This window comes from Microcaecilia unicolor, chromosome 9 (genome assembly GCF_901765095.1).
Source record: "Microcaecilia unicolor chromosome 9, aMicUni1.1, whole genome shotgun sequence".
In the NCBI taxonomy this organism is placed as follows: domain Eukaryota; kingdom Metazoa; phylum Chordata; class Amphibia; order Gymnophiona; family Siphonopidae; genus Microcaecilia; species Microcaecilia unicolor.
This window is the reverse complement of record NC_044039.1, coordinates 8,562,574-8,790,116: the sequence shown is the minus strand read 5'-3', so window position 1 is coordinate 8,790,116 and position 227,543 is coordinate 8,562,574. Positions and strand designations below refer to the sequence as shown.

At 42.7% G+C, this 227,543-nt stretch overlaps 1 protein-coding gene and 1 long non-coding RNA gene across 7 annotated transcripts; one reads left to right on the top strand and one right to left on the bottom strand.

The window, feature by feature from the left end:
- Positions 1-20,533: 20,533 nt before the first annotated feature.
- Positions 20,534-176,636, bottom strand: CNOT2 (CCR4-NOT transcription complex subunit 2). 6 transcript variants are annotated; one of them, XM_030214110.1, is made up of 16 exons: positions 175,914-175,965; positions 174,937-175,079; positions 126,534-126,656; positions 111,032-111,104; positions 90,127-90,274; positions 86,738-86,920; positions 85,412-85,491; positions 80,353-80,478; positions 77,456-77,592; positions 73,866-73,986; positions 66,883-67,039; positions 59,988-60,049; positions 59,837-59,886; positions 35,257-35,357; positions 30,483-30,627; positions 20,534-21,724 (listed from the first exon to the last, which is right to left on the bottom strand). In XM_030214110.1, exons 2-16 carry the CDS (start codon positions 175,054-175,056, stop codon positions 21,638-21,640), a joined length of 1,713 nt encoding a protein of 570 aa, XP_030069970.1. In that variant the 5' UTR covers positions 175,057-175,079; positions 175,914-175,965; the 3' UTR covers positions 20,534-21,637. The 6 variants fall into 6 exon arrangements, with proteins under 6 accessions (XP_030069970.1, XP_030069972.1, XP_030069976.1 ...); XM_030214112.1 differs by having other exon boundaries at positions 77,468-77,592; XM_030214113.1 differs by lacking the exon at positions 20,534-21,724 and adding an exon at positions 29,089-29,286.
- On the top strand, positions 176,014-184,300 carry LOC115477316. Its single transcript, XR_003943312.1, has 2 exons — positions 176,014-176,226; positions 183,892-184,300. It is a non-coding gene; the product is annotated as an uncharacterized LOC115477316 (long non-coding RNA).
- Positions 184,301-227,543: the final 43,243 nt, after the last annotated feature.

The window sequence follows — 227,543 nt, the reverse complement described above, 5'->3', positions numbered from 1 at the left end:
TCCAGTATAGGGGCAGCTCTTATGCAACCTGAAAGGGGGGGATGGATTCGGGACTTCTTTCAACCCACTATGACTGTTCATGACACACTTCCTGCAGCTGCTCAGACACATCTTCTGCAATGCGGCTCAAGGGATTACAACGTTGCACAGATTTTTAAAAGCGGCCAGGAATTTGACTATATATATAAAAAAAAAAAAAAATCACAAAATATCCCTTTCCAGAGGTCTATCATTTATTAGTTTAATATACCGCTTCTATTTGCCAAGCAATTCGAAGAGGTTTACAATCAAACAAATGTAAATAAAAGTAAGAAAGGAACTTCATAAATTTATAGAAAAGAAACCACACAAGCCTGCACTTTAGGAAGCGCATCTCAACCTCTGAAGAAAACTGAAAAGCAGATAACACAGGAGCATAATATAAGTAACATAGTAGAGGACGGCAGAAAAAGACCTGCACGGTCCAGCCAGTCTGCCCAACAAGATAACTCATATGTGCTACATTTTGTGTATACCCTACTTTGATTTGTACCTGTCCTCTTCAGGGCACAGACTGTATAAGTCTGCCCAGCCCTATCCCCACCTCCCAACCACCAGTCCCGCCTCCCACCACCGGCTCTGGCACAGACTGTATAAGTCTGCCCAGCACTATCCCTGCCTCCCACCACCGGCTCTGGCACAGACCGTATAAGTCTGCCCAGCACTATCCCCGCCTCCCAACCACCAGCCCCGCCTCCCACCACCGGCTCTGGCACAGACCGTATAAGTCTGCCCAGCACTATCCCCGCCTCCCAACCACCAGCCCCGCCTCCCACCACCGGCTCTGGCACAGACCGTATAAGTCTGCCCAGCACTATCCCCGCCTCCCAACCACCAGCCCCGCCTCCCAACCACCGGCTGTGGCACAGACCGTATAAGTCTGCCCAGCACTATCCCTGCCTCCCAACCACCAGCCCCGCCTCCCAACCACCGGCTCTGGCACAGACCGTATAAGTCTGCCCAGCACTATCCCCGCCTCCCAACCACCAGCCCCGCCACAGACCGTATAAGTCTGCCCAGCACTATCCCCGCCTCCCAACCACCAGTCCCGCCTCCCACCACCGGCTCTGGCACAGACTGTATAAGTCTGCCCAGCACTATCCCTGCCTCCCACCACCGGCTCTGGCACAGACCGTATAAGTCTGCCCAGCACTATCCCCGCCTCCCAACCACCAGCCCCGCCTCCCACCACCGGCTCTGGCACAGACCGTATAAGTCTGCCCAGCACTATCCCCGCCTCCCAACCACCAGCCCCGCCTCCCACCACCAGCTCTGGCACAGACCGTATAAGTCTGCCCAGCACTATCCCTGCCTCCCAACCACCAGCCCCGCCTCCCACCACCGGCTCTGGCACAGACCGTATAAGTCTGCCCAGCACTATCCCCGCCTCCCAACCACCAGCCCCACCTCCCACCACCGGCTCTGGCACAGACCATATAAGTCTGCCCAGCACTATCCCCGCCTCCCAACCACCAGCCCCGCCTCCCACCACCAGCTCTGGCACAGACCGTATAAGTCTGCCGAGCACTATCCCCGCCTCCCAACCACCAGCCCCGCCTCCCACCACCGGTTCTGGCACAGACCGTATAAGTCTGCCCAGCACTATCCCCGCCTCCCAACCACCAGCCCCGCCTCCCGATCTCGACTAAGCTCCTGAGGATCATAATAAAAGTGAGAACGCCTTGCCATCAAACACTAGTCCAAAATAGAAAAGGAAGGGATGTTATTGCTTTCAGTTAGATACTCAATAGTCCTAAAGCAGAAGAGAGTTTCTTTGGGAGCTGGGCTCTGGGGTACACCAGTCAGCAAGGTGTTTGTTCCCACTGCAACTCCCCAACAGGTTCTTCGGGAGCTTAAAGAGCAGCCAGATCCAAATAAAACGGGGTTTCTTCTCACCATGTGGAAGATGAAGATGATTTTGAGTCCCAGAGCGGCCCTTTCATTCCCTGGCTCGGTCAGGGGCTGGGTTGCTCTGTACACACAGCATTCATAATCTCGGGATTGGGGGGGGGGGGGGGTGGTACAAGGAGCGTATCATTCATTGCTTAATCTAATGGTCAGCTCCAGTAGGAATCCTGCGGCAAGACGCCCAGCAGAGAATTATCAATGCAGTGACTGGCCTAAGTGATTTTGGAGAGGAGTTTTTAAAAAAATAAGGCGAATGTAGCTGGGTAGGAATAAATAAAGGTTCATGGAACCAAATCCTAGCCCTGGTTTTGATGGGCCAAAAGAAGCAGAAAGAAATTGCTGGGCCAAAACCAAAGAAATAGCCCACAAGTCCGATTACACGTACTTTCGGAAACGGAACACATTTGAGCAAAGGAAATAAATGTTTTAAAAGAAAGAAAGAAAAAACAGGCAAACTCTCCAGCCTCTTTATCCCTCTTCCCCTCCCCCCCCCCCAAAAAAAAAACAATGTGCCAAAATTTAAGAAATTGAAGAGCCACAGTGCTGTCTGGCCAAGTTCTTGCTTGCACGATGCTTTAGGTTGTGGTGGTTTTCCTTCCAAAATCCTGAGGGAAATTAAGAAGAAATTGCAAGTTGAAATTAGTGCCAGGAGACCGACTGGCAAGGTCTTTGCCTGGTGATTTAAATGCAAGACTTTTCATTGCTCGGTTGATTTCCCTTCAAGAGCCCCCTCACTTACAGTTCGTGTAGCACTGACCGCTGCAAATACCATAAAACAATTCTCTGCTTATGTTCAATTGAGGGAATGTAGCAACACTGACAGAACAGACCTCACAGTCGCTTCTGTGATAGGACTGGATTAAAGCAGCGTCAAAGGAGCAGATAAATAGTGCATTCTAAACAGGACCTGCCACTGCATATTTTAATAATGTAATGCAAACCTGGATATGTCACCACAAAAGAATGTGAGAAGCTGTTAGAATCATAGGCATATTCTTTCCTATAAGTACCTGCTGCTATATTTATTTTGCGTCAGTGTGAAGGAAAGAGATCTGGTTTCAGATGTCAAAATGTCCAGCAGCGTCTACAAGCCCGAGTAGCGCTTCTTCCACTGTGAGCTTTGCGTGTGATCCATCAGGTGGTTTTAAAATTATTTTTTAGACTGAAAAAAGCCAAGGTACTGAATAGGGTCTGAAATTAAGGCCATTTTTCAATACTGTCCATCACTCTCTGCTCCGCTGTAGTACACTGTCTATGGGAGTTTACCTTTCCAAATTCAAGCTCTGAGCAAGATATATTTAGGGACATTAATTAGGTCCCTGCTCCAGGCGCTTGAAATCTACAAGCTAAGGGAATCATTTTCTGAAGACATTTTTGCATATATGATCTATATAAATAATTCCCACCTCCAACGTTCTGAAGCTCACTCCGTGCCACTGAAGCCCTGAAGCCTGCCCCTGAAGCCCCCCCTGTAGTGTTCATAGGGTCTCAGCACCACTCATAGCCCCGCCCTCAGCTCCCCCCCCCCCCCACATAATTCGCAACTCCAACGTTCTGAAGCTCACTCCGTGCCACTGAAGCCCTGAAGCCCTGTAGTGTTCATAACCGCACTCAGCACCACTCATACAGCCACCCACAACACAGCCCCTCGCACGATACCCACTGCCGCCACCACCAACCCGCCGTCGCCTACCTGTGCTGGTGGGGGACCCCAAACTGATCTTCGTTCTGCGAGTCTGATGTCTTGCACGTTGTCAGAAACAGAAGGTGGAAGCCTTTTGCATGAAGAAGACGACCTCGGCTGGCGGGGGTTGGGGTCCCCCGCCAGCAAAGGTAGGCGAAGGCGGGTTGGCGGCGGGAGGGTCGTCGGCAGGGGGAGGGGGGTCATAGAACAAGGAGCACAGCGCGTCAAAATCAAGCAAACTCCAAGGGAGGGGGAGGGGTGCCGCCGTGCAACTCGACGGGGAGGAATGCCTGACGACACACAGAGGGGCGGAGAGAGGTAGGGAGGGGGCCATGGAACCTTGCTAGCGCCCGTTTCATTGCTAACAGAAACGGGCCTTTTTCTCTAGTAATATTATAACATTTCCACCAGCTAAGTATGCCTGCTAGGACAAGAATGTACAAACTTTTGTGCATCTCAGTTCTAGGCATGTTCGGGGTGATTTTGGGGGCAGCATTGATCTATGTGTGTGTTGACATGCAAACATTTACACCTGCTCCTGAGGAGGCCTAAATATCCGCAGCTTCCTTTCAGCCATACTTTCTGCAACTTCTATGGTGTAAGTCTATAAAGACACCTAAGCACCTATGTGGTCTTCAGAAATTAGTACCCAGAATAAGGCCCCATTTACCCGCCCAACCTAGCAACATGGTTAAAATTAAGCTCCAGGCCTACTAGCGTGCTTTAAATGCAAATCTAGCCTGTCGTTTGTGTCCATGGCACTGGGAAGGTGAAACAACTGACCAGAGATCACCAGGAGCATCTACAGGACGATGAGCAGGGATTTGAATCTTGGTTTCCATGGCTCTCGGCCTACTTGGCTACTCTAGACCTGTCTCTGCAGCTCCTCCCTTTTCAGTCTTGCTTCTGTAAGGGAGAATCCTGCTGCTGGCTCATCACTGGAATTCTTAGAGGTCCATTGCCTTTTCATCAGATCGGGTTGGGGGAAGAAAGGAGTGGGAAGGCAGGTAGCCCAATCTGAACCAAGAGGAGCTGCTCTGTTAAGAAGAATATTTAAAATGATATAAAACTCATAACAAAGTTTCAAATGTAAAACAAACATCAAAAATGTTTGAAAACAAATACATATCCCTACGATTAGTGAGAGATCACAGAACAACCACAGGGGGCAGCAGTAAACCTAGCCAAAATATTTGTTTTGTTTCCGGAGCGATACCCCCAAAAGAATGCTTTATGACAGATGAAAAACCAGAAATCTTTGAGTTTTATTCTTGTTGGTTTGGGCACATCGCTATATCAGACTGAGGCACTGTGGTGACTGAAGTTAATCAAGCTTTTTTGCCTTCTTGCTGTTCAACTGAGGCCTAACCTAACCAGTCTGATTCTTTTGCCCACTTCCAGAAAGCATCTCCTCTATTTCTCTCTCCCCTACTGAGCAGCATCTCCTCTCTCTGTTGAATTTATTCTCTCCCTCTTTCTTGCCATGCAGTATCGTGGCCCTGTCTATCTCTATCTTCACCCTCCATCCAGCATAGCCAAATTAATCTCTCTCTCTGCCCCAACACTGCATCATCTCTCTTTCACCCTCCCCCATCCAGCATCCCCCCACCTGTCTTCTCCACTCCCTCTTGCCTTCTAGGGTCAATGGTAGCAACAGTCAAATCAATAAGAAAGTCGTGTGGAACCATTTCCCTGTGTGCGCTGTGGCTAGTTCTGTCAGTCCCGCCCCCTCTGATGTAAACTTCCTGTGCTGTAGGGGTGGGACTGGCAGAGCCAGCAGCGACAGACACAGGGAATTGATCCTGGACATCTCTCCTACTGGTTTTACTGCTGCTTCTGCCACTGTCAGTCCCAAACTGGGAAGACAGCAGGCCCAGCAATAGTGGCATGAGAGGGTGAGTGGTAAAGAGGGAAAGATCACAGTTGGGAATGGGAAAGCTTAGCCTCCCCAAACCTCTTATGGGGATATAGGTCATATCTCATATATGTCATTTATCTCTAAGCCATGTTGTTTTTAAACAGAGGATGTAATTAATTTTATTCATCAAACTTGAGGGGGAAAAAAAACGAAGCTTGTTTATATGTTTTTTTTCCAAATTTTGAATTTGGGAGAAATCAACCCCATCGTATGCAACTGGTCACATCACTTTTATTCCAAAATACATATTGAATCCCTTACCTGGAAGAACTTATCATCTGAGTGATGTGGGAAGGATCAGATACATCGGTGGGCAATCCGAGGGACTCCTTTAACCCAGTCCAGGACTGTAACAAAGGAGATGACAGCAGATAAAGACCAAGTGGCCCACCCAGTCTGCCTAAATACTCTGGTCTGCAACCCCCTCGTTGTGAACTGCTGGTAATATTTCAATGAAACCCTGTTGTGAGTAGCAGTTTATATTTATACACTGAATATATTTTGTATTTATAAATGAAATCTACAAAACAAAATATCTATTTTATGACTGTTGAATAATAAAATAATAGTTTATTAAGAATTTTGTGCGTGTGTGTGTCATCCCGTCTCAATTACATTTTACCTTTGCTCTTGGTCTCTTTTTCGTTAACCCTTTAGTGTCCAATGTTCCCGTAATAAGCCATATGGGTACACTGGACACTAAAGGGTTAAAGAAAGCTTCAAAACATTTTTTAAATATAATGTATAAGGAACAAGTGACAAAGCATTTCACAAATTAGCAGTGTTCAGATTAAACTCCAAGTCAAGAAAATTAGGGGTCCTTTTACTAAGGTGCGCTGAAAAATGGCTTGCGGTACTGTAGGGGCGGATTCTGGGTGCACGCGGATCCATTTTTCAGTGCACCTGTAAAAAAGGCCTTTTTAAAATTTTTGCCGAAAATGGACATGCAGCAAAATCAAAATTGCTGTGCTTCCATTTTGGGTCTGCAACCTTACCACCAGCCCTTGACCTAGCGGTAAAGACTCACACGGTGACCAGGTGGTAATGACCTACGCACATCAAATGCCACTTGGTGCGCATCCTAAAATATTGGATGCATGCCAAAAATGAAATTACAGCAAGAGCCACGCAGTAGCCTGACAGTAACTCCATTTTGGCGCATGTAGGGTGCACATAGACGCTTTACACGGCTTAGTAAAAGGGCCCCTTAGTTCTAGAAATACTTCCTTATAGTCTTTAAATACTAGATTTGATTTCTTTAGCAGAAAAGGAATGTTAGAAACCAGTGGCATTCCTAGGTCGGCTGCCACCCGGGGTGGATCGCCACTGCGCACACCCCCCCCCCCCCCGGGGTGCAGCGGTGTCCGTCCCCCCAGGGTGCAGCATGACACCCCCCCCCCCCGGCGCAATGACACCCCCCTCCCCGGCGCATCAAGCCCCACCCCCCCCCCCCCCGGGTGCATTCTTGGCTGCTGGAGGGTGCAGAGAGCAGCCGCGCGCCTGTTGGCTCCACTGGCTCCCTGCTCCCTCTGCCCCGGAACAGGAAGTAACCTCTAGCAGGGTGCACCCGGGGCGGACCGCCCTGCCCTTGCTACGCCACTGTTAGAAACCTAGTCGAGAGAACTCTTTTCAGTGCATTTTTTCTAGTGGAAAAGGTGCCGGTACTCAAATGCCAGCCCACCCATCAGGGGTGGGGTGATCACTGAGGGACCCACCCCACAATAGCCAGGCCTCCTGCAACCAGTCACAGAATCTATGACAAGGCAGAATTGGTGTGTAGAGCCTGAGCTTTTTCATTAAAACTTGGGGACATGGGTCAAATTTAGGAGACAATGGAAAAGGTGCTGGTACTCAGTACCCCCAAGTACCCCCTCAAAAAAAGCCCTGGCTCTTTTTCAGTAGGGGACATACCACACCATTTTTTTAGCATTGGTGGCAACTGCCCTTCCACAAGAAGAGTGGTTAACAATTTTAGTGGCCCAGGTCTTTGCTTGCTAGTTATACTGTCTTTCCTGGGAAGGGATCAAGAGGGCAGGATGTCAGATGCAAATTTTTCAAGATTTTGTTTTTTTTGAGATCCTTCTCTGTGCCTGGCTGTATGAGTCCCAAGATGGCTGTGCATGAGGGAGAGTATTCTAGCTGATGGGGTGGCTCAGTGGAACTGCCTGTGAATCCATTGGAGACCTTTAATTTTGTTGGCAAAGTATATGGCAAAATCATTGCTGGTTAGTAGTGACTGGAAAAGCTGGTTATGTGGTGAGCCAGGTGTTACAGGAACTTCCACATTTTATGGCACAATTTAATTAAAAAAAATTAGATGCATGATAACAAAAATAAAGGGAGAGCCTTACGGAAGCAGTAAAAGACATGACTGGGATGAAAGACGCAGAAGCGTACTAGACGAAATAGCACCCTTAAGAACAAGAATATCAAGAAGACAAAACTCGATACCATGGATCAATGACGAACTGAAAAAACTCAAAACGCAATCCAGGAAACTCAAACGAGCATGGAAAAAAAAAACAAAAGATGAGCACACACTGAGTGCATGGAAACAAATACAAAAAAAATACAAATATGTAATAAGACAGACCAAAAGGTCTTATTACAAAACTAAAATAGGACCGGATTACAAAGACTTGAAGAAACTATTCCAACTTGTAAATAAGCTACTAAACACCACCCCAGTCACAACAACCAACACAGACATCCCATAAGCACACAAACTTGCTAAATACTTCAACGGAAAAAAAAATAAAGCTACGCAATACACTTCCTCAGCACAACACTGACATCGAAAACTTCATCAACGGCTTGGACCCAATCTCTGGAAAATACCCAGCAGACCAAACCTGGTCAAACTTTGTTCTCCTCACCGTTGAATCAGTTACCCATGCGACTCATAGGTTCTCCAATACCCACTGCAAATTGGACATCTGCCCCAGCCATCTACTTAAATCCGCTCCCAACCGCTTCATAGCAGACTTCACATCCCACCTAACTACATGCTCCAACAAGGTCTCTTCCCCGAGGAATATGGCAACATCCTACTCACCCCAATTCCAAAAGACACCAAGAAAAAAACTAACAAATTCGCCAACTACCGCCCAGTTGCATCTATCCCACTAGTAGTCAAACTGATGGACAGCATGGTGACCAAACAGCTTACTGATTACATGGACAAGTTCTCAATACTACATGAATCACAATCAGGATTTCACCCCCTCCATAGTACCGAAACTGTACTAGTCACTCTCCTGGCCAAATTCAAGCAGGAAATAGCTACAGGTAAAAGCATACTTCTCCTCCAATTCGACATGTCGAGCGCATTCCACATGGTAAACATGCAAATAGGTGGGAAAATGTGGGATACAAATGCAACAAATAAATAAAATATACTACTAAGACTCCTAGACTACATCGGGATTGGTGGAAATATACTCAGCTGGATCAAGGCTTTTCTAACCACCAGAAAATACCAAGTGACATCAAATTCAAACATATCACCACCGTGGAAAGCAGACTGTGGAGTACCTCAAGGATCACCACTATCACCAATACTTTTCAACATAATGATGATCCTGCTGGCTAAGTCCTTATCCAATCAAGGTCTCAACCCATTCATCTACACAGACGATGTCACAATATATATTCCCTTCAGACATGATCTGACAGAAATCACCAATGAAATCAAGCTCGGTCTGAGTACTATGGACTCATGGGCAAACTCATTTCAACTGAACACCGACAAAACACACTGGCTCATCCTCTCATCTCAACACAATACGTACAAACCCACAACCATAAACACCCCAGACCACACCCTCCCTATCTCAGATAGCCAGAAAATACTCGGCGTTACAATCGACCGCAACCTTACACTTGAGAGCCAAGTGAACTCCAGAACAAAGAAAATGTTCCACTCAATGTGGAAACTTAAACGCATAAAACCTTTCTTCCCGAGGGAAATATTCCGTAACCTAATACAATCAATGGTACTAAGCCATGCAGACTATTGCAACGGAATCTATGCGGGATTTAAAGAACAACTCACAAAGAAACTCCAGACCACTCAAAACACAGCAGCCAGGCTGATATTTGGTAAAACACGGTTCGAAAGTGCCAAACCCCTCCGAGAAAAGCTGCATTGGCTCCCAATCAAATAACGTACTACCTTCAAAATCTGCACCCTGGTCCACAAAATTATCTATGGCGAAGTCCGAGGCTACATGACAGACCTCATAGATCTACCAAACAGAAACACAACCAGATCATCACGAACATACCTAAACCTCCACTACCCAAACTGCAAAGGACTCAACTACAAAGCAACCTACGCATCCAACTTCTCCTAAATTTATTTATTTGTTGCATTTGTATCCCACATTTTCCCACCTATTTGCAGGCTCAATGTGGCTTACATTGCTCTGCCCTGGCTATTGCCATGGCTGAATAGAAATACAATTAATAATAATAACACAAGAATATGAGTAACATAATGGAATGAAACATTAGGTATAACAAGATCAATAATGAAATAACAGTTAAAACAGTAATGTACTAGAGTTCAAGTGATGGATCATCTCTATATATAAAAGGCACCACCAACGTTCTAAATGAAGCCTCCAGCCGGAAGTGTGAAGGGGGAGAGAGATCCGGTTTCCCCATGAGTGTCTGCCCCGCCCTCGCTCTCTCTGTAACACAAACAGTGAAGGAAAACACAGCAAAGCACGAAATCAAATCGCTCTCTCTGTAACAGTGAAGGACTCAGAGGGGGGAGGGGAGAGAGGGCAGAAGCCCTCACTATCTCTGTAACACAAACACAGCACAGCAGGAAGCTTAACACTGAAGGACTCGACTCCGACTCCGAGGGGGGAGGGGACAGAAAGGACAGACAGCACAGGGGAAGGGAGAGAGGGCAGAGGGCAGGGACACACACACTCCCACATGCACACAGAAGAAAACCTTGCTAGCCCCCGTTTCATTTGCATCAGAAACGGGGCTTTTTTACTAGTTATGATATAAGCACACAACTATGGAACTCACTGCCCAAAGCTGTGAAACAACCTACGGCCATCTAAACTTCAGGAAATCACCAAAAACCAGCCTGTTCAAAAAGGCATACCCTACCGACCCAACATAAATGCCTACAGTCTGCAACACAGCAAAACTAAAGCTTGTAATGGACACTATATAACATCTCCTTTCTTCAATCCCCATTGTGCCTGAACCTTAATTGACCACAACACCACCATGTATTTGTTTCTCTACCGGACTTGGTGAACACTTCTACGGTACTATGTAAGCCACATTGAGCCTGCAAATAGGTGGGAAAATGTGGGATACAAATGTAACAAATAAATAAATAAAATAAGTCATAAGGCCAGCTTCTCTGTAAGAAACGAGGTCAAACGTATATTTTAAAGAGCATCTGAATTTAAGAAACTATGGTAAAGAAACATTGGGGGAAGGGGAAAGGAGAAGAATAACCGAGCCTGATGGTTATCTGTCATCATAGTTTATGTCTACAAACCAGGAGGTACTTCAAGTATATAATGACAAAAGTTACCTTGTTATAGGTAGGACACATACTTCTTGGAACAACTGCTCATTTTAGCTACCTAGGGCCTAGACTGCTAAGAAAATGGAAGATGGAAGACTAACGCGCTCTGTGGTCCACTGGGGTCCTTTGCTGGCATCTTTCCTCTTTTGTATAGGTGAGTAACCATGAAAGCCCCAAATCCAGATGCCACCAACACTAAAAGGCTGAATTAATTGTGCCATTTTTATGGAACATTCCTTTACGGAACACAGGAGATACAGGTGCATCACAGCACCACACAGGACAAAGAAAGGAAAATGCTTTTTAAGGAGGTTTGTTTCTCTTCAGAGTAGCCTAACAGTAACCCTTAAACATCAAAAGGGAGTGGGGATGTGGTGACTCAAGGGGCATTAATTAAGACATTAAATTAATCCCCTTCCTGGAAATTCTCATAAAATAAAATCAGAGAGCAATAATTAAGGGCATCTTTTACTAAGGCGCGCTCATGTTTTTAGCGCGCGCTAAAATTGTGGGCACGCTCAACGTTAGAGACGCCCATTGGAATTCATAGGCATCTCTAATGTTTAGCGCGCCTACAATTCTAGAGCACGCCAAAACGTGAGCGCGCCTTAGTAAAAGACGCCCTTAAATGTTTCTTCAGCCATCCCCTATTATAATACATACAATAGAGATGGATATAAATCCCTTAACCTTCCTTTTTAAAGCATCAACAGGACTAAAATCTACCAAGCTACACTTAAGTACGAGATATGACCAGAGGCAATCTAGAGATCCACGTCTCATTTCTGTCATCTTTTCAACTGGACTCCTGCACTAAACACTAAAAAATATACAGAAAATAGAATTCAGGATGTGCACTCATTTGAAAATGACGCTGATTCAGTTCATAAGTACATAAGTATTGCCATACTGGGAAAGATCAAAGGTCCATCGTGCCCAGCATCCTGTTTCCAACACTGGCCAATCCAGGTCACAAATACCTGGCAAGATCCCAAAAAGTACAAAACATTTTATACTGCTTATCCCAGAAATAGTGGATTTTCCCCAGTCCATTTAATAACGGTCTATGGACTTTTCCTTTAGGAAGACGTCCAAACCTTTTTTAAACTCCGCTAAGCTAACCGCCTTTACCACATTCTCTGGCAACGAATTCCAGAGTTTTAATTACATGTTGAGTGAAGAAACATTTTCTCCGATTCGTTTTAAATTTACATTGTAGCTTCAGTGCATGCCCCCTAGTTTTAGTATTTTTGGAAAGCGTGAACAGACGCTTCACATCTACCCATTCAACTCCACTCATTATTTTATAGACCTCTATCATATCTCCCCTCAGCCACCTTTTCTCCAAGCTGAAGAGCCCTAGCCGCTTTAGCCTTTCCTCATTTCAAACTAAACAAAAAAAAAATCAAATGACAAAGTTCATTGTTGGTTTAATTTTTGCTTTCTATTTAAGTATTTTAAAGTTTTATAAATGAAAAATACAAAAAAAACGTTTACAAACTCCTAACATACTGGTGAGCCATGCTCCAGTAATCTGACTAGTTCAGTTGCTCATATAGACCCTTAGTGTTCAGCTCCCTGAAGAACTGCAGCGACCTCTAGTGGCTTGACTTGAGTAAACGGTCTGACTTTTGCATATCCCCATTATGTAACAAGTTGATGGATTTCCTGATGACAGTGGTAGGAAGAGACATCTCTTGGAGGGAAAAGATGGTGGTATAAATACCCTGTCCAGTTTGAATTTCTTTGTCTTTGGCTCCTACTTCCCTGGCCATTACACCACTTAGCAAGGAGAAGAGAATGAGTGGGAGCAGAATCGGAAGACTGTTCATCTATTGAGCCATTGTGCTTGACTCAAGTGGTAGCTGAATTTAATTATTTATTTGTAGCATTTGTATCCCACATTTCCCCACCTATTTGCAGGCTCAATGTGGCTTACATTGTTCCGTACTGGCGATTGCCAATTCTGGAATGAGAAATACATAGTTACATTGCAAGTGACAGAGTGAACTAGGCATTCAAGTAAAGAAAATTCATTTTCATAATAAAAATAAAAAGGTATTATATTAAAGTTAAATCATAATAGAATAACTTAAGCAGTTCAGAATAGAGAGTTCCGTTTTGTACGTTTTGTAGCTAATATGTTAGCTATTAGCTGTTTAACATTTATGCAGCGCTGCGTACGCCTTGTAGCGCTACAGAAATGCTAAATAGTAGTAGTAGTAGTAATGCGGGAATCTGTGAATGCTAACACTGAAATTAACATTTTTGTGCAAGAAATGGGTGGAGGCTGCATCTTATAATTAATGCAGCAGTCATTGCGAACGATAGCAGTTAATAACGCAGAGCAGTTAATGCCATCTCTAGAGATGTAGCTAATTATATTGGATCTTGTCAGCTGTGCCATTAAGCTGCATCAGCAAACTTTTCTCTGATGCAACTCCATGGCAAACCTCCCAAAATACAAATATTTAAAAAATATTCTTATATTCCTCAAATATCTAAAAGTTCTACGATGATTGCATGTACAAGATAGCCAGACATAACTAGGATAAAAACAGTAATAACTGAAGAAAAGCATTATAATCTCCAAATATCTCCTGAACAAGAAAGATTTCAGGATTTTGCAAAATAACAGACAATTTGTAATAGATCTGCTTTGAAGAGGCAAAGAATTCCAAACCATCGTTGACCAATACTGAAAACCTGAAGTTAAGGGTCTCTTTGAATCAGGGAAGGGTAATAAGATTCGATCTTCGAAGACTTTCCTCTAGAAATACAAATCACAGTCAACATATGAGAGACTAACTTCCATAGAAGATATTAAACCCTAACCTCAGAAGGCAGCCAATGAAGATCATTAAGCAAAGGTGGCCGCTGTATTCTGGATAGTCTGTAGTTTCTTACGACGATATTTGAAACAACCTACATATACAATGTTGTAATAATCTAATTGGGCCAGTATTGGACTAGGAGTGGCCTAGTGGTTAGGGCGGTGGACTTTGGTCCTGAGGAACTGAGTTGGATTCCCACTTCAGGCACAGGCAGCTCCTTGTGACTCTGGACAAGTCACTTAACCCTCCATTGCCCCATGTAAGCCGCATTGAGCCTGCCATGGTTGGGAAAGCGCGGGGTACAAATGTAATAATAATAATAACCAAAATGTTGAGGGAAGCCACTCAAGAGTTAACCCAGATAGTTGTGTTTCAGAAAACAATCAGGACTCCCTTGTTTAATTCAATTTCATTTGTACTTTTTTTTTTAATTAAAAATGTAGTGAACCATGGACAATGCTGCTGAAAGTAGCAATAGAGAGGGAGAACAGCCTATTCTACTGCTATTTAAAGCCTCGGAGATTAAGCACAAGCAGGCTGCACCTTCCCCTGCTGGTACCTTGCACTGAGATCAGTTTCGTGAGCTGCAAACTCAAGCAGGGGTCAGACACAGCAAGCTGAGATCAAACCCAAAATAAAAATGTAACCCCAACAATGTGTTCGGTCCATTTACATCGCTTCCAGCCGACAGAGGTTCAGCCTACTCCAAGGATTCATGATATAACCTGAAGTCCTTCCTAACAACGTGTCTGCGGACCATTTTAGCCTCTCTTCTCCTTTCCCTGTTTCTTCTATTCTATCAAATTTAATTGTAACCATATCACCGCTGATGTGGCGATAGCCTATCAGCACATTGTAAGCCACTTTGAGCCTGCAAAACTGTGGGAAAAATGTGGAAATAAATCTAACATATAAACGGCAAGTGACCGACTCACCTGCAAATGCGCAGTAGAGACTTCCCTCTTTGTCCCGCCCTCGCGTCAAGACATGACGACGTCAGAGGGCGGAACAGAGAGGGAAACGGAGTCGGAGTCACTGTCGAACGCTGCTGCTTGGAAATGAACATCGCACGCACCAACCTCCACCCTCCCCCGCTCCCGCCCTCCTCCGCATCGGACCCCCTGCACTGACCTGACAGCGCCTCTCACCTCCGTGTGGAAGTGCTGCAGGCAGCAGCAGAGTGAGAGGCGCTGTCAGGTCAGTGCAGGGGGCCTGGCACGGAGGGGGGAGGGTAGCTGGAAATCTCGCCCGTTTTTACGGGCTTAACGGCTAGTAAATAAAACAAGAAAGCAAATACACCAAGGGGCCCTAAGCTGTGTAGGAGGGATACACACGTCCAACGTGCATCAATTTTGAACTCCCGCCCGGCTGCTGCATGGAACTTGTAGCCATGTAGGCACCTATTTTGGCTTTATAAAATACGAAAAGAAAATAATCCTCAAACTCCTCATAAGTGCCAAAAAAAAAAATCATTCTGAAATGAGTCAATAGTGAAATTAACAAGCTTACTAAAATGTAAATGGGACAATCGGAACTCCTTTTACTAAGGTACGCTGAAAAATGGCTTGCGGTAGTGTAGGTGCAGGTTTTGGGCGCAGGCCAATCCATTTTTCAGCGCGCCTGTAAAAAAAAAAAAAGGCCTTTTAAAAAATTTTTGCAGAAAATGGACGTGCGGCAAAATCAAAATTGCCGCATGTCCATTTTGGGTCTCAGACCTTACCGGCTGCCATTGACCTAACGGGTAAAGTCTCACACGGTAAGCGGTCGGTAATGACCTACGTGCGCCAAATGCCACTTGGCGTGCGGCCGATATGCATGGCCAAAAATAAAAAATTTTTGGACGCGCAGCAAAAAATGAAATTACCGCATGTGAACAGATTCAGCTTCAGTAGAGGGAGAGCAAGGCCAGTGCTGGGCAGACTTCTATGGTCTGTGCCCTGATCGTGGCTGGACAAATTTGGATGGGCTGGAGTGGTGCTTTTATGACAACTTCAGAAGTTTGGAGAACAAGGACAGTGCCAGGCAGATTTCTACAATCTGTGCCCTGAAAATGGCAAGGACAAATCAAAATCAAATATACATACGTTGTACCGTGCCTTACCTTATGCTGAGTTTATCTTGTTGGGCAGACCGGATGGACTGTACAGATCTTTATCTACCATCATCTGCTACGTTACTGTGAGGTTATCAGTCCCGCTGTGAGTTCATAATGTTCAAACTTTCACAGTCCCAACTCCTGTGCTAAGTGAGTAATTATGATTCTCCACAATGCTTAGTGTCCTATAAAATGGGCAAAATGCAAATCAGCTCAAAGATAGCATAGCAAACACTTTACTCAGCTGCCAAACATAACACGCAAGGTTCAGATTTCAAAAATGATTTTTCCCGCAATGATGAAAAGGTACGGAACTCACGCCAGCTTCCCCTGAATCGGCTTCAAGTTTTGCTAGCTCTTCAAGAACACAGGTTCTCAAGGGTTCATTCATACTCTACGATTTTGACCAAATATCCCAAAAACTTTTTAAAGTTTATAGGTTATTGAACTTTATACACTGCTCTTCCTGAAAACATCACAAAGCAGTTTAGAAATTTAAAAGCGACAGAAAAAATACCATTTCACAAGAAATAGGCAATAGCGAATTGAGAAAACAGGAGAAAGTAAAAAGCCAGTCTGCATCTATTATATAAAGAACTAAGGAAAGGCGGGGTTTGGGGAGTTTGGTACCTCTTGGTTAGCCACTTTTTTTCCTGATGTTATTATTTGTATAGCTGTACACTGTGTTCATCCATTCTCTGCAATTCTGGATACAAAATGCCACTAAACTGCAGGATGTAATATCAGTGCTACTTTCCCGTTAAGACACAGCACAGGGAGCAACGAGACCAACGGCGATGTGCACAGCTTATTGGATTTTTTTTTTACAAAACTTGCAAGGAATGGATGAATGTTAAGAGCCTTTAGGATCTTTTAGTCAACATTGTAGAGTATGACTGAACTCTTAAGAGCCTGTGCTCTTGAAGAAGAGTTAGCAAAACTTGATACCTTTTCATCCTTGCAAGAAAAATCATTTTTAAACTCATCTGAACTTTGCATGTTCTGTTCGGCAGCTGAGTAAAAATATTTGCTGTGCTATCTTTGAACTACATAAGTACATACAGTGGGGGAAATAAGTATTTGATCCCTTGCTGATTTTGTAAGTTTGCCCACTGACAAAGACATGAGCAGCCCATAATTGAAGGGTAGGTTATTGGTAACAGTGAGAGATAGCACATCACAAATTAAATCCGGAAAATCACATTGTGGAAAGTATATGAATTTATTTGCATTCTGCAGAGGGAAATAAGTATTTAATCCCTCTGGCAAACAAGACCTAATACTTGGTGGCAAAACCCTTGTTGGCAAGCACAGCGGTCAGACGTCTTCTGTAGTTGATGATGAGGTTTGCACACATGTCAGGAGGAATTTTGGTCCACTCCTCTTTGCAGATCATCTCTAAATCATTAAGAGTTCTGGGCTGTCGCTTGGCAACTCGCATCTTCAGCTCCCTCCATAAGTTTTCAATGGGATTAAGGTCTGGTGACTGGCTAGGCCACTCCATGACCCTAATGTGCTTCTTCCTGAGCCACTCCTTTGTTGCCTTGGCTGTATGTTTTGGGTCATTGTCGTGCTGGAAGACCCAGCCACGACCCATTTTTAAGGCCCTGGCGGAGGGAAGGAGGTTGTCACTCAGAATTGTACGGTACATGGCCCCATCCATTCTCCCATTGATGCGGTGAAGTAGTCCTGTGCCCTTAGCAGAGAAACACCCCCAAAACATAACATTTCCACCTCCATGCTTGACAGTGGGGACGGTGTTCTTTGGGTCATAGGCAGCATTTCTCTTCCTCCAAACACGGCGAGTTGAGTTCATGCCAAAGAGCTCAATTTTTGTCTCATCTGACCACAGCACCTTCTCCCAATCACTCTCGGCATCATCCAGGTGTTCACTGGCAAACTTCAGACGGGCCGTCACATGTGCCTTCCGGAGCAGGGGGACCTTGCGGGCACTGCAGGATTGCAATCCGTTATGTCGTAATGTGTTACCAATGGTTTTCGTGGTGACAGTGGTCCCAGCTGCCTTGAGATCATTGACAAGTTCCCCCCTTGTAGTTGTAGGCTGATTTCTAACCTTCCTCATGATCAAGGATACCCCACGAGGTGAGATTTTGCGTGGAGCCCCAGATCTTTGTCGATTGACAGTCATTTTGTACTTCTTCCATTTTCTTACTATGGCACCAACAGTTGTCTCCTTCTCGCCCAGCGTCTTACTGATGGTTTTGTAGCCCATTCCAGCCTTGTGCAGGTGTATGATCTTGTCCCTGACATCCTTAGACAGCTCCTTGCTCTTGGCCATTTTGTAGAGGTTAGAGTCTGACTGATTCACTGAGTCTGTGGACAGGTGTCTTTCATACAGGTGACCATTGCCGACAGCTGTCTGTCATGCAGGTAACGAGTTGATTTGGAGCATCTACCTGGTCTGTAGGGGCCAGATCTCTTACTGGTTGGTGGGGGATCAAATACTTATTTCCCTCTGCAGAATGCAAATAAATTCATATACTTTCCACAATGTGATTTTCCGGATTTAATTTGTGATGTGCTATCTCTCACTGTTACCAATAACCTACCCTTCAATTATGGGCTGCTCATGTCTTTGTCAGTGGGCAAACTTACAAAATCAGCAAGGGATCAAATACTTATTTCCCCCACTGTAAGTATTGCCATACTGGGAAAGACCAAAGGTCCATCGAGCCCAGCATCCTCTTTCCAACAGTGGCCAATCCAGGTCACAAAATACCCGGCAAGATCCCAAAAATGTCATTTTATACTGCTTATCCCGGAAATAGTGGATTTTCCCCAGTCCATTTAATAACGGTCTATGGACTTTTCCTTTAGGAAGCCGTCCAAACCTTTTTAAAACTCCGCTAAGCTAACTGCCTTTACCACATTCTCTGGTAATGAATTCCAGAGTTTAATTACACATTGAGTGAAGAAACATTTTCTCCGATTCGTTTTAAATTTACTACATTGTAGCTTCATCGCATGCCCCCTAGTCCTAGTATTTTTGGAAAGCGTAAACAGACGCTTCATATCTACCTGTTCAACTCCACTCATTATTTTATAGACCTCTATCATATCTCCCCTCAGCTGCCTTTTCTCCAAGCTGAAGAGCCCTAGCTGCTTTAGCCTTTCCTCGTAGGGAAGTCGTCCCATCCCCTTTATCATTTTCGTCGCCCTTCTCTGCACCTTTTCTAATTCCACTATATCTTTTTTGAGATGTGGCGACCAGAATTGAACACAATATTCAAGGTGCAGTCGCACTATGGAGCGATACAAAGGCATTATAACATCCTCATTTTTGTTTTCCATTTTGCCCATTTGATACAATATCAAAACCTCACAGTGCTTAGTCAATAGGCTGTGCTTTCAGTCACTTCAGAAGGAGGCATTCACAAAGGCAATATGGGGAAATGTACATGTATACATTGATTATTCAGCAAAATTTTATCCATAGCAGAGGCAGGTGCAAATGGCCAAGCATATTTTGTAACTGCGGCAAACTTCCAAGACCAAGTATGTGTGCACGCTCTCTTTGAAAAAAACTGTTGGAAAATCTGTGCTTAAAAAGTATATGCAATCCTTATCCCAATGTGACAGTCTGAAAACTGCCCCCATTCACCCGGATTCTATATAGTGCGCCTAGCGTTCTGTGCCCAAATCCCAAGCATAACTTAATTGGCTTAACATGCCAATCAGTGTTGTTAACAACACTTAACAAGCAATAATGAGCACTAATTGGTGAAAATTAGAATTTACACACACAACTCCCTAAGCACTGCGCCTAAATTTTAATGCGCGTAGGCAAAAAGGGGCGTGGTTATAGACGGGGAAATGGGCGTCCCAAAATTTACGTGCGTTGTTATAGAATATGGCCCTCTGCGCTTAAATCTATGCTCCAGCATTTATGCCACATTTTCATCGGTGTAAATGGAGATGCGTTGTTTTAGGCGCTAGATTATCAACTAAGCGTAGTCTTTTTACCATGCCTAAATAGAGGTGCCGCTCATAGAATACACAGGCGGAATTTTCTAGGCGCCATATATAGAATCCGGCCTATTATGTGTGGCAAGGAAGGTCATACATGATTCAGCTTAAAATGTATTATTTTTCTTGCATAAGGACTCATCACTTGCAATATTTCACAACACATTTTCTGGCCTTTTTGGCTATAAACCTCTTGTATTTCACACATTGCAGTAACAACATAATCTGGGCAAGAGCTTGCATTCACTATGTTGCTTGAATTTTCAAGTTTAAAGTAAAACAAAAATAAAATCATTTAAAAATAATCTTCATTTATAGAATGCGCAGGTCTGTTTGCATCTGTTCCATGGATCAACATAAAGTACATGTTGAACTGAAAAACAGACGCAGGATGTTTCTCCTTTTATGCCCCAACCACAAAATGTATTTTACACACAGATCAGCTCTTCCACGTATGATGCCAAAATATTTCATGCTCAATCTCAAATCAAAGTCAACACTGCAGTGAGGATAGCTTTTCTACTTTATTACAAAGAGAAGAAGCCTTTATGTGGTCAGAAAATACAAGATTGATTTTTTTTCTTCCTATGAAACGCTGCTGTTCAAACAGCCAGAGTGAATTGTCTCAGTTCACTTCTTTAAAGTCCCATCACGTTCACTTGGGTATGGATGTCCTTGGCTGCTGAAATCTGGCCCTATAGTGCACAGGGCGACAAAGGAGTCCCCTGACCAGCAGTTCCAGAATGTCCCGTTTTCATATATTGCATCCATGCACACCTCCTAAAAATGAGGTACAGCAGGGCAAACATTTTCCAAAATAGATGTCATATATATAATATATACACATTCGTACATACATACCTTTATTCATGTGATGTCCAAAAATTTAAAAAAAATGTACACATTTATTACAAAATCGTAACAAAGACTGGACAGCGTTTTGCTCATTCTGGAAAGATGAAGCTCAGTAATGCACAACTCTGGAAACTATCCAGAGGTTGTGGCAATATCTTTCTCCGAAACAGTCAAATATTCTTATTCTTCAAATAAGCTTGGCGAAAACTGCCTTTGAAAAAACCGAAGGTGGGGGAGTAAGCGGAAGGAAGCAGACCTTGCTCATCTTTCCGAATGAAAATAAGAGAAGGATCTTCACATAAAAATGCACAAACATTGGGAAGGGGTGGAGAAGGGGTATTATCAAGAGTGCTACAATGAACAATGCAAACTTTTATTTTCTAATGTTTTTTTTTTTTTGTTTTTTGTTTTTTTACATTTTGGAAACTATGTGGTCAACTTTTGTCAGTGTATTTGTTTTGTGTTCGCAGACTCAGGTCTGTCTGCTGGCCAAAAAAAAAAAAGAAAAGAAAAACCAAGAATAAAACAAAAACAAAAAAAAAATTCAGACCCTGCTCAAACTAAATAGAACAAGTTACAATTTTAGGTGTTGGGCAGCACATAATTAGTAAGGCAGGACCTCGAATGGTGATCCCTTTGCAAGAGACAATTGCCCCTCAAGGAATTAAAACCAGGATGCCTGAGCCACATCAGTTCTGCAGTTATGGTTAAGTTTTGTGCTGAGACAGCCATACCCCCATGAACAGGGAAGTCTTTAGAAGGCTTGCTGAGCAGGGTTGTAGTTGAAGGTCGATGGCAGATGAGGTCGTTCTTCTAGCTTGTCATATTCCAGATGGAACTCCTACAGAGAAGAAAGGTTAAACTTTTATTCAACGCCAATCTGCTTTAATGCTAAGCTAAAAATAAATAAATAAATAAATAAATAAAGACAGGCATGAAACATCCAAGGCTGTGCTTGTTCAGTTCTAATTGTTAATGAATTACTTTTGAGAGGATAGTGGTATTATTTCTGCCGCTTGGTCAAAGGTATGATTTATTTGTAGGAAGCCCTCACAGGGTCAACAGCAAAAGCAGCTGATGCCTATCTGGGCACCACAATTACCACCATATGAAACAGACAGTGCGAATATTTATGGAAAAAAAATAATCAAAGGTATGGCATCCATTCTACTAGAAGATGAACCTCAAGAATGGCTATCCTGGAAACTTAACTCAGCTGGTTCCCACAGAGTAAACCCTCCAGGATGCTTCACCCTACTAGCTTCAGGATCAACTTTGCAGGCTTATTCTGCAGCAAAGCATGCTATGGTTGAACCAGTTCACTCTTCCCAACCTACGAGTACTGTCGGCTTCCTCGCTCACTTACATACCATTCCCCATACTGAAAAATTTACCGAAAAATCCTTGCTGAATCAGATAGCAATTCCAGAGCCTTGATCCATTTGGCTTACGTGGTATGGCGGCTGCGTAAATCCACCAGCGTTTTTACTGAACTGGGCCCCTATATGTGGAACCAAGTAAAAGGTTTCCCTTTACAACCAGTCATTGTTTCTCGTTAAACTGAAGTGCAGAATGTTTTTTGCAACTTCTGTCTGATAAGTTAAAATAAAAATTTCACAAGGATAAATACTGCAGAAGGATTTCTATTTACTGATAACTATGGCTCAACAAACAGAGGGAAGAAAACATATCTATTCACTAATATGGAACCAGCTCCTTACCTCAGAGCTTTACATTTTAACAAAGAAATAAAAAATAAAATAAAACAATGACAGAAGGCAAAGTTTTATTAAGTTTGCAATATTTATATTGTCATCCAGGAAGCAACAGCAACATTGAACAGTGCTGGCTTTCTCCCACCTACACCGTACAGCAGAGATGCTTTTAAGCTGGTAACTCCATACAAAGGCAGCAAGCAATAAAGGTCTCAGTACATTTATTTCCTACAGAGACAAAATTTAGCTAACATCTCCCTTGTGACACCTAAGATCCTACGGCAGACTTCAAGCTGTACGTTCCAATGGTATTTTGAACTTCTCTACATTCAAGATATATAAAAGTTTCTTTGACAAAAGTCTCCTCTTGTCCTATAAAAGCACCTTCCTGAATGCAACCATGGATAGAATTTTCCCCTTAAGCATGAAAAATTAAGGGCATCAAAGTAAGATATGAAACAAACATTTCCTTGCTGGCTGCTTCACATACATCTGGAGTAATTGTTTCATTATATAGGAGTTCTCTGACTCTTTAACAACGTCATCTGTAATGATGGGGTACGCATTTAATCCAATTTCCCGAACAGTCTGGAAAGCTGTCTCACTTCTGATTCAATTTTTGATTCATTTCCTTTTATTGGCCTGTTATTTAAGGTAAATCTGAAGTAAAAACTAATTGTATAAATGAAAGTTGTTTACTGTTTAATTGCATGTCAGAATTATTTATTTACCAATTTTAGCAATCTAGGACATTGTCCCGAATTTTATTCAATTTTGTTTATTTATTGCATTTGTATCCCACATTATCCCACCTCTTTGCAGGCTCAATGTGGCTTACAATATATCATGGGTAGTGGAAATGATAGGAGAATTGACATTTAGTATTACAGAAGTGTTTTGAGTTGCGTGGTAGTGGAAAACATGATAGTAATATGATATAGACATTCTTAACTTAGCTAGATATGTGTGGGGGTTTCACATGTATTGGTCTTTGTGGTATATTTTGTCGAAGAGATTCAATTTTGTCTGTGTTATACAATTGCTTTTGATGCCACTAATTCATAAACCAAGTTTATCCACGGGTCCATACTATCCCTCCTTAGAGATCAAGGTTTCTGTCTTGGACTGGGATCTTCCATAGCTAGCAAGGGAGAAGTTTCACAAATGTGTTATTTGGCACTATGAACAGCTCAAACATAAACCCTGTCCAATTACATCGTCTTTTAAAGTCATTTTTCATAATGGAGCCTCTTAACACATGTACCAGCACTTGATTTAAACCACTGAAAAAGAAAGCAATGACTGAAGGCTGCCCTTCCAATCATGTGTTGAAAGAAGGGACACATTAAGTCAGCACTGCACAAAATCAAATTTGCTTAGGCAAAGAACAACCCTTCAGCATTCTGATTACTCAAAGCCACAAAACGAATGATGCGGAGGGGGAGGGATCACAATAGAGCAACTTTCTTAGTGGCAAACGTGAACAGCGGTTTTTCTTTAGAAATAAACCAGTTTCCAAAGTAAAGGCTTTCACTTCATCATCTTCTTTGTCGTCACTGCCTAGCAAAATAAGTCTTGGTTTAGATATGGAGCCCAAGGGAAACGTTTTCACTCTGCATCGAACGTGAAGGCCCTGGCACACCGTGAAGCACTGCTTGTTAATTTGTATTAATCAATTGGGAGGGCATTTCCTGGTAAACATTACCCAGGTGAAAAGCGCTGATGCTCCACCTTGGTCTTAGGAATAGTAAATATTCATATCCCAGGAGGTAAAAACTGTTAAAACTGTATCTAAAACTGTAAATGGCACAAATCACGAACACAGAACAGAATTTGGGGTGCTGGTTAATTATATTATTGGCATTTGTAAGGCAGGGGATCTTGTGTTTAAATGATGGATGCGGAGTGCTTAATGTTATGTCACAGGTGGAGCTGAGAGCAAAGAACATAAGAGTAGCCATACTGGGTCAGACCAATGGTCCATCTAGCCCAGTATCCTATTTCCAACAGTGGCCAAGCCAAGTCACAAGTACCTGGCAGAAACCCAAATCGTGGCAACACTCCATGATACCAAATCCAGGTCAAGCAGTTGCTTCCTCATGTCTGTCTCAATAGCAACCTATGGACTTTTCCTCCACGAACCTGTCCAAACCTTTTTAAAACCCAGATACGCTAACTGCTGTTAGCAAAGAGCAAAGAGTTCCAGAGCTTAACTATTCATTGAGTGAAAAAAATATTTCCTCCTATTTGTGTTTCTATGTAATTTCCTTGAGTGTCCCCTAGTCTTTGTACTTTCGGAATGAGTAAAAAGTCGATTTACTTCTAGTCGCTCTACACCACTCAGGATTATATAGACCTCAATCATATCTCCCCTCATCCGTCTCTTTTCCAAGCTGAAGAGCCCTAATTTTATTTTTGTTACATTTGTACCCCGCGCTTTCCCACTCATGGCAGGCTCAATGCGGCAGGCAATGGAGGGTTAAGTGACTTGCCCAGAGTCACAAGGAGCTGCCTGTGCCGGGAATCAAACTCAGTTCCTCAGTTCCCCAGGACCAAAGTCCACCACCCTAACCACTAGGCCACTCCTCCACTGTTGCTACTATTTGAGATTCTACATGGAATGTTGCTATTCCACTAGCAACATTCCATGTAGAAGTCGGCCCTTGCAGATCACCAATGTGGCCGCGCAGGCTTCTGCTTCTGTGAATCTGACATCCTGCAGGACGTCAGACTCACAGAAACAGAAGCCTGCACAGCCTTCTACATGGAATGTTGCTAGTGGAATAGCAACATTCCATGTAGAATCTCCAATAGTGGCAACATTCCATGTAGACGTCAGCCCTTGCAGATCACCAATGTGGCCGCACAGGCTTCTGCTTCTGTGAGTCTGACGTCCTGCACGTCAGACTCACAGAAACAGAAGCCTGCGCAGCCTTCTACATGGAATGTTGCTAGTGGAATAGCAACATTCCATGTAGAATCTCCAATAGTAGCAACATTCCATGTAGAATCTCCAATAGTATCTATTTTATTTTTGTTACATTTGTACCCCGCGCTTTCCCACTCATGGCAGGCTCAATGCGGCTTACATGGGGCAATGGAGGGTTAAGTGACTTGCCCAGAGTCACAAGGAGCTGCCTGTGCCTGAAGTGGGACTCAAACTCAGTTCCTCAGTTCCCCAGGACCAAAGTCCACCACCCTAACCACTAGGCCACTCCTCCACTCTCTTTAGCCTTTCTTCTTATGAGAGGAGTTCTATCCCCTTTATCATTTTGGTCACTCTTCTTTACCTATCAGCTGGAGAGTCTTACATGCAAGGTCGTTACTATTGTTATAACCTCCCACTGGTCTTTTCAAATAAAACCAATCATATTAGCAAGACATGAACTACAGAACAATTCATAGGAGTGGGTTTTTTTTTTTTCATTCTGGGCTAGAACCATTAATCTGCTGGAGAAACGTTGTTTGGGTTTTTAACTGTAATAGGCTGTAGGTCAAATGGTTTGGGAGATAATGTGCAGTCAGACAGAAACTATGCTTTTATATTTCTGTTTTTCATCTGCATGTTTAATGAGAAAAGTCCCAGTAAGTTTTATCGGACAACAATAGTTTGAAAATTTGGTGAGTGTAGGTTGAATGGTTGGGGAGATGACACATTTGCTCTACTATCTATGTTTAAGTTATTATTATTATTCTTTTTTTTACAATAAAAGCAAAACAAAACAAACCCAGTGCAGTTTTGTAGAACTCTGATTTGTCTGACCTGCTGCACCGGCACTCGCATGCTTTGATCTCCAATAGCTTGGTGCACCATCACCAGAAGATCTGATGTACATAAACACATCAAGCCAAGCGAGCTGTATCGGACTGGTCTGTTATGAAAACTGTGTTCTGCACTAACCCATCAGCTCTCAGACTTCATTCAAAAAACAGGATCTCTTCCAGCCATGCTAACGCCGTTTACGGTACTATGCAAGCCACATTGAGCCTGCAAATAGGTGGGGAAATGTGGGATACAAATGTACCAAATAAATAAATAAATAAATATTTTACATAGTATGGTGAGAAAAACTGCTCTTTTCTTTTAAATTATCTCAGTACTGTCATATGAAACATGTCGCTCTCTTCACAGGCCCCTACTAGTTAATGAGTGGACTATTGAAGGACTCAAAACTCTGGACAGAAATCAGAGCTAGTGGTTAGGGTGGTGGACTTTGGTCCTGGGAAACTGAGGAACTGAGTTTGATTCCCACTTCAGGCACAGGCAGCTCCTTGTGACTCTGGGCAAGTCACTTAACCCTCCATTGCCCTATGTAAGCCGCATTGAGCCTGCCATGAGTGGGAAAGCGTGGGGAACAAATGTAACAAAAATAAAATAGATACCATTGGAGATTCTATATGGAATGTTGCTACCATTAGAGATTCTATATGGAATGTTGCTACTATTGGAGATTCTACATGGAATGTTGCTACTATTGGAGATTCTACATGGAATGTTGCTATTCCACTAGCAACATTCCATGTAGAAGGCTGCGCAGGCTTCTGTTTCTGTGAGTCTGACGTCCTGCACGTACGTACAGGACGTCAGACTCACAGAAGCAGAAGCCTGCGCGGCCACATTGGTGATCTGCAAGGGCCGACTTCTACATGGAATGTTGCTAGTGGAATAGCAACATTCCATGTAGAATCTCAAATAGTAGCAACAGTGGAGGAGTGGCCTAGTGGTTAGGGTGGTGGACTTTGGTCCTGGGGAACTGAGTTCGATTCCCACTTCAGGCACAGGCACTCTGGGCAAGTCACTTAACCCTCCATTGCCCCATGTAAGCCGCATTGAGCCTGCCATGAGTGGGAAAGTGCAGGGTACAAATGTAACAAAAAAAAATGTACTGTCTATAAGACAAATGTAGTAACGAGGATATAATAAACTCAGATCCCCTTAAATATACTCCCTCACAGGGCCACAGTAAGAGACCTAGCTCTAGACTGCTTAGCCAGAAGAGTGCGGTCAAGTCAGGGAGACGAAAAACCCAGAGCAGAAAGGAACAGCCCTTCAGACTATGCCTCCACAAGTTGTGTTTAAAGAACCAGAAATACAGCCAAGGTAAGCACGCTCTCATTTGAACATTATGAAATGCTGCCCTTGAGACCCACCAGGACCTAGGTCTTTCCCTGCCTGTTTGATGTCGAACTTTAAGTTGATCCTCCTGTGCATTCTGTGACTAACTGTAGCCTAGCGGAAGATATTCAGAAGGACCAGACTGAAGTCACAGATGTTAACAGTCAAAAATGATTTATTAAGACCCTACAGGGTCCGTGTTTCGGCCAAAAGGCCTTCTTCAGGGGTCTTCAAATTGGAAAATACAGATAATCCAATCAAAAAGTGCTTATGTAATGAACCTATCTGGATGGAACTCAGGATAAGAGCCGACGTGGCCACGTTTCGCCTTCAGGCTACGTCAGGGGTAAAAAAAAACCTAATAGGGGTAAAAAGCAAAGTGAACCCCTAAAAGTAGTCATACAACCACCTTACATTTATTTATTTATTTATTGCATTTGTATCCCACATTTTCCCACCTTTTTGCGGGTTCAGTGTGCCTTACAATATGAGATGAATGAAGGAAATACAGTTGTTACAAATTGGTTATGGATTACATTGTGTAGAGTTATGCGAGACAATCGAAGTGTCGTTAAGGAAAGTAACAATGGAACACAAACCTTGAAACGATGGAAGGAGACAATGGGAGCTTAAAGGGCGATCATAAGGCATAAAGACATATGGTATACATATTTCTGTGAGAAAAGGTGTGAGTGATGTGAGAATGCGGGGGATGAGAGTTCAGAAGTGGAAGTATGATGCATTAATGAACAGTAAGTGTGGACTTTATGTGTTTTGGCTCTTTCCGTAAATTTTGCTTCCCAAGCTTACTCAGCAAACTTCACAATGCTATGTTGAAGAAGGCCTTTTGGCCGAAACACGGACCGTGTAGGGTCTTAATAAATCATTTTTGACTGTTAACATCTGTGACTTCAGTCTGGTCCTTCTGAATATCTTCCGCTTGACTTGTTGTTTCCTTGTGTGTTTTTGCGGGAGAATTGGACTCTCTTTGTTGTTCTACTAACTGTAGCCTGGCAGGAGCCTTTCTCCTTCATACAGGAACTGGATTGCAAGCTTATTATGCTTACTCCTGAGTTACCAGGCCTGCTTGTGCATAATTATCTTGAAACTCAGTTCCTCTATAAAAGTAAAAGGTTCTGCCAAATTAGTCACAGCATCTACAAGAGTTATCAACTTAAAGTTCAGCATTAAATAGGCAAGGATGAAAAGAAAAAATAAATTGGAACTGAGGGGAAAATCCAAGTCAGAAAAACTGAACTGGAGAAGGAAAAAAAAAATGATTCAGACACAACAAGTTTGAGAAATGTTTTATTCTAAAGAAACATTTATAAAATGATAGATTTTCAATTTGGAATAAAAATAGTTTTTGCATATGTTATAATGAAAAAATAAAGATTAAAACAAACCTAGAATTGTTCATTTAAAATTTGTCATTAAAACAAAGATTCTTGCCAAGTCCATTTGTACTGTCCTGTTATACTTCACAGAGGGCAACAGACACCAAATGTGGGATGGGAACGTGTGTTCAGACTGGTCGTATTAAAGGTCACTATGGTCCAGGAATGTCCACCACTATAAACAAAAGATCATCATTTTTCCCCTATCAAAATAGTCCACAGCAGTTGCTATCAGCTAGGTCAGCTGCTCCAGCTGGTATTCAAGCATTAATTTATGTTCCATTTTTCCACCCTTATAAAATCTGCAGGTAGCAGTGCTATTGGCAGTTCTGTTAATATTATATACTTACAAAGCGCATTTGCTTTAAAAAAAAATTATGTTTTTGCACTTCTATGTAGAGTCGCTGCAGAATATTCTAAGCCCTGTCACACGTTAATCCTTTTGGCCTGTAAACAGACCTGTGCAGGTTACAATGAAGCACCTTGGACGTTTCAACACGTGGTTACCAGCAGAATCTCCTACACCTGTTACCAGGATTATTACGTCAATCGGTAAAACCAGATCAAAGTAAATTCAAGGGTCTGAACCAAAGCATTCTGGGGGTTTCAAACAAGGAAATACTGGAACTAAGGCCATCCTTGAGGTTGCTCAACAAAAGTATACACAAACTAAACTAGGTCAGGCCAGGATGATCACAGCTGTACTTTCAGACTAGCCAGAGAATGCAGAATGGATGTATAGCAGAATGGATGTCACCTTTGGGCTACAGAGAGATGAATTTCACATCCTAAGCTGCTTATACACACCACCACCTTCCATGCTCACTTTCCTATCAACTACATTACCTTTGATACTAACCGACACTATAGAAATATAATCACCTGAATACCTTTTGTAGAAATGCACAAAAGGTAACAATTATGCTCAAATCCAAATACCCAGTGTCTGTAAGTGATGTTGTAGAATCTTCCCCTACTGGAAAAGTACAATATCAAATGGAACATGTACATTGGGTAAAAAGAGGGTACCATCTTAAAATTTTCAAATATAGAAATTATACACATCTAGTAGCAGCTGACATTTTGGGCCTCGTCAATGTTCAAACTGCTGCACTTATTGTGGGCTTTGCAATGGGACGGAAGAGGATTCTACAGTGAGACACAGACTGCACACACTGGGGGGGGGGGGGGGGGGGGGGGGGGGGTCTGCTGTCAGAAATGACCAATTGTGGACTAAGAATTAATATCGCTTGGACCTAAAGAAACTGAGCCTGAAAGAGAGTCAACAATGTTTTTCAATTTCCATAAAGGCAACACTTTTTTTTTTTTTTAATACAAAAAGTCTACATTTTACACATTTATAAGCAATACCTTAGCTACTTTCCTCCAGTTAAGACAGTCAAAGAAGTAATATGTTCCCCTCTCGTATGTATTGGTTTTCATTGTTGGTTCCATTCCAGGCGCCCTGGTAATCCATACCCGCTCTTCTTTATGGTACCTCCAGTCCCTGTTAAAGCTTGATTTTTTTAGTTCAGACAAGAGAGAAAGGAAGAAGAAATTCTGATTTTAATTTATTTTGAAATCACATACACCATACATAAAAGTTCTTAAGCAAAAAGCATGTACATATTACCAGAGCTGGCCCTACATGAGTGGCTGTGTTTTTGCATATGGCCCCAACCGATGACTTATGCAAATTTTTAGGCAAATGAGGTCCCACAATGAGTCTCTGCATCCCACACAGGCTGCCCCAGGCACATCACACTTCTGCTTTAAAAGATGAAAGAAAGCCATACGTCCTGGCTAGTTCTCCTCAGTTTAACACGTTACACCTCATGTATTCTGGTCAGATTAAGGAATGCATCATAATCAAACATCAGACACTTAATAACATAAAAAATCATAAGAACTGGAATACCAGGTCAGACCAAAGGTCCATCTATCCCAGTATCCTGTTTCCAACAGCGGCCAATCCAGGTCAAAAGTAGCTGTCAGGATCCCAAAATGTACCTAAATTACACGCTACAACCCACCCCCCCTTCCAGGGATAAGCAATGGCTTTCTCCAGGTCTAATTTAATAACAGTTTATGAACGTTACCTCCAAAACTCCTCCAAGTCTTTTTTTTTAAATCCAGCTGTACTATATGTATAGGTTTCCTTTCATTAGTGTTTATGTTTTTCTATAAGGACGCCTGACGAAGGCTTGCATGCTTGCATGGTAGATTTAAAACAAATAGGAGAAAGTTTTTCTTTACTCAGCGTGTAGTTGGACTCTGGAACTCGTTGCCGGAGAATGTAGTGACAGCAGCTGGCCTGACGGAGTTTAAGGGGGGTTTGGACAGATTCCTGAAGGAAAAGTACATTGAACATTATTTAAAAAAACTTTGGGGGGGGGGGGGGGGTTTGCCGGGTTCTTGAAGCCTGGATTGGCCGCTGTCGGAGACAGGATGCTGGGCTTGATGGACCCTTGGTCTTTTCCCAGTATGGCGGTACTTATGTACTTATGAAAATGATAAAAGGGATGGAACGACTTCCCTATGAGGAAAGGCTAAGATGGTTAGGGCTCTTCAGCTTGGCGAAAAGGCGGCTGAGGGGTGAAATGATAGAAGTCTACAAGATAATGAGCGGAGTAGAGCGGACAGATGTGAAGCGTTTGTTTACCAGGGGCGTAGCTACGGGTGGGCCTGGATGGGCCCAGGCCCACCCAATTTAGCCTCAGGCCCGCCCGCCCGCCCACCCAGAGTCCGAGTCCATCCCCGTCCGTCCGTCTGTCCGTATCTTCGAATCCTCGCCCGCAGCGGTGAACTGGCGGGCAGGCGCTATGCTCAAGTAGTAAAAGCAGCAAGCCAGCAGGTTTGAGTTCGTCCCTCGCTTCCCTGCCTTCTCTGCGTCCCGCCCGCCTGAAAGGAAATGACATCACAGGAAGGTGGGACGCAGAGAAGGCAGGGAAGCGAAGGACGAACTCAAACCTGCCGGCTTGCTGCTTTTACTACTTGAGCATAGCGCCTGCCCGCCAGTTCACCGCTGCAACCTCAGGAGTGGAGTGCAAGTGAGCCAGCCCACGGAAGCCATTTGGTAAATTTCTGTTTCCACTCCCCCGCGTAGCCGTCGCGTCGCCGTTCATTCAAAACACAGCAAGCAAACCTGTGAGCTGCTGCATCCACATTGTTGTTCTTTGCCAAGAGATGAGAGATGCTGCGAAGGGGGAGAGAGGGGGGTGGAAAGAAACAGGACGGATGGGGGAAATTCTGGCCACAGGAGAGGGGGGCAAGACAAAAGAGAGAAGTGACAGGAAGATGTTGGAAGAGGGTGAAGGGTGGGGAGAAGAGAGGGAGCAGATGCTGGGCTAGAAGGGTGGAGGGAGAGAGACATTGGGAAATGTGGAACCATGTGGGAGAGGCCAAGGGGGTGGCAAGGAAATGAACGCGTGGAGGATGGTGATTACAGGGGAAAGAAATATGGTAAGGGGGAATAGATTGAAGATGGAAGGGAATGGATGGCTGGGGAAGTAGAGAGATGGGGAATAGGAGAACTAGTGGGTGAAAAGGAATCTGAGAGGTAACTGAAAAGTAAAACAAAGGAAAAGGGGTTAGACAGGATAAAATTTGGGTGGACAGAGCAGAAAAGAAAAAAAAAAGAGAGGAAAGAGCTAAAATGGAAAGGTCAATATGTCAGAGGCAAGTGAAGTGAGGGAATGGAACAAGAGAGGAGAAAAAGACAAATGGACAGAAGCTGCTTGAAGGAGAAATAGCAGAAAGATAGGAAAGTTCAAAGGAGAAACTGGATCAACATGATGGAAAAAGAAAATGACCAGACAACAAAGGTAGAAAAGGCATTTTATTTTGAATCTTAACTGAAATATGATAGCTTGAGAAATGTGCATAGTGGATGTCACTTTCCTCATGAGCTAAAGTGTTTCTGTTTCTATTTTGAGTTGGGAGGTGCTGGGGGAGAGGTGGAGAATAGGGGGAGGAAGGGGGCGGGGCAGAAAAAATTTTGTGCCCACCCACTTAGGGCTCTGGCCCACCCAAAATTGGCTGTCTGGCTACGCCACTGTTGTTTACACTTTCAAACAACAACAAAACCAGGATGAAGCTAGAATATGGTAGATTTAAAACAAATAGGAGAAAGTTTTTCTTTACTCAGCGTGTAGTTGGACTCTGGAACTCGTTGCCGGAGAATGTAGTGACAGCAGCTGGCCTTACGGAGTTTAACGGGGGTTTGGACAGATTCCTGAGGGAAAAGTCCATTGAACATTATTAATTTTTTTTTTTTTTTGGGGGGGGGGGGGGGGGGTGGGGGGTGGTTGCCGGGTTTTTGAAGCCTGGATTGGCCACTGTCGGAGACAGGATGCAGGGCTTGATGGGTCTTTCCCAGTATGGCGGTGCTTATGTACTTATGCCAAAACACGGTCTGTGTTGGGTTTTGCCTGTATCCATTATAGGTGAATAAATATTTTAGAATACTTAACAGCATTTCCTTGAAACTTGTGGTCTTTGAACTTGTGGTACTGGTGACTTCCACCCCTTTTGCTCCTTTGTGGATTCTACTTTTGCTTGTTTCTAACTGCTTTTACTACATCTTTAGGCAATGAGTTCCCGAACTTAATTATGAATGGAGTAGAAAAAATATGTTCTCTTATTTGTTTTAAATGTATTACTATGTAACTTCATGGAGTGCCCCCTAGTCTTTGTACTTTTTCAAAGACTAAACAACTGATTCACATTTACCCATTCCGGATTTTATAGACTTCCGTCGTCTCTCTCCTCAGCCTTCACTAAGCTGAAGTGCCCTAACCTCTATTGTCTTTCCTCATACGAGAGTCATTTTTATTCCCTTTATCTTTCTTGGTTACCCTTCCCCCTTACCTTTTCTAATTCCACTATATCTTTTCTGAGATGCAGGCCACCAGAACTGCACACAAATACTCAAAGTGCAGTTACAGCATGGAGCAATACAAGAGGCATGATGATTTTTGTTTTCTATTCTTTTCCTACATTTTTTTAAATTGCCACCACACACTTAATTATTTCCCGCTCTTATGTGCTCTCTGTTTGAAAAATGTGATAAATCACACCAACACGTGATGCTTTTTTTTGCCAAAAGCAGCCTCTGTTTCATTGAATGCATGATCTTTGCAGATTTGGATAACTTTTACTGGATCAACCTAAGAGTTACCCAACATAACTCCATTCTTCAGATAGTAAATTTATCATAACCAACTTTAAAGTAGGAAAAACACAGCAAGAGGAATGTGGCATGAGTTTCCACTACTATTCACAAAGACACCGAGTTGAACTCTACATACAACAAACTCACTTAGAACCACCCTACAGAAAACAAGCTGAGGATTCCATACAGTAGAGCTTCCTCTGTGGATGGATTCAGAATGTCCTTAACTTTCAAAGCCACTCTTAGGCGGGTGATGGGCTGACTAATCAGGGTGAGAGCTGGTTGTTTCCAGCAGCTCCTTAATAGGACTTGCACTGGGTAGAATTACAGATCACACTCCAGCTCTTCCAACTAAGGTCAAGTAGAAATAATAAATTATTCTTCAGCAAAAGATCACCCTGGACTTTCAAAACATCAGTAGAACTGCTCAGTCTTCTACTATGTAATACAACGTTTTACATGACTCATGCTTACCCTTGAGCAGGGGTGTCCAAATTTTTTCATCCTGTGCCACATGATCAGAAACCCTGTTGTGGGGGGGGGGGGGGGCTTCATAACTATTTAGCCTGTTGTAGCATGATTTACAATCATCAAAACGTGTGAATCTCATCTGAAACTAACTTCACGTTGCTAAAAATATCATGAGGGCCGAATCTCAAGGTCAGATGAGCTGTATTTGACCCACAGACCACATATTGAATGCCCCTGCCCTAGGGCACACTATTTTGGAATACAGGCACTTTTAAAATCAAATTAACTAAGGGGCCTTCTTACTAAAGCTCAGCAAACACTAAATGTTGCATGTCCTATTTTACACCTATGGGCCATGTGGCACTTAGCTAATGTCAGTTAGCGTGCGCTAAGCTTTAGAAAAATGGCCCCTAAATAAATAAAAACTGGGAAAAAATATCTAAAGTTAGAAAATGCATTCAAACTACATAAGAAAAATGTATAAAATCCTTTGAAACATACAGTTCTACTGCAGCTAAAAGTTGTAAAACATCTCCCCCGTTCATGTAGTAGAGATAGAACAGTAGATCTTCTCCGTATCGGCCAAGTTTTATTGCAGCAAGCTATGAAAGAAGAGAGAAATTAAGATTAAAAACGAATGATTAAAACAAGCCTAAAAGTATTCAGCTCAAGTCCGTCATTGCAAATTAAGGTCAAACAAACTTTAAAAATACCTCTCTTCTGTCTTCTCCATAGCTGCCTAGCAGTGGCGTAGCTACGTGGGGCCTGAGGGGGCCGGGGCCCCCGCAGATTCACCCCAGGACCCCCCTCCCGGCGAACCCGCCCCTGCCGCCGCCTACCTTTACTTTTGCTGGCGGGGGATCCCATTCCCCGCCAGCCGACGTCTTCTCAGTCCTTCCTGCACTTCAATTTGTTTGCTGACGTCCTGCACGTAATTATACGTGCAGGACGTCAGACTCAGAGAACAGTTCTGTTCTCTGAGTCTGACGTCCTGCACGTACAACGTAAAGGTAGGCGGCGGCGGGGGCGGGTTCGCGGCGGGAGGGGGGGCGGCAATGTCGGCGGTGGGGGGGGGGCGGCGCCGGGGGGAGGGCTAAAATGTGCCCCCTCCCCCCGGGCTCGGACCCCTCTCCCACGGAAGGCTGGCTACGCCCCTGCTGCCTAGTCCCTCCCCGCCTTCTATTTTGCTTTTCTTACCTCTTGAATATTGTTTAATTTTTTGATTGTTAACCGCTTTATGCTTGGAATAAATAAAGATTACTGCAAAGTCCATTTATACTGTCCTGTTTTACTTTACAGTGAGTTGTAGATATCACATGATATCTACAACTAGATATCTAGAACGAGAGGACATGAAATGAGATTGAAGGGGGGGCAGACTCAAGAAAAACGTCAGGAACTATTTTGTCACGGAGAGCGTAGTGGATGCTTGGAATGCCCTCCCGCGGGAGGTGGTGGAAATAAAAACGGTAACGGAATTCAAACATGCGTGGGATAAACATAAAGGAATCCTGCTCAGAAGGAATGGATCCTAAGGAGCTTAGCCGAAATTGGGTGGCAGAGCCGGTGGCGGGAGGCGGGGATGGTGCTGGGCAGACTTATATGGTCTGTGCCCTGGAAAGGACAGGTACAAATCAAGGTAAGGTATACACAAAAAGTAGCACATGTGAGTTTATCTTGTTGGGCAGACTGGATGCACCGTGCAGGTCTTTTTCTGCCATCATCTACTATGTTACTAGGTAGATATCACATGGAATGCTGGGATGGGAAAGTGTGTTTGGAGTGGGGAAAAAAAGGGTCACTATGGACTAACAATATCCACCACTATAAACAAACATCTTACTCTCTCCTGTTGAATTAGTCCACAGCAGCTGCTTATTCGTTAATACCTTTGATTCCTCCAGCTTGGTATTAAAGCCTCAATTTATAAAACCTGCAGGAAACAGTGCTGGTGGCACTTTTGTTGATGCTACATAGCATTTACTATTAATATTTGTATTTTACAATCATCCCTGCTCCTTTCTGTCCGGACATTAGTGATGAGTAGCAATGGTCATAAAATATTTTTAACATGAGGAAAATGTCAGAAGGAAAGTCAATAGGGACATGTGCAGTCACTATTCTTTCATTGGTCATTCACATTTAACAGAAAATATCCCTCTAATACAAATAGCCCATCCTCACAGTGAGAGGTATATCAGTTAAGTTTGTGTCTCAACAAAAAATGAGAAAAATATTGGGTCCTGTACTCGTGGACATTTACCCTAATAATGGTTGCTATTTTCCGGATAACTACTACTCATCATTTCTATAGCGCTACTAGATGTACGCAGTGCTGTACACTTGAACATGAAGAGACAGTCCCTGCTCGACAGAGCTTACAATCTAATTAGGACAGACAAACAGGACAAACAAGAGATAAGGGAACATTAAAGTGAGGATGATAAAATAAGGGTTAGGAGTTAAAAGCAGAATCAAAAAGGTGGGCTTTTAGCTTAGATTTGAAGACGGCCAGGGATGGAGCTTGACGTACTGGCTCAGGAAGTCTATTCCAGGCATATGGTGCAGCAAGATAAAAGGAACGGAGTTTGGAATTAGAGGTGGAGAAGAAGGGTGCAGATAAGAGAGATTTACCCAGTGAACAGAAATATCTCAGCCAGCATTGGTTGTGGATATTTAGCAGCAGTACCTAGATAGTGCTGGTGGATATTCTTACAAACTGCCTAGGCATTATCTGGATAGTACACCGGGGGGGGAGAGGGGGTGAGGGTTGTGAAGGCGATATTTATCCAAAAAGTAGCGATATTCAGATCGCTATCCAGCAGGCTTTGATGGCAATTCCAGTACTTGAAACATAAAGGACACAGCCTGGGCAGACTTCTACGGCTGTAGACCAAAATCAAGTATATAATATCGCGTTCATTGTTGATTTAATCTTGAATTGAGAATGAATGTGACTGTTGGGCAGACTGGATGGACCATTCAGGTCTTTAGCTGCCGTCACTTATTATGTTACTATGATAAAGTTAGACCAGAAAAACTACTTTCCTAACTTTATCAGGATAGCGCTAGCACTGATTGCACTAAACAGATATTTGGTGCTGAGGACAATCTACTTACCGACACTGAATATCCATATTTTATTTAGCTGCTACGGCTGGCGTTTTAGAACACACTGATCGCAGCTGCTGAATACTAACTCAACTGTCTATATTACAAACCCTCAGGAATTAAGTAATCTATATTAATTATTCAGTCAAACTGAATCTTCATTCCCTAACCATCAAACATATAAATGGCAAGTGACCGACTGACCTGCAAATGCGCAGTAGAGTCGGAACGCTGAGAGTGTAGAAGTCCAAGCCCCGCCTCCAACAGCAGTACAGCCCAATAGGGAGGAGGGCTTGGACAAGGGCGTGGAAATCGGAGGAGGAGGGAGCAGGGAGGGAAGGAGGGGGCGGAACTGAGGGAAACAGACACAGCGATGGAGAACTGACGACACGACGACGGCGGAAAGAGGGGGGGCGATGTGGGGGGGGTCAAAGGTGGTGGTGACGGCGGCGGGGACGGCGAAATGGCGGCGGTGGGGACGAAAGGGCACAGGAGGTCACAATCGCGGTGGATGGGAGCCCGAGGATAGAGGGTAGGGGAGAGAACAGTTGATGGACACGGGTGGATGGAGCGGATGGGAGGGGGGAGAGGAGGGTTGCTGGACATGGGGGGGAGGGCAAGGGAGAGAGCTGGGTTGGTGGATGGGGGGAGGCCATAGGAAAACAAAAAACTAGCCCGTTGTTATGGGCTTAACGGCTAGTTTACTTATAAATGAAAAAAGTAAAGTCCTGGAACATTCCCTAACCAAATACATTTCAATTTACATATTTGACCTTTTACAATATCTTCATTTAAACTCCTCATATTGACTTACAAGTGCATTCACTCTGCAGCTCCTCGGTACCTCTTCACTTTTATCTCTCCCTACCCTCTTCCCCGGGAACTCTTGTTTATCAGGTAAGTCTCTTTTATTAGTACCCTTCTCCTCCACTGCCAACCCCAGACTTTGTTCCTTTTATCTTGCTACACCATATGCCTGGAATAGACTTACTGAGTCAGTACGTCAAGCTCCATCTCTGGCCATTTTCAAATATTGGCTAAAAGCCTTTTTGACGCTGCTTTTAACTCTTAATACTTGTTCAGTACCTGTGTTTTATCATTCCCACCTTAAGTAATTCCTTTATCCCTTATTTTCCTTTTTGTCTGACTTGATTAGATTGTAAGCTCTGTTGAGCAGGGACTGTCTCTTTATGTTCAAGTGTACAGCGCTGCGTATGTCTAGTAGCGCTACAGAAATGACAGTAGTAGTAGTCTTTGGGATTCCAGAATCTTGCCACTCTTTGTCCTTATCCCTTATTTGTCGTGTTTGGATGTCATGAATAGATTGTAAGCTCTGTCGAGCACTGACTGTCTCTTACACGTTCTGTGTACAGCGCTGCATACATATGGTAGCGCTATAGAAATGATAAGCAGTAGTAGTAGTCGTAGTAGACAGCAGATGGTGACCTGATTTTTTTCCACTCTGCTTTTAACGTATAGTGATGTGAAAAAGTTTTCCCCACCTCCTGATTTCCTCAATTATTACATATATGTCACATGAATGGTTTCCGATCTTTAAACAAAATGTAATACTGTAATAGAGGAATCGTAGCCCACTCTTCTTTGCAGAACTGCTTTAATTCAGACACATTTGTAGGGTTTAATGCACGAATTGCTTTTTCAGGTACTGCCAACAGCATTTCTATTGGGTTCAAGTACGGACTTTGACTAGGTCAATCCAAAACTTCGTTTCTCCTCAGACATTCAGATGTAGATTTGCTTTCGTGTTTGGGATCATTAGTACATAAGTACATAAGTAGTGCCATACTGGGAAAGACCAAAGGTCCATCTAGCCCAGCATCCTGTCACCGACAGTGGCCAATCCAGGTCAAGGGCACCTGGCACGCTCCCCAAACGTAAAAACATTCCAGCCAAGTTATACCTAAAAATGCGGAATTTTTCCAAGTCCATTTAATAGCAGTCTATGGACTTGTCCTTTAGGAATCTATCTAACCCCTTTTTGAACTCCGTCAAGCTAACCGCTCGTACCACGTTCTCCGGCAACGAATTCCAGAGTCTAATTACACGTTGGGTGAAGAAAAATTTTCTCCGATTCGTTTTAAATTTACCACACTGTAGCTTCAACTCATGCCCTCTAGTCCTAGTATTTTTGGATAGCGTGAACAGTCGCTTCACATCCACCCGATCCATTCCACTCATTATTTTATACACTTCTATCATATCTCCCCTCAGCCGTCTCTTCTCCAAGCTGAAAAGCCCTAGCCTTCTCAGCCTCTCTTCATAGGAAAGTCGTCCCATCCCCACTATCATTTTCGTCGCCCTTCGCTGTACCTTTTCCAATTCTACTATATCTTTTTTGAGATACGGAGACCAGTACTGAACACAATACTCCAGGTGCGGTCGCACCATGGAGCGATACAACGGCATTATAACATCCGCACACCTGGACTCCATACCCTTCCTAATAACACCCAACATTCTATTCGCTTTCCTAGCCGCAGCAGCACACTGAGCAGAAGGTTTCAGCGTATCATCGACGTATCATCTTGCTGCATAACCCAAGTACACTTCAGCTTCAGTTCATGGACAGATGACTGGATATTCTCCTTAATAATTTTCTTGAACAGTGCAGAATTCATGGTTCCTTCAATAAGGGCAAGTTTTCCAGGTACTGAGGCAGCAAAGGTTCCCCACAGCATCACACTACCACCACCATGTCTGACTAGTCGGTATGCCACTTTTGACTCGCCTTTCCATAGAACATTATCCCAAAAGGCTTGGGGATCATCCAAGTGTGTTGTTGCACATGTGAGACAAAACAATGATGTTAACTCTTGGATAACAGCAGTTTCCATCTTGCTGCTCTCCCAAGAGTCCTATTTTTCCCAGGTTCTTTCTTACTGTTGAGTCATGAACACTGACCTTAGCTGAGGCTAGAGGCCTGCAGTTCTTTGGATGTTCTCCTGGGATGTTTTATGACTTCCCAGATGAATTGTTGCTACACCCTTGGAGCAATTTTGGAAGGCTGGCCACTGGGAGGATCACCACCTAAGTCTTCTCCATTTGAAGATAATGGCTTTTACTGTGGTCTGGTGGAATCCCAGAGCTTTAGAAATGGCTCTGTAACCTATTTCAGAATGATACATGTCAACAAATTTCTCTCATGTCTTCTGGAATTTCCTTCGACAACGGCATAGCAATCTTTTGGAAACTTTGTGGTGACTACTGTACTCTCATAGTATAAAGTTCAATATATCGTGGTTTAGATTCAACAAGGCTGGCTGAAATCAAGCCTGGCTATGATCAATCACCTGAATCTAATTATCAATTAATTTGCAGGCTCTCATATGCATAAGTTACACCAATTTTGAAAGCAAACTCATACAACTAAGTCCACTTTGAAAATTACCCCAGCAAAACTGTTTAGTACATATAGTTCTTCCATGAAAAATTATAAACATACTTTAAAATCTAAAAGTATGCACTTAAATGAAAACCAACGTTTCTTCCAACTGCAGGCAAAAGTGCAGGTGTACACGGCTTATGCATATCAGAAGAGCAATTTTTAAAAACATTCCTGCAGGTAAAGCATTCCAGACAAAAGGCAGAGGCTCTTTTAGGATCCAAAGTATGGAGAGCTGCTTGAAGCATATGACCTAGAGAAGAATACTGGTGAGACAAAAGGCTGACCTAAGGTGGAAATGCCTAAACCTATCAAAGCTAAACTGGGTAAACCAAACAAATTAGAAATGGAAAACAGCTCAGACGTCTAAGGCAGCAACTTTTGCTCAAGAAAGCGAGGACAATGCAAGTTCGGTCATTGTGGAAGATCATGGCCCTGACGTGTTAAGAGTTATGCACACATCCTAATTTAAATATGCTGCTGGAATAAATTGGATCCTTGAAAATTGAATGATAAAAGCAGGAAACATCAAAAACAAAGTTAACATTTTCCTGCCTGAATTTTAGGAGTAGAGTCCTACACTAAAAGACGTTTCAGAAAGTATACACAGATTAAAAAAACAGTTTGGACATCTGATGAAAGGATTCTCTACAGGATAAATTAGCAGAATCTGAGAACCAGGATAAGGATTCTAGTTTAAGAATACCTGGGTTTTTTGAAGCGGTAGATATAACTGACATAGTGGTTAGGATGGTGGACTTTGGTCCTAGGGAACTGAGGAACTGAGTTCGATTCCCACTTCAGGCACAGGCAGCTCCTTGTGCCTTTGGGCAAGTCACTTAACAGTCCATTGCCCCATGTAAGCCGCATTGAGCCTGCCATGAGTGAGAAAGCGCAGGGTGAAAATGTAACAAAAATAAAATAGATACTAGTGGAGATTCTACATGGAATGTTGCCACTATTGGAGATTCTACATGGAATGTTGCTATTCCACTAGCAACATTCCATGTAGAAGGCTGCGCAGGCTTCTGTTTCTGTGAGTCTGACGTCCTGCAGGACGTCAGACTCACAGAAGCAGAAGCCTGCGCTGCCACATTGGTGATCTGCAAGGATCGACTTCTACATGGAATGTTGCTAGTAGAATAGCAACATTCCATGTAGATTCTGAAATAGTAGCAACAGTGGAGGAGTGGTCTAGTGGTTAGGGTGGTGGACTCTGGTCCAGGGGAACTGAGGATCTGAGTTTGATTCTCACTTCAGGCACAAGCAGCTCTCCTTGTGACTCTGGGCAAGTCACTTAACCCTCCATTGCCCCATGTAAGCCGCATTGAGCCTGCCATGAGTGAGAAAGCGCAGGGTGAAAATGTAACAAAAATAAAATAGATACTAGTGGAGATTCTACATGGAATGTTGCTATTCCACTAGCAACATTCCATGTAGAAGCCTGTGCGGCCACATTGGTGATCTGCAAGGATCGACTTCTACATGGAATGTTGCTAGTAGAATAGCAACATTCCATGTACAATCTCAAATAGTAGCAACAGTGGAGGAGTGGCCTAGTGGTTAGGGTGGTGGACTTTGGTCCTGGGGAACTGAGGAACTGAGTTCGATTCCCACTTCAGGCACAGGCACCTTGTGACTCTGGGCAAGTCACTTAACCCTCCATTTATATATATGTACTGCTTTTCTGCTCTATCAAAAGACCACCCCATGAGGTTTACAACAGAGGAACAATATATAAATAATCAAATACAAAAACAGTCAAATACGGAATACAAATTAATTATTATTATTATTATTTGTTGCATTTGTATCCCACCTTATCCCACCTCTTTGCAGGCTCAAAGTGACTTACAATACATTGCATTCTAAATACATAAAAATATAAAAACAATCATTACTGGCCCACGAGCAGAAGTGCAATCTGCTCTCACTAAGGAAACCTGCTGCTATCCATACAGTCTAAAATAACATCAACATACTCTTTTAAAATTTAAACTCACATACATAAAATCCACCATCTGGGCCTGACACAAATGGATGTATAATAACAATAATTCCAGCAAGGCCTCAGAACATCTACTTTTGATGTTTATTACCTTGTATATACAGTCTCGGGCATTGTAATAGCTTGTTTTATGATAATCACAATCAGAACATTAAATCATAAATCAAACCTTTAAAAACCAATTGCAATCCTGCTCAGACAGCCTAAGTACTCCTTGAGGGACTGCAACTTAATGGAATACACCTGCTCTAATTAATGCTAGATCTAGAATTTCTACTCTGTTGATGGCCATGATAGCTTTTTACATCTCCTCAGAAGACAAAACCAACAAGCTGGTTTAGCATCTCCGACATGACGGACTGCAGCTCTTCTCAATGCTCCAACTGCTCCAGTTTCACAACCATGAAAGAATTACTAGCACGGTATGAAAAAAAATCAGCTAACGTACGCGAACTAACAGATCTTCATTTTCTCATACTTGAGTTTAGAAACAATGAAAGGGAGGAAAGAACTTATGAAATATAAGGAGTTGGAGAAAAGGAACAAAATTAGTATCCAGGAAAGCTACATAAAAGGGAATTGTAGACTTCTTGGATTTGTAAAAATAAGGATTCACAAGTTGTGGGTGAAGTCTTTTTTTTTTTTGATTATATTAACTAGGTTATCAACTACAACTTGTTTGTTGACCTTTATTTACACAATGGTAAAAGAAAATGTCTAAACAGTGCAATAGAGGCAGAGGAAATTTGACACACCATGGCTAAATGAGAGTCTGCTTTCATGCAAAAACTGTCATTGCAGTTTTGGCCAAGCAAACTCTTAAAAACAGACTGAAACGGATGATACAGGTCCAAGGTGGACATGACAGAGCACAGCTACTTCAGAAAGAGGCAGCAGGGAAAACAGCTCAGGTGAGCAAGTTACTGTACATAAGTATTGCCATACTGGGAAAGACAAAAGGTCCATCAAGCCCAGCATCCTGTTACCAACAGTGGCCAATCCAGGTCACAAACACCCGGCAAGATCCCAAAAATGTACAAAACATTTTATACTGCTTATCCCAGAAATAGTGGATTTTCCCCTAGTCCATTTAATAATGGTCTATGGACTTTTCCTTTAGGAAGCCGTCCAAACCTTTTTTAAACTCCGCTAACTGCCAGAGTTTAATTACAGGTTGAGTGAAGAAACATTTTCTCCGATTCGTTTTAAATTTACTACATTGTAGCTTCATCGCATGCCCCCTAGTCCTAGTATTTTTGGAAAGCGTAAACAGACGCTTCACATCTACCAGTTCAACTCCACTCATTATTTTATAGACCTTTATCATATCTCCCCTCAGCCGCCTTTTCTCCAAGCTGAAGAGCCCTAGCCGCTTTAGCCTTCCCTCATAGGGAAGTCGCCCCATCCCCTTTATCATTTTCGTTGCCCTTCTCTGCACCTTTTCTAATTCCACTATATCTTTTTTGAGATGCAGCGACCAGAATTGAATACAATATTCGAGGTGCGGTCGCACCATGGAGCGATACAAAGGCATCATAACATCCTCATTTTTGTTTTCCATTCCTTTCCTAATAATACCTAACATTTTATTTGATTTCTTAACTGCAGCAGCACACTGAGTATAAGGTTTCAACGTATCATCAACGACGACACCTAGATCTCTTTCTTGGTCGGTGACTCCTAACGTGGAACCTTGCATGACGTAGCTATAATTCGGGTTCCTCTTTCCCACATGCATCACTTTGCACTTGCTCACATTAAACGTCATCTGCCATTTAGACGCCCAGTCTCCCAGTCTCGTAAGGTCCTCTTGTAATTTTTCACAATCCTCCCACGATTTAACGACTTTGAATAACTATGTGTCATCAGCAAATTTAATTACCTCACTAGTTACTCCCATCTCTAGGTCATTTATAAATATGTTAAAAAGCAGCGGTCCCAGCACAGACCCCTGGGGAACCCCACTAACTACCCTTCTCCATTGAGAATACTGACCATTTAACCCTACTCTCTGTTTCCTATCTTTTAACCAGTTTTTAATCCACAATAGAACACTACCTCCTATCCCATGACTCTCCAATTTCCTCTGGAGTCTTTCATGAGGTACTTTGTCAAACGCCTTCTGAAAATCCAGATACACAATATCAACCGGCTCACCTTTATCCACGTTTCTTCACCCATTCAAAGAAATGTAGTAGATTGGTGAGGCAAGATTTCCCTTCACTAAATCCATGTTGACTTTGTCTCATTAATCCATGCTTTTGAATATAGAGACAAGCTCAGAAAGTATAAAGATCAGAGTGACAACGAAGAACTCTGTGCAAGTCTTGGAAAGGCTCAATCCAGAAGAGATTTGTCCTTAAGTATTCCAACAGAGGGTATAAAGACAAAATGAGCAAGGCGCTATCCCGGAGAATGAATATGGAAGTAAGAGGGGCTGTGGTCTAAGGAAAACAAGGTAACAGCTGTGTATGGATCTGCTTAGAGAACTTTCTTTCTCCCCCATAAGGAAATATTTCAGGATTATTTTATTTATTTAGATTTTGTTCACACCTTTTTCAGTAGTAGCTGAAGGTGAGTTACATTCAATTCAGGTACTCTGGATATTTCTCTGTCCCAGGAGGGCTCACAATCTAAGTTTGTACCTGAGGCAATGGAGGGTTAAGTGACTTGCCCAAGATCACAAGGAGCAGCAGTGGGATTTGAACTGGCCACCTCTGGATTGCAAGACCGGTGCTCTAACCACTAGGCCACTTCTCCACTTATTATTCTTTAGAGTTCTACATGGAATGCTGCTACTGTGAGATTCTGCATGGAATCTTGTCACTCTTTAGGATTCCAGAATCTTGCTATTCTTTGAGATTCTGAATTGAATCTTTATTTATTTAGATTTTGCTCACACCTTTTTCAGTAGTAGCTCAAGGTGAGTTACATTCAGGTACACTGGATATTTCTCTCTCCCAGGAGGGCTCACAAGCTAAGTTTGTACCCGAGGCAATGGAGGGTTAAGTGATTTGCCCAAAATCACAAGGAGCAGCAGCGGGATTTGAACCAGTCACCTCTGGATTGCAAAACCAGTGATAGAGGACAATGAAGCACAAATTGCCTCTTCCTAGTTTCTGCATAATAGCATTTAAGGACTGTTATACTGGGACAGACCAAAGATCCATCAAGCCCAGTATCCTAATTTCAACAATAGCCAGTCCAGGTCAGAAATACCTTTGTATCGCTCTACGGTGAGACCGCACCTTGAATATTGTGTTTGGTCACCGCATCTCAAAAAAGATATAGTGGAACTAAGAAAAGGAACAGGAAAGGGCGACGAAAATGATACAGGGGATGCAACGATTTCCCTATTAGGACAGGCTAAAGCATCTAGGGGTCTTCAGCTTGAAGAAAAGATGGCTGAGGGGAGATATAATAGAGGTCTATAAAATAGTGAGTGGTGTGGAACGGGTAGACGTGAATCACTTGTTTACTCTTTCCAAAAATACTAGGACTATAGGGGGCATGAAATGAAGCTACAAAGTAGTAAATTTAAAACGAATCTGAGAAGGTATTTCTTCACTCAACATGTAATTAAACTCTGGAATTCTCTGCCAGGGAATGTAGTAAAAGCAGTTAGCTTAGCGGGGTTTAGAAACGATTCAGATGGCTTCCTAAAGGAAAAGTTAATAGACCATTATTAAAATGGACTTGGGGGAAATCCACTGCTTATTTTTAGGATAAGCAGCATAAAATGTATTGTACTGTTTGGGGATTTTGCCAGGTACTTGTAACCTGGTTTGGCCACTGTTGGAAACAGGATGCTGGGCCTGATGGACCTTCAGTCTGTCCCAGTATGGCAATACTTATGTAAGATCCTAAAAGCAGATAAATTCCATACTGCTTACACCCAGGAATAAGCAGTGGATTTCCCCATGTCTGCCTTTTTATTAACAGTTTATGGACTTTGCCTCCAGGAACATAACCAAACCTTTTCTAAATCTAGCTACAATAACTGTTTTTACTACATCCTTTAGCATTAAATTCCGGAACTTAACTGTGCGTTGAGTGAAAAAAAAATCTTCTCCGATTTAATTTTTTAAAATGCTGCTTTCTAACTTCACAACATATCCCCAAGCTGAGCAGCCCTAACCTCTTTAGCATCTCCTCATAGGGAAGTTGTGACATCCCTTTTATAATTTTGGTCCCTACCCCTCCTCCCTTCTCTGTACCTTTTCTATTTTCAACATGAGGCTCATTTTCAAAGCACGTAGGCTTACAAGTCTATGTGCTTTGAAAATAAGCACCTATATCTTTTTTGAGATGCAGAGACCAGAATTATACACAATACTCAAAATACAGTGCAGTAATGTAGTCAGAACAAAATTTTTGAGGGGCCTACAATGACCATGGGAGGGCTCCAGGCACCCCACTACTCTGCCTCCCCTTTTCCTCTTCCATTACTCCTCCTCCCTAAATTCAAATGACCTTATCTGGCGGGATCGCCAAGCTCCGCCAGTGGACAAAGTCTTTGGCTCACCTCTCGGGCTTTTCCTCAGAGTGAAGTGCCAAAGAACCTGAGAATGTTTTCTGCAATGTCTGGTCACAAGTAGGACCATGGGGTGGCTTCCTGGGTTGTGTGTCAAGCCTTCAAGGCCAGCTTCTTAGAAATGAATTTAAGTTCCTTGGCAGGAGAGGCACAAAGCCTGCCTTTCTAGGCGTGAACAGCTCTGCATGACGTGTCAGAACAGATTTTACAGTTATCAATATGAAATCAAGGGGAAACTTTCTTTATAGAGAAAAGATGCCTGCAGAGAAAAATCAATTGCAGCTCTGACTATTGCCTTGTTTCCTGCTGAAACAATGAGGAAAGAGAAATGAGCTGGCAGAATGTCAAAAACAATAATAAAACCTAATGAAGGATCAAAACATTTGACTAGAAAAGTAAGGGAAAAATAGTAAAATTTTTGGCTGCTACAAGGAGGAAAAAATAGAGTGAGTGCTGAAGAAAACTACAGAGCCTGATAAGAATTTCTCTGAATGCCCAGCAGAAAAAAAAAAAAAAAGAGCAGCCCATAGCATCACAGGAAGTCCTGAGCATGTCCAGTGAAGATTTTTAGGCTTTACCAGAAACCTCTGGAAAATTCATTCTATTTGGTGCCAAGCAAAGTCATGTGACCTGGCAAACCCGTTTATCCTCAGAGAAAAAAAGGGGTTCTGTTTTAATAAAAAGAAAGCACAAGGGGAAAGGGAATGGGATTTGATAAACCGCCTTTCTGTGGTTACAATCAAAGCGGTTTACATATTATATGCAGGCGCTTATTTTGTACCTGGGGTAATGGAGGGTTAAGTGACTTGCCCAGAGTCACAAGGAGCTGCAGTGGGAATTGAACTCAGTTCCCCAGGATCAAAGTCCACTGCACTAACCACTAGGCTACTCCTCCACTCATTCCACCAATAAGAGCCAACCTCATCAGTGATGTCACAATGGCTTGATTGCCCGATACACTTCTGATATTGTGATGTCATGAGGGAAAGGGGGAAAGGGAAATGGGACTTGATATACTGCCTTTCTATAGTTATCGCAAGTGCATTCAATGTGGTTTACATAGTATATTCAGGTACTTATTTTGTACCAGGGGCAATGGAGGGTTAAGTGACTTGCCCAGAGTCACAAGGAGCTGCATTGGGAATCAAACCCTGTTCCCCTGGTTCTCAAGCAACTGTACTAACCATTGAGCTACTCCTCAATTAAGCAAAGTTACTCACCTGTTGCAGGTGTTCTCTGAGGACAGCAGGCCAAGTGTTCTCACAGCTAGGTGACATCACCCAACAGAGCCCGGTGTGGATGCTGATTAGCGAGATAAAGGACTTTTTAGCAGTATCCCACCGCACATGCGCTGGTCCTGAATGCACTAGGGTCCCTCAGTCATTGTAAAAAGTAAAGAATACAACTCCACGGGAAGGTGGGAGGGTATGTGAGAATACTTGGCCTGCTGTCCTTGGAGAACACCTGCTACAGGTGAATAACTTTGCTTTCTCCGAGGGCAAGCAGGGTGTTCTATTCTCACAACTGGGAATCCCTAGCTACCAGGCTTACCGAAAACTATAATGCTAGGACAATAGGGACTCAAAATGTCGAGGCCTGTAATTCAATCAACCATTTACCTATTAGTTGTGGAGGTGCAGCCTGGAACAGAACAAAACTGGGCCTAGTGGGGTGGAGTTGGTTTCTAGACACCAAACAAATTCAGCAGGACTGCTTGCCTAAACTGTCTCGTCAGGTATCCTGCTCAAGACAGTAATGAGATGTGAAGGTGTGGACAGATAATCACATCGCAGTTTTGCAAATTTCCTCTATGGAGGCTGACCTCAAGTGGACTACCGACGTAGCCATGGCTCTGACATTATGAGCCTTAACAAGACCCTCTAGATTCAGACCATAAGGAGATGCAATCTGCTAGCCAACTGAAAATTTTGTATTTGCTGATGGCTACCCCTATCCTGCTTGGGTTAAAAGAAACAAAAAGCAGGGTGAACTGTCCACTCCACATAGAAGGCTAAGGCTCTCTTGCAATTTCACCAGGATGGGCATGTGATTTGGGGAACTAGAACAACTGACTGATTAAGATGGAACTCCAATACTACCTTAAGAAGGAACTTGTGTGTGCGGAGAACTACTCTATTATGGTGAAACTCAGTGTAAGGTGGGTCAGACACTAGGGCCTGAAGCTCACTGACCCTGTGAGCTGAAGTGACCACCACCAGGAACATAACTTTCCAGGTCAAATACTTCAAATGGCAGGAATCAAGTGAGGACAACGTTGAGATCCCATGACACAGTTGGAGGTTTGATAGTGGATTTGTCAATAACAAACCTCGAATGAGGAGAACTTAGAGGCTGAACAGAGATGGGCTTAATTCCCACATGGTGATGATAAGCACTAATTGCACTGTGATGACCCCTTACAGAGTTGGTTTTCAAACCAGACAGAGAGGTGCACGAGGTATTCAAGCAGTTTTTGTGTAGGACAAGTGAGGGGATCTAAGGCCTTGCCTCACACCAGACAGCAAACCTTCTCCACTAAAATGAGTAACACCTCTTAGTGGGGTCTTTCCTAGAAGCAAGATGTGGGAGACGCCCTCTGGTGAATCTAAGGTTACAATTTCTATGCTCTTAACATCCAAGCTGTGAGGGCCAGGGATTGGAGGTTGGGATGTACAAGAGACCTGTCATTCTGTGTGATGAGGGTCAGGAAACAATCCAATCTCCATGGATCTTCAGAGGATAACTCCAGAAGAAGAGGGAACCAGATCTGCCTCGTACAGTAGGTGTAATTAGGATCATAGTTCCCTGAGGATACAAATACAGAAGACCCTTCCCCCAAAGGCATCAGACGCTACTCTGCCGTGTGATCTGAGAGTGCAGTAGAACTGGGAGACCTTGTTTTTGAGATGTGACAAAAAGATCCACCGAGGGGGTGCCCTACTCTCAGAAGATCTCGTGGGCCATACCCATTCTAACAGACCACTCATGCGGTTGCAAAACCCTGCTCAGTCTGTCCATCAGGCAGTTGTCCTTTCCTGGGAGGTATGTGGCTTGGAGGTCTATACCGTGAAAGAGGGCCTACTGTTGTACATCCCCACTACTTCGTGACACAAGGGGTAGGATCCCATACCCCCCTCCCTTGGTTGTCCATTTGGATGAGAATAATTTGGATTTGCAGCCAATCTCTGAAAGCCTTCAGGGCATTCCAAATGGCTCTGAGCTCAAGGAGACCAATATGGAGATTTGTTTCCTAAGCAGACCAAGTTGTCTTGTTGGATTGGTTCCTTGCTATTTTTATGAACATTTTAAGATAGTGGAAGCTAAGAAGAACCTCAGGAAGGGGAATAACCTCAGGAAGGGGAATAACAACTTTTTTGTCTTTCCATCCCCCAAGGATATTAAAACTTTGAAGAACTTTGAACATCTTTTGGCATATCAAGCTGCTAAATTAGGAAAAGATATTTCAATAGTAAACAGATTATCTAGCTCTTAAAGGGAATTTCACAGAAATGTTAAAACACTGCTGTTTAAAAAGTATGTGCTACTCTCTTGATGTTTCTTTTTAAATACACAGTTTAGTTTGTTTTTATTGTCATCACTGGGCCTGTCCAGTCTCTTTTTACTTTGTAAACTGCTTTGAACTGAAAGGTTTGAGTGGGTTATTACTATTAATAACCCGGTACAGAATGTCCGCCACCCTCTCCTGAACCGCCAGTTCTAGGTCAGAGACTTGCAGCCATGAGAGTGTGCACATCCCCACACCCATAGTGGAGAGTCTGGACACTATATCAAAAAAAGTCATACATGCCTCTGGCCAGATTATTTCCTATACTCCAGCTGCTTACTGGCCAACTGACAAAGTTTTGTGGCCGCTTCTGTGGGAGAGTATCCACACGACTTTGTGTACTGCGGACCAAAGACTGCAAGTAAAGGATCACGTAGAGCTGGTAGGACTGGATGTGGGAAATGATAAGGCCTGAAAAGTTTTCCTCTCAAATGAGTCTGGTGTCCTGGCCTTTGTACCTGGGGGAGCTGAGGCATGAGTCCTAGAGCTCCTAGCTCGTTTGAGAGTTAATTTGACCACCAGAGTGTGGTGTGGCAGTCTAGCCCTCTTGAATCTTGGATACAGTACTGCGTACCCACCTACTTAGGTGCAACCTGCACTGAGAGGGGAGCTTCCCAGTTCATTAGTGCATCCTTAAGGATAGAGTGAAATGGTACGGTGACCCCTTCCTTAGGGAGGAGACCTGTAGTCCAGGTCAGTCAACATCTCCACCCTGGGCTCTTCCTCCATTTCTAACTTAAATGGGATGACAGAAGCCATCTCTCCCTGATAAAACCGGTAACAGAGAACCTCAGGTGGAGATTTATGTCTCTCTTAAGGTGGGGAGGGATCAGAAGGGATCCCATAAGACTCCTCCTCTGAGAAATAATGTGGGTCCTCCTAAATCCTATGAGCAGTCCCATTCACACTCTTCACTGTACTCAAGTTGTACTGAATTTGTATGTGCCTGCCTTGACTCAGTGGATCCATGTCCATGCCATGAAAAGTCCCGAGGTACAGCCCTACTCTCTGACTTCGGGGAAGCTTCCTCTTTCAACGTCAAGAGCAGTACTGTATGCGTCAAGGTTGACGTTGACACCCTTTGAGGTGCCGGCATCAAAGATCCCTTCACCGGTATAAAAGGAGCCTCAGGAAGAACCTGGGTTTGATCCACAGTTGGCACAAGCACCCTCGATGCCTGAGTGCTTTGCAATTACAGCATCTGCCAAAAACCAGAAGGTAATCGAACAAAAAAGTCCCACAGGACAAGCAGCAATAGAAAAGGAAGTGTCAAAGAGGATTGATGCTTATGCTTCTTGTGCTTCCCCCGATGCATAGCATCACAGTCCTTCGGTGTCAACGAGGACAACATCGAATCTGTAAATGCACTCAGTGTCAGGTCAGATGCTGACTAATCCCAGGGCCTACTTTCAGTACCCGGTATCAAGAAAGGTGGCAACCTCCTCAATGCCAGTGCATTCCAAGTGGATGCTAAAGTCTTGGCAGCCATCGAGACCGATGCTTCCAGTGCCGATATATCACCCTTCGATGAGCCAAAAAGCTTCTCCAGTTGAACCTGCCACATATTCTGTGTCCTCAGCTGCATTAGGTTCATGATCAGGTCCAAGGCACCTGATGCACCAGTTGTGCGGGTCCATCATGGAAATTATCCAATTACATTGGGCACACCTTTTGAAGCCACTGGGGGACATCGAAAAAAGAACTGCAGCCAAATTAAACTCAATCTTGAACCAGATAAAGGGACAGTGTTCAAATTGAGGTTAGGTTTCTGGGCTAAAAGGGCTTAGCAATATATAAAAAATAAAGAAACTTTAAGGGCTGAAAAACTAAAAAAAAATTAAAAGGGAAACTGAAAAAAGGATAAAATAAAGAAAAAAATGATCTGAGAGGACTTGAAAACCCGCACGGGAAGGCACAAATCACACTTGTGGAGAACATGAAGACGCATCCATGGAAAAACAAAGAATGAGGGACCCGTGCTCGTGCAACGGGTAGGAGGGTACCAGCACATGCACAGTGGGGTGCTGCTAGAAAGTTCTTCATTTCGCTAGTCAGCGTCTGCACCAAGCTCAGTCAGATGACGTCACCCAGCTGTAAGAATACAACGGCCTGCTTGTCCTCAGAGAATGCCAGCAAACAAAAAATGTAGGGGCAATATTCAATGTGACTTATCTAGACAGGAGTGTCTCTAACCGAGATATGTCCCGCTGACCAGGTCATACTTGGATATTCAACAACATTTATCCAGATAGCAGTGCTGGTCAGACCACTTTGGCACTCTCCAGGTAGTGCTGGGGCACTACAGGGCAGGTGCTTTGTCACACCTCAATTTTTTTTTTTTTTTTTTTGGGGGGGGGGCTGACCCAAAGTCAGAGGGCACATTTTACCCCCGCCTCCTCGCTGCTCTCCATTCCCTGCCGCAACCCCACATACCTAGGCTGGCAGGGTCCCCAAGCCCCGTCAGCAGAAGTCTTTCGAAAGCACTGTTCACTCCCTCGTGCCGCCTGCCCTGCTTTCCTCTGCAGGCCGCATGCTCAATTTCACTAAAACCAAGCATGGCTGGGGGGGGGGGGGGGAAGCAGGGTAGGCAGCACAGTGGCGAACTGCACTAGAGGAAGACTTCTGCTGGCGGGGCTTGGGGACCCCTGCCAGCTAAACCACAAGACCTTGGGGGACCCAAATCCAATTTGGGGGAGTCCAAGCCCCCAAGGGCACCTATGGCTACACCACTGGTCCAGGTACAGACCGACACTAAACATCTGCAAGCTGGTTTTGTTTTAATAAGAACTAACTAAAAATAAATGGATATCCTCATTAATATTGCTGGCACACACACAAAAAAAAGTGATTTGGATCTCTCTGATAAGCCAGACCAGCTGCCCCAAGGGCTACTGTCTAAAAAGCAGCCACCATGAAAAGAAAAACAAACACATTTTAAATGCACACAGCAAATGAAGGAAACTGTCAGTTTCTCAAAGAAGTCATACTCATTAATCATGAAAAAGCAATGTCTGAAAATGCAGCATGCTCCCCTTCAGGATAAAAGCTCACTTTATCAGTTGTAAACACTTCAGTTAAGCCAAAAGGACTTGCTGTTCTGTGTGTATGGTTTTAGACAGACCTTCAGAAAAAAATATTTTAAAAAAGTTTAAAAAAGAAAACATACATAGAATAACTCGATATGGACCCGGGGGCAGTGAGAAACAAAGGAAGAAGCAGCGGGAGAGGTGTTGGATGGAGAGAGAAGGGCTTAAGAAACTTGTGTGTGTGTGTGTGGGGGGGGGGGGGGGGGGGGGGCGGGTTGGAAGAGGCAGAGACCATTGGCCGGACCCAGGGAAGTAACAAACAGAGGCAGTGGAAGCTGAATGGACCCGGGGCAGTGTGAGAGAGAGGGAAAGGCAGCAGGAGAGTTGTTCGATGGACCTGCGAGAGAGAGGGGCTTAAGAAACTCGGGGGGGGGGGGGGGGGGCTATATATAGAGAGAGGGAAAGAGAAAAATGCTGAAAAGATGTAGCAAGGATTTGGGGCAGAGCAGGGTGGAGCATGAAGCAGGGCAGGTATTGAGTTTTTCTCTGTTAAAAAGTTGGCAACCCTCAAAAAGCTTAACTATAAGAAAAGATTCTGTACAAAAAATACACACAGCATCTCCTGTTTGGCTCACTGCTGTCTTCATAGAGCTTGGATCTATTTTCTATCTTCTGGAGACCTCTAAAGCACTCTAACACTACACAGAGCACAATGATTTCTAGATATTTGAAAAATAATGTTTATATCCCAGCCATAGGATTGAGAAGCTACAAGCCATATGGAGACCTAAGAGTTCCTTGCATCCATTAAAACTGATACCCTGTGTTGTTAATTCTTGAGCATTTCTAATGTATTTCACTCATTTTCAGTAGCAGGGAAGTCTAATAGCCATACTGCTCCTAAAGCAGTGGTTCTCAACTCAGTCCTTGGAACACACAAAGCCAGTCAGGATTTCAGGACACCCACAATGAATATGCATGAGATAAATGTGCAAACAACAGAGCCAGCGCTGCTCCGAGGATGCTTGACAGAAGACAGAGCCATGTGACAAGGCTGAAGCCATAGCCGCCATCTTGATACACTCAAACCAAAGTTCACTACTGGTCCACACCAAGCCACGCATTGGTGGTCTTTATTTCTAATAAGCATTTGCTATTGTTTTAGGTGAGTCAATATGGTGGCAAGCTCCACCAACTGGTTTCAGGCCAGATAATGGGACAAGCACACTCCTGCCGTCTCCTGTCAATAAAACTTCCTTGTGCTGCTCTGCTGTTCATTTACCCCAGGGTCATGTGATCACGGCCTGGCATATATCAAGACTCCCACAGACAACAGAACAGTATGCTCCCAACCCCCCCACCCCCGGTGTCTGGAGGTCCTCATTAGTTCCCTGTATTTATTTATTATTATATTTCTTGGCATATTATCCTTTTATCTGACTGAAACGTTTTTCCCATAGCAGTGACTCCATTCTATGGGACCCTTTTACCAAGCTGTGGTAAGCACTTACACATGCTTACCATAGCTTAAAATGGCATACAGCGGTACTTTTGACATGTGCTTGCCCTACCGGCATGCTAAAAAATAACATTTATTTTTTTGCCGAGGGGGCGCCTTGGAGGTGGAAAGTGCGTGTGTCTGTACTAATCAATTAGCACAGCTACATTACCGCATGCTTAGTGCAGGATTAGCATGTGGGCCCTTATCGCCTACAAAAGAGGTGGAAGTAAGAGATCACGTGCTACTTTTTGTTAATGGCTGCGTACTAATAGCAAAATTAAAGACATTATACCCCTGGTATAGAGAAGATTTCATGTATTTTAAGACGATATTGGGGTATTATCACTCAACATCCTGCATTTGAGGGACTTTTAGTAAGAATTGCGTTTACTAGACATTAAAATCTCGACGATTTATTAAGTCCCTCAGACACTGAAAAACAGCATATACCTCATAGTCAGAAGGACAGCACAGAAAACATCAGAAATGTAGACCCTGTGCTATCACTATGGAATTAGATATATTGTTTACTGGTCCTTTCTTTAAAAAGATTTCCTTTATGACATTGAACTACAAGTGACAGTTCTTTTGTGGTATATTTGCTACTGATCTACGGTAAATCGAAGTTCGTCAGCTCCAGGCCACTACGAGAAAACCTGCACTGGCTACCTGTCAAGGAACGTATAACATTCAAAATTTGTGCCCTGGTGCACAAAATCCTTCACGGCGAAGCTCCAGCTTATATGGATAATCTTATCATCTTGCCACCAAGGAACTTGAGCAAAAATTCCCGATCCTATTTACGTCTCCACTACCCCTCGTGCAATGGCCTCAAGTATAAAACCAGCCACGCATCTACCTTTCCCTACATCAGTGCACGTTTGTGGAATGGTTTGCCCAACTCAGTAAAAGCTACCTCTGAACAACAGGCTTTCAGAATCTCCCTGAAGACCGCTTTATTCAGGACTGCTTACCCTACAGCTCAGCACTGCCTTAATGTTTTCTGACCCATTATGTTGTGCAACCATACTGCATTCCTTACCTCCTCTCTCACTTCTCTCCCTCTATCTCTCCCCACCAACTACCTCGCCCTTACTGTGTCTGTTTATTACTAGATTGATGTGTCCTTTTATACTGCTGTTAGCCTTTTCGAACATTGAGCCTGCCCTTGGGCGGGAAAGTGTGGGATATAAATGCCTAAATAAATAAATATTTGATTATGTGTTCATGTCCTAAGGTGTTTGTGGGACAGACAACTCGTCCCTTTAAAGTTCACTTTTTTTATTTTATTTATTTATTTGATTGCATTTGTATCCCACATTTTCCCACCTATTTGCGGGCTCAGTGTGGCTTACAATACATTGTAAATGATGGAAATACAGTTTGTTACATTACGATTATGGGTTACATTGTGAATAGTTAAGGAAGACGGAGTCAGATCAATCACCTTTGGGGCGTAGAAACTATAGGATATGACGTTGGGGAATTACTACGCTTTAATGAACACAGTTGTTTAAAAAAATAAGAAAATGCGAGCTCCACTCGTAGAACAATGCAGCTGCGTGATTGGATTCCTGACGAAAGCTCAGACCATCTGAAACAACTTTCGTGCAAAGAACAATTTTGGATCTTCACTTTGAAATCTGAAGAGCCTAGGGGCCTTAGTCAGAGAACTGACTGGAAGCATTAATAAGTATTTGGATAGGATGTAATAGAGGAAAATGCATCAGCAATTTCATCTTTAAAACGGGAAGGGCTTTCCTGCAGCCACACTGTGGGATACCTGGTGACGCTGGAAACGACAGTGCGATTCATTGCTGGCAAGTACTGTTTACTTTAAACTTGTTTTAAACATTGTTCGCTCTACTGGTTTTATATGTTCAACAGCATGAGCACAATTTTGACACACGTTTTTGGTTTTTTTTTTAGATTAAAGTGAGATACCTTGATAAAGCTACGGCAAAACTCTGGCCACAGTTGGGTGTGGTTTGCAGCATGAGTTTTTATAGAACAGCGCACGACTTTTGAAAAAGCTAAGTTTTGCATTTTTTCCATATATTTTTTAGTCACTGTTTTTATATGGTCACCAGCCGTTGTTAATATAGCAGATAGATTTAGAGATCTGATTGGCAAAGGGGTTCTTTTGTGCTGATGACAGGAACCACCCTATAATTCCTGCTATAAAAGAAATGTTAAAGGCAGGTTGGGTTCTGAGGTTCCTCCCCCCCCCCCCCCCCCCCCTTTGCATTGCTCACACTATGCAGCTACACTATTGCTTATATCTCTTTATCTACAACATCAGCAAAATTCGCCCCTTCCTTTCTGAATACGCTGACAAAACCCTTATCCACACCCTTGTCACGTCTCGCTTAGATTATTGCAATTTACTTCTCACTGGTCTTCTGCTCAGTCATCTCTCTCCTCTCCAGTCTGTCCAAAACTCTGCAGCACGGCTTATTTTCCGCCAAAATCGTTATACCCACACTAGCCCACTCCTCAAGTCACTTCACTGGCTCCCTGTCCGCTTCCGTATACAGTTCAAACTTCTCTTACTGACCTTTAAATGCATCCACTCTGCAGCCCCCCCACCATTACCTCTCCACTCTCATCTCTCCCTACATTCCTCCACGTGACCTCTGCTCACTGGACAAATCTCTCGTCGTCACCCTTCTCCTCCACTGCTAACCCCAGGCTTCGTTCCTTTTCTCTCACGGCACCTTACGCCTGGAATAAACTTCCTGAGCCTGTACGTCTAGCTCCATTTCTACCTGTTTTCAAATCTATGCTGAAAACCCACCTTTTCACTGCTGCTTTTGGCTCCTAGCCACTACTCAATTGCCTCCCCCCCCCCCCCCCTTGTTCCTTCTCACCCAGTACTTCCCTCGCCCTTAATTGTCTTGTCTGTGTTATTTTAGATTGTAAGCTCTATTGAGCAGGGACTGTCTCTCTGTGTCAGGTGTTCAGCGCTGCGTGCATCTGGTAGCGCTATACAAATGCTAATAATAATAATATTACAAATGGTAATTTATTGCTAGCTTTGAGAAGAGTGTTTTTTGGAATTCTATATGAGGTCTCTTCTCTCCTCATTTATTTAGTATTGATAACTTAACACATGGCCATTAAACCAGAAAATCAGCCATTTTCTGGCCACGGCTAAAAGTAACCTTAGCGTGTGGAAGGGTCACTTTTTGCCACAGCTAGTAAAAGGACCCCTATGTTTTCACTATTACAGTAATGCCTAATGGTGAAGTGAATCTGTTACACCATAAGGGTTATGCAATGTGCTCTTTTGTGGTTCTCACATTCCAAATGTTTAGATTAGTACAGCACACTTCAGTTTTTTTATATCATTAATTTATCATTTATTTGTGCGTTCTGGATGTAAAATTATTTTACAGTTTCACTTACCATTTTACATTTTGAATGTAGCATTACTTCTTTTGATGTTTTATGATTTTGGTTTTTATCATGTTCTATCCATATTTTATTTGTTTTTACAGATAAGGTTTGCCCCTGATGCAGCCCATGGGTGAAACACAGCCATGTCAGACATACGTTTATTTCAATTACTAATAAATTACGTTTCTTCTATCCACTGTGTCTGCTTCCACAGTCTCTCTGCTTCTGGAGCTAGCGGACCGCTTGATGGTTTGTTTTTGGGGACCAACCTCAGATATTTAAATGAAGCATTAAGTCAATGAGCTTAAAGTACTATCGCTTCTTCCTGAATCTGTATAAACTATTAAAATAGAGCATAGAAGTGTTATCTGATTAGGATCGTGGAGATAAGTGGGATATAAATGAAGGAAATGAATTTTTAATTGGGAAAAGGTCACTGAACATTTTCTTAGACCAAAATACTGTACAAAAAAGACATGCAGCTAATAATCTATCTATATATATAGACTATGAGAAAGAGAAATGCACACTCACCTTATCCCTAATGTGAATGTTTGTTAAGTACTCCGAAGGAACATGGAAGTCTTAATAAAGGAAAAAGAATGGTTCGGAATTAGTTAAACCACACAATTCTTTGCCACTGACAAATATTACCACATAACATAATGTAAATGCTCTCCCCTACCAATATCTTGAGGTCGACAAGGTGAAGATGCCCAAGGTGATGCAAATTTTGGATAGAGATTTCTAAGGGGAAAAAAGGTTGAGAGACTTATAGTAAAAAAAAACCTCAAAAAAAATCTTCAAATGGGCAACTCACAACGTAATTCCTCAAAAAATAAAAACATTTATGACTGCAGTCATTAAAAAGTATAAGCAATTTCTTACTTTTTTCTTTCAAGCAATAAAATGGTTGAGCTTTCGCTTAGAAGCTTGGAAATGAATGCCAACAAAAAATATATTAGGTGATATATTTTTAATCAGACTAAATATACATTAAAGAGCTCGTTGATCAGATAGTCCAGCTTTTAAGGCCTGAAGCTACATTTATTGTCCCCTTCTCACATACGAAATAAGAGGGAAAAAGTCCAGGAAAACCTTCCAGTCAGAGACAACTAGGGCACTGAAATACATAGCCAATGACCTGCGTGGATCTCATATACCTCATGGGCTGAGAAAAAGAGGTTTGTTAGCATCTGTCAGTGAAGCTTTATGACAGTGAAGAACTGAGCATGGCCACAGAAAGCAGTGCAAGGAGTACATACCTTTACCCGCACAGTCATTCTGTGTACCATGAAAAGGCCTGCTTCACTGTGCACAAAAGCTGTGTTGATGGCATGCTTTCAGGCGCTCTATCAACTAATGTAGAAACATCCTTAAAAATAAGGGGTGGTGGGGACGGTGGCACATAATCATTCCCCTTTGAACAGACATTTTTGATAAAGCCACAACATGATAATGTGAGGGTATGCTAATTTTTTCTGACATTTCCTGCAGTATAGTCTGTATTTAGTACAGTCCTCTCACACAGACCTGCCCTCCATATCACTTTGTTAGGTCAGATCATTTTCCATTAAGCCCAGCATCCTGTGTACGACAGTGGCCAGTGTGGGTCACTTGTAAATCCACTCCGTGTTGTTCATTCCCAGAAGTACAAGGGGGTGATCCCCAAGTATCCCTGGCCAACAATCATTTCCAACAGGCCTGTCCTCTTCAGAACAGGTCTTTATCTGCCGTCATCTACTACGTTACTATGAATGGTCGCATCGTGGATTTATCAAGAGGAATCAGGATACCCTTAGTTTCATTCTCTACTCCTTTCCAAATAAGTCCTAACATCTTATTGGCTTTTTCTCACTGCTGCTGCACACAATGTAGACCCCAGTGCTCTCCGTCTACCCTGGTTTACACAGGAGATTTACTGATCCCATACGCTTTCTGCCTCTTGTTTTTCCAGTTTATATTTGATTTATTTTTGCACAATTATATTTCAACTGTATTTTGACTCACCTGTACTGCAACACTGGATTTTGCCCATTACCTGATCAAGGTTCTCTAAGGCACTCAGGGACGGATTCAGTAAATGGCAACAAAGGTGCCAGGAAAACTTGATATTCAGCGCTATTCTATAAAGGGTGTTCCGGGATGAGCATCCTCTATAGGAGTTGTGACTAGCAGGGATTTACGCGCCAAACTTTGGGCGCGAAGTTTGGGAGGGGGGCTTACGCAAACTGAAACCTGATATAAATCCCAACACGCAAGTTGGGCGCAGAAATACAGACTTCTATAACACTGTGTACATCTTTTCAGAACACCCCCGACCCTCCCATGCCCTACCGTGCTCCCTTTTGGGTTGCGCGCTATGGGACTTAGGCTTATAGAACAGCCAGATACGTGCGCAACCCCTAATCGGTGCCATGTTAGCATCTATTATTGATGTTAATTGGGCATAGATAATTGGACATTGCCAATCCAGGGCTCAGGCTTGGAGCTCCTGATAATCCCTTCTTATTCGTAACAAGAGTAATAACTAAACCTCTTCTATGACACTCTTGGCTTTGAGTTGTTTTCAACTTTAGTATTATCTTCATGCCTTTCTAGCATAATTCCTTACATCAGTGGTTCCCAAACCTGGTCCAGGAGGCTCCCCAGCCAGTCAGGTTTTCAGGATATCCACAATGAATATTCATGAGAGATCTGTATGCAGTGGAGGCAGTGCATGCAAATCTCTCTCATGAATATGCATTGAGGGTATCCTGAAAACCTGACTGGCTGCGGTGCTCCAGGACTAGGTTTCTACTCCAGATTATAGCCCATGGGAGATTTTGTTGTTGTTGTTGAATTTTTATTAGGCCAACTAGGTAAGAAGGGCAAACAGACATCCGTTACTTCAATATTTTAATTTGAATCTTCACTCGGAATATTTTGTGGAATAGCCAACTAACTGATTTTGCACCATGACGGACACTATCTACAAGTGTGTTTATGATTTATGTGATTTCTGAATACAGTTGAAGGGCTTGAGAACCCTGTTGGAATCATAAATTGCCTGTACTTGTTCTTGAGTCCTGGCTCATAATCTGAGAACATATCTCATATTTTAGTATATTTTAGCATTGAGTGTATTTTACTATTACATTTATTTATGATATGCTGCCCCTATTTTTGTAGTGCAAATGAAAACACTGGGGTCACTTTGGAATAATTATACTCCCTTCTTGTTTTACAAAGACAAAACAGGCACATTTGTGTCTTTACAAGACAGCCTCAAAAAACCTGCAAAAATCACAGCTAAAATGTACCACATAAATACACTGGCACCTGCCTGCAGTTCTTAGCTGCAGTACCAGTGGGTTTTCCCATGCCTGTGGTGAGATCTTCCACCCTGATTAAGAATACCATGGCGTAAGAACAATGGGTCAGATCAATGATCCATCTAGCCCAGTATCCTGCTTCCAACAGTGGCTAAGCAAGTACCTGGTAGAAACCCAAATAGTAGCAACATTCCATGCTACCAATCCCCAGGGCAAGTGGAGGCTTCCCCATGTCTGTCTCAACAGCAGACTACAGGCTTTTCAATACATTCAAAGCTTGAAAAATCAATTATAAAGAATTTTTGGTTTGATGTTGGTTTTTTTTTAATGACAAATTTAATTATATCATCAATATGAAAATTCTCTCTTAAGTTTCAGCCACCCTGTAATTTGAAAATGCAAATAAACTTATTTATTAATGCCCCAAAAGATACTGGTTTATTGTCTAAAACCTCAGGCTTGATCTAGGAAGTAGATGTAGTATTAGGCAACAGCTTCTTACTGAAACTTCTGTCGGCTTTCCAAACAATAATAAAATTAGGTTCTGTACATCTGCTAGTCAAGGTCATAGTACAGACTTGGAGGTTATATTTTTACATTTATTTTGTATATAAACTTGGCGCTCCAAAATAAGACAGCCAATAAAAAGCTACTTGGCAGTAGCTGAAACAAAATAGCAAGTAAGTAACAAGAAGAAGTTAGGTCTTACCTGATCATTTTCTTTCCATTAGTTCTTCTTGCTATTTCTAGAACCTGTGGGAACCATCAGGTGGAGGTAGAGAACCAAACACTGACCTGAGACTTCTCTCTCTTGAAATCCAGTCCAGCTCCTCAGTATTTACATAGACAAGCAGTAAAGAGAAACTCAGAAGAGACAACAATCTTAAATAACTCACTAACCTAACAATAACCAGATGAGACAAGCAAATCTGCGTGGACCTCTCTCATATCTGGACAACTTGTACAGAACAAGAGAAATGCAGGAAAAATCATGCAAAGTGACAGTTGCTATTTGGGCAGGCCTCTGGAATAGTGGGAAGGGCTAATGGAAAGAAAATTATCAGGCAAGACCTAATTTCTCCTTCTATTTCATAGTTTCCCACTACTTCAGAACCTGTGGGACGTTCAAAAGCAATCTCTAGAGTGGGTGAAACCCTGTATTGCTTGGCAAAGACATTCAGTGTTGACCACGTTGCTGCCTTGCAAATATCCGCAGGCAACAGTAAGATAGTCTCCGCCCAGGATGTCGCTGTATGCCTCGTAGAATGAGCCTGCAAGGCCCGCTTCCCCACAAGCAAATAATTTCATGTGATAGTCTTCTCCAAGCATATAGCAACTGTAGGCTTGGAAGCCATGAGGCCAAGCCTCTGTTTACCAAAAAGCAGAGTGTCCAATTTGCGAAACTCATTCGTGACGTCCAGATATCTAATGATGGCTCTACACACATCAAGAATCTTCAAGGAAAAATACTGAGCCTCTTTGTCCTCCCTGCAAAAGGACAAAAGCTCCACAGATTGGTTGAGATGAAATGCTCATATCACTTTCAGAAGAAAGGAAGGAAGGAGCCATGTGGAGGAAGAACCCTGCCCCCGAAAAGTGAAGAAAGGGATCCTGACAGGAGAGAGCCTACAGCTCTGCAACCCTAAGTGCCAACACAACAGCCACCAAGAATGCCAAGGGGGCTTTCTGGAGTGACTCAAAGGGAGGTATCTGAAAGACCTGAAAGACTAAATTAAGGTTCCACTCTGTACACGATGTATGAAAGGGAGGCCACAAGTGGCCCGCTCCTCACAAGAACTGAATGATATCCAGGTGAGTTGCAAGAGACGTCTTCTGTAGTCAGCCCCTGAACTTTTAGAGAACCCAATGCCAATCTGAACAGAGAGGGGAAAAAGTCTGCGCTAAGAACACCAGCCCTAAAAAAGGTCCTCCACACCCTCATATATGCCATGGATGTAGAGCATTTCTGAGTCTGAAGCAAGGTAGCAATAACCGAAACAAAATAACCTTTTTGTCTCAACCGAGCCCTTTCAATAGCCAAGCCATAAGACCATGAGCACTGGACCTCAATTCAGTAGGCAGTGTACCTGTGTAAGATAGAGAGGACCCCCATCCAGCAATGGAATCAGGACGGCATACCCCACCCTCCATAGCCAATCTGGGGCTATGAGAATTATTTGACCCTGGTGCAATGTGATCCTTTTCAACAGGCGGGTTACAATGGGTCAAGGAGGGAAGACATACAGTAGATGTGTCTCTGGCCTACTGCAGCTCTGGTCATTGCTTCCCATTGAATCCGGTTCTTTCCAAAGGCTGAAAAACGGACACTTTGGCCTTCCTTTTTTATCACTATCAAGTCCAGAAGCGGAAAACCCCATTGGTCCACTATCAACTGAAAACCCTGGATGGATGGTTCCCATTCTCCCGGGTCCAAGGAATGCCTGCTGAAAAAGTCCACCTCCACATTCAAGGACCCAGTGATGTGAGCTGCCAACATGCAAAGAACATTTTTCTCTGCCAAACTCATGCGGATGTCTGCCTCCACCTCCACTGGATGGCTGTGGGTCCCACCTTGCTTGCTGATATAAGCCACCACTGTCGCATTGTCAGAGAAAATGCAGACCAGGATCCTTGCCAGAAAGGGAGCAAAGTCGCATAAGGCATTCTGTACTGCCCTGAGCTCATAGTGATTTACTGATCATTGAGACTCCTGTTCCATCCAGATGCCCTGTGTCAGATGGAACTTGTAATGTGCTCCCCAACCCAACCCTCAGCAGGAAGCTCTTCCTCCTCTAACGGCTCATTCAACGATGGCTCCTATGAATAGACTGAGGCCACATCAGATAAGGAGGGAGAAACAGGGATAGCCTCATCTGCTCAATCCTGAAGGTCTAAACGAGATTTCTTAGAAACCGAAGGGGAAACGGGATGAGAAACTGAAGCACCTTGAAGCAACTCTGATTGTCCATGCTTCAGTCAATTGGCCTGGTGTAAAAGCAATATAAACTCTGGAGAAAACAAAAATCCTCATGAAGCTGAATGCTGTATCAGGCCCTGAGGCTGTAAAATATTGGCTGTGCTCCGCAGGTGATTAGCCAGAGGCTACTCCTCACTGATAGTTGGCCCTGACAAAATGATGCCCGTTCCCATGCTCTTCTGCATCAATCTGCGCATCAGCCCTGCCGGAGAGCCTGAAGTCGCCAGCATATTTAGACGCTGCGTCATACTCAAAGACATGCTGCCGCTGACCATTTCCTCCACGTCCCGTGGGATTCCTGGTTTGAGTGCATTGCAACATTGACGCTGGTCGGTGTATCCCACAGTGGAAACACCACTTAACTACCTCTGCAGGAGTCACCATTCACCCCAACTGTCACAAGCATAGCACAACGTGTCTCAAGCAGTTAGTCAGGATCCCTCCCCTGCACCAAGTAGAACTTGCAGCCCTCCAGGAAGTTCTTAGTCAAACTTTAGTCAGACATACCACTGCCAGCTGCTCCTCCCAAGCTCACAGTCTCCACAAGTCTTACCCCAGATGAGAACCAGGACTGATATTCTGTCCCACGCTCTCTCGCTCTCTAGTAAACTTCTTTCCTTCTCTTTGCTGTGCTGGAAAAGGAGAGCTCCACAGGAAAGAGGTGAAGGGAGAGAAGAAGTAAATTTGAGAGGCACCACAGACGGGGATCTGAAGACCTCCAGATATAACTCTGCAAACTCAAGCAACTCGCAAAGTTCAACTGGGGACCTGTTGACAAACTGGACCAGGAGCCAATCACTCAGAACCAGAGGCTGAAAAGTGTGTCCATCCACCTGCTGGAGATAAATACTGAGGAGCTGGACTGGATGCCAAGAGAGATACGTCTCAGCTCAGTTTTCTATCTCCACCTGCTGGTTGATGAACACAACTATCCCCACAGGTTCTGGAATAGTGGGAAGCAACATAATGGAACGATACATTTTCAAACTTGGCAAAATTATTTTAAGTTAAAGATAGCTGCAACCTAGAGAAATAAAAGGTTCTGCAACTTCTAAATGCATATTTATCTAATACCACAGTTAAAAATTAAAAAATGACAAGATAAAACAAAACTCTTGTGATGTAAATATTTATGTGCTTGTGGAATATTGATACCTCAATGTAATACAGTTAGAGACATGCTAGAATTATTTGAAATGTACAGTTACATAACATCACTGGACCATGACAGTACTGGACAACCACACTGTTCAAATTCTCTATCCTTTTATAATGAAAGACAAACTTACTCTGGAGAGTTGAGGTTGAGGCCTAGTGTTGTTAAGTCACTTCCTAATGCAAGATGTACCATTCCAGGGTCTGTCTCTGCTGCCCTGATAAACGTTAACAAGCCGATCATTCCAAACTGATCCGTCACCATGCCTTGAGGAATGTTAGTTACCCGACCTAAAAAAAAAAAAAGGTAATGCTGTTGTTTCAACTATATGGATTTGGACTTAGATATACAGTGCAATCTGCTTAAGTGCAAGGGTCTGGGACCAAAGAAATACATGCAGTTAACCGGAGCGTGCGCTTAACCAACCGTTGTGACCCAAAGAAGCTTGACATCTGATAAACATATGTACAGTACTGTTTATTATACGTACAGTATACAGTCTCCGTTAACTGACGTTATACAGTCTCTGTTAACTGACGTTATGCTTACTTGAAGTAATCAGTCACAGTCCTCTGTACACTCTTGTGTCTGTGAGTTCCATAGACTACGTCTGCCAGATGGTAAAAACTGTCATAGCACTGATATCCAGTGGCCTCCAGATAGGCCCGCATGTTGTTGAGACTCTCCAGCGCTCTTTAAGTGACAGGAGGTTGTTGAATTTCGTCAGCATGTGCCTCGCTGCTCATTTCATCATCTGTTTCATCATCAGCCGATGCCTGAGTGTAGGCGCATATCTGGACATCAGTGCTGTCGTCAGCTGTTTGTAGATCGTAATCAACAGCTACGTAGTGATGAAACTCCTCTTCAGTAACACCGGCTGGGATGTCAATAGCCTGTTCCTCTGACGCGTTTGCAACAGCTGCATCTGTTTTGTCCCTCTTCACATCCCTAACAAAGCTTGCCCGCTTGTAGCAGTTCACAACGGTTGCCTGTGCAACATGATTCCAGGCTTCTTTCTGCATATCTAGGGAATCTAACGAGATTACGAGCCAGTTTAACAGCACGTTTATCCTTGCTAATCTGGTCATCCATAAATGCTCATCAGACGATGTAGAACAAGAGCCTGATAATGTTGTTTGAAATTGGCTATAGTGTTTGGTGGCAGGAAGACCACCTTGACGTTAGACAGCCTGACATCATCACTGTGTGCAGCACAATTATCACAAAGCAACAAAATATGACGCTTTTGTGCCCGCATTCTAGTGTCTAACTTCTTTAGCCACTGCTTCCAAATTTCCCCAGTCATCCATGAATTTGCATTAGCCTCGTATGACACAGGAAGTCGCTTAACATTCTTGAAGCAACGGGGCTGTTTGCTCTTTCAAATGATGAGTGGTTCCAACTTCTCACTCCCATCCATATTGCAGCAAAGGAGGATCATCAGTCGGTCCTTCAACGTTTTACCTCCTGTAGTTTCGGCTTGTTTTAATGCAAGTGTTCAATCAAGAATCGCTCGCCAGTAGAGACCGTTTTCATCAGCATTGAAAATGTCACGAGGTGCAAACTCGTTCAAGATGGTAGGAAGAACTGAAACAACCCAATTTTCAGCATCAAAATCATCAGCGTCTTGTTTTCACCATGTTATTTCTTGAATTTTATGTTGTTCCTCTCCTTCCATCTTTCCAACCATCCCAACCATCCAACAGTGGCTTTGAATTCAGTTAGTCCAAGACTTTTAACTTTCTCCATAAGCAGTGGACCACTGACAGGAAACTGTCTGCTCCTGACTTGAGAAAACCACCAAAGAAGAGCATCTTCTACTTCCTCAGCTTTTCCCGCCCGTTTTCATTTCCGTTGTGGATTTGTATCGTTTTGCCAGTCTTCCAGAAGCTGGTCTTTCTGCTTCAAGATATGTGAATTTTGACTGGGATTGACACTATATTTTTTAGCAATAGATGCTTGACTTTGTTTTCTAATTTTTTAAGAACTTCTATTCATTCAGCCAGTGTTAAAGTCTTACAGCTGCATGACGACTCCAGTGTACACTCTAATAACATTCTTTCGCTTATTCTGCCTGTGGCAAAGGGGCGGTAAATTTGAAATCTCGTTGGTTGTCACATGCCAATTGGCTTCCATATTCCGTGCACGCGCTTATGCGGAGTCTTTCCTGCAGAGGAGCGGTCTTGAACCATGCATATAAGCGAATCTTGCACTTATCAGTGGTGCGCTAAACCAAAGTTTGTCCCTATAGAAACTGATGGCGCTAAAAAGGGGACCAAAGAACGGCATACCGTTAAACAAAGCATGCGCTTATCCGACGTGCACTTCAATGGAGTGCACTGTATATACTTTGGAAGAGCTTTTTGCAACTCATTACCAGACGACAAACAGTAGGTTCTGCCTAAGTGAGGGCAGAGAGTGGCAGAACTAAAAAGATCAGAGACTGTGGGGAGTAGGAAGACTATACAGAGACACTGTTTTTTCTGGGCTGCCAGCTGAATCAAACCCTTTGGTAGTTATTCCCTGTGGTTAAAAAATAAAAAAAGAGGAGATACAACTCATTTATTTCTTTATAAGACAGCTTATAGACTGAACAAAGATAAGACAGAATAGACTGCCACTTAGCTAAAAAGTAAGCAAGAGGACATATGGCCCAGAGTACCTGGAGAATAGGATGACCCTCTACACACCGCCAAGGGCACTAAGGTCCTCTCAAGGACTAACACTAACCATACCCTCTCCAAAAGACATTACATGATTTGATACCAGCAAGTGAGCCTACTCTGGAGTAGCCCCCACACTCTGGAATGCACTGCCTGAAAGGCTCCGCCTAACACAAGACTATCCAGCTTATTTTCGAAAGAGACGGATGCCCATCTTCCGACACAAATCGGGAGATGGACGTCCGTCTCAAAAACAGGTATAATCGAAAGCTGAATTTGGACGGCCCCAACTGCTTTCCGTCACGGGGACGGGCGAAATTCTCGGGGGCGTGGCCGAACGGTAGCGAAGGCGGGACAGGGGCATTCCGGGGCATGGTTAACAGATGGACCTCCGCGCCTGATAATGGAAAGAAACAAGACGTCCCCGATGAGCATTTAGTCCACACAAAGTTGGTCCTCTTCTTTTCACGACCAAGCTTCCAAAAAGTGCCCAAACTGACCAGATGACCACCGGAGGGAATCGAGGATGATCTCCCCTGTCTCCTCCAGTGGTCACTAACCCCCTCCCACCCTAAAAAACAAACTGTTTAAATATTTTTTCCAGCCTCTATGTCAGCCTCAAATACCATACCTAGCTCCATGACAGCAGTATGCAGGTCCCCCGAGCAATTTTAGTTTAGTTGGTGCTGCACGGGACCCATGCAGAGAGCAAAAATCAGAAGAAAAAAAAACATGCAAGTGCAGTCAGGGACGTCCAAAAAAAAAAACCATGCAAGTGCAGTCAGAGACGTCCAAATTAAACCAATAGTAATAGGGGGATTTGAACCAGCCACCTTCTGATTACAAGACTTGTGCTCTAACCACTGCACCACTTATTCAGTTGCGTAGACATTCCTTCCCTTTCCATTAAGTCCCTCCAAGTTTCTGTCAGCCAATCACAGATCATTTACCTGACATCGGTGTCAGCTAAACGAGCTGTGATTGGCTGACAGAAACTTGGAGGGACTTAATGGAAAGGGAAGGAGTTCTAGGCAGCTGAATAAGTGGTGCAGTGGTTAGAGCATAGGTCTTGTAATCAGAAAGTGGCTGGTTCAAATCCCACTATTACTATTGTTTTAATTTGGACGTCCCTGACTGCACTTGCATGTTTTTTTTTTTTGGACGTCCCTGACTGCACTTGCATGTTTTTTTTTTTCTTCCGATTTTTGCTCTCTGCATGGGTCCCGCGCAGCACCAACTAAACTAAAATTGCTCCGGGGACCTGCATACTGCTGTCATGGAGCTAGGTATGGTATTTGAGGCTGGCATAGAGGCATCTTAGGGGACCAGTGCACTACGAATGCTGGCCCCTCCCACGACCAAATGGCTTGGATTAGGTCCATTTTTGAGATGGCCGGCAGCGGTTTCGATTATCGCTGAAAACCGCGGACGGCCATCTCTAGGTCCAGCGATCTCACCATTTGTGTCGTCTATCTCTAGAGTCGACACAAATGATGGGATTTCAGCGGGCCGAACCGTATAATCAAAATCGAAGATGGACGGCCATCTCGTTTCGATTTTACGGTTCGCTCCGCCTCTTCGCGGAGCCGTCTCCGGAGATGGACGTTTTTACACATGGGCGTTCGCGTTCGATTATGCCCCTCTATCTCTACATCAGGAAGCAGGTGAAAGTTGGCTCTTCAACCAGGCCTTTAATGGAAGAAGTAACTAACTTGTTAGTCTCACTCACAAACACAAGGAATGACTCGGTCTGCACATACAGCAGCGGGACATGTTTATTCACTCCTAAACTAGCTGAGATAATATTTAACCATCTCTCTGTCCTCATGTGTACCTTTCTTTAAATTAGTCACCTTATTTTCTAACTCCTCTTACTCTCTTACCTACCTTTATGTTCCATCTTTGTATTTATACCCTATACTGTCAATTAAAATGTTCTATTACGTATTGCACTGACATTGTAGGTAGTATACTATGCCATACTTTGTAATGTTATTGTAATATTTTTACTGCTGTAACTGTATATTGTTCATGTTTGATTTATTCTTACTGTATACCGCCTTGAATTCCTTCAAGAAGGAAGTAAATAAATCCTAATAAATATGCTCAAGGACACTGATAAGGCATATGCTCCCCAAAGGAATTCCACAGTCTTTCACAACATGGAATATAAGCAATATTTTACACTGAAAATTTCTCTTGAGACTTGAGTTGTTGCTAATTTGGCACTATGAAATGATTAATAACTCTGAACAATTATCTAGACTCTACATCAACACTTTGCCAACAAGGATGTTGTGCTTTTTGTGGCCTCCATGTTAACATCAGTACATTTCCCTCTGGAAACGTTCATGACATATCAGTGTTTAACACCTTAAAGCAGTCAGAGAAAGTCACTGGCTAAAGCTATTCTGTGAACAGATCTTTGTGAATGGTAACAATTTTTGAAGCTCAGACGCTTTAATGTGCTGCATACCAACTTTAATTTACTCACGTGATGTGCTGAAAGTCAACTGACATTATAATAAGCCTGGTTTTATTTATTTAGATGTATTTACTTCCCAGTATAAATAATATCATTGTTCCTTTTTGAGCATTAACACACATATAATAGATTAAATTCAATAAAAAGGCATAAATTACAGTACATCGCCTCTATCTTTATTTCCAGGCATCTGATATACTGCAAAATTGATCCCAAACAGGCGACTAAGCGGTTTACAACAGTCTACAAACAAAGCGTCTGTACTGAACGTGGGGAGGGGAGGGGTAGGAGATGAGATGCTAGTAGAGTGTAGAAGAAAAGGAGGTTGAGGAAAGAAAGGTTTTAAGCAAAGCACCGAAGGACTGAAGAGGCTTAGCAAATCTATAGCAACTCTAAGTGAAGAGGGAAGGGCATTTCACAGCTTTGGACCTAAATAACTAAAAGATGTCATGAGAGAGCGAAAGGTGGAGAGCAGAGGGAGGAGAAATGCAAAGGAGATTGTCGGAGGAAGAATGAAGGTGTGGTGCAGAGGAGTAGGGAACTAAAAGTTTATGCAAGTAAGCAAGGGCATTGGGAAAGAGGCCTTTGAAGAGAAGCATGAGTAACTTATAGCGATTGCGAGAAGAAACTGGAAGCCAGTATTCAAGAAAAAGGGGTTGACATTCAGTGTGGTTTAAGAAACAGAAGTTCCTGCCAGCTTAAATTCCCCTGATCTGGCTGGCAGGCTGGCTGCCAATATTCAGTGGCACTGAATATTGGCTCTTACCACCCTGGCACAATCTGGGCAGTGCTGGGGTGAACCCAGAAGTTATGCGGACATCGGCAATATTCAGTGCTGGTGTCACATACCAAGCTAAATAAATAGGATCATATAAAACGCACTTAGTTCTATCTTTGCCCAATCAAGTATGTAGGCACTGGCACATGAATATTGGAAGGCACCCGCAGAATTTCTGGGTCTGTTGAAGACTCGGATATTCAATGTCAATGCCCAGACATGGCCCGGTATTGAATATCCAGGTCACACTCAGACCACAGCTGTTCAGCAACTTTAAAAATCGCTGACCCACTTCAGGCCAAGTATCATCCAGAAAATCTTTAAAATACAAGAATAAATCTGCATATAACAAACAGTAATGCAATAACAGAGCATAACCTAGACCCAAAGAGAGCACTCCAAAACCCAAAAAGGGGCTGTCCACATAGCATTTACAACAAATCATACAAAATATACATCAAAATCAAACAACTTGCAACTTTAAAAAATACCGGTGGGTTTTAAGTTAACAATTTCACATCATTTAACACTTTACAAGAAAATATAAAGCAACATAGCATCTATATTGAAAAAAAAATCTATTCAAAGTCACTTTAAATCAATCAGATTTTATCAGCTTTCTAATATCTAAATACTTTTCTTACACTTGACCACACAATACTATTCAGGGGACACCCTCCTTCTTCCCTCTAGTCCAGTAATATTTACTTCCACTCTTCAAGGGCCAAAAATATTCCAGGTTTAAATACAATGTAGATAGTATGCAAGCATATTGTCTTTCATGCATATTAGAGATATTCTGAAAACTCAAGCCACTGCTCTAGTCTAACCTTGATAAGAAAGCTAATTTGAAAAGAGAGTCCTGAGAAGATCTAAGGGTTTGTTTTGGAACCTAAGCTACTAGTAATTTCTTAAAATTATGAGGCCGAGATTACGCCTGAATGCGAACATCACTGTCTTGAATTGTCCAGGGTAAACTACAGGGAGCCAGTGTAATTTGATCAGCATGGGTCCAACCTGTTCTCTAGTCCTAGACCATCTGGTAATTTAGCAGCACTATTTTGTGCAATTTGAAGTCTTTGAAGCTCTCTCTCTCAGAAGTGGTCAATCCTAAATCTTTTTAGTCATATAAAACTGTGAAGAATTTAAAAAGAGAAAGCATATTTAAAATAAAATTTAAAAAAACACACCATCAGGTAGCACCTGGATCCCTTTTTTCTGCTGGTTATTGTTTTGCGTTGTTGAACTTTTGTCTCCGGGAAATTTGGGTCCATCTGTACTAGAAGACGTTTTTCCTGATGTATTTAAATTCTATTAGAAGACAAAACAAAGCTAAGTGTTGATAAGGCATTCTCATGAAATACAACTGATAAAGATAATCACACGCATATTGTAAATGGTGGCAGAAAAAGACCATTCAGCTATAATGTCCACACAGCCCTGGATGCATTTCAGCTGCCAGACCCTTCATTCAGCCCAATCTTTTTGGCTTTTGTCTTTCATACAAATAGAGTAAAATATAAGATAAAGATTGAAATGACCTACCTAGTCTGACCAGTAAGAGGATTAAGGTTAAGTTACCCCATGTGTTTTCTTTAGCTTGATAAGAAGAACACACAAGATCCTCATTTAGGGACCCTTTTACTAAGGCATGCCAAAAAATGGCCTGTGCTGGTGTAGGCACGTGTAATATACAGAAACATAGTAGATGATGGCAGAGAAAGACCCGCACGGTCCATCCACTCTGTCGAACAAGATAACTCATATGTGCTACTTTTTGTGTATACCTGACCTTGATTGATATCTGCCATTTTCACAGCACAGACCGTAGAAGTCTGCCCAGCACTAGCCCCACCTCCCACCCACTAGCTCCGCCTCCCGCCACCGTCTCTGCCACCCAATCTCCGCTAAGCTTCTGAGGATCCATTCCTTCTGAACAGGATTCCTTTATGTTTATCCCACACATTTTTTAATTCTGTTACCGTTTTCATCTCCACCACCTCCCGCGGGAGGGCATTCTCATGGTAATGGATGCACGCAGGTCCATTTTTAAGCAGGCCAGCAACAAAGGCCTTTTTTTTGTGTGGCTGAAAATGGACATGTGGCAAAATTAAAACGAGCGTGCGTCCATTTTGGGCCTCATACCTTACGCCACCCACTGACTTAGCGGTAAGGTCTCACGCTTTAACTGGGCGGTAATCATCAGCATGCGTACACTGCTGTTTACCGCCTGGTTAGCGACACACGGTAGAAAACAGAAAATATTTTCTGCCGCGGGTTTGGTATGTGTGTCAAAAATAGAATTACCGCCCAGGGCACGCGATAGCCGAGTGGTAGTTCTAACTTGATGCGCATTGGTAAAAGGGCCCCTTTGAGACCAATTGACAAACATTTTCACTCATTCAAAAATGGGACTTGTGAAAATTACTATATCTAACAAATACTCTTCAATGCACTTAGAACTACTGTTATATGGTAATACTATTGCAAAGATAAATGAGAACACCGTTCATATATTTATGGAAGGAAATATACTTTGATATGAGTAACAGGCTATGGCGTCAAGAAGCTTCTTCATTTTTATAAGGGTTGGCATCCTGCAGCCATTTTTGAAAACCTATGAGCATGTTAATATTGGTAGATGCCACATTTAAAGCACAGGCGTAGCCAGACAGCCAATTTTGGGTGTTCCTGAGTCCAAGGTGGGTGGGCACGGAATTCATCCCCCCCACCCTGTCCCTAGCCTGCCTCTGCTCTGCTTTTCTCCGCTCTTCATCCCTCCCTCCACCTGCAAGACTACAATATTCAATACCTGAGCAAAAGGGGAACCACAAACCCCACCAGCTGAAGATTTCCTCCTGCTCAGGCAATCAGCACTCTTCCAAACAGCAGTCAGCAGCACTTTCCTCGAGCTGATGCCATAGTCAGCAGGCTGTGCATGCATGAAAACTAACCATATCTAGAGGGGCTGGAGTTGGTGTCAGCTTGACGCAAGTGCTGTCAGTTGCTATTTGAAAGAGCACCGGCTGCCTGACAAAGAGGAAATCTTAAGTTGGCAGGGTTTGAGGATCTCTGCCAGCCATAGCAAGAGTGCCACAATTTTGGGTGGGCCTGAGTCCAAATAGGGTGGGCCCTGGCCCACCCAGGCCCATCTATGGCTACGTCACTGATTTAAAGTTTTTTCACTGTTACGTTTTTAAGGTCGTGTTATGTAGATGCACTAGTGCTAATTAACGATTTCATATTTTTAGAAATTACGGTCCTATATAATTCCCTAATGCAGCAGCACAAGTGCAGCGAAATGACATGAAAATTTTTTCTTGCTTCTTTAGCACTCTGAGAACAGATAAGTTTAGTGTTTTTTGGATTAAAGATGTTTGTTGTGAAGGCTTTTTATGCTTATAAAGATACTGCCCCAGTGACTTTTTCAGATTGTGTTGGCTTGGACTCTTGCTTTCCAGAAATATATAAATAATGTTCTCATTTATATTTGCAACAGTCGTTGTGACCATAACACAAGAGTAACAAGTGCTTTGAAGAGTATGTGTTGGATATATTGATCCCCTATTTGGATTTAACTTCGGAAAATTACCCCAAAGCATATGCGTGGAAGTCAGCTCTTCCTAGGGTGGGGCTGAGAGTGTCCTGAAGTACATACGTTTACATTAAGGAGGCAATCTACCACTGGGTGCTTCCATGTAGGTGCCCCGAGGACCTGTGGTAACAGCCTTTTCTGTAACGGCACCTAGACACCCAAGCACCATTACAGAATACTAGAATAACCTGCAGTTCCACCAGCCAAACAGCTGGCAAAAGGGCAGATGCCGACAATGAATGTAGCTTGCAATATTCTCTAAAGGGCCTTTTAAGGTTCAACAATTTTATTGATGACAATGCAAACAATCAATAAAGAGTTACATTATAAAAGTGGAATATTGTGTCAAGTCCAAATGGAATTATACAAACACAAGTACAGAAAGCTTCTTGTCATCAATCCTTTTCTATAGAGTACCCAACCATTCCCCTCTCCAACTTCCTAGCCCTCCCCCAAACTATCAGGGTATAGTAGTGAGGAAGACGGTACAGCAGTGATCATGAACCCACATTCAATCAAATCCCCCCCCCCCCCCCCCCCCAGATGTATAACTCAAAACCAGGGGAAAAGCAGAGCAACAAAAGGTCTGACAGGACCGTAACCTCTAAGAAACGAAGTCCAAGAGACCAGGTTCCTTCTGGTTTCCCAGAACCAGCAAAACTCAAGGCGGGGCCCCAACTGTAGCACCTTTATCTTCCCCCTGGACACCCCCACTCAACCCCCACCCCATAAATTACCTCAGCTAATCTCTTATGAGTGTAGGTTGTTTAGCAAAAAAAAACCTACGACCTAGTGGCATCAATATACCTAGATACATTTCCCAAATGAGTTAAATTCTCTGCGTGCGTTTATGAGAAGAAGCATCCTGAGACGCCCCGAGGGCCAAAGCATGCACCCGATTCCACCAAAACGAGGGAGCGTCTGCAGATACCCAGGCCTGTAAGATACAGTTAAGGGCCACCGACCTCAATTTTCAAAATAAATCTCCCTTTCCCTCTAGGATTACCTCCTTTAGGTTAATTTAAAGTATTAAATACAAGTATGTATTAATTCAATGTACCAGACAAATGAATTGTGAAGGGGGGGCATTTTAGTTATAAAAATAGGTTTAACTTATGAAATAAAAATAAACCATCATAGCAGAAACATATAAGAATGAGCAATGAAAACTTTATTCATCTGTACCTGCCAACTTACAGATTTACTGTCGTCATTACTTGATGTTGGATCTTTATAGTTAGAACCCGGCAATGCAGGAAAATCCTCGTTGTGTATTGAAAAGTCCTGTGATTGTTCACTTGCTGGTTTTGTTACCATTCCCACTATTAATTTAAAAAGAAGAAGTGGAAAGGTTATCAAAACAAAACAGAAAATGTGTTTTTCTGATTTTAAAAATACTTAAAACCAAATAATGCATTTTTGCTGGCCTAGACCTGTGTTTACAAAGGCATTTTTAACACGCGTTAAAAGCTAATGGGCCTATAAGAATGTATTGGCGTTTTAGCTTTTAAAACGCCTTAACTTTAAAGGCGCGCTAAAAACGCTAATGCACCTTAGTACACATACCCCTAAGCGTTCTCCATCACTTGAATACAACTGATCGTGCTCCAAAATACTCTTTTCCTCCTCTAGTTACAAGAGAAGGGTTTCAACTTTGCTAACACAAAAGGTAAACAAGGTTGACAATAATCCCTTACATTGGTAATGCTGGCTTTCAAATGCTCATCACCCAGTCTCTCTCTGACATCCTGTGGTGTTTAAGTAGGGTCACCACAACAGCAAGTGGCTGCTTGATAAGGCCTAAAAGAGCTTTTGGCTTGGAGGCCATTCCTGGGTTTTCAACTGATAGCTCAATGCACTGTAGGATTTCCAGTCCTGCTCCTTCTATCTGAAATTAGCTGTGCAGGTATCAAAATGCTTCAGGAAAGGGGCTCAAAAAGCTTGGTCCAGAGTCTCCGTTGAGAAACAGTAATTTGGCACAGAAAATAACTCTAATTTGTAAACAAAAAAAGAGGATTCTTCTTTTGAGGAGACAACGCACTACATTTTAGCACCATAGATCTGGAGAGAGAATTTCAACCTAACCAAGCTTTTTCTCTGATTGGGTGTGCAAGGCCTGAAAAAAACAATAAGGGAAATTTGTTCCTTTTAAAATGGAGTGGGAAACCTGATTTGTCATAAAAACTGTAAATTGTTAAAACTATTTGGGTTATCAGAGCACTTTGTACAAATAACTGAAAATGTGAAGACACAGGTTGCACGATTCATATTAAGAAAACTGCACTTCACATCTATGCTGTAATTTGGATTTAGCTGTTTCTCGGGAAGGCAGTACTGAAATACAATTTAATAAGTATGTCACATTGTAATAGAACTGGAGTACCCATAAAATGGAAGGCAGCAGACAATAACCTCATTACGAGAACTGCTGAAACCTACTTTTGGCCTATAGTTCATAATAAATTCTAAATCTAAGTTGCTCATGGACTTCCTTTAGACCCTGAATTTCCCCCTTTTATTTCTCAACCAAGGATGGTGAACATGGTATTTCACTAGGGTCTATGATAGAGAGCTGCACGGGAACGGGGTTCGCGGGAATCCCGCGGAACCCGCAGGATTCCCGCAGGGACAGAAGCAGTTCTACAGGCATGAGCATCGGATGTCACCTGACCTACTGGCGCGTGTATATGGTGACCTCTCAGCACACAGTGCCAGTAAATCAGAGACAAATCTTACATGTGCACACCAGAGTGTTCCAAGTTTCAACTTCCATTCCTTCCTTGCCTATAGTGCTGTGGCTCAAATCCAGAGAGAGACTGAGGAAGCTGACTGGAATTTTCTTTTATGTACCATTAAATTCTTACGGGGATGGGTGGGGATGGGTTAAATTCTTGCAGGGACGGGTTGGGATGGGTTAAATCTTTGCGGGGATGGATGGGGATGGGTAAGATTCCAGCGGGTATGGGTGGGGACGGGTAAGATTCTAGCAGGGACTGGCGGGGATGGGCAAGATTTCCGTCTCCGTGCAACTCTCTAGTCTATGAGAACAACCTTTACTATTCAAAAAGAGACTAAACAAGAATATAATTTTGCCTTGTTAAATCTATCCAAACATGTTTAGGGCCAAACTACATCTGTGTTCTTTGATCATCCAAGCTTCTGTCCAAATTAGCTGGTTCCAAAGTCCCCTGGAAATGGGGGAACAAAGGTACCATCTAGCAGCGTCGTAGATTTGAGAATAAGACTCCACCCTCTTCCAAGAAAATTCCAGCAGCGTTTTCTGAGACTGTGCTGTTACTATTCTTTCATTATTAGCCTCAGGCTAATTCCATGCAACAGTATAGAGAGAGATGCAACCGTGTGGCACCTGTCCTTAAAAATCTCAAGGGGAAAGGAATGGTTTGATTGAAAAAGCTACTTAATTGAAAAAAAAAAAATAGGGTAATGAAAAAAACTTCCTAATTAAAACTAGCAAACTTACAAAAAGTATTTAAGAAACCAATAAGACAAGTGACTTCACATTTAAAACTATTTGTTCAAGTGATATCTTCTCCTTACGATGACAACAAATAATTTTCTTAGGGCATCACAGATTCATATCAAATAATCAAGAAGGGCCATTGGACTATAACCATAAAGGCAAGCCTTTTAAAGAATTTTTAATCATCTGCCCTTATTTTTTCATATTGCCAGTGAGGCATTCCATATAACACATCAGTGAAAATTCTTATAAAACACGGCAATTACTTCTCTGCCAAACAGCGCTGTGTCAGATACCTTCACCTGTATCACCCAACACCCACAGGTGTAACCCAAAAATAGGCACTGACTCAGCCAATACCCCCAAGCTCAACTGAATTGGGAAACCCAAAACAGGAGCTAACCAGCAGACAAAACCAGAGCTTGTGGGAGACTGTCCATCTGCCTGCTGGAGATAGAGAATATTGACTGGCCAAGGAGAATATTGCCCTGTATCACAGAATACAGTTCAGTGCTCTCTATCCAAGCCTCTGGATATGCCTGTTGCTGATGTCAGGAAATATATTTAAATCAAGCAGCAAAATTTAAAAGTACAGATTTACCATATGGTGCCCTTCCAGCCAACGGATTTATTAATGGAGTCGGGTTACCACTTCCTTCCCTTCTGTTTCGGTCTGCTAGTGCTGGAAAATCTGAAAGGTCTAGTCCTGTCACGTTTTCACTCCCATCTTTAAAACAAAAAAATTGCACAGAGTTTAGTATGTGAGTCATTAATATGAAGGAAGATGCAAAGATGAAATAAAGATACTGATCTTTAGTAAGGACTCATTTTAAAAACGTCAGTTACACTTTTTGGAAATCTGTGTGCCTGCTCATGAGTATCTGGGTAGCCCAATTGTTTATGGACCTGAAACCTGCATCGTAGTTAAAGGAGATTTTATTTCTAACCAATGTTTAACTCTTCTTCCTTTCCATTCTTTTATATTTTGAGCTGCTAGTTTCCTCCTGCTTCTCTAGACTTCCAGATTAATCAGAATGAGGGTTGCAATCTGCTGCCAGGTTTCTTCATTTGCAACTACTTCAGTCCACTCACTGCAGCGACAGTCCTTAGCTGGGGGCAATACACGGGGCTCTTCCTAGATTCTTGCAATCAAATAGCCCAATATCTGGCCGTTAGGTACTACAGGTACACAATGATCTTGTCTGCCTTCCTCTGCAGCATCCCCAGTCAATTCAGGAGCCAAAAACTTGACTCAGGAATCAAACTCGGGCTCATCCATTTGACATAGTACAGCACTGCCACTGGACTGGTCTCTCTCTTCTTTCAATAAGCAGCAATGATACAGAGAGTAACTCCCTTGCAGCCTTCCTCCATACATGTAATGCTTAAAACCTCCTGATGCTTCTTCAGGAGTGGAGGAGTAGCCTAGTGGTTAGTGTAGTGGACTTTGACCCTGGGGAACTGAGTTCGATTCCCACTGCAGCTCCTTGTGACTCTGGGCAAGTCACTTAACCCTCCATTGCCCCTGGTACAAAATAAGTACCTGAATATATGAAAACCGCTTTGAATGTAGTTGCAAAAACCTCAGAAAGGCAGGATATCAAGTCCCATTTCCCTTTCCCTATTTGAGATTCTACATGGAATGTTGATACTATTGGAGATTCTACATGGAATGTTGCTATTCCACTAGCAACATTCCATGTAGAAGCCTGCCTGCCCTTGCAGATCAGCAACGCAGCCGCGCAGACTTCTGTTTCTGTGAGTCTGACGTCCTGCACGTATGTGCAGGACGTCAGACTCACAGAAACAGAAGCCTGCGCGGCCACGTTACTGATCTGCAAGGGCAGGCTTCTACATGGAATGTTGCTAGTGGAGGAGTAGCCTAGTGGTTAGTGCAGAAGACTCTGATTCTGGGGAACTGGGTTCGATTCCCACTGCAGCTCCTTGCGACTCTGGGCAAGTCACTTAACCCTCCATTGCCCCCGGTACAAAATAAGTACCTGAATATATGTAAACCGCTTTGAATGTAGTTGTAAAAACCTCAGAAAGGCGGTATATCAAGTCCCATTTCCCTTTCCCCCTTTCCTGTCAGTTTCTTAGGCAGACAACAGTATTGTTAGAGCCTTCCTTCATGCGAGGGCTTCACTTAGAACAGCAAAGAGACTGAACAAGACACTATCTACATAGTATATTAAAAACTGTTGTGCAAGAACTTAATGATCCAGCTAGATGATAAAAATATTAACATTTCTTTTTTTTTTACAATTCAAAGACCTAGAAAAGAACCTTGGAAATTTGAAAAAAGAAATCACTTTATTGCTTTCCATATTTAGGGGAAAAAAACCCTCAAAAGAGAACCAAACTTGAATGACAAGGATTAGGAAGGATGTGTGCACGACAACTTTTGAAGAAAACTCCCAAGCTTTAAATGCAAATAAATAATAATAATAAAAGTTACCTGCAAATGAAAATAATTCAGCTTACAAATGGAGCAGTGCACCTCTATTATACGAGGGTTGAATGGAAAGTAATGCGTCCACCTCCATAACGTTTACTACTACTACTTATCATTTCTATAGCGCTACTAGACATATGTGGCGCTGTACACTGAACATGTAAGAGACAGTCCCCCTGCTCAACAGAGCTTACAATCTAATCAAGACAGACAAACAGGGCAAATAAGGGAATGGACTTCCTGAGCCTGTATGCCTAGCTCCATCTCTGCCTGTTTTCAAATCTATGCTGAAAGCCCACCTTTTCACCACTGCTTTTGGCTCCTAACCACTACTCAATTCCCCTATCCTTGTTCCTTCTCACCCAGTACTTTCCTCACCCTTAATTGTCTTGTCTGTCTGTATTTTTAGATTGTAAGGTCTATCGAGCAGGGACTCTCTCTCTGTGTCTGGTGATCAGCGCTGCGTGCGTCTGGTAGCGCTATACAAATGTTAATAATAAGGACAAACAGTAGCAAAATTTTGTGCAGAATCCCAAAGAGTAGCAAGATTCCGGAATTACAAAGGCTACTACTATTTATCATTTCTATAGCGCTACTAGACGTACGCAGTGCTGTACACGGAACATGCAAGAGACAGTCCTTGCTCGACAGAGCTTACAATCTAATCAAGACAGACAAACAGGACAAATAAGGGATAAAGGACACGGGTACTGAACAAGTGAATAGGAGTTAGGAGTTAAAAGCAGCCTCATAAAGTGGGCTTTTAGCTTAGATTTGAAGACAACCAGCGCTGAAGCTTGATGTACTGATTCAGGAAGTCTATTCCAGGCATATGGTGCAGCAAGATAAAAGGAACGGAGTTTGAAGTTGGCAAAAGATGAGAAGGTACATATAAGAGAGATTTGCCTGAAGAATGGAGTTCCCAGGAAGGAGTGTAAGAAGAGATACTGAGGAGCTGCAGAGTGAATGCACTTATATACGTCTGTACATCTAGCTCCATCTCTACCTACTACTACTACTAATAACATTTGTATAGCGCTACCAGGCGTATGCATCGCTGAACATGAGACACACAGAGACAGTCCCTGCTCAAAGAGCTTACAATCTAGGTAAAAACAGACAGACAAGACATACTGGTAAAGAGGAACAGGAGAGAAGGAGGGCAAATGCTATGCTGAAAACCCACCTTTTCACTGCTGCTTTTTAGCTCCCGTTACTTCCCTCACCCGTAACTGTCTTGTCTGTCTGTATTATTTAGATTGTAAGCTCTTTTGAGCAGGGACTGTCTCTTTGTATCAGGTGTTCAGCGCTGCGTGTGTCTGGTAGCGCTATACAAATGCTAATAATAATAATAAATGAAGATATTGCAATGAATAAAAAATAAAAATAATGCTTGAAACCTATTATATATATTTACTTTTCTACATAGTCATCACCATTCAGCACATAATTCTGCCAATGATGGATGCATTTTTTTAAAAGCCGTTGTGAAAGAACTTGATAAGATATAATACAGCCAGAGACCCCCCCCCCCCCCCCCCACTGGAATGGTGGAGGGTAGAGCCATGGAACTCAGCCTACTAGAGACATAGGCCAAGTCAGAAATCTGATGGTTGACATAACTAGAAGCTGGCTGGAAAAGCATGGCTTAGTTTTTAGGCCTAGACTAAGACCAGAATGGCCTGAACTGGAAAAGTTAGGTCAAGGAATATGAAAACAAAATGGAAGATTTAAAATATGGACAAAATGGAAACTTTAATATCAGTTACAAAGTGGAATTTTCTCTAATCTAAGTTAGAAAAACAAGTTGAGAAAGAGTGCGTCATGCCAGGTGTAAGGAAATGATTGAGAAAGAGGGGGTGTCAACTTTCCAATTAAGCAAGATTGTGGTCAGCTAGTTTGGGATAAACAACTTAACATGGTAGCTTATGGGCCCCATTACTTAGAATGGAGATAGGAGAATATATAAGGCGGGTAGATTTAGGGCGTGTCAGAAGACCTTTTGACTTGCTACACGAAGTGCTGTCCGACTGTCCATCCATCTGCTTGTATACCTGATCTTGCTGTATTATTGTGGTAAGCTATAATAAAGCTGATTATTCTTGCATCCTGTTCCCTTACTCTTTCCTGTAGAATATGTAGAGATTTAGTTAAGCTCTTGGGGTAAGAATGGTTAGTGAGATGATACCTAAGCACACATATACTGGTTGGGAGTCAGAGGAGAGCCTTCAGGGGAACCTCTCTGGTAGATGGCTGGTTTGCCACCCTACTAGAGGGGTTCTTCGTGGGTCCATCCAACCCAGATTAAAAACAAACTGCACGTATTGTCTCTTCAACCAGTTGCTCACTGTCCTTTATACTTCATTTGAGTTGAACAGATGCCACAAAGTATTCCTTCTATTTTGGAAAAAAAATGGAAATCTCATGGTGCCAAGACTGGATGGGGTAAGACGGTAAGAACCCATCTTCACAACTGCCTTTGTGGTGTTTCGTGCTGTTTGAGGCCCAACGTTGTCATGTTGCAACAAAATTTCCTTCTTGTGGTTCCAAACTCTTCTCTTTCAATGTTTACAGGGTTAAGTGATCCTCCTATTGTCCTTTACGAGTTTGTCAACCTTTCTCAAGTGAGATTCGTCCATTGCCGTCACTGATCATCCACTTTATTTTTGATCAGACAAATCAGCCTTTCCTGGTTACAATCCTTACATTTTTGGGCCCAGCGAAGCACAATGTTCACATCAACACAGTCATCACCATAAACAACCTTCAACAGTCAGAAATTCTATCATGACATACGGCTTAAATCACACCGAGTATTTGCTGCATGCTTCCATTTCACAAGCAATAGCAAAACAGGCTCTTCACACAAACATTTCACATCAACTGAGTTTCTGATTTCAAAGAACGAGTGAATGTCTACAAACTCGTGTAATGCATTAGTGCTGCCATCTGTTGATGAATTATGGAGGTGGAAGCATTACTTTTCATTCAATCCTTGTATTATCTGATCACCACAGTACTTCTCATGTCCATACTCGGCGACTACCAGAGGCTTTTGTCATCTTCATTACTGCTACCATCAACCAGTTACAAACAATATTTAGACAATAAATTATGATTAAAAGGGTAAACTGAATCATTTACCTAATACAGACTTAAAACTCATTTCTTTTTTCCCTACTTATATTTAAAAGGCCCTGCTTACCCGTTCCATTGAAAATGTTACTTGATAAGGAGTTGTTCATTCCAAACGCCTGATTCCGGTTCATTCCAAATCCAGACATACTATGTATATAAAAAACAAGAACTTAGAATACAATACAGTTGACAACATGCATTAAAAAAATGAAAAGGCAAGAGTCTATGTTAAATTTAAAGTTTAACAATGCCCTGTTGATTTTATTTATCAATGTCATATGATCTGACAATTTCAAGGCTGAGTGAGTCAAGGTTGTATCTTTATTAAAGGTGCATTTGCAAGAAGACTATGGAAACAAGAAGGCTGAGGTATTTCATCTATTAGAAAAGGACTACAAACCTAATGACAGACTGTCAGCTAAACATCACCATTGCTTTACTCAGCGTGTAGTTGGACTCTGGAACTCGTTGCCGGAGAATGTGGTGGCAGCGGCTGGCCTTATTTTATTTTTTTTATTGCATTTGTATCCCACATTTTCCCACCTTTTTGCGGGCTCAGTGTGGGAGTTTAAGGGGGGTTTGGACAGATTCCTGAAGGAAAAGTCCACTGAACATTATTTATTTATTTAGGGGGGGGGGGGGGTTGCCAGATTCTTGAAGCCTGGATTGGCCGCTGTCGGAGATAGGATGCTGGGCTTGATGGACCCCTGGTCTTCTCCTAGTATGGCGGTGCTTATGTGCTTATATTGCTGTTGGTGATGGAGAAGGTGTACAGAGCTTGCAGTTCTTACCAGGACATAGGGGTTCAAGGTGCGCTAAAAAATGGCCTGCGGTAGTGTAGGTGTGTGTTTTGCGAGCGCGCAGAATCATTTTTTTTTTCAGCGCACCTGCAAAAAATTGTGTTTTTAAAATTTTTGCTGAACCTGGACGTGCGGCAAAATGAAAACTGCCGTGCGTCCATCTTGGGTCTGAGACCTTACCGCCAATCATTGACCTAGCGGTAAAGTCTCACGCAGTAACCGGGAGATAATGACCTGCGCACGTCCGATACGCGCATCCAAAAATGTAAATTATTTTTCAGATTGCTCATATCGGATGTGCGCCAAAAATAAAATTACCGCAAGAGCCACGCGGTAGCCGAGCGGTAACTCCATTTTGGCGCACATAGACGCTTACACGACTTAGTGAAAGGGCCCCATAGTGTAACACTGATAGCCAATAGACACAGCAGTAAACCTCCTCCATTCTTAAGTCATCAAAATTCTGTGGCCAGCTTATGCAAATCACTTTAATATTACCTGTGATCAATGCACACAACATAAATCTTATACTTCAATACTGCAAGTAATAAGTGACAAGCCACAAAACTGTCATACAATCATTGTCCTCGTACCTGTTCACAGTAAAAGGTTGTCGGGAGGCTTGCTGCTTTGGCATACATATTATGCTAGGTGAGCTTCTGTTAGGGCTGCCTAACCCCGAACTGCTCATATTATTTGTCCTGCTGGGAATTCCAATGCCCTGTCCAACCTGGGAATGGTTCATCATATTCCTGGGATTCATAGGCAAAATACCCCTGAGAAAACAGACATAAGTCTTCATTTGTACTCTGAAACTGGACAGTATTATCATCTCCCTTTTACACTTATCTACAACTTTACGTCGTGAAACAACACTCTTAATAAAGCTTTAATAAAGGCTCTCTGCTACAATGGTTATGTATGTACCATGCTGAGAAAAGTCTGTGAACCTGTGAGGATGTCTGTATTGTAACAAAATTTATATTCAAAATATGATGTGATCCTAGTCAAACCCTGAAGAGAGCAAAACATAACCTCCATTGAAAAAATAACTCAGATAAGGTCAACCATTAGAAAAAAACTGAAGGAAACATGGAAGGAAACTAGGAAGAAACAATGACTCTGAAAAAAATATTGCTGTTCACCAGAGTACTTGGATCACCTATATCGGTGAGTCTGACATCGGTGCTGGGGAAAATGGTAGAGGCTATTATTAAAAACAAAATTACAGAGCACATGCGAGGACATGGATTACTGAGACCGAGTCAGCACGGCTTTTGTGTGGGGAAATCTTGCCAGACCAATTTACTTCAATTCTTTGAAGGAGTAAACAAACATGTGGACAAAGGGGAGCCGGTTGATATTGTGTATCTGGATTTTCAAAAGGCGTTTGACAAGGTACCTCATGAAAGGCTACAGAGGAAATTGGAGGGTCATGGGATAGGAGGAAATGTCCTATAGTGGATTAAAAACTGGTTGAAGGATAGGAAACAGAGAGTGGGGTTAAATGGGCAGTATTCACAATGGAGAAGGGTAGTTAGTGGGGTTCCTCAGGGGTCTGTGCTAGGACCGCTGCTTTTCAATATATTTATAAATGATTTAGAGATGGGAGTAACTAGCGAGGTAATTAAATTTGCTGATGACACAAAGTTATTCAAAGTCGTTAACTCGCGACAGGATTGTGAAAAATTACAGAAGGACCTTACGAGACTGGACGGCTAGATGGCAGATGACGTTTAATGTGAGCAAGTGCAAGGTGATGCATGTGGGAAAAAAGGACCCGAATTATAGCTATGTCATGCAAGGTTCCACGTTAGGAGTTACGGACCAAGAAAAGGATCTGGGTGTCGTCGTCGATAATACACTGATTGTGGTCTAATGAATTTGTCTGAGTAACAACATTTTTCTTTAGTTTTATTTCTGAATCAAGTGGATGCTTGTAAGATAATCTTTAATTTTAAAAAAAAGTACAGTTCATTCCAGAGTTCACAAACTTTTTCTCAGCTCTGTAAATACGTAGAGAGGCAACATCATGTTAAAATAATTAAAAAAAAAAAAAGCAGGACCTTTACAGCTTCTTTTCAGTTGATTATGCTAGTTTGCCTGCTTCTCTTGCTATGATGTCATGTACTTAATGAAAATCTCAACAAAATCCTGTTCAAAAACAAACAAACAAAAGGATATCAAAAGGCTGTCTGCCACGTGAAAGACCATGGTGGCCTGGATCACTATTGAGAAGCCAGGTGGTTTTGCTGTTCATCATGTTTGTCCCTATTTTTCTTTAACATTAAAAACTGGCACACTATAGAAAGATGAAAGCAGACAAGGATGAAAGATGAAAGCCGACAAGGAATGGATCCTCAGGAGCTTAGCCGAGATTGGGTGGCAGAGCCAGTGGTGGGAGGCGGGGATAGTGCTGGGCAGACTTATACGGTCTGTGCCGGGGCTGGTGGTTGGGAGGAGGGGAAAATGCTGGGTAGACTTATATGGTCTGTGCCAGAGCTGGTGGTGGGAGGCGGGGATAGTGCTGGGCAGACTTATACGGTCTGTGCCGGGGCTGGTGGTTGGGAGGAGGGGAAAATGCTGGGTAGACTTATATGGTCTGTGCCAGAGCTGGTGGTGGGAGGCGGGGCTGGTGGTTGGGAGGCGAGGATAGTGCTGGGCAGACTTATACGGGCTGTGCCAGAGCTGGTGGTGGGAGGCGGGGCTGGTGGTTGGGAGGCGGGGATAGTGCTTGGCAGACTTGTACGGTCTGTGCCCTGACGAGGACAGGTACAAATCAAGGTAGGGTATACACAAAAAGTAGCACATATGAGTTTATCTTGTTGGGCAGATTGGATGGACCGTGCAGGTCTTTTTCTGCCGTCATCTACTATGTTACTATGACATACACCTTGTGGTGTCATGGTTTTTCATGTCGTCAGAACACCCCCCCCCCCCCCCCCCCACACACACACACACACACAAAAAAATGTTGTGCATTTCCTGGCTATTGAGCAGCAAAATCATCAGGGAAACAAGTTGAAAATGCGTAAGAATGCAAAAGATCTGCAGTATGTAATTTCCTAGTCCACTTCCCTGCAATAAAGGGAGTGGGGGGGGGGGGGGGGCAACGAAGGATGAATCAGTGTGTGCCCTTTTCATGCATGTATAACACGCTTTACATGTGAGAAATGCTCCCCTCCCCTCCCCCCCCCCCCAAAAAAAAAAAAAAAAAAATATATATATATATATATATATTGCAGATGCTTTTGTTTAGGTGGCTGGGCAGCTCAAATGTCAAAAATAGAGGGCAAATCCACTAAGTATGAAACAACAACAATCAGGGAAAAGCCTCAAAGAGCTTGGGCTCCGTTTAGCTTGAGGAGACTTTCTACACAGTCCCCAAGCTCTTTGAGGCTTTTCCCTGATTGTTGTTGTTTCATACTTAGTGGATTTGCCCTCTATTTTTGAATTTTTGATACACATCCACACCACATATTGAGATTTAGCAGCTCAAATGTCATACATATGTGCTATTTTCTAAATACACTTCTGGGAACTACTTCTCACAATTCTCCTAAAAGCAAACGCACTGCAGAAGATGATGTACTTTCAGCAGGACAGAAAAAAAAGATCATTATTAGAAAAACCATTTAACCTGGGTACATATTGAAATTCAAGCTCATAACCTTCATAGATTCAGAATATTGCCTTTAGCGGATTGCTATATATACGTATAACTTTCCATGAACATTCAAGCACACATACTGTTGTTATCAAAGCATCCAAAAGAAGACATTTCAAATTCAATTATGTTGAAATATTCTGCAAAATTTTCCACAGTTTACTTAACAGCATGCAAATGAAAAATATGCATTTAGTTTTTATGGAACCTATGTTCCGAACCACAGAATTAAGTTGGTTTTAATAAAGAATTATACTGCAGGGATGCACTACCATTTTAAACCACTCAGCTAGAGAAACAGGGATATGAATATACCTGCTTGGCGACGGAGGCGTATGAAGCGACATTGTTGGTACCCCTGTCGTTGGCGTTACATGGCTCGCTAACTGAGTGCCCTGTGATAAGCTGCGATTTAACTGAGGAGTACTGTTGCTCATTCCCCTCATTGGAAGGCCTAGTGCACCTAAAAATAAAGGTTCAGAGAGAGAGAGAATTATTTATCAACAAGTTGATGTATACACACAGTAAAGATCACGCACTGAATTTTATTGAATACACTACAAGATATAATTTAGAACCTTTGGCAGATACTATTACCTGGGAACTAATGATTTGGTCAGATCATTTTCTTTTAGATTTTTATTTAAAGGTCCCTAAAGTTCAATTTCAAGTTATCAATTCCAACCAGGAATATTTAGGTCACAAATATCCAAGTAGCGATTGTTTTTGGTAAGAGATTTCATCAAAGTTAGATTTTTCTAATTTAAATTTTCAATCAATGATATGGTTGTAGAATTCTACTACTTTGTATGTTTTAGATAATTTATCACCTTTACACAATAAGAAGCAGAAAAAAAATTGATAATCCTTGGTACTCAGATACTTTGGTAATGCTGAAAAAAATCTTGTAGATCATTAGAAAGGCATTGAAGGAAAAATAAGGATGGTATTTCCTATTTTAGAGGGTCTTTTACTTTTACTAAGGCGCGTTCACATTTTTAGCACGCTAAACGTTAAGAGACGCCAATGCATTCCTATGGGCGTCTCCAACGGTATGATCTTAGATTCAAATCTGACCTTTGAATTTCAAATTAATGAGCTTAAAAAGAAGACTTTCTTTAACTTATATCGCCTAAGAGCTATAAGATTATCCCAATATTCATCCGGTGGCAGACAGAGCATTTGCTGTCCGCCGGTGGCATTAAACCTGGATATTCAAAGTTGGGCAGTTTCCGGTGACTGCCATTGAATATCTGGGTTTATTTTGGCCACTAAAATGTTACTTGGCTATACCAATATTCAGTGCTAACTGGTTAACTTTGTAGCGGTCAAAAATAGGCCTGCTACTTAAGCGGCCTATTTTTACCACTCAACTGGTTTGATGCTGAATATCCACACCTAACCAACTAGCCACTAACTGGGATATTTAGCAGGAGATAACAGGTTTATCGCCCGCTGAATATCCGTGGTTAGGCATTTAAACGCTATTTAACCAGCCAGGAACCGTAACTGGCCAGTTAGTTTGAATATCAAAAGTATGAGTTTTATCAAATCAGGTCTTGAATACCACTAAAATCCCCTCACTAGGGTTCAGTGTGGTTTACATAATAGGTGTAAAAGAGCAGACTGTTAGAATGAATGCATGCGGCCAGAGTCTTATAGGAAAGTCAGATGAATAATAAGAAGAGACAGGCATTGTACTGAATGTTATGAAATAAAATTCGGGGAATAGCAAGGTTTTAGCCTCTTCCGGAAAGTAAGGTAGATAGTATCTGTTCTTATGGAAATAGGTAGCGAGTTCCATATTGTCACTCCAAGTACAGGGACTAGAGAGACAAAGATCTTCTGAAATTGGATTGCCTTATGAAATAGTGTTACTAGTGTCAGTTGTTCTTTTAGTCTGTTGGACTGGGCTAAACCTAGTGGAGCAACTTTAGTCAGCAATTCTGATGTAAAACCCTGTAAGATTTGAAAAACTAAACAGGCAGATTTAAACCTGATTCTATCTGATATGGGAAGCCAGTGAAGTTTGATAAGAAAAGAGGAAACACTAGTGTATCTATTCAATTTGAATATCAGTCTAGCAGCAGTGTTCTGTATAATCTGCAATTTCTTCTGATATTGACACCTAATACCAAGAAATAAGACATTACAGCAATCCAGGTGTGGTAGAATTAGCATTTGTACCAGCAGAGCAAAGACTTTTTGATCAAAGAAAGATCTGATAAGATGAAGCTGCCTCATTTTTAATAGCGATTTCTTCCACAGCTGGTTAATATGTAAGGAGAACACGAGTGAGGAGTCAAGTATGACCCCTAATACTTTGATTTCTGACTCTATTGCAACGTTTTGACCATTTGGCAATGTTATTGAAGCTGGAACCACAGTTCCCTGATTCGGAACCATAGCATCTTGGTTTTCTGCTCATTTAGTTTTAGTTCACATTAATTGATTTGATTTGCTTACTTTATTTCTTTTTTGTCTATTAGATTGTAAGCTCTTTGAGCAGGGACTGTCTTTCTTCTATGTTTGTGCAGCGCTGCGTATGCCTTGTAGCGCTATAGAAATGCTAAATAGTAGTAGTAGTCTCTTGTAACCAGAGCTAATAGTGTGATGTCATAATGCCTCAGTCCACCAATAAGAGCCAACCTCATCAGTGATGTCACAATGGCTTGATTGTCCTATACTTGGCTCACTTTTATTACATAGCTCTTTGAGCAGGGACTGTCTTTCTTCTATGTTTGTGCAGCGCTGCGTACGCCTTGTAGCGCTATAGAAATGCTAAATAGTAGTAGTAATAGTAGTAGTAGTTTGTTGGTCAGGGCCCAAGTACTGACAGCATTCATGCCAGCCGTTACTGACTGAGTTGGGTCTTTATTTGCAGAGGTCACTGGTAGGAGAAGTAGGATGTCATCAGCATATGACAATAGAAGCTCACTGAGTTTCAGATGTATTGTGCTGAGGGATGACATAAAGTAATTGAATAGGATGGGTGAGGATGGGAAACCCTGAGGAACTCCACAAGTTAGGCAACCAGTAGTCGGAGAGTTGATTGTTTTGTTTAACAGAATAACTTTGGTTTGAGAGGAATTCGCTGAACCACTTGAGAACAGTACCAGTTACTCCTATCTGATCCAAGCATTCCAGAAGCAATGCGTGATCCACTACATCAAACACCGCAGAGATGTCAAATTGAGCAGTATTACTTGATCTCCTTTACACAGATGTTGTCTGACATATGTAGTTAGGACTAGCATCAAGGCTTCCTTGCTGTGTGCAGGTCTGAAGCCAAATTGTGAACAATGTAGAATATAGTGAAGATACTTACCTGTAACAGGTATTCTCCGAGGACAGCAGGCTGATTGTGCTCACATGTGGGTCGATGTCCGCGTCAGCCCAGGAATCGGCATTTTGCAAGCAAAAAAATTAAAAGTTTTGCCAGAGTCTTCTGGCGCATGTGCAACGTGCACCGCGCATGTGCGGACTGATTTCCCGCCCGCCGCGTGAGCGTGCCACTTTAGTTAAATCAAAAAGCATACAGTATCAACTCCAAAGGGGAGGTGGGCGGGTTTGTGAGAACAATCAGCCTGCTGTCCTCAGAGAATACCTGCTACAGGTAAGTATCTTCACTTTCTCCGAGGACAAGCAGGCTGCTTGTTCTCACATGTGGGGAATCCCTAGCAACCAGGCTCACTCAAAACAATGAACACTGGTCAATTGGGCATCGCAACGGCAAGGACATAACATAGATTGACCTGAAACCATAAACAACTAACTGGGAGTGCAGCCTGAAACAGAACAAAAATGGGTCTAGGGGGGGGTGGAGTTGGATCCTAAAACCCGAACAGATTCTGCAGCACCGACTGTCCAAACCGACTGTCGCGTTGGGCATCCTATTGAAGGCAGTAGTGAGATGTGAACGTGTGGACTGATGACCACGTTGCAGCCTTGCAAATCTCCTCAACGGAGGTTGACTTTAAGTGAGCCACTGACGCAGCCATGGCTCTAACAATATGATCCTCTAGAATCAGCCCAGCTTGGGAATAAGTGAAGGAAATGCAATCTGCTAGCCAATTTGAGACTGTGCATTTTCCGATGGCGACTCCCCTCCTGTTGGGATCAAAACAAACAACTGGGCAGACTGTCTGAAGGACTTTGTCCGTGCCACGTAAAAGGCCAATGCTCTCTTACAGTCCAAGGTATGTAAACTGCTTTTGCCAGGGCGGGTATGAGGACAGGGAAAAAAATGTTGGCAAGACGATAGACTGGTTCAGATGGAACTCCGATACCACCTTCGGCAAGAACTCAGGGTACGTGCGGAGGACTACTCTGTTGTGATAGAACTTAATATAAGGTGCATGCACTACCAAGGCCTGAAGCTCACTGACTACGAGCTGAAGTAACAGCCACCAAGAAAACGACCTTCCAGGTCTTCAGATGGCAGGAATTCAGTGGCTCAAAAGGAGCATTCATCAGCTGGATGAGAATGACATTGAGATCCCATGACACTGGTAGAGGCTTGACCAGGGGCTTTGACAAAAGCAAACCTCTCATGAAGCGAACAACTAAAGGCTGTCCAGAGATAGGCTTACCCTTTACATGGCGATGATAAGCACTAATTGCACTAAGGTGAACCCTTACGGAGTTGGTCTTGAGACCAGACTCTGACAAGTGTAGAAGGTATTCAATTCAAGTAGGGTCTGTGTAGGACAAGAAAGAGGATCTAGGGCCTTGCTGTCACACCAGACGGCAAACCTCCTCCATTTGAAAGAGTAACAAGAGGTTTACGACAGTGGTCTCTCCTTTCAGCTCCTGGCCAAAAGAACTACAAAGGGGAACCAAAAATGAACGATCTTACCAACTATTGCCCAGACGCATCTATCCCACTAGTAGTCAAACTGATGGAGAGCCTGGTGACCAAACAGCTTACTGAATACATGGACAAGTTCTCACTACTACATGAATCACAATCAGGATTCCGCCCCCTTCATAGTACTGAAACTGTACTAGTCACTCTCCTGACCAAATTCAAGCATGAAATAGCCACAGGTAAAAGCATACTCCTCCTCCAATTTGACATGTCGAGCGCATTTGACATGATAAACCGCAATATACTACTACGACTCCTAGACCACTTTGGGATTGGTGGATATATACTTAGTTGGATCAAAGGTTTTCTAACCACCAGAACATACCTAGTAAAATCAAATACAAACATAACACCACCGTGGAAAGCAGACTGTGGAGTACCTCAAGGATCACCACTATCACCAATACTCTTCAACATAATGATGATCCCACTGGCCAAGTCTTTATCCAATCAAGGCCTCAACCCGTTCATCTATGCAGACGATGTCACAATTTACATCCCCTTCAAATACGATCTGACAGAAATCACCAATGAAATCAAGCTCGGTCTGAACACCATGGACTCAGGGGCAAATTCATTTCAACTGAAACTGAACACTGAAAAAACACACTGCCTCATCCTCTCATCCCAACACAATAACTATAAACCCACAACCATAAACGCCCCAGACCACATCCTCCCTATTTCAGACAGCCTCAATATACTCGGCGTCACAATTGACCGCAATCTTACATTTGAGAGCCAAGTAAACTCCACTATAAAGAAAATGTTCCACTCAATGTGGAAACTCAAACGTGTAAAACCTTTCTTCCCGAGGGAAATATTATGTAACCTAATACAATCAATGGTACTAAGCCATACAGACTACTGCAATAGAATCTATGTGGGATGTGAAGAACAATTCACAAAGAAACTTCAGACAACCCAGAACACAGCAGCCAGGCTGATATTCAATAAAACACGATTCGAAAGTGCCAAACCCCTCCAAGAAAAACTGCACTGGCTCCCAATCAAAGAACGTATCACCTTCAAAATCTGCACCCTGGTTCACAAGATTATCTAAAGTGTAGTCCCAGGATACATGACAGACCTCATAGACCTACCAACCAGGAACAGAACTGGATCATCACGAACATATTTAAACCTTCATTACCCAAACTGCAAAGGACTCCAGTACAAAGCTACCTAAGCATCCAACTTCTCCTATATTAGCACAGAACTATGGAACAAACTGGCAAAAGGTGTGAAAACAATCTATGACCATCTAAACTTCAGGAAATCACTAAAAACCTACCTGTTCAATAAGGCAAACCATACCGACCCAACATAAATGCCTCAACTCTGCAACACTAATTTTAGAAAATTATTGAAACCCGTCCTGTTCAAGAAGGCTTATTCTCCAGGTTCAACATAATCTGATTAACTCCTGGTTTCAACAAGATTCATGGACACTAATTATCTTATATTATCTTTTACATATTGTTGCTTAAATGATGCCTATATGTTTACTATCTTACTTTTACATTGTTTAATTGTACTTTTCTGTACTGTAGCCTTCCCTTCAGTTTTGTGTAAGCCACATTGAGCCTGCAACTAGTGGGAAAACGTGGGGAATAAATGTATTAAATAAATAAACAGCAAAACCATAGATTGTATTGGACACTAAATAACCTCCCCTATCTTTGACCCCTAATGTGTATGTGTCATACCTACCCTTTCCGAACTTAACATCACATTGTATTTGTTCCCCTACTGGACTTGGCGATTGCCTTTATGGTACTATGTAAGGCACATTGAGCCTGCAAATAGGAGGGAAAATGTGGGGTACAAGTGTAACAAATAAATAAATATTTACATATTAAATGACAGCAAATACAGAATAGTATGGTCTGTCCAGTAAGGTGGCTGAACTTGTTCCTCTCTAATTTTAACACTTCAAAAAAAAGATAAGATTTGCTCTGATTCTATCCTTTTGCTATACAAGGATCCTCTGTGTTTTGTCTCACACCTTTTTTTGACACTATTTATGTCTCCACCACCTCCATCAGGAGGCATGCCACCATCTTTTCTGTGATAAAGTATTTCCTGGTGTTGCTTTTTAAGCTTACTCTTTTGCAGTTTCATTTCATTTCTCTAGTTCTACAGCTTCCCAGTTTTTGAAAAAGATTTGTTTGTTCGTTAATGCTTTTCAAGTATTTAACATTTTTACGGGCATTTTCGATATGATATCTACATTCGACTTTGGACATTTTGTTATCTGAATATCAAATATAGCCATTTTTGAAACAGCAAAACGTCTATTTTTTTTTTTCCAAAAATGGACACTTACTGGATGTGTTTAAGCGCTGTGTGTTTATCTTTTTGGTCCATTTTTGAAGAAAAAAAAAAAACATCCAAGTGAAAAATGCACAAAATCAAGTCACTGGGATGTAGGAGGAGCCAGCATTCTTAGTAGACCTGGCCAAACTGACATCCCAGCAGAGCAGTGAGGCATCCTAGGGGGCACTGCAGTGGACTTCACCTAAAAGCTCCCAGGTACACATCTCACCGTTGCTCCCTTATATTGTACTAGCCGTTAAGCCCGTAAAAACGGGCGAGTATTGCAGCCCTCCTCTCTCCCCTGGCCTCACCCCTCCACCGATCCTCCCCCCCCCCCCCCATATCCAGCGACCCTCCTCTTTCCCTTGGCCTCCCCCCTCCCCCCCATGTCCAGCAACCCTCCTCTGTGCCCTGCTCTCACCCCAAGTCCAGCAACCATGGCCTCTCCCCCCTGCCCTCCCCCCATGTCCAGCTACCCTCATCGCCGCCGCTCCCTCCACCCTCCGTGCCGGGCCCCCTGCACTGACCTGACAGCGCCTCTCACCTCACGCTACAGGCAGCAGTAGATCGCTCTGCTGTTGCCTGCATCGCTTCCACACGGGGGTGAGAGGCGCTGTCAGGTCAGTGCAAGGGGCCCGATACGGAGGGGGGCGGGAGCGGCGGTGGGGATGGGGGGGGGAGGGTGGAGGTTGTTTCGCACGATGTTCCTTTCCAGGCGGCAGCGTCGTCGTCCGACAATTCAACTCCGTTTCCCTCTCTGTTCCGCCCTCTGACGTCTTGACGCGAGGACGGGACAGAGAGGGAAGTCTGTACTGCGCATTTGCGAGTGAGTACGGTCACTTTCCGTTTATATGTTTGATAGTGAGCCCTCCAAAACCCACAGTAGGTTATTGGTGGGTTTTGGAGGGCTCACACTTTCCACCACAAGTGTAACAGTTAAAGTGGATTATGGGCCTGGGTCCCCTTCTCCAAAGTGCACTGCAACAACCACTAGGCTACTCCAGGGACCTGCTTGCTACTCCAATAGGACTGCCTATAACATCTGAGGCTATCAGAGGTTGGTATATACTGTTTCTTTCACATCTTTGGGGGGTGGTAGGGGGTCACTGACCACTAGGGGAGTAAGGGGGGGGGGTCATTCCTTTATTCCTCTAGTGGTCATCTGGTCAATTAGAGCACTTTTTTGTGACTTAGTCATTATTAAAACACATCTAGCTCAAAACATCTTAGTTTTTGTTCTGTACGTTTTTTTTGTTTTGTTCCGTTACGGCCGAAAAACGCCCAGGTCTTAGGAAAGAACAAATCCTGCCCTAAATATGCCCCCTTGAGATCTGAACGCACTGCAGACAAACTGCATAGAAACACATCTGGAAAATGGGTTTCGAAAATACAGATTTGGACGTTTTGGTGAGCAAAATGTCCAAATGCTGCTTTATGCTATTTTCAGATGATTTTCTCTTTCAAAAATGAGCCCTGTAGTATCATATCTCCCCACCTTTTCTTTCCTCTGGGGTATACATATTCAGATCTTCTTCTCATACGTCTTAAGCTGCAGTCCCCATACAATTTTTGTTATATTCCTCTGAACGGCTTCAATTTTTATATTCTTAGTGAGATATTGTGCATTGTGCCTGCATGTGTGGGAAAATGTGGGATACAAATGAACCATAAATAAATAAATATGGTCTCCAAAGCTGAACAAATGTGGTCTCACCAACAGATGCACAACTTGTATGATTCAGCATGCCTTTTACGTCAGCTATTTCTTGTGTGTATCTGACCTGGTTTTCCGTTTGTCTCTGTAAAGAGACAAATAAGACCCTAAGGGTGTCCTTGCCAAAAAAAATCTATTGCGTTGTTGCCAAAAGAAAATATAAGAAAACTAAAGGCAGTCTCCCAACAGGAGATTCAGAACACCTGGGTCTCAAATTCAAAGTGGTCCAGAGTTTGGCTCCAATAAAGATTTTTAAACAATTCCAAGGCTGCTAGTGAGCATTTTCTAACTTTAAGCCAGCTGTGCTGATAATAGTGGAGTGGAGGAGTGGCCTAGTGGTTAGGGTGGTGGATGTTGGTCCTGGGGAACTGAGGAACTGAGTTTGATTCCCACTTCAGGCACAGGCAGCTCCTTGTGACTCTGGGCAAGTCACTTAACCCTCCATTGCCCCATGTAAGCCGCATTGAGCCTGCCATGAGTGGGAAAGCGCGGGGTACAAATGTAACAAAAATAAAATAGATACTATTGGAGATTCTACATGAAATGTTGCTACTATTGGAGATTCTACATGGAATGTTGCTACTATTGGAGATTCTACATGAAGCCTGCGCGGCCACATTGGTGATCTGCAAGGGCCGACTTCTACATAGAATCTCAAATAGTAGCAACAGTGGAGGAGTGGCCTAGTGGTTAGGGTGGTGGACTTTGGTCCTGGGGAACTGAGGAACTGAGTTTGATTCTCACTTCAGGCAGAGGCAGCTCCTTGTGACTCTGGGCAAGTCACTTAACCCTCCATTGCCCCATGTAAGCCGCATTGAGCCTGCCATGAGTGGGAAAGCGCAGGGTACAAATGTAACAAAAATAAAATAGATACTATTGGAGATTCTACATGGAATGTTGCTACTATTGGAGATTCTACATGGAATGTTGCTAGCAACATTCCATGTAGAAGCCTGCGCGGCCACATTGGTGATCTGCAAGGGCCGACTTCTACATGGAATGTTGCTAGTGGAATAGCAACATTCCATGTAGAATCTCAAATAGTAGAAACAGTGGAGGAGTGGCCTAGTGGTTAGGGTGGTGGACTTTGGTCCTGGGGAACTGAGGAACTGCACAGGCTACTTGCTCAGTGTTCTCAGTCTCCCTCTGCTGGTAGGTGTGTATAACCCAAGCGTCTTGACCGGTCTGGAGGGTCTAGAGGAAAGGAAATTAGCAAGTAATGCCTAATTTCACCATTTTACCCATGGATGCTGAAGCTTTCATTATTGGGCAACCTCTTAGCAGGTGAAAGTATGAATGTTCCACAGTACTCACTCTGCTGCTCCCCAATATCTCTCCACACTCGTCTTTCCCTACACCCCTTTCCCGTGCACTCCGCTCCATGGATAAATCCTTCTTACCTGTTCCCTTCTCCACTACTGCCAACTCCAGACTTCGCACCTTCTATCTCGCTCCACCCTACGCCTGGAATAAACTTCCTAAGCCCCTACGTCTTGCCACATGCTTGACCACCTTTAAATCTAGACTGAAAGCCCACCTCTTTAACATTGCTTTTGACTCGTATCCACTTGTAACCACTCGCCTCCACCTACCCTCCTCTCTTCCTTCCCGTTCACATTAATTGATTTGATTTGCTTACTTTACTTATTTTTTGTCTATTAGATTGTAAGCTCTTTGAGCAGGGACTGTCTTTCTTCTATGTTTGTGCAGCGCTGTGTACGCCTTGTAGCGCTATAGAAATGCTAAATAGTAGTAGTAGTAGTAGGAACTGAGTTCGATTCCCACTTCAGGCACAGGCAGCTCCTTGTGACTCTGGGCAAGTCACTTAACCCTCCATTGCCCCATGTAAGCCGCATTGAGTCTGCCATGAGTGGGAAAGCGCGGGGTACAAATGTAACAAACAAACAAAAAAAAATACTAATTTGCAAGACGGCAAGGTAGGAAGGATTATGAGTTGACTGTAGGATTATGCAGTGATACAGAGAGACCTCAACTATGGGGCTGCCCTTTCCTCCCCACCTCCTGTCCTCATCATGATCCTCTCGGAAGACGGTTACATATTAAGGTTTCCATAATTGTTGAAGAAAATGTACCCGGCTCTTCACTTATTTTATTTTGGTCTTTCACCAATAGCTAGTTGCTTTCTATTCAGTCACAAAGAAGTAATTTTGACATAATTTAATACCATGTTCTGTTAGGGACTGATCTGTAATCTGCATTATAACACTCTGGCAGGAATTTCATTATTTACATGATATCCGAGACAGCACTAAGGCTTAAAAGTGCCTTCTCTTTGATGGCATCATGAATCACGATCAATGCACCGGAATACATTTCTTATTCAGTGACAAAGAAAGAAATTCCTCTGTGAGTATTTATTATTCAGCTTTCCTCCATTAACTCTCTTTAGCATCTCTTCTCATATCAGCTTTCATACTACTATTAGTTACCAACCATATGCCCTTTCATCTTATTCCTCAGTTATCTCATCCATGTTTTGAAATCTTTTTGTAGGCATTTTCCCAGCATTATTCAACCAAGTTATCACTCCGCTTTTGAACGAAACCCAGTTCATCCTTTTCATTTTCATCAATTTAAAAGACGGGGGGGGGGGGGGGGGGGGGGGGAGGAGAAACATTTATCTTCAAGTCTCTTCATTTGTCTCACTGAACTCTTTTGATTCCCACCATGAAATAGCTTTCATGATGTTTGTCCTACAAAATCAGCACTTCTTCACTTACATAGCTCCCTTTTCTCTGCTAAACATGCAAAGCATATCATTTCCATTATGAACTGTTAAGATCTATTCTATATTTTCTTTCTTTCTATTCTCCCTATAAAAACCTGGAAATTTCTCACTCTTTCTGAACTTGGTTAACACTCTCTCTCGATTGTTACTTTTATGTCTGTAATAACCACACCATTTCGGCTCATTGCCTTATCCATTTCTCTTTTGTTTCTGCAGGGGTCCTTGAATACTATTCTCGAGTAGTCCAGTATGTCCTACAAAATCAGAGAAATCTTAATTTCTTACTAAACCTCTTAACCTAACTGCAATACACGTTTACCTTTATTAAAATATTCTACCCTGCCCTTCCTGCTAGAAAAGTGAAAATGTATATTCACCTCTGTTTTGTACTTTCTATGTCACCACTTGCAAACACAGATGCCTATACGTGATCCTCCAAGAATAGGTCTAGATAGACGAGTATATTTCTGTGAATATCTACTGAAAAAATTAAGAGCAAGCAATACCTCACAACAGTTCTGCTAGTAAATAATTGTAATAATATTTATAGTAGTATCTTAACAGAGAACAGGGCATTTCTTGAAACACACATTACTATGCCTAATACATCATAGAAAAATAAATATAGAAACAGAGAAAATACCGTAAGAAAAAGATCAAACGGCCTATCCAGCTTGCTCATCCTCCCTTCCTTTCTCTTAGAGATCCTGTGTTCTTGTCCCATGTTTCTTGAATTCAGATACAGCCCCCATCTCTACCACCTCCGTTGGGAGGTCGTTCCATCCATCCACCACCCTTTCTGTAAAGAAATATTTGCTTAGATTACTCTTGAGTCTATCCCTTTTCACCTTCATCATATAACGCCCATTTCAGGGCTTTCTTTCAAATCGAAAACAGGCTCATCTCTTGTGCCTTGAAGATACTTAAATATCTCTATCATGTCTACAGAATTGGAATTAACTTTATTTTGACCCAAGCAAAAACCGTGTTCCTCAACATCTTTCATGCTCTTGATGAAAGTACAAAATATGAAGATGTTCCACGTGCATATGAACTGATACATTTAGGCGCAAGCCACAAGAGCACACTCAGTTTAATAGGACAGGCTTAGTGAGCAGGAGGCAAGTATCTCACACCATTGCATTTACCAGCATCAAAAAGTTGCTCACATTCTCACTCCTTTCTGGGCAAGTCCATGTCAATGACCGTTTCAGGCCCATTTTTGTTTCTTTGCTTATAACTCATTGAATTTCTTCAACATCCTTGTTCTCCGTTTGCTCTGCTTTTTACCCTTCTCACATTCCTTTATTCTCATTCACAAACTTTCCATTCTGTGGTTCTTTCCAAAATCTTTATTTTGTGTTTCCTTTATAATTGTATTTCATTATTCTTTACTACCGTGGTTTTAACTTTTGCTCAATTCTCAGACAACACCTTAAGTGGAGGCGTAGCCTAGTGGTTAGTGCAGCGGACTTTGATCCTGAGGAACAGGGTTCAAACCCCACTGCAGCTCCTTGTGACTCTGGGCAAGTCACTTAACCCTCCATTGCCCCAGGTACAAAATAAGTACCTGAATATATGTAAACCGCTTTGGATGTAGTTGCAAAATACCACAGAAAGGGGTATATCAAGTCCTATTTCCCTTTCCCTTATGACATCACAATATCAGAAGTGAGCCAAGTATTGGGCAATCAAGCCATTGTGACATCACTGATGAGGTTGGCTCTTATTGGTGGAATGAGTGGAGGAGTAGCCTAGTGGTTAGTGCAGTGGACTTTGATCCTGGGGAACTGAGTTCGATTCCCACTGCAGCTCCTTGTGACTCTGGGCAAGTCACTTAACCCTCCATTGCCCCAGGTACAAAATAAGTACCTGTATATATGTAAACCGCTTTGAATGTAGTTGCAAAATACCACAGAAAGGTGGTATATCAAGTCTCATTTCCCTTTCCCTTTCTCTCTACTCTTTTCCTTCATTCCTACTTTTCTCCATTCCCACTCATATCTTCTCCTTCTTGTTGTCCCCATTCCTACATTTCACCCATTTTCCCCTTTTCTGTTGTCACCTATTTTGCTTTCCCACGCAAAAGCCCACTTCCACTTGAGCCGCAGTTTCTCATCTGCTATAGACAATGTTAAACCAGTTCCTATACAGCAGTGCTCTTTATTATTAGGGGCTGCGACTAGATTCCAGACCTATCAATCCTAAGTGCAGCACCCTGTCTCTCTTCCCCAATACACACACCCCTCCCATCTTCTCTGGAGGCTTGTATGTTCAAACCCTTATGGTCTGGCTTTTAATTCAGTAATGTCCTTTGACTTCACCAAAGCACTGGCATTAATGGGGATGTTGCTATTCCAGCAGATATTTTTACAACATTTCTGGCTAAAAGTCCTCTCGCACATGCTTTCTTCTGGTTAGAATCAACATTAGCCTTTTTCACCTGTTTAAACACCCATGTTGTTTTCATCATTCCCATAATCTCTTCTTTGCCCCACTTTTCTGCCTTGAATACATTGTAAATTCTGTTGAGCAGGGATTCTCTGGTATGTGTTTGTGTACAGCACCGAGTACATCTAGTAGCACTGTAGAAATAATAAGTAGTAGAAGTATAGGTAGTCATAGCAGCAGTCATTTTCAGGGACATTTCCCTTATCATGGAGGCATGCTATTGTGCTTCCCATTTTCAAAAAAAATTATCATGAGATCTTGATAACATTGCCATCTACTTCCCATTCTCAATCTCCTTTTCTGCTCCTTGAAAAAACAAATGCATTACACCAAGGCAATCAGAAATGCTGCTGTCTCTTTAATGAACAAATTCAGATACAATCTTGATTCATTGTCTCCCTGGATCTAAGTGCAACATTTGACTTAGTAGACCCTATTCCCCTTATGTTGCAGTTGACAAATTTGGATATAAGGGGTATAGCCTATGAGTGGTTTGATTCATATCTAACTGACCACTCATTTACTGTTGCACCCAAGTTAAAGTTTTTTAGGAGTTATCAGCTACCCCAGGGGTTGCTGCTTGTTTAGTACCCTTAGATATCCCCATTCAAAACCTTGATCTTAGTGGCTTCTTTTAGCTAATGGCATGCAAGTGGTAGAATTCATTGATCCACTTGCTCCTGATCTCACTCACCTTCACTTCTGTCTAAATGTTGCAGCCGATTGGCTACATCAGAATGCCTGAAGTTGAACCATTCAAAGCAGTGGCTATGTAGATGGCAAGGCACACCCTACGTCTCCGTTTAGCTCCATAAATCAAGAGGGTGCCCATATCTACGAGAAGACATCACCATCCTAGTCATCCATCTTGGTTCTTGTCAAGCAAAGTGCAACAGTCAGACAGCAGTGTCTATTCAGTCAATTTCCAAAACGTTGGATCTGAAGCATAAAATTCAACGGACTGTAGGTTTCAATATGTTATTCCACTATTCTGTAGTGGTAGAACTGGTAATTAAAAACGCAAAAAAAAGCACAGAGCATTTCACAATATACCTCCTGGAAAAGGTCCTCAATTGCTAGATCATTTGGACAAAAAGACATTTCCGGGAGCAATGCTGTCAGCCAGATCCACAGCTCATCAGCTTTACAATACTGCAAGGATTTTCCTCCCACCTTCCCACATAGTCACAATTTGAGTTCTGTACTTTCAGGAGCAGAGAGGAACATGAAACACATTTTATCTGCTCAGCTTATATCATCTCATTTAGATTTTTGGCATCTGCCATTGCTCTCACTTTGCATGGACTGCAAGCTGGAGTTTGCATGTGTGAAGACATGCAGGCATGGTTGATACCCTTTTTTAGTGATAAAGTTAAAGTGACTATGTGCAGATACTATCAAAGATCAAATGTTTCTACTTGCAACAACTGTCTGCAGTGACATCTGAGTTGACATCTTCATGTAATAAAATCATACTAAAGGAAACATTCATACCCTTCTCTAAACATCTGCAACCATCTCAGTGACAGCCTTATACCACACCTCATCCAGAAGTAAGAAGGCAACATAAACAGGTCACCACTGTTTGTCTTTTTCACTTGGCTACCTGAACACCATCAGTCCCTTTCACAAAGACATACCCCCGTCTGTTAAGTGATGGGTACAGTTTTTTTCTACAGGAATGGCAGAAAAAAAAATTCATGGGTACCCAGGCATCATCAAGTCAGGTTAATGGCTCACAGTGTGGTCTCAATTAGCTCACACGTGTACTTGCCTCCATTCACAAGAAAGGAAGTACAAAAAAATACTATTAATAAGCTATGCACTGGTAAGTGTCCAGGACCTGATGGACATATTTTAGACTTCTATAAGAAATTCTCTGACAAGTTTTTTTTTCCATTAAGGGAACCTGGTGCTGCAGTGGGAATTTTTTATGATACTCTGATCACATTAATACATAAACCAGATAAGAAAAGGCTTGAATGAGCTCCTGTAGACCCATTTCCTTAATGTACACAAACGTTATGGTTCTGGCTAAAATGCTAAAGATGAAAGACAACCCTGCCTGTCTTGGTTTATTATGAACAGACTGGATTTGTCATGATGTGCCTGTCAGTCAGGTGATAATTTAACATCATTGTTTTGGCTAGCTCAGAAAAATAAATCGAGGTGTAGCAGAATCCCTCAAAGCTGATACGGGGATCCTTTTACTAAGCTGCGGTCTGAGGCACCCTGCGGTAAATTGGCAATCTGAATGCACAAAACACATGTTAAAAAATATATTTTAATTTTTCTGCCAAGGAGGCATGTCTGGGGACAGAGAGGAGGCATGACAGCATGAACCAGTTACCACAGCTAGGTTACCACATGTTAACTGATTAGTGTGGGATTAGCCCGTGACTCCTCACCACCCACAAAATGGGTGTCGGTAATAGCCTGTGACTCCTCACCACCCACAAAATGGGTGTCAGTAACTGCTCACACATGAAGGGTTTCTTTTACAAACCCGTGCTAGCGATTTCTGCATGGCAAATGAGAGGAAGCCCATTCAATCCCTATGGGCTTCCTATCATTTGCCATGTGGGAATCACTAGCATGGCTTTGCAAAAGAGGCCCTAATTTCTTTAATGGCTGTGAACTAATGGCAAAATTAGCACATGGCCATTTTCCAGCCTCAGAAAAATGGCCAACAGGAAAGACCCTCACAGGGGTACACGAAGGCCACTTTTTACCATCACTTAGTAAAAAGACTGCAAAGTGCTTAAATCCAGAAAACAGCACCCAAGGGAGCCAGCGGTCACTTGAGAATAACCACTTTACTATAAAAGTAACCTTTATGAATTAAAAGGTATTTAAGCCAATACTGTCTGGACGTTCGATGCTAATAAAATGCCTAAAATGTTTGGGCATTATAATGCCTGCATCGGGGCACGATGTATATAGTTCTCAGGACATAAAAACACACCTATAAATAATATAAAACATAGATACGGACATATATCAGATACATAAATGCATTATTTACATATACAGTTATACAGTGCAAACAATTCAAAATGGAGAACTTAATATAAAACTAAGAAAAACTAAGAAATAAAAAAAATAATTTAAGCTAACAGATAGAAATAAATAAATAAATAGTGAATCAAATGATTTAAAAGACCACCACGTGATTCCAAAAAAATAAAAGCACTTTACTTAGTACAAAGTACTTAAAAAGTCAAAAGCTCACCCACAGTTAGCTTCCAGAGCTCAATGAGCTGTATAAAAACAGGATGATAAATACAGGAGCTTAATAAATATATTAAAAGATTCAATAAAGGCAGCTATGTCTCCAAGTGCACTCTGTAATTTACAGGGTCATCTGGTGCTGACCTCACTGCATAATACCCATAAGAGGGGGAAAAAAAAAAAAGCTAGAAAAAAATTATTATTTAAAGGACCAGCTGGTAAAGATCTCATATAAGGGGAAAACAAGTGAAACAGGAGGGTCATCTTGCAAGGACTAATTAGGTTAATTTCACAAGTTTTTTTTAACTAATGTCTGGTTTAGAAACTATTTTCTGATCTTTTGTAAACTGCTTTGGGTCCAATTCTTTCAGAAAAGGCAGTATAAAAAATGCCAATATTAGATCAGATTCGTACCAGTCTCACTATAAAAACAGCCTGCATATTAGAAGGAAAACATGCTTCATACATCATAACTTTAAGGATCTACTGGTACAGATCTTACTAAATGAGCTATTATTAAGAATAAAATTGCAGAGCATATACAAAAACATGGACTGATGAGACAAAGTCAGCACGGATTTAGTGAAGGGAAGTCTTGCCTCACCAATCTAATGCATTTTTTTGAGGGGGTAAGCAAACATGTGGACAATGGGGAGCCGGTTGATATTGTATATCTGGATTTTCAGAAGGCGTTTGACAAAGTGCCGCACGAAAGACTCCTGAAGAAATTGCAGAGCCATGGAATCGGAGGTAGGGTATTATTATGGATTAAGAACTGGTTGAAAGATAGGAAGCAGAGAGTAGGATTGCGTGGCCAGTATTCTCAGTGGAGGAGGGTAGTTAGTGGGGTCCCGCAGGGGTCTGTGCTGGGTCCGTTGCTTTTTAATGTATTTATAAATGACCAAGAGATGGGAATAACTAGTGAGGTAATTAAATTCGCCGATGACACAAAATTATTCAGGGTCGTCAAGTCGCAGGAGGAATGTGAACGATTACAGGAGGACCTTGCGAGACTGGGAGAATGGGCGTGCAAGTGGCAGATGAAGTTCAATGTTGACAAGTGCAAAGTGATGCATGTGGGTAAGAGGAACCCGAATTATAGCTACGTCTTGCAAGGTTCCGCGTTAGGAGTTACGGATCAAGAAAGGGATCTGGGTGTCGTCGTCGATGATACGCTGAAACCTTCTGCTCAGTGTGCTGCTGCGGCTAGGAAAGCGAATAGAATGTTGGGTGTTATTAGGAAGGGTATGGAGTCCAGGTGTGCGGATGTTATAATGCCGTTGTATCGCTCCATGGTGCGACCGCACCTGGAGTATTGTGTTCAGTACTGGTCTCCGTATCTCAAAAAAGATATAGTAGAATTGGAAAAGGTACAGCGAAGGGCGACGAAAATGATAGTGGGGATGGGACGACTTTCCTATGAAGAGAGGCTGAGAAGGCTAGGGCTTTTCAGCTTGGAGAAGAGACGGCTGAGGGGAGATATGATAGAAGTGTATAAAATAATGAGTGGAATGGATCGGGTGGATGTGAAGCGACTGTTCACGCTATCCAAAAATACTAGGACTAGAGGGCATGAGTTGAAGCTACAGTGTGGTAAATTTAAAACGAATCGGAGAAAATGTTTCTTCACCCAACGTGTAATTAGACTCTGGAATTCGTTGCCGGAGAACGTGGTACGGGCGGTTAGCTTGACGGAGTTTAAAAAGGGGTTAGATAGATTCCTAAAGGACAAGTCCATAGACCGCTATTAAATGGACTTGGAAAAATTCCGCATTTTTAGGTATAACTTGTCTGGAATGTTTTTACGTTTGGGGAGCGTGCCAGGTGCCCTTGACCTGGATTGGCCACTGTCGGTGACAGGATGCTGGGCTAGATGGACCTTTGGTCTTTCCCAGTATGGCACTACTTATGTACTTATGTAGTGCATGCCTCAAAAAGAGGGGGCCACAGAGATCATATGTAGACTAAAAACACTGAAAAAAATTACTTTAAAACAACTGTTTTTTTTTAAGACATAGCAGTCCCTTTTCAACATAAAACTAAAAGCACCTCAAAAATAAATGAAGGGCTTCTTTTACAAAGCTGTGCAGCAAATGACAGGAAGCCCATTCAATTCCTATGGGCTTCCGCTAATTTGCCTTGCGGGATCGCTAGTGTGGCTTTGTAAAAGAAGCCCTAAATCTATATCTCTTTCCTTTGCAAATCATTGAAAATCATCCGATTGTAAGTATCTGTACAGTTCCACTGTTTAAAATGACACCGGGACCTCACGTGGGGTCAAAAAGAAAAAAAACCAAATTCATAAAAAATGCTTAAAAATTATTAAACAGAAGAACCTCTTAAAAATTAAAGGGAAGGATACCAAAAAGAAATAAAAAGGAAAAACTATAATAAAATAAAATAATATAAATACAGTAAAATAGAACTGATAATCTTCTATGAACCTGAGAAACATGGTCTGATGTAACTCTGTATGTACTACAAAAAAACAGAAGAAACCAGTCTTCGCAAAAAACACCAAAAAAGCAAAACAGTGAAGATGACTAACAAAAACAAAAATAATCAAAAATTAAAACCAAGAAAAATGTAACAGGACAGTTTAGTCAATATTCGACCACCATATTTTGGTTTTATGTTCAACTGACAACTTCTCTTGCAATAGGTGAATGTTTTAAATATTTGTAATGTCTCTTTATATCTATATGCTTTTATTCATTTTATGTTATTTATATGTTTTGATTTGAATAGACTCCTGACGCAGGCCTGCTCGGCCGAAACACAGCTGTGTCGAGTCCCTTTCTCCCTGCTATCCTTTGGTTAATAAAGTGTTTTAATTTTTTAATAAACAAGTGTCGTCTTTTTCATATTTTTTATTATTATTTTTTATGCATTTGTATTTTTAAATACAAATTTGATTTTTTTCTTGTTTTTAATTTTTGATTATTTTTGTTTTTGTTAGTCATCTTCGCTGTTTTGCTTTTTTTTGTAACTCTGTATGTACCAAGGATGTAGCAGTAAAAAATGTATAAAATGTGATACGAAGGGATCGCCAGTATCAAAAAATATATACAAAGAATCAAACAATATAATGATATACTCAAACCAAAAATATATATAAAAGAATATATATGAAAAACAGTAACTGCCCTGGTTATAAATACACTATAATGTCAAGAAACTGATTAAGGCCACGTGGGTGGACTGTATTGTACTCGAAAATATATCTTTGTTCTTCTTGAAGTAATTTTTGGTTCAAATTGCCACCTTCCCATGATGTAAAAATGACATGCAAGTAAAAAAAGGAGTAGAGGATGAGACAAACAACAATCAGTTATGGGGATGAGGTCTTCCAATCTTTATTAAAAGCACCTGTGTAAAGATTGGAAGACCTCATCCCAATCACTGATCATCGTTTGTTTCATCCTTTACTCCTTTTTTGACTGCATTTCCGGGCATAGAGGCTCTGTTCGTCTGCTTTTGCCCTAACACGACATGTAATACACAATCTTATGTTCTTCAAAGGTATATCCAAACTGATTACAGAAAACTAGGGATTCTAATGTCACAGAATATGGGAAAAGTGAAAGAAGCAACAACCAATTTATAACAAATGACAAAAAAACAAAACAGAGTAAGCAGAAGCAGCCCCTTTCTCAGGAAGTAGTAGATAAAAAGTGACAGACTGCTGGAGCAAATCGTCAACAGCTAACGACTTGCCCCACGGCAGAACAGATCCTAAATGTAAAGCTTCTTGAGTAAGTCAACAGGTTACATGATTCTTCAGTATCAACCCATGCAAACACTTACCTGAGAAGACTGTGTTCTTAATGAATACAAATTATAATTTTAAACATTGATAAACATCCATAATGAGTTAAGTTCTTACTTTGTTGCCCGTATAAACTTGCCCCAAACTGAGACAGCTGACCTGATGAAGATGGTGATGGAGATGCCAGCATCTAAATATAAAGAAATTTTTGTTGGTCAAGAGCAATACATTTTAGCAAGAATCCCTACAGAGTGCTTTGAAGTCTACTTTCTTGGCCACTCATTTCGCGCATCACACATGTCATATCTGGATCACTGCCCTGTAGCTAGATGAAGAAAAACACCTCCATTATTTTTCAAACATAAAAATTAAGGAGCCATTAATCAAAAAGATTTATTTTGATGCAAGGTCTGCCCAATACTCAGCAGCATGATCCAGATATTGCCAGGATGGAGCTGGGGAAGAGCTGGCACTTATAACTGTCCACATAACTCCGATCAGAAAAAAGGCAGACTCCAGATATTCAGCAGCAGTCACTATTCATTTTACTGTATTTATGTAAAATTGTAGAGGGTCATGGAAAGGAAAGGAAAAGGAGCTCGATATAACACCTTTCTGTGGTTACATCCAAAGCAGTTTACATATTATATACAGGCACTTATTTTATACCTGAGGCAATGGAGACTTAAGTGACTTACCAGGAGTTACAAGGAGCTGCAGTGGGCAACAAACCCAGTTCCACTAGCAACATTCTATGTAGAATCTCAAATAGGGAAAGGGAAATGGGACTTGATGTAACGTCTTTCTGTGTTTGTTTTGCAACTACATTCAAAGAGGTTTACATAGTATATACAGGTACTTATTTGTACCTGCGGGCAATGGAGGGTTAAGTGACTTGCCCAGAGTCACAAGGAGCTGTAGTGGGAATTGAACCCAGTTCCCCAGGATCAAATTCCGCTGCACTAACCACTAAGCTACTCCTCCACTGGATTTAATATACTGCCTTTCTGTGGTACAGCCAGAGCGGTTTACATATATTATATGTAGGTACTTTCTCTGTTCCTAGTGGGCTCACAATCCTTTGTGTATTTATGTATTTCTGTTCTTATTAATTTTGCACTTTTACATACATAGAAGATAAATAAATATTTATTTATCTATCTGTCTGCAAACCACTTTGATGCCTTTGGACTAAGAGCAATAGAGCAAGGATGCAAATAAACAAAACTGGATACTGCTGCTGAAAATCCGGATTTTTTTAAATTTTTTTGGCCACAGTTTAAAAAGAACTGATCACTGCGGGCTCGATATTACCCCAAAGAATATAAAACATAGCACAACACAGGCGACTGTTAAGAAGAGAGCATTAATAAAGATGTACACAAGGCAAAAGTTTTGGTTCATTTAGGACTTTTCATGTTTTCTGGACTTTTTTCAATTCAATTTACACTTTGTTTTAATAAAATAGTTTAACGCAAGCTAGTCGACTTAACACGTATTAATTTGCAGGTTAACGTAATTGATTTAGGATGCACTAGGGGCTCTGTTTACTAAGCCGCGCTGCAGGCGCGTACACTTTTTAGCAGACGCTAATGCTAGACACACCCAGGAGATCAATCATTAGTCTTGGATGTCTATAGATTAGCAGCATCTCTCTCCAAATTCTACCCCTCAGTATTCAACAGCTTTCCTCTGTCCGTGGACATATGTCCAGAATCTGGGTAACAATTGCGTCTATTGTGCAACTAGTATTCAGCCATATGGATGCAGACCACATGGCCAATAAGTTTGCTTTTTATGTCAGGTAGCAGAAGAGCACCGCAATGAATTCAAGCATGGTATCGGAAACAAAAGGAACAGATGTATTCTGACAGCTGGTTCTAGAAAAGGCCCATACAAAAGAGTTGACTAAACATGAAAAAGAAGAACAAACTGGAACTAATGAGTGAATGAGATACCAAAGTTCAAAGTACACCCACGCCCGTACCGAGAAGCAGGATGTTCATTCTGGAAGCAACTATGATTTAAAAAAAAAAAAAAAAAAAAAAGACAGCTTTTCAAGCCTTGAAAGAAATTAGGTACAGTGAGGACAGGAGTGGAGGAGTAGCCTAGTGGTTAGTGCAGCGGACTTTGATCCTGGGGAACTGGGTTCAATTCCCACTGCAGCTCCTTGCGACTCTGAGCAAGTCACTTAGCCCTCCATTGCCCCAGGTACAAATAAGTACCTGCATGTACTATGTAAACTGCTTTAAAAGTAGTTGCAAAAACCACAGAAAGACAGTATATCAGGTCCCATTTCCCTATTTGAGATTCTACATGGAATGTTGCTACTATTTGAGATTCTGTTGCGACTATCTGAAATTCTACATGGAATGTTGCTATCCCACTAGCAACATTCCATGTAGAAGCCTGCCCTTGCAGATTAGCAATGCGGCCGCGCAGGCTTCTGTTTCTGTGAGTCTGACGTCCTGCAAGTACGTGCAGGATGTCAGACTCAAAGAAACAGAAGCCTGCGCGGCCGCATTGCTGATCTGCAAGGGCAGGCTTCTACGTGGAATGCTGCCAATGGAGGAGTAGCCTAGTGGTTAGTGCAGTAGACTTTGATCCTGGGGAACTGAGTTCAATTCCCACTGCAGCTCCTTGTGACTCTGGGCAAGTCACTTAACCCTCCATTGCTCCTGGAACAAAATAAGTACCTGAATATATGTAAACTGCTTTGAATGTAGTGGCAAAAACCTCAGAAAGGCAGTATATCAAGTCCCATTTCCCTTTCCCTATTTGAGATTCTGGAATGTTGCTACTATTTGAAGATTCTACATGGAATGTTGCTATTGGAGGAGTAGCCTAGTGGTTAGTGCAGTGGACTTTGATCCTGGGGAATTGGGTTCAATTCCCACTGCAACTCCTTGTGACCCTGAGCAAGTCATTTAACCCTCAGTTGCCACAGGTACAAATAAGCACTTACTTTTACCAACTGTACACAGTGCAGAGCTGCACCACCTAGAAGTATTTTAGGAAATTTGGAAGTACTAAGCCTCCCATTTGCTTTTCATTGCCACCTAGGCGTGGGGTGGGGATGGGGTATCTTTAGGATACTCCTGAGTCTGTCCCCTTTCAAATGAAAGGAAACACTGGAATGAGGGGGCACAGGATGAATGTGAAAGACTCTTTTCATGTGCCTTTATGAAATGGAGGTATTTAAATGACTATCATGGGGCTCATTTTCAAAGCACTATTTATTTATTTATCACATTTGTATCCCACATTTTCCCACATAGCAGTAGGCTCAATGTGGCTTACAGGTTCCGGAGAGGAGAGTACCAACTCCGGGAATATATACAGAGTGGAAAATAGAGTAACAGTAGGTGGAAGGAAGCTGATAAGGTTCCGGAAAAGAGAAAACAACTCTGGGACGAATATATAGTAGCATATGGAGTGAAGTAATCCCAATGAGGCTGATAAGTCTCCAGGGATAGGACTACAGCTTCTAGTGAGCAACACAGAGTAGGATAAGGGTAGAAGTACACTTAATTATACCTGGAGTGGTAAAATTCGTACAGTTTGAAGTAATAGGATTATGTAGAAGGGGTACTGTTCATTTCTTAGATCAAAAGATGTGATGCATTGTTCATGAATTAGTTCGAGTCTGCTGGGTAGGCTTTCCAGAAGAGGTGAGTCTTGAGGTCTTTTCGAAATTTTAGATAGGTGTTCACAGTTCTAATGTTTCTAGGTAAAGCATTCCAGAGCTGGGTGCAAACGTAGGAAAAGCTGGATGCATATCTTGATTTGTATCTTAGTCCTTTACAGTTTGGGTAATGCAGGTTTAGAAATGTTCTTGATGATTCGATGATGTCTATAGGTTACTATGTAACTTTGTAAGTCTAAGTACTTTGAAAATACGCCTCCATATCTCCCCTCTCTCAGCTTTCTTCCAAAGTATACATTTTCAGATCTTCAAGTTTTCCCCCCACACGCTTTATGATGAAGACCACTGACCATTTTAGCAGTCACCCTCTGGACAGACTCCATTCTGTTTAAATCTTTTTGAAGTGCGGTCTTAAGAACTATTTACAATATTCTAAATGAGGTCTCACCAGAGTCTTATACAAAGGCGTAATCACCTCCTTCTTCCTGCTGGCCATTCCTCTTCCTAAGCACCCAAGCATCCTTCTAGCTTTCACCGTTGCTTTTTCTACCTGGCCACCTGTATCTCTCCAAAGGTTTATACAAAACTTGGCCAATGGGCCATCTGATCTCAGGAAAGTTTCTAGCTTAAGTGAACAAACAGCCTCCCAGATCACACCTACCTAGATATCTCATTCCTCTGGGATTAAGTACCACAAATTTATGGACCCAGGTAACTGTCTATATTGTCTGTCTTCGCTTGAGGGCCAAGCTCTATATAAAACCTGATAAAGGTTTAAAAAGCTATGCCTTGCACTCATTATAACCTTTCCCTTCAAAACCCCGAAGACTTGGGCCATCTCTCATTTTTATTCCAATTTGGAGGTCAGCAGTTTGCCCACCTTATCTCCATACTCAAAGAAGGTTTGTTTTGCTAATTATTAATTTCTTCAATTTCACTCTCTCCACCTCCAATTGAAACCGTGTCCCCTAAGATGGAGCCACCTGGACTTAGTCTTTATTTAATCTTTTATTTTAGCATCTCTGCCTTTTGCAATTTCTCTTTTCACCTCCCGCATAATTAAGCGACCATGTATGACGGCTTTAAAGTCTTCCCATAGAACTGCCTCCATGATCTCCCCATCAATATTTTCCTTTAAATATTTTTAATATTTTTCTCTTCATTGTGCAACTATAGTTTCATCTTCCAATAAACTATAATTTATTCACCATAATCTCCTACCTGTGTCTTCCTCCATCAGCTCAATCCATGTTGAAGCATGGTTGGTCAAGTAACTATCTCAACATTTGCTTCCTGTCCCTGGGGAGAGGGGCTCTATTCTACCAGGATGAAGTCAGTGCAAGAAAAGGATCCATGAGGCAGTGAACAAAAATTCCTTGCCCCTCCATTCATAACCCTTCATATGTCTAGCACATTAAAGTTTCTAATAAACTGATGAAACCTCTTCCTCTCCGTTCTTCTCCTATCTCCATCTTTCATAGAATCTAGATTAAGGGTCTGGGTTCGTATTTGTTCTCTTAGACCTTTAAAAAAATTGTCCCTGTTGTCCTGATCTTCTAAGAGAAATCATTGCTGGAAGCTCTGTCACTGATGCCCATCTCTTCTATCTGCCACCAAAACCTCTATCTTCCAACTAGCTGTCATCTGGGTCTGTCTCTCTGCTGCAAAGTTGGCATTGTCCATGCTTCCTCCATCCAAGTTATTCCCACTGCAGACAATGACTACATCCTCCTCATGAGTTCTAGCTTTAAAAGGAGAAGTAAAGCCAAAGAGGAAGTTCATCTGTATCATATGTTCTTTGCTTTCAATTTAGCTCTAGTAGCCTAGTGGTTAGTGACTTTGATCCTGGGGAACTGGGTTCGATTCCCACTGCAGCTCCTTGTGACTGTGGGCAAGTCACTTAACCCTCCATTGCCCCAGGTGCAAAAATAAGTACCTGTATATATGTCCCATTTCCCTTTCCCCCTTCCCTTTCATGGCACATCGCTTCTGCAATGTGGATGGTGTAATACGTTTGTCATGTAATAGTGATCAATGCTCTCACTTTTGCCACTATCCTTTCCTTTGTGGCACAGTCATGAAAGCACATCATGATATTCCAATTACAAATTGTTGCACATGGGCCTGGGGGCCCTATGTGCTCCATTTTTATGGCCGTTTCTATAGCTTTCATTCCCACTTCCTTTAAAATAAAAATAGAAAGCTTCGGTACCTCAGTTGTACAATCAAGGAACTTGGCCACATCTAGGACTCTTACGTTCTGTCAATGGGACCTATTCTCAAGTTCCTCCAGCACGTCTTCCAAGGAGCATAGTCACTATTCCAATGCCATGATATCCTCACCCTGCTCCTCGACCTCAGTTTCGGCTTCTTTTATTCTCTTGCCAAATTCTGCCACGGTCCTACACAGCTCCTGCTTCAAATCCTTGATCCAGTCTCTGACCTCTCTTTGGAATCACATCTCACTCCCCCTTTGATCACCAGTAAGTTCAGCTGCTTTCCTATTGTTGTTCCCACAGTTCCCTGGATCTTGGCCTTCAGCTTCCTAAGCTTGACAAACATCCACCATACTGCCAGAGTCTCTGTGGTTTCCTCCACCACATATGTATGCATACTCCATGACAGCAAGCATTTTATTTTCCTCTCTGCCATGTTCGGCGACTACTGAAGTCATACCTTGTGGTCAAAACAGAAGTACAGATGTTATTATAGCTTAAACAAATACAAAAAGAGCGGTGGGTTGTGCAGAGCTCTAGACTCAACCATCCACATTGGGTTGTGACAATACTTCCTCCTCTTCCATAAGCAAATTCTGAAGCCTTCTGACAAGCATCCATGCATGAAACAACTAATAATTCATTCCACTGGATGAAAGGTGGTTTTTTTGTTTTGTTTTTATTTTTAATTCTTGGTTTCACAACATTTAAAATGTTTCTGCTACAATTTGAAACTGAAAAGAGCAAGTCTATTCTCTTATGCAACACGATGGCAACAGAAAGCAGTGTTTTGGTGAACTTAGAATATTGGGAAAACTGCATCTAGAACCAATACTTGCAGCAAAAATGAGGTAGTCATACCTGTTAATTATCGGTGAATCTCTTCATAAAGGCAGTTAATAAATCCCAATAAATAAATTTCCTTTCCTTTAGTCCTGCTGCACCAGCCTGTATGATTGAATTGTATCCTCTTCCTAACAGCAGATGGAGGTAGAGAAACTGACTTTTTCCAGTGACATCACCGGAATAAGAGCTGCTTTTTACGACACTCGATTTGTCTACTAGCAAGCTCATCACCAAAGGTCTTTCTAAAGACCCGTACAACAGATCATCACATCACGTGCTACCTACTGCACATATCAGCTGTTCTTCCTGGCGTCTGAGACTCAATAAACGACACGTTATTGAGCAAGACTCCTGATGCAGGCCTGATGGCCGAAACACAACAGTTGTGTCAAGTCTTTTCATCAATAAACAAGCTTTTTAAGATTCTTGTCTGCAGGATTTGAATTTCCGTGGTCAAACATCCCACTCTCACTTATACTTGTGTTTTCCTGTGGGGAGTTCGAGTTCTCCGCTTGGCTGCGGATTCTTCTAAACATATAGCTCTGTGGAAAACTCCAGTATCTCTGCCAAAGCAGCAGAAGGTCCCATCAAACCACTGTAGTAGTAATTAAACCAAATGTATTGTCCTTCTTCTTCTTCAATTAATAATGTCTTCCTCCTTAAAGGCCACTACTAGAGTTAAGCAACGTTTAACCACTAGAAAGAAAGCAGAGAACTCATTGAGACCCTTGACCTAAAGTCTTCCAGGTAGGGTCACAGACTGCTGCAGGAGGACGAAAGAAAAGAAAATTAACAGGTATGACTAAATTTCATCTTCCAATAGCATCCCGCTGCACCAGCCTGTACAAATGGGATGAAAACACAATATCGAAGCACCACCACCCACCGGCAGCAATGCAGTTATTTATAATTTATTTTCAAAACTTATATACCACCTAAAAACCTATGTGGTTTCCAAACTCCTGCTCAGCTTGGAGGGAACAGTGGTGAAAAGACTTCCCTTTCTGATGCATGGAGAGAGACAGCATAGTTGTTGCAGATGATAGAAGCAGCCTGAAGTTTCCTTGAATTTGGGGGATCAGAATAAGTGTTGAGTCTATCTGTACTCCAAAGTTCCTGACCTGTGATTTAAGGGGGAGTTCGTAGCTCCAAAAGTGATTCTGATGTCAGGTATGTGACCACTTGTGTTAGGGGCCCACAGGAGCTCAGTTTTACTTGGGTTCAGATTCTTGAATTGCTGTTAAACAAGTAGTCAGTTTATTCGGGGTTGCTGGTAAGTCTGGTTCAACAGGTATGAGTAGTTGCATGTCATTCACACAGATGTAAAACTGAGTGGCCATCGACTGAATCAGCTTGGCTAGGGCTTGAGGTAGATATTAATTATCGATCCTTGTGGTCAGTACCCATGGTGGCAATGAGGTGCTGCCAGTCTATTGCCCATCTGATATGTAGGATCTGAACCAGACAAGTACTGTGACACTGATACCTTTTCCTGATAAATGTGCTAGCATGATATTGCGGTCCACGGTATCAAAAGCAGCTGAGACATCCAGCAATGCTAACACTGAAGCGAATCCCTTCTCTCAGTTTCTGAAATGATCAGCTCCATTCCATAACCGGGTCTGAATCCAGACTGACGTGGATCTACCCAGTTTCTCTCTTCTAGCCAATCGCTGAGTTGAACACAGACCGTTTTTGTTCTATACATTTTCCTAGAAATGGAAGGTTAGATACTGGCCAGTGACTTTCAAGCTTGTCCTGATCAAAGCTGTTCTTCTTTAGCAGAGGATGCACCACTTTTCCTAATAAGTACACCCCTCCTACCGAAGGAAAAAAAAATAACTAAGGACGCTTACTAAAGTGTATTACTGCTAACACGTTATATGCGTGGAGGAGTGGCCTAGTGGTTAGGGTGGTGGACTTTGGTCCTGGGGAACTGAGGAACTGAGTTTGAGTCCCACTTCAGGCACAGGCAGCTCCTTGTGACTCTGGGCAAGTCACTTAACCCTCCATTGCCCCATGTAAGCCGCACTGAGCCTGCCATGAGTGGGAAAGCGCAGGGTACAAATGTAACAAAAATAAAATAGATACTATTGGAGATTCTACATGGAATGTTGCTACTATTGGAGATTCTACATGGAATGTTGCTATTCCACTAGCAACATTCCATGTAGAAGGCTGCGCAGGCTTCTGTTTCTGTGAGTCTGACGTCCTGCACGTACGTGCAGGATGTCAGACTCACAGAAGCAGAAGCCTGCGCGGCCACATTGGTGATCTGCAAGGGCCGACTTCTACATGGAATGTTGCTAGTGGAATAGCAACATTCCATGTAGAATCTCAAATAGTAGCAACAGTGGAGGAGTGGCCTAGTGGTTGGGGTGGTGGACTTCGGTCCTGGGGAACTGAGTTCGATTCCCACTTCAGGCACAGGCAGCTCCTTGTGACTCTGGGCAAGTCACTTAACCCTCCATTGCCCCATGTAAGCCGCATTGAGCCTGCCATGAGTGGGAAAGCGCAGGGTACAAATGTAACAAAAATAAAATAGATACTATTGGAGATTCTACATGGAATGTTGCTAGCAACATTCCATGTAGAAGCCTGCGCGGCCACATTGGTGATCTGCAAGGGCCGACTTCTACATAGAATGTTGCTAGTGGAATAGCAACATTCCATGTAGAATCTCAAATAGTAGCAACAGTGGAGGAGTGGCCTTAGTGGTTAGGGTGGTGGACCTTTGGTCCTGGGGAACTGAGTTCGATTCCCACTTCAGGCACAGGCAGCTCCTTGTGACTCTGGGCAAGTCACTTAACCCTCCATTGCCCCATGTAAGCCGCATTGAGCCTGCCATGAGTGGGAAAGCGCAGGGTACAAATGTAACAAAAATAAAATAGATACTATTGGAGATTCTACATGGAATGTTGCTACTATTGGAGATTCTACATGGAATGTTGCTATTCCACTAGCAACATTCCATGTAGAAGCCTGCGCGGCCACATTGGTGATCTGCAAGGGCCGACTTCTACATGGAATGTTGCTAGTGGAATAGCAACATTCCATGTAAAATCTCAAATAGTAGCAACAGTGGAGGAGTGGCCTAGTGGTTAGGGTGGTGGACTTTGGTCCTGGGGAACTGAGTTCGATTCCCACTTCAGGCACAGGCAGCTCCTTGTGACTCTGGGCAAGTCACTTAACCCTCCATTGCCCCATGTAAGCCGCATTGAGCCTGCCATGAGTGGGAAAGCGCGGGGTACAAATGTAACAAAAATAAAATAGATACTATTGGAGATTCCACATGGAATGTTGCTACTATTGGAGATTCTACATGGAATGTTGCTATTCCACTAGCGAGAAGCAAGTGGAAACACAGTTTCAAGAGATCAAGCCAGGATCAGGGTTGAGATGCTCCAAAAAAAACTTTATTGAGGACCCAACACGGTCCGTGTAGAAGCCTGCGCGGCCACATTGGTGATCTGCAAGGGCCGACTTCTACATGGAATGTTGCTAGTGGAATAGCAGCATTCCATGTAGAATCTCAAATAGTAGCAACAGTGGAGGAGTGGCCTAGTGGTTAGGGTGGTGGACTTTGATCCTGGGGAACTGAGGAACTGAGTTCGATTCCCACTTCAGGCACAGGCAGCTCCTTGTGACTCTGGGCAAGTCACTTAACCCTCCATTGCCCCATGTAAGCCGCATTGAGCCTGCCATGAGTGGGAAAGCGCGGGGTACAAATGTAACTAAAATAAAAATAAATAAATAAATCCCACTGCATAAAATTGGACCTGCAGTAAATTAATTATTTACTTTCTTACTTATTTATATTCCACGCAATCCTGACCTTCTTGGTGGGTTACAGTAGAGCATACGCAATAAAAATGCAGCTTACATCATACATATAAAACAAATAGACAGCTCCATCATCATAAAATTAAAGTTAATATCTGTGAGCACATGGTAGCATCTTTTAATAAATCTAACTCTAAATTGGAAAACAGCACTCGTAAAATCTTAATCTCTCTTAACAATGGAAACAACATGGTTTTCCTTCAATATGTTAGATTTAAAAAAAAGTGCCAAACACCTAAGATTAGACTTATTGAACTTCGGAGCTGTTTAAATCAAAGGGATTGTAATGTACCTTGAGTTGAACATTGTTTAATAGCAGGTCAGTCTTTTGAGCAGTTGTGATTTGCTGCTTTTGAACAAGTTTCTCCGAGTTCGAGATGGTGATCCTGACAAGGTTATTACAAAAGGAGCGTCTGTGGATTTATTTTCTCTCTACCTTTATGCTAAACGGTTTAAACAGGACATTTGGGTTATAGTCAGAGTGACTGAGTTATCATCATTTTGTAGTCAATGTTCGCTGCTTTTTAAAAGGTTCACATCAGTGTGGGTTGCTTGCTTGAGTTGAGTTAGGGCATTTTGCCCCTGAAGCCCAAAAGTAAGTAAAGTAGTCGGCATGTGTTTTATGTTGCTTGCTTGGTTCCATTGTTTATGAGAATTACACTCGATGGCTTGCTTTTAGGTGTTTGGCGATCCAGTTCAATAACTCCAGATGCAGGATTTGTTAACCGAAATGCCATTTAACTTTGTTGTGAGCTGCAGGTTTTTGTTCCAGCGCTGTCCCTGTAAATGGCTGATGAGTGCTTTATTATTTATAATATTTTTATATTAATGAGTGAGAGTAATTGCCTATTGCTCATGTCTGATCTATTCTTACTGTACCCCGCCTTGAATGAATTCCCTCAAAAAGGTGGTAAATAAATCCTAAGAAACAAAGAAAGACACCTAAACATATTGGCTGAGCTAATAACCAATGGCTTTACAGAAGTGCTGCATGGGTAAGTTTTACAGAAAATGTACATTAGTCAAGGTACCACATTAGCAATATCATTTAAAGGTGGTTACTGTTACTGCCGTTGTATCGCTCCATGGTGCGACCGCACCTTGAGTATGGTGTTCAATTCTGGTCGCCGCATCTCAAGAAAGATATAGTAGAATTGGAAAAGGTGCAGCGAAGGGCGACTAAAATGATAGCAGGGATGGGACGACTTCCCTATGAAGAAAGATTAAGGAGGTTAGGGCTATTCAGTTTGGAGAAGAGACGGCTGAGGGGAGACATGATAGAGGTATATAAAATAATGAGTGGAGTGGAACAGGTGGATGTGAAGCATCTGTTCACGTTTTCCAAAAATACTAGGACTAGGGGGCATGCGATGAAACTACAGTGTAGTAAATTTAAAACAAATCGGAGAAAGTTTTTCTTCACCCAACGTATAATTAAACTCTGGAATTCGTTGCCGGAGAAAGTGGTGAAGGTGGTTAGCTTAGCAGAGTTTAAAAAGGGGTTGGACGGTTTCCTAAAGGACAAGTCCATAAACCGCTACTAAATGGACTTGGGAAAAATCCACAATTCCGGGAATAACATGTATAGAATGTTTGTATGTTGGGAAGCTTGCCAGGTGCCCTTGGCCTAGATTGGCCGCTGTCGTGGACAGGATGCTGGGCTCGATGGACCCTTGGTCTTTTCCCAGTATGGCATTACTTATGTACTTATGAAGCTTAAGGCTCATTTATTTTTCCAGGCACTTTTGTCACAAATTTTATCATCATCTGTTGCCATTGCCTTTTGATGTTGTTTTCATCCCGTTAATTATTTTATGTATGTTTTGTTCTAACCCACCTAGAATGAGAGGATAGAGCAGGCTATAAATATTTTAAATAAATAAATAAAATGTAAAGCCTCTATTAAAGCTGGCTGTTTGCTAAAGCTTATCAGAGATCACTGGACAGGGCCGTAGCACCTTCTCTCCCTAGGCAAAAATGTATCTCTAGTACCCTCCCTTCTAATTTTAAATATTATAGTTAGGGTTGTGCTATGCATTACCTTACTTTGTGTAGGTTTAACATTTATATTAGTACGACTTTTTAACCATTTTGTTACCATTCCAACTTCCTGATTTTGTAAACCTCCCTGATGTAGGGTGGTTTAACAAATAATAAATAAAATAAATAAATTTATAAACTCTAGCTCTCCAATATTCACTGTGTCACCATAAGCAAGTCACTTAAGCATCTGTGGCTCAAACAAATAATTTGGTGAAAGACATCTCAAAACCACACGGTTTATCTCGGAGCAATTTCTCCAAATAGGTTAGTTTTGCACAAACCATGACAGGAATGAAACTCGTTCCTAAGCCAGGGCATGTGGAGTCTGATCTCAGTCTCTCAGATTTACTGCTAATGCCTGCCCTAAAACTAGCATTGTGGTTTACCTTATAGCAGGTTGAGTGCACTATTACTTTAGTAACGTTTCTAAAATGGGTATAAAGATAGGACCTATATTTTCTTTGAATCATCTCAGTTAGTAATACTCTTGAGTAATAAGGTTGTAATGGCCGGTAGCTCAGTTCAGCCCGAGTCTGAGGGCATAGCATGAGAGTAGGTTTTGCTGTTTAAATCCTCCCTTTAGGAATATTTCCTATATGTTAGTCTAGGTAATGTTTCATTAAATTGATATGAGCTCTTGGAATCTCATTTATTATAGACTTAGGAGATTGTTTACTAAAGCTTAGCGGAGTTATCTAAAGCAGGGCCAATAGGACTAAAATGGGACCTGCTGCAGATAACTCGAGCTAAGCTTTAGTAAACAGGGGGGTAAGAATGTTCGCTGAGGAATTATTGATCTTCTTGAAATATTGTTTTTTTTTCTTTTATATTTTCTATCCTCACAATGGATTTTTGTAAATGACTTTTCCTGTACTTTTTTTTTTTTTTTTTTTTTTGTAAAATGAAAATAACATTTTCTTTTTTAAAGGGTTGTGCACCAGTTGTATTTTAATGAAGAACTGGTCACCTAGAAATAGGAAAGCTATTGCAGTTTAAAATTGATACTTTAGGGGTCCTTTTACCAAGCTGTGGGAAAAAGTGCCCTGCGCTGGCAGCGGGGGCCATTTTTCCCATGACTAGGGCCCTTTTTACCACAGCGGGTAAAAAGGCCCCAGCACACATGGCCATGCGGTAAGAGAACTCTTACAGAATGGCTACGCAACAGAGAGCCCTTACCACCACCCAAAGGGCTCTCACGCTAACCCAGTGGTAATCAGGCAGCGCACAGCGATACCCGATTACCACCGGGTTATCACCGCGCAAGCCATTTCTTGGGGGTTCCTTTTTCTCCCGGAAATGGCATGTGCTTGGGGCGGGACTACAGTCGGCAGCCGCGTTGGGCCAGCAGTAGTCCCAAAAGAGCGAGCAGTAAGCCCGCACTGGGCTTATCACTACTCTGTAAAAGGGTCCCTTAATTCCTTATAGTATTCATACAGAATACATATTTAACTGTGCCATTATATGCATATATAGCACTAACTGATTAAGTGTACCCTGTACTAAAACTGGAGTCAATCACATAAAATGTATCCCTTGGCACTCAAGAATTACACCTGTCTTTGGAAACAGATTTCTCTATCATCAGTGGACAGTGTATTCAACAAGGTGGACTACTGTCATTTAATGTCTAATAGCTAAAAAGTATAGACGCCTTATTCAATATCACAAAATCTGGGATGCTTATTTGTAATGGCGAGGTACTTTGACATAGTCGATATAACGTTTATTTATGGACTGTATTTGAGATACATCACGACTCCTGGAACATTTTCGGTCCTGTAGGGTTGTGGGGTGGGTGGGATCCTTCAGGGCTTGTATAATGTGTTGCTTGTTTTTCTTGTTTATTGCAATTGTAAACGAGCTGTGTTTTCTTGTTGAAAATTAATAAAAATAAAATTATTAAAAAAAAAAAAAAAAAAAAGAATTACACCTGTCTTTATAACCAGGGAATAGTTTGGACATTTACACAAGACAAAAACAATAATGAACACTGACAATCTTTCATTTCTTGATGCGTACACAACAAGCCATGCAGGAACCTTGCCAAAACTTTAGATTCATGGGTTTCTATCTTCAGTCCAAAACAAAAATGCGGAGTTGGTTAAGTCAGCATATAACACAAGCATCTGCGGCTTCAGTTGAAATAGGCAATTAATGTGTGATTTTAGATCCGATACAGGCCAATAAATACATCAACTCTCCAAATAATAATGCAGACTGGAAGATTCTTTATAACTTTATGTAGAATACTGAAACTATATTCAAAATAATGAATTCACAGTAATTCTATACGCTGGCACCTTGAGGAAGGCACCTCTTACACGTGTCAAACACAGCACTGACAGGTAGGTGCTTATGTGCACTAGGTGCTGTTCTATAAGGTGGAGACTAAGTGAGGGTCGTACACGTGATATGAGTAGTTCATAGAATACTATGAATTACATGCCTCGGTGCACCTAGGCACGCCAACTTACGCCTACCACTGACATGGCGTAACATGCCACATTACACTAGTATTCCATAACGGAATTTCGGCTCCAAGATGCTGTTGTAAAATTGCTGAAAACTACACAGCATTTGGCACCTAGACTGAGGCGCTAATTTATAAAATTGCCTCAATTCTGTTTTATTTATTTACTATTACATTTATATCCCACATTTTCCCACTGATCGCAGGCTCAACGTGGCTTACAAAGTCTGTAGTGCAAGCTACAGTCCAAGAAAAACAATTATACAAATTGAGAATAAGATATAAAATAACAATTAAACATCAAAAAGGTAAGTGATAATAACAGGTAATTATTGTCCTTGGATCTGAATTTATAGTAATAGTTAATTCAAGTTAGGTTAAACCTGGGGAATAAGCCTTCTTAAACAATAATTTTCAGAAATTTAGGTAGTTCTGGGTAGATTTTACTTGTTTGGGTAGAGCATTCCATTTCTGTTTCATTTATCAAGGGTTGGGCCAAATATACAAATGTTTGTCCACTGGAACACTGAAGGAACACAACAGGAATTGACTTACATCTTTTTCTGATCGATGTGGAAACATTGAAGACTGGCTATAGTACATGTTTTCATCGTGGTAGTCACTTTCAACCCCTTCTACAAACTTCTTTCTTGAAGCACCAAACATGCTGTTTGTCACCTAAATAAGAAGAAACACAATTAGTTATCCTCTGCAAAGTTGGGATCCTATATAATAATTCTCACCTCCAACATTCTATGCCTGGGACCGTGGCTCCCTAGGCTGGAAGTGGTCCGCTAGGCAGGCATGCACTGACGTCATGACAGCTGATTCCAAGGCAAGGGGTACTCCTCCCCCCTGCCTCGGAACCAGCTGTCACCCCCCGCGCTATGGACCCCTCGACCCCCCCTTCCGCGAACCTGGCAACCCCCCCCCCCCGCCACCGTTGTGGACTACCTGTGCTGACAGCCGAAGTGTTGTTGTGCCCTTTGCGTTGGTTCCTTAATCATCTTCTCTGCAAGTTTCTCTGCGTGCGTCTGACATCAGACGCACGCAGAGGAACTTCCAGAGAAGATGACTGAGGAAGCAACGCAAAGGGCACAACAACACTTCGGCTGTCGGGGGTTTGGGTCCCCCGTCAGCACAGGTAGTCCACAACGGCGGCAGGGGGACGGTTTTCGGCGGTCCGGGGGGGGGGTCGACAGGTTTGCAGAAGGGGGACGAGGGGGCCGTAGCGTAGGGGGGGAGGAGGAATTGCCTGCCTAGGGCCCGTTTCCTTGCCTTCAGAAACGGGCCTTTTTTACTAGTTTTAAATAAGACTCCCCTATTAAAACTCCTTTTTGTATACTGACAGTACAAGAGAAGCCCTTTCTATAAAATGGCTAAACTCTCAAATTTTAATACTTTTGACTATGGGTTTCATCAAATGGCACCGACTGCTGGAGAGTTCCTAAGCCATTTATTAAATAAATCAGTCTTCAGTCTCGCTATGGAACAAGTCATCGTTATTTCTTTTTAATATACTTTGTTTATTGATTTATTTCCATTGTCAATAATATTATTTCTATCACAATATTAGGCCAGTAGCAGCTCCAATCCCAAAATGACTGACGTGACCCCGACGTGACTGCCAGCAGCAATCTTTTGAGATTGCCGCTGGAAGTCATAGCAGCCATTTTCAATAAGGAAGACAGCAGGAGCGCGTGAGAATAGCTCATTCCCCAACTCTCCCAACTAGACCACCAGGTAAAACAGTAAGCCGGGGAGGGGGGGAGGGAGAAGGGTTGGCCTACAGGTGTGTCGGGAGGAGGCTGTCTGTTCAGGAGGAGGGGGCAGTGGAGAAGGGACAATATAGTGAAGGGGAGGGAAATAATATTGGACACCAAGGGGAGGGGGAAGTGGGAGAATGCCAGCACACTCGAGTGTAACCCAAGATTTAAATTTTGGCCCTTTTTTTTGCCAAAAAAAATCTGTTTCTACTCAAGTATATACAGTAAGTGCTACTCATTTTTTCCACATGCATATTTGTAAAATGACTGCTCCTACTGTGTGCGCCAGCAAACACGCATGCACTCTTGCATGCTCTTATAGGTAGTTTACAAAAGGTTCCATGTCTAGCTGAGTCTTTTGTAAAATACAGCCAGAACTGAACACATCTTGACCTGGACACCTCAATTCCAATCTCAACATTCTATATAGAATGAGATTTATAATTTATAAATTTATAATTTATAAACTGTACATATAATGTTGTATTGTTCTTTTTCTATTTTACAAATTGTAAACCGTTCTGTCTTGCAGTTGCAATAAGATACAGTATATAAATTGACGAAAATAAAAATAAAAAATAAATTAAAAAAAAAATCTCTAACTTTATTCCTCTGTCAAGGCGGTGGTGACAAGGCCTGCGTCTGAATTTAAGAAAGTGTGGGATCTCTTAGGGAGAGGATGAGATAGTTGATGCCAAGAATAGGTAGACTGGATGTGCCGTTTGGCCATTATCTCCCATCACGTTTCTATGTTTCTTTCTATGTATAAGCCATAATTTACAAGAGGAGAGGCTTTTTAAAATAGAGGTCATAGGGGCTCTTTTACTAAAGCTTAGCTTGCACTAAATGTTAAGAAGCCCATAGATATAAAATTCTATAAAGCTTTAGTAAAAGGATCCCATTGTATGACTGGTCAATCACATCCACCCTTATTCTTTCCAGTATAGTTCTATCAATAGTAGTGGAATGGCTAAACGTAAATCATTTGTTTACTCTTTCCAAAAATACTAGGACTAGGGGGCATGCGAAGAAGCTACAAAGTAATAAATTTAAAACGAATCGGAGAAACTTTTTCTACACTCAATGTGTAATTAAACTCTGGAATTCATTAGCTTAGCGGGGTTTAAAAAAGCTTTGGATGGCTTCCTAAAGGAAAAGTCCATTGACCATTATTAAAATGACTTAGGGAAAAACTACTACTTATTTCTGGGATAAGCAGCATAAAATGTACTGAACCTTTTTGGGATCTTGCTGGGGTATTCGTGACCTGGATTGGCCACTGTTGGAAACAGGATGCTGGGCTTGATGGACCTTTGGTCTGACCCAGTGTGGCAATACTTATGTGCTTATGAAGAATAGCTGAACCTTGGATGAATTTGTAACCTGAGAAAGTTCCTACTCCACCAGAGGTCAAAAAGTAGCAACTGCAACACAACACTTATGAAAGTAAAACCTGAAGATAAATGAATTTAAAAATTATAGTGTTTTCTGCAACATAGTTTGTATCCTGCAAAAGGTGTTGCTAATGGTTTGGTTTACAATATGGCTGAAAACATTCTTACATTGACATATATATACCTGCTCATGTAATCATCATGCTACAAGTTGGAACCATGGCTATTTAACATCTATACCCTTCCTTTTGCAATTTAACTTGAGTCTGACTTTTAACTTTCTCCTATTCCCAGGTCCATCATCTCTCCCCTTGTCTTCCACCCTGCCATTGTCCAGCATCTCTCCCTTCCTCTCCAGATCCCATTTCTCCCACCTGCCCCTCTCCCGGGTCCAATATCTTTCTCTCTATCTCTTTTTCTTTTCTCCACTCCCCTCCCATGCCATGTATCTGGCAATCGTGGAGACGCCGGGGGCTCAGTCACCCTGCCAGGTTCCATGAACTGCTATATGAGATGGAGCAGAGCTGCACCACGCCGAGGACAGCACCCCTGGCCAAACTGAGCCTGACTGCCTGTGCTCCTCAGCTCTTGAAGAGTATCTCCCACCACATGAAGCTGACGATGAAGGCCTGCGTGCTAGACAGCAAGTGCTCCCTGGAGAGCTATGCCAAAGGGTAGTTCAAGCTCAGCATGATCTGAGTGACAGCAGAATGGCCCTGCTCGCCTGAGTGCACCAGTTTAGCTGAGGCGAGCCCCAGGAATATTTCTCACTGCCTGTGGCCTACTCCGAAGTATTCTCTCTGCTCCATCCTCCCCTGAGGAAGTAGGACCACAAGCAGCACTGCTGAGACAAAGACCTAATTTTAGATAACCCGGAGGAGGGGGGGGGGGGGAATCTGCAGCCCAATGAATTTTATTAGTTGCAATTCATTTTTTTGATCGCAGCTAGTTAAAAATGTTATGTGCACTCAATTATCTTGAATCCTCATAACTCTCAAACATACATCCAAATGGTAGCCTCACATTTACAGTCCTAAACTTGGTGGACAGATTTAATCTTTGGGGTAACCCAATGGTCAGTGGTCTTCATCATAAAGTGTATGGGGGCAGACTTAAAAATCTCAATATGTATTCTTTGGAAGAAAGGCAGGAGAGGGGAGATACAACAGAGACATTTAAATACCTCTGTGGCATAAATGCACAGGAGGAGAATCTCTTTCAATTGAGAGAAAACTCTGGAATGAGAGGGGAATAGGATGAAGGTGAAAGGGGACAGACTCAGGAGTAACCTAAGGAAATTCTTCTCCATGGAAATTTTAGACAAACAGTTACACCTGTTGAGATCCTATTTCCTACATGATCATTTTAGGATTACTGTGCAGTTGACAATTTTACCATTACTGGACTATGGGAATTCTCTGTACTTGGGTTTGTCTTATAAGCAATTTTCTAGAATTCAGATGATTCAGAATTCAGTTGCTCAGCTGATATTTCAGAAAACTCGGTGGGATCGTGTAACCCCTTTGTTGAATGCTATGCACTGGTTGCCAGTCCAGGCATGGGTTATCTTTAAAGCACTTTGCTAAGTGTTTAAGTTTTAGGATGGTACTTGCCCTGAAGGTAGTTACCAACTGGTGAATGTATTAAAGTTTAGGGCAACTTCTAGGAGTTGCAATAACGTGATGTTAACTGTTCCATCTGTTAAGGGGGTACGGTTTAAAATTGTTTTTTCTAAATCTTTTTTCTTTGCTGCAGTTCAGTACTGGAATAATCTTCCTTTCTGAGCTTTGTTTATTGAAAAATTATTTCTTATTCTGTAAAGCCCTGAAAACATAACTTGTTTACTAGGCCATGGGGGATACAGCATTGTTTGATAAATTTGTATTTGCTTTTTTATTTAATTTTTGATAGTTTGTTATCAATTTGTTTTTTTATTTTAGTAATTTGGAACTCATTTTGAATCTTGTTCAAGAGAGTTAGCGAGAAACAAGTCCCTATTAACATAACATGGTGTGGGTCAGCCTCTTGGTGAAGGTGGTAGAGACAAAGACTGTATGTGAATCCAAGAAAGATTGGGACAAGTACAAAGGATCTCAAAGGGAGTAAAAGGGAGAGTAGATGGCATGGATGGGCAGACTGGATAGGCCATATGGTCTTTATTTGCCTTCGTTTTTCTCTGTTTCAAAGTCTGCAAATTAACATATTTAGTCTAAGAGCTCTCTCTGAACTTTTATTGTGGATAGTTTGAAAAACAGAACAGTCTGAGGTCCTCAACAACCAGATCTGAAAACCAACTCTGTTGTACTTACAAAAACAATTTTACCCTCCAAATATACCTACATATGAAAGGAAAACCAGACATCAATGGTAATATTTTGAAAGTCATGGTCAGCCTCAGCTTACAGTATTAGGCAACTACTTCCTGTTTCTTTCTTTGTGGGCAAGCTATTTATGGAACCAGGAAGCAGACCCACTAACTGATCAGACACATGGGCACGGTGCAGCTTTTAAAAAACAAGCTCTGCAAAATGTAAACAGTTTTACTACACAGTATCTAGTTGTATAACAGTGCTTTTCAGAAAAGCAATCAACTACTAAAAATGGTTACGTCAACACACTTTAAAAAGACAACCTGGAATTTCAGGTTCGAGATGGCTATCTTAGTACTTGAGCAACAAGCATAAACCAAAGTATCAGATTATACAATGCAAATGCAATCATCTCAATTGACAGATGCAATTGTAATGCATGCCCAATGAAACACCAGACTCTAGTTTGGAATTTTCTATATATCCTTGTTGTTATTTCTTTGGAACTGTCCCGAAGGGCCAAAACATTAAGATGATACATACCACTCAAGCAGTGAATGGGTCACCAAGTTTGGAAATCACTGTTTACCAAAAGAAATAAATCCTAGACTCTCAAAGCTGATTACCTGTTCATTATGCATTAATTAACTTAAGTACTATGTGGTCAATATTCAGCCATAGAATGAATATATATCTCTCCCAGCGTACTTTTAGTGTATACTCTAGTGGATCCTCTTCTACTTCTATCCCACTGTCAGTTGGTGTACCTCAGGGATCTGTCCTGGGACCTCTTGTTTTCTCCATCTATACTTCTTCCCTTGGTACTCTGATCTCATCCCATGGTTTTCAGTATCATCTTTACGCTGATGACTCCCAGATCTACCTCTCCACACCAGAAATCTCAGCCGAAATCCAGGCCAAAGTATCAGCCTGCCTGTCTGACATTGCTGCCTGGATGTCTCAGTGCCATCTGAAACTAAACATGACCAAGACTGAGCTTCTTATCTTTCCCTCTAAACCAACCTCTCCTCCTCCCCCATTCTCTAGTTCTGTGGATAACACTCCCATCCTTCCTGTCTCATCAGCTCGTAACCTTGGGGTCATCTTTGACTCCTCCCTCTCCTTCTCTGCACATATTCAACAGACTGCTAAAACCTGTCATTTCTTTCTCTATAATATCACCAAAATTCGCCCTTTTCTTTCTGAGCACGACTAATATTCTGCCAGGGTCGTTATGCTCATATTAGCCCTCTCAAGTCACTTCACTGGCTTCCTATCCGTTTCCGCATACAGGTCAAACTCCTCTTATTGACCTATAAGTGCATTCACTCTGCTGGTCCTCAGTACCTCTCCACTCTCATCTCTCCCTACATTCCTCCCCGGGAACTCCATTCACTGGGTAAATCTCTCTTATCTGCACCCTTCTCCTCCACTGCTAACTCCAGATTCCGTTCCTTTTATCTTGCTGCACCATATGCCTGGAACAGACTTCCTGAGCCAGCCCGTCAAGCTCCATCTCTGGCCGTCTTCAAATCTAAGCTAAAAGCCCACCTTTTTGATGCTGCTTTTAACTCCTAATTCTTGTTCACTTGTTCAGAACCCTTATTTTATCATCCTGACTTTAATATTCCCTTATCTCTTGTTTGTCCTGTTTGTCTGTCCTAATTAGATTGTAAGCTCTGTCGAGCAGGGACTGCCTCTTCATGTTCAAGTGTACAGTGCTGCGTACGTCTAGTAGTGCTATAGAAATGATAAGTAGTAGTAGTAGTAGTAGAAACATCTAGCGTAGACATTTTCAAGTTATATTTATTTAGCATTCAAGATGACATATATGATATGATATTTATAGTCCGCCAACTCCCAACATTAGTTGTTTCAAAGTGGATTACAACAAAATTGACAGAGATATTGAAAGAGATATTCCCATCCCCACCAGTACTGGCCTTCCGACAGCCACCCAACTTAAAACACAAGCTAATCAGAAGTAAACTTCCATCACAGATTGAAAAGTAACAGAAGGGCACACTTCCCTGTAATTTATCCAGTTGCAAACTATGCCAAAATATTTCACAGGACCCCACAGTCATCCACAAAGGAAAGATATTCAACATAAAGGAATCTTTCACTTGCTCATCTTCCAATGTGGTATATATCATTCAGTGTAAAAAATGTAACGAAGGATGCAATATTGGAGAAACAGGCCAGATGCTTAAGACAAGATTCAATTTACATAGACATCACATGAACAATACTGGTGCCAGTAGGGCTCACACCCCTGTTGATCAGCATTTTACAGGACCAGGACACTGTACCAGTGACTTCACAGTGAGAATCCTGAAAGGTAACTTTAAAACCATACAAGAACGTAAGACCTTTGAAGTCAGAATGATTGAATATTTTAACACCCAACAGAAAGGACTTAAAAGGATCTGGGGTTCCTAGCCCATTATAAACCATAAAGCTGTATTTCTCTGTTGATCACCCCACCCCTCACCTATCCACACCCGTCCTGTTAGAATATCAATGATATGCTTTGATGTCCCCATGCATACCTCCTACCCACCCTGTCAGACTGTCATAGTAATGCTTGAATGTTTTCACTTATATACACTGTCAGCTAGCACATTTGCTTATTTCCGATCTGACGAAGAAGGGCAACCTTCGAAAGCTAATCAAGAAATGTATTAAGTTATGTCCAATAAAAAAGGTATCATCTTATTTTCTTTTCCATGTTCTATTTTGTTTGATTTCTATTGATAACCTTAAGAGTGGACTAACACGGGTACCACACTCCTCTAACAAAATTGAATAAATAAGCTTAATAAGTTTAAAAAAATCTGAAGAATAGATAAGGTACATGACACCAAAATAAATAATGTCCTACATAAGAGCATATGAATCCCAAGTTATGGCACCTACTCCTCAATTTCCCCTCATGGATTAAAGATATAATTTTAACCTTTTCCTATAAACCCACAGACTGGCTGCTTCTTGCAATTTCACCGGGAGTTTATTCCAGGCCACCGAATCCTCAAGTCTAAAATCCCTACTCCACTAATCCATCCACACTGCTGATACTATACAAATCTACAAATAATTACCCTGAGAAGGCCTCGGGTTTCTGTGTCACATATTGCTGAAGGAAATTCTGTAAGATACACACACAGACTGTCTGGTTGTCAGGACCTTAAAAACTAACACCAATATTTTAAAAAGACAATGGTCCATAACATCACCAGAAGCTAACAAAGGCCTTCAGCAATGGCTATCCATTTAGACACTGTTGCTGCTGAATATTTACATATAACTACCCCTAAGCCCGGGGGGGGAGAAAAAAAAGAAAAGACTTCCTTTACCTTGACACTCTTCTATCCTCGCACATATATATATAAGTGTACAGTGCTGCGTACGTCTAGTAGCGCTATAGAAATGATTAGTAGTAGTATATAGTGGAGGGCTGTTCCCTTCTTCTCTTGGGCCCGTCTTAGCATACTGTAGCCCTTCCTGGGACCCCCCCTGGAGGACCCTTCCTCTCTGTTCTGGGCCTTCCTGTTCTGTTCCTCCATTAAGGATTTTGACACGGCTCCTGGCTCAACAGGCTAAATATGACTTCTTGAACCATGCCCTCTCTACTATACACTACAGTCTCTGGTCTCTTAATGTGATCCAGTAAGAGAGTGTTATTAAGGGGGACTGGCAACTTCCTATACCTTCCCTCACAATATATATATATATATATATATATATATATATATATATATATATATATATATATATATACAGTGGTGGAAATAAGTATTTGATCCCTTGCTGATTTTGTAAGTTTGCCCACTGACAAAGACATGAGCAGCCCATAATTGAAGGGTAGGTTATTGGTAACAGTGAGAGATAGCACATCACAAATTAAATCCGGAAAATCACATTGTGGAAAGTATATGAATTTATTTGCATTCTGCAGAGGGAAATAAGTATTTGATCCCCCACCAACCAGTAAGAGATCTGGCCCCTACAGACCAGGTAGATGCTCCAAATCAACTCGTTACCTGCATGACAGACAGCTGTCGGCAATGGTCACCTGTATGAAAGACACCTGTCCACAGACTCAGTGAATCAGTCAGACTCTAACCTCTACAAAATGGCCAAGAGCAAGGAGCTGTCTAAGGATGTCAGGGACAAGATCATACACCTGCACAAGGCTGGAATGGGCTACAAAACCATCAGTAAGACGCTGGGCGAGAAGGAGACAACTGTTGGTGCCATAGTAAGAAAATGGAAGAAGTACAAAATGACTGTCAATCGACAAAGATCTGGGGCTCCACGCAAAATCTCACCTCGTGGGGTATCCTTGATCATGAGGAAGGTTAGAAATCAGCCTACAACTACAAGGGGGGAACTTGTCAATGATCTCAAGGCAGCTGGGACCACTGTCACCACGAAAACCATTGGTAACACATTACGACATAACGGATTGCAATCCTGCAGTGCCCGCAAGGTCCCCCTGCTCCGGAAGGCACATGTGACGGCCCGTCTGAAGTTTGCCAGTGAACACCTGGATGATGCCGAGAGTGATTGGGAGAAGGTGCTGTGGTCAGATGAGACAAAAATTGAGCTCTTTGGCATGAACTCAACTCGCCGTGTTTGGAGGAAGAGAAATGCTGCCTATGACCCAAAGAACACCGTCCCCACTGTCAAGCATGGAGGTGGAAATGTTATGTTTTGGGGGTGTTTCTCTGCTAAGGGCACAGGACTACTTCACCACATCAATGGGAGAATGGATGGGGCCATGTACCGTACAATTCTGAGTGACAACCTCCTTCCCTCCGCCAGGGCCTTAAAAATGGGTCGTGGCTGGGTCTTCCAGCACGACAATGACCCAAAACATACAGCCAAGGCAACAAAGGAGTGGCTCAGGAAGAAGCACATTAGGGTCATGGAGTGGCCTAGCCAGTCACCAGACCTTAATCCCATTGAAAACTTATGGAGGGAGCTGAAGCTGCGAGTTGCCAAGCGACAGCCCAGAACTCTTAATGATTTAGAGATGATCTGCAAAGAGGAGTGGACCAAAATTCCTCCTGACATGTGTGCAAACCTCATCATCAACTACAGAAGACGTCTGACCGCTGTGCTTGCCAACAAGGGTTTTGCCACCAAGTATTAGGTCTTGTTTGCCAGAGGGATTAAATACTTATTTCCCTCTGCAGAATGCAAATAAATTCATATACTTTCCACAATGTGATTTTCCGGATTTAATTTGTGATGTGCTATCTCTCACTGTTACCAATAACCTACCCTTCAATTATGGGCTGCTCATGTCTTTGTCAGTGGGCAAACTTACAAAATCAGCAAGGGATCAAATACTTATTTCCACCACTGTATATATACACACACAATTGTGATAGTAAGGAGGGTAGGGTACCCCCAACTAGGCCATCAATGTAACTTACCGTTGCACCCAATTTCTTCAAATATCTTTCATCTAACCAAGCCCAACCCTGCATAGCTTCTGCAATGCCAGTAAAATGGAGGTAGGTATTTATTTATTATTTATTTGTTTAAATTAGTTACCTTACTTTCTAACTCCTCTTACTCTGTTACCTATCTATATGTTCCATCTTTGCTTATACCTTACCCTGTCAATTAAAATGTTCTATTACGTTGCGTTGACATTGTAAGTAGTATACTATGCCATACTTTGTATCGTTAATTGAATATTTGTGCTGTAGTAATTATCTATTGCTCATGTTTCATTTATTCTTACTGTACACCGCCTTGAGTAAATTCCTTCAAAAAGGCAGTAAATAAATCCTAATAAATAAATAGATTTATGCATCGCTTCCATTTCTCTGTCACCCTCCCAAAACCAGCTCAGGGCAGCTTACACTAAAGACCTCATAAAACTAAAAGCATCTACAAATCAGTATCTACTCATATTTACAAAACTCGTGGATTATGTAAACATGCAAGAGTTGAACAAGATCATCTCGTCTTACATCTAAAACTCCTCAACATGGTTCAGCTTTAAGGAACCTTCAAAAAAAACAAAAGAAATTCCGTAATACAGAAGTTGTACAGAGAGGGTCATGTCATAACAAACTGCCTACCGCCCAAAATACAGCAGCCAGATTGATATTCATCAAACACAATTCGAAAGTGCTAAACCCTTCGAGAAAAGCTGCATTGGCTCCCAATCAAAGAACGGGTCATCTTCAAAATCTGCACTCTAGTCCACAAAATTATATACGGTGTAGTCCCAGGATACATGATAGACCTTATAGATCTCCCAGTAAGAAACAGAGTCGGATCGTCAAGATCATACCTAAACCTTCACTACCCAAATTGCAAAGGACTGAAATACAAAACAACTCACGCATCCGGCTTCTCCTACATAAGCGCACAACTATGGAATGGCCTCCCAAAAGCGGTGAAAACAATCCATGATCACCTGAACTTCAGGAAATCACTAAAAAACAACCTCTTCAAAAAGGCCTACCCCAACGACCCAACGTAAACCTCTTCACCCAGGAACATAACATTACTAATGATCATACTGGATATCACGCAATCTTCATCCCTTCCGATCCTCCACATATACCTCATTCGATCACTATACAACCTTGTATATGTTATCAACCGACTTGGCAAGCGCCTTTGACGGTACTATGTAAGCCACATTGAGCCTGCAAATAGGTGGAAAAATGTGGGGTACAAAACAAAATAAATAAATAAATACCTTGTACAGCAGATATGTGTATGGTACTCCAATTTGAAAGGCAAAGGCAAAATACAGACACACATTTACACCTTTTCTTTGACAAGCGCAGACTTGTCAGGTTATGTTGCATGCATATAAAATGTTATGTGGGAATTGCTTCTAGATTTGCAGGGTGTGTGCACATAACGTTAAGCACATGTGCTCTAGGTAACTGTAGAAAAGGTAAAAATGCTGCTTTGCCCATGGAAATGCCTTTTAAAATTATTCCTAAAGGGACAGAGGTATAAAGAGATTTCTCCCATTTTGTGTCTATGGGAAAATCTGAACTACATTAGGCTTTAAATGCCATCGTAGCGATGACTGCCAGTATAACCACATCCAACCAGGAGTAAGCAAATTGTATTTTCGTATCTAAAAATCAATGTAACCAGCAATTTAAACTGCCGGTATTAACAAATTAATAGCAATAAGCCCTTATATGAACTGCAGAAACTATACAAATAAAACTGGTGGTGTCTAATGACAAGACCTTAAAAGGTAAAAGAAGGAAAGGGGATGGGATTTGATAAACCATCTTTCTGTGGTTACAATCAAAGCAGTTCACATTTATTTATTAGGATTTATTTACCGCCTTTTTGAAGCAATTCACTCAAGGCGGTGTACAGTAAGAATAGATCAACCATGAGCAATAGGCAATTACAGCAGTAAAAATATTCAACTAACAATACAAAGTATGGCATAGTATACTACTTATAACGTCAACACAATACGTAATAGAACATTTTAATTGACAATGAAGGGTATAAGCAAAGATGGAACATATAGATAGGTAAGAGAGTAAGAGGAGTTAGAAAGTAAGGTGATTGATTTAAAGAAAGTTGCACATGAGATCAGAGAAATGGTTAAATATTATCTCAACTAGGGTAGGAGTGGATAATACATGTTATACACAGGTACTTATGTTGTACCTGGGGCACTGGAGGGTTAAGTGACTTGCCAGAGTCACAAGGAGCTGCAGTGGGAATCCAACCTGGTTCACCTGGTTCTCAGGCCACTGCACCAAGCATTAGGCTGCTCCTCCACAACAGTTATCAATTAAAACTTGTCATCTTTATCCATTTTTCCAAAGACACACTTTAGGCCCTGCAGGAATATTTTTCTACTGTTTTCTTTTAACTTCAGACCTCATCTTTCTGGTCACCAATTTTAGGGCCCTGTTTACTAAGCCGCACTGGAGGTGCGTTAGTGCAATCAGCGTGCGCTGAGTATTTTTTTTTTTTTTGTTACATTTGTACCCCGCACTTTCCCACTCATGGCAGGCTCAATGCGGCTTACATGGGGCAATGGAGGGTTAAGTGACTTGCCCAGAGTCACAAGGAGCTGCCTGTGCCTGAAGTGGGAATCGAACTCAGTTCCTCAGTTCCCAAGGACCAAAGTCCACCACCCTAACCACTAGGCCACTCCTCCACTGTTGCTACTATTTGAGATTCTACATGGAATGTTGCTATTCCACTAGCAACATTCCATGTAGAAGTCGGCCCTTGCAGATCACCAATGTGGCCGCGCAGACTTCTGCTTCTGTGAGTCTGATGTCCTGCACGTACGTGCAGGACGTCAGACTCACAGAAACAGAAGCCTGCGCAGCCTTCTACATGGAATGTTGCTAGTGGAATAACAACATTCCATGTAGAATCTCCAATAGTATCTATTTTATTTTTGTTACATTTGTACCCTGCGCTTTCCCACTCATGGCAGGCTCAATGCGGCTTACATGGAGCAATGGAGGGTTAAGTGACTTGCCCAGAGTCACAAGGAGCTGCCTGTGCTTGAAGTGGGAATTGAACTCAGTTCCCCAGGACCAAAGTCCACCACCCTAACCACTAGGCCACTCCTCCACAATAGGCACCCACAATATTCCTATGGGCACCTACACAGCACGCGCTAATTTTCTGCATGCGCTAAAAACGTTAGCGCACCTTAGTAAACAGGGCCCTTACTTTGCAATGACACCACATCCTGGCCACGGTCCCTGACAACAGATCCAACCTAAAACCTCAACTTTCTAAATCCCATACAAAAATCGTTATCATTATATTAAATCAATCAATTGAACACTGACCTATCATAAGGCCCTTTGCTGGACCTAATCTGTTATCTGATTCTATATTTTCATAAAGAACTGCCAAATTGTGCAAGCATGCAATGCTGCTATGATGAATCCCCTTCTACAGCATCATGAAAATTATAAATCAGGAAGAATTGAAAACAAAAGCCTGACTAAGGGGGTTGTTTACTGAAGCTTAGCTCGAGTTATCTGCAGAAGGGCCCATAGTACTACTACTACTACTACTATTTAGCATTTCTATAGCGCTACAAGGCATACGCAGCGCTGCACAAACATAGAAGAAAGACAGTCCCTGCTCAAAGAGCTTACAATCTAATAGACAAAAAATAAATAAATAAAGTAAGCAAATCAAATCAATTAATGTGATCGGGAAGGAAGAGAGGAGGGTAGGTGGAGGCGAGTGGTTACGAGTCAAAAGCAATGTTAAAGAGGTGGGCTTTCAGTCTAGATTTAAAGGTGGCCAAGGATGGGGCAAGACGTAGGGGCTCAGGAAGTTTATTCCAGGCATAGGGTGCAGCGAGACAGAAGGCGCAAAGTCTACTACTATTGGAGATTCTAGATGGAATGTTGCTACTACTACTACTATTTAGCATTTCTATAGCGCTACAAGGCGTATGCAGCGCTGCACAAACATAGAAGAAAGACAGTCCCTGCTCAAAGAGCTTACAATCTAATAGACAAAAAATAAAGTAAGCAAATCAAATCAATTAATGTGAACGGGAAGGAAGAGAGGAGGGTAGGTGGAGGCGAGTGGTTACGAGTCAAAAGCAATGTTAAAGAGGTGGGCTTTCAGTCTAGATTTAAAGGTGGCCAAGGATGGGGCAAGACGTAGGGGCTCAGGAAGTTTATTCCAGGCGTAGGGTGCAGCGAGACAGAAGGCGCGAAGTCTGGAGTTGGCAGTAGTGGAGAAGGGAACAGATAAGAAGGATTTATCCATGGAGCGGAGTGCACGGGAAGGGGTGTAGGGAAGGACGAGTGTGGAGAGATACTGGGGAGCAGCAGAGTGAGTACATTTATAGGTTAGTAGAAGAAGTTTGAACAGGATGCGAAAACGGATAGGGAGCCATAGGAATAAAATGGGCCCTGCTGCAGATACCTCAAGCTAAGCTTTAGTAAACAACCCCCTAAAACTGCTGAAAACATCTGGAATGTTTGCAAAAATGCTCACCTCTGCATCCTATCAAAACAACACCGATTATAATCAAAACGAATTTTGTTAGCGCTTAAACAAACATAGCAGGCAAACTCTAGCATCTCCCTAGGCCCTAAAGGAAATCTTAAGGGAAAAAAATGTAAATCCAATTTTTATGACATCTTTCTAAAATGTTCTTTTTTATATGCGATAGCCAGGGTTCACTAACCATAAAAAATAAAATAAAAATTACTGTTATCACTTGTGATGGAGAATGGGCTCTGCACAGAGACAGTCCAGAGACAAGCAAGTCGGTTGCTGGCACAAAGACAAAACAAGGAAATGCTATTTTTATTCTAACTATATATTTTTATACTTTATATTCAACCTATCATTATATTCTAGGTGGCTCATAAAAATAACATATGAAGCACAAACCTTAGACAAATACAAGCATTTTAAAAATAACATTAATATCTGTACAACATCAGTGATAACAGCGTTATTCTTGAAAGTACTAAAAAAAATACAGACTTTTTTTTTTGTTACATTTGTACCCCGCGCTTTCCCACTCATGGCAGGCTCAATGAGGCAGGCAATGGAGGGTTAAGTGACTTGCCCAGAGTCACAAGGAGCTGCCTGTGCCAGGAATCAAACTCAGTTCCTCAGTTCCCAAGGACCAAAGTCCACCACCCTAACCACTAGGCCACTCCTCCACACTTGGTAATAACCACCAGAACTTCAACAGTTCTGCTAGAAGTTGAAAGCTGTCTAGTGGTTGGGCCTATTAAATTTAAATCCCCATTGTGCCGTATAAGTCTGCCCAGCACCATCTCCGCCTCCCGCCACTGGCTCTGTCACCCAATCTCGGCTAAGCTCCTTAGGATCCATTCCTTGCCTTGAAAATCAGCGCAGTAAAACCACGCAGTTAGCGTGATTCTATAAACTACTCCTAAAGTTAGGCATAGTTTATAGAATACGCACACGTGCCATTCTTGAGCCTAAAATTTAGGTGCACCTATTTAGGCCACCTAAAACCAAGCCTAAATAACTGTGCCTAAGTTAGGCGCAGATCGAGTACATTCTATAATATTTTATTTTTTATTTATTTAGATTTTGCTCACACCTTTTTCAGTAGTAGCTCAAGGTGAGTTACATTCAGGTACTCTGGATATTTCTCTGTCCCAGGAGGGCTCACAATCTAAATTTGTACCTGAGGCAATGGAGGGTTAAGTGACTTGCCCAAGATCACAAGGAGCAGCAGCGGGATTTGAACCGGCCACCTCTGGATTGCAAGACCGGTGCTCTAATCACTAGGCCACTCCTCCGCTTGTTATTTGTTAGGGTTCTACATGGAATGTTGCTACTGTTTGAGATTCTGAATGGAATCTTGTCACTCTTTAGGATTCCAGAATCTTGATATTCTTTGGAGTTCTACATGGAATGTTGCTATTCTTTGAGATTCTGAATGGAATCTATTTATTTATTTAGATTTTGCTCACACCTTTTTCAGTAGTAGCTCAAGGTGAGTTACATTCAGGTACTCTGGATATTTCTCTGTCCCAGGAGGGCTCACAATCTAAATTTGTACCTGAGGCAATGGAGGGTTAAGTGACTTGCCCAAGGTCACAAGGAGCAGCAGCGGGATTTGAACCGGCCACCTCTGGATTGCAAGACCAGTGCTCTAATCACTAGGCCACTCCTCCGCTTGTTATTTGTTAGGGTTCTACATGGAATGTTGCTACTGTTTGAGATTCTGAATGGAATCTTGTCACTCTTTAGGATTCCAGAATCTTGATATTCTTTGGAGTTCTACATGGAATGTTGCTATTCTTTGAGATTCTGAATGGAATCTATTTATTTATTTAGATTTTGCTCACACCTTTTTCAGTAGTAGCTCAAGGTGAGTTACATTCAGGTACTCTGGATATTTCTCTGTCCCAGGAGGGCTCACAATCTAAATTTGTACCTGAGGCAATGGAGGGTTAAGTGACTTGCCCAAGATCACAAGGAGCAGCAGCGGGATTTGAACCGGCCACCTCTGGATTGCAAGACCAGTGCTCTAATCACTAGGCCACTCCTCCGCTTGTTATTTGTTAGGGTTCTACATGGAATGTTGCTACTGTTTGAGATTCTGAATGGAATCTTGTCACTCTTTAGGATTCCAGAATCTTGATATTCTTTGGAGTTCTACATGGAATGTTGCTATTCTTTGAGATTCTGAATGGAATCTATTTATTTATTTAGATTTTGCTCACACCTTTTTCAGTAGTAGCTCAAGGTGAGTTACATTCAGGTACTCTGGATATTTCTCTGTCCCAGGAGGGCTCACAATCTAAGTTTGTACCTGAGGCAATGGAGGGTTAAGTGACTTGCCCAAGGTCACAAGGAGCAGCAGTGGGATTTGAACCGGCCACCTCTGGATTGCAAGACCAGTGCTCTAATCACTAGGCCACTCCTCCGCTTGTTATTTGTTAGGGTTCTACATGGAATGTTGCTACTGTTTGAGATTCTGAATGGAATCTTGTCACTCTTTAGGATTCCAGAATCTTGATATTCTTTGGAGTTCTACATGGAATGTTGCTATTCTTTGAGATTCTGAATGGAATCTATTTATTTATTTAGATTTTGCTCACACCTTTTTCAGTAGTAGCTCAAGGTGAGTTACATTCAGGTACTCTGGATATTTCTCTGTCCCAGGAGGGCTCACAATCTAAGTTTGTACCTGAGGCAATGGAGGGTTAAGTGACTTGCCCAAGATCACAAGGAGCAGCAGTGAGAGTTGAACTGGCCACCTCTGGATTGCAAGACCAGTGCTCTAATCACTAGGCCACTCCTCTGCTTGTTATTCTTTAGGGTTCTACATGGAATGTTGCTACTGTTTGAGATTCTGCATGGAATCTTGTCACTCTTTAGGATTCCAGAATCTTGATATTCTTTGGGGTTCTACATGGAATGTTGCTATTCTTTGAGATTCTGAATGGAATCTATTTATTTATTTAGATTTTGCTCACACCTTTTTCAGTAGTAGCTCAAGGTGAGTTACATTCAGGTACTCTGGATATTTCTCTGTCCCAGGAGGGCTCACAATCTAAATTTGTACCTGAGGCAATGGAGGGTTAAGTGACTTGCCCAAGATCACAAGGAGCAGCAGTGAGAGTTGAACTGGCCACCTCTGGATTGCAAGACCAGTGCTCTAATCACTAGGCCACTCCTCTGCTTGTTATTCTTTAGGGTTCTACATGGAATGTTGCTACTGTTTGAGATTCTGCATGGAATCTTGTCACTCTTTAGGATTCCAGAATCTTGATATTCTTTGGGGTTCTACATGGAATGTTGCTATTCTTTGAGATTCTGAATGGAATCTATTTATTTATTTAGATTTTGCTCACACCTTTTTCAGTAGTAGCTCAAGGTGAGTTACATTCAGGTACTCTGGATATTTCTCTGTCCCAGGAGGGCTCACAATCTAAATTTGTACCTGAGGCAATGGAGGGTTAAGTGACTTGCCCAAGGATCACAAGGAGCAGCAGCGGGATTTGAACCGGCCACCTCTGGATTGCAAGACCAGTGCTCTAATCCACTAGGCCACTCCTCTGCTTGTTATTCTTTAGGGTTCTACATGGAATGTTGCTACTGTTTGAGATTCTGCATGGAATCTTGTCACTCTTTAGGATTCCAGAATCTTGATATTCTTTGGGGTTCTACATGGAATGTTGCTATTCTTTGAGATTCTGAATGGAATCTATTTATTTATTTAGATTTTGCTCACACCTTTTTCAGTAGTAGCTCAAGGTGAGTTACATTCAGGTACTCTGGATATTTCTCTGTCCCAGGAGGGCTCACAATCTAAATTTGTACCTGAGGCAATGGAGGGTTAAGTGACTTGCCCAAGATCACAAGGAGCAGCAGTGAGAGTTGAACTGGCCACCTCTGGATTGCAAGACCAGTGCTCTAATCACTAGGCCACTCCTCTGCTTGTTATTCTTTAGGGTTCTACATGGAATGTTGCTACTGTTTGAGATTCTGCATGGAATCTTGTCACTCTTTAGGATTCCAGAATCTTGATATTCTTTGGAGTTCTACATGGAATGTTGCTATTCTTTGAGATTCTGAATGGAATCTATTTATTTATTTAGATTTTGCTCACACCTTTTTCAGTAGTAGCTCAAGGTGAGTTACATTCAGGTACTCTGGATATTTCTCTGTCCCAGGAGGGCTCACAATCTAAATTTGTACCTGAGGCAATGGAGGGTTAAGTGACTTGCCCAAGATCACAAGGAGCAGCAGTGAGAGTTGAACTGGCCACCTCTGGATTGCAAGACCAGTGCTCTAATCACTAGGCCACTCCTCTGCTTGTTATTCTTTAGGGTTCTACATGGAATGTTGCTACTGTTTGAGATTCTGCATGGAATCTTGTCACTCTTTAGGATTCCAGAATCTTGATATTCTTTGGGGTTCTACATGGAATGTTGCTATTCTTTGAGATTCTGAATGGAATCTATTTATTTATTTAGATTTTGCTCACACCTTTTTCAGTAGTAGCTCAAGGTGAGTTACATTCAGGTACTCTGGATATTTCTCTGTCCCAGGAGGGCTCACAATCTAAATTTGTACCTGAGGCAATGGAGGGTTAAGTGACTTGCCCAAGATCACAAGGAGCAGCAGTGAGAGTTGAACTGGCCACCTCTGGATTGCAAGACCAGTGCTCTAATCACTAGGCCACTCCTCTGCTTGTTATTCTTTAGGGTTCTACATGGAATGTTGCTACTGTTTGAGATTCTGCATGGAATCTTGTCACTCTTTAGGATTCCAGAATCTTGATATTCTTTGGGGTTCTACATGGAATGTTGCTATTCTTTGAGATTCTGAATGGAATCTATTTATTTATTTAGATTTTGCTCACACCTTTTTCAGTAGTAGCTCAAGGTGAGTTACATTCAGGTACTCTGGATATTTCTCTGTCCCAGGAGGGCTCACAATCTAAGTTTGTACCTGAGGCAATGGAGGGTTAAGTGACTTGCCCAAGGTCACAAGGAGCAGCAGTGGGATTTGAACCGGCCACCTCTGGATTGCAAGACCAGTGCTCTAATCACTAGGCCACTCCTCCGCTTGTTATTGTTAGGGTTCTACATGGAATGTTGCTACTGTTTGAGATTCTGCATGGAATCTTGTCACTCTTTAGGATTCCAGAATCTTGATATTCTTTGGAGTTCTACATGGAATGTTGCTATTCTTTGAGATTCTGAATGGAATCTATTTATTTATTTAGATTTTGCTCACACCTTTTTCAGTAGTAGCTCAAGGTGAGTTACATTCAGGTACTCTGGATATTTCTCTGTCCCAGGAGGGCTCACAATCTAAATTTGTACCTGAGGCAATGGAGGGTTAAGTGACTTGCCCAAGGTCACAAGGAGCAGCAGCGGGATTTGAACCGGCCACCTCTGGATTGCAAGACCGGTGCTCTAACCACTAGGCCACTCCTCTGCTTGTTATGCTTTAGGGTTCTACATGGAATGTTGCTACTCTTTGAGATTCTGCATGGAATCTTGTCAATCTTTAGGATTCCAGAATCTTGATATTCTTTGGGGTTCTACATGGAATGTTGCTATTCTTTGAGATTCTGAATGGAATCTATTTATTTATTTAGATTTTGCTCACACCTTTTTCAGTAGTAGCTCAAGGTGAGTTACATTCAGGTACTCTGGATATTTCTCTGTCCCAGGAGGGCTCACAATCTAAATTTGTACCTGAGGCAATGGAAGGGTTAAGTGACTTGCCCAAGGTCACAAGGAGCAGCAGCGGGATTTGAACCGGCCACCTCTGGATTGCAAGACCGGTGCTCTAACCACTAGGCCACTCCTCTGCTTGTTATTCTTTAGGGTTCTACATGGAATGTTGCTACTGTTTGAGATTCTGCATGGAATCTTGTCACTCTTTAGGATTCCAGAATCTTGATATTCTTTGGAGTTCTACATGGAATGTTGCTATTCTTTGAGATTCTGAATGGAATCTATTTATTTATTTAGATTTTGCTCACACCTTTTTCAGTAGTAGCTCAAGGTGAGTTACATTCAGGTACTCTGGATATTTCTCTGTCCCAGGAGGGCTCACAATCTAAGTTTGTACCTGAGGCAATGGAGGGTTAAGTGACTTGCCCAAGGTCACAAGGAGCAGCAGTGGGATTTGAACCGGCCACCTCTGGATTGCAAGACCGGTGCTCTAATCACTAGGCCACTCCTCCGCTTGTTATTTGTTAGGGTTCTACATGGAATGTTGCTACTGTTTGAGATTCTGCATGGAATCTTGTCACTCTTTAGGATTCCAGAATCTTGATATTCTTTGGAGTTCTACATGGAATGTTGCTATTCTTTGAGATTCTGAATGGAATCTATTTATTTATTTAGATTTTGCTCACACCTTTTTCAGTAGTAGCTCAAGGTGAGTTACATTCAGGTACTCTGGATATTTCTCTGTCCCAGGAGGGCTCACAATCTAAATTTGTACCTGAGGCAATGGAGGGTTAAGTGACTTGCCCAAGATCACAAGGAGCAGCAGCGGGATTTGAACCGGCCACCTCTGGATTGCAAGACCGGTGCTCTAACCACTAGGCCACTCCTCTGCTTGTTATTCTTTAGGGTTCTACATGGAATGTTGCTACTGTTTGAGATTCTGCATGGAATCTTGTCACTCTTTAGGATTCCAGAATCTTGATATTCTTTGGAGTTCTACATGGAATGTTGCTATTCTTTGAGATTCTGAATGGAATCTATTTATTTATTTAGATTTTGCTCACACCTTTTTCAGTAGTAGCTCAAGGTGAGTTACATTCAGGTACTCTGGATATTTCTCTGTACCAGGAGGGCTCACAATCTAAGTTTGTACCTGAGGCAATGGAGGGTTAAGTGACTTGCCCAAGGTCACAAGGAGCAGCAGTGGGATTTGAACCGGCCACCTCTGGATTGCAAGACCGGTGCTCTAACCACTACTCCTCCATAGTTTTCTGAAATGCCCACAATCTGCCTGTTTAATGCCCATAGCCACAACCCCTTTTCGACTGTGTGCATTAGAATTTACACACACCATGTTACAGAAAATGCCTAGAAAACTGCATGTGTAAATTCAAATTAAAGCCAATTAGTGCTGCTAATTGGTTAAGTACAAATTATCAGCGCTGACTAGCTTGTTAATCAATTAATTTGTGCGTGCAATTTCGCCAGGCAGCTGAATTAGCACACACAACTTAAGGCGCCATATACAGAATTTGGGAGTAAATATGAATTAACATATTAACATGTATTACTGTGATCATATATTAAATAGGCTTCACAAAGAATAATGGAACTTGTACTAAGGAATGTGCATTAAACTGCATTAATGTATGTTTTAAATGAGGTTCTATAAATACATTGCATTTAAATCATGTTATGGACAATTCTTCATGACATGTTGTGTTGTGTGTTGTTACATTTGTACCCCGCGCTTTCCCACTCATGGCAGGCTCAATGAGGCTTACATGGGGCAATGGAGGGTTAAGTGACTTGCCCAGAGTCACAAGGAGCTGCCTTGTGCCTGAAGTGGGAATTGAACTCAGTTCCCCAGGACCAAAGTCCACCACCCTAACCACTAGGCCACTCCTCCACTGTTGCTACTATTTGAGATTCTACATGGAATGTTGCTATTCCACTAGCAACATTCCATGTAGAAGTCGGCCCTTGCAGATCACCAATGTGGCCGCGCAGGCTTCTGCTTCTGTGAGTCTGACGTCCTGCACATACGTGCAGGACGTCAGACTCACAGAAACAGAAGCCTGCGCAGCCTTCTATATGGAATGTTGCTAGTGGAATAGCAACATTCCATGTAGAATCTCCAATAGTATCTATTCTATTTTTGTTACATTTGTACCCTGTGCTTTCCCACTCATGGCAGGCTCAATGCGGCTTACATGGGGCAATGGAGGGTTAAGTGACTTGCCCAGAGTCACAAGGAGCTGCCTTGTGCCTGAAGTGGGAATCAAACTCAGTTCCTCAGTTCCCCAGGACCAAAGTCCACCACCCTAACCACTAGGCCACTCCTCCACTGTTGCTACTATTTGAGATTCTACATGGAATGTTGCTATTCCACTAGCAACATTCCATGTAGAAGTCGGCCCTTGCAGATCACCAATGTGGCCGCGCAGGCTTCTGCTTCTGTGAGTCTGACGTCCTGCACGTACGTGCAGGACGTCAGACTCACAGAAACAGAAGCCTGCGCAGCCTTCTATATGGAATGTTGCTAGTGGAATAGCAACATTCCATGTAGAATCTCCAATAGTATCTATTCTATTTTTGTTACATTTGTACCCTGTGCTTTCCCACTCATGGCAGGCTCAATGCGGCTTACATGGGGCAATGGAGGGTTAAGTGACTTGCCCAGAGTCACAAGGAGCTGCCTTGTGCCTGAAGTGGGAATCAAACTCAGTTCCTCAGTTCCCCAGGACCAAAGTCCACCACCCTAACCACTAGGCCACTCCTCCACTGTTGCTACTATTTGAGATTCTACATGGAATGTTGCTATTCCACTAGCAACATTCCATGTAGAAGTCGGCCCTTGCAGATCACCAATGTGGCCGCGCAGGCTTCTGCTTCTGTGAGTCTGACGTCCTGCACGTACTGTGCAGGACGTCAGACTCACAGAAACAGAAGCCTGCGCAGCCTTCTATATGGAATGTTGCTAGTGGAATAGCAACATTCCATGTAGAATCTCCAATAGTATCTATTCTATTTTTGTTACATTTGTACCCTGTGCTTTCCCACTCATGGCAGGCTCAATGCGGCTTACATGGGGCAATGGAGGGTTAAGTGACTTGCCCAGAGTCACAAGGAGCTGCCTTGTGCCTGAAGTGGGAATCAAACTCAGTTCCTCAGTTCCCCAGGACCAAAGTCCACCACCCTAACCACTAGGCCACTCCTCCACTGTTGCTACTATTTGAGATTCTACATGGAATGTTGCTATTCCACTAGCAACATTCCATGTAGAAGTCGGCCCTTGCAGATCACCAATGTGGCCGCGCAGGCTTCTGCTTCTGTGAGTCTGACGTCCTGCACGTACGTGCAGGACGTCAGACTCACAGAAACAGAAGCCTGCGCAGCCTTCTATATGGAATGTTGCTAGTGGAATAGCAACATTCCATGTAGAATCTCCAATAGTATCTATTCTATTTTTGTTACATTTGTACCCTGTGCTTTCCCACTCATGGCAGGCTCAATGCGGCTTACATGGGGCAATGGAGGGTTAAGTGACTTGCCCAGAGTCACAAGGAGCTGCCTTGTGCCTGAAGTGGGAATCAAACTCAGTTCCTCAGTTCCCCAGGACCAAAGTCCACCACCCTAACCACTAGGCCAATCCTCCACTTTCACTTTCAAAAAGCATTAGCCCATGAAAAACATATATTCTGTTTCATGAATTACTGTCTCCCATTACATGACGATTGTGCACATACTCCGTATCATTTGATTTTTTTTAAATAACATTTTTCCCCATTTTTATTTTGGATATCTGCATGGTTGGTGTTTATTGCTTCTGTTTGATTGGATTCTGACCAAATGAAAAAAAAAACATGCTGTAAAACGTTGAGAATAAATAATTTAGTACTATTCTAAAATCGATAAGCAATAAGTAGCTTGCTGTAAGCTATATCTTTCTAACCTAATTATTCTACAGAGTGACTAAAGCTAATGAACTTGGAGGCCTTTTTTAGAAGGTCTTTAAGTAAACGTTTCCATACATTGCAATAATCCAGACAACTTCTGCCTTTATGAAATATTAATAGAGAAATTTCCTCTTCCAACATGTATAAATATTCTCACAAGCTGTAAGTATGTTTAACACATCTACCAGAAGACTAACTTCTCTTTCATAAGTGCCCAGTCTTTCTGCAAAAAAAAAAAGAGTGCTGAAAAGCATAGATAAAAAAAAAAAGAGAAACCCATAACCAAAGAGAACCCATAACCCTAACAAGCCACCTCACTGATCCTTCCAGCTATGACAATCCACCTTCTAAACTTACCCACCCTATCACTTCCTTCTTCTTCCCCTTACTTAATCTTTACACATCATTAATTGTATCTGATATCCTGGAATGACAGCATCATAACCAAACTATGTAAGCCACATTGAGCCTGCAAATAGGTGGGGAAATGTGGGATACAAATGCAATAAATAAATAAAATAAATAATAACCAACAGAACCGGAACAGTTATCTTTAAACAGAAACCTTAGATTATATTTAACCTCCAAGGTTGCTACACTGCCACCACCAGATGTCTTCCACCTCGCTGTCAGAGACAGGATTTGAGAGTCATGGAGAACTATCAGGACCAGTCATGATTGCTACTCCACATTTAAGCTCTATAATCATCAGAAAGTGTCTCTATATGGACCAATTACCATCACAGGGCCTGAAAGAAACCCTACGGCTGCTGTTACTTTCTCACCAGTGTGACATAAATTTAGAAAGTCTTTTAATGTTTTTTACCTGATAATTGTCTTTTCTTTAGTCAGCAACACTAATCTGACCCAATGGGTGAAAAGGTGGAGGTAGAAAAAAAAAACTGAATTCTGCCAGTGACATCACCAGCATAAGCTATAGTGCTCCCTAGAACAATTCAGTTATGCATCTACCCAAGCAGCAGAAGGTCCATTTGTAACCCACCCATGCCCCATCAACCACTACTGTCCAAGCAGGTTCTGGCCAGCATGTCCAATTTGTAGTATTTAGCAAAGGAATGAAGCAACAACAAAATCACAGTCTTGCAGATCTCCTCAGGGGATAGTGGCCAGGCCTCCACCCAGGAAGTTGCCTGAGCCCTAGTAGAGTAGGCTTAGAGCCCTTGAGGCACTGGACGATTCTTACCGATGTAAGTGGACTCAATAGCCACCTTAATTCACCTCACAATGGAGGCCTTCAAGGTCGCCTGGCCTTTGAGGGCCATGGAAAGGTACAAAGAGGTGGTTCGAGAGAGGAAACTCATTCATATCTTTGAGGTACTTGAGCAGCGCTCTCCGTACTTCCAGCATGTGAAGTTTCCGATCCTCTGGCGACAATCCCTGTGCCATAAAGAAGGGCAAACAACCCTCATGATTCATATGGAACAGAGACACAGGGTAGACAGGATGGTACCATGTGCAAAGACACGGAATCCTTCAAGAAAGAGAGACAGGGTTCCCGATATGACAGGGCCTTCAATTCTGAAACCCTTCTAGCAGAGGTGATGGCCACCAAAAATACCATTTTAAGGGTAAGAATCTTGATGGAAGTCAAGCGCAAGGGATTGAATGGAGCACCCAGAGGACGAGATTGAGGTCCCACGAAGGAAAGGAAGGACAACGAGGGGAGCTGATGCTAAAAAGATAGCAATATAGAAAAAAACATGTTCTCTGAGAAAACACCAAGAAAATGATGGACACCGGTTGGGATTTCCTTGGTTCACACTCTAATTATGTATGTTAAAATTTGCGAATGCTCATGAGCTTTAACGTAAATTATCAAGTCTCCATCAAGACTTTTCAAATTAAGCATGTTGGAACTGGGCATAAAAGAATCTTTTTAAGAAATGTGGTTAAAGTACAAGCTCAAAACAAGTCTGACAAGAATCCACAATCTTTATGAATTAGAAATTGCAACAAGACGAGATTTGCTGCAGTGTCCAAAATAAATGGGATGCAGATACTGCATCATGAATATAAGAATTGTCCCTGATGAGATAACATCCTACTACATCACAATCAATTTTGGATGGACAGAGTAATGTTAGTAAGTTCACTTTTTTTCATCGCTAAAATTAAAATTATCAGTCCTTCAATTCCACACTACCAAATTTTCCAAACTGATTAATATCAATAGTCAACCATGACTTTTCAGCCCACTGATAATCACAAGTTCTCCAGGAAGGCTAAAAACAGATGTGCTCATGACTATGCCATATTCAAGGGTTGATAAGTTTCTCTCTCATCTTCATATGCTGCTGCTAACCAGCATGTTCAGAGAATATAATTAGAAATTATGGTTATTATACATGATGATTATCTTTGAGCTGGGTTCGGTTTTGTTTTACAAAAAATTTGAACAAAATTGTAAAATCTGATTTAAAATTAGAAGGGAAGGGTAACATAGGAAGCCCAAGGAACGAAATGGAGAGGCAAAGGGATACAGGATGTCCGAGACTGGCATACCATTTCTTCTTAAGCTGCAAAAAAAAAAAAATAGCGTTGGCCTGGTCTCATGATTTACTCCAGTACAAGGTTAGCTGCACATCACCACAATGCACAAAACAGTAGCTGTAGCGATTTCCACCAATGCTGATGTTTGAACTATGCTATCATTCCTTCCTTGCTGATTTATGCAAAACGTATGCACAAATCATGATTCAGAGAAAAATAAAACCATGCTCCACCTAGGAACTTGCATCCCAAACTGGTTCTAGCAGATTTGTACAGATTGAGTTAATTATTATTTGTGTTCAAATAGCCCAGACAGAAAGCTCTGTACTACCCGGTTAGATGGACAAAGTTAATGTTGGGTAGACTTTGTTTTTCCAAGACCCTTGGGCAGCAATCTTCTAAAACATGAAATTCCTAACCTTAGCAGTCATATGAAGAAGTCCAATTTTACCTCTGCATCCAGCTAGCAACCTCACCTGCCACTGCTTTGTTTCTTACTCTTTCAGGTCTACCATGAGTGAGAAAACATTTAGCCAAACAAGGGGCACAGGAAGTTCAAAAGTGCAGACAGCAAATAACAGCTTCCATCAACTCCACAGAGGTTACTATTACCACTAGAATTAATGATTTAGTAACAACCAAGACCTTATTCTTCAACTTCATATTTTTTCAAACAAAGAACCTTTCCAGTCTTACTTTATTCAAATATTAATAAATAAAAACTGATAATACTTATACGAGGACACAGTTTTATGGATTTCAATAAATAAAGCTGACTACAGTGCATTAATGCATATTAAAGCACTCATTAGTGCTTCAATTAAAACACTGGACTTCAACTTTAGATTTGTTTTTCACCTGGAGTGGAGGAACAGCCCAATGGTTAGAGCAGCAAGCTGAGAACCAGGGCAGCCAGGGTTCAGATCCCATGTGCTGCTCCTTGTGATCTTGGGCTAGTCACTTAACCCTCCTCAGGCGCAAACTTTAAACTGTACACCCTCTGGGGACAGCAAAATACCTACTGTACCTAAATGCAACTCAACCTGAGCTACAACTGAAAAAGGTGGGAGTTAAATTCAAAATCTCTTCCCTTTTCCAGTGGATATTTATAGTTACCTGCCCCTGGGGGCTTGCAATCAAACTGAATGCTGTGTCAGTGGGGGGATTAAGGATGGAGACTGGGCATGGACTTCACATTGCGGTTAGCGCAGGGTACTTACTTGAAGGCAAGTGCACCCGTTCTAACTGCAAATGCTCTTAATGCGTGATAACTTTTTCAGTGCAGTATCTGCAGATGATATGCAGTGCATGCCCCCAAAAGTTACAGCATAGCCTTTGTGCTTACTATGTATTAATATTTTCTGTTAGACTGCACTTTAGTAAAAGGGTTCCTAAGTTTGTTTGTGTTTTTTAGCTGAGGCAATGGATAGTTAAGTGACTTGCTCAAGGTCACATGCTGCACCAGTGGGAGGTGGGTATCTGAAACTTGGATTCCCTGGTTCTCAAAATTGCTGCTCTATCCACTAGGTCAGTGATGGCAAATCTATGGCACGCAGAGCTCTCTCTGTTGGCACGCACGCCATCGCCTCAGCCAGTTCCAGCCCCCCCTCCGAATAAAAGTCATATCTGGTCGGAGTTAAGGCGGCGTCGACAGTGTCAGTGAAAAGCGTGCTGGCTCGGCACGCCTTCAGGCTTCCCTTCTGTCTCTCAAGCTCTGGTCCCGCCCTCATTTCCTGTTTCCGCAAGGGCGGGACCAGAGCTTGAGAGACAGAAGGGAAGGCTGAAGGCGCGCCGAGCCAGCACGCTTTTCACTGACGCTGCCGACGATGCCTTAACTCCGACCAGGTATGACTTTTATTCAGGGGGGGGGGCGGTGCTCGGGCGGCCTGGTGCTGGGTGGGAGGGAGGGAGGGAGGCCGGCCTGGTGCTGGATGGAAGGGAGAGAGGGAGGCCTGCCGCCTGGTGCTGGGTGGGTGGGAAACCTGCCTGGTGCTGGGTGGGAGGGAGGCAGGGCAGGGGGGAGAGGAGGGTGGCTGGACATGGGTGGCTGGAGGGGAGGGCAGGGGGGAGAGGAGGGTGACTGGACATGGGTGGCTAGAGGGGAGAGGAGGGTGGCTGGACATGGGTGGCTGGAGGGCAGGGAGGAGAAAAACTGCACAAGAAATGAGGAAGAAAGGAGGAAAGTAAAGAAATAAATAGAAAGGAAGCCCTGGAAACGGAGTTAAGAGAACAGATAGAGAGCAGGAGAATCAGAGACTACGACCAATATGGTTAGAAAAACAAAATCACCAGACAACAAAGGTAGAAAAAATCATTTTATTTTCATTTTAGTGTTTGGAATATGTCCAATTTGAGAATTTACATCTGCAGTCTTATTTTGCACTGGGTATACTGGAGCTGTAACAGCTTACAGAAATTATTTATAATGAAAAAAAATCATGTTATTTTTTTCTCCTATACTAGTATAATAGTTTCAGTGATGTCTGTTTATATGCGCCATGGCTGGTGTAAGGGGTGTGGCTATCATAGGGGTGGAGTCATATGTGGTGACCCCGCCCATAATGAGTACCGGCACCTGTTATTCAGGTTAAATTGTCCTGTTGGCACTTTGCAATAAATAATTAGATTTTGGGTTGCTGTTGGGGCACTCGGTCTCTGAAAGGTTCGCCATCACTGCACTAGGCTATTCCTCCAATCATCTGTAGGGTTGACCTTTCCAAACGCAGCACAGCACACACACTCCATATACAGCATCAGTATCCAGCGAAAAACAGTTGAGGAAAACTCCTTGTCACCACTGTTCTTTTGTATAGCACTTAAATCCTTTTTAACTCTTTAGGATATGGATTTATCCTTAATCCTAGAGCTGGGAAAGGCCCAAAGGTAACATCATACCCACTCTTTGTAAATGACTTGAAGTTCTACAATCTCAGCAATCAACATTTGGCAGAGCAACTCTATTTAGATAATTTTTGGAGTGGACAAATGTGCTAAGGTATATTTCCTAGAAAGATAATTGAGTAAGACTGAAAATCTCTCTCTGACTGATGATTGTGCCATCAGGGAACTTGAACAGAAAGGGGTATATAAATTATTATGAGCAGAGGAAGGAGCAACAATCCAGAATAAAGTATTTAGAGAAAAGACCAGCAAGAGTATTACAGGAGATTAAAACTGATACTGCAAAGTGGTCTATCAAAGAATAAGATACAGTTTGGCAATTCCCATACTCTCAAATAGCTTTGGAATTGTGCACTGGCCTCTTAAATACCTTGAAAAATTGGAAATATAAAACCATAAAGCTGATCCACGCTCACAAGGTAGTCTATAAGAATAAGTATATGCCAAGACTGTACATTCCTACAGATAAAACAGGAATGGGCCTCACAGAAATAGATTATATAGAGAGAGTTACCACTGTAGGCTTCTAGGCCTATTTAACAGCATCAAGAGATCCAAGCGCGAAGAGCATCCAGAATCCAATATTATCAAACTCAGTCAAGCATTCAGACAACTAGAAGGAATGAGTGAGAATCTACCTGTACCACAACAGAACATGCAAAGCAGGAGAAAAAGCTCTTTAAAGAAGCATCAGCAAACAATTAAAACGAGTGGCAAATGCATAAGTACATAAATAATGTCACATTGGGAAAAGACCAAGGGTCCATCGAGCCCAGCATCCTATCCACCACTGCGGCCAATCCAGGCCAAAGGCACCTGGCAAGCTTCCAAACATTCTATGCATGTTATTCATGGAATTGTGGATTTTTCCCAAGTCCATTTAGTAGCGGTTTATGGACTTGTCCTTTAGGAAACCGTCTAACCCCTTTTTAAACTCTGCCAAGCAAACCGCCTTCACCACGTTCACCGGCAACGAATTCCAGAGCTTAATTACTCGTTGGGTGAAGAAAACTTTTCTCCGATTTGTTTTAAATTTACTACACTGTAGTTTCATCGCATGCCCCCTAGTCCTAGTATTTTTGGAATATGATGGGAAATAGAAAGGGTTACTGCAAGAACTGTAGGTGGACCAAGCCCAGAGACATGAATAGGTTTCAATTCTCTTCTTAACCAAAGAAGTTGATAGTTGTAGACTAGGACAATGGATTATAGCAATCAGAGAACAAAAACTAGTAAAATAAACATCACAAACATTCGTAGAGTCTAGAAAAAGATCAGAAAAAGGTTATTCTTCTTGTAGTTGGTTGTGAAGTGCTGATGGTGGAAAATGCGTGTACAGAAAGGCACATCTCATTCATTGGAAACATTACAACGTAACTGTAAAGTACTCTGACCATGACCCTAAGAGAATTGTGGAGAATGAAGAGGTTATGATAACCTGGGGCATCCCCATCCAGATCAATAAAAAATTGGATGCAAGGAAGCCAGACACAGTGGTAAAAGAGAGAAACACCAGAACAGTAATGATCACAGAGGTGTCAGTCCTAAGCAAGTACACTGTAAATTGTGTGGAGAGAAAGGAGAGCCTCAAGTATCAAGAAATACAGTCAGATTCCAAGAAAATGTGACACAAAGATACAGAAATATTTCCCATCATTTTGGGTGCTGTGGATTAGACTAAAAAGAATTCCCAAGCACACCTGGATAGGTTGCCTATACATGTAATATCTTAAGAACACCAGAAGGAAACTCTCTTTGTCATGATGAAGGTCAGCAGTAAAATTGGGAGACTGAGATCACATTCATCTTACCCTGGCTTAGAAGCGAGATTCATTACTGTGATGGTATGCATAAAACTAACCTATTTGGAGACACTGCACCCAAGATTTTTGGAAAGTCAGGACAAGGCACTGGAGGCAAGACCCACACAGACACCAAGAAATACTCCTGGATACCAGTGAAGGGAAGGTCCAAGTCCCTGGCCACAGTACTGTCACTATCATTATAAGTACATAAGTGTTGCCATACTGGGACAGAACGAAGGTCCATCAAGTCCAGCATCCTGTTTCCAACAGTGGCCAATCCAGGTTACAAGTACCTGGCAAGATCCCAAAACAGTACAATACATTTTATGCTGCTTATCCTAGAAATAAGGAGTGGATTTTCCCCAAGTCCATTTTAATAATGGCTTATGGACTTTTCTTCTAGGAAGCTATCCAAACCTTTTTTAAACCCCGCTAAGCCAGGCTATAAAAGAAGAGATGGGGGAGACAAAAGGAGAATAAATCTGTCCGAAAGAAACAAAGGCCCATGCAGCCTCAGATTTGGGCAATGACGTCCCTCAGCCAGACATCAGACAGATGTAGCAGAAAGCAGGTTTCTAAGAGGCCTGTAAATCCAGGCCTGGGTACCACATGAGCAACAACCACCCCATCTGATAAACAGCTCAACCTTTGTCACTAGGGAGTCTATGTAAAAAGCATACACAAAATAGGGAAAACCCTCTAATGCATCAGGCCCTCAGTCAGCAATGCTTCAAGAGAAAAGGTTAAAACAGGGCTCTCCTTTCAGAGCTAGGTCTGTACCTTCAATTTCTCTTTTTATTTCATGTTTCTTTTTCTTTTTCTTTTAATACTTCTGAAAATAAATAAAACTACAGGATGGAGCCTGAAGAACACCAAGCTAAGTATCAGAATGAAGGTGGTTCCTGCTTCTGCTTTGTTATCCTCTTCGGCATGCACTGCTCATCTCATCCTCTTCCTTCAGCTTCTGTCCTTGAAGGAGTCATTAATGCATAGCCCTAATGTGCTGTGAATATTAGAAAACTCCCATAATTTATGGGGGGATTTAAAAAGGAGGGCTGAACAGGAGACCGACTTAAGAGCCAGCTGACTCAAGTTCAATCTGCAACCACTTCAATAGGGTAGACAATATTTAAATTCTAGCTGAATAAACGTTAAGAGAGCAGAAAAAAATAGATCTACAAGCTATAAAGAAGGGTTGGCATAACGGACAGCTTCACATTAATGCTGCAAGGAAACAATGCCGTACTGGGCCGGATTCAATATAAGGCATCTTAAACGCAGGCACATAACGCTATTCTATAAATTGCGTCTACAACGAGTGCACAGACTGGGGGAATGTGCGTACATTTAGGCATAAGACATAAGCATCGCCACACTGGGACAGACCAAAGGTCCATCTAGCCCAGCACCCTGTCTCCGACAGTGGCCAATCCAGGTCAAAATCACCTGACAAGATCCACGGAGCAAAGCATTTTGTACTGCTTGTCCCAGGAATAGTGGATTTTCCCCTACGTCCTGGTGTAAATGCTTGCGCCTAAATGTACGTGCGCCCCCTCGAATTCTATGACAACACACGTGTGATCGATATTCTCAACATTCCTACACTCCTCCCACGGCCACAAACTCTGGGATGACCCAAAAGTACTGAGATTGTTTCATAAAGGACTCAAATACAAATCAACGTACACGTCCAGTTTTTCTTAGATAAGCACACAACTGTGGAACGCATTACCAAAAGCGTTGAAAACTACGAACGACCACCTAAACTTCCAGAAAACACTAAAAACTAACCTGTTTAAAAAGGCAAACCCTGCCGATCCAACATAAAGGCCTGATCTCTGCAACACAACAAAACTAAAGTACGTAATGGACATAACACAACTCTTCCGTTGTGCGATTCCCTAGTGTGGCTGTGCCACATGAACTTTATCTTACCACAACATCACTTTGTATTTGTTCATACCGGAGTCTCCAAACGCCTCTCTGGTACTATGTAAGCCACATTGAGCCTACAAATAGGTGGGAAAATGTGGGATACAAATGTAACAAAAAAATAAATTATTGCCAATTAGTGATAATTGGTTATCAGCCCATTATCTTGACTAACTAGCTCGTTACTCGATAGAGTAGTGCATATAAATTGGCCACACGCACAATTTAACATGCGCTACTCGCCACACCTTATATAGAATCCGGGGGTTTGCGTTCTAACGCCATTAATGTGCACTAGCTGTTGCAGCACCTATTGCACAGAATAACTTGCATTAATGGTGTTTGTACACGCTCTTAGTAAATGACCCCGTTAGTGGCACTCAACCATTGCCGCTCACTGAGGCATATTAGGAGTCTGCCAAGGTGTCAGAAGCCACATCCACATATTAAAACACAATTATTAATGCCACATTCTACTATAGAATGTTTTAAAAATCAGTGGTATGAGACACAATAAAATCTAATATAATAATTTGCTATTTGAACGTTCTAAAGTGTCTCACTGGGATCGTAACCACCTGCTGACGTCACTGGCCAGCAGTAGAACCCTGCTTTACTGACGTCAGCAGGGGGTTACGATCCCAGTGAGAGACGCGCATTGAAGAACAGCGGGAGCGGGCAGAGATGTCCCTACGTGCACGTCGCCCCCCCCTCCAAAATCGTCAACCCCCCTCTGCTACGCTCCCCTCCCCCCCTCCTCTTACTGGGGTCCAGGCGGCAGCAGTGAAGAGCCTCGTGAGTCTGCTGCCTTCCCTTCTCTCTCAGCTCTGACTCTGGTCCCACCCTTGCGAAAACAGGAAATGAGGGTGGGATCAGAGTCAGAGCTGAGAGCGAAGAGAAGGGAAGGCAGCAGACTCGTGAGGCTCTTCACTGCTGCCGCCGGGACCCTGAAGAGGGGGGAGGGCGACATGCACGTAGGGGGATGGGCGTGGCCAGTGTCGGGGAGAGGAGGGCCGTGGGTGGAGGCATCGCAAGGACGTGTCTGTGAGACAGAGAGGAGGGGGGACTGGAACTCGGGGAGGGACAGAGGGAAGGAGAGAGAGGGAGGGCCTGGAAATCGGAAGGGAAGAAAGGGGGCCGTGGGACTTGGAGGGGACGGAGGGAGGGAGGGATAACCTTGCTAGCGCCCGTTTCATTTCATACCGAAACGGGCCTTTTTTACTAGTTAATAATAAATTGTACAGTATCTGCATGTATAATTAGTACAAGCCCCTCCACATTTCCAGCAAAAATCACAAGGAAAACATTATTCTCTATTAAGATCTTTCTACAAGTTGGAACAAATTTGTGTCAATGAGAAAAATTTAAAGGTTAGAAACACCATCCAAATGTCTGACCCTGTATATCAAAGAACCCACGTGCAGTCAACTGTAAATGTAAAGCAATACGTATCTAACAGTATGGAAAATAAATATCTGCAGCTCTGACTGATTTCTGCCAGTGAAGAATGCATACGTTACACCAGCTACCTGGCAATATACAGACATATGGGATTTACAACATCTATATCAATATGCCCCAATTCATGACCATGGGTAGAAATACCTGGTGAATGTTTAACGAAGTTCAGTATACAAGAGAAATTGGTTAAAATATGTTAATAAGAAAGGCCCTTTGCATGATTAAAACTAATTCTATATAAATATACAGTGAATAGTTTTGACTATTGACTTTTGTAATAAGTGACCAATCAGCTACCTTGTTTTATTTTAATCTCCCCTCTTCAGCTGCTTTCTTTAGCCACTCTGCGTTTCTCTGCCTGCTCCCACTCTACAAAGTCCATATTAGGCCACTCCAGCTTCCCCTGTTCTGCTTCTTTGGGCTTCTGCAGTATTCATGACTACACTGACAGTATTTGAGTTGATTAGTGACAAATGAAAATTGCATTAATACATGGAGAAGACAGTGTCTAAATCTACCAACCCAGATAAACAATTAGCTATATTGCCCTACTCAGTTTAGTTAAAAGGACATGCAAACGTAAGCTGATTGAATTATTCCAGATTAATCGCTGGGGTTTACTAAGCTGCTAGCACAGCTGGCTGTGCGCTAATGCCGACATAACCCATTCACTTTGAATGGGCTGCGTCGGCAATGCTGCGTGGAAGCCGCTAGCACAGCTTAGTAAACCGACCCCTATGTCAATGTCAACGCTATTCTTGTTGATCGCTATTTCCCCCTAAAAAAAAAGGGTTCAAAGCGATTCACAATTAAAATAATTCTAAATTAAACATGCTAATAATAACAGAATAAAAATCCAATAACATCACCCAAACAAATATGATTTCAATTGCTTACGAAATCTGAGATAATCTAATTCAATTCTAATAAGTGAGGGGAGGAAATTCCAAAGTGGTATAATATAAACTGCAAAAACAGAATTAAAAATCCTTATCAAATGTATTTGACTACGAAATACAAGGCAAAGCATAAACTGCTTAAGTAATCTAGACGATGAGACAAAAAGAGAGGAAGCAATCATATTAATTAACATTTGAGAAGTTGTCCCATGAACTATCTGAAGGAATAAGCAAAAAGCTTTAACCAGGACGCCGTTCCACAACCGGGAGCCAGTGAAGTACATAAGTACATAAGTAATGCCATACTGGGAAAAGACCAAAGGTCCATCGAGCCCAGCATCCTGTCCACGACAGCGGCCAATCCAGGCCAAGGGCACCTGGCAAGCTTCCCAAACGTACAAACATTCTATACATGTTATTCCTGGAATTTTGGATTTTTCCAAGTCCGTTTAGTAGCGGTTTATGGACTTGTCCTTTAGGAATCCGTCCAACCCCTTTTTAAACTCTGCTAAGCTAACCGCCTTCACCACTTTCTCCGGCAACGAATTCCAGAGTTTAATTACACGTTGGGTGAAGAAAAATTTTCTCCGATTTGTTTTAAATTTACTACACTGTAGTTTCATCACATGCCCCCTAGTCCTAGTATTTTTGGAAAGCGTGAACAGACGCTTCACATCCACCTGTTCCACTCCACTCATTATTTTATATACCTCTATCATGTCTCCCCTCAGCTGTCTCTTCTCCAGTGAAGTGTTTTCACATAACTAGAAACACTAGTATATCTATTCAATCTAAAAATCAATCTAACAGCAGTTTTTTTTAATTAATTGAAGCTTTTTGAGATATTTAGAACCCCAAGTCCTAAATATAACACATTACAGTAATCAAGATGAGGCAGAATCATCACCTGAACCAAAACAGCAGAAGTATCCTTAGTGAAAAATGCAAGTATCAATCTTTAAAAGTGAAGATCTAAGAATTACTCCCAATACCCGGTGATTCTATCTGAATAGGTAGAATAATGTTATCAGACATCTTAATTGTATATTCCTTATGCACTAACAGTTATCTTGCCAACCACTGTTAAACACAGCATCATACAACCTTGTAAATGTAATTGAATCAATGTAATCTCTAACAACTGTTAAATGTAAGCCACATCGAACCGAAACTCATCTTTGGATAATTGTGGGATACAAGTATGAATGAATAAATAAATAAATGTGTGTTTTGGGCAGGGCTAGAAAACAACATACACAAACTGGATTTTCAGATCTACACGTGCTTATTGCCAGGAAATATTTTCCTGCAGACTTTGCAAGTGCAAATTGGGATATGTTCTATCCACAGACCTCAAAGACAAATGTTCAACTCCATTTCGTATCCCTTTCAAAATTAGCTATGAGGCCTGAAAGTGAAACATAGAAGGGCCTTTGTAGCTGGGCAGCTATTTGAAAAGGTCCCTAAAGCCTATTAAAACAGGATTGGTGGACATTTGTTTGCTAATGGAGTGCATCAAACAAGATAAGCAAATTAAAAGAGGCAAAAACAACAGCCAAACAGCTCAAAACAAACTCAGGAGACAAATTCTACTGCTTCCATTTCTATAGTTTCCTCATATACTACAGAGGAAGAGGACAACAAACCAGAAGACAATAGAACATGTACAGAAATTAAAACTTGTAGGGCCAAAGAAATAAAGAAATCAATCAATCAAATGCACAGCATCATTAAGAGGGCAGTAGAAACAGCAGAATGACATAATGCATCTTAGCAAAAGTAGTTTGTTTGTTTTTTGACCCAACTCAAGTGGAACGGGGGCTGGGTGTAGTTCCACAAGCTATTTTTTAAAAAATATATATAACTAACTAGAGAGTTTTTTTTCCCTATTTTATATCCCCTTTCAACTTGCTTTAGCTCAGTTATTGCAACCACAGTTCTTTTGGCTGGAAAACTGCAACTGTAGGCCTTTAATCCAGCCACTAGGCATCACCAATGCACAACATTCATGACAACCTCCATCTTAGCTACGAAAATTCCCTCTGTGGCATGCACACAGCCCCATAAGAACATAAGAATATCAGAACAACAGACTTCCTGAGCCATTACGTCAAGCTCCATCCCTGGCCGCCTTCAAATCCGGGCTAAAGGCCTACCTGTTTGATGCTGCTTTTAATTCCTAACTTGTCACCTGCTCGTAACCTTAATCTTGTCTTCCTCTCTTCAATAGTCCCTTTTCCCTATCTGTCCTTCTGTCCTGATTTAGATTGTAAGCTCTTTTGAGCAGGGACTGTCTTTTCTTCATGTTCAATTGTGAAGCGCTGCGTACGACTAGTAGCGCTATAGAAATGATTTGTAGTAGTAGTAGAATAGCCATACTGGACCAGACCAATGGTCCATCTAGCCCAGTATTCTGCTTCCAATAGTGGCCAATTCAGGCCACAAGTACCTGGCAGGATCCCAAAGAGTAGCAAGATTCCATGTTACTGATCCCACAGATAAGTAGTCCTTTCCCCATGTCTATTTTAATAGCAGATTATGGATTCTTTTCTCCAGGAACTTTTCCAAACCTTTTTTTTTTTTTAACTCAGATATGCTAACTGCTGTTACCACATCTTCCAGCATTGAGCTCCTGTTTATTTATACTTGTTGAGTGAAAAAATATTTTCCCCTATTCGTAGATCCATGGAGTGAAACCCAGGTCTCTCTGCATGGCAAAGGTGCAGCACAGCCACTGAGGCACCACACCAGCCCTAAGGCTTTCTCTATGATTCTGCTAACTCCATGCTCTTTTAAGGCTCAGCATGCAACAAAATCAGTATTTATTTTGACATATATATTCCCTGGAAAATCATTACTGTTTAAAAACATAGTCTTAATTTCTCCAAGAGTTTATGCTGCTCAGTTATAAATGAAATACACAATGTGGCTTGTTGCAGGGTTTCTGCATCTGTGTTCACGGATGTAGCAACTGTATTTTGATGTTGCTTGCATGCATATGTCCTTCAAAGGATATGATGTACAACAAACTCCAAACTACCGCATCCTACAATTAAGCCGAAAGGTTTAGATGATTTAATAACACTTATTAATCATCTCTATTACAAAACTTAAGGCAATGTACAAATAAAATAAAAGTAAAATACACAACTGCATTTTTTTTGTTACATTTGTACCCCGCGCTTTCCCACTCATGGCAGGCTCAATGCGGCTTACATGGGGCAATGGAGGGTTAAGTGACTTGCCCAGAGTCACAAGGAGCTGCCTGTGCCTGAAGTGGGAATTGAACTCAGTTCCTCAGGGCCAGTCCACCACCCTAACCACTAGGCCACTCCTCCACTCATTAGATAATTAAGAACTTACTAGTACAAACAGACCACCCTCCGCTACACCATCAAATCAAAGCACCAACCATAAGCTGCCCCCAAAACCTCACCTCAACCCCCTTATGAAAATGCAGATTTCTTTCATGATACAACACTTCAGAAAGCTTGTTTCACAAAACCAGCGCAGCCATGAAAGAGACCAAATTCTTTACAAAATGCAAGCAAACAGCACTGCTAAGAAAAAGCTCTAGCAGAGGAGTGAAGAGTGAAGCCCAGTGTATAGGGTACTGCCAAGGTTGCACGATACTGTGATCCCATTTCATTTTTAACTTTAAACAATAACCTCAAAATTTTAAACTGCAACCACTGATTAACTGGGAGCCAATGAAGCTCATGAAACGCTGGTGACACATGGTTCCCGAAATTCAATCCCAAGATCAATCAGGCAGCTGCATTCTGTAAGAGATAAATGCCTGCAAAGTGTGTTCCTTGTTTTCCCTTTAATACTCTGACCAACCCTAAAAGCTACATTAGGAAAAGGGACTCTATATTTTCAACTTTCTTCTGAAAGGAAAAAATAAACAAGTTGATGGCTGGTAGGGATCTGATCCTTGGGTTGAATCCTTGTCCCTTCATCTGTCACAAAATTAACATAGTAACATAGTAGATGACGGCAGAAAAAGACCTGCACGGTCCATCTAGTCTGCCCAACAAGATAAACTCATATGTGCTACTTTATGTGTTTACCTGACCTTGATTTGTTTCTGCCATTTTTAGGGCACAGACCGTAGAAGTCTGTCCAGAACCAGGCCCACCTCCCAACCACCAGCCCCGCCTCCGCCACCCAATCTCGGTTAAGCTTCTGAGGATCCATTCCTTCCGAACAGGATTCCTTTATGTTTATCCCACGCATTTTTGAATTCCGTTACCGTTTTCATCTCCACCACCTCCCGCGGGAGGCCATTCCAAGCATCCACCACTCTCTCCTTGAAAAAATACTTCAGCAATAGGGAAAAAATTCTTTTGTCAATATTCTTTCTAGTTACAATCTCCCTAGCAAAATATTATACCAGCTCATGCTTACACCTCTTCACATTCACTTTGTTTTCTTGAGATCATCACCTGCTGTTTATATCGGCGTTAATTGAAAATGACCATAATCTCCATTCCTTTTGCAGAGTAATAAATACTATTTTGAACATCTCTAAACAAGTAAGGCCAAACCCTTGGCAGAGATTCTATCCAGCTTGTAAGGAAACTGACAGCAAAAGGATACAAAGCCTAACCATGAAATACTGATTCACATTAATGTTTTCATCAAATACTAGGTCATATTCACGAAACTCTAGAATATCTTACGGCATCTGCCACAATGACAATACTCAACAAAAGGGAAGTTTCTTCACTGGTAGTTTCACTATGCATATTTATTTGCTATTAAACCTAAAACACCACTGAAATAATGCACCATAAAATTACATACATTTTCCACCTGACCACCCAAAATAATGCTTTTACAAACTTCAATTTTAAATATGGCAGACAATAGCTCTTTCAAATGTTTCCAATTTGTGATCACACCTCCACAAAACCACTGTGAAAACAGAATTCTGTCATTTAAAAAGCTAGGATGGGAAGAACACTGGGGGAGACTGCAGATGCGCTGGCCAAAACAGCAGGCCCCATGGGACTGACCAGGGAAGAAAAACAGTTCTTACATTGAACAATAAAGAATTAATCATAGGAAATAGGTTAAATAAAATCTTCTGTAAGCAAAGGAAGCCTCTGTAATCGCTTTCTTCAAGAAGGCACTGCTGTTACAGAGAACACACATTAAAATTGACATATCGGAAAGATACAAGGACTTGACAAATGTTTTACTTTTCTAAAAGAGACCAAGAAAAATCAAAATGGCAGGAAATTGTTATTATAATCCACAAATGAGTCACTTGAACCAGATGCAGAAAATTTTATATAAGTCTCAACTTATATAAAGTCTCTTTTGTGTTTAGTTGCAAGACTAAAGCATAGGCAATAGTCACCTTTCCAAACGTTAAGTGCCAAAAACAGCGCTGCGTACGTCTAGTAGCGCTTTAGAAATGATAAGTAGTAAAAACCTCAGATCCTTTAGCCTAGCTAACTGAGCAAGTGAAGTCTGGTGATCACAAGGAGCAGCAGCATGATTTGAACCCTGGCTTCTTACGTTCTCAGCCCACTGCTTTGTTAGGCTCACTGGTGAACGTGTGTGTTATATATGTTACGAAAAGCAAGATTAAGAAAAAGAAATTTCATAGAAGGGGGGCAAGGTCAAGGACACTTGACCTGCTGTACAAATTCAGTGAAAAGATTTTGAACAGAAATGAAAGCGTGACTAAACTACCAGCACATCTCTGCAGTGCTAAACAACTGGAAAATTAACTGCAGGAATGGGCAAGTAATCTTCAGTCAACTGCCCAATGATCAAGCACACTGTATGATTCCCCTCAACACTCCCCACACTGAGAAGGCACTAAAATATGTTTACTCAATAACCTGATCCTATGGATCTTTCCCTGGAACACACCAATACTGCAGCCTAGTTTCTTAACAACACACAGATCCTCTACTTTGGATTGTTTTTTTAACACATAATTTCCTATGGCCTGCTGTAAATGCTCTGAGGGAAAGGGATTTGATATACTGCCTTTCTGTGGGACGATCAAAGTATATTATATAAAGTGTCAAAAACTTCAGCTCCTTTAGGCTAGGCAGATTCCATCCTTTCACAGATATCCACCTCAGCATCTTGCAGTCAGAAATTAGCACCTACCACTTCCAAATGGCTGGGCAGGTGTGGACTGGCATAAACGTGCAGCATGCAAACAGCTCTGCTAAGAGCTATCCCCTCTCCTCCCATTTTGTTCAATGCATTGATTCAAAACAGTTTGCGCAAAACATAGGTTACAATTTCATAATACTGCAAAGATACTTCTCAGTATATACCACATAACCAATTTAAAAACAAATATGTTGGAATCGGGTCTATTTAAGTTGTGTGAACTGTTTAACGCAGGAATTACCATGCACTGTTACTGTAGCGCATTAATTATTAGCAAGTGGTATTTCCCATATTAAACAGCCAATACAGAAATAAGCAATTTGCACACAGTTAAAGCGGAAGTGGTTACAGTGCGTTAACTATTTACAGAGCAGAAAACGATAATGAATGCCATCTCAAGAACGACAGAAAACCATATTGCACTTTATCTGCTGGGCAGTTAACACACAGTAGTTACTTTGTCCTCTATATTAACTACGTGGCAGCTCTCCCAAAAATGCTCGCAACACCCCCAACTGCAAAACCTTAATGCATCTACATAAATAGGGGCTATTATGTATATTTGCACTATGCACTCTCCTGGCATTTTTTTACAAGTTCCTTTGCTAGACAAGTTTCGTTTTCTAGTGTTCAGAAAACCACTTTTAGAGTGACAATTAATTTTACATACTGCAATTATTCACACAAAATCTTTAAGGGCCCTGTTTACTAAGGTGTGCTAGTGTTTTAGTGCGTGCCGGTTGCCCATATATTCCTATGGGCGTGTTTAGTGCGCACTAAAAATGCTAGCTCACCCTTAGCGCGGCTTAGTAAACAGGGCCCTAAGTGTCAGAGAAAGCAACTATGCCGTGGGCTGGCCAAATATCTTTATGCAACAGGAAAAAAAATGTCATGGACTGAATCCTTTCAGATGTACGGCCACGCAAACGGGCCAGAAACTGTACAAAAGAGAGGAACAATTAGTCTGAAAAGACTCATTCTCAAGACTGCTGCCTCTTCCTTTAGAATCTCATTTTCATCATCTCAATATTTAATTCCCAAAATAATACCTAAAGGGAAGAAAAACCAAGCATAAATGCACCGAGAGGAAACCAAATCCTACTGTAGTTTTGTTATACAGCAAACTCAGTCTGCTTCCATTTATGCAACACTTTGTACGCACAATAGACTCCCTTATAAAACCTGAGTACCATCAAGCTATCCTATGCCCAGAAGAATACCTGAAGGGTAAATTACAAACCCGAATATATATAAAAAATCGCAAAATGAAAAAAACTTAGCTGGAAAAAGGGGGCCTTTATGAATCAGTTTCGCATTTCACTCAGCATATACAGGACACAATTCACTATGGAGGCTTTCTCCCTCATTCTGTGTCTCCGAGAAAAGACCTTGATCAATCAGGATCATAATATTTGAGGAAAGCAATCTTTAGGAAATGCGCTGGAGGCTAAGTTTATTTTACTTCCATACCTTTGCATAATTTCAAATAAATATTCAACATTCCACCAAAAAAAGCGTTAAAACAACGTAATGAGCCATTTAAGAGTTTTATGAAATAGAAGCTGTGAACAAGAATGTGTACTTTTCAAAAAGTCGTAACTTGCCACTGAAAGGAAACAGACGTACTTTTGGTCATTTTGTCATGTAAAATATACTTAAGATCGCCCATTTTTGCTTTCCCGATTAGATTATGGCCATTAAAAACTTATTCAGTTTAGCCATTATGATAATGTAACATACAGTATTGTGCTCCTGTACTGATTCTTAGCAGACTCCTCATTCAGGCATCTGATAAATGTTAAAAAAAATGAATAGAGCACAAACACACCTACCTATAGGGAGAAGTAAAGGACTGAGGGGGTCTTTTACTAAGGTACGCCAGCGTTTTTAGCTCACACTAAAAATCAGCTGCCACTAAACGCTGAGACGCCCATGGGAATATAATGGGCATCTCAGCGTTTAACGCCGGCTGATTTTTAGAGTGAGCTAAAAATGCTAGCGCACCTTAGTAAAAGAACTCCTGAGATTTTAAAATGAGGAAACCAAAATCAAAAATGCAATTTACTCTAAAAAGCAAAAAAATAAAATAAAAGTTGAAAAGGAAAGTTTAAAAAAAAAAAAAGCATGATGGAGCCAAGAAACACACAAACTTTTCACAGACAAGTTAATTCCTGTTACTTTGATATGAATATAGCCTCTAGCCTATGACAACAATTAGTGTGGTCTTGAAGACCATGGGCACAGTGATATTTTTCTGCTTAAAATTTAATTCACAATACTGTGAATCACTAATTTCACTTTTATAGATTCTAAAACAGTTGCTTTTTTTGTCTGCCAATCATTTTTAGCTATTATATGTTCCTTAAACAAAACATTTGAGGCTCTGTTTACTAAGGTGCACTAGCGTTTTTAGCGTGTGCACAAAATTAGCACGCGCTGTGTAGGCGCCCACAGGAATATTGTGAGCGCCTACACAGTTAGCGCGCACTAAAAGAACTAACGTGCTTCTAATGTGGCTTAGTAAATGGGACCCATAGTTCTACAAAATGACTAAGACTCAGTGGATGACAAGAAAATATTTAAGCGCTCTATCCACAAATACTGAATATATTTTAAATCGTTACAGGTAGCTTCCCAGTGAAAGACGACACTTTGGAATAAAGCTGTAACTAGCTCTGCTTACCTCGAATAAAGTCAGTCTTAAAATTACCAGCTATATTCCTACTGAAACTAGACAATAGGAAAGGCTCTTCAAAAAGGCAGATGAAAAATCATAAAACTATTCTATAAAACAAAATTATGACAATGTTTTTTTTATTCTCAAGAAGCGCATAAAATACTTAGGGCTCCTTTAACAAAGCTGTGCTAGCAATTCTAACATGGTAGATGCGACAAAGCCCATTCAATTTCTATGGGCTTCATCACATTTGCCACACCGGAAATTGCTAGTATGATTTTGTAAAAGGAGACCTTAGTTCACGTGGAGGCATATTTTCAAAGCACTTAGACTTACTATGGGGCTCATTTTCAAAAGAGAAAAACGTTTAAAAAGTGGCATAAAGCAGCATTTGCACAAAACACAGAAGAAACCAGTCTTCACAGAAAACAAGTTCCAACAACAAAAAACAGCGAAAATGACTGAAGGTGAAAAAAGACGACCTACACAAATCAATTTTAAAAAATATTTTATTGATCATAAAAAAAATGTTTAAAGTAGGTAATTGGGACTCGACACAGCTGTGTTTCGGCCAAGGAGGCCTGTTATCAGGAGTCTTTGCACCATACAAACAATCATGTTTTCATTCATGAATGATTATAGTATAAGACTTGGGCCGAAGCTTCTACTCGGTCTGTTCTTCAAAATTCACGAGACCAATATTTCCTCCAGGTAGTTACTGATGGCTATGTCATTAAATAAAGCTCCAGACAGCGTCTCGCATTTAGTTTCTCGTGAATTTTGAAGAACAGACCGAGTAGAAGCTTCGGCCAAGTCTTACACTATAATCATTTGTGAATGAAAACATGATTGTTTGTATGGTGCAAAGACTCCTGATAACAGGCCTCCTTGGCCGAAACACAGCTGTGTCGAGTGCCAATCACCTACTTTAAAAAAAAAATGTTATGATCAATAAAATATTTTTTAATATTGATTTCTGTAGGTCATCTTTTTTCACCTTCAGTCATCTTCGCTGTTTTTTTGTTGTTATAAAGCAGCATTTGGACATTTTGTTTGCCAAAACGTTCAAATTACTATTTTCTAAACCTACCTTGTAGACATTTATCTATACAGTTCGTCTGTAGTGTGTACAAATCACAAGGGGGGAGGGGGGGTTGGGGCGGGATTAGGGGTTCCTAGTACTTGGACATTTTTCTGCCATAATGAAACAAAACAAACATGTCCAGGACTAAAACTAAGATGTTTTGAGCTAGACCTGTTTTAATAACGACTAGGGGCCCTATTTGCTAAGGCACGTTGGAGTTTTTAATGCACCTACAATTAGCGTGTGCGCTAACCGTACAGGGGCTTATAGGGATATTGTAGGCACGTACATGGTTAACGCGCATACATGGTTAACACAAGTTAAAGACGCTAACGCGCCTATAACGCAGATTACTAAACATGGCCCTAAGTCACAAAAAGTGCCCTAAATGACCAGATGACCACTAGAGGAATAAAGGAATAACCCCCTTACTCTCCCAGGGGTCACTATGTTTGTACAGCGCTGCGTATGCCTTGTAGCGCTATAGAAATGCTAAATAGTAGTAGTAGTAGTAGTAGTAGTAGTCACTGACCCCCCTCCCCCAAATATGTGAAAGAAACAGTATATGCCAGCCTTCATGACAGCCTCAGATGATATAGGTAGTCCTATTGCTGCAGCAAGCAGGCCCCTGGCGTAGCCTAGTGGTCGGTGCTGTGCACAGTAGAGAAGGGGACCCAGGCCCATATCCCACTCTAACTGTTACACTTGTGGTGGAAAGTGTGAGCCCTCCAAAACTCACTCTACCCACAAATAGGTGACACCTGCAACCATAAGGGCTATTGTAGAGGTGTACAGTTGGGTACGGTGGGTTTTGGAGGGCTCACCATACAATACAAGGGAGGTAACGGCAAGATGTGTACCTGAGAGCTTTTATGTGTTCACTGCAGTGCCCCCTAAGAATGCCTGCTCCTCTTACATGTCAATGGCTCGATGTTGTGCGTTTTTCACTTGGATTTTTTTTTCCAAAAATGGACCAAGAACATAATTGCACAGAGCAAGTGGCCATTTTCATAAAAAAAGGATAGACGTTTTATGTTTCGAAAACTGCTGTTTGCCACTTGGATCCTGGACGTTTTGAGCTAAACATCCTAAGTCAAATTTAGGCGTCATATCAAAATGCCCATGCATGTAACTTTATAAGTCTAAGTGCTTTGAAAATGAGCCCTATAATTCACCAAAGATTTATCTGAAATAGACAAGGCAGGAACTGAAAACAAATCTGACACTCAAGAATATTCCTACACACTAGTTTTATCACTTTGCAAAGTGTTTCTTGTAAAAAAAATAAAAGGAAAAAAAAAGTATATTCCGCTTATCTCACAAATTCTAAGCGAATTACAAAGTGAACCCGACAGGAGGAAGACTAAGCTTCAAAGGTCTGTAGTTTTAGTCAAGATACTGAATGCATAATATACTAACTACACTGTAAGGTTAGGATTTCAACACTGATGAAAATATCCCACAACAAACTGAAAAAATATCCATTATTCAAAAATCTGTGTAATTTACATATACTCATTAATTGCCAGCCCAGGACAATGTACAATAAAATACATCAAACTAGAATTAATAAATCTGCATAAACATAACTAAAATAAACCAGCATTAAAACCTAAATAAGATCAATGGGGTCCAGCTTACTATAAAAATACTTCAGCCTAAAACAGGCAAACTTGTTTCTACTACCCTTAGACCTGAATATAGAGATAGATACACACGCATACACTATATATATACTGTGCATGTCAGCCACAACTCTCCAACATGCTACAACATTCCAATTGCAGCAATAACTGCACAAATGTGTTTGCAAGGTGTAAACTATCAAACCTAAATATTGCATTTTCTGCAGTTACGATAGTTAATTTACAATACAAATAAAAACATTTTGAAAGACAAGTAGATAAGTCACTAAGGGCCCTGTTTACTAAACCGCTAGTATTTTTAGCGCGTGCTAATACTAGAGACATCCGTATATTAAGGTATTTCTAGCATTAGCATGCAATAAAAATGCAAGTGCACCTTAGTAAACAGGGCCCTCAAAGTTTCTTGCTACAAATAAGCTGAGTTACCCTTATTACATCTGAATCTTCTAGCCCGCATATACCTATACAGTTCAATGTGGGTAACAAAAGGGATCTAAAACACACTCTAGAAAGTCACAATGGAAAAGTTAATAACAGCTAAGACCGTGCACTACTTTGCCAGGTAAACACTTAAAATAAGACTGCATATATTCTGTCAAATTACCATACAATCTTAAAAATATATAGTCTAGCATTTATAGGGAGCCAGTTCTAAAAAGTGGGGTGGTAAGAGCATTCTATTCAGAATGTGGGAAAACATCAACCTAACAAGCAGCATTCTGTCCCAATCGCATCCCACGTTTCAAAAACTGTTTTGTTTCTACATTACCAGATCTCCTGTGAATTTAACTCTTCTGCTGAATTCTGCTGCTGACTTCAGGAATTGCCCACTTCCTCCTGTCACAAGTCTACCTGCCAGCAGGGGTGAAATCTGGCCACCTGACATCATGAACTAGACAGAAACGAGTATGCCTAAAATGGTTAAGATCAAGATGAACCCAGGCCACAGGAATTCCATAACAGATCATCAAACCTTAAAAACAAAAAAATCACTTCACTCATCAAAGGGGCTGACAACGAGAAGACAAAAGCAAGGTCCAAGCCTGTATGGATGGCTTTGCAAAACCCACCAGACAACAACAAACAAACAAAAAAAACGTTCGGAAAGTTTTGTGCAGTTAAGGTGGGATGCAATCAAAAGAGTTATTTTTATGGGTCGTTGTTGTTGTAAGATCGCTTCAAAGGAAGTTGAGGAGGCGATAAACAAAAAGCAGTGTAAATAAATACAGAAATGGCCACTTCACTTGCTCTTTCGTTGACAGTTGAGCTGTCCCACACCCCCCTCCCCCATCCAACAGTTGTTCTGCAGAACCGAATCTGGATCAGGGACCGGACCCCCCCCTCCCCCCCATCACGGCCAAGTTTACCCAAGTTGCAGGAAGAAGAGGAGGAGGAGGGCCGGCCCCCAGCGCTCGTGAATTCGTCAGGCCCGGGCCGGTCCCCTCCCCCCGGGACTCCCAGGCTCAGGGACCGGGGGGCGAGGGAGCGGCCTCCCCCTCCCCTCCCCTCCCCTCCCCCCCCCGGGCAGGGCTTCGAGCGCCTTCGCTTCCCGAGCGCTGTGTGTGTTTTTTTTTCACGCCCCCCCTCCTCCTCCTCCTCCTCTCTCGGAACCGAAACAAAAGCGGCGGAGAGCGGGGCCCGGTGGTCCCCCGCCCCGCGCCGCCCAACGGCGCCCCCCGCCCCAGCCTGGGCCCCAACCCCCTCGCCCGGGCGCTTTGTCAAGAAAAAGGGCCAAAAAAAACTCACCGCATGAATTTTTCCACTTCCCGCAAATCCAAGATGGCTGTTACTGAACCCGCCGGAGAGGATGCTGGGTGGGTAACCTTTCCCCTTTGACCCCGGCCCTGCCCTCCCTCCTCCTCGTTCCTTCCAAGGAGAACCAACAACAACCTTCCCTTCCCTCCCTGCTGCTCAGGGGCTGAAGAAGGCCCGCGGGAGACCCGGCTTCCCCCGAGGACTGGGAAGGAGCTCCATCCCCGCCGGGCCTCCCCCACCTCCACCGGCAGCTGCTTCACCGAGACAGCGGCGGGCGCCAGGCAGAGGCCTAAGCGGGCCTGAGGTATCGGGGGGGGGATTATTCCTTTGTACCACCCTGTTTACATAATAATATGGATTACAGACAAAAAAAATATGAGCAGAATAAAAGATGTGAAAGTGCTGTTCGGATTTTTAGAAGAAAGTAAACGCCTGGAACTGCTTTAGACGCCTAACCTCGACTGGCTTGCTCTGGCCTTTAACCTCTCCTATTTATTCCCCTTCTAGATTGGAAGCTCTTTTGAGCAGGGGCTGGCTTTTTTTGTGGCTGGTGTACAGCGCTGCGTATGCCTTGTAGCGCTAAAGTAGTAGTAACGTGAAGAAAATGCTTTCACGCTTACCGGGCCGGGCTTCTTGGCTTAGACCCAGCTACCCGGGCGGTTGTGCTCATCCTCCTGTTCTCCATGGAGAAATAGGGACTAATCTAGCGCAGGGAGTTTGTACAGGGGATTTTGGCACCTGGAGATCTTGCTCTCTTCATTGAGGCTGGTGATGATGCCTAATTGCTGATGCTTCATTGTGATCTACAAAGCAATAATAATAATAAAAAAAAAAATGTTATCACCGTATTGAGTAGGTTTCTCAAGTCACGCTGCAAGTGGAAAAAGTGGTACAGAGTTGTGTGTCACGTTCCTTGTTCGCTGGGTTGATTTTCTTCACGTTTCAGAAGTAGATCGGGGAAGTCGCTTGCTAGTGTGACAAACTTTTTTTAGTTTTAGTATTTTCATTGGTTTTCAATACAATGCAATCGTGAAACAACAACTGTGTAAGAGTAATAGTAAACAGTTATACAAAGTTGGTAAGAGAGAAAATACTTTGCATGCAAATGCCATATACACCCAAAGAACAAAATTCATTTAAATTTGCACTGCATGAGGAGAAATGCTCTCCCATTGTATCTTACTTCAAAAATTCCTAATGTAACATGTGCTAAATGTCATTAGCTAGTGTGACAAACTTTGATGCCAGAAAGTTAGTTCAGTAGGCTAGTATACAACTCATTGTATGCAGGTTTATAAGTTTAATTTCTCTCCAAGATTTAAAAAAAATGTTCTTATTTCTTTAATTACATGCTTAAGTAATGTGGCTACCCCCCAACACGCATCACCTATCAGTAACTGAAATTTGTGTGTTTATTTTTTCTAAATAAAATTATATAGACTCTTTTTTGATCAGCATAGTTTTTCATAAATTATTCAAGATAATCTGAAGATTCTCTTTATCAGCAATTAAAAGTGAATTGTCTCACCGTACTTGCCCCCCCCCCCCCCCATAGATTTTTCTATTATTGTTAAATAGCTAATTTGCTTCTAGTTTGACCATCTCAAACATTGTCTTGCATTTCATCTGCAAACCCTATGGCCTGTTTGTTTGTTTTAAGGACTAGAGTTCATAAGCTTTCCTTCCCCAGAATCTTGCCCAGTTCCTAACAAATCAGAATCCCTCATCCCTGCACCATTGTCTCCCCTCCCTGCACATTGACACTCTGGAGCTCTGCCTGCCTTTTGGGTTCTGCACATAGAACAAGGAGCCTATCTGGATTTCATTTTTCTACATAAAAGTCTAAATTCAACTTCCAGAAGCTCCCTCCCACAATTTCCTATGTCATTTGTAGCCGTGTGTACCAAGATTTGGCTCCTCTCTAGAACTGCCTAAAATTCTCTCTCTCTCATATGAGGTCAACCACCTTTGCACCAGGCAGGCAAGTGGCCAAGTGTTTTCACACCTACCTACTTAAACATTCGCACACATTCTGTAACTTTTTTACTTTAACTTCAGAAATGCAAATCTTGAGAAAAGGTTCAGGATTGGGGAAAGTATCTGTCAGGTTTTGTGATATGTGAAAGAAATGGATATAAAGGTTATTAAAATGAGTAAGTGAAATAGTGCATCTAAAATTGAGTATTTAGATGTGTGTAACAAATGTTAAAAGATGGATAGAAACATTATGGAATAGATAATATCAAGTGTAACAGAAAATCTTGTTATAATTACACAATTTTAAAGTCAGCATAGAGGAGAGACTAACCAGCACAGAATAGAAAATAGTAATAGAAACAAAGAAAAGGATGTCAGATAAAGACCATACAACCTATTCAGTCTGTCCATGCATACCAACTACTAAGCTCTTCCATTTGGGATCCTCTGTGCTTCTCCCATGTTTCTGAATTCAGATAATCTTCCTCTTCTCCACCTCCACACATCCATCATCCTTTCCATAAAGAAATATTTCCCTAGATTACTCCCGTTTCACCTTCATCCTGTGCCCCCCTCATTCCAGAGTTTCTGAGAGAGAAACCTGTTTGGCCACCATAAGATCATCAGATATGAAAGCCTCCACGTCCCGCTCTTCTTTCATGGACAGAAGTGCTTCACCCCCTATACTGTAATGTTTCTTTGTGCTTGTGCAGCCCAAAAGGATGACTGCTCTTTCTAGCATTAAACCTTAGCTGTCAAATTCTAGACCATTTTTCAGATTTTGCTAGATTTCTCCTCATGGTTTCTACACCTTCCAGGATATCTACCTTGTTGCTGGTGACTTGGATTACACATCATCCTTCTTGCCAATCTTTGGCATCCATATTGCTTGGTTCCCCAATTACTACAAAGGATTCTTTCAAATATTTGAGGGCTATTATTAATGGTGAACTTTCCTTTGAAGCCCAGATTTCCACTGTTGTTAGATCTAAATCCCCTTAAAATGAAAAACTCTGGATGAAGTAGCCCAACATACACTGAGGGGCATTTTCGATATGACGTCTAAATCCGATTTTGGATGTTTGGGGGAAAACATCCAAAAATTCAGTAGCAAGCATGGAAGTCTTTCTGGTTTGAAATTGGGCAACTTTTTGTTTCAAAAATAGCCATTTGCTAGATGTTTTTGTGCTCAGTGCATATCTTTTAGGACCATTTTCAGAAAAAAATGAAAAGTCCAAGGGAACGCAGAAAAGCAAGCCATTGGGATGTATGGGGGACCAGCATTCTTAGTAGACTGACCACATAGACATCTCAGCAGAGCAGTGGGGCACCCTAGGGGGCGCTGCACTGGACTTTACATAAGAGGTCCCAGGTACATATCTCAATGTTACACTCTTATATTGTATGGTGAGCCCTCCAAAACCCACCAAAGACCTATTATACCCAACTGTACACCATTACAATAGCCCTTATGTCTTCAGATGTCCCCCATATATGGGTACAGTAGGTTTTTGGTGAGTTTTGGAGGGCTCACTCTTTCCACCAAAAGTGTAATAGACTAGGATATGGGCCTGGGTCCCCTTCTCTACAGTGCACTGCACCGACCACTAGGCTAATCCCCTTGGATTTGGACACACTGCATACGAACAGCATAGAAAACAGTATTAAAAATGGATTTTGAAAATTGCAATTTGGACATTTTGGCAAGGCCATCTGCCGCTTTGTGCTGCTTTATGGATGTTTCTCTGTTTTAAAAATGAGCCCTTTTACTTCACACTTCACTGAGATCCCAGCTTGATTAGTCCAGTGTGATTTACACCAGGACTACTCACACAGTCAGTAATCAGCTACAATCCATCCAACATATAGCTTTGAGAATTCTGTGTCATACAGGTAGATTTGGCCACGTCACAACCAGGGCTGTGGAATCGAAGTCGGTAAATATATTGACTCTGACTCCGGCTTCAAATTAAATTTACCATATATTATAATGTTGTACATTTTTATCATTTTATACTTACATGTATTTTTTGTCCTCGATCTAAATATAACTTATTCTCACCCTTTACATCCACAACAAAAATGTAAAACCTAATATCGGAACAAATAGGAGTCGAAGTTGAAGGTTTGGTTTACCAACTCCACAGCCTTTACATGACATTATGTAAAGCTTCTAACCTGCAGATAGTTTACTGTGGGTTATATAACCATTGATGAGTGAACAATTTGTTCAAATAAGCTTACAAAAAAATTATATAGTCAGCAAAATAATCTCTAAAAGCTCATTTTTACACTCCTATCTCAGGTGGAGGAGTGGCCTAATGGTTAGTGAAAGACCTGGGGAACTGGGTTTTATTTCCATTGCTGCCAAACGGTCACCAGTGGGTTGAGACCCTGGGGAATTGGGTTCAGTTCCCTCTGCAGGTCAGTGTGACCCTGGGCAAGTCACTTAACCCTCCGTTGCCCCAGGTACAATATACTTAGATTGTCAGCCCATTAGGCACAGTCCCAATACCTGTAATGAAATTGTAAACCACTTAGGTCTAGGCAGTATATAAATACTTAAATAAATTTTCTATTGAACACAACAAATTTACAAAATAGGAAAATATTAAGCGTCCTTTTGAAATCTAGATAATTTGTATTTGTTCTTAACTCGAAACAGTAAGGAGTTCCATAGAGAGACAGTCTGATAAGAAAAGGAAGAGGGCAAAAATTTTACAGACTTAATTCACAGTAGGATAGCATAATAATACTTAGTGAAACAAATGACCAGATTTGTGGCCTAATACCAAGTTGACCAAGGGGCTCATTTTCGAAACAGAAAAACGTCCAAAGATACGTCATGTAAATACTTTTAAAACAAAGAGAAGGAAATATTTTTTCACTCAACGAATAGTTAAGCTCTGGGACTCTTTGCTGGAAGATGTGGTAAGAACAGCGGTTAACGTATCTGGGTTTAAAAAATGTTTGGACAAGTTCCTGGAGGAAGAGTCCATAGTTTGCTATTGAGATAGACATGGTGAAGCAACTGCTTGCCCCGGGATTGGTAGCATGGAATGTTGCTACTAATTGGGTTTCTACTTGTGACCTGGCTTGGCCACTGTTTGGAAACAGGATACTGGGCTAGATGGACCATTGGTCTGACCCAATATGGCTACTATTATGTTCTTATGGCATAAACCAGCAGATGGACATTTTTCTCGCAAAAACATCCAAATCACTATTTTCAAAACCCTTTTTTTTTTTTTTTTAGATGTTTTTCAATGCTGTTCGTCTGCAGTGTGTCCAAATCACAAGGGGGCAGGATTTGGGCATTCCTAAGACTTGAACATTTTTTTGTCATATTGGAACAAAACGAAAACATCCAGGACTAAAACTAAGATGTTTTGGTCTAGACCTGTTTTAATAATGACTGAGACACAAAAAAGTGCCCTAAATGACTAGATGACTGCTGGAGGAATAAAGGAATGACACTCCCATACTCCCCAATTGGTCACTGACCCCCCCCCCCCCCCCCCAAAGATATGAATGAAACAGTAGATACCGATGTTATAGCCAGTCATTATATAGCCGGTCCCTGGAGTAGCCTGGTGGTCAGTGCATTGCACTGTGGAGAAGGGGACTCAGGCCCATAATCCATTCTAACTGTTACACATGTGATGGAAAGTATCAGCTCCCCAAAACCCACCAAAAATCTATGTACCCACATATATGTGACACTTGCATCCATAAAGGCTATTGTGGTATATAGTTTTTGGTAGATTTTTCCATACAGTATGGTAAGGGTGAGATGTGTACCTAGGACCTTTTTTTTAATATGAAGTCCACTGCAGTGCCCCCTAGGGTACCCCACTGCTGGGAATGTCTGTGTGGCCAGTCTTTTAAGAATGCTGGCTCCTATGTCTCAATGTCTTGAATTTGTGCATTTTTCACTTATGAGTTTTTTTTTTTTCTTTCAAAAATGGTCCAAAAAGATAGATGCACTAAGCACAAAACATCTAGGAAACGGCTATTTTCAAAACAAAAAGATAGATATTTTTCAAGTTCAAAAATGGCCATGTTCACCACTTGATTTTTGGACTTTTTCAGCAAAATGTCCGAAGTTGGATTTAGAAGTCATATCGAAAATGCCCCTCCACATCAATTGTATAAGGTGGGACCCCTCTCCATTATAAAATTTTAAAAACCATAACCCCTAGTTTAATTTGAACTCTAGCTTCAACTGGGAGCCAGTGCAGTTCCAACATGAAAGGAGTCGAAATCAAATCTGCCTGATGAATAGATCAATCGGATTACAGTGTTTTGGACTACTTATAAACGCTTTTATAGACGCTTTTGTACACTCGGAGAGGACTACATTACAAAACTCCATTTAGACAGGATAAGAGTTTATACTATCAGCCCAAATGCTGATTTATCAAAATACTTTTTGATAGCGCAAAGTTTTTTAAGTAGATAGAAAGATTCCTTGATCACTGATTTTATATGGGTTTTCATAATAAGAGCACTATCAGCCTCTACCCTAAGAATTTTAGAAGTCTCAAAAGAAAATTGATCCACACCAACAGTGAAATTCTGAAATCTCAGTGGATGGTCTACCAGACCAAGCCACAGAAACTTGGTTTTGTCCGTTTAAGTCTATGGAATGATATCCAGTTTTCTATTAAATTAAGGCAATTTAAAAATGCCTTTGAGAGTGGTAGCCCACTCATCAGAGATAGGATATAAAACCAATATACCGTCAGCATAAATAAAGAAATGTAATATAGCTTGTTCCAGGGCTACTACCAATGATTGTAAGAAAAGATTGATCAGCGTAGGAGATAAAGGGGAGTCCTGAGGGACTCCAGAAGATGCCCTCCAGGATTCTGACATTGTACCTTAACCTTTAACTTGATAAGATCGGTTTGCAAGAAAGCCATGAAACCACTGTAGGACAGCCCCAAGAACACCAAAACCACTCAGAATAGATAACAGCATCATTGGTTTCTGATTCAGTTTAAGATTAAATTCAAATTTTGACTTTGGCCCACAAGACTTTATGATGGTATTCCGCACTATTTGCCTTCTCTAATCGTCTGGTTTACTTTCATTCGTTCATTCTGCCCAATTCAGGAAGACCACTCATCGATACCCTGTAAACATCATGCAAGATTGGCATCTACAAGACCAAAGCACATTTTTATTTATCACCCCTTCACTGTTGAATACATTCCCACCGCCTCTTTGTGACAAGTTGTCTTGAATTAGCCCGTCTTTGCTTGATCTTTAACTGACTGAGGTGATCCGAAGTGCAAATCATTGAAAATCAGCCGGATTTGCTCGTCTTTGAAGTTTCCACGCCCCAACCGCCATCCAACTACGTCTAATTGGTCCTGATTCAGCCTGCCTCCCAGACCTCCCAATTTGTCCATTCGCCAGCCAGTTAACTCCCCTTGTGCAGTGGACCAACAGCCAAAGAGCTCTCTCATACTGGCAGGCTTGTTGGCTGCCAACAAGTGGACAGATAAAGGAGCGGATTTCAACTCCTCCATTTCCATCATGCAAGGTCATCTTGGTGTGTCCGGTCCCTTTGCATCTCTTCCAGCCGACAGAGGTTCAGCCTACTCCAAGGATTCAATATATAACCTGAAGTCCTTCCTAGCAACGTGTCTGCGGACCATTTTAGACTCATCAGTACATTGTAAGCCACTTTGAGCCTGCAAAACTGTGGGGAAAACGTGGGGCATAAATGTGCAAAATAAATAAAAAAAAGTTTAGAGCAGCTCTAAAAACGTATCTGTTTGCACAAGCTTTTGACAGTTAAGAGTCCCATGGGGCCTGGTGATCACATATGGTTGTGCTCAAAACCAACTAAGCTATTAGATTATTTTAAATATGCTGTGTCCTGCTTTGTCCTTTTATCTGCTACTGTATCCTATCAGACAGTGAATTTCTGCTTTTGTTTTCCTGTCCTTTGAATTGATTTTTGCTGTCTTTGATTTTTTAGCTTGTAAACAACTTTGACATGCTCAAAATGAAAGATGCCATAGCAAATTCAAATAAGCCATAAACCATCATCCATAAAGAGGCAAACATTAATCAACAAACCATCTGCAGTATTGCCCATAAAAATGTTTTTAAAAAACGAACTGGATGAAGGACCAATCCCTATAGCGCACTACTGGTTGCAAACACCCTTTTCCTCGGAATGGATGCCGTTCAGCACAGTAGGAACTATTAGTAAAAACTGGTTCACTGAATGGAGATGTTCTATCACTATTAAAGATGGGTGAAAAATTTCATAATCTCAGACCCTACCCAAAATCCAGCCACTTGAGGTGATCATGAACCAATATTGCAGAAAGATTATCCAGGTAAATAATGTGTAAAATAAAGTTCCTGCCATGATTTTGTAATTATGTTGTCTACTAATTTTTATGCTCATCTCAAATTAGTGTTGACCAAAAGAGAGAGGACTTTGTAATATAATGTTACTAGTAAAAAAGCCCCGTTTCTGATACAAATGAAACGGGGGGCTAGCAATGTTTTCTTCTGTGTGCATGTGGGAGTGTGTGTGTCCCTGCCCTCTCTCCCCTCCCCCCTCTGAGCCCTTCACTGTTACAGAGCCAGCGATTTGATTTCGTGCTCTGCTGTTTTCCTTCACTGACTGTTTGTTACAGAGGGCGTGGCAGACACTCATGGGGAAACCGGATATCTCTCCCCCTTCACACTTCCGTCTGGAGGCTTCATAGAACGTTGGTGTTGCCTTTTATATAGAGAGATCATTAATGCAGGAAGAGATGGGATGCTTTGAAGACAAAAGTTTTGTTTTGTTTTTTTAAATATCTGGCTTGGGACCTTGAAGCCTGCTCTCAGGTTTACACTGGAGCTTTAGGTGTCCTTTTACTGCAGCTTAAAAGGAGTTATCGCTTGGTGCGCTCAGGTGTCCTGCAGTGAGTTCCAGGTTAGCGTGTGCATACCGCACAATAAAAAAAATAATTTTTCTTTTGACCATAGAGGGGGCGTGTCTGGGGGGAGGAGAGTGGGTGTTTCTGCAAGAATCAGTGCAGCTACATCCCCACACGCTAACTGATTAGCGTGTTAGCCCTTACCACTTAACAAAACAGGTGGCAGTAAGGGGTTCATGTGCTAATCTTATTTAATGGCCACACGGCAGTGGTAACGGAGAGAGCAACGGATTTGTTTCCAGCTTATGTAGAGGAGACGTACCTTGACACAGCATTTAGTGCGGAACATGATTTCGTGTCGGATCAGATGATGTCTCCGAGATGACTAATCTTTTAAAAGAAAAGGAACAACGAAATAGCGAAATCCCATATAAGCTAAGTGCTATTTTGACTAGAAGATAGAATATTGAAGAGTTAATCTAGTGGGTGAAAGTTTAAATATTGAGAATATTAAAAATTATGGATCAATGACGAATACATGCCCACCATAAAGAAATGCCCGGCTCATACTTATAGCCTGAATGGTGGTGACACGGTTATCTGAAGGATCCAATATCTTGTACCCTTTGAGAATTGTATAAGGAAAACTATAAGGAATGTTTGGAGCTGGGTAGTGAGAAAGGTTTGTTTACGAGAAACCCCCTCCATTAAATATACTACTGATACCGTTTAAAGTGGACAGTTCATATTAGTGCATGGCCATTAATACAAAAATCTGAAAATCAGCCATTTTACTGCTGCTGCTATGATAAAAATGGCCTTTGCGTGGGGGAGGTACACCCACATAAGGGCATGCTAATTCCACTTTTTAGCACTGCTTTGTAAAAGAGCCCCATAATGAGGTGATCTTAAAACAAGTGTAACTTCCACATGATCTTTGGACATGAATTATAACAATTGGTTTATTAGTTAACTAGTAAAAAAAAGGCCTGTTTCTTACAGAAATGAAACGGGCACTAGCAAGGTTTTCCTCGCAGTGTGTATGTTTGACAGAGTGTGTTTGACAGTGACTGTGTGTGAGAACGAGAGAGTGAATGTGCGAGTGTGTGTGACAAAGAGTGAGACTGTCTCCTCTGTCCCCTGCCCCCCCCCCTCCAGCCACTCAGCGATTCTCCTCTCTCCCATGCCCCCCCCCCCCTCCAGCCACTCAGCGATTCTCCTCTCTCCCATGCCCCCCCCAGCCACCCAGCGATTCTCTTCTCTCCCCTGCCCCACCCTCCAGGTACCCACCGAGTCTCTGTCGCTCCTTTGAAAGCCCTGCCCATCTGTAGCCTTCCGTTCGAGTTCGTTCCCTCTGAGTCCCGCCTTCTGATGTCATTTCCTCTTTCCGCGTGGGCAGGACTCTGAGGGAACAAACTGGAAGGGAAGGCTATGACGGGCAGGGCTTTCAAAGGAGCGACAGAGACTCGGTGGGTGCCTGGAGGGTGGGGCAGGGGAGAGAGAATCGATGGGTGGCTACAGGGGGGCCAGGGGACAGAGGAAAATCGCTGGGTGGCTGGAGGGGGGGGGGGCAGGGGAGAGAACAGAATCGCTGGGTGGCAATGACAGACCGGGCAGGCGGGTTGGGCATTTTTTACAGACCATTGATTGGTTCCTCATTCTTGTGACGTTGCGGGACAGTGAGAGCCAATGAAACGCTGAGTTACAGACTTACGAACCCTACAGTGCCATGGAGTCAGCTTCAGAACGTTGGAGGTGCTTTTTATTATATAGGATATGTTTAGTTTTTATGACTGCCTTCCTCCCATGGAAGGGGATCCAAAGTGGTTTACAATTTTTTCAAGTACAATAGTATAATATCAGTAAAAAATTAAAAAAAAGAAAATCTGGTTTCCTCAGCAAAAGCACTACCTTGGTTAATTACTGACTGGTCACCTTAATAATGAATGAAGATATAGTAACTCTTTTGGTTCTTATGTCTTTCCCAGAACAAGGCTATTTTCTAAGATAGCTATCACATGCAAACTAACTAGTTTCATGGACCAGATTAATGGAAATCATTTTGATGTATGTTTATTGTGGACATAAAGCAGACTGGGTTGCAAACACTGCTGTTTTTGTGCTCCATGAGAAAATTATTTTATTTTGTCTTGGGTTAAAGCTGTTAGACCCTAATTTTTAAACAAATACAAAAAGTACATCCGAAGGAAACAACATTTGTATTCAAGTCCTTATTTATAAACACTTTATTGCACAATAAGTGTTTATCATGCATTGTCTGCCACAAAGCCTATTGCGTAAAATAGGTTTTGCATAGATAATGCATTATAAAGCTGTGGTAAACTTTAGTAGATTGGAGCCTGAATGTCCTGAGCAGGACTCATAGTCATCAGCACACAAACATAAAAGCCTCATTTACTAACCTGTGATTACACTTTTGCATGGGTGTAGCTTCTATGCTACACAGTGGTACATGTGGACCACCAGCTTAAGGGCCAGATGCACTAAACTTAACGAGCCAGCAACATGGTTTTTAAACTGGTTCTAGCCGGTTTAGCGCGCAAGTAGTAAACCTGGACATGCACAAAAAGGTTCTCCGAGCCATTTTCCTGTCACGGTAGCAGCTATAATGTGAATGCGATGCGATGCACTACCATTTCCGACCCCATGCACAAAAGCAGTCCCTACCTTTACCGAGGAAATTTTAATGCCCAAGTTTTGTTGAGGACGTCCTCGCAAAACGTCCCGATGGAAGGGTGCGGGGAAACCCGTATTATCGAAACAAGATGGACGTCCATCTTTCATTTCGATAATACGGTCGGGGATGCCCAAATCTTGAAATGATGGTCGTCCCTAGACTTGTTTATTTCAGATTTTCGGCGATAATGGAAACCAAGGACTCCCATCTCAGAAACGACCAAATGCAAGCCCTTTGGGCGTGGGAGGAGCCAGCATTTGTAGTGCACTGGTCCCCCTGACATGCCATGACACCAACCGGGCACCCTAGGGGGCACTGCAGTGGACTTCATAAAATGCTCCCAGGAACATAGCTTCCTTACCTTGTCTGCTGAGCCCCCCAACCCCCCCCTAAAACCCACTACCCACAACTGTACACCACTACCATAGCCCTTACAGGTGAAGGGGGGGCACTTAGATGTGGGTTTTGGAGGGCTTGCAGTTTCCTCCACAAACTTAACAGGGGGGGGGAGCCTGGGTCCGCCTTTCTGAAGTGCACTGCACCCACTAAAACTGCTCCAGGGACCGGCTTACTGCTGTGATGGACCTGAGTATGAAATCTGAGGCTGGCAAAAAATATTTTTAAAGATGTTTTTTGAGGGTTGGAGGGGGTTAGTGACCACTGGGGAAGTAAGGGGAGGTCATCCCTGATTCTCTCCGGTGGTCATCTGGTCATTTTGGCCACCTTTTTGTGCCTTGGTCATTAGAAAAACAGGACCAGGTAAAGTTGTCTAAGTGCTTATCAGGGGTGCCCTTTTTTTTCCATTATGGGTCAAGGATGTCCATGTGTTAGGCACCCCCAAGTCCCGCCTCCGATACGCCCCCTTGAACTTTGGCCGTCCCTGTGACGGAAATAGGTTGGGGATGTCCAAAATTGGCTTTCGATTATAGATTTGGACGACCCTGGGAGAAGGACGCCCATCTTTCGATTTGTGTTGAAAGATGGGCGTCCTTCTCTTTCGAAAATGAGCTCAGTAATGAGTGCCTAAGTTTGTGTTAATGGAGGGTGAAGTAACTCGTCCAAGGTGAGAGATTTTGTTCAGAAACTTGGAATGCAGAAAGTCTGGGAAAGAGGACTCTGCAGGGATGTTTCTATAATAGAACATCAAAACTGGAAATTGTGCTTTAGAATAACTTACTAAAAAAAAAAAAATCCCTGAACAGATTCACAGCTTAGGGTGATCAGCTGTGTACTGTAGTCTGGAAAATGCCATGTTCCTGCCAGTTAGTCTTCTGGTGGAGTCTGAAGGAACTGAAGAATCTCCTCCATCTCATGTTGATTTTTCTGATAGGTATCGGATCAAGTAATGTGCTTCAGCTTTTTTTATTTCTTTGTAACATCTAAACAAGTCAACTTCAAGTCCTGCAGATTATGAACGTTTTCATCACACCATGGATTTCAAGAAGCTGTTTTTAAAGTCAGTTGTTTAAGTGCAACCAAAGCCAAGGTTAATTCTTCCACCATACAAATGGACATCTACAATGATATCACAGTGTAAGTACATTTCTACACACTTTTCAAGGACTAATTGATTTCAGGAGATGTGAGTGTATATAGACTTTATTATAACCATGAAAATAAATTACTGTTTTAATCAAAAATTTGGGGCCAGCCCAATGATGCAGCATGTGTAAACACAAGAGATCCAGGTTCCTGTTCAGATTCACAGGGGCAGGGAATGCTGCAAGACAGGAATCACATCCTGATGGAGAGAATCCCAGCCATCATGCAGTGTTAGTAATGACTTGATGGCTAGGTGCAGAGTTTATCGTTATCTAGAGGCAACCACAATCTGTGCCTGGCAGTCATGGGAATGTTGCTGCAGAATCCTGGGGAGCTGTGAATTAAGTCCCATGACTCCACAGCTCTTGTGGAGGCAGAAAGAAGGAAGCTGCTGGACTTCTTCCTAGTAAAGCAGAATTAATGGGAGCAAGTCAACTGGGGCAAATTGTACTAAATATTAAAACCCAGTCATGGGAGGAAATGTCGTTATGTGACAGTGGCAACCCTATCTGAAGGCTGTCCTTAGTGGTAATATGGAGCCACCTGCAACACCTGTTCGAGCGTACTCTCGTTGACAGCGAGTATCCCATGGAAAGTGATGATTTTATCACCAGTCCCTGGACAAGTCTTTACTTAAAACCCACCTCTTCAATGCTGCGTTCGGCACCTAACACTTACTGTTCAGTAAATCCAGACTGCCCCAATTTGACTGCCCCTATCGGACTGACCGTTCACTTGTCTACTAGATTGTAAGCTCTTTGAGCAGGGACTGTCCCTCTATGTTAAATTGTACAGCGCTGCGTAACCCTAGTAGCGCTTTAGAAATGTTAAGTAGTAGTAGTAGTAGTAGAATTAGAAGGTAAATTATTGGATTTGGAGACAGGATAATAGGAGGAGACTTTTTAATACATCTATGTCATGACTGGATGCATCAGGAAGTGAGGAGCATAGGAAGGCTAATAGGTAATTTCAGCATTTCCTTCAAGGACTTGGGTTGGAAGATGTGTGGTGGTCCTTTGAACTCCACTAGGAGAGAGTATACTTTTTACTCTGCAGTTCATAATTCCTTCTCTCGTATTGACTATTTATTGGATACAAGGATAGGGTTAAACAGGTATATTTTGAGGAAGGGAACCGAGTTACTCAGAGTTAATGGCTCAGCTATTAATGAAGCAAACAGAAATTAAATTTTTCAGATGAGGAGAGGAGCCACCATTCTAAAGGATCCTGATGACCTGAGGGTGGTTTTAGCAGGTTCTGAGGTTTAGAGGTGCTGTTAATAATGTCGGGCAAATGCTGTAGTACTAGATCAATATTTGCTTATGGATCCATGGCATGAAAAATTGTCCGTTCTCAACACTTTAGATCGGCTACTTTAGTCACCTTTTCCCAGAGACAGTCATGTATTAGGTCCGACCAATGGTCCATCATGCCCAGTATCCCGTTTCCAACAGCAGCCAATCCCTGCGCAAGAACACGACAGAGCAGTCCTTATAAGGTGTGGATCTAGGAGCCAGAGGTTTCTTGTATAGAATGCCAATAACCTAAGTGCATATAGAAAATGTGATTTTTGTAAGTTGGATAGTTCTCTTACAAACAGACAGAAAACTATATGTTGTTCAGAACAGTATTTGTGACGTTTTTGCATTAACATCAAAGGTATTGTCACAATACTGCTCTTCTACATGTTCCCTGAGCAGAATACGATTAATTGTGGCCCTCCTATTTAGAGTGCAACAGGTTAAATCAGTGATTTCCAAAATTTATTATGGTGGAACCCCGAAAATATTTTTTATACACCAAGGAACCTTCAATTTATGTAAAATAAAATTCTACAATCTAATTTCTTGAGGATCCCCTGAAGAGAGTTTGAGGAACGCAGTTTGGGAATCACTGGGTTAAATCTTGAATTGTGCTCTGCGGTATTGTGTTCCAAAATTCTTTGCAGCCCAAAGAGGGTAAGCTTTATCATTTCTTAATATGATATATCATTGTCAGCAAGTGTTTCACTTGTAGCTAATGATCTGCAACCACAAATAGCAATCCCCAGAACCTATTTGCTACAGATAGGAAACAAAATGGGATCGCGAACAACCACATAATCAACCTCCAGAAAAGAAATATTGTTGCCTTATGAATTCATAGCCAAAAGAAAACACCAGGTTTTCTCAAAGTTGTCCTCAACAAGCCACAACTTACTGGATTTTCATGATAACCACAAGGAGTATTCAGGAATAGGCATGTAATTGAAGTGGCATATGAAGTTGGGGGGGTGGGGGGAGGGCTCCAATATACACAAATATTTTATGCATGTTCCTTGGGAGTATCCTGAAAACCCAACTGGCTGTGAGGTGGTAAGGATAGGTTTGGAACTCTGTGCTAGACTGTCATATCATTAATCAAGGTCTGGTGAAGAGCTCTAAGGCAGAGCTTCCAGGATTAAAGTAAGACTAACCCTTGCATTTACTGAGCCATCTGACATTGCTAATGAACTCTTTCTCTTTCTTTGCCTGCAACGTCAGATTGTAAGTTGGAAGTTAATTTTCACTAAAGAAATGAAGCAAATTAGCTTCGTGCTGTAATTAGTTTTAGCAGACTGAGTTCCTGCAATCCTTTACTCAACAGATGCTGCCTGATACCTAGTCCCCTTCTGTCTAATCGGATCAGTGTGACAGCAAGAGATGGACTTTCTTTTACTAGAAGGGTTTTATGTCTCTTTTATGCTTCTGTTTGATTGTTCAGCAGAGGCAGAACTGAACATAATATACAAATATACAAAGTGAAAAAAAATGGACTTGTACATTTAACAGCACTTAACGTTTAAGCATGTAAATCACCTAACCACTGTTCCCTCGAAGTTGTGCAGGAGTCCTCCTCCTACACTCCCGCCAGTGGGGGGTGCTGTTTCACTGTCATATTTTCAGTAATGAGGGACAGGCAAGCTCTGTAGACTCCAGGGAACCTGCTTGTCCCTTACAATTGAAATAACAATGTAGAACACCCCACCACCACCACTGGCACCAATGCAGTTGGAGGACTCCCGCTCACCTTAGAGGGAACAGTTCCCCTAGCCACTGACAATCTAGAATCGATTGTGCCCATGAAAATCTCTTTCGCTGCCTTAGCGTTATCTAGAGACGGAGTTATGGTGGAGCAAAGGCAAAGTAGTTGAATATCGCTGTTATCCATATAGCTACCAGTAGTCAGTGGTGAATATGTACGTTCAGTTTTTCTGACTAGCTGTATAACAGCATTCTATCATTTTAAAATTAGATTTATATCCTGGTTCAATCGGATTAAATTCAAAGAGGGGAACAAAATAAAAATTAAAAACTGTGGATAATATTTCTCCAATGACAAGCAGACCATATTCATATTGTACTGTTTTGGGATCTTGCCAGTTACTTGTGACCTGGATTGGTCACTGTTGGAAACAGGATACTGGGCTCGATGCACCTTCGGTCTTTCCCAGTATGGCAACACTTATGTACTTATGTACCATATAGTTGAGGGACCAAGAGCAGATATATGATGGGAACAAGATGTGTGGTACAGAGTCAGTTGGGATAATTTGGTGGTTAGCTAAACTCAAGATAATTGCAAATTCTTATGTTCACATTTTAACGGGAGGTGATGACGTAATAAATATTTCATGGGGAAAGAAGTAACGAGGCTTTCTGAACCTGTTCAAATTAATTTAATAAAAAAGAAATATTTCCAACATCCACATTGCAGAACAGGCATGAGAGCATTTATCTTGATGGCATATATTCATGCAGGGAATAATTTTGTGCTGTTTTTTTTTTTTTTAATCAGTATTCTCTGTCATCTTGTTGGATGGCAATAGTTATGCATGGAGGTGGTCTCAAAATAACTGGATGTCCATGGCCTGTGGATAGAAAGAATTATCATTAAAGACTGCCTTGTGTTAATCCACAGGAGGAAAAGTAAAAACATTTTAGTTCTGTTACAAAAACAGATGTGGAGATGGGTCAGCTATCTGTTATCAGCAAGTACAATGACTTATTTAATAAAACAATGTCCTGCAATGTCACATTTCTATCAAGGCATCTGGAAATGAAAGCTCAAGATGTCAGTGGCAGAAAGCAAAATAATAATATACCCTGGATGTGTAATGTTTTTCAGGTTTATAAATTGTGTGTTAAAACTATGCTGAGTTAATCCCAATGTGGCAAGATCATTAAAACAACTGGCAAACGGAAAATTGTATGCACACAGTTCCTGCATTGGGTCTTTGGGCATACAAATCTTATTCACTGTACTTTGGCAATGACCGGGCCTTTCATTGTCGGCTAACGGTGAAGGGACCAATCCTCATTCTTTATTGAAAAGTGGATTGACTCCTTCATGGTTCCTTTACTGACAGCTGCCACTGAAGGACAAACGTACTGAGGTGCAGTGAACAAATGAATGTTAAATTCCAGCCAGGACAGCACTTAATATTCAGCAGTGTGGGAAGAGGTAAATTCCTGTCTTCCTCCCTCTGGGCTTGGTGAGTACTTCTGGGGCTTCGGAGGTGGGTATTTCTTCATCAACCTCTTTAATATACTGGCAATCAAGAGGGGTCCACTTCTCACTCGTGTACCCCACCCAGGAGAGGTAGGTGAGCAAGAAGAGCTACATGTAACTCACACTGGCACATAAAACTGGCACAGCACTTCCACTAACTAACACCTTACTCCACCTCAGACCAGGAGTTAAAATTTCCCACATTTAAAAACTATGCATTAAGCCTGTGGGACTTGTGTGCACTTCTCTGCAGCCTCAGGGGTGTAAACATTGCTCCTAGCCCACCATCTCCTTTCACTGGCAGTGGTGGGGCAGTCCACTGACTGAGTCACACAGGGTGCAATTAGAGCGGTCCTGATAGTGTCTGTGCCAGAGCCGGTGGTTGGGAGGCGGGGTTGGTGGTTGGGAGGTGGGGATAGTGCTGGGCAGACTTATACGGTCTGTGCCCTGAAGAGCACAGGTACAAATCAAAGTAGGGTATACACAAAAAGCAGCAAATATGACTTATCTTGTTGGGCAGACTGGATGGACCTAGCAGGTCTTTTTCTGCCGTCATCTACTATATTACTATGTAACGTATAGAATTTTAGAATTTAAATGGCTGGCCTGTGTGCACGTTCTTACATACATGTTCTCTGTGTACAAAAGTCCTTCCCGCATTGGGCATTGAACTCGGGGCACAAAATTGAGTTCACAACCGCACCACACCTTATGCTGTCCTATTTTTAGTAACGCTGATTAGCATAATGGAAAAATATGGTACGATGAGAATAAAACCCAGTCTGCTGGCAAAATCCACACGCCTGAGTTTACCTTGCCTGAAACATAGCATGCTTTTTAAACTCTGCATAAGAAGAAGAGAAACTCAATTTCATGTAGATATTTCTCCGAGGACAAGCAGGCTGCTTGTTCTCACGACTGGGGTGACGTCCGCGGCAGCCCCCACCAACCGGAAGAAGCTTCGCGGGACGGTCGGCACGCAGGGCACGCCCACCGCGCATGCGCGGCCGTCTTCCCGCCCGTGCGCGACCGCTCCCGCCAGTTACTTTTTTTCCGCGACTGGAGAGAGTTGTGCAATTGCCTCTCTCTCTGTTCAGCCGCCGGATTTTTCGACCGCGTTTACGCGGATCGTCGCTTTTGGATTCCCGTTCGGTTTCCTCTTTTCTTTTGTATTGTTAAAAAAAAAAAAAAAAAAAAAAAAAAGGGATTTCGCGCGTGTGGAGCACGCGCTCCCCTTTTCCCTCGCTTCTAGCGGGGACGCCACGTTGCGGCCTAGTGGCCGCTCGGTCGGGTTGTTTTTTCGTGGTGTGATTTTAGCCACCATTGCCGACTTTGACTTCGCCGACGCGATTTTTCCGTCGATGTCCTCGAAGGTCCCGAGTGGATTTAAAAAGTGTGGTCGCTGCGGCCGGCCGATCTCGCAGACCGACACCCACGCTTGGTGCCTCCAGTGCCTCGGGCCGGAGCACAATCTCAAGTCGTGTGCTTTGTGTCTCGGTCTCCGGAAACGGACTCAGGTTGCGAGGCAAGTTCTACGGGACCGTCTTTTTGGAACTTGCGCCGGCCCCTCGACGTCGACCTCGACGGCATCGGTATCGAAGGCCGGTTCTTCGGTACCGGTATCGATGCCCGAGACATCGGCACCGATGGCAGCGACCCCAGGAGAACAGGTCCCGTCGGCCCGCCGGTCCGCCGGTGAGAGTGGGGTTGAGAGGCCGCGTGGGCAGTCGGCCCCGGTCACTCCCTCAGCTCGTGAGCCACGGGACCGAACCCTGTCGGACCCGGTACCTCGAGACCGAGGGGGATCGACCTCCTCCTCCTCCATGCCCTCCGGCGCCGGTGACGTGCACCGGAAAAAGGACAAAAAGCGCCGTCACCGGGAGCCCTCGGTGCACCCTGAAGAGGAGTCGACGCCGAAGCGTCATCGCAGAGAGGAGAGATCTCCGTCGGTGGTGGAGGTACCGACGCGTCGGGGTTCCGGCACCTCGGTGCCGTCTCCTGGCCCCCAGCAGCTTCTGGCACCGACACCCTTACCGGCCCCACCGCCTTTCCCGGCAGCGGGCCTGGACGAGTGCCTCAGAGCCATCCTTCCGGGGATCCTGGAAGGGCTGATGCGCCAGGCTGTGCCGGCGTCGGGGGTGCTTGCGCCCCCGACGCTGATGACTGTGGCGCCGGCGAGCTCTAGCCCGGCGCCGGGGCTGTCGACACCGCCGCCGCTTGCGGTGCCGGTCTCGACCGCCACGCAGGTGGAGTCCCCGTCGACGTCGATGGAGGGAGCTCCGTCCCCGCCGGCGCGGGAGTCCACCGCTCGACGACACCGAGACCTCGGTGCCTCGACGTCGAGCCGGGCCCGGTACCGGACTCAGCTACATGAGCTAATGTCCGATACCGAGGATGAGGACTCGTGGGGGGAAGAGGAGGACCCGAGATATTTCTCCTCAGAGGAGTCTACGGGCCTTCCCTCGGACCCCACGCCGTCACCGGAGAGGAAACTCTCCCCTCCTGAGAGTCTCTCCTTTGCCTCCTTTGTGCGGGATATGTCTATCAGCATTCCCTTCCCCGTGGTCTCTGTGGAAGAGCCGAGGGCCGAGATGCTCGAGGTCCTCGACTATCCATCACCACCTAGAGAGTCCTCCACGGTACCGCTGCACAATGTCCTGAAGGAGACGCTGCTTCGGAACTGGGTGCGACCATTAACTAACCCCACCATTCCCAAGAAAGCAGAGTCCCAGTACAGGATCCACTCTGACCCAGAGCTCATGCGGCCCCAGTTGCCCCATGACTCAGCGGTCGTGGATTCTGCTCTCAAGAGGGCACGGAGTTCGAGGGATACCGCCTCGGCGCCCCCGGGGCGGGAGTCTCGCACTCTGGACTCGTTTGGGAGGAAGGCCTACCAATCCTCCATGCTCGTGACCCGCATCCAATCCTACCTGCTCTATATGAGCATCCACATGCGGACCAATGTGCAACAGCTGGCGGACCTGGTCGATAAGCTCCCGCCGGAGCAGTCCAGGCCATATCAGGAGGTGGTCAGGCAGCTGAAGGCGTGCAGAAAGTTCCTGTCCAGGGGGATTTTTGACACCTGTGACGTGGCATCTCGTGCTGCGGCCCAAGGTATAGTGATGCGCAGGCTCTCATGGCTGCGTGCCTCTGACCTGGACAACCGCACCCAGCAGAGACTGGCTGACGTCCCTTGCCGGGGGGATAACATTTTTGGTGAGAAGGTCGAGCAGATGGTTGACCAACTGCATCAGCGGGAAACCGCTCTCGACAAGCTCTCCCACCGGGCGCCTTCAGCACCCGCCCCCACGGGCGGGCGTTTTTTCCCGGGTCCGGCAGGCTGCACCCTATTCTTTTGCGAAGCGTAGGTACAACCAGCCGGCCCGAAGGCCTCGTCAGGCACAGGGACAGCCCCAGCGCGCTCGTTCCCGTCAACAGCGTGCGCCTAAGCAGCCCCCTGCGCCTCCACAGCAAAAGCCGGGGACGGGCTTTTGACTGGATCCACGGGAACATAGCCGCCCTACAAGTGTCCTTACCGGACGACCTGCCGGTCGGAAGGAGGTTAAAATTCTTTCACCAAAGGTGGCCTCTCATAACCTCCGACCAGTGGGTTCTCCAAATAGTGCGGTGCGGATACGCCCTGAATTTGGCCTCCCTGCCTCCAAATTGTCCTCCGGGAGCTCAGTCTTTCAGCTCCCATCACAAGCAGGTACTTGCAGAGGAACTCTCCGCCCTTCTCAGCGCCACTGCGGTCGAGCCCGTACCACCCGGGCAGGAAGGGCAGGGATTCTATTCCAGGTACTTCCTTGTGGAAAAGAAAACAGGGGGGATGCGTCCCATCCTAGACCTGAGAGGCCTGAACAAATTCCTGGTCAAAGAAAAGTTCAGGATGCTTTCCTTGGGCACCCTTCTGCCAATGATTCAGAAAAACGATTGGCTATGTTCCCTGGATTTAAAGGACGCATACACTCACATCCCGATACTGCCAGCTCACAGACAGTATCTCAGATTCCGCCTGGGCGCACGGCACTTTCAGTATTGTGTGCTGCCCTTTGGGCTCGCCTCTGCCCCACGAGTGTTTACAAAGTGCCTCGTGGTGGTAGCGGCCTACCTGCGCAAGCTGGGAGTGCACGTGTTCCCATATCTCGACGATAGGCTGGTCAAGAACACCTCGGAGGCAGGAGCCCTCCGGTCCATGCAGTGCACTATTCAACTTCTGGAGCTGCTGGGGTTTGTGATAAATTACCCAAAGTCCCATCTCCAGCCAACTCAGTCTCTGGAATTCATAGGAGCGCTGCTGACTTCCCAGACGGCTCAGGCCTACCTTCCCGAAGCGAGGGCCACCAATCTCTTGGCCCTGGCTTCGCAGACCAGAGCGTCTCAGCAGATCACGGCTCGGCAGATGTTGAGACTTCTGGGTCATATGGCCTCCACAGTTCATGTGACTCCCATGGCTCGTCTTCACATGAGATCTGCTCAATGGACCCTAGCTTCCCAGTGGTTCCAAGCCACCGGGAATCTAGAGGATGTCATCCGCCTCTCCACCAGTTGCCGCACTTCACTGCTCTGGTGGACCATACGGACCAATTTGACCCTGGGACGTCCATTCCAAATTCCGCAGCCCACGAAAGTGCTGACAACGGATGCATCTCGCCTGGGGTGGGGAGCCCATGTCGATGGGCTTCACACCCAGGGTATGTGGTCCCTCCAGGAAAAGGATCTGCAGATCAACCTCCTGGAGCTCCGAGCGATCTGGAACGCACTGAAGGCTTTCAGAGATCGGCTGTCCTGCCAAATTATCCAAATTCGGACAGACAATCAGGTTGCAATGTATTACGTCAACAAGCAGGGGGGCACCGGATCTCGCCCCCTGTGTCAGGAAGCCGTCGGGATGTGGCGCTGGGCATGCCGGCACAGCATGCTTCTCCAAGCCACGTACCTGGCAGGCGTAAACAACAGTCTGGCCGACAGACTGAGCAGAGTCATGCAACCGCACGAGTGGTCGCTCCATTCCAGAGTGGTACGCAAGATCTTCCGAGAGTGGGGCACCCCCTCGGTGGATCTTTTCGCCTCTCAGACCAACCACAAGCTGCCTCTGTTCTGTTCCAGACTTCAGACACACGGCAGGCTAGCGTCAGATGCCTTTCTCCTTCATTGGGGGACCGGCCTCCTGTATGCTTATCCTCCCATACCTTTGGTGGGGAAGACCTTACTGAAGCTCAAGCAAGACCGAGGCACCATGATTCTGATAGCGCCCTTTTGGCCCCGTCAGATCTGGTTCCCTCTTCTTCTGGAGTTGTCCTCCGAAGAACCGTGGAGATTGGAGTGTTTTCCGACTCTCATTTCGCAGAACGACGGAGCGTTGCTGCACCCCAACCTTCAGTCTCTGGCTCTCACGGCCTGGATGTTGAGGGCGTAGACTTCGCTGCGTTGGGTCTGTCTGAGGGTGTCTCCCGGGTCTTGCTTGCCTCTAGGAAGGATTCCACTAAAAAGAGTTACTTTTTCAAGTGGAGGAGGTTTGTCGTCTGGTGTGAGAGCAAGGCCCTAGAACCTCGTTCTTGCCCTGCACAGAACCTGCTTGAATACCTTCTGCACTTATCGGAGTCTGGCCTCAAGACCAACTCAGTAAGGAATCACCTTAGTGCGATTAGTGCTTACCATTATCGTGTGGAAGGTAAAGCCATCTCTGGAGAGCCTTTAGTCGTTCGATTCATGAGAGGTTTGCTTTTGTCAAAGCCCCCTATCAAGCCTCCTACTGTGTCATGGGATCTCAACGTCATCCTCACCCAGCTGATGAAACCTCCTTTTGAGCCACTGAATACCTGCCATCTGAAGTACTTGACCTGGAAGGTCATTTTCTTGGTGGCAGTTACTTCAGCTCGTAGGGTCAGTGAGCTTCAAGCCCTGGTAGCTCATGCTCCATATACCAAATTTCATCACAACAGAGTAGTGCTCCGCACCCACCCAAAGTTCCTGCCGAAGGTGGTGTCGGAGTTCCATCTTAACCAGTCAATTGTCTTGCCAACTTTCTTCCCCAGGCCGCATACCCGCCCTGCTGAACGTCAGTTGCACACATTGGACTGCAAGAGAGCATTGGCCTTCTACTTGGAGCGGACACAGCCCAACAGACAGTCCGCCCAATTGTTTATTTCCTTCGACCCTAACAGGCTAGGGGTCGCTGTCGGGAAACGCACCATCTCTAATTGGCTAGCAGATTGCATTTCCTTCACTTACGCCCAGGCTGGGCTGACTCTTGAGGGTCATGTCACGGCTCATAGTGTCAGAGCCATGGCAGCGTCGGTGGCCCACTTGAAGTCAGCCACTATTGAAGAGATCTGCAAGGCTGCGACGTGGTCATCTGTCCACACATTCACATCTCATTACTGCCTCCAGCAGGATACCCGACGTGACAGTCGGTTCGGGCAGTCGGTGCTGCAGAATCTGTTTGGGGTGTAAATCCAACTCCACCCTCCAGGACCCGAATTTATTCTGGTCAGGCTGCACTCTCAGTTAGTTGTTCTTCGTAGGTCAATTTCTGTTGTACCCTCGCCGTTGCGAGGTTCAATTGACCTGGGTTATTGTTTTGAGTGAGCCTGAGAGCTAGGGATACCCCAGTCGTGAGAACAAGCAGCCTGCTTGTCCTCGGAGAAAGGGTATGATACATACCTGTAGCAGTTGTTCTCCGAGGACAGCAGGCTGATTGTTCTCACCTACCCTCCCTCCTCCCCTTTGGAGTTGTGTTTCATACTTTATTGCTTGTCATTCAACTGGCGGGAGCGGTCGCGCACGGGCGGGAAGACGGCCGCGCATGCGCGGTGGGCGTGCCCTGCGTGCCGACCGTCCCGCGAAGCTTCTTCCGGTTGGTGGGGGCTGCCGCGGACGTCACCCCAGTCGTGAGAACAATCAGCCTGCTGTCCTCGGAGAACAACTGCTACAGGTATGTATCATACCCTATATTCATTATTTCAAGCCATGTGCTGTACACATTGGTCATATGTAACCACATCATTTGTTAACAGACTTACATCACCAAATAGCTAAACAACCTAAGCATTAAGCACTAAGTTCTATAAATGACTCTGAAAAAAATAGTGCTTAGCACTGGGAACCGTAACTACATTTAGGTGTGACCATTTACACCAACGAAACCTTGGTGAATATCCCCGCACCTAAATTAGGCATGGATCCCCTGTATTCTATAACAACACTTGTCTGTGCCCCCTTTTTGGACCCATGTGTAAATTTTAACAATCCAATTAGCACCAATAATTGCCTATTAAAATCTCAAGTAGTGCTAATTAGCTCATTATTTAATTAAATTGTTTGTGCTATTTTTAGCAGCCTTTGTAGAATTTGGGAGGGTAAATGCATTGATTTCTGGATATCAGACTTGGAGAAACAAATGCAATCCTGGATTTTGCTGCATCTGGAAATAAAAATGAGATTTTAGTGTTACCTGTGGGAGGCTGTTTAGTGACTCACAGGCTCAATTCATTCATTTTTAAATGTTTAGTCAGAGCACAGTAATGATGTGTTAGAAATAAAAATGATTCATGCATCAATGGCCAACGCCTGCCTAACTAGCGTCTGATGATGTTGTAATTCCTGACGGAAGCTGCCCAAGCCAAGCAGTCTGTTCCTCCTTTTCCACTTGGAGGGTCGCTTTAAAGACACTCCAGCCACTACAAACCCAAGAAGGAAAAGGGAATTTATTTTACACCACCAGCAGCTTTTTCAAAAGTTTTAATGAATGCTGTAATATCTGCAAAATATTAGGAAAACATTGCAAAAATCCAACTGTTAATCTCTTTAGAAGTTCACCTTGCCAACAAGCTCAGGAGTTTATTTTTATTTATTTATTTATTTGTAGCATTTGTGTCCCACATTTTCCCAACAATTTGCAGGCTCAATGTGGCTTACATTTGCTGTAATGGTGGTTGCCATTTCCGGGTAACAGAATTACAAATGGTAACGTGTTAAGTTGCATACATACATGGTAACATACATATAACATAACATACGTGAACAGATCATGTTTCTCAGGTACTAAAATAATCAGATGTAGTCACTATATATAAGATTTTACTAACAGTTTGAACTGTCGAGCTGCTGTGATGCAATACCATGCAATGCTGTTTATTAATTCAGAATGTAGCACAAATCCAGCATACAACAGTGTCTTCACACACAACTTTAAGATAACTACACCACAATAAGATATAATCTTTTTTTTACTGGCAAAGTAGTTGCATAAAAAAACTGTCACCTATTTCCATATTCCACAGCGTAACAGTATATCAGCCCCATAAATGATCGCTCATTCTTACATATAAGATAAGAGAAAAAATTCTGCTAACTGGTTCCCGGCCGATCCCATCCTTCTCAAAACTCATCTTTCAGGATAAGCTACACTTACAGTATCTGTGAATTACCACTTTGGTTTCCATGCATCAAAATTCCTGGAAATATTTGTCCAGCACTATTTCTTATTACTCTGTTGGAAAAAGATACTTTGGCTGGTTTGGGATATATACAGAGCCATTTATGTGTGTGCATAGTTTCATGCAGGCTTCTCAATAGAAATCAAACAAAATAAAACATGGAAAAGAAAATAAGATGATACCTTTTTTATTGGACATAACTTAATACATTTCTTGATTAGCTTTCGAAGGTTGCCCTTCTTCCTCAGATCGGAAATAAGCAAATGTGCTAGCTGACAGTGTATATAAGTGAAAACATTCAAGCATTACTATGACAGGGTGGGAGGAGGGGGGTGGGTAGGAAGTATGCATGGGGACATCAAAGCATATCATTGATATTCTAACAGGGTGGGTGTGGATAGGTGAGGGGAGGGTGATCAACAGAGACATACAGCTTTATGGTTTATAATGGGCTAGGAACCCCAGATCCTTGTTAAGTCCTTTCTGTTGGGTGTTAATGTTGGTCAACATTTTACAGGACCAGGACACTGTACCAGTGATTTCACAGTGAGAATCCTCAAAGGTAACTTTAAAACCATACAAGAATGTAAGACCTTTGAAGTCAGAATGATTGAATATTTTAACATCCAACAGAAAGGACTTAACAAGGATCTGGGGTTCCTAGCCCATTATAAACCATAAAACTGTATGTCTCTGTTGATCACCCTCCCCTCACCTATCCACACCCACCCTGTTAGAATATCAATGATATGCTTTGATGTTCCCATGCATACCTCCGACCCACCCCCATCCTCCCACCCTGTCAGACTGTCATAGTAATGCTTGAATGTTTTCACTTATATACACTGTCAGCTAGCACATTTGCTTATTTCCGATCTGAGGAAGAAGGGCAACCTTCGAAAGCTAATCAAGAAATGTATTAAGTTATGTCCAATAAAAAAAGGTATCATCTTATTTTCTTTTCCATGTTTTATTTTGTTTGATTTCTATAGATTCTACATGGAATGTTGCTATTCCACTAGCAACATTCCATGTAGAAGTCGGCCCTTGTAGATCACCAATGTGGCCGCGCAGGCTTCTGCTTCTGTGAGTCTGACGTCCTGCACGTACGTGCAGGACGTCAGACTCACAGAAACAGAAGCCTGCGCAGCCTTCTACATGGAATGTTGCTAGTGGAATAGCAACATTCCATGTAGAATCTCCAATAGTAGCAACAGAATCTCCAATAGTAGCAACATTCCATGTAGAATCTCCAATAGTAGCAACATTCCATGTAGAATGTCCAATAGTAGCAACATTCCATGTAGAATCTCCAATAGTAGCAACATTCCATGTAGAATCTCCAATGGTATCTATTTTACTGTCATAGTAATGCTTGAATGTTTTCACTTATATACACTGTCAGCTAGCACATTTGCTTATTTCCGATCTGAGGAAGAAGGGCAACCTTCGAAAGCTAATCAAGAAATGTATTAAGTTATGTCCAATAAAAAAGGTATCATCTTATTTTCTTTTCCATGTTTTATTTTGTTTGATTTCTATTGATAACCTTAAGAGTGGACTAACACGGTTACCACACTCCTCTACTTATAATGCAGGCTTCTGAATTTCACAGGTCTCCAGTGCTTCCAGTCCTCTGATTCTTACCGTGAAGACTGCAGAGCTTTCAACCCTACAGTATTGAAAGAATTGTATTTTTAATATTCTGTGAGTTACTAAGAGCATAAATGAAGGTCAGCAAGCAATAAATTAAATAGTATTATTGAGATGAAGAGTTGGGTTTTGCAGTTTTTCTGATATTATACAAAGGTCAGTAACTGATGTCAGAGAGGCAGGGAATCCTTTATCAGCAAGTGCCATTAAGGTCAAGTATCAACAAATTAAGACAGAATGGTGGAGGTGTTTTCATAAGGACTTCTCTTGGGGGAGGTAGATTTAAGAGCTAGTCTGTGAGTGGAGGAGTAGCTTAGTGGTTAGGGTGGTGGACTTTGGTCCTGAGGAACTGAGTTTGATTCCCACTTCAGGCACAGGCAGCTCCTTGTGACTCTGGGCAAGTCACTTAACCCTCCATTGCCCCATGTAAGCCGCATTGAGCCTGCCATGAGTGGGAAAGCGCGGGGTACAAATGTAACAAAAATAAAATAGATACTATTGGAGATTCTACATGGAATGTTGCTACTATTGGAGATTCTACATGGAATGTTGCTATTCCACTAGCAACATTCCATGTAGAAGGCTGCGCAGGCTTCTGCTTCTGTGAGTCTGACGTCCTGCACATTGGTGATCTGCAAGGGCCGACTTCTACATGGAATGTTGCTACTATTGAGATTCTGTTGCTACTATTGGAGATTCTACATGGAATGTTGCTACTATTGGAGATTCTACATGGAATGTTGCTATTCCACTAGCAACATTCCATGTAGAAGGCTGCGCAGGCTTCTGCTTCTGTGAGTCTGACGTCCTGCACATTGGTGATCTGCAAGGGCCGACTTCTACATGGAATGTTGCTAGTGGAATAGCAACATTCCATGTAGAATCTCAAATAGTAGCAACAGTGGAGGAGTGGCCTAGTGGTTAGGGTGGTGGACTTTGGTCCTGAGGAACTGAGTGCAATTCCCACTTCAGGCACAGGCAGCTCCTTGTGACTCTGGGCAAGTCACTTAACCCTCCATTGCCCCATGTAAGCCGCATTGAGCCTGCCATGAGTGGGAAAGCGCGGGGTACAAATGTAACAAAAATAAAATAGATACTATTGGAGATTCTACATGGAATGTTGCTACTATTTGAGATTCTACATGGAATGTTGCTATTATTGAGATTCTGTTGCTACTATTGGAGATTCTACATGGAATGATGCTACTATTGGAGTTTCTAAATGGAATGTTGCTATTCCACTAGCAACATTCCATGTAGAAGGCTGCGCAGGCTTCTGTTTCTGTGAGTCTGACGTCCTGCACGTACGTGCAGGACGTCAGACTCACAGAAGCAGAAGCCTGCGCGGCCACATTGGTGATCTGCAAGGGCCGACTTCTACATGGGATGTTGCTAGTGGAATCTCAAATAGTAGCAACAGTGGAGGAGTGGCCTAGTGGTGTGGGTGGTGGACTTTGGTCCTGAGGAACTGAGTTTGATTCCCACTTCAGGCACAGGCAGCTCCTTGTGACTCTGGGCAAATCACTTAACCCTCCATTGCCCCAGGTACAAATAAGTACCTGTATACAATATGTAAGCCACATTGAGCCTGTCATGAATGGGAAAGCGCAGGGTACAAATGTAACAAAAAAAAATAAAAATAGAGGCATATTTTCAAAGCACTTAAAGTTACAAAGTTACATGGTAACCTATAGAACTTTGTAATGAGCCCCGTAGGGCAACAGAAGTGAAAGGATATAATTAAAGGGGGAATAACTGGGTATTGCAGTTTTTGATGGCTGTATTTGGTATGCACCTGGAAAAAATGTATAATTTCCCTTAATTAAAAAGTTTTGGCAACTGTTTACAAAACCGCGCTAGTGGCTGGTGGTGCGGTACTGCCAACACAGCCCATTCACTTTGAATGGACTGTGTCGGCATTTCCACGGGGCTTTGTAAAACGGGGAGAAAAAATTGCAAAATAATGATTATATTTAATGACCAGAAGACAGAGCTGTACTTAAGCTTTAATATTCCCAGAAAAGACTTAGCCTTGGTCAGTTTTAACCAGTCCTTCTCACTCTTTGGTAGTCTAGTAACACATCATTTCATATTAAATTAGAAGGGAACTCTTTTATCTCTGACACATTTGAGAAGCAGTTTTCCCTTCGGTTGAATAACCTGGGATAGGATGGTCTTACTTGCTCAATCACTGGTTCAGTGTGAGATAGGTGAAGTTCCTCCATCTGTCTTTGTTTTCCTCCACTTGTAGCTTTGCTGCTTTTTCCCGATGCTCTGAATCCTTTCTTACCTTTTCTCTAATTTCCTCTTCAAATTTGGAAAACTAAAGTATATAAGAGACAGGCATAACTATCTAAAATCAGGGCTTTCAACCCAGTTCTCAGGATGCACCCAGCTAGTCTGATTTTCAGGATGGCCATTGTGAATATGCATGAGAAAGAGATGTGCAGGTAATGGGTCCATTGTATGCAAATCTACTTCATGCTATTCACTTTGTATATCCTGAAAACCTGACTAACTGGGTGTCCCCAAGCACTAGATTGAGAACCACTGGTCAAAAGCATATCTCCTAGGGTAAGAATATCCATCCACCTACTAGTGGTTTACAATAAGCAATTGGTTAAAGGACTATTATGTTTCTAAATGAATTGCATACACATCAGTAGCTGTAACTCGGCTTTTAGCACTGTCATGACATCATAAATTAATTTTAGCCCACAATGATATGAATTAATACCCCACGTTAACAGAGTCTTAAAGTGAAACCCTAGACCATTTTATTTATTCCAATTTTGTATTTCATCTTCTCAAGAAGCTCAAGATGGATTACACTGTTCATCATGACCAATGTACAACATAATCAATTAATCAATCATCAACAGCAAGCAACAAATGAGGGTCCAGGATTGAAAGACTAGATCCTTCATACATGCAACTACCAGGACCTGTGGATCCTTTTCCATAGCAAAAATACCTTACAACAGAAATATTCCCTTTAGCCAGTTTATTGGACTCCTAGGATAACTTTTCTTGTTGTTCAATAAAAGCTAAATAGATTACAAGTTTGTCTTACTGTTATAAAAATTTAAAAAAAAAACATATGCAAAGGTAAATGGAGAGCCTGTAACTAGATTTATGTACTTTCAAGTGTTTTGTTACTGATTTGTTTGACCTCGTTTTCGTCCTCCTTGGGCTATTCCATATGGAGGATTGAAAGTACTAAGTTCATCCAGAAGATTCTGAATTGTTTTTCTTACTTCCATTGTCACCCAGTCCCATGGGGGTCTGGTCTGGGCAGGCATCAGCAGGCGTAATTCAAAACTGATCCCCATGACCACTGCTTTCTGTCTCTCTAGGTCTAGGTGTACTCTGGGCCATTTATGTTCCCACATATAGTCTATTAGAACCTATCAGTATTTTGTGCACAAAATGAGTGTCTAGTGTGTGTTTAGTTTAGTTAGTAAAATAAGTGACAAGTAAGGAATACTTGAAAATGAAGACAGAGATAGGTTTCAGATAGAAGGCATTTATTCTTACCAAAGTTTCAAAGTAGTACAGACATCGGACAGATTCTGGGTTCAATGGCACAGCGCTCTGCCGTCTGAGATGCGTTGGGGACGACTCCGAACTTAAGCCTAAATCACCCTTCTTTTATACTCTCATCTCTCTATTGAAGTCTATGGCTGCACCTATTTTGGGACCTGTTTTTTTCAAATATTTCTCAATTTCTGCGGTTAAACTGTCGCGTTCTGCCATCTGTGCATTTTGTACCCAGCTCTTCCGTTCCATGTATTTCACAAGGTTGCAACATTTTCCGGTAATATCAACATGTTTTTTGGAACAAACTGTTTTTGCGGTTACTAACATTTTTTTTCTGTTGAGATACCAGTTTCACATATTTCATCAACACCTTTCACAACACCTTCTGATCTCTGTATCAGTATCATTTTATACAATAATATACTAAAATAGGCCCCATTTTGAGAACCACATTTTATTCATTTTATCCATCATTCTTTCATTTCAGGTGCTATATATTATTTGAATATTGTACCTGTACCTGTTTGTGTCAAGACTCATTGTTCAGACCTGCTTTCTGCAGATTCTCAAATATTAATTCATTTGTTACTTGTTTGGCCTAATCAGTACTTTTTCAGATGTTTTTGGCTCTGTGGCTTTGTCCATCACAATTCCAGTGGCAGATCTAAAACCAGGCCATATATTAACACAAGGTACATTAGTCCTGTAGATAGCAAGACAGAAAAAAAACAATCCTGAGAGTCCTTCAATTGGAAAACTTAGAATTGACTTCCATAATTCACAGGTTTGCAATCTGAGCTCACTTAATTTCCTTAAAGTACCTGTGTATCCATCTTGCTATTACATAAGAACATAAGCATTGCCATACTGGGACAGACCAAAGGTCCATCAAGCCCAGTATCCTGCTTCCAACAGTGACCAAACCAGATCCAAGTATCTGGCAAGATCTGAAAAGAGTAAAACAGATTTAATGTTACTTATCCCAGGAATAAGCAGTGGATTTTCCCAAGTCCATCTTAATAACGGCTTATGGACTTCTAGGAAATTATCCAAACCTTTTTTAAACCATGCTAAGCTGACCAATGTTTTATTGGATCCTGTTTTGGAGAGTAAAAGTGATCAGTTCATGTCACTACCAAGAAGATCTCTAAAGAGGAGTAGTAGCTACATTATTGGTGCGTTAGGAATTCTGTTTGTGGAGCACCTTGCCAGATAAAAATTTCTTGGTTAAGGCCCACTGTTTCGTTTAGCATTCCCAGAACAGGTATGTTATGCTTTAATTTCTATTATTTATTTAATTGTTACACACCGGATAAACATGTTTTTGAGTTAGTGGGTTATGGAATCATTGAAATAAATACATATTTTGGATTTATACCAGTACATGTTTATTTCACAATCGGCACTCCTCCAATACCTCTTACTGGCTAGAACCTTGAAAATATTTAAAGATGTCCCTGCTACAAGTAAGCTGACAACATATGACCTGTGAATGTCATGACCTGGCTGAAAACATCTCTGGGATCACTTGTAACTGTGCTTCTGTCCCACCTGTTCCAGCCATGTGCACTCTCCTGGCTGGCTTTCTTCCTTCACTTGCCCTGATCCTTTCTGGATGGCCCTTTCTTCTTCTGACCTAAAGATGAAAAGAAAATTAGTGCAGGTTCACTGTTCTTTGCGTATCCAACAGTCTGAAGCTACAGTTTTATTAGTATCACAGACTCTAGCTCCTTTTAAAACATAGTAACATAGTAGATGACGGCAGAAAAAGACCTGCACGGTCCATCTAGTCTGCCCAACAAGATAAACTCATATGTGCTACTTTATGTGTTTACTTGACCTTGATTTGTTTCTGCCATTTTTAGGGCACAGACCGTAGAAGTCTGTCCAGAACCAGGCCCACCTCCCAACCACCAGCCCCGCCTCCCTCCACCGGCTCTGTCACCCAATATCGGCTAAGCTTCTGAGGATCCATTCGTCCTTAAATTATTGTTGCATTCAGTTCCTAGAGAATATTGAAGTTGCTTTTTTGGTTGGATAGAGGGAAGAGAATTTCCTTTGACATTTTAAATTATCCCAAACAAACAAAAAAAATAATAAACAATCAAATTAACAATAAAAACTAATAATATACAAAAGCAAAAATTCAACAAGAAACTCCTAATGGTGCTAGACTGTGGAAATGCAGTGTTAATTGCTGTTCTGAAAACATTTTGCAACACATTCAGCTCCTACAGAATACAGCTACTCAACTGATCCTGGGATTGAATATTGCAGACCATGTCTCACCTGCATGTCAGGAGCTTCAGTGGCTCCCAGTTAAGCAGTAGTTTCAGTTTAAATCTTGATGTTACTATTTAAAATTAGAAATGAAATGGGGCCACAGTATCTTATGAATTTGGTGATACCCTATGCACTGGGACCGGGACGTACACTCCTCTGCTTGTGCTTTGTTAACAGTGCCAACCATTAGGGTGGTTTGTTCACTATTTGCACGGTCTAGGGCTTTTTGCATGACTGCACCATTTTTGTGGAACAATCTTTCTGAAGTGTTGCTCCATGAATTCAATTCTGGTCGCCGCACCTCAAAAAAGATATAATGGAATTAGAAAAGGTGCAGAGAAGAGCGACAAAGATGATTAAGGGGATGGGACGACTTTCCTATGAGGAAATGCTAAAGCGGCTGGGACTCTTCAGCGTGGAGAAAAGGCAGCTGAGGGGTGATATGATAGAGGTATATAAAATAATGAGTGGAGTGGAACAGATAGGTGTGGAGCGTCTGTTTACGCTTTCCAAAAATACTAGGACAAGGGGGCATGCGATGAAGCTGGAGTGCAGTAAGTTTAAAACAAGATAAATTTTTTCTTTACTCAGCGTGTAATTCGACTCTGGAATTCGTTGCCAGAGAATGTGGTTAAGGCAGTTAGCTTAGCAGAGTTTAAGAAAGGTTTGGATGGCTTCCTGAAGGAAAAGGCCATATAATGTTAAATGGATGTAGGGAAAAATCCACTATTCCTGGGACAAGCAGTACAAAATGCTTTGCTCTGTGGATCTTGTCGGGTGATTGTGACCTGGATGGGCCACTGTCACAGGGTGCTGGGCTAGATGGACCTTTGGTCTGTCCCAGTGTGGTGATGCTTATGTCGTATGTCTTATTTTCTGCTTTTTCATAAGGGATTTAAGGTGTGGTTATGGGAACAAGCTTGCAATTCATTTGATTTGATAGTGTAGTGAGGATGGTCTCTGTTAGTAAGTTTTTAATTGATGTACTTGTATATTCTGTTTTTCTTTGTACATCACTTCAAGTTTTTGTGATAGAGGAAATTAATGCGTGTTAACAAATAAATAATACCTGGGGTCTGTTAGCTGCCGTGGTTCCTGCCTCAGGTGTTCCCACAAGTGGTTTGGATGCTCCTCAGACGAATTGTCCTGGTTCTCCAGGACGTTTGTCCATTTACTCTGATCCTATCAGAAGTACATGTCATCTCTATAATAACGATAAAGCTAATATAGTTCATATGGTAAGATGTACATCTCTCCAGAGCTTTTATAACCGGTACAGAGGGAGAATGTTTAGAAATGTTTGAGCCTTGCTCAAAACCCACCTCTTCAATGTCGCCTTCGGCACCTAACCATCATACCTCTATTCAGGAAACCTGGACTGTCCCTACTTGACATTTTGCCCTTTAGATTGTAAGCTCCTTGGAGCAGGGACTGTCCTTTATGTCAATTTATGTTAATCTGTACAGCGCTGCGTAACCCTAGTAGCGCTCTAGAAATGTTAAGTAGTAGTAGTAGTAAATGTATCTGAACCTGTGTTTTATACAGACTGTTCACTCAAGAGATCATTTTAAATCTGGGACATGTGTAAAAAAAAAGTATGTACACTTTTTCTCTGTGAAAGCATTGCCAAATATTCAAAGCCAAAAGTATGTACTTTCTGCCACTTTGAATACCCAGGGAACAAAATGTGCACACATGTTTACACCGCTTTAGAAGCATATGGTTGAATTTCAAAACTCTGCACTTCAATTCAAGCCTCTCCCCGACTTCACCCCTGACAAAACCTTCACTCATTCCAGGCAAATCTACATTCACATAAGCATAAGTTTATCTACATATCAGGTGCACCATTTTATAAAAACTCATTTTTAAGGGTAAAACACCCTTTTTCTTGTGAAATGCTTTTGGAACATTACTCTGTAAATCTGTAGTAACTTCCTAAATCTTTGGTGTGAATGTTATTTTGAGGTAGGTACAAAATGAAAGTTGTCTCTTTCACTTCTCTTGTCATTTGTGCAGAGGGTAACGTCAGCCACCTGTTTCGCTTTTCTTGGTAATAATGCAGAGTGAATTCTGGCTTTATTTATTTATTTGGAACACTTATACCCCGCGCTTTCCCACTCATTAGCAGGTTCAATGCGGCTTACATCTCTATATATAAAAGGCACCACCAACGTTCTAAATGAAGCCTCCAGCTGGAAATGTAAAGGGGGAGAGATATCCAGTTTCCCCATGAGTGTCTGCCCCGCCCTCGCTCTCTCTGTAACACAAACAGTGAAGGAAAACACAGCAAAGCACGAAATCAAATCGCTCTCTCTGTAACAGTGAAGGACTCAGAGGGGGGAGGGGAGAGAGGGCAGAAGCCCTCACTATCTCTGTAACATAAACACAGCACAGCAGGAAACTTAGCACTGAAGGACTCGACTCCGAGGGGAGAGAGGACAGACAGCACAGGGGAAGGGAGAGAGGGCAGGGACACACACACTTCCACATGCACACAGAAGAAAACCTTGCTAGCCCCCGTTTCATTTGCATCAGAAACGGGGCTTTTTTTTACTAGTAATATAATATAACAGGTTTACAAGATAACACAAAATGGATAACTGTAGTATAGTGTAAAAGGAGGTGACAATAAGTGGATAAGTAAGATGGGTAAGGGGGGAAGGTGGTAGAGGTAGGGAGTGGGAAGAGGATGTATATTGGGAAGTGTGTTGTTAATTAAGGAAGAATGTATAATGATGGTTGGAAGAGGGATAATTCAAAAGGATAAAAGGGAAGTGTATTTCAAGTTCCGGCATATAGTCAGATCCGGGTAGCGTAGATGGACTCCTAATTTAAGTTATGCAACATTCCTTGGCCTTTTTCTGTCTAGGTCCCTTCCTTCTACAGTACAGCCCTGCAAACATAGTAATATTTCTTCATAGGGGATGTGCACAAGGCAAAGTTTTTGTTTGGGGGTTTTTTCCCCCAATTATCGGATGCTTGTTTTTGGTTTGTTTTTAATAAAATGTTTAACACACATTAATTGACTTAATGAGCTTTGTGTACATTAATTCCTGCCCCGGTAATTAGCTGCTTGGACTATTGTAATGTTCTTTATAATAGCATTTAGCAGTCTTTCCTCGAGAGACTTCAGCTCATTCAGAACATGGTCATAAGTCTTCTTCATAATCTTCTTGTTTCTCCTTAAGGAGAATCAATGGTTGCCGGTGGCTTCTAGGATTAAATTTAAACTACTTGTGCTGCAGCTCTGTATGTTCTGATTTCCCATCTCAAGTATCACATTCCCAGGATGATAATCTTCTGTTTGTTCCAGCGCCAGCTTTTTTTTTTTTTTTGTTACATTTGTACCCTGCGCTTTCCCACTCATGGCAGGCTCAATGCGGCTTACATGGGGCAATGGAGGGTTAAGTGACTTGCCCAGAGTCACAAGGAGCTGCCTGTGCCTGCAGTGGGAATCGAACCCAGTTCCCCAGGACCAACCACCCTAACCACTAGGCCACTCCTCCACTGTTGCTACTATTTGAGATTCTACATGGAATGTTGCTATTCCACTAGCAACATTCCATGTCGAAGTCGGCCCTTGCAGATCACCAATGTGGCCGCGCAGGCTTTGACATGGAATGTTGCTAGTGAAATAGCAACATTCCATGATAGTGGCAACATTCCATGTAGAAGTCGGCCCTTGCAGATCACCAATGTGGCCGCGCAGGCTTCTGCTTCTGTGAGTCTGACGTCCTGCACAGAAACAGAAGCCTGCGCAGCCTTCTACATGGAATGTTGCTAGTGGAATAGCAACATTCCATGTAGAATCTCCAATAGCATCTATTTTATTTTTGTCACATTTGAACCCCGCACTTTCCCACTCATGGCAGGCACAATGCGGCTTACATGGGGCAATGGAGGGTTAAGTGACTTGCCCAGAGTCACAAGGAGCTGCCTGTGCCTGAAGTGGGAATCAAACTCAGTTCTTCAGTTCCCCGGGACCAAAGTCCACCAACCTAACCACTAGGCCACTCCTCCACTGGTTAGCCTGGAATAAGCAATTTAACTGCCTAGGAGCTGCTTCTACCTGATGAAATTGCTTTGAATATGAACCCCACCCCCACCCCCTAATGGTTAAAGCAGAGGACTGAGAAGCAGGGAAGCCTGGGTTGAAATCCTTCCTTGACTGTCTTAGGTACAACTTAGACTATGAGCCCTGTGGGGACAGGAAACTACCTGACTGCAACTCACCTTGAGCTGGGATTCAGAATGGCAAGTAATTAAATTTTTAAAAGCCACACGAATAGAAATACTGTGTGACAGTTCATGGAGATACCGAGCCAAATGCTTTCAGCTACAAAAGAGCAGCCCTTAGGGAGCAAACTGACTCCTACCCAGACATCTTGTGTCCTGGGATATTCAAGGGCCGCTTTATTATTCCAGTGAACAACGGCATACATCATTTATATAGTGAGCCCAGCTGCTGTTAGCAAAAGATGAATTGTTGGCAGCTTCAGTTACTGCTTTGATCATTGTCTAAGGTAATGACCCCGACTCTTATTTCTGGGGGCTCCTAAGCTGTAACACAACACCTGGCTTCTTTCACTTGACTTCAAGTTACTTATACCAGTCTCTGCAGTGAGGTGGAACACATTCATTCAAGGTGTGCAAAACTGTGAGCACACTAGATCAGAGGCACCCCGGCAAATCAGGTTTTCAGGATAGCCACAGTGAATATTCATGAAAGAGATTTACATGCAGTTCCTCCACTGTTATCCAAATTTGGATAACAGTGGAGAAAGTGCATGCAGATCTCTTGGTGACTTGATAGCATCTCATATATTGTACTTTCGATTGGTTAACAATGAGTAATCATATCAATTTTAAAGTACTTTCAGGCTCATTTTCAAAAGAGATGGACGTCCAAAAAGTGACATAAATCGGCATTTGGACGTCCATCTCACAGAGACGTCCAAATTGGTATAATCAAAACTCAGTTTTGGATGTCTTGCTCAGAAGTTCGTCGCAACGACATCCAAATATCAAGGAGGTGTATTGGAGGTGGGACTTGGGCATTCCTAAGACTTGGAAGTCTTTGAGCCATAATGGGGAAAAAAGCAAAGACGTCCAGGACTAAAACTTGGACGTTTTCACCCAGACCTGTTTTTCTTAAGAATAAGGCACTAAACGGTGCCCGAAATGACCAGATGACCTCCCGTTACTCCCCCAGTGGTCACAAACCCCCTCCCACCCTCAAAAACCATGATTAAAAATATTACTTGCCAGCCTCAGATGTCATACTCGGGTCCATAACAGTGCATGCAGGTCCCCGGAGTAGTTTAGTAGTAGGTGCAGTGCACTTCAGACAGGTGAACCTAGGCCCATACCCCACTCCCTGTTACATTTGTGGAGGAAACAGCGAGCCCTCCAAAACACACCAGAAACCCTCTGTACCCACATATAGGTGCCCCCTTCACCCGTAAGGGCTATGGTAGTGGTGTACAGTTGGGGGTAGTGGGTTTTGGGGGGGGGCTCAACACACAAGGTAAGGGAGCTGTGTACCTGGGAGCATTTTATGAAGTCCACTGCAGTGCCCCCTAGGGTGCCCGATTGCTGTCCTGGCATGTCAGGGGACCAGTCTACTAAAAATGCTGGCTCCTCCCACGTCCAAATGGCTTGACTTTGGACATTTTAGACTTGGACGTCTTTGCATTCGAAAATGGCCGAAAATCAAAGACGCTCAAATCCAAGGACGTCCATGGTATTTTCGAACACAAAAATGGACGGCCATCTTTTTTTAAAAATGACCTTTTCCCCCGCCTCTGAATTTAGACGTTTTACAAAGACATCCAAATTCCAACTTTCGAAAATGCCCCTCTTTGTCGTATTTTCAAATCAATATTTGGCTTGAATTCTGAAGGTTTGACAGAGTTATTGGTTTTCCCCTTAATGAACAGGACACTAGGTTTTCTTAGGACACTTGGAGGCATATTTTCAAAGCACTTTGGGGGGCTAAGTTCCATAGGTTTCTGTGGAACTTTGGGAGGCTAAGTGCTTTGAAAATGACCCTGTTGGCTTTCCTTCTTTATGAAATATCCGGTTTAAATCTTTTTTGGAAGCTTCTTTTATTTTTTTCAGGAGTTGCATTATGGAATAAGCTTCCTCTGAATATAAGGCAAGCGTCTTATTTTCTTTTTAGGAAAATGTTTCAAAAACATATTTGCTCGAAAGAGGCTTTTAATTCTAATTATGTATCTTTATCTGTTATTCCTTCATTAATTTTGAAGTTCTACTAAATATGTTAACTGCTTTGAATTCAGCTGGATTATAGCAGTATAGAAGATCTTAATAGAATAGAATAGCATTCCACTAATTTAGCTGATGATATTGTGCTCTGGTACTCTCCACTTGGAAAATCCCCAAATAAGTTGCACTTTACAATTGTTCACTTAGTTTACTGGGGGGGGGGGGATTCTGCCCATCTCTATTACAAACTGCAATTGGTTCTATTCAATAGAATGTGCTCATTAGGGCCATAATTACTTCTAATTGTGTTTCTCCCCTTGTACTTAAAGGACTAAAATACAAATCAACTTATGCATTCAGCTTCTCCTACATAAGTACACAACTATGGAATGCGCTACCAAACGTCATGAAAACAATGCACGACCTAACAAACGTTCGGAAATCATTAAAAACCAATTTGTTCAAAAAGGAATACCATAACGATCCAACCTAAGCACCTGAATCCTGCAACACAGCGAAATATACCAGAACTGGACAAAACTCTTTCTCCTTGACTACCTAATTTACTCTGTCACTCATGAACTTTAACGCAATACCACTCTGTATTTCTCATACCGGAATTGGCGATCGACACATTGAGCCTGCAAATAGGTGGGAAAATGTGGGATACAAATGCAATAAATAAATAATAAACACGGAGGAGGAAGTGGTGTCACCCAGCTGAATCGCTGCTTAGTCCCAGAGCTCCCTCAAACCCACTCTAATTTTGCTATAATAAGTACTACCAACTGACTCAGTTTTGTTCTTGTGATGTCCTGCCTTGAGAAATACGGGCAACACTCTAATGATGAGCCTGATCTGACGGGAGATCCCCAAGCCCCGGCGGCCAGAACAAGTGATTGTCCTGCTATAGCCAGCTGCACTTTCCACCCTGCCGACCTCTCCCCTCCTGCACATGCTCGGTTTTCAGGCATGTGGGGGTGGGGGGGGGGGGTTGGTACTACAGCAATGGGTGGAAAGCACCAGCAGCCAAAGCAGGTAGGAAAATCACTTGTTCTGTTTGCCAAAGGACATCTTCAGCTGGTGGGGCTTGGGGATCCCCGCCAGCCATAAGGGTGTCAGAATTTTCGGATGGGCCTGAGCTGAGAATGGGTGGACCCGGGCCCACCCGAGTCCACCTGTGGCTACGCCCCTGGCACGGGGAGTACCAGATGGCGTGCAAAGTGAAGGTGTGGCAGCGCTAATGCAGAAAATTTGCACACTTTTTTTTGCAAGCGGCATATCCGGAGCAAGAACAACAGTCCTTGGAATTTGAAAGAGTTCACCAAGTGCTTGGGACCGTGCCATCTGGAGCAGGCCATCAGTGCAGCCGGCCGTTACTTGTGTGTACTGTTTGTGAAGTGCATAATTTCAAAATTCAAGCAGGTGCTGAAAGCTGGGATGTGCAGTTTGCAGAGAACAAGTCTGCGTGTGTTGGGGATCAGTAAATTCTTGAGCAGTGCTTTAGAAAGAGACAGTTCAGTCTCTCCTTTGTTTCTGCCAGTGGCGTAGCCAAGGGTGGGCTTAGGTGGGCCCAGGCCCACCCACTTTGGGCTCAGGCCCACCCAGTACCAGCATAGCTATAATGTAGCTGGCAGGGATCCCCAAGCCCCACAAGCCGAAAACTCCCAACAACTGTCCCTCCTGCATACCTTGTAAATAGCAGATCTTCGCCTGCAGTGAGTAGTGACTGATGCATACTGCTCGCACCGGCCCCACAGCCCAGGAAATTGCATCAGAGGGAAGGGTATGGAGCCAACATCAGCAGTGTGTATTAATTGTTGCCCATTGCCGGTGAAAATCTGCTATTTAAAAGGTATGCAGGAGAGGGAGGATATTTGAGAAACCACATGGCATGCAGGTGAGAGAAGGAGAGACCACATCATCTGTGGGATGAGGCGGGATTCTTCTGCCCACCCATCTTGGGCCCAGGCCCACCCAAAATTGGGTGTCTGGCTACACCCCTGGTTTCTGCTGCTGGAAAGGTCCTTCTTGAAGACAGAGGTCTGCAACTAAAGTGATAAGCAGCAAAGCTATTTTTATATCATATAGAAACACCACATTTCTTTGTTTGGTAGCAACAGAAGTCTTTCTCAAACTTAAGTCTGTTTAAAAAATTATTTCGGATCTCTCTGAAATGGTTCACAAGTTCAGAATAAGGTCAGGTACTCTTGGTTTTCATCTAATGTTCTGATTGAGCTGGAACTGTTATAATAGGGTATTGTTTTTAATGTTTTTTTTATTTTTTGTATAATTAATTATGTTTATGTACTTTGCATAGAATATTTCGATATTGATATTTAAATGTTTTAAATAAAAAAAAATCTCCTTTCATTGGGCAGGGAATGGGAGTTAGCCAGGCCTGGATTTAAGAATAAATAACATAGGCAGCTTTTTGAAGATGCCAAATATCCAGACGAAAGAGGAGCCTGCTCCCACTTGCTTTGGGGCTATATCCTAGTGCTGCCTGCCCTGGAGAGGGAGGCAGAAGTTATAAAAAGAATGGACCCCTATCCTTTGTACATGCAACAAAATAGCTTTTTTTTGTCACATTTGTACTCCGCACTTTCCCACTCATGGCAGGCTCAATGTGGCTTATACGGGGCAACGGAGGGTTCAGTGACTTGCCCAGAGTCACAAGGAGCTGCCTGTGCCGGGAATCGAACTCAGTTCCTCAGGACCAAAGTCCACCACCCTAACCACTAGGCCACTCCTCCACTGTTGCTACTATTTGAGATTCTACATGGAATGTTGCTATTCCACTAGCACCATGTAGAAGTCGGCCCTTGCAGATCACCAATGTGGCCGCGCAGGCTTCTGCTTCTGTGAGTCTGACGTCCTGCACATATGTGCAGGACGTCAGACTCACAGAAACAGAAGCCTGCGCAGGAATGTTGCTAGTGGAATAGCAACATTCCATGTAGAATGTCCAATAGTATCTATTTTATTTTTGTTACATTTGTACCCTGCGCTTTCCCACTCATGGCAGGCTCAATGTGGCTTATATGGGGCAATGGAGGGTTCGGTAACTTGCCCAGAGTCACAAGGAGCTGCCTGTGCCAGGAATCGAACTCAGTTCCTCAGGACCAAAGTCCACACCCTAACCACTAGGCCACTCCTCCACTGTTGCTACTATTTGAGATTCTACATGGAATGCTGCTATTCCACTAGCAACATTCCATGTAGAAGTCGGCCCTTGCAGATCACCAATGTGGCCGCGCAGGCTTCTGCTTCTGTGAGTCTGACGTCCTGCACGTATCAGACTCACAGAAACAGAAGCCTGCGCAGCCTTCTCCAATAGTAGCAACATTCCATGTAGAAGTCGGCCCTTGCAGATCACCAATGTGGCCGCGCAGGCTTCTGCTTCTGTGAGTCTGATGTAGAATGTCCAATAGTAGCAACATTCCATGTAGAATCTCCAATAGTATCTATTTTATTTTTGTTACATTTGTACCCTGCGCTTTCCCACTCATGGCAGGCTCAATGCGGCTTACATGGGGCAGTGGAGGGTTAAGTGACTTGCCCAGAGTCACAAGGAGCTGCCTGTGCCTGAAGTGGGAATCGAACTCAGTTCCTCAGAACCAAAGTCCACCACCCTAACCACTAGGCCACTTTATCCAACCCCGTGATAGCTATGCACTTTGTAAAATGGATAGTCATGCTGGACGTCCATTTCTCATTTATTTTAGGCTCTACGTTGGAAGATCCCGTTCCAAGGTACTGGTCCCCTCTGCACCTGTACTGACCTGGTTGTCCTTTCTAAAATGCTGTTTCACATGTCTCAGCTGCATTTGTCCCTTCTGCTGCCTGTGGAGAAATTTCTGTTATTTGAATGCTGAAATGCAGGCCTATTAAGGTCTGTCATTTGCATGCTGACATTGTAACATATCTATGTTATATGAATGTTCTAGTGCATTGCCTATTAAGGGTTTAATTTTTATTGTGTGACATCAATAAGTATCATATCTGTGTTATAGTTAATGTTTCTTTATACTGCTTATTATAATGCAGCATTTTTGCCCTGCTGACATTTATCAGTTATTTCTGTTACGTAATTGTTCTGCTGTGCTGTTTCTAATCTGTATATTTGTGACTCTGTGTATCATGCTATTTCTATAATTAGGATTCAAACTTGCTGTCTCCAAATGTATCTTATTGATTGTATTTATCCTTATAAGTTAGTCATTGTACTATTATTATGCTGTTAACAAAATTTAAAAAATTTTTGTCAAGCCATACCAGTTGTACACCGCAGTTAATCCCAATAAATAAATTTCAAAATGCTGCATTAGCCATTAGTGTGGGCATTCATTGATTGCATGCACTTATTCTCAACGTGACTGTTCAATGCACATTTGTACAGGGAACCGGTCAGCTAAATGCTGAAAATCTTGCAAAAGCAAAGTTACCAAGGAGCAGTAAATCTAAACTCTTCTGTGCTGCAGCATAATCTCTCTTAAAATAAATGCAAGGGTTAGATTAAATATGCTACTGCTCATTTCTGTAAAAAACCACTTCAAGTTTCACCTGCATAATGCATATTTTGTTTTTAATTACTAGCAAATGACAAAGTGTTAACATTGACACAGCATTAAAATACCTGCATTCCACAGTCTATTGTATAATCAAGGCTAGGTGGTTGACTATTACAGTATTAGCAAATAAGCATCTTTTCAGGTCTGCCATCAAGATTTTACCTTATCCCCAGTTTCTTTTCTCTTTTTCTTCTTTAATCTTCTTACCGACTCTTTTCTACTACTTACTGACTGGTGTGAATTTCTGTGTGTACTCCCCTTTTACACATCATCATCTTTGCTTGCTCCTGGTGCTGCATCTCATGTTCCACCACAATCCTTAAAAAAATGCATCCGAGACAAAGCTTCAATTTCTCTTCCAGCTAGTGAGCTCTGTTCTGTTGCTGCCTTAACTGATCAGGTTTCAAGGTTGAATAGCCAACCAAGGAAGAACTGCTCTACGTACACCCTCTCCAAATTTTAGCATGCTGCATCTGTTAGAAGAGCGCTCTCTCTCTCTCTCTCTCTCTTTTCCAGTTGTGTTATAATGGCAGGGTTTCTTCCTGGACTAATTCTACTGTCTGTGCAGCTGGATTACGGTGCTGAATGACCTTTTTATTCACTGACAGGTATCCCCAAATCCTTAAGTAGTGAACATAGTAACATAGTAGATGACGGCAGAAAAAGACCTGCACGGTCCATCCAGTCTGCCCAACAAGATAAACTCACATGTGCTACTTTTTGTGTATACCTTACCTTGATATGTACCTGTCTTTTTCCGGGCACAAACCGTATAAGTCTGCCCAGCACTATCCCCGCCTCCCAACCACCAGCCCCGCCTCCCGCCACTGGTTCTGCCACAGATCATATAAGTCTGCCTAGCACTATCCCCGCCTCCCAACCACCAGCCCCGCCTCCCACCACCGGTTCTGGCACAGACCGTATAAGTCTGCCCAGCACTATCCCCGCCTCCCAACCACCAACCCCGCCTCCCACCACCGGTTCTGGCACAGACCGTATAAGTCTGCCCAGCACTTTCCCCGCCTCCCAACCACCAGCCCCGCCTCCCGCCACTGGTTCTGCCACAGACCATATAAGTCTGCCCAGCACTATCCCCGCCTCCCAACCACCAGCCCCGCCTCCCACCACCGGTTCTGGCACAGACCGTATAAGTCTGCCCAGCACTATCCCCGCCTCCCACCACCGGTTCTGGCACAGACCGTATAAGTCTGCCCAGCACTATCCCCGCCTCCCACCACCGGTTCTGGCACAGACCGTATAAGTCTGCCCAGCACTATCCCTGCCTCCCAACCACCAGCCCCGCCTCCCACCACTGGTTCTGGCACAGACCGTATAAGTCTGCCCAGCACTATCCCCGCCTCCCAACCACCAGCCCCGCCTCCCACCACCGGTTCTGGCACAGACCGTATAAGTCTGCCCAGCACTATCCCCGCCTCCCAACCACCAGCCCCGCCTCCCGCCACTGGTTCTGCCACAGACCATATAAGTCTGCCCAGCACTATCCCCGCCTCCCAACCACCAGCCCCGCCTCCCACCACCGGTTCTGGCACAGACCGTATAAGTCTGCCCAGCACTATCCCCGCCTCCCAACCACCGGCTCTGGCACAGACCGTATAAGTCTGCCCAGCACTATCCCCGCCTCCCACCACCGGTTCTGGCACAGACCGTATAAGTCTGCCCAGCACTATCCCGCCTCCCACCACTGGTTCTGGCACAGACCGTATAAGTCTGCCCAGCACTATCCCCGCCTCCCACCACCGGTTCTGGCACAGACTGTATAAGTCTGCCCAGCACTATCCCTGCCTCCCAACCACCAGTCGCGGCCTCCCACCACTGGTTCTGGCACAGACCGTATAAGTCTGCCCAGCACTATCCCCGCCTCCCAACCACCAGCCCCGCCTCCCACCACCGGTTCTGGCATAGACCGTATAAGTCTGCCCAGCACTATCCCCGCCTCCCAACCACCAGCCCCGCCTCCCGCCACTGGTTCTGCCACAGACCATATAAGTCTGCCCAGCACTATCCCCGCCTCCCAACCACCAGCCCCGCCTCCCGCCACTGGTTCTGCCACAGACCATATAAGTCTGCCCAGCACTATCCCCGCCTCCCAACCACCAGCCCCGCCTCCCGCCACTGGTTCTGCCACAGACCATATAAGTCTGCCCAGCACTATCCCCGCCTCCCAACCACCAGCCCCGCCTCCCACCACCGGTTCTGGCACAGACCGTATAAGTCTGCCCAGCACTATCCCCGCCTCCCAACCACCGGCTCTGGCACAGACCGTATAAGTCTGCCCAGCACTATCCCCGCCTCCCACCACCGGTTCTGGCACAGACCGTATAAGTCTGCCCAGCACTATAGCCTCACAGCACTCACACATTTTTAACTCAAATGACATTTTTTTTGCTTCCAATTTTTTGTTTTGCATGTATATTTTTTTTTACTGATGGTAATTCTACCGACAGTTGACACGGCCTTTTTGTTGCCACAAGTTTTGAGCCCCTTCTCCCCCCCCCCCCCCCCCCCCACCTTCAATTTCCCACCCTCTTTACACAACTCCAGGTATTGTAGCAAATTTCCTTCAGTTGTAAAGTCTCAAACGGGGTCTTCTGAATGAAACATGACTGAAGGGAGAGAGGAAGCAATGAACACACAAATGCTTGTACCAACTGGTGCTATGAACAGGAAGCTAATCCCGAAAGCAAGCCGTAGAGCTACTCAGTGACCATCATGCTAGCCTTGAAGGTTCATCTTTCACCGCTGTATTATAAATTTCATTCTATAGGGGTTCACCATGCCAATTAATGTAACACAAATTATACAAAGCAGCAAGATACTGCTAATATTAAACAGGAGACATTTATTTATTTATTTGTTGCATTTGTATCCCACATTTTCCACCTATTTGCAGACTCAATGTGGCTTACAATAATACATCCTAACCATCGTCAATCAAGAGTAGATAAAACCATTGGTTACATAAAGAACAAGTGTAACATAATGGATAAAATCAATTCAATAAATCAGAAAACGGACAGATTCTCTAGTAAGCAATGATGTGTTGGAATTCCTGTTATTGATTATTATGGTAAGTCTTGTTTAAAAGGTAGGTCTTTAGTGATTTTCGGAAGTTGATAAGGTCATGAATATTTTTTACGCTAAGTGGTAGTGTATTCCACAGTTGCGTGCCAATGTAAGAAAAGCAGGATGCTTGAACTAGTTTGTATTTTAAACCTTTACAACTAGGGTAGTGGAGTCCCAAGAATGTACGTGCTGATTTTTTAGGGATAATCATGTACAATGATCTTAAGGCTGCTGAACAGCCTGCCAAGGTCCTGGAAAAGCCAATGGGCGGCTTTTTTTTTGCAAAAAGAGGTTATGTAAAGATTTACAATTAAAAAAATAAATACATGCTACAGAAAGGGACAATAAACTTTGAAAATGAGATGGGAAGATTTGTAAGAATGCATCTGTAGGACTACAGCAGTTCTGGGAGATGTAGTCCAAAGGGATATAGAGAGAATGGAAGCAATCCAGAGGAGATCTAGAAGTGCTTTGATCTGCATTTCACATTTTCTGGGGTGAGATTTCAGAAGCTACCTATGTGTACTCTGGAGGGGGGAGGGGAAATGCTAAAGACATTCAGCACAAAAAACAAATGTGGCAGCAGGAACCAAATGGAGTGGCCTAGTGGTTAAGGTGGTGGACTTTGGTCCTGAGGAACTGAGTTCGATTCCCACTTCAGGCACAGGCAGCTCCTTGTGACTCTGGGCAAGTCACTTAACCCTCCATTGCCCGCCACATTGAGCCTGCCATGAGTGGGAAAGCACAGGGTACAAATGTAAAAAAAAAAAATTCAAGAATTATAAGGCATGATAGATTAGAAAAAGAGAGATTTTTTCATGATGCAGTTCTGCCATTCGTGACCCAGATTTCTACGATGAGAACCCCAAAATCAGGGGGAAATAGTCTTCCTGGTGGCGCCAGATTGGCCCTGCAGACCTTGGTATGTGACTCTTCAGCACCTTCTGGCAGGCAACCCTCTTCCTCTGCCCAGAGGTCAGGGGCTGGTAGACATGGAGGATCCAGATCCCTTTTGGCTTACGGTGTGGCCATTGAAAGGTAGCACTTAAAGATGCGTGAGTTTTCTCGAACAGTGATCGGTACCCTGCTGTGGTCCAGGAACACCACCACATCCCTGGTTGACATCGGGGTCTGACATGTTTTTGAGTCCTGGTGCGGAGAACAGGCCCTTTCCCCTTAGAGGGCTGAGGTTCCTGACATTTTTGGGGTTCCTGGAGCAGGGGCTCACCTTGAGCTTCCCAAGGGCCCAAGTGGTAGCGCTTTCCAGCTTTTAGGGGAAGGTGAAGGACACCTCTCTTGTTTTGCATGGGAGGGGGCTTATTTCCTGAAGGGAGTAGTGCACTTGTGCCTTCCTCTTCATCCTTTCTTCCCTTCATGGGACCTCAATTTGGTTCTCCAGGTGCTGTCAGGTGTGCTTTTCGCACCCTTGCACTTGGCTTCCATCAAGGGCCTCATACTTAAGACAGTGTTTCTGGCAGTAATCACCTCTGCTCGGAGGGTCTCAGAAATTCAGTCCCTATCGTGCCGGGACCCGTACCTGTCTTTTGCGGAGGATTCAGTGTCCTTGCATATGGTTCCATCCTTTCTGCCGAAGGTAGTGTCTCTGTTCTCTGTGAATCAGGAGGAGTATTTGCCCTCCTTCAGAGTAGGAGGTTCTTCTGTGGACCGGAGGTTCCACAAACTGGATGTCTGGAGGGCGCTTCTCTAGTATCTGGAAGAGATGAACGAGTTTCATCTCTCTGATCACCTATTTGTGCTCTTTCATGGCCCTTGGAAGGGTCAGGTGGACTCCAATGTGTCTATTGCAAGGTGGATTAAGGCAGATGTTGAGTCCACCTGCATCAGTTTGGGTTGTCTGGTACCTGACGGACTGAAGGCCCAGTCGATCAAGGCTCAGGCGGCATCCTGGGTGGAGGACTGGGCTGTTTCACCTGAGGAGATTTGCAGGGTGGTGACATAGTCTTCACTCCATTCCTTTACTAAATACTACCAGTTGGATGTTCTGGCCAGGGTCTGTTCAGATTTTGGCAGAGCTGTCATTCGGGGGCCTTGTCTTCCCCAACCCATTAGGTCTGCTTCGGTACATCCCACTGGTTCAGAACAGGGCAAGCTGACACTAAGAAAGGAGAAATTGTGTCTTACCTGATCATTTTCTTTTCTTTAGCCAGCATCACTGTTCTGAAATCCTACCCTTGGAAGACTCGGCCCGGGGTTCTGGGTATACTCTGTTTCTTTCTTATTGGAAGTAGTTGAAGAATAAGATCTGATTCTAATTGGCAGCCATAGGGGGTTTCTGTGATATGGCTATTCTCTGGTATATGCAGGGTAACGAGTGCCATTCTGTGGTGTTTTGCTTTCTTGCTTATCATTGCAGCTGCAGTGGTTGATGGAGCTGGATGTGTTAGACAAAGGGACCTTCTGCTGCTTGGGGAGATGCATACTAGATTGTTCCAGAGGGCACCATGGATTATAGAGGGTGATGTTATGTGTTGAATTCAGTTTTCTCTACCGCCATCTGCTGGTGGGAAGGGATAACACCTGTTGGTTCAGAACAGTGACGCTGACTAAAGAAAAGAAAATTATCAGATAAGACATCATTTCTCCATTAATGCACCCAAAACATTACTTGATACGGAGACGTTAATTGTATTTTTCTTAAGACAGCAGCTATCCTTACTTAGAAGAATGGGCATATGCTTGAGACAAAATGTGCGTACCAGTGTAAGTACTCTGTAACGTAAACACACGGCACGGAAGCCAGCGATGTTTATTTGTTCCGTAGATATAAAAGCTGGAGCTCGGGATGGGTGGATACTGCTCACACCACTCGGTATGATGGGAGTCATTTCAGAATATCAGAAGAGAAATAGTCTAATGGTTAGAGCAATGGAATCGGGGAAGCCAGGTTCAAAACCCACCACTGCCCCTTATGACATCAATTAATGTCTATTGCCTGAAATACAACTTGGTGTGACCGAAACCCAAATCCCGTTATCCTCTACTAAAGTTACCGAAGTGGAGAATAGTCCAGAAAAAGAGTAGGTCCCATAGAGAAATGTTTGGGGAAGGGGATATTAAGACAGAAAAGTACATGCAGATAGCTCTAGTAAACTAAATTCCTTGAGGTGAGATAAATTGTGTGTTCCGCTGGGTAGGCTCTACAATTTACATTCATGAGCACTTAACTAGCATTTACTCCTATCCTCACATTGATTGAGGAGACTTTAATGACCGATTAACCAATCGTTTGTTCATAGTTCTATCTGCTCCCAGCCTAGATGGCTGTAGAGCATTTAATACCATATAAGTCAAAATGCAGATTTAATTAGTCATCACTAACGCATAAAATCAAATATGCACGAGACAACACCGTATTAGCAGTGCTGCAATGGAGTTTTGGTGGAGAGGAGAATGTATCAGTAACCCTTAAAAACCGAATCAAACTCCATTGATAATGGTGTAGTGTACCCTTCTTTACATTTCCAGCACTTGCTGTGTCAATCCAGACTTAACGTAAGGGGACGTTTACTATATTCTATACATGGAAACTTAAAATAGACAGATGGATTTTCTCAAGGGGATGTAATAGGGCCACTTGACTTCTGAAGTTGGGCAGCTGAACACAGCGTGCCACTTAAAGACCAGCTGTATGGTGGGCCATATTTTTATTTATTTATTTATTTATTTGTTGCATTTGTATCCCACATTTTCCCACCTATTTGCAGGCTCAATGTGGCTTACATTATTCTGTAATGGCGATCGCCATTTCCGGCATGAGGAAATACAAATTGGTATTGCAATAATTGTTCATAAGCGAACAAGTAGATTAGTAGTCAAGTATAGAGAATTCATTATCGGGATAAGAAATAGAGAAATATAGTTTAGAGAGTTACCTAATTCAGCACCAAGGGTCCAGCTGCTACTGTAGTTTTCCTAGAATTAGTGATGAAACAGTCTCTGAACAGTAACGGAATTGGATAAGTACAGAGAATCCTTAAATTGTGAAGATGTGACTGCCAGTCCTAAAGAAAGCACATTGGTCACTGCTATATTCAGCGTTTTAAGTGTTACACTATGGACAAAGGTGTGCTCCAGACTAGGCTTTAAATGAGCTAAGACCCGCAGTCCGTGTGGGTCTCACAGTCTCTTTTCTGTCATTTCTTCAAATTAGTGCT

Bases quoted from the DNA above. Each gene is read 5' to 3' on its own strand.
- CNOT2 (XM_030214110.1), bottom strand. From the start codon at position 175,056: ATGATGTCAGGTGGCCAGATTTCACCCCTGCTGGCAGGTAGACTTGTG. The intron at 85,492-86,737 runs GTACGAGGACAA...TTATATACATAG, and splicing joins CAACCTTTTACTGTGAACAG to TATGTCTGGATTTGGAATGA. The intron at 73,987-77,455 runs GTACAGATGAAT...GTCTTCTAATAG, and splicing joins GTAAATCTGTAAGTTGGCAG to AATTTAAATACATCAGGAAA.